The 277,500-nt window shown below is 43.6% G+C and overlaps 17 protein-coding genes and 2 long non-coding RNA genes across 34 annotated transcripts in view; 5 read left to right on the forward strand and 14 right to left on the reverse strand.

Annotated features, from left to right (window-relative positions):
• LOC135240159 (guanine nucleotide exchange factor VAV2-like) overlaps positions 1 to 46,545 on the forward strand; it is a 189,428-nt gene extending 142,883 nt beyond the window's left edge. The window contains exons 4-30 of one of the 8 annotated variants that reach the window (XM_064309488.1): positions 4,585 to 4,653; positions 14,800 to 14,905; positions 15,489 to 15,503; positions 17,727 to 17,825; positions 18,997 to 19,065; positions 19,398 to 19,498; positions 25,202 to 25,301; positions 26,653 to 26,748; positions 30,036 to 30,104; positions 30,430 to 30,516; positions 31,005 to 31,090; positions 31,818 to 31,950; positions 32,405 to 32,419; positions 32,968 to 33,077; positions 33,417 to 33,518; positions 33,653 to 33,741; positions 34,042 to 34,055; positions 34,654 to 34,675; positions 36,290 to 36,417; positions 36,770 to 36,841; positions 37,032 to 37,093; positions 37,521 to 37,637; positions 38,290 to 38,377; positions 38,506 to 38,629; positions 39,826 to 39,912; positions 40,521 to 40,675; positions 40,965 to 46,545. In XM_064309488.1, the coding sequence (XP_064165558.1) occupies positions 4,585 to 4,653; positions 14,800 to 14,905; positions 15,489 to 15,503; positions 17,727 to 17,825; positions 18,997 to 19,065; positions 19,398 to 19,498; positions 25,202 to 25,301; positions 26,653 to 26,748; positions 30,036 to 30,104; positions 30,430 to 30,516; positions 31,005 to 31,090; positions 31,818 to 31,950; positions 32,405 to 32,419; positions 32,968 to 33,077; positions 33,417 to 33,518; positions 33,653 to 33,741; positions 34,042 to 34,055; positions 34,654 to 34,675; positions 36,290 to 36,417; positions 36,770 to 36,841; positions 37,032 to 37,093; positions 37,521 to 37,637; positions 38,290 to 38,377; positions 38,506 to 38,629; positions 39,826 to 39,912; positions 40,521 to 40,675; positions 40,965 to 41,012 (2,263 nt within the window). In that variant the 3' untranslated portion in view covers positions 41,013 to 46,545. The remainder of the gene's footprint in view (positions 1 to 4,584; positions 4,654 to 14,799; positions 14,906 to 15,488; positions 15,504 to 17,726; positions 17,826 to 18,996; positions 19,066 to 19,397; positions 19,499 to 25,201; positions 25,302 to 26,652; positions 26,749 to 30,035; positions 30,105 to 30,429; positions 30,517 to 31,004; positions 31,091 to 31,817; positions 31,951 to 32,404; positions 32,420 to 32,967; positions 33,078 to 33,416; positions 33,519 to 33,652; positions 33,742 to 34,041; positions 34,056 to 34,653; positions 34,676 to 36,289; positions 36,418 to 36,769; positions 36,842 to 37,031; positions 37,094 to 37,520; positions 37,638 to 38,289; positions 38,378 to 38,505; positions 38,630 to 39,825; positions 39,913 to 40,520; positions 40,676 to 40,964) is intronic. The other 7 variants (XM_064309489.1, XM_064309491.1, XM_064309490.1 and 4 more) reach the window with 7 other exon arrangements.
• Positions 46,230 to 54,560, reverse strand: LOC135240161 (endothelial differentiation-related factor 1 homolog). The gene is made up of 5 exons (XM_064309496.1): positions 54,254 to 54,560; positions 48,599 to 48,650; positions 48,035 to 48,195; positions 47,170 to 47,263; positions 46,230 to 46,804 (listed from the first exon to the last, which is right to left on the reverse strand). The coding sequence occupies exons 1-5, from the start codon at positions 54,329 to 54,331 to the stop codon at positions 46,746 to 46,748; spliced, it is 444 nt and encodes a 147-aa protein (XP_064165566.1). The 5' UTR covers positions 54,332 to 54,560; the 3' UTR covers positions 46,230 to 46,745.
• A 3,997-nt stretch (positions 54,561 to 58,557) lies between these two features.
• LOC135239482 (proteinase-activated receptor 3-like) lies at positions 58,558 to 59,653 on the reverse strand. The gene has a single exon (XM_064308156.1). The coding sequence runs from the start codon at positions 59,598 to 59,600 to the stop codon at positions 58,695 to 58,697; it is 906 nt and encodes a 301-aa protein (XP_064164226.1). The 5' UTR covers positions 59,601 to 59,653; the 3' UTR covers positions 58,558 to 58,694.
• Positions 59,654 to 72,585: 12,932 nt separating this feature from the next.
• Positions 72,586 to 73,802, reverse strand: LOC135239777 (G-protein coupled receptor 4-like). Its single transcript, XM_064308729.1, has one exon. It carries the CDS (start codon positions 73,677 to 73,679, stop codon positions 72,774 to 72,776), a length of 906 nt encoding a protein of 301 aa, XP_064164799.1. The 5' UTR covers positions 73,680 to 73,802; the 3' UTR covers positions 72,586 to 72,773.
• A 15,198-nt stretch (positions 73,803 to 89,000) lies between these two features.
• LOC135239579 (proteinase-activated receptor 3-like) lies at positions 89,001 to 91,261 on the reverse strand. The gene is made up of 2 exons (XM_064308321.1): positions 91,151 to 91,261; positions 89,001 to 90,124 (listed from the first exon to the last, which is right to left on the reverse strand). Exon 2 carries the CDS (start codon positions 90,067 to 90,069, stop codon positions 89,167 to 89,169), a length of 903 nt encoding a protein of 300 aa, XP_064164391.1. The 5' UTR covers positions 90,070 to 90,124; positions 91,151 to 91,261; the 3' UTR covers positions 89,001 to 89,166.
• Positions 91,262 to 103,877: 12,616 nt separating this feature from the next.
• LOC135240187 (uracil nucleotide/cysteinyl leukotriene receptor-like) lies at positions 103,878 to 109,902 on the reverse strand. The gene is made up of 3 exons (XM_064309550.1): positions 109,585 to 109,902; positions 106,125 to 106,237; positions 103,878 to 105,165 (listed from the first exon to the last, which is right to left on the reverse strand). Exon 3 carries the CDS (start codon positions 105,109 to 105,111, stop codon positions 104,215 to 104,217), a length of 897 nt encoding a protein of 298 aa, XP_064165620.1. The 5' UTR covers positions 105,112 to 105,165; positions 106,125 to 106,237; positions 109,585 to 109,902; the 3' UTR covers positions 103,878 to 104,214.
• Positions 109,903 to 114,728: 4,826 nt separating this feature from the next.
• LOC135240185 (uracil nucleotide/cysteinyl leukotriene receptor-like) lies at positions 114,729 to 121,655 on the reverse strand. Of its 2 annotated transcripts, none has more exons than XM_064309549.1 (3): positions 121,417 to 121,655; positions 117,882 to 117,994; positions 114,729 to 116,436 (listed from the first exon to the last, which is right to left on the reverse strand). In XM_064309549.1, exon 3 carries the CDS (start codon positions 116,380 to 116,382, stop codon positions 115,480 to 115,482), a length of 903 nt encoding a protein of 300 aa, XP_064165619.1. In that variant the 5' UTR covers positions 116,383 to 116,436; positions 117,882 to 117,994; positions 121,417 to 121,655; the 3' UTR covers positions 114,729 to 115,479. The 2 variants fall into 2 exon arrangements, with proteins under 2 accessions (XP_064165619.1, XP_064165618.1); XM_064309548.1 differs by lacking the exon at positions 121,417 to 121,655 and adding an exon at positions 121,299 to 121,383.
• On the forward strand, positions 120,195 to 141,144 carry LOC135240191 (uncharacterized). 3 transcript variants are annotated; one of them, XR_010325612.1, is made up of 4 exons: positions 120,195 to 121,336; positions 121,430 to 121,504; positions 134,620 to 134,691; positions 140,784 to 141,144. It is a non-coding gene; the product is annotated as an uncharacterized LOC135240191 (long non-coding RNA). The 3 variants fall into 3 exon arrangements; XR_010325611.1 differs by lacking the exon at positions 121,430 to 121,504 and having other exon boundaries at positions 120,424 to 121,336; XR_010325613.1 differs by lacking the exons at positions 120,195 to 121,336; positions 121,430 to 121,504; positions 134,620 to 134,691 and adding an exon at positions 134,730 to 135,742.
• Positions 127,740 to 135,879, reverse strand: LOC135240184 (proteinase-activated receptor 3-like). The gene is made up of 3 exons (XM_064309547.1): positions 135,665 to 135,879; positions 131,138 to 131,250; positions 127,740 to 129,842 (listed from the first exon to the last, which is right to left on the reverse strand). Exon 3 carries the CDS (start codon positions 129,785 to 129,787, stop codon positions 128,882 to 128,884), a length of 906 nt encoding a protein of 301 aa, XP_064165617.1. The 5' UTR covers positions 129,788 to 129,842; positions 131,138 to 131,250; positions 135,665 to 135,879; the 3' UTR covers positions 127,740 to 128,881.
• Positions 141,145 to 141,431: 287 nt separating the features above from the next.
• Positions 141,432 to 142,340, reverse strand: LOC135240183 (uracil nucleotide/cysteinyl leukotriene receptor-like). Its single transcript, XM_064309546.1, has one exon. It carries the CDS (start codon positions 142,338 to 142,340, stop codon positions 141,432 to 141,434), a length of 909 nt encoding a protein of 302 aa, XP_064165616.1.
• A 4,724-nt stretch (positions 142,341 to 147,064) lies between these two features.
• LOC135240190 (uncharacterized) lies at positions 147,065 to 197,571 on the forward strand. Of its 4 annotated transcripts, none has more exons than XR_010325609.1 (4): positions 147,072 to 147,204; positions 194,921 to 195,077; positions 195,591 to 195,750; positions 197,282 to 197,571. It is a non-coding gene; the product is annotated as an uncharacterized LOC135240190 (long non-coding RNA). The 4 variants fall into 4 exon arrangements; XR_010325608.1 differs by lacking the exon at positions 197,282 to 197,571 and adding an exon at positions 196,132 to 197,268; XR_010325610.1 differs by lacking the exon at positions 197,282 to 197,571 and adding an exon at positions 196,012 to 196,131.
• Positions 153,043 to 155,018, reverse strand: LOC135240182 (proteinase-activated receptor 3-like). Its single transcript, XM_064309545.1, has one exon. It carries the CDS (start codon positions 154,879 to 154,881, stop codon positions 153,862 to 153,864), a length of 1,020 nt encoding a protein of 339 aa, XP_064165615.1. The 5' UTR covers positions 154,882 to 155,018; the 3' UTR covers positions 153,043 to 153,861.
• Positions 160,196 to 175,791, reverse strand: sapcd2 (suppressor APC domain containing 2). The gene is made up of 6 exons (XM_064309544.1): positions 174,750 to 175,791; positions 170,149 to 170,282; positions 165,974 to 166,120; positions 165,617 to 165,718; positions 164,287 to 164,400; positions 160,196 to 164,172 (listed from the first exon to the last, which is right to left on the reverse strand). Exons 1-6 carry the CDS (start codon positions 175,645 to 175,647, stop codon positions 164,044 to 164,046), a joined length of 1,524 nt encoding a protein of 507 aa, XP_064165614.1. The 5' UTR covers positions 175,648 to 175,791; the 3' UTR covers positions 160,196 to 164,043.
• Positions 184,342 to 185,844, reverse strand: tmem141 (transmembrane protein 141). Its single transcript, XM_064309553.1, has 5 exons — positions 185,660 to 185,844; positions 185,221 to 185,287; positions 185,044 to 185,127; positions 184,798 to 184,905; positions 184,342 to 184,681 (listed from the first exon to the last, which is right to left on the reverse strand). Exons 1-5 carry the CDS (start codon positions 185,711 to 185,713, stop codon positions 184,611 to 184,613), a joined length of 384 nt encoding a protein of 127 aa, XP_064165623.1. The 5' UTR covers positions 185,714 to 185,844; the 3' UTR covers positions 184,342 to 184,610.
• On the reverse strand, positions 187,467 to 199,294 carry LOC135240180 (uncharacterized). The gene is made up of 15 exons (XM_064309543.1): positions 197,565 to 199,294; positions 195,595 to 195,772; positions 195,240 to 195,471; positions 194,900 to 194,994; positions 194,246 to 194,445; positions 194,057 to 194,135; positions 193,450 to 193,628; positions 192,357 to 192,686; positions 191,565 to 191,963; positions 190,375 to 190,557; positions 189,945 to 190,011; positions 189,535 to 189,766; positions 188,623 to 188,700; positions 187,904 to 188,006; positions 187,467 to 187,602 (listed from the first exon to the last, which is right to left on the reverse strand). Exons 1-15 carry the CDS (start codon positions 197,780 to 197,782, stop codon positions 187,518 to 187,520), a joined length of 2,658 nt encoding a protein of 885 aa, XP_064165613.1. The 5' UTR covers positions 197,783 to 199,294; the 3' UTR covers positions 187,467 to 187,517.
• A 136-nt stretch (positions 199,295 to 199,430) lies between these two features.
• On the reverse strand, positions 199,431 to 210,816 carry zmynd19 (zinc finger, MYND-type containing 19). Its single transcript, XM_064309551.1, has 6 exons — positions 210,477 to 210,816; positions 207,684 to 207,743; positions 206,367 to 206,473; positions 205,919 to 206,059; positions 205,162 to 205,342; positions 199,431 to 201,237 (listed from the first exon to the last, which is right to left on the reverse strand). Exons 1-6 carry the CDS (start codon positions 210,525 to 210,527, stop codon positions 201,094 to 201,096), a joined length of 684 nt encoding a protein of 227 aa, XP_064165621.1. The 5' UTR covers positions 210,528 to 210,816; the 3' UTR covers positions 199,431 to 201,093.
• Positions 210,817 to 212,246: 1,430 nt separating this feature from the next.
• bspry (B-box and SPRY domain containing) lies at positions 212,247 to 223,369 on the forward strand. Its single transcript, XM_064308912.1, has 8 exons — positions 212,247 to 213,063; positions 215,108 to 215,206; positions 215,501 to 215,731; positions 217,869 to 217,894; positions 219,290 to 219,582; positions 220,385 to 220,462; positions 220,680 to 220,841; positions 221,089 to 223,369. Exons 1-8 carry the CDS (start codon positions 212,653 to 212,655, stop codon positions 221,310 to 221,312), a joined length of 1,524 nt encoding a protein of 507 aa, XP_064164982.1. The 5' UTR covers positions 212,247 to 212,652; the 3' UTR covers positions 221,313 to 223,369.
• A 9,579-nt stretch (positions 223,370 to 232,948) lies between these two features.
• coq4 (coenzyme Q4 homolog (S. cerevisiae)) lies at positions 232,949 to 244,251 on the reverse strand. 2 transcript variants are annotated; one of them, XM_064309251.1, is made up of 8 exons: positions 244,039 to 244,251; positions 237,336 to 237,485; positions 236,736 to 236,832; positions 236,199 to 236,301; positions 235,759 to 235,888; positions 235,114 to 235,207; positions 234,520 to 234,740; positions 232,949 to 234,191 (listed from the first exon to the last, which is right to left on the reverse strand). In XM_064309251.1, the coding sequence occupies exons 1-7, from the start codon at positions 244,121 to 244,123 to the stop codon at positions 234,548 to 234,550; spliced, it is 852 nt and encodes a 283-aa protein (XP_064165321.1). In that variant the 5' UTR covers positions 244,124 to 244,251; the 3' UTR covers positions 232,949 to 234,191; positions 234,520 to 234,547. The 2 variants fall into 2 exon arrangements, with proteins under 2 accessions (XP_064165321.1, XP_064165320.1); XM_064309250.1 differs by having other exon boundaries at positions 237,336 to 237,488; positions 244,039 to 244,248.
• Positions 243,396 to 276,041, forward strand: traf2b (Tnf receptor-associated factor 2b). Of its 2 annotated transcripts, none has more exons than XM_064309243.1 (11): positions 243,396 to 243,625; positions 255,892 to 256,087; positions 258,946 to 259,024; positions 259,755 to 259,853; positions 265,253 to 265,414; positions 266,165 to 266,239; positions 267,212 to 267,286; positions 268,894 to 269,256; positions 269,528 to 269,705; positions 270,071 to 270,219; positions 270,723 to 276,041. In XM_064309243.1, the coding sequence occupies exons 1-11, from the start codon at positions 243,529 to 243,531 to the stop codon at positions 270,939 to 270,941; spliced, it is 1,692 nt and encodes a 563-aa protein (XP_064165313.1). In that variant the 5' UTR covers positions 243,396 to 243,528; the 3' UTR covers positions 270,942 to 276,041. The 2 variants fall into 2 exon arrangements, with proteins under 2 accessions (XP_064165313.1, XP_064165314.1); XM_064309244.1 differs by lacking the exon at positions 243,396 to 243,625 and adding an exon at positions 245,061 to 245,123 and having other exon boundaries at positions 255,888 to 256,087.
• Positions 276,042 to 277,500: the final 1,459 nt, after the last annotated feature.

The raw sequence follows: 277,500 nt of genomic DNA on the forward strand, positions 1-277,500 counted from the left end.
TTCCTTGAACAGCGTGCGCTTTCTGCCTTCGACCAGCACGGACTCACACGCCCACTGAGCACTCGCGCACAGTCGGCCGTTTCCATGGCGTCCAGGCGCCTCCGAGCGGTTTCGAGCGGCTGCTGGTCGACGTAATTGACAGGAGGGCTGTGGGCGGGCGACGTCGCTGCCACGGGAAGTCGAGACTTTGTCGAGAGATGTTCTACCCCGCGTTCCCAACTTTCAAAGTTACGTCTCTGCCGAAGCTTGGATTTGGCTGTCACTGAAGTGTTTTGCTTGGTGAAGTGCTGTAGCGTAGGAATATTCATGAAGGGATGTAGTCTATGACAAGGCATCCAGAGCTAGTGCTTCGCTGCAGACAGACCCCAAATCTCCAGGTGCCAAGCAGAACACGGAGGGGGCGGAGCTGTCCATCTGGCGTGTTTAGAGTGGTTAATGTCTTGGGTGAAGACTTCAGTTGAGGTGCTGAGTGCTGATCTGAGATCAGTGGGGTGAGAGGAGAGGATAGCCAGCGGCCGCTTTAAATATAACTGTGAGCTTCTCAGCCAACCCACTACCCACTCCTCGTCTGCATCCTTCATCCTCTCCTCCCTTCCTACCCTCCTCCCTCATCTCCCCCTCTCTTCCTCCTCTCGTCTTCTCCTCCTCTCCCCCCTCCCCTTCTCCTCTCCTCCGTTCCTCCTTTTCCCATTCATTTCTCCTCTCATCCACTCCTCCCCCCTTCCGTTCCCCCTTTTCTCCTCCCCTTCTCTTTTCTTCTTCACCCCTCCTTCTCTCCCCCTGTGCTCTTCTTCTCCCATCCTTCTGTCCTCCCCTCCTCATGTCCTTCCCTCCTTACCCCCTCTCCTCCTCCTCCTCTCTTCTTCCTCTCCCCTACTCCTCATACCCCCTTCTCATCCTTTCCTCTCCCTCTCCTCTTCCTCTCCTCTCTTCTTCTTCTCCCCTCCTCCCTCCTCCTCTCTTCCTGATCTCCTCCTCCTCCTCCTCTCCTCCCTGCTCTCCTCTGTACTGCGGGAGTCTGAGGGTGTGCACCTGTTTGCCTAAGCCCCTTGTTGTCACACAGGTGACTGGGCTTTGAAGGCTTTCATCTATGACTCTGAGCCATTAGTCAGATTTAGTGCCCCAAATATGGTCCTCACAGGGCTGTTTGAGCCGATAACAGGCTTATTTCCGCTCTCGGCCGCCGCGCTTCTCTCCGGGAGCCGCCAGCGCGGGAGCATCAGCATGCGCGGGGCGGCGTGTCTGCATAATTGGTTCCTTTGTTTCACGCAGTAAAGTAATGTGTTTGGTGTTGATTAAAACCCACATTCATCACCGCGGTTTCCAATGAATTAAAAATGTCAATATCCCTTTCCCCCGAAGGAGCGAAACAGCCCTTGAGCGCGGTGATGGCGCAAAGTGTTCTGTGCGCTAGCCCATTAGCCAGGTGTGTAGCACATTGCACTGTGCACTAACCCATTAGCCAGGTGTGTAGCACATTGCACTGTGGGCTAACCCATTAGCCAGGTGTGTAGGACATTGCACTGTGGGCTAACCCATTAGCCAGGTGTGTAGGACATTGCACTGTGCACTAGCCCATTAGCCAGGTGTGTAGGACATTGCACTGTGGGCTAACCCATTAGCCAGGTGTGTAGGACATTGCACTGTGGGCTAACCCATTAGCCAGGTGTGTAGGACATTGCACTGTGGGCTAACCCATTAACCAGGTGTGTAGCACATTGCACTGTGGGCTAACCCATTAGCCAGGTGTGTAGGACATTGCACTGTGCACTAGCCCATTAGCCAGGTGTGTAGGACATTGCACTGTGGGCTAACCCATTAGCCAGGTGTGTAGGACATTGCACTGTGGGCTAACCCATTAGCCAGGTGTGTAGGACATTGCACTGTGGGCTAACCCATTAGCCAGGTGTGTAGGACATTGCACTGTGGGCTAACCCATTAGCCAGGTGTGTAGGACATTGCACTGTGGGCTAACCCATTAGCCAGGTGTGTAGTACATTGCACTGTGGGCTAACCCATTAGCCAGGTGTGCAGTACATTACCTTTGTTCCCCAGATGCCATGAAGAAAGATCAGAGCATCTTTGTATTTCATACATGCACTACGTAGCCAGAAGTATGTGGACACTTGACATCCAACATCTCATCAAAAATTATGGGCACTAATATGGTGTTGGTCCACCCCTTGCGTCAATTACGTCTTATTTTCACTGGAACTAAACCATGAAAAACAGCCCCAGACCGAGGGGTGTCCTGCTACTTTTGGTCATATAGTGTTCCTAGTCGTGGATTCCTAAGAATTATTCCTAAGAATATTCCTATAATAATGTGCATAAATAGGGCTGCACACCTTATTTATGCATATTAAGAAAGGAATATTGTGCCTTCTACTTTAATTATATTGCCTTCAATTGAATTACTGAATTCAACTGAAGAGCCCTTGACAAAAATGGCAGGAAATTATAAACAGCATGGAAAATGTAATAAATGTGGGTTCTGATTTCTTAAAAAGGGTCATATGTAAAGGAAACATGCATATTAATAGTGAGTTATTTGCATGAGCATAACCCAGTTTTCTTTTAAATAGGGTCCCCCATATCTGGTCCAAGGGCTCATGGGTTGTGTAGGGGTCATGGGTCACGCAGTTCCTGTGTCAGCCTTGGAGCCTTTTTTTCCCAGCAGTCTTTGCATCGCAGCACCCCCGCGCCCCCAGGCAGCGCTGTCCTGATTGATGCTGCTCCTGTTAGACGTCTAAGGCGTTCAAGGACACTCGGGAACACCCCCGCATAATCACAGGGACACGAATCAAATCAAATCAAATCAAATCGAATCAATCATCGAATCAGATTTTATTTGTATAGCGTATTTTACGGCAGTTGTCACAATACGCTTTACTGACAAACCCTGGCCTGAACCCCCGCAGGAGCGTGCCCAAGGCAACAGAGCGTAGTTATCCTGAGTGTAACCGTGATCACTCCCACGCCAGGGCCTCGGCCTGTTCGTCTGGGCGATCAGGAGCGCCTGAATCAGAGAGACGGGTCGCAGATCGATCCCCGTACCTCAGGTCTCCGCTCAGTTGACAGTTGACAAATATGTATCCGGGGGAAACGAGTTTTTTGTCTTCTCAGAAATCCACGGCAGATATTGGACAATCAAAAGGTGGTAAACCTGGGGGTGTGTTAATGGCGATGCGTGGTTTAGCGTGTGCCTTTAAGGGGCAGCGTGTGCAGTGGTAGAGGTTTTACAGAGTTTTTTCCTTTTTTAAGCTCACTCCGTTTAGATGAATTGAGCAATCGGACATCTCCGAATCTCTGAAAAAAAGGCATTAGAAACCGAATCCGATTTGATCCGCCTGATTTGGCCGCGGAACAGCGCGCGAACGCTATCGAGCGCGCCGTTTAGTCACAGCCCCGGCTCCGCCTACCTCCGCCCACCACGCCCAGGAAAAGCAGCGTTCCGCTCGGGTGAGGTGACCGAGGCTCGCCCGTCTGATTGGCTCCGGCAGACCTGGGGGGGGCGAGGCAGGCGTGCCGCCGCAGCGGCCGTCACTACCCGCGATCGCCACGGAGACAAGCTACGCTTCCTGCGCGGTGTTGAACTCCGGACTCAGGCTCAGAGCCCAACTTTATGTTTTACCTGGGGTCCGGTTTCAGACGGACACGCAGACACACACGGTCTTTTTTTTATTGAAGTCCTCTCCCTGATCTCAGTTTTATGCGGGCCGTTGGTGTTCTCTTGGTGCTTAAAAGTGAACATTTTCCCTGGAGTTTAAACCTCAAAGGAAGCTGAAGCTTCAGTCACATGCTGAAGAATACCTTTGAGGTAATCTGCTCAGTAAAAAATGGCTATTTCCCGAAACAGCCCAAAGGTGCCCATTAACAGAGCAAGCCCCCCCTCCATCCGCCCCATATGAGTCCGGGGGTGTTCCGTGCGGCCTCTTAATTTAATTTACCTAGAGAGAGACCTGCTGTGCCTTAACGGTCTCTTGGGGAAGAGCGCATGCAGAGAATCCTGGCCCTAAGTGTCGGCAACAGCAGGCTTTTTACATTTTACCCCTCCGCTCAAACGATAGAGTGCTCATTTAGATGACTGGCACTGCGACTGCATCGTAACAGAACTCACTGCTGTTTCTACGGTCGGAAACTGCATTAGCTGCCTGCGTATTCATTTATTTTAGAGCTTGCTAGGACCATGTATTTAACGGTAATAATAATAATAATAATAATAATGATTGATTACATTGTTTGGAACCTGCCATATTCTCAAAGTGCTGTGCTATGATGGGGGAAGCGCTGCTCACATACAGGCCGTATAAGCTCCCACCTGAGCTGTGCTAGGCAGCCATTTTGTGGCAGAACGATCGCCACACATCACCTGAGGTGGAGAGGGGGGAACAATTAGGGCAGTTAAGCTCAGTATTATACACACAGGAAATGTGTTGAACTCAATATTATACACACAGGAAATGTCTTAAACTCAGTATTATACACACAGGAAATGTGTTAAACTCAGTATTATACACACAGGAAATGCGTCTGAGGGAACTGTCTCCCCGTGAAATGAATATCTCTGTTTGTGTGTTTCAGGCCGTTCCCGTCGGAGGACACGGCGGTGAACGAGGACGACGTGTACCGGAGCCTGGAGGAGCTAGCGGAGTGAGTCACGCCCGCGGTCGGCCCGCGCTAACTGCAGAACGCGCCCCGCCCTGCCCTGCCTCCCTCTCTGCCGCTGGAGATCTCCCTCTCTGCCGCTGGAACTCTCCCTCTCTGCCGCTGGAGATCTCCCTCTCTGCCGCTGGAGATCTCCCTCTCTGCCGCTGGAGATCTCCCTCTCTGCCGCTGGAGATCTCCCTCTCTGCCGCTGGAGATCTCCCTCTCTGCCGCTGGAGATCTCCCTCTCTGCCGCTGGAGATCTCCCTCTCTGCCGCTGGAGATCTCCCTCTCTGCCGCTGGAGATCTCCCTCTCTGCCGCTGACCAAGCAAATGTACCGCCAACCGAGTGCCATTTTAGCAGCGATTCGGAACACTTCCGCCGAAACCCGGGAACGTGCCGGAGGGCGCGCCGCGGCTCCCCGTCGGTAACGGGTCGTCGCGCCCGTTTCTTTGCAGGGCGGCGGCGCTCCATCCCCAGCCACGCCCGCGTCACCTCTGCGCTCACACGCCCGCTGCCAGCCGCTTAGGGGGTTTCCATAGCGACACGAACGTGGGGCGGTGGGCGGCTGAGTGGCGCTGTTGTGCATGGGGAGCCGGACTGGCACTGAGAGAGAGAGAGAGAGAGAGGGAGAGAGAGAGAGGAGGGAGGAGAGGAGGGAGAGAGAGAGAGGAGGAAGAGAGAGAGAGAGAGAGAGCGAGGGAGAGGGAGAGGAAGAGAGAGAGAGAGAGAGAGGGAGGGAGGGAGAGAGAGAGAGAGAGAGAGAGTGGGAGGGAAAGAGGGAGAGAGGGAGGTAGAGAGAGGGAAAGAGGGAGGGAGGGAGAGGGAGAGAGGGAGTGAGAGAGAGGGAGAGATATTTTTAATTCCTTTATTTTCATTTATCACACCAGCAGTAGGTTAACCTGGATTACAATTCCCAGTCAGTACAACAATTTTTCCTTTTTATGTCGCAACAAACAAAATTAATGAGCATTACATGACCGTTAAAAATTAAGCAGGACCATTAAAAATTTAAAAGTCAACTGTCCATCATTGCCAGCCTTGCAAAGAACCCCCCCCCCCCTCCCCACACATACACACACACACACACGCACACCATGTTGCACAGAGCTCTAGTATGTCATTAATTAAAATCCGATATGCAAATTTAATCTTTAGCCGTGCTGCCACCATGCCCTTAAGCACACTTCCAGGTTCACTGGACCCAGCCCCACTAATATATGCTCCTTCCTGCTCTGCCAAACACACAGTATGCATCTGGCCTTGAGAGAAAGAGAGAGAGATGGAGGGAGTGAGAGAAGGGAGGGAGAGAGAGGGAGAGCGACAGGGAGAGAGGGGGTGAGGGAGGGAAGGAGAGAGGGAGGGAGAGAGAGGGACAGATAGAGAGAGAGAGGGAGGGAGAGAGAGAGAACGAGGGAGGGAGAGCGTGAGAGAAGGGAGGGAGAGAGAGGGAGAGCGACAGGGAGAGAGGGAGGGAGAGAGGCTATGACAGAACCCATTCGGTCTGATTAATGTAAAATAATTAGGTGTTCTGACCAGATAGGTGCCATTTATCACTGCTAGTGCAAACCCATCCAGATGAATGGCATCCCCTATCTCCCCACTGCCTCCTGAATATATTACCCTCCCGCAACGTCCACACAGCCTGAGAAACGAGAGCCGCACTCACAGCAGATGAAGCTCATTCGAGACGCTAGCGAGATAAAGCTAAAGCTGGGAGGTGTTCTGCCTGAGGGGCAGCTGAACACAGGACCTGCACTCGAACCTGAGGTGCTCTCACTGAACACAGGACCTGCACTCGAACCTGAGGCACTGAACACATGACCGCTCTCAAACATAAGCCGCTCTGACTGAACACATCACCTGCATTTATATCTGAGGCACTCAATCAAAGAGGGGGACATCCTGCAGACTCCAGACAGCCAATCAGAATGGGGGATGCCCTGCCAGACAGCCAACCAAAGAGGGGTCATTTTGCTAAGCAGACTCCAGGCAGCCAATCAAAATGGGGGGTGTCCCCTGCCTGGTAGACTCCAGGCAACCAATCAAATTAGGGGGGCCCTACCAGACAGCCAATCAGAATGAGGGACGCACTGCCAGGTAGACCCTGGGCAGCCAAGCAAAGTGGGGGATGCCCCGCCAGACAGCCAATCAAAGTGGGGGACGGCCTGCAGACTGAGATCCCACCCCTCTGGGACTCCTGCAGGATTCCCAGCGGTGGGTAACACTGCATTGGCCGTTTGGACAATCCTGTAGGCTCAGAGCCGCAGTGAAACGAACAGCGTTGAGTCAGATTTGACAGTAGATTTGAGAGTGCATTTTACTCTGTGTATTTGATCCCTTCTGGACTGAAAAGTAAACTCTATTTGAGTTAGACTGAACTGTGTGTGTGTGTGTGTGTGTGTGTGTGAGAGAGTGAGAGTGTGTGAGTCTGAGTTAAGTGTGTGTGTGTGTGTGTGTGTGTGTGAGTGAGTGAGTGAGTGAGTGAGTGAACTTGTAATACTATCTTTGTGGGAACCAAATGTCCTCACAAGGATAGAAAGACGAGGAAAATTTATTTTTGTGGGGACCTTTTGCCGGTCCTCACAAGGTCAGGAGGCTATTTTAGGGTTAGGACTTATGGTTAGGGTTAGGGTTACAATTAGGTTAAGGTTAGGCATGTAGTGGTTGGGGTTAGGGTTAGGGTTAGAGTTAGAGGTTATGGAATGAATGTAGTCAATGGGAAGTCCTCACAAGGATAGCACAGTACGGGACTGTGTGAGAGTGTGTGTGTGTGTGAGAGCGAGAATGTGTGTGTGTATGTGTGTGTGAGTAAGTGTGTGTAGGTGTGTGCGTGTGTGTGTATGTGTGTGTGAGTAAGTGTGTGTGCGTGTGTGTGTGTGTGTGTGTGTGCGTGTGTGTGTGCGCGTATATGTGTGTGTGTGTGTGTGTGTGAGTAAGTGTGTGTGCGTGTGCGTGTGTGTGTGTGTGTGTGTGTGTGTGTGTGCATGTGCATGTGTGTGTGTGTGTGTGTGTGTGTGTGTGTGTGTGTGTTTGCGTTTTCACCTGCGGTTGTGTCTATTAAGGCTAATCTCTCAGACTAATGGCTTAGTCCTTCCCTTTGGGCCCATAATGTGAGTTCCTCTGCTTCCATATTTAAAAGCTCCATCTAGGAGGTGACAAAGCATGAAATGGAGCCATTGGGCAGAGTCTCTATGGGAAAATCAGGGAGATCCAGCACAGATGTGTCAAGAGCTCTTTTTCCCTTTCCTTCTCCAAGCAGCCGTAGCCTGCAAAACACATATACTCTCACCGACCAAGCCCAGAACACATATATACCCCATATATACCCCCACAGAACACACATATACCCCACATATACCCCCACAGAACACATATAGACCCCCACATATACCCCCACAGAACACACATATATACCCCATATATACCCCCACAGAACACACATATACCCCCACAGAACACACATAGACCCCCACATATACCCCCACAGAACACACATATACCCCACATATACCCCCACAGAACACACATATACCCCCACAGACCTATCCCCCATATTAGCCTCCCCAGAACAAAGCCCACAGAGACAAACATGAATACCTCACCAGAAATCAAGATCCAGCACAGATGTCAAGAGCCTTTCCTTCCTTCCAAGCAGCCGTAGCCTCAACACATATACCCACCGACCAAGCCCAGAACACAATATACCCCATATACCCCCACAGAACACACATATACCCCACATATACCCCACAGAACACACATAGACCCCACATATACCCCACAGAACACACATAGACCCCCACATATACCCCCACAGAACACACATAAACCCCAATATACCCCCACAGAACACACATAACCCACATATACCCCCACAGAACACACATAGACCCCCCACATATACCCCACAGAACACACTATAACCCCACATATACCCCCACAGAACACACATAGACCCCCACATATACCCCCACAGAACACACATATACCCCCACAGAACCCCACAGAACACACATATACCCCCACAGAACACACATATACCCCCACAGAACACACACACACCCCCGCAGTACGAGCCCAGCAGGTGGACCTGTAGGAGACATATTCCACCGGGGCAGGCTGCCATGGTGACGGTTGCTAATGTGAGCTGCTCAGCGGATGGTGCCGGTGTGGCTGTGCAGTCTGTTAGCAGATCTGGGGCCCTGTTTCCTCAGCCTCGCTAAACGGCGGCGGGATTTAGCGGATTTGCTCTGCCGCGCAGAGCGAGCTGTTTTCACAGTCTGAGCCTGGGCCACACAAGGTTGCAGCTCAGCTTGCAGGAGACACAGGAGACACTTTCTCCAGCCTGTATTAAAGCCCTGCGTCAGGTGCTGGGCTGTGCCCCGGGGCTGTCAGCACAGACAAAGCACAGAGACACTGCTGGGACTGCTTTAGCACAGGCAGAGCACAGAGACTCTGCTGAGACTGCTTTAGCGCAGGCTGAGCACAGAGACTGCACTGGGACTGCTTTAGCGCAGGCTGAGCACAGGGCCCCGCTGGGACTGCTTTAGCGCAGGCTGAGCACAGGGCCCCGCTCGGACTGCTTTAGCGCAGGCTGAGCACAGAGCCCCCGCTGGGACTGCTTTAGCGTAGGCTGAGCACAGAGCCCCCGCTCGGACTGCTTTAGCGCAGGCTGAGCACAGGGCCCCGCTGGGACTGCTTTAGCACAGGTTGAGCACAGAGCCCCCGCTGGGTCTGCTTTAGCGCAGGCTGAGCACAGAGACTCTGCTGAGACTGCTTTAGCACAGGCTGAGCACAGGGCCCCGCTGGGACTGCTTTAGCACAGGCTGAGCACAGAGCCCCCGCTGGGACTGCTTTAACGCAGGCTGAGCACAGGGCCCCGCTGAGACTGCTTTAGCACAGGCTGAGCACAGAGCCCCCGCTGGGACTGCTTTAACGCAGGCTGAGCACAGGGCCCCGCTGGGACTGCTTTAGCACAGGCTGAGCACAGGGCCCCGCTGGGGCTTCTTTAGCACAGGCTAAGCACAGACTGAGCACAGGGGCTCAGCTGGGACTTCTTTAGCACAGGCTGAGCACAGGGACTCAGCTGGGATTGTGAGTACTGTGGCTCAGTTTGTTACTCTGACTCAGTCTGTAACTCAGTGTGTAACTCAGTGAAGACGCGGCTTGCCTTGGCAGAGGCCATGTCCCCCCGGGTGGTGCACTTGGCGGATGTTTTGGGGTGTCCCCTCTCATAACTCAGACGGGTTCGGATCGAACCTCCTGCTGCGCTTCGACTGACAGGCAGGCCGGTGTGACTGTCGTCTGTGGCACAGCGGTGAGCTCACGGCAGCTGAGGTCATTCACAGAAGCGACCTACATCTTTATTTGGGAGGGTGGTGGGATGGGGGCGACGGGGGGGGGGGGGGGCGGTTAGGCTGTTAGCATGGCCTGAGGAGACCACAGGGGGTCATGTGCTGGTCAGTGTCCACTCACAGAGTTCAGGACCACTCACGCGCCCCTGATCTGATTCTGTCAGACTGTAGACCTTATCAGAGAGGACCGAACACCGCTGACAGTATCAGAACAGAGATGCAGGGACCCGGGGGGGCCTGCGTGTGGTTGTCTGGTCCTGGGTGGCCTTGTGTAACCTCCTGCTTAGCACAGCGAGGGTGATCCGGTAATACCAGCACTGATCCAGCTCACAGACACATGGGTACATTACCTACAGGGTCTCTTATCACTGAATAAACTGGAGACACGCACGCGCGCGCACACACACACACACTCTTTCTCCTTGTCTCATGCACACACATACCACGCACTCAGTTTCTGTGTCATGCAAACAAACCACACACATACACACATAAGAGCAAACACACGCACGTATAAGTTCATGGAATTTAATAGCTAGAGACCGAAAAAATATTTTATCCTAGAAAGTTTTTTATTTTTGTCGTTTTTTCCTGTTATTCTCCGTCGCCGACAGAACTGTAAATATTCACATCACATTCGATAGCGAGCCACGACATGCCACAGGTAATAATCGCGCTGACATCCGAACAAATTCAGTGGAATTTTCGTTAGCGGAACCGTGACACGTTGTCTGAACACATCTCCCCAGCCACAGAGCACGCTCCGCTTCACATCCCGGTTTATGGTGTAAGAAGAGGTGGGCACTCAACAAGGAGAAGCCGCCATTTTACCTTCGGCTTTCCCAGCTGTGCGGTCGCTGTTGGAACGACACGGGGTCGCGCGCACCGCGGTGTCGGGGAGTTGACTCGGTTCTCAGTGCGCGGTCCGCGCATCGCGTGTCGGGTGACTCGTGCTCAGTGCCGCGGTACGTACGACATCAGAGGAGCAGAGACCGTTTGAGGAGGGCGGGCTGAGTTAGGAAGCTGTGTAGCTACAGCGTGTCTGGAAGCGTGAGCGTCAAACCACACTCAGCTCGCTGCGGATGAACAGATGCGGATACGCCGCGTAGGTCAGGGATCAGCAACTCACGGTCCTCGAGGGCCGAGACCTGCTGGTTTTCCACCCTCCCTTTGCCTGGGAGTCAGGCGTGAAGACAGTCTGGCCAATCAGTAGCACTAATTACCCGGGAGAAAAGAAAACCAGGGCTGGATTTGGATTTGAGGGCCGGAGTTGATGATCCCTGGTATAGGTGCATGCTTTACACGCTGACAGCTTGCATTGAAAGGCTGCTTCCACTAGTAAAACTGTACCCAGTAACCACATTAATGGGGTGTGACATGTACGATATTACCAGGAGAGACTTTGTGCGAGGACCTATCCACAAAGAACACAGAACATCTGCCTTTTCATTGACTGTAATGTGTGGGATTCGACCCCAAAACCCACTGAGAACCAAGAGGCCGTTCTGTAATGCAGTGCTCTGGGAACCCGCAATGGCGCATGCATGGTAAAATGTCCAGTGTTAATTCAACCCGAACGGTGTTAATTAAACTCTTAACAGATAACATTTGGTCCCACTCCAGAATGTTGTCTGTCAGAGTTGAATTGGCACTGTTAAGAGTTGAATTAACACTGTTAAGAGTTGAATTAACACTGGAAATTTTACTGTCTGTGCATGAAGGCAGACGGAGAGAGGGAGGAGGCGAAAAAGAGCTGGAAAAAAATGGGATTAGCTCATTTTGTGCTGACATAAGGACAGCACATCAAAGGCTTCGCTGGGAGAAAAAAGATGTGAAAAGAAGGAAGTTCTTTTTCTCCTTATTCAGAGCTAAGGCTCCCTGTGCCCAACACTTCCACATCTACACTTCTCTGGGTCTAAACTCGCACGTCTCAGTGTTCGCTTCACCCCCTGATTTATTCGGCTAATCTTCAGGTGAATGTAGCCCCTAAGCGTTCTAGTTTGTTGCACACAGAATGTTTTCTTCAAAGTTCAAGGCAATTTCTGTGTTTTGTGAAATATTGAACATAAATGTATAAGAGCTTCAGTTGCACTGCTTGAAAGGTGCTGCACAAATCATCTTCACTCTAGTGTTTCTTTTGCGCCTCTACATCATGAAGCCTATGCACTTGTTGTACGTCGCTCTGGATAAGAGCATCTGCTAAATGCCTATAATGTAATGTAATGTAATCTTTACTATTATTAAGTGTGGTACTTTTTATTGTTGTGTCACGGTCCTCGGAATGTATACGTTTTAAATTTTGAATCATGTAAATATTTATGTTTAAAATGTGACTTGTGAAATATTACCGTCCATAGGTCTTATCCCAGTTGTTTTAACATCATTGCATTTATTCTCTCTGTGTCACTCCCATTGCCTTTGACTTTAAAGGCTTGCAGCATCTGATAGGAGCCCCAAACGTCAGAGTGTTGTACACTTTAAAATCAATTAATATTTTTGTATTACCTGTATTTTGGGTATTTTGAATTTACTTGTATACACTAACTTGTGTACGCTAAGCTGCGTAGTTTGTGCGTTTTATGGATTTATACTGCCAGTCATTTGCGTGCACACCTGATCCAGAGGTACTGCCACAGAGATTTGAACTAGCAACCTCTTTGTGGCGGATCCTGAATCCCAGCCTCTGTGCCCATTCATAAGTATACAAAAGAGCAACTCGGTAGTCCTGACGCATCCACATCCACCTTTATTCCTCCCCCTCACCTGAAGTATCACTGCTATGAGTCTCAGACATACTGTAAGGGGGGAGGGGGGGGCTTTATCCCACATTTTTAAAAGTCTATAAGATCCTGAGAGTGGCTCAGGGAAGGACATTAGCCTCCAGGGCTGTCCGGTGCTTAGTCCTATCCCTTATAAGCTGCCTGCTTTCAGCTAACAAAGACGAGACTCAAGACATCTCCTGAAAGGCTTTTTTTCCCAGTTAGACTGAAAAAAGTCAATGGCAAAAGTAATTGGTTTTGGGTGTTTTTCTTTAAAGGAGAGACTCTATTTCCGTTCAACTGATTTATACAGAAGAGAAAGAATAGAGGGAGTTGGATGCTAAGTGCCCATTAAGCTGTGTGCTTTGTGCCCTCAGGCTTTATACAGTAAGAGCTGTGCTACACTGTGCTCTCAGCCTTTATAAGAGCTGTGCTACACTGTGCTCTCAGGCTTTATAAGAGCTGTGCTACACTGTGCTCTCAGGCTTTATAAGAGCTGTGCTACACTGTGCTCTCAGGCTTTATAAGAGCTGTGCTACACTGTGCTCTCAGCCTTTATAAGAGCTGTGCTACACTGTGCACTCAGCTTTTATAAGAGCCGTGCTACACTGTGCTCTCAGGCTTTATAAGAGCTGTGCTACACTGTGCTCTCAGCCTTTATAAGAGCTGTGCTACACTGTGCTCTCAGCCTTTATAAGAGCTGTGCTACACTGTGCTCTCAGGCTTTATAAGAGCTGTGCTATACTGTGCTCTCAGGCTTTATAAGAGCTGTGTGCTCTGTGCTCTCAGGCTGTATAAGAGCTGTGCTACACTGTGCTCTCAGGCTTTATAAGAGCTGTGTGTACTGTGCTCTCAGCCTTTATAAGAGCTGTGCTACACTGTGCTCTCAGGCTTTATAAGAGCTGTGCTACACTGTGCTCTCAGGCTTTATAAGAGCTGTGTGCTCTGTGCTCTCAGGCTGTATAAGAGCTGTGCTACACTGTGCTCTCAGGCTTTATAAGAGCTGTGTGTACTGTGCTCTCAGCCTTTGTAAGAGCTGTGCTACACTGTGCTCTCAGGCTTTATAAGAGCTGTGCTACACTGTGCTCTCAGGCTTTATAAGAGCTGTGTGCTCTGTGCTCTCAGGCTGTATAAGAGCTGTGCTACACTGTGCTCTCAGGCTTTATAAGAGCTGTGTGTACTGTGCTCTCAGCCTTTATAAGAGCTGTGCTACACTGTGCTCTCAGCCTTTATAAGAGCTGTGCTACACTGTGCTCTCAGGCTGTATAAAAGCTGTGCTACACTGTGCTCTCAGCCTTTATAAGAGCTGTGCTACACTGTGCTCTCAGCCTTTATAAGAGCTGTGCTACACTGTGCTCTCAGGCTTTATAAGAGCTGTGTGAACTCTGGCTTTTTGTTTATGTCAGTGTCCTAGTGGTCTTTATTTTGACTCAGAAGTTGCCTAGGGTTGTTTTGCACTTTAAACTGAAAAAAATCATTAGGAGCCAGCGTGTCCTCTGATTGGTAAGCGTGATTGTGTGTATGACTTCCCTCTGATTGGGTAGGCGTAATTGTGTGTAAGGCTTCTCTCTGATTGGATGAGGGTGATTGTATTAAGGCTTCCCTCTGATTGGGTGAGGGTGATTGTATGCAAGGCTTCCCTCTGATTGGGTGAGGGTGATTGTATGCAAGGCTTCTCTCTGATTGGGTGAGGGTGATTGTATGTATAGCTTCCCTCTGATTGGGTGAGGGTGATTGTATGCAAGGATTTTTTCTGATTGGGTGAGGGTGGTTGTATGTAAGGCTTCCCTCTGATTGGGTGAGAGCGATTGTATGTAAAGCTTCCCTCTGATTGGGTGAGGGTGATTGTATGCAAGGCTGAATTTTGGGAAATCATCATGGGGATTGGTGACTTGCTATAACACAGTAAAGACTGGCTTCAGTTAGATAACAAAGAGAGAAAGTTTTCCTTTGACCCATCATTATTAAAGCATTTGGGTATCACCCAGGAACGTTTCTTCACGTGTGTGGTCTCTTCTCCCCTGACTCTCTCTAGTGAGCATGATGTGGGAGAAGATGACATCTACGACTGCGTGCCGTGCGAGGACGACGGCGATGACATCTACGAGGACATCATCAAGGTGGAGGTTCGACAGCCAATGGTGAGAAACGCCTAGGGATCTAATCTGCAGGCTATTAGTAAATAACCAATAATATTAAATATTACAAATATAAAATAATAATGAAGATATTAATTAATACGGATAATAATTGTTGTCATAATTTATATTATTGTTATTAAGACTTTTTTTTTAAAGTTCCCACTTACGCTTGCTTAACCTTGCAACAGATTACAGTTCCTAAAAAATGGGGGCCTGAGGCAATAAAAGCCTTAATCTCATGGGGGGCTGACATTGTAACCCATTGTAGCTAAATCCTGAAAGTATGGGAACTTTTTTCTACATAATCTCATATGTTTATATCCAGCCTGCCCTGAAGAGCACCTGTTGTGTTTGTATGGCCATGGATATTGCCCAGTAACATTCCCAACCTATCTGTTATTAATAATATTATTATTATTATTAGTAGTAGTAGTAGTAGAAGTAGCAGCAGCTGCAGTAGCAGCAGTAGTAGTAGTAGTAGCAGTGGTAGTGCTGTTGATGAAATATCACGATGAGGAACTCAGGTGTGTGTTTGCTGAGTTGCCGGGTTGACCTGTGTTGCTTTGATCCCCCTATGCTGCAGATCAGGTACATGCAGGTAAGTGCCTCACGTGCTGTTTCATCCCATCACCACATTCCTCCAGCCAGGCCGACAGTGAGGCGTGTGTAGTGTGGGACCGCCCCCCTCTCTGCGGCCCGTTCCACGCTTCCTTAACGAAACAAGCTGTTACCTCCGAGCACAGACGTCCACATCATCACGAGCTTCGACAGAAGTTCAGATACCCCACAACTGAAGTACTGCATTGAGCCTGATCTATACTTCGTCACATGACCATTTCCACAAGTGTCGTGCGACAAAAATGAAAGTGTCGCACAACGTTTAGCAGTCATACTTGCAACATATACACAAGTTCTGCGACATAATTCTAGAGACACAGAGATACTTGCAACATATAGACTGTGCAACAAAATTCTAGAGGTGCGCGACACTGAAAAAAGTGTAGTGCGACACTTTTTTCGTTGAAAATACGTCATTTTTGTCATGTGACACTTGTCGAAAGCGTTATGCGACGAAGTACAAATCAGGCTTTATTGTGACAACGTCTCTCAAAGTCCTAAGCCGTCCTCCAGTCGTTATCGTACCTTTGCAACCTGCTTTGAATTAATTCAATCGTGCGTCATGCTCAGTTGTTGCTGATGTGTTCATTCAGTCATTTCCGCGGGTGTCAAGCTGCTAACGGGCTTTGTGGATAGAAAATGAGCGCTGTTTATTTTGGCATGCGCTGTGACTGTGGTTAAAGCCTACCCAGGCTTTGGATTCCTCATCTCTCTGGCCATTGAGCTCGTTCTTCAGTGAGAATCGAGTCTTTTTCAAGCTGCAAGCTAGCTTTCAGCAACAACGGCAGCTGTTCAATTAGCCATCCAGCAATTTGTTTCTTTTCCTTTCTCTGTTTAGCCGTACCATAATGAAGCAATTGTTTTTTTGTTTTTGTTTTTGTTTTTTTGCACAAACTTGCTTGGATGCGTCAGGTTTTGCTTGGCCTGGCTGTCTGCGGTGCAGATGTTCAGAGATATAAGCGGACAGATGTGCACAGAGCCTGGCTGCGATCGAAAGCAGGACTTTTCGTTTTACTTTTTTTTTTTGTCACCGCTCTGCGTACGCCACCTAATCATCACTCGCATTACGGAACTTGACCCCGCAATTATGCGAAACCACGAGTGTATGAAATTGTATGTTGATCGCAGCAGATTGCTCTGTAATGAATGAACTGCGTTTAGCCGAGCGTGTCGCAGGTTTGGTAAAGCTCTTTTTCGGAGTCCTCGGTGCTGAGGGGTGGGCCGGAACGCTGAATCGGAGCTCATTTTGATTGGTTCGCAGTCTCGCTGTGTGCTGGCCGTCGCTGTGTTTAGGTACGAGTCAGCATGGCTCACAGACAGTGGCCCGCTGACGTGCGTCAGAGAGAGTGTTGGCCTAAGGACTGTTTTTATACTTCTGCGGAGTTCACGTAGAAATGGGTCTGCGGAGGTGTTGTGTGGCACGTGCAGCATAGATGTCGCATACGTCCACAAGAAGTTTAAAACGTTGTGGTTAGCAACCACTGCCGGCAGACGCTGATTGTTTGACTGGTTACGTGAGGTGGTGTACTGGCCACTCGTATCTCATTGGTTAACTTCCTGCTGCAAATTTTAAACAACAAATATGGATCGGTTTAACTGGAGGCTAGCCGAAGCGGTTTGACGATACCGGCAATAAATAAATAAATAAATATGAAAAATTATTTTATACATTATGCTGTAAAATCTGATTACGTGGCCTGGCAGCCTGCACGATATGCTGCAGAAGCATAAACGCTCTCCGCGAGTTCGCAAGTGCCGCCCCACAACATGAATCATGCAAACAATACACATTACGCAGACTACATAGACATGCAGATTATGCAGATTACGCAGACTACACAGACTACGCAGACTATACGGATTATGCAGACTACACAGACTATGCCGAATACGCAGATTACACAGACTACACAGATTACGCAGACTACAGAGATTACGCTGACTACGCAGATTACGCAGACTACAGAGATTACACAGACTACACAGATTATGCTGACTACGCAGAATGCAGACTACGCAGATTATGCTGACTACGCAGAATGCAGACTACACAGATTATGCTGACTACGCAGAATGCAGACTACACAGACTACGCGGACTATGCAGGAGTGTAAAAGGACCTTTGGGGTGCAGATGCACGCGCTGCACATTCTCACGCTCCCCGGGGGGCGGGGCTCTGCTCTGCTCTCACGCCCTGACACAGAAAATGGGGATGACTGAGGACGACAAACGGAACTGCTGCCTGGTGGAGATCCACGAGACCGAGGCCAAGTACTACAAGACCCTGGAGGACATCGAGAAGGTTGGCGGGGCCTGCTGTGTCGAAGGGGCGGGGTCACCGGTGTGGTCCTGGTCTGCCGGTGTCTCCGGTATTGGCAGGTTGATTAGAGGAAACAGATGTCAGTGTTAATGGCACCGATCGATGGACTGTTATTTGCAGAGATCAGAGTTCTGTTTGGATCACACATGCACATACACTCACACACACATACCCACACATGCATACACGTGCACATGCATGCGCACACACACACGCATGCACACACAAACACGCACACAAGTGCACCCATGCACATGCACAAACGCACACATAATGTATACTCACATTGCATGATATGCATCCCAATCTGGTCTGTGACAATATGCAGGCATACTGTACACACACACACTCACACACACACACACAGAAACACGCACCTGCATGTACACACACCAGTGCAGGCAGTCCATGTGAATTCATGTGGAAGATGTTCGCTCGATTCTGCAGCCCTGTAACGCTGAGCTGGTGAGCTTCAGTGGGTGCTTGGAGGCGCTGTACTGAACTGTCCTCGCAGCCCCGGGGCGGGGTTCGCTGTGACGGCGCTCCTGCCTCAGTGTCGATTCGTCTCGGAACTCGAGCTGACGCGGGGCGACAGCGAGCGCAAAAAAACGCGCCTCGTGAATCTGGACGGCTTCCACCGAACCATCAAATAAATTAGAATATTTAAAAAACCTTCTTTTGAAGAAAAGTCTTCACGGAAGAAGATCGTAATTAACTGACAAGTCAAAGACGAACTTCCCGTTCTCCTAGGAGAGGAAGGGAGACTGGCAGTGGAATATATTTCCACCTGCCACAGCCGAAGAGACAGTGACACAAGAGACAGGCGACACCACTTATTTATTATTTTAGTTTACACTTTCAAAATACTACTATTGCTTATTTCATTTGAACTCTAATTGTAATTGTAGATGTATGAACTATTGTTCGTGTTTTTCTTCTACTGTTATAGTGCTTGGTCTTGTTTCTTGTTTGCTTTGGCAATACTTTGTGCTATATGTATTTCATGGCAATAAATCACTTTGAATTGAATTGAACTGACATAAATTTCAAGTAATGCTGTACAGTCAGAGAGAGCATGACACAATCTGCCCCTGTGTGATATGGTCTAATGCTGGGGTTTATTCAGTAATTTGTCTGTCATTTCTTTTTCCAGAATTATATGATTCCACTGAAGCAAGTCCTCAGTCCCCAAGACATGGAAGCCATTTTTGTTAATCTGGAGGTAAGTACCAGTGGCTGTGGTTGTCTGCTGACTACAGTGTAATATTGTGACTTATTATTTGACAGTAATGTTGTCTGGCTCGCTTTGCTGACTGCTGTGTAATAATATTGTGCCAGTTTGTTTTCTGTCAAGCGTCTTGTGTTGACTGTTGTGTGATGATATTGTGGCAGTTTGTTTTCTGTCAGGCGCCTTGTGTTGACTGTTGTGCAGTGTTGTTCGCCCTTGCTGCTTTGTTGTTGATTTATTGTGTTAGGTTGAGATGTTGTTGCCTGATACCACGTAGTGATAAGGGGTGTTGTTTTATTGTGTGTTGACGTGCTGTGTTTTTGCAGGACGTGATTAAAGTCCACTTCTCCCTGCTGAGGGCCATTGACATGAACATGGTGGGCGGCGGCGGTGGTCTGGGAAAGATCTTCCTGGATTTCAAGGAAAGGTCAGTGTCCGCGTGAACGGCGCACGTATCTCTGCAAACATCTGGGGGAACTCTGGCAGAACGGTGAGGAGGGGCTGAGTTTTCCCCCTTTGAATGGCTTTATCCAGACCGCACGGTCTTCGTAGGCACAAAGACGAGCCTTAACTCACCTGAGCTCTAAGCCGGAGCGTTAGCATTAGCATTAGCACAGAAAGAAATAAAATGGTTTCAGCTTGAGAAGGCAAAGCCAGAGGAATGGTTCTCCACCCTCACAGCTCTTAATGCTGTGGCTGTGTTTTCAAATGCAGGCAGGCTGGACTTACTGTATACCAAAGACCTTCATTGCATAGATGAAAAATGAAGATGATTTGCAGTGCCCTGTGTGACCATGAGGATGTGGACTGTTTCTGCACAATCAGTGCACATGGGGGGGGGGGGTACTGTACTCTCTCAGACAGGGGAGGGGGGTATACGGTTCAGTTGGGGTACAGTGTGCTGGTAATTGCGTGCACACACATACAGACAGCGACACACACACACACACACACACTGGCTCTCCTCCTGAATGGGAGGGTGTGTCTCTGTATTTGTGTGTAATTCGCTGGCTACAGTGCATCCTGAGAGCGTCAGGCCCCGACCGAACAGCAGCAGTGACTACATCACCTCTGTCCTCACCCCCCCCCCCTCTCTCTCTACATCTTTCATTTTCTTTACATCTTTCACTCTCTGTCTCCATCTCCATCTTTTTCCATCTTTTTTCACTCTCCATCTTTTACTCTTGTTCCATCTCTCACTCAGTTCTTTCACTCTTCTGTTTTATTTTGTGGTTTTTGGTAACACGCTGTTCTAATCTGACAGATTTTATTCCTGCGTGCTGGCAGCAGTATCTGCAGAAGCGCCTTTCCACGGTCAGTGTGTCTTGAGTGCGTTGGCCTACCGCTAAAGCAAGTCAGCTCGCTGCGAGCGGGTCGGGATTTTAGGCCACTGGAAATCCCGTAACCACAATACCGTAACCACACTCTCCTCCTGACCGAATCACCGGAAAGAGTGCACGGGTTTGGGTGACAGGACAGAGGGGACGGTGTGCATGAGGTTTTTTAAATCTCAGACACAGTCATTTACGACACACACCATACCTGTTTATCTAATGTGCGGGTGAGCGTTCTGGAGCAAAATGGCCACCATGTATCAGTTAGGTGTGGTGGCTGAAGTGAGTGTTCCCCTTTCACTGTTAAGTGCTTTGTGATTCTGAAAGGCGCTTTTTTAAAACAAAATCCAACCCATTCCGTCCCATTCATTTATAATTCTCTTTATCTGTGCAAGGACACGCATGCCGTCGGCTAACATTTCCACTGATCTGACAGACACGTTATACAGCATTGATATAGTAGCGTATTATTACACATATTCTGCATTTTGTTTCGCGTTTTCATTGCGGTGTTTCCTGCGTTTGATTGACAGTCCTCCTGGCGTCATTGCGATCCCCCCCCCCTCCTTTAGAGTCGGAGGTGGAGGCGAGCGGTGGCGAGGGAATGGAGTGGAGCGTTCGGCAGACCGCTTTGCTCCGCGGGCCGCCATTCAGCTAAATTAATTGAGTTATCTGCAGATGCGCGTCCCGCTGACCTTTCCAACAATGCGCTTTCCACAAAAGGCTTTCAGGTGTTTTACTTTATTTATTTTTTTAATTTCTCTGCGGCACTTGGAACGCCCTGCCGAAAATGTCAGCCTCTCGTTACGGCCGCCGGAGTCGACCGGCGCGCGCCGACGTGACGGCTTCCGGCGCTTTCAGCGGCGCTGGCGACTTCCTGTGGGCCGGGATCGTGCCACACAGCCGTGAGATGGCAGTTTGGGCCGGCCGTTTTAACGATGCATTCGATTTAGCAAAAAATAATACAATTTGAATTCCTTGCATCAGAAAATAACGCAAGTAATATAATAATCATGTAATACAAATAATCGTTAAAGAATGGCGTGAGTTGACATGCTAACGTCACCCCTGCCTTTAAACATTTTTATTTGGGGAAACTCTAGTCCTCATTACCTGCTGATTGGTTTCCTCCGCGGGTCCTGCGGTACTCCAGGCGCAGGGTGAGAGGGCTTGTGCTCCGTGTGTCAGAGAGCGTTATCTCTCTGTGACAGCGTGTCATCTCTGTTCTCATCACCGGGCTCCCCCTCGCTCTGTGCGTCTGTGCGTGCCCCCGGGGTGTCCGAGAGGCGGCCGTTTACTTATTTTAAACTTTTTATGGGAGCAGCACGTGCGGCGGCGTTTCGGTTCCCCTCGGAGACGCGAGTCAGAAGACGGGGGGGGGGGGGGCGTTCGAGCGCGAGGCTGACGGGCGACAGTTTGCGCTCTCTCTCCCCGCCTGGCCGCTCGGCTTTCTCGCCGTCGCGTTTTCAAAACGTTTCTGTGTCTGCGCTGATCGGTGCCCTACGAACCCCGCGACCTCCAGCTTCTGCCGCTGTCAGTAAAAGGTCCGTCTCCTTACCGCCCACCCCCCCCCCACCCCCCCCAGGTAAATCCCTGAGAAACCGGCTCGCACTAGCGAACGTGTAGATTTTCTTCAGCGCTAGTTACGACACTGCAGCTGCCTTTTGACTGAAAACGTTCTGGCTTTTCAGCAGTCTTGGAATTACTGCCAGAGCCGCTTTTCTGAAAGGCAAACCTTGCTTCATTCCTGCAACCTCGGCACATTTAACACGTATTATTTTATTTTAAGTGAAATTATTGCTGAGAGCAGTATTGACCGACTGATCCAAGTGGTACTGAATCTGATTCTGCATTTTTCACTACGTGTGAATTTCAAACTTTGGATTGCGGAGGGCGCAAATAGCTTTTTCGATGCTATTGTTATTGCACCGGTTCCCTGGTCACCATCAAACCCCCTCCCCCTCCCCCCAGGTTTGTCATTGCTTCCCCACAAGCCGCAGTTGGTGCCCCCATTTACTACCTGTTTAGAGCCACCAAAATCCCAGAGCCAACTCTGCCCGTGTCTCACATTTCCATACTCCTGAGCTGGAGGTTGCCGTGGTCAACGTCTCTCCACCGGACTTGCTGATGGTTTGAACAGATTGCTCTGTTGTTCTTGAGTAAACATATACTGCAGTGTATGCAGTTTGGACTGATTCTGCTGAACCTTTAGGCGTGTGCAGTAATGGACTCTACTGGGCACGTGCCTACCAGCGGACCAAAGGGCAAACATGCGCACCGTCAAAAACGACAAGTTTCCGTTTTTCATTGAGAACGTTAGTGGCACTTGGGATTAGAACCTTTATTGGAATGACTTCTGTTTGCTGTGCAGGCAGGGGTTCAGCACCTGCAGGGTAAAGGGGATTTTTCTAAACTGTGCTGCCGCAAATCAGAAATATCGCTTTCCTCTGTGGTACTACGGAGCCGGTGTGTTGGGCTGGGAAAGGCTCGTTTATGGGATGGTTTCCCCTACAGCCAGTGTGATTTAAATGGAGGGCACGGAGACTCAGTCTGTAGGTGGGGGCTTGTCCTGCTAAAATATTGGGGTTCAGTGGAGCCCCGCCCCCACGGTTCCCTTACCCCGCCCCGCGGTCCGTCACAGAGTCATGCCCCTCCCCAATGCCACACCCCGCCCCACCCCGCGATTCCCCGTCCCGTGCCGCAGAGGGAAGGGCAGAGTTTTTGTGCATCTCCAGGGTAAGTGAAGGGGCGGTGGTGAGACAGGCCTATGAACATGACAAACTGGACCGTCTGAGAGAGGGGGAAGAAAATTACAAAAGCAGGGCGATCTGTCCCTCTGTCCTTTAAAAAAATAGTTTAAAAAGCCTCTTCCGCAGCTGTCTCTGCCGGGCCCTCTCTCTGTATCTCTGTAATTAACCTTTCGCTGCCTTCGTGAGAAATGTCACAAAAACGACCGCGTGATTAGAATGTCATTAGAACCCTCGGCGCGATAAGAATGCCATTAGAATGGCCGTGCGATTAGAATGCCATGAAGGACGGGTTCCGCAAAGTCGCCGCGAGGTCGAGCGAAGTCAGGGTGAATGTAAATCGCCTTGGTAACCCAAAGTTAAGTATACATGCTCAGGTGGTGGTTTAAATATATATTTATTGTAGAATGTGCCACAGTGGGAAAATTAGCATTGAGTTATTGTGGAAAATTCAATTTTTCCTAACCTCTTTTACCTAGATTTAAAATTTCAATTTGAGAAGTGACCTGTTCTCTTGTCACAACCTCTTAGCTACTGAATCCATTCAATGGTGCTCATAGGATAAAGGGAACTCAAACAGAATGATTTATAACGGTGACATATTTCCTTGTTAAGATATTAGATTTCATATGAAAGATTTCTTTGGTCACATCGAGAGCAGGAAATTTAAGGTGGACTGGGTTAAATACGCGTTGCCGCAAGTTTCAACCCAGCCCACCTTAAGTATTCAGCGCTTAATCTGCCGCTGAACACGAGGCCTTCATGTTCAATTACATCCGGAACGTCTGTTATCGTAACCGCGCTCTGGCACCTGCCCCTGGAACTCCAGCCTGTCGGGGTGAATTTGCCACGGGCCTGCGGCTGAGTTTGGGGTGAGTGCGGAAACGCTGCCGCTAATCTCCCTCACCTCCCTGAGCGAAGAGCAGAACTGAGAGCAGCCTTTGGCGGTGATCTGGCCTCAATCAGGGCCTCGTTAGCTTGATGGGGGGGGGGGCAGGTTATGGTGAGAGAGGTACAGCAAGCGGGGGGTCAAGCCACGCCAGCTCCAGGGGGTCCGGATATGACATCACAGCCCCGGCGAATTCCAGCCAATCAGCCTCTGTCTCTGTCTCTGTCAGGCTTAATTAGCCGGAGCGCGAGCGCGCGGAGCCGGTGCTGAAGAGTCACCTGGGTGCTGGTAAATGCACATTTAATCTCCGCGTCTTTAAAACCTCTCTTGTCGCAAGGCCTTTAAAATGGGGGATGGTCCTGCCTGGTGCCACTGGGCCCCGAGCCAGATTAACGGCTGACGCCCTGGCACCCCCTTCTCCCCCCCCCCCACGTGTCTGTGCCCTTCTGCAGTCAGAGCGAGACGTGTGCCACGCGCCCTGCCACCTTGCTCTCGGCCTCCTGGCTTTGAGGCGCTTTGGGAGGCCGCCTGGTCCGTCTCTGAGACGCCGCGTCGCGGGGGATGAGCGTGTCGCTCGCGTTCTCCTCAGTCCCTCTCGCGGGACGAGGGGGGGCGCTATCCGTAAAGCCGGTTAAAAATGTGCGTCTTTAACGAGGAGGCGCAGCTTTCCAGCGGTTTCCTCGGTTTCTGGCTGATCTGGAGCAGATGGCTGATCGTGATTGATCCGCGGCGTACGCCCTGATGATGATTGATCTGAAGCATATGGTCGCTCTTTTTTTCTAACCCCTCCATTTTGTTTGTATTTTTTTGTCCTTCACGGATTTTGGAGAGAGGGTCGGTGGTGCATCCTGCTACATGTGTTGTTCTGTATAATTTACCGCCTGTCTAATTCTACTGGGTCACTTTTGGCTCTCTGTTCTATCTTTATTTTTTAGTTTTTGAGAAGAGCGGACAGTCTGCTGTCTTTTGTTATTCAGGCAGGTGGAAAGCAGAGAGGGTGACTGATATAGTTGGAGACAGGTCAGGACGCACCATGGCTGGAGTCAAACCCCTGGTCACACGGGCGGGGTCGAAATTGGGTGGACGATGGGGCCATTAGTGTTTAACAGAGTGGCCCTAAACTGCGTTTACAGATGAGTGTGTGTGTGTGTGTCCTGCAGGTTGCTGATATACGGCCAGTACTGCAGCCAGATGGAGAACGCCCAGAAGACTCTGGACGAGCTCATCGCCGCACGCGACGACATCAGGATGAAAGTGGAGGTACTGCACCACCCCATCCCCTTTGCTTCACCCTCGTGATCCCCAGTATGCCCCCCCCCCAGGAATCAGGACCCTGCATGCTGTACCCTCCCTCAGCTCAGCGGCCTGACAGCATGTGTTACCCGCCCCCCCCCAAACCACCATCCCTGCACCCCCAGAAGCCTGTTCTGAGATCCTCCAGGAGCACGCTACTCTTAGGCTCAGATCCCCCCCCCCCCGACTTAACAGACTCCATTTCTCTCCTGCACGGGGAGGCGCCATCACGCGGCCCCCCCACATAGCCCCCCCACGCGGCCCCCCCACGTAGCCCTGCTACGCCCAGGGACTATGGGAGTAGGGGGGCGGAGCCACAGCCAGCCTCCTTTCGGAAACCCCACGGCAAACGGCGATGACTATCGTCCCTTATCGGGGACAGGAAGCAGGGCTTTCTAATTGGCACGGCGGCTTTATCTTCCCGTTCGCTCCCCCCGCCTAGCGCTGAGCGGCGCTCGGAACATTCCGGCGTTATCCCCTAATGAGAAAGACATCTGCGCCGATAATCTCGCAAAAAAATAATCAACTCGCTTCTCGGGAACAAAGTGACTGTCTCTGTGAATGCCGAGCTCCTCGTTCGGCGGGAGTCCTCTGTGCCAGCGCGGGAGGCCGGTAATAAAGTGTTTGTGCTGTCGCACGACGCGCTGGCAGTTACATAATCGGCTGCTTGTGCAGTTCTGTGAGCCCGCTGTGTTCTGCCAGAACTAGAGTCGATAAGCTGGTGCTGTTATTGTAAGTGGACACTACTGAAAATCCAGAGGCTGTATACTGTAATGGATTGTGTTGTGAGGATTCAGGGACTCAGTTAATTGATTGTTAGCGCTGTATGAATGCACCATAGAAGTTTCAATGAGCTGGTGATGTTATATGAAGGGACCATAGATTTTATTGAAAGATATGAATGAGATGGTGGTGTTGTATGAGGGCACCCTGGATGTTAAGGAATGGTGTGAATAAACTGGTGGTGCTGTTGTGTGAAGGCACTATAGTCCATAGATTTGAATGAGCTGGTGGTGTTCTATGAAGGCACCATATAGATGTTAATGAGGTGGTGGTTTTGTTGTATGAAGGCACCTTAGATGTTAATGAGCTGGAGGTGGTGTTGTATGAAGGCACCATAGATGTTAATGAGCTGGAGGTGGTGTTGTATGAAGGCACCATAGATGTTAATGAAGTAGGGGTGGTGTTGTTTGACGGCACCATAGATGTTAATGACCCGGCAGTGATGTTGTATGAAGGCACCATAGATGTTAATGAGGTGGAGGTGGTGTTGTATGAAGGCACCATAGATGTTGATGACCTGGTGATGTTGTTGCAGGAGTGCACTATGAAGGTTCAAGAAGGGAAATTTAAACTCCAGGACTTGCTGGTGGTTCCCATGCAGAGAGTCCTGAAGTACCATCTCCTACTAAAGGTGAGTGACCTTTGCCCCGAGCGTTGTCTTGTTGTCATGACGACAGCCAGTCGAACACACCCGTCTTCATGGACTTCACGCACCAGATGGGAGGCAGGGCATTCAGAAAAATTCGCAGCGACACACCCTGCACGCCAGACCCACCAGCGGCATGTGCAACATCTGGCTGAGAGCGTTCGGAAATTTATTTTTTAAAAAGCTCTACTCTCCACAAATCCCTCATATTTTATACCACAGCTGTTCAAGTCCAGGATAAACAATTACTTCCACTGTTGACGTTAATGCCATTTAATACCAGTGCAATTACTATGGTCGTGACCCACAAGCACGGCATGTGGATTTGATGCATGAATTAGGGCTGTAATGGCTGCTCTTTCCATTTAAGTGCGTGTTCAAGCAGTAGAGTTCATGTGAGGTCATGTCCCAGCGGAGCGGTGTTGCTGGCGATGCGGGGAGCATTTGCGCTGGCCCCCGTCGCCACGGCGTCGCTCCGAAGGGTCGGCACGGCGACCGTGCGCCCCCCCCCCCCCCCCCCCCCCCCCCCCCGAGTTCTGTCGATGTCTGTCTCAGTCGGAGCTGGTGTTGTCTGGAGCGGGGCAGGCTTGGTCCGTCGACTGGCTGTGTCGAAGCGTGTGGTTCGGGAAGCCGTGGTGCTTCCATGGAACTGTGGTGTTGTCAGGAAGCTGTGGTTTTGTCAGGAAGCTGTGGTTTTGTCAGGAAGCTGTGGTGTTGTCGGGAAGCTGTGGTGTTGTCGGGAAGCTGTGGTGTTGTCAGGAAGCTGTGGTGTTGTCAGGAAGCTGTGGTGTTGTCGGGAAGCTGTGGTGTTGTCAGGAAGCTGTGGTGTTGTCGGGAAGCTGTGGTGTTGTCGGGAAGCTGTGGTGTTGTCAGGAAGCTGTGGTGTTGTCAGGAAGCTGTGGTGTTGTCAGGAAGCTGTGGTGTTGTCAGGAAGCTGTGGTGTTGTCAGGAAGCTGTGGTGTTGTCAGGAAGCTGTGGTGTTGTCAGGAAGCTGTGGTGTTGTCGGGGAGCTGTGGTGGTGTTGTCGGGGGTCCTGCAGGTTTGCCCTCAGCGCCACACGGCTGAGCGCTAAGCGTTCGGTTGCGCCGCGTTAGCGCGCGCGTCCTTCCTGGGCCGTTTAGCCGCAGTCGCTCTTAATAGAGCTGGCGTGTAAACAGGGCGCAGTGCGCAAGGCCCATGATTAATTCAGCAGCCCTCTCAATTATTAAAGCGGGACACGGGCGGAACCATTGTTACGCGGTATTTATGTCCCTCGTTGGCGGCGACCGTTTCACACGCCGCACTTTCTCCGTGCGTTTGCCTTACCGGAGCGTACAAACCCAGAGAAAACGTATCGGCAGCGTTAGGGGAACGTTGCAGTCACGTTCCAGTTTGGTCATCTGATGTTATGTAAAAATGAAGGGGGAAATGTTCCTGGCATGTTCCTGGTAACATCCACTGACTGTTATTTTTTGTAAAATCTGGAATAACAAAACTGAATCATGTTCTGTTCCTGCAATGTTCCTTATGACTTGCAAATAACATTCCAAAAATATCCAGGGTGAAACTGTAAATTTCTGGACTGTACTGAAAACCAGAACTGATTACCTGGGAAAATGCAGTCCCCCCCCCACCCTGGAATCAGGACGGATGATTTTGGCCGCAGACAGACGTTCCTTGGCTGCCTGGCTGCCGTTCCTCACCCCGACTGGAACACTCAGCGCCCCTGGGCACTTTGGGCTGTGTTTAAATTAGCTGAGGTTTCATAACTTACAATACTGCCCTTTCATTCCTTTACAATCCTGTGCTTTAGGACTAATATGCAGTGACTCTGTGCTTCAGATTAATACGCAGTGACTCTGTGCTTCAGGATTAATACGCAGTGAGTCTGTGCTTCAGATTAATACGCAGTGACTGTGCTTCAGGATTAATATGCAGTGAGTCTGTGCTTCAGGATTAATGTGCAGTGACCCTGTGCTTCAGATTAATACGCAGTGACTCTGTGCTTCAGGATTAATATGCAGTGAGTCTGTGCTTCAGATTAATATGCAGTGACTCTGTGCTTCAGGATTAATATGCAGTGAGTCTGTGCTTCAGGATTAATGTGCAGTGACCCTGTGCTTCAGATTAATACGCAGTGACTCTGTGCTTCAGATTAATATGCAGTGACCCTGTGCTTCAGATTAATACGCAGTGACTCTGTGCTTCAGATTAATATGCAGTGACCCTGTGCTTCAGATTAATGTGCAGTGACTCTGTGCTTCAGGATTAATATGCAGTGAGTCTGTGCTTCAGATTAATATGCAGTGACTCTGTGCTTCAGATTAATATGCAGTGAGTCTGTGCTTCAGGATTAATGTGCAGTGACCCTGTGTTTCAGATTAATATGCAGTGACTCTGTGCTTCAGATTATTATGCAGTGACTCTGCGCTTCAGATTAATATGCAGTGACCCTGTGCTTCAGGATTAATGTGCAGTGACTCTGTGCTTCAGATTAATATGGAGTGACTCTGTGCTTCAGATTAACATGCAGTGACTCTGTGCTTCAGATTAATATGCAGTGGCTCTGTGCTTCAGATTAATGTGCAACGACCCTGTGCTTCAGATTAATACGCAGTGACTCTGTGCTTCAGATTAATATGCAAGGCTCCTGTGGGACTAGCCATCATTAGTTTTCTAAATTTAAGCTTAATTAGGATATTTACTTCATGAGAATTCCAAGCAAGTCAAGGGAAAACAAATGTCTTGTGAAAGTATACTTTGTTGTATAAAGTTTGTGTGTGTATATATATATATATATATATATATGTAAAACACCTGATTAATGTGAGATACTGTTCTCCTGGATTCAGTTTGTGGTGTTCGGCTGTGACGCCCCTCATAGTCAGTGAGGGTGAATGCTGCGTTCAGTACACCTGTACCTCTCCTCCCCCAGTCATCCCAATTCAGACACGCTCACGGTCGCAATCAAGCCTACTGTCTGCACCTGTTTCCAATCGCCCTCGTTTACCAATTTACACGCCAGAGCTGCCTGTCACCTGCGATGCGAGAGGGGCCATTGATTTCTGCAGTTACAGGGAGTGTGAGCGAAATGCCGACGGCCCAAAGGGAAATCTTTACCGCCTGCCTGCTTTGTGTTCGGCGCTTGTTTTTACTACCTGTTTCCTTCATCAGTCATAATTAGTTAATGAGCAGCGGAGATATTTTTATGAAGTGCTCTAACAGTGTAAATATTCATGCGAGGCTTCGGCGAGAGCCGGTTGCCGTGGTAACCCGCTCCCCGTCTCCTGCAGGAGCTGCTGAGTCACTCCACTGACCGGCCTGAGAGAGAGCAGCTAAAGGAGGCGCTGGAGGCCATGCAGGTGTGTGTGTGTGTGTGTGTGTGTGTGTGTGTGTGTGTGTGTGTGTGTGTGTGTGTGTGTGTGTGTGTGTCTGCGTGCGTGTGTGTGTGTGCGTGTGTGTGTGTGTGTGTGTGTGTGTGTGTGTGTGTGTCTGCATGTGTGTGTGTGTGTGTGTGTGTGTTAGTGTGAGCGTGTGTGTGTGCATCTGCGTGAGCATGCGTGCGTATGTATGTGTGTGTGTGTGTCTGCAGTTGTTGTAGAATATGTGGTTCCAGCTTTATAAAGTTATATTGAATTTATAATGGACGCATTTCCATTTCTGTCTGTTTTCTTTCTGATTCTGAAGGATTTGGCCATGTATATAAACGAGGTAAAAAGGGACAACGAGACCTTGAAAAAAATCAGCGAATTTCAGAGTTCGATAGAAAACCTTGTGAGTATGGAACCCTTTTTTCTGTGTGGGGGGAAGGGTTTTCCGTCTGCACACAGCAGTTCCCGTTCCGTTCTTGTTCATTTCTGGGAATTTTCTGGAAAGCTCACCTTCTGCTCGGTGATCGCATCATCAGCTCCCACCTGTCCCGCACATTGGCAAACCTCCCGTCTGTAATGAATCATTTATTCTCCAGGAGCCTGAGCGGGCGTTTCAATCCACGTCGATTGAAAAGGAAAACCACCGTGCGTTTACATTACCACGTAAACTACATGATTTAGCCCCGCAGCGGGGTTTTAATGCATGTCCTGAGTGTTTGTGGTTTAATACAAGCTTCTAGTAGCCTGAGCGCTAATGTGTACTGAACGCTGGCTCTGCCGTACGTTACAGCTCGTGACCGCTAACGTCACGTCGCAGGGCGTGAGCGGTCTCGTAGTGTGAATCCGGTTGACCTGGAAGGTTTTTTCTCTCTCTCTCTCTCTCGTGTACAGCAGGTGAATCTGGAGGAGTACGGGAGGCCAAAGATAGACGGCGAGCTGAAGGTCTCCTCCATCGTCAACCGCACCAAACAGGACAGGTACCGGGGGTGGGGGAATGGGGGGGGGGGTAGAGAAGTCTTTCTCACTCGGTTTACAGCATATTTAGGGGGCTGTAGAAGTTCAGCCGGCCTCATTCACAAAACTTAAATTGTTCTTACTTTTGTTCTTAAAAATATGGGATTCATGACACACGTGCAGGCCTTTGTTTCTGTGCATATCCCAGGTGTATGCGATGATGAATGGTAGCTGCACAATGCTGTTTGCGTGATTAGCATAAGAAAACAGCCACAAACAAATACAGATAAGAAAAAAATGATGAATGCCGAAATGCTCGTGGAAACGTTCTTGCATACAGTTTAAGATCAAATCTGATCGTGCGCATGTTTCGTGAATGAGGCCCAATTCGTTTTTGGATTTACCATCCTCTGAATCTCGCTTCCACAAAAAGCATATTCCAACACACATTTGTCTTTGTGACACGAACAGATTTAGTGTGCAGATATCTGTGGTGACATCACATCCTACGCCACTTTGACCTCCAAGTATGCCCACCCTGCCAGAACACGATGTGTTGGAGGATTGCAGCAGTTTATTTTGAATGATTAAGCATGGCAGTGTTTTCTACACTGCTGCTTTGCAGTGAATGCAGTACATTGTGACATATATTTAGCATACGATTCCCAGCATGCTATACTGCCGCTGTGTGTTACTGTTTGGTTATAAAAAGCTTTGCTCTTCTTAATCACAAATGCGTCCGTGTCGCAGGTACATATTCCTGTTCGACAAAGTGGTGATCGTCTGTAAGCGCAAGGGCTACAGCTACGAGCTGAAGGAGATCATCGAGCTGCAGTCCTACAAGATGTCCGACGACCCCATGAACAACCGGGACATGAAGAAGGTGTGCTGCTGGTGGAGGGGAGGGGCTGGTACCCAAACTATCCCTCCCCCCCCCTTTCCCCCCTTCCCTGTACGGCAGGGACCCCCTGCAGCTGCCGTTCAGCTCTTTTCCCATCGTTAAACAGTCCGGATGTGCTGCTTGAGTTAAAATACAAAGATGTGGGAACCTTTCCTGATATATCAACATTTTTAGTTGCCTGGTAACGGCGCTGTCAGACCCCTGAAGACAGCGTGTGATTGGCTCTGGTCTCCGGTGGGGGAGTGGTGTTTAATCTGTGGGAGAATCGGAATCGGACATTAATCCTTCTTTAACCGTATGAGGGTGGCCGGCCTTGGCTGGAGTCTCACTTCCTTTGTTTGACAATTTGCAGTTGTGCATGATTAACTGTCTCTCTCTCTCTCTCTCTTTCTCTTTCTTTCTCTCTGTCTGCTTTCTTCCACTGCATGCTAACCAGTCCAGTGGAAAAATGGTAAGCCAGTGCGGGTTTTTCTCTGTACCGTCACACGCCGCGCGACCTCACTTCCTGCCCCAGTGCCGGGGTCACTTCCTGGGGAACCCTGCATGTGCACAGCCCCCTGCCCTGAGTCATTCCCCTGGCTCTGCTAGTCTGGCGTCCTAATTAATTATGCACCTCTGCACCTTAGCGTTTCGCTGAGCACAGGTGTGGCAGGATATTCTCCTGAGTACAGGGCCATGCAAGCACTGTCCACTGCAATTTATCTTCTTACCTAATAAGAAAATGAAACAGTTGTTGAAAGGCTTGGACACAGGATCCAGGAATTAAGTTTGACACCCCATCTCTTTTCCTCTCTCTATCCCCTCTCACTTTGTCTCCCTGCCTTTCTTCCTCTATCTCTCCGCTCTCTCCCTCTATCCCCCCTCTCTCCCTCTCGCTTTTCCTCCATATATCCCCCCCCCCTCTCTCTCTCTCTCTCCCCCCTCTCCTCTATCCCTTCTCTCTCTCCCTCTCCATCTCTCTCCATCTCTCTCTCATGCTGGTTCTCTCTCTCCCTGCAGTGGTCCTATGGGTTCTACCTGATCCACCTGCAGGGGAAACAGGGCTTCCAGTTCTTCTGTAAAACTGAGGACATGAAGAGGAAGTGGATGGAGCAGTTTGAGATGGCCATGTGAGTGAGGGAAACACACACATACACACACGCACATGCACACACTCAAGCACTCACACAGACACACGCATACTCACTCTCACACTCACACACACGCATGCATGCGAACACTCACACTCATATACACGCACACTCAGACACACACTCAAGCATTTATACACAGACACATGCATACTCACTCTCACACTCACACACACGCACGCACGCGAACACTCACACTCATATACGCACACTCATGCGCACATACAAACATACTCACTCACCCACACACTCACATGCACTCGCGCGTACGCACACACACTCACACACACACTCACACGCACATCTTTCCTGTTGCAGGTCCAACATAAAGCCAGAGAGAGCCACAGCAAACCAGCACAACTTTCAGATGCACACGTTTGAGAAGAACACCAACTGCCGAGCCTGTAAAATGCTACTGAGGTGAGTGTCACACTGACCAGAGTCTTTCATACTGATGGGACTCTACCATTGTACCCAGTGGTAAATTTAGGGTATGAGTGCCTGTCCCAGCTGTTCACCCCCCCCCTTCCTTCCTCTCTGTGGTCTCTTCCCAGGGGGATATTCTACCAGGGGTATTACTGCTCCCGCTGTGGGACGGGAGCTCATAAGGAGTGCCTGGAGGTCATTACCATCTGCAAAATAAGTACGTCCCAAAGAGAGCGAGTGCTTCTGCCCCTCGGGCAAAATTCGGAGGAAATTACCTGTGCCATCCTGACTAACCATCTCTTCTCTCTCCCTCCTTCCTTTTCTCTCCCTCTCTCTTCCTCCCTCCCTTTCTCTCTGTCTCTCTCTTCCCCTGTCTCTCCCTCCCTGTATCTCTCTCCTCCCCTCTTTCTCCCTCCCTCTCTCTCCCTCCCTCCCTCCCTCTCTCTCTCTCCCCCTCCCTCCCCCCCTCCCCCTCCCTCTCTCTCTCTCTCTCTCTCCCTCTCTCTCTCTCTCTCAGATCCACACGACTTGGTGAGTTTCTGCTGTGTCATTTTTCCGTGTCCTTCCTACTCCATTACTTTTTATGAGTTTTAAAGGTCGCATTATTAGCAGGAAGTAAGTGTTGTAATGATAACGTTAGGCCACTCAGTTTATTTAAGCAGGTCAGTGGCTGGGTTCTGGACTGCTTTGTAGTTGATAATCACAAACAGATGGAGACACAACCTAACTTTTGACTTTGATCTGGCTGGTCTGAAGTTTTGAGCTTAGTGGACCGAGCCAGAATCCCAGAAATGGGTGCTTCAGTGCTTATAACACATGTAGCTTCGCCATGTTTATGTGAACATGACTTCAGACAGTTTTGTATTACATAATATATTTATGCATAATGTTGCATAAATTGAGCTTTGACCCCTGTGCCTTAGTTTGGGCATCTCAGTCCTTGGTCTTCTGCAGACAGTGTGCCCTTCATTTAATGCCAAGTTTTGATTTCAGAGCTCAAATAGATCAATAAAATTTTTACAGTTACATTTGATTGGAATCTTGCTGGTGGTTATATAAGTAGTCTGTTTGAAACTCGTGTACATGTGCAGTGACTCTGATTTTGCACTCTGGTTCTGATTTCTCTCAGGAGCCCGGCCCCACTGCATCAGGTAAGAGCACCCCGGACCTCTGCGGTTTCTCCGCATGATCGGCGATGCCGTTTAGCTCCACTTTATGAATCTTAAAAGGCCGAGGCAGTCGAGCTTTTCTGCCGGGGAACCGGCCCGGCGCGGGCGAGGCTGAGCGGCAGACGTGGAAGAGCCTCTTTCCTCCGGCGCACGTCGTTCGGGCACCAGCAGCAGCTGTAGAGGCCCTGCTCGGATTTACTGGGCTGGGATTGCACGTGTGAGGAGTGTCTGTTTCACCACACGCGTCTTTACTTGCCTTCGGTTGGCTGGACACGCTCCAGTTTACATACTTGACAACTGTGGATGTTTGCAATGGTTTTGCGAGCCAAAATTAGGAGCCCTTTGCCAAAATACACTCTTTTCGGAGCATGGATTGAGGAACACAAGCCAAATGGCTTTACACTAACTGAAACATGCTTAAATAATGCGGTCCTTGACAGCGAAATAGCCCTACGAAATGACATATTAGGGAAATATAAATATATTCAGGAAATATGGAGGTGCTTGAGGTGGTGGAGTGTATATAATGCTCTTATATTGCTCTCTTCCCTAAAATGGACCCAGTGGACTTTGAGGCAGATTTTTGTAAAAAATAATTCGACAAGAACAAATCTAACAATCAAGGATATTTACACACCCCCAAATACACTGACTGATTCAACTAATTTTATTTTTGTCACAATAAATTATTGGTCGAAAATTAAATGGTCGAACGCGTGGATATTTTAGCAAAAACTGGACGGGTAAATCCTCTTAAAAAGACTTGTTTGGAAATATGAACCTTGCAGGACTGAAAATGCTTGTGTTCAGAGTTCACATGAATCACATGATAAACATACCGTTTGGAAACCAATAAAAGGTAAGACGTCACCTTGGAGAACAGGGATCTGATAAGTCTGTTCAGATGGTAGGATAATACTCGAGCTGGTTTTAGAAAAACTCTGGACCCATTGGTGTTTTTTTCAAAATCATTCAAGGACCTTGCTGCTGATGTCTTCAGCCAACGTTTTTAATTCTGTCACCTCACGTCACAGACCTTTGTCGAAAATAACAAAACCAGTGCTTACTGCATACAACCCCAAAACACAAATACAGACACTGTACCTTCAGCTCCAGTGAAACGAGACCAGCCGAGGGTTTTCTGTGCCCTCTACTTTTCGTCAAGCGATCAGGTCTAGTTGGCTCGGAGGTGAAATTCAGTCTGTTTGACCCTATGCTGATGTTCACGTCTGCGGATCTGTGTAACCACTCTCAGTTAATCAATTAAAAAGGAAAAGGCTAGTCCAAGTTAAATATGACAAGTCAAGATGAAGTCACAGGAAGCCCTGTGTGGCCATCTAGTGGATGCGAGGGTAAACTGCAAGCTAGTGCTGCCTGCACTGGCGACACAGGGGTTTAATATGGGAGCCGAAGAGCGGGCCTGGGAGCGTTGGAACGCTAATGTGTGAGCGGGGTACAGGCCAGTAGTGAAGGGGCTGTAATCTATTCTGATTGGACGGCTTCCTCCTGGGCTTAGCGCAGCCAGAGCGCCTGCACAACTTCACGTTTGTTCTCGAGAGAAAAGCGCGGGTTATATTTCTGACGTCCGGTGTCCAGGTCCGAAGATGGTGGCGGTGCGTAATTACCACGGGACCCCCTCCCCCCCCGGGAAACCACCGCTCTCCTTCCAGACCGGTGATGTCATCGAGCTGCTGAAGGGAGATCCCGACACCTCCTGGTGGGAGGTGAATACACACAAACGCACTCTCTCACACACACACACACACACACACACACATACACACACACACACACTCATGCTCACACACACTCTGTCACACCTACATACGCAAACAGACTTGCACAGACACTGACACACTTTCCGTTTGCATGTATTATTGTAGTTCTATTTTAGTAAAAAAATAAAGTATTACTAGGACACTCCATCACAAGCATTACAGGGCTAATCTAAATTCTAAGTCAAGTAGTGCATGTTGATATTTAACGAGGCTGAAGTCAGTGGCTTTGGGCTGAAGCCCAGAGTGAACCATGCCCAGGCTGTGGTACAGTGACAGATCATGGATCTGTGTTCCCCAGGGCCGGCTCATTCAGACCCAGAAGACGGGCTTCTTCCCAAACTCCTGCGTGAAGCCCTGTCTCGATCCCAAGGTAGGCTTTCGCACAGCGAAAAGGATTCATTCATTCCCTGTGACATCATCCACCCGCGCCACATCAGAGGCCTGTCCCTGCCTATGATGTCACTGATGAAAATGTTCTGTGTGCGGGGGGACTCGCTGAGTGAATTTAAAGCTTCTGTGCAGTGCTATATTTGTAACACAAATTTATGTTCCCCTTCCAGCCATTCCAGTCCTTCCCCAGTCGACAGTCGTCCAGAGAAACGGATTATTACGTGTACCCCTGGTAAGAGGCACTGCACAGGGACAGCTGTACCACTAAAGCACAGTTCTAACCCATATACACAGGCCTTTCTCTACTCACTGGACTGAAATGACCAATCAGGCGTGGACTCCATTAATGTATTGAAATGGTATAACATACCCCAAGCCTCTAATTAATGATCTTCAGTTATAAAAACCAGTGCAAATGTCAGAGTTTTGTTAATAGATCAATGACGGATTTAGGCTTTTTAAATCATTAATGTTTCCTTGTGGTTGTTCTCTGTAACTAGAGATATTTCCCACTTTTCTGCATGAAGTCTCTCAGTCTGGGGGAAGCGCTGGTCCTGGGTGTGTGTATATTAGTGTGCTGATTAGGGCAGTGAATGTGAGGCCTGCAGAGGCGTTGGCTGATTGGCTGACGGTGCTGTGGGGCTCCTCCCCTGTCTCAGGTTTGCTGGGAACATGGAGCGGCAGCAGGCCGACAACCTGCTCAAGTCCCACAGCAGCGGGACCTACCTGATCCGCGAGCGAACTGCCGAGGCCGAGAGATTCGCCATCAGCATCAAGTGAGACTCCGCCCCTCGCCCCGCCCACCCTGCCCTGCCTCGCCCCGCACCGCCCACCCTGCCCCGCCTCGCCCCGCCCACCCTGCTTTGCCCACCCTGCCCCGCCTCACTCTTGCCCCATCCCACCCCAGTTTCACCCCCTCCTCACTCCTCTTTCCTTCAGGAAAAACATTTAAACTGGACTTGAAACCTGTATAAATATAAATTCCTGCTAAAAAATGGGCCTTGATTTCAAGCTTCTACTCTGTGAAAATTGCAATGGTCTGATTGTTACTGCAAGCAGCGGTGCATAGAGCATCTGACAGTGTTGTTTCATCAGTCATTGATAAACAGGGGTGCCAATAATTTTCATGGTGTCTACAGTAATCACCAGAAATATAAAGTTGGTATTATATTTTCAATAAACACACATTTTAATTTAGATTAAGTTATTTATTGATATGAAAGCTAATGTGGGCACATATATTTTTTTCATAAAGCTTCTGTCCCAGAATTTATCATCATAAATTTATCATATCATCTGGTATTGTAACACTGTATTCCAGTGGGGTAGGGAAGGGAACCTCCTGAGCAGGACCAGTAAGAAATTGGATAGTGTCTCTACAGTGATTATATGATCTCTCTGAGTCATTGTGTCTCTTTCTCCACACAGGTTCAACGATGAGGTGAAGCACATTAAAGTTGTGGAGAAGGACAACTGGATCCACATCACAGAAGCAAAGAAGTTTGAGAGTCTCCTGGTAAAGGCTTCGGTGGTGCAGAGAGAAGCTTCTCTGAGGCTGATTCCCCAGCGGGGGCCTGATTACTGTGCCTGATTACTGTGCCTAAGCTGTGCTCTTGTGTAACCGTGTCTGTGTGAAACCCGCAGGAGCTGGTGGAGTACTACCAGGCGCACTCCCTGAAGGAGAGCTTCAAGCTCTTGGACACCACGCTGCGGTACCCCTACAAATCGCGAGAGCGCTCCACGTCCCGCGCCAGCACCCGCTCCCCAGGTACGCCCAGCCCCCCGGCGCCACCTGGCCCACACCCACTTTTCCTGCCCTGCTGCCAGTTGGTTCCTGACTCCGTTGGGTGGTGATGTACAGGCTTTAGATGTTATCCCACATTGCCAAAACCCCCTGCTCACTACCCAGAGGAGTGCTAATTGCCCTGGGGGTCCCTGGCAGGGTCGGGGAGAGAAGGGGGGGGTTACCTCTCTCCTCTCTGGAACTGAGCCAGAGGTGTTTAAATAAAGACGGCCACAGACAGGGCTGGGACAGGGCCCCGTCCTAACTCACTCCTGATTCGGCGCTTAGCTTAGCAGGGCGGGTGTACGAGGCGTATCTGTCTCCGTCAGTGTGGCTGACAGGCTGTTAAATACACAGCCTTTAACGGGAGCGCGGCTCAGCCCTGAGGCTGGGGTTTATCACTCCGTCTGGGCCGCCGGCCGCTCACCTGGGGCTCCTGATGTCACTCAGCTGAGGGGCAGGAAGATGTGGAATTCCAGGGACAGGAGTAACATACCTGAGCACAGCTAAACACACCTGAGCACAGCAGGGCAAACGCACCTGAACTCAGCAGGGCTGAACACACCTGAGCTCAGCAGGGCTGAACACACCTGCAGGCAGCCGGGCTGAACACACCTGAGGGCAGCAGGGCTGAACACACCTGAGCTGAGCAGGGCTGAACACACCTGAGCTGAGCTGAGCAGGGCTGAACACACCTGAGCTCAGCAGGGCTGAACACACCTGAGCTGAGCAGGGCTGAACACACCTGAGCTGAGCAGGGCTGAACACACCTGAGCACCGGCTGCACCTGAGCGAGCAGAGGCTGAACACACCTGAGGGCAGCAGGGCTGAACACACTGCAGCAGCGGCTGAAAACCTGAGGGCAGGGCACGCCCTGAACTAGCAGTAAATATACGCTCCCTCCTGCCTTTACGCACTGCTTCTGGGGCTCTCTGCTTTCCTGAGGGTGTTCAGTTGCCGTGTGCTTTTGAGTGATAGCACGCTCGCTTCTTCAATAAATTGATTTTGTTCTCTCTGTCCCTGTCACTTTCTTATTCTCTCTTGTCCCCCTCTCTCTCTCTTTTTCTCTCTCTCTTTATTCCTTTCTTTCTCCCTCTCTCCCTCGTTTCTCTCTGTCTCTCTCACTTCCTCTCTCTCTCTCACTTCCCCTCTCTCTCTCTCTCTCTCTCTTTCTGCCTCAGCAGCCCCCTGTGCTTCCTACAACTTCTCTTTCCTCAGTCCTCAGGGCCTCAACTTCTCCTCTCAGACCTCCGCCCCCTTCTGGTCAGGTACTCCCTCTCTCCCACTCTCTGTCTTTCTGATTTCTCAACTATATCGCTCTTTTCCTTGTGTTTTTCTTCTCTCTCTCTCTCTCTCTCTCTCTCTCTCTCTCTATCTCTCTCTATGTCTTTGTATTCATTCATCTTTCTACTTGGGTCATTCTTTCTTAATCTCAGCTATTCAGATCAGAGCTTCTCTTGTGATCTCATCTATCTGAAATTTCTCTGTAATTTTCTGAAATGATAAAATTCATCTCTTCCCATTTCATTGATGCCCTCATCAGCTGATGAACACATGAGGGATATCCAATCAGCTGATAGACACATGAGGGATATCCAGTCAGCTGATAAATACATGCGGGATATCCAATCAGGACCGCCTAAACGTGCAGTTGTCATCAGCAGGACATACACATCTCCTCCAGGTGGCGCTAACCTCACCGCCTGGCTTGAGTGTGTAAGCAGCCTGTGTGTTTGGCTGTAGCGCCCCCTTCAGGTGCAGATTATAGTGACCCGAGTGCAAAGTTCAGCTGGGGATGATGGGAGTTGGGGTGGGGAGGGGGTGTAGGGACAGGCCGCTCTGCGGTCGATACGGACATGTCGTTTCTCGTCCCCAGTGTTCACGCCCAGGGTGGTCAGCACGGCGGTGGCCAGGTACAACTTCGCCGCCCGCGACATGAGAGAGCTGTCCCTGAGGGAGGGGGACATCGTGAAGATCTACAGCAAGATCGGGGGGGACCAGGGCTGGTGGAAGGGGGAGGCAAACGGCAGGGTGAGCTCCGTAACTCCACACTTCAGACAAAAAATAAAGGAAGGAGAGAACTCTCTTAACCGACTGTAAAAGTGAAAGAAAACAGGTGACAAAATCATTTTGTTACAGTGTTCTTTGATGTGTGCTGCTTTATTAAATGGAGCGTTACAGTGCGTTCCCTTATTTCACTGACAGATACGGCATTAGCCATGTAGAGACTGGTGTGGATTTATGAACGTAAGCCTGTCTTGAACCTTCTCTGAATAGTTTTCGAGAATTCAGAGCGGTTCTCCTTGTCTCTTATTTTTAGATTGGTTGGTTTCCCTCGACATACGTCGACGAGGAAGGAGTGCAGTGATTGGACGAGAGGCTCTGACGTCATCCTTCCTCCTCCACTCAGAAGACTCCCGTTCGCAGCCCTCTGAGAGGACTCCTGGGTTTCCATGGAAACTGCCTGTGAAATATTTTGCTGGACCCTGGCCTCAGCTGGTTTTACAGTGAACGTGTACTGATGTTTTCTTTGGTCGTGTCATGAATCTGCTTGGTTTTTTTTTTTTTTTTTTAATCATAAAAAAAACGTCCAGACGAACTCCGCGAAGATAGAAATGGACTCTGAAGTTGCTGACCCTAACTGAATCGGGCGTGTTTATTATGCAGACTGCTGAAGTGCAGCAGCTCAGAGAGTAAACTCGCAGTGTGGTGACGCAGGAGGCTGGCTTCGCTGTCGTAAAGTAATACTCTCCTGCACTAATGCAGGGCGGTGAGAAGGGAGTAATGTAATGTACAAATAATTTATTTTAAGAGATGGACCGATATTAATGAATATAGGGAAAATCTGTACTTTTCAGCAAAAGCGGCATCGAAAAGAGGAAGGAGAGAGAAGACGGCGAGCGTCTTCGCTGGGAGAATTTGCCTTAGTTGTCATGGCAATGCCTTTGCGGGTAGACGGGGGTGGGGGTGGGGAGAAGGACGGAAAGCGCTTGGCACAGGAAGTCACTCTGTCCGTACAGGAAGTTACTCCGTCCGTGCACGCTGTGCCTTGCAGACATCATCCCTGAGCTCTGACTGTGGTCACAGTCGCTGGTCACCACGTGACATAAAGATCATGAGCTTGGCGGCCATTTCAGGAACCAGGCGGCACAGAGGTACGAGATCTGTGGCCATGGCAACGGAGCGGTCAGGAGAAGAGGCTGCAGCCAATGCGTTCCACCTTTGTCAGTCATCTGCCCTTCATTAGTCTGTCCGTCCATTTGTCCAAACACCTGTCACACAGAGAGAGGCCCTATCCTACAGAGAGAGGCCCCATTTTGCAGAGAAAGGCCCTGTCCTACAGAGAGAGGCCCCATCTTACAGAGAGAGGCCCTATCCTACAGAGAGAGGCCCTATTCTTCAGAGAGAGGCCCTATCCTACAGAGAGAGGCCCCATCTTACAGAGGGAGGCCCTATACTACAGAGGGAAGCCCCAACCGACAGATAGAGGCCCTATCCTACTGGTTTGGATGAAGAACAGCCCTCTCCCACAAACACACATGCACATGCACACACACATATATGCATATATGCATAGACACAATGTGCACACACACACGCATACACAGACACACATGCACACACACAAGGTGCACACACACACACACACTCACACATGCACAGGGAGAAAGCATGTAAATACATGCAAAGAGGAAAATGCTTGGTTAATTAATATTTATTAATAAGTATTAATAGTGCAAGGAGTCACTGTGCTCACTGGACCATAACTAATGCAGCTAAAACTCGGCAGGAAACTTCAAAGTTCAGCCCCTTACACTACTTACAGGTGTGTACTTGCCAGACTCCCCCAAACACCTTACAAGTGTGTACTGGCCAGACTCCCTCCTTACAGTTGTGCACTGGCCAGACCCCCCCCCCCCCCCTTACAGGTGTGTACTGGCCAGACACCCCCTCCCCTCTTCTGCAGCTGAATTGAAATGAGACACGTTTCACTGGACTGAGTGGTTGCAGCATTAATGACTACATACGGGGGTGGAAGTGGAACAGTGTGAAGGGAGGCTGATGCTCTGTGTAAAAGGGTAATTATTTATCTTTGCGCTGCGTCACAGCACTTTAAAACCATGGGTACTTGTGTCATATGGGATTCAAAAGGGAAATTTCAGCGCCCTCTAGAACACGCTGATGGAAATCTATTGGATATGTTCATTATGTTTGCACACATCAGATTTTACCTGAACCCGAACCCTCTTTACAGATGGAACAATATAGCCATTTCATTAAAAAAACCCTCCAAGTTCAACATGTGTCTTGTTACAGTTTTTACTTCGGATACTTTATCAGCGGTCCCTGGTCCCCTTTTTAATTTTTTAAAGGTGAAACTCACTTCTCGAACCTCTGGTGCTCTGAATTTTTTAATTTTTTTGCTGATGTTTAAATAATGAACAACATCTGTCTTTCTGGTACCATGGCAACTGGTTTGGTGGAAGCTGGGCTAAATGCATTAATGGTGTATGTTTAAAGTTTAAGAATAACCGTATTCAGGGACAAGCAGAACGCAAGAAATATGAAACATGAGCCACAGTCTGGCATCTGCTAAGGCTCTGTTCCAGTGTGTGGATGGGACCCACAGTCTGGTATCTGTTAAGGCACTGTTCCAGTGTGTGGATGGGACCCACAGACTTGTATCAGTTAAGGCACTGTTCCAGTGTGTGGATGGGACCCACAGTCTGGCATCTGCTCAGGCTCTGTTCCAGTGTGTGGATGGGACCCACAGACTTGTATCTGTTAAGGCACTGTTCCAGTGTGTGGATGGGCCCCATGGTCTGGTATCTGTTAAGGCACTGTTCCAGTGTGTGGATGGGACCCACAGTCTGGCATCTGCTAAGGCACTGTTCCAGTGTGTGGATGGACCCCATGGTCTGGTATCTGTTAAGGCACTGTTCCAGTGTGTGGATGGGACCCACAGACTTGTATCAGTTAAGGCACTGTTCCAGTGTGTGGATGTGACCCACAGTCTGGCATCTGCTAAGGCACTGTTCCAGTGTGTGGATGGACCCCATGGTCTGGTATCTGTTAAGGCACTGTTCCAGTGTGTGGATGGGACCCACAGACTTGTATCAGTTAAGGCACTGTTCCTGTGTGTGGATGTGACCCACAGTCTGGCATCTGCTAAGGCACTGTTCCAGTGTGTGGATGGACCCCATGGTCTGGTATCTGTTAAGGCACTGTTCCAGTGTGTGGATGGGACCCACAGACTTGTATCAGTTAAGGCACTGTTCCAGTGTGTGGATGGGACCCACAGACTTGTATCTGCTAAGGCACTGTTCCAGTGTGTGGATGTGACCCACAGTCTGGCATCTGCCCAGGCTCTGTTCCAGTGTGTGGATGGGACCCACAGACTTGTGTCTGTTAAAGCACTGTTCCAGTGTGTGGATGGGACCCACAGACTTGTGTCTGTTAAAGCACTGTTCCAGTGTGTGGATGGGCTCCACAGACTTGTGTCTGTTAAAGCACTGTTCCAGTGTGTGGATGGGACCCACAGACTTGTGTCTGTTAAGGCACTGTTCCAGTGTGTGGATGGGCTCCACAGACTTGTGTCTGTTAAAGCACTGTTCCAGTGTGTGGATGGGCTCCACAGACTGGTATCTGCTAAGGCTCTGTTCCAGTGTGTGGATGGGACCCACAGACTTGTGTCTATTAAAGCACTGTTCCAGTGTGTGGATGGGCTCCACAGACTGGTATCTGCTAAGGCTCTGTTCCAGTCAGGCACCCGCAAGCCCACCTGTGTGGCACATTAAGAATCTTCCTCCAACTGCTGTCTATGTGAGGCAGTCTCACAAACTACCGTGTAATAAGAAACGGCAGCTGTGCTTCGGAAGAGAGCACATGCTTGTCTGCGTTCTCCTGATTGGATAGTGCCGCAGTGAGCGCAGATATAACATGATTGCGCATTCCAAACTTGGGAGAAACTGGAGCCAAAATCATTTTTAAAAACAGGAGAAACACAACGGCAAAATTTTCAGACAGCGCGACTCGTCAGCACTTGTACAAGTCAGATCATTCGGAAAAACACAAGGGAGCAATTGCAGCCAAGTTTGAACATTGGGGTAAAACCTGTAGGCAACAGAACTGGTTATAACTGCAGCAGCTGCTTCTAATCTGACAGCTTCCTTATTTATCATGCAGTTCTGTAGTCTACAACTATCAACCTGATGTTTAAAGTCCTACCAAGTTGGCTGCAGTTGCCCCAAGGGTGTTAGAATCTCTAGAATTCCAGTTCCTTGCTTGGTTATATTTCCCCCAGATAATGTGCCCCTCCTCCTGAAAGGAACACATCAGAGAATTGGTGTTTACTCCAGGACTGGAGACTCACGGTCCTCAGGGTTTTAGGGATATTTTAGCCTGAGTGATACCTGGAAAACCAGGTGATATAGGGTTCAGCATCCATTTCATCCTGTGATTCTCCAGTGGACACAGCCGACAGATGGAATAATAGGAGGGGAAAGGCATAAGATTCAGATGAAGCAGGATCTTTGTCTATAATACTTGTATCTCCCAGCTGCAGAACACACTTGTGTGAGAATGCGAGTGAATGAGTATTCTGCGCCTGCAGTCTAAGATTACTGGGCGGGGCCTGGGGACACCGTCACACTGCTAGGGGACAGGCCAGATGAAGATACAGGACCGGCCTCACCACAGGCAGAAACTGGAACCGGGTAATCTGCAGGTGGCGCGGCGTGGTGGGGAAACGGCAGAAAGTCCACAGCGAGCGTTCGGCAAATGGGGAGTTCCACCGCTGTTTGTGCTACAAAGGAAACTCGCTGCATGCAGTTACAGAAGTCTCATTTCCTGTCTGTAAATCCTCTGAACAGAGAAACCCTAATCATGTGCCTTTAAAAAAAAAAAAAAGGTCAATTATTTCCAAATAAGATCTATCTTAAAATAAAATTTCTCTTTTTTTTCCCTAACCGGGGTTCGGTTGTGTAGTTGCTGAGTCCTTCTGGTAGAGACCCTGGAGCCCGTGCCGCAGATGCTAAGTCATTACAACCGTATCAGGGCTGTATCGCCTACGCACAGGAAAATCTCCCATATGAGAAAGAGAATGGACCAATTAGAACATCTCAAGAGCAACTGATGAATGAAAATAGTTCCCAGGCTCAAAGAATAGCACCAGTTTGTGGGACAAAATTGTTGAGCTAAGACAAGAGAATTTCTTTATTTTTTAATTTGGCAAAATGTACAAATTCAAGGTTTATCTTTTTGGACATGTCGGGGCAAGCCAATTTATTCAGCCAACTCCGGATGGAGCGCCCATTTCAGTTACACAGGTGGGAATCTCAGGTCAAAATATGGACATTTCTGTTGCACATCCTGTCCCGTGTCCACGGGGGTATTTCACAAAGCAGGATTACGGAGTTAGCTGGATAACTGTGCTGAGCAAAACCCAGAACCCTCCAAAATCTGGAGCAAGTAAAAATAGCTGTTCCAGATTTTAGTCAGCGCAGTTATTCAGGTAATTTAGTAATCCTGTTTCGTGAAATACCCCCCAGATGTACAATTTAGTGAAAGAAAGGGGACACACAAATAACCTGCCAAAGGGTTCAATCTTTATTTGCAATACAATCAAAGGAAACTGCTTAAAGGCATGTCGAGCCAACACTCAACTTCGAGCCCCAGAAAATGCAAAAAGGAGCAAAAAGGTTGTGATTAAGCATGACTAAAGCAGATGATGAATTCTCTCAATGAAATGTTAACTCCATCAGCTCTAGATAAAATCCAGCAATTTAATAAAAAACAAAAAATAAACATGCTAACCCAAAACCAAAAAAAAAAACAACAACCCCACAGCACTTTGGGATTAAGTTTTTATACATTATTCACTCGCTTGCTGTGTGCAATCATGTTGAATTCTCATTTGCCAGCGTAGCGATGATGCGGAAACACCCAGCCAACCAGCAGAGCCAGGTGAGATCAGCCCCCGGGGGGGGGGGGGGGGGGAGGGTTAGCGAGGGATGCATAGTGCAAGAAAGGGAAAGCAATGGGGGAGGGGCTAGAGGTGTGGTCAAGGGAAGGGGGAGGGGCTGATTTCGAGGCTTTGTTTTCATTTTTTAGGCTTTGCTTCAAGGGGCTGTCCAATTTCCTTCCCACGTAGCTTCAGCCCTAATACAAAAAAAGAAGCACACCCAACAGGTTTCTCTTAAGGCGGGAAAGTACAACCAAGTGTACCACAGTGCTAAGCAACCAGAGGGGAAATTCCATTTACCAAGTACTGCAAAAGAAAATGTTTTTTTAAATCAAATTGAAGGTTATAAAATGAAGAATATTTAGCAAGGCTAGCTAATGGTGAAATAACAGTTTCATAGATTCTAAAAGTGCAGAGTATTACAGTTACAAGGTTTTGCAGAAGATCAAGCATCATCAAATCATTTGATTTAACAAAAAACCAAAAACCAAGTCAATCACTACATAAAGCAACCTTTTCTGTTCGTTGTCAATGTGTGTAAGTGGAGAACGGTATATCTCACCAATGGCCCTCTCGATCTTGCCCATGACCTGGTTGCTGGGTATGGCCCTCCCACTTTCATAATCAGCAATGATCTGGGGCTTCTCGTTGATTTTCTAATGAATATGAAAAATACACCAGTCTTAAAAAGACCCGATTCTGTACTGCTCTGAATAAAGGCAAAATTATAAAAAAAAGCATAGTGTGTGTGGTAGAAATCTCTCTCACTCACACGCACGCGTACATGCACGCAACCCCCGTGTATGCTGCCAAAATTGTACCTCCTGAATTGTAACAAGGTTTTAATTATTCCCATTAGATGCTTAATTAGATCAGTTCTCATGCACCTAATGCTACATGCTAATGTGCTTTACGGCAAACAGTTCCATTAGAGAGAGGCTATATTTTCAACTGTTAAATTACAGACTTGACAGCTGAAATCAGTAGGGAGCCAACTGCCGAAAGAGTAGAAGGAAACCTGGTCATGGAACCTAAACCTTTTATGGAAGATGAAGAGTTCGGAGACAAAACACATTGCAATGAGCCAAACATGCATTCCTGTAAAAAGGAAGAACACACGGAATAATCCGGAAGCACGTTTTCCATGTTCAGTATCAGTGGAAGGATGACCGGGGCACTGGCTATTGTGTTTAAGAAAGCAAAAAATAATCCAGCTCGACACGGGAGTGAGTTCAACCGTTTGTTTCCTAACTTCTGCCACACACACTCAACAACGCATGCGCACACCCCCAAAACCCAGCAGTTGTCACCATAACAACCTACACCACCTGGCAGTGTGAAACAGCTACCGTACTGTCATGCTGCAAACGGTGTGCGCGTAATATGTATGTTTGAGTGTGTGTGTACACAACACGGGCGTCACTCACGGTGGCCAGGTCTTTCTGCGTCAGACCGTTGTTCTGCCGTCCGAGCTGAATCACCCTGCCCACCTCCAGCGGCACCCTGTCATGGTGCAGCTCCTCCGTTTCACGGTCCAGCTTGGCCGTGTTCTTTGTCACCAGGTGCTGCTTGTTTTGTCCTGCAGACCCTGAAGGAGGAACCCCCCCACACCCCCGATCAATGAATTAAGTCATTGCTGAACAACAGATAGGGCTTGTTCACATCACACAAACAACTTTCCCAATCACTTGGTAACCCATCCCCTCCCCTTTTACTGTTTTTTTTTTTTTTGTTACAGTGCTCCACAGTGAGTTTGCTGAAACATTCAACTGAAAGCACAGTCATGCAGACACCCCCATCCCCCCTCCATACATTTAATTTTTGGAATATTTACATATATTATAATCAACAATTATACGGATGATGCCGTATCCAAAAATGGTTGGAAGCTCCCCAATAATATCAACTGAACCTAATTCAAAAGACAAAATGTCTATTCAAAAAAGATAACTTCAAAACAGGCTTTGCGCTGTATTTAGCAGGATTCTTACATTTCTTTGTGGTTTCGAGATCCTCTCCCCTTCTCTGTGCCGCAGTGATTGCCTACAGAATAAAGCAAACCAGCACATTTTAGGCCCGAACCCTGCTGAACTTCCAGTCGCAGTACCAGAAGTGTCTCCTATCGCTGTGATGGCTTTCCTAACTGGCCCCTGGCTGAACTAACCTACCCTCCCATTCCCTGTTAAGTCATGATGCTATACAATTAGACTGATTCAGATTATTTAAATAACTGCGCGCCATAGGGCTGTGGAAAATAATGTGCTGACCGACTGCCACAATTAAACATTACCGGTCTTTTTAATAACAATTCATTGTGGTTCCTTGATTTGACCCTCCCCAGCAGAGCCAGACCACAGATGTTCATCATATGAACTAAACATTCACTTCCTTAAGCTCCATCCCTGTCATCGTTGAAGCTCAAGAGTACTAAGATTTTCTGACTTTCAAATTCATGGTGGGTAGGGCAGAACTTCCTGAGTTGGCGTAGCAACAAAGAATGCAGAATCACCCAGGTACCGCCCAGAACAGGAGGTACAACCAACAGCAGGTGGTGTTGTGTCCCCACATCCCACAGCTGTTGCAGTGCATCACAGAGAATCTTCACTCACTTTTCAGTAACGCGGTAGAGTTGGGATATAGGGACATTTCTATCTGAAATCTAAAATATGGTAAGTAACAGTGATGCTCTAGTTCAGCAACCATTACTTTTTTATGGACTGTTTATCAACTATTACAAAAATAAGAGAAGTTGACGTTTCCAGTGCATGTGGCCCCTTTTGTTTTTATATAAAATGGCCTTGAAAAGAAGCACCAAATAGCTTAACTGTCCTTTTGTAGTTTAGGCAATTTGGTCATTCTTCATTTAATTTAATGATATTGTTACAAATATGAGAATTTTTCATTAGGTTCTGGATGTAGCACATCAGAATTATTTCGGTCCTGGAGTGACTACTCTTCATATGAAATTCATATTCTCATTTCAACCCCTTAGAAAAATATCCCGTGGTTCATAAAGTATTCCTTTGGTAGCCTAATCCAGAAAAAACACGAAAAAAGTACCACATGCTGGGTAAAATAATTCTAAGGGGGAGATTACGAATGTGGACCCAAGAGGGGTGGCCGCGCCCCCGAATTTCGAACTTTGAATAAACTGTTCAAATTCGTAAAAAAAATAATTATAATAATTTTTTTTAAAGATTAACGATTGGTGTGGTGGTTCAGCCAAGATAAATGGCGGGGCCAGGTTACTATTCAGATGACAATGGCCCTGACCCACTCGTGCCTACGCCAGTGACATAAATATTTCGAGGTTATGGCATTACACAGTATCTCGCATACCACACTGTAATTTTGTATTGCGGCTGTGAATAAAAGCACAGGTTGCAGTATTGTGAATGGTGGGTGCACGTTGCTTACGTGTATCAGATTCAACAATATTGACTATTGGGACAATACCGGCGTAAGTGACAGCAAATGCAGGACGAAAAGCTACGTAACCAGTCTCGTGAGCACGGCTCGAGCGATTCTTTAAACAACTGTTGCCGCGCTAATCAAGTTGACCGAATTGATAGAGAAAGTTTTTAAAAATACATTTCATCAACGTAAGTCATCTGGTTAGATCATATTTAATTAAAACGAGGTGGTTCTGTTTATTTGATTTTTAGATTAAAACTGTTGAAATTGAACCGACCAGTTGTAGTAACAGCTGAGCTAAGATATCGAAAACCTGAATAATATTCAGTCTAACCGTTAACTGGCGGACTATGAGAGACAGGCCTGGAACCACAGTATGTTTTCGCCGGTACGTCGACTAGTTAACTTGTCTTCCATAATATGAGGTAGCTAGCTAACATCATGTTGCTAGTTTGAGCCGTCATTAAGTCACCAAAATACTTTGCATAAAACACTGCCTCTTTGTACAGAAATAACATGCAGCCAGAAGCTATCTAGCTAGCTGTGTAGGGCTAGCTTTTGTAGCTAGTTGGATCGATTTCCGTTAGCTAGGATATATTTTTGAGATAACAGTGACATTATGTATATTATTAGTTCCATAAACGTCACTAGAAGAATGAAACTAGACTGCAACAGATCATCAGTGTCTACTATTATAGCTTGTCACCATTTTCTATTTTCCCATTTTAGCATTATGATTAGATGAAGAATTGCTGAGGGAGTGGAATCGCGTAGCTAACAGGAAAACAGACCGTTTCTACCAATGAGGGAAAAGGTCATTCTCAAATCTCAGCATTTATTACGGAATGCTGTTGAAGACATCGCTTCCAAAGTAAAGGTACGTGTTACATGTGTTATTTCACACTAGCTGGCTACTTCTCAACTTTCTTATGTTCAACGAAAAATTATGCAGGAACAAGATTACTTGCTCAAAGCAACATATTTATTCAATCATGTTGTTGTTTCCAGATTCACCATACAGGCCTAATGAAGAAGATAACAGTATTCCATCAATGGTGTTAGATGTAACTAAAAGCAGGTCAGCTTGAGAGGATCGTGTTGAATAAATTCTGATATAAAAAGGATAGAGACAAAAACCATGAAAATCTGGAATTATTAAAAAAACCAACAAAAAAAAAAACCCAGAAAAACTAAAGTCTGTTAGGGTTCTTCTGCCTGTGGAAGGGCTCCACTCACTTGACACGTTGGGAGATCATCTTCATAGCTGCTGTGAGGCCTGTTGACGATAGGTTCTCCATCAGAAGGCATGGCCAATAATAAAATGTTAGTCATAGGACTGCCCATTAGCAAAGGATATCTACCAGGGCCCTCTTTCACATACGTCGCATAAACAATCCAGGATAATTTAGTGCAGGTGGTATAAAATGATCTCCTTAATTAAATTAAACAGTTACTCCGTCGGACAAACAAGAATTTGATTAGTAAATTTAACATTGGCCCAATTCCAAAGCAGAGCCCTCTGGACTCACGGATTACGGAGTCTCAGACTAATGGCGTATTTCTGGGGACAGGTGAGTACACGAGTGGTCAAGGGCTTGAGGGCCATACAAAGGGTGAAACAGCACAAAACTTAATCACTCAATGTGACACATTGCTGAGAGATGGAGATGCAACCTTCCTCAAATTTATATGAGAAGAGAGGAGCGGCGAGTGCACTGACAAGTTCTTCTGAGAATGTTTTATAGGACAGAATAGCTTTAAAATAAGTTAACTCTAATGACTTTTCAAAGGAAAATGACATGAGAGGGGGGGCGAGTGGGAAGAAAGGACATTTTTTTTAAATCACAGGTTCATTCAGAGTCGCTCTAAGGGATGACTGAGAGTTTTCCTCCCTTGTCCTCCCCATCACACCACTGCTTGACTCCCTTTTGTCTGTGGGTGTCGCTGTTGCAGCTTTTTAATCAGAATGTCAATAGTGGATTTGTTCCAAAGAGAGAAAAAATTATTTTATATGATGCTGAGATTTTGTGATGGTTTATTAATTTCAGCTGTTTGGCTTAAATGAATAAACTGGCTATCTTGGCTCATACAAATTAAACATGCTGTATTCCAAAGCAGTGCAACTAAATGTTTCCTAAATTATTTCAAGTACCTTGGCCCTGTTTTTTCATCTAACCAGCTGAAGAGAATGAGGTCATTAAAACTTTATGCCTCATATCAGTGTCAAATCACAGAAATTGTATCATTGAAGACATTTAACTGAACGTTTTAAACAGCTGATGAAAACTTACACTCCTGAACGAATGTTTATAGTTGGTTCTCAAGTTAATTTTACAAAATGTACAAGTTCTTATATATTTTCAACTTAAATACTGATTGTAAAATAGATACTGTGCATAGATCCATACACTACTTAATCACTACTTCTGGAATCTCGGAGTGGTGCTGGACACCAAACTGTCCCTCTCTGAGAAGATGGCAGTGTGTTGGACGTGCAAATTCTTCCTACGCAACTTTGGGAGAATCCGACCCCTTCCTCACCCTACTGACCACTCTTCAACTGAATCGCCGACTACGCAACTCTCTGTCCTCTGCAGCTCTAAATGCCATTGCTACTCATCCGCGTCCATCAATTTCAAACACCCCGGCGCTCATTAAAGCGCTTAAAGCAAGGACAGCTCCGCTATATCTTGTTTTGATCATCAGACCCCTCCCTTCTGTTAACCCTGGGCTGGCACCTCCCCACTGCACACCTGTATATTGCACTGCAGTCAGAACAACAGAAACCTTGCCCATAATTTGACAGACTGAAGACTCACCTCTTCAGATCACAACGTGGCTCCTCGGACCCCCTCTAGATAACCTCTCTCTTTGGATTTCCCTTTAAATAATGTTATAGTTACAGCTTTGTAGAGAGGTTATCTGTCTAGTTGTTCTTTCTTTCGCTACAATACAGACCGTTGTTTGTTCGGTCAACATTACACTTATTGATTATGAGGCCTCTGTGCCTTCTTGGTGATAACGTATTTATGTATTCCAGATAGTAACGCCGATGTTCTCCACTTTTATAGGCTACGTCGCCCTGGATGTCGGTGAAGTGATTGTAATGTAATATAATTACCAAAGTATATTTTTGTAAGGGTCAGGTTGCTACTTCTGAATGCATCGGCTTGATCCCAACAACGAAAAAACTAACAGCTCTATATTGCTGACTTTTAAAAAAGCCAAAAAAATGTAATAATTTTACACTCGCACTAAACATCAGTACAAAGCTATTTCACGTTTGACAATCCAAATATAAATACATTCATTTTGAAGTTAAACACCTATTTTATATTTTTGCACTCGTTGCTTCAGCATGTTTAAAAGACTGTCACCTTTGTTTTGAATTAATGTAGGTATTAGGTACATTAGCTAATGTTTAACTCGCCTACTAAAACAAAGCCAACACCATTAGTGATTCGCTGTGTGCGTTTGGGATAACTATCAGATATAACTTAAATGCTAGTCATGTTCTCTTGCACTTCAACTAACCTTACGATCTTTAAAAACGAGGCGCCTGTAGAGTTTTTCTATTTGGCTTTCATGACCACTGGCAGGCAGCATGAATCAAGTAATATTATGTTTGTTACTAATGCTACCAAGGGCTGTCTCACCCGGCTAAATGCTAGCTGGTGAACTTACGGAGGCCAATTTGTATGTTGTAACTGGCAAGGTAGTGATATGCTAACAGCATGTTAACGCAATAAAATAATTTAAAGGTTATACAAATTCAAATTTCGAGAAGAAAACTGGCGACCCGAGCAAACTGTCAGGATATTATAGCCTTCAAATATTTCAAAAGTAAGAATGACGTCTTATCGGTCCTAAAATAGGCTAACTTGGCTAGCAAGCTAACGTAGACAAGATAACGTTACTGAACACTCATTTGTTCACAAAATAGAGTCAAGCGAGTTCAGACCTCCCACTGTAGTCACCTGGATTGTGTGTATAACGTTGACAGTGCCTGTTGGAGTCATAATAACAGTTTTGATAATATCTAACAGTACTTGAATATTTAATCAAGTTTAACTTGCCATTGTCGAGGCGAGAACAGATTATAGCATGCTATCACCTAGTTAACTTAGCGTTCTCGCTGGCTCAGTGACTGATCCAGATATAGAATTCAGATCCTGGTGTAATAATATTTCTTTCACTTTCTGTATTTGGCTGAGATCTTTAACCATCGCTACCTGTTTGGATTTGGCCTGCGCCGCAGTTGGACCCTTCTTCCGCAGGACGGTCACGGTATCCCAGTCGCTTTCTGCCATGGTATCAGCGGTCGTGTAACGATGGATAGTGTAGTTTTAAAAAAAGGGAAAATAGCGTCCTGTCTCTGCTTTGAAAACAGCGAAATTAGGTAATCCGTTTAACAACCTGTTTGTAGTGTTTCACACCCCCTCGTCACAGAAGATAAATAGCTGCTTCTCAAAGCTTTATTTAAAACAGCTCATGTTGACTCGTTTGCTCTTTTGGATCTGCCTCGCGCATACTCGCACGTTGTATTGAGCTTTTAAGTCCCACCCACTGCAAAAAAAGTGACTGGTCCTAGGAAGTAGTTTGAAACAATTGGAATTTAGTTGAAATCTTTAAACTTCAAATGAGAAAACATTACACAACCTCTTTGTCCGTACGATGCGTTTCGCATATCAGTTAATTGTAAAAAAAAAAAATTTTTTTTACAATTAAATCTATTGTCGTTTCAGCTGGCCAGCTCACACGCTGATGTAGTCTCACTACGACATAGGGTGCTTGTTTGCTGAGATCTTTTGACCTCTGACAATTGGTTCTTAAGTCGATTACCATCATAGGGTTCGACATATGGTATGTGAAACTGTTTTCATTGAGCTTTTCAAAATATTTCCACAATGCGGCACTCTTTAGCAAGCTGGCCATCTTTTCAACTGTCGGTAAGTCACGTTAAAGTGAATTACGAGTGTAAGATTAATCTTGTTTTGAACAATTTGAGAATTTAAATAAGAAAATAAACGATTTTTCTATTTAACATTCGACATGCGTGCTCGCGAGTGACAATCGACAACTTGTTCACATATCTAGAATCCACCTTCCCTGTATGAGACAAATGGTTATTTAATAGACACTGATAGGCCTCACATTAAACGAAAAACAATTATGTTCAATTATTCTCCAGGAGCTGGTAACCAACTACATTGAATCAATGTCTGTCCATGGGCAGTAGGTGGCAGTGATATTATACATCTAAACAATTTAGAACATAAAGAAACATCCTAATGGGTTATGAAAATAGGAGTACCATGGTGATTTTCACACTTTCTTGGTTTTATGTGCTATTTGCACAAGAGGCATTGAAGAAACACAATGGGTAAAGTATTAAATATGTCCGTTCTGTATTTTTGGAGAAATATGCGTTTTTAATGTATCGTCCTATTTTCAACCGGTTGAGAAAGTTGTCAACTTGGTGCGTCACGAATACAGTAACCACTCCCCTTTCCACGCCCCGTCAACCCATGGATAACTCGAGACCCGTAGTTTGCGCCGCCAACTTACAGGCAAGACAATGCAAATATTTGACTAACGTTAGGTTCACTTAAATTAGAGTGCCTTTTAAGGACTATTAGATTATTTCTGGTTATATTCATTTAGCTAGCTAGCTAACGTTTCATTTTTAACAAAATCTTTGAATGAGCATCTTTATTGCCCTTTCCTTGCCTGTACTAGTATTAATACTTAAATATGTTACATTTCACTGCTGGGCGGCATGGTGGTGCAGTGGGTAGCACTGTTGCCTCACAGCAATAAGGTCCCTTAGCTCTAGTGAAGGCAAATCTTAATGCAGTGACATTCTAGACGAGTCTGTGCTTTCAACTTTGTGACAACAGTTTGGGGAAAGCCCTTTCCTGTTTGAGCATGACAGTACCTTTGGGATCTGTTAGGAAGCCATCTGCAAGCCAGGCCTAATTGCCAAATCAGTGCCCGACTTCACTAATGTTCTTCTGGCTGAATTGAAGCAATTCCTTACAATGCTACAGTATAAAGCCTTCCTGCAAAAGGTGTTTCCTGACAAAAGATGACTGACAGGTGTTAACTGTTGCTCAAGTGTTCCTTTTGCATTGATTGTTCACACATAAAAGGGCAGTGAGTGTCTATTCTTGGGTTTAGCCTTTGTTTTCATCTGTGGAGATTGGATTTGGAGTCAGAGGCCTACACCATCAGGAAGGCCAGAGAACTAATGATGGATGAAAAGCAAATAATCCCTAAACTGAGAGAACGGAAAATTACATTTAGAAGGATAGTACAGAAGCTGGGTATATGAAGTACAGCAATTTGGAAAGTCTTGGAAAAGAAAACACCTTACAAGTCAGCCCAGGAAGATGACTGCAGTTGATGACAGACAAGAACTGTGACTGTGAAGAAAAACCCTAAAATAACGGTCAGGGACATTACCAGCGGTGTCCAGAGGGAAATGAAAACATCACAAGCTACCATATGCATAAGACTTTGAGAGCACAATTATAGAGCCTACACTGCAGAATGCAGGCCTCTCATCAGCATCAAGCATCGAAAGGCTAAGGTTAGAATTCCCCAAAAAATTCAGACAACGCTGAATAGTTTTATGGGCAGATGAGACCAAAATAATCCTGTACCAAAGCGATGGAAAGATGAAAGTGTGAAGAAAGGAAGGAACAGCCCATGATGCACTCCCACCCCTCTCACCTGTGAAATATTGAGGAGGGGGTAGATAATATCAGTGGGGTAGAGTGGAAGGTTTTGGCCAAGTCAGTCACTTGAATTAAATTATTCAAACATGGATATTACTTGCTGAAGATGAGTCTGAAGACAGAAATCCCCTAAAACAAATATCAACTGAAAGCAGCAGCGGTTAAGGCCTGCGAAAGCATTTCCAAAGAAGATGACAAAGGTTTGGTGATGTCAGTGGGTTATTGCATTTAAGTGCTATGCCACCAAATATTATACTTTAATGTGATTTTCTTATGTGCATTAGAATCCATAAAACTAGTTTTTCTGAGTCACTGTGTTTTTGAGGGTTTATGAAATACAATGCAACATATAAGCATGGAATTTACCACTGCAGGCTCATCCCAGGTAGTGTAGGTCACTGTGTCCCCCAGGGAGGAAGGTATTGGTCTGCAGGGTTTTCCCTGTTTAATCATGCAGGAGTGACTCCTCTGGTTCAAGTGGGCAGCTGCACATGCAGTGCAATCCGACCACTGGCTCTGACCAAATCACTGTGCAGCTCAGCTGATGGAGTGCTGCTTGTCTGCACCCTCACAAATGTATGACTCATATTGCAGTGATGAGACAAGATTCCAAATGTGGATAAAAATTGATTTAAAGAAGAATTCACATATGAATAATACCATGTAATGTATAATATGGCATGTAGCTCAGTGAAAAATGTTTTGAAGGCTGGAAATGTCAAGAACTAACCATACTTACTGAAGTACAATGTCAGCTTAGAGATAGTGCTCCTGTGATGAATCCACAAATAGATTTGACATATTTATTCAGTGACAGGTTTGAATAAAATGAATTTATTCAGCATTTTTTCATAAATTTAACGTGTGGCAGATGAGCATCATCTTACATGGCAAAAAAATCTGTCTTTATGTTTTAGTCTTGTAATGAGATTTAAGAATGTATTTATATGAATTTATTTTTCTCAAGTTGAAAATAATAGCTGGTTTTAAATTACTTTGTGTTTGATGAGTGAAATTGTCTTAAGCCATTGGCAAATCTTTTTTCATATTTAGCAAAAAGTAATACAAATATAGATATATTTTAAGAAAAGATTTAAAGTCTGAATATAAGACTAGAACTCTTGTTAAGATTGAGTTATTTTTTGTTTTTTGTAATTATTGTGCATTGCATGTTTGCCTGCTTGGGTAAGCTTGTTCCTAAGGGTATGCTAGCATATGCCATACCTCTTCTCCATTCACTGATTAAAAATAGTGTCTAATACATGCAGAACTGCCTATCATATCTTCAGCCTGTCTAAAATGGTGTGTAGAAGTTTTAAAGACTTGCGGTTATTAAGAGTCACACTACCGTCTTTCTTCCTGTTTCAAAATATTCTTTTCTTTATATTCTAAAAACAGGAGATATATAAAGTCACAACATACACACTTCTACTTTTAAAGGCAGCTGAAATATAGTTAAACAGAAAAACAGAAAATTATATTACCAGTAAGTATGATGTGTCAGTGTATATTTGCTATCTACAGTAGCCATAAATTATTACAGGTATGGACATTTACATATATTGCACAAATGTTACAATGAAAATGATATTTAGACAAATGTTTCATCTAGGAAATGAAAAAAAACATCTCTTTCCTTATAAATTTTGAACAGTGCTCTTTTTTAGAAATACATGCCAGGAACAACAGCAAGCTGTCAAAATCCTGTTGCTGCTATTTGATTTGACTGACTGATATATTTCAGTACACTGGTAAGTGTTAGCAGTTCAAATCAATGTCCATTCAGTTGAACTCTATGCGTGATGCACGATCATTTATTTAAAATGAGTTTCATTACAAAAACCTGCTTCAGTTCCATAACTGGAGAAATAAAAATCCTACAAAAATAAATATTAAATTGAAAATCTACACAATGGATTTTTGATCAAAAAGTTCAACTTGGATCAGTGGAGTTTCCTGAGTCTTGTTCCTTAGGGCAACAGCAAGGGACCCTGGGAATTTCCCGGGAGAGGTAGAGAAGAGGCTGAATGCTGCTGCTGATGTCCATGAAGCCAAATGCTATGTAGTGGATGTAACAGTGGAACACTTCTAGGGAGAAGTACTCCTTGAAGGGGAACAATGCCACAGGTGGGAAATAGTTGAAGACGATGATGGCCAGGATGATGAGCACCATCTTGAAGGCCCTCTTCTTGACGGGGTGCATCTCATCACGACCGGGGCCCGACTTGCGGAGTGCATGCAGGATGGCCACATTACAGAAGAGCATGAAGGCAAAAGCTGCCAGGATCATGACGGTGAAGGCCTTCTCAAAGTTGGGGATGTTGCCCACGCATTTGGCCGCGGCATAGACCAGGGTGATCAGCCACACCACAGCAGCGCAGACCGCACGGTGGTTTCGGTCCTTCAGCTCGGTGAAGGTGATTGGGTGCAGGACGGCCATGTAGCGGTCCATGCAGATGCAGGAGAGGAAGAGCGGCGAAGAGTCTTTCACCCCGTAGAAGAAGCGCAATACATACCAGGTGCTGCTGGTGGTGAGGAAGACTATGTTGGCCAGCTCCAGGGGTGGGATGAGGCAGAAGAAGGTATCCAGGATGGCCAGGTGGAGGATGAAGATGTCGGAGCTGGAGGAGTCCCCCTTGTTCTTGTGCAGGAGCCACAACACTATCAAGTTAGCAGGGATCCCCAAGAACATATTGATGAACTGCAAGGCCAGATAAAAGATCAGGACCTCAGGCATGTGCTTACACGTGTCATACACAGTAATGTCACCACCCCTAATGCTACTGTTTGCTGGTTTATGGATGTAGAGGATGGAAGTGTTGAAGTATAAGATCTCCATGGGTGTTTAACTGGCAGGAGATGGGGCTCCAGCGGGATGCAGGTTGGGGGGTTTCTGTTCAAACAGAGAGAAAGAAAAGCACAATAAGATGAGAATTACAGGGCTGCATTCTGCATTAATACAGAACACCTCCTCACAACACATCTACTATCTTCCCAAGTGTGCTCACATCACACCCTTACATCACTGGCTTCCTGGCAGTGTTTAAATTTTTGGTACCAGCCTACAGGGCAGTAAATGGAACAGCTTCACCTTTCCTCCAACCATCCTTTGGTCCCAAACGCCAGTCTGAGCTCTCAGTTCCAAAGCTTTGAGATGATTGGCACTCCCCTCCCTGCATGGTAACTTCACCCTGCCAATATGCCTGTCTGTACTGACCCCACAGTGGTGGAACAAAATGCCCAAAGTGGTCAGGACAGCAGAATCTTTGGCCATCTTCTAAAACAGAATGAAGACCCACTTCTTCAGTCTGAATCTTGGTAACGCTTCCCCACCCCCTTGCATTTACAACTTTTGTTTTTTACATTACATTACAGGCATTTAGCAGACACTCTTATCCAGAGCGACTTACACTTTTACAACTTTTTACATAGCACTTTACATTGTATCCATTTATACAGCTGGATATATACTGAAGCAATGCAGGTTAAGTACCTTGCTCAAGGGTACAACGGCAGTGTCCTTACCCAGGAATCGAACCTGCGACCTTTCGGTTACAAGCGCAGTTCCTTACCCACTGTGCCACACTCCGTCCAATTAAGGTTATGGTTTTAGGTTACAAGTTCAGAGTTTTTTTTACATTCCTCCTCTGAGGGATTGTAATGAAATTAATCTGATGCAGAATTTGTATTTAGGTTCTTGGTTTGCGTTATGAAATTTAATTAGTGTAATAGATTTTTGTGATGATGAATATAATCACTGGGAATTTTCTCAGCCAGGTCTGGTACTATTGCTAATATAAATCAGGTGAATACACTTCTGTTTCTCCTACTTTGTAAGGTGCACTGCATAAAAGAGCATCTGCTAAATGACTGTAATGCAATGTTACGTGACTCGGAAATAGACTCTCCAACTCTTCCAAAACAAGATAAATTGTAATGTAACCACATTATTTTAATAATTATCGCTGCAAATGTATGTCTGTGCTTATATTTAAATAAACTTACATTTGTAAATATACCATGAACTAACATTTTAATAAAGTTAAAGCAAATACTGTTCATGTAAGATTAGCTTTTTGATAAAGTTTTGCCGGTGAGCATTTTACATGAAGTTCACTTGTGATGCAGTGAAGTGATTACCTTACATTAATTATACGGCATACGTCTCTCTGCGGCACTCTTTGTGTGTTTAACAACATTTATTTTAAGTCCGCGATGGTGTCCTACCTTCCTGATCTTATTTCACTCAGACTACAGTGTAAAGCAAAGTTCTAGCATTGTGTTCAAGAAGATATACCGACATAGATATAGAATTGTAAATATGGTTTTAAACTGTTACAGTGTGGCAGTGAGCTATTTGGCACAACATTCTTGCTTGTTTCTACCAGAACAATGGATTGAGAGTGTTTGTGTTCATAGTCCGTATTTGTTCAATAACAAAATAAATAAATACAATTATGCAAAAGGGAGACAACATTCCCCCACACAAAGGAAGTATAGAATAATCTTACCAGTGTTGGTGGTGAAATGTGTCCTTAATTATCTCAGTGCTGCTGTGATCCCTGCTGTCTCCAGTTAAGTCCTGCATGAACCCCTGTTTGGACTGTGTGAAGTGAAGCAGAGACTGGAATAGAGAGATATAGAGAAACCCCATCACTGATAATTCAGCTCTGCTGGGATCATGCCTCTGGCCAATCAGAACAGCAGAGTAGGGGTGGGGTGCATGGAAAATTTCCAGCAGGGGCCATATCTCACCACCAGTTTACCATGGAATATGATGGCCACAGACCAGAAACGCTTTGCATAACAGAAAGCCAGTGATATCCAACACTGGTAAATATTTCTTTGGATGGCAAAGGAAAATCATATTTTAAGAAACGTATTTCATCCTTGAGCAGTGATTTGACTGAAGAGGATATTCATTTTGAAAGCGTGTTGTGGCCCATCAGCGTTCGCACCGATTGGCGGTGATGCAATGCGCCATTGGTGCTTGATGGAAATTCGTTGTAAACAACTGATGCAACAGTTCACAGGTACACATTTGAAATTTGGTGTAACAAAGTGAAACATGTTACATGTGGGTGACACAGTTATTTTCCGTTTTGGCGTCAGCAGCTGCACTGAAAAAGTTACATTTATCCTTTATTTTTTTCTCAAATTTGTTTTCAACCTACCTCCAGTCCAGAAATTCTGGATAAATTCATCAATAGGTTTCATTCCATGGGCTCTGAACACTGACATCACAGAACACAATGTTCTCGTGTATCTTTTCACTGAGTTAAAGGAGGATTATGACAGCAACAACTGGGTGATGAAAACACACATCATTCTATAAGGAAATAATATGGCTAGTACTCAACACATGGCCTTTCTGTACTTCTATTTATTGGAAGATTGTAAGAAGAACGGTATTGCAAAAGCCAGTTTATAATGGATCTAGTGTTCATATAATCAACTTCAGCTTCAGAACATTAATTTAAAAAAATATTTAAATATGTATGAACGTAAAAGGAGACCGTTTCTGTTATTCACAGCTTTCTGGGTGAATAACAGATTGGAGTAAGAAGCTCATATTTTCATTTCCTTTTCATGTATGGTCCATCTTCCAAATTTTTATGTTCACAGTCAACAGGAAATGCATCACTTTCTTGGTTACCTGTAGTACACAGTGATTTCACCTTCCTCTTTTTCTCTCATTGATATCTTGTATTTAGGTGTTTAGCAGCCACTCTTAACCAGAGTGACTTACATGTGTGTACATGGTTTTTATAACGGCTTTCATTGTGTATTTCTTCTGTATTTGTAAAGTCCATTCATATCTGTAGCCCCAAAAACAATTCTTTGAAAGTCTGAGGATTTTTGTTTTCATCAGTAAGACACAGTTCCACTCAGCTTGTATTTTTTGCAGAGTATTTAGGTTCCGGTGTTGCTGTTGATCCAGCTTGTGTTTGGTTAAGAGCATTGATGTTCTAAATGTGCTCATTGCTGATCTGTCATTCTAACTGGTACTAAGGATCAGTGCGCTGGTATATTGAACAAGCTCAACAGAGGCAGCACAGAAAACCAAGTGGGAATGGTTTTGAGTATTTGAATACTTTCAGTCTGTTTTGAATGAGGCCTTAGAGGTATGGTGCCAATAGACATAAAACAAGCTTAATGGGGCTCCGCGGTTGTGTATTCAGCTCTGTGGTCAGGTGTCCCATGGTCAGTGCTCCGGAGTGTGAAAGAATACGCACATCTGGTTTGGCGAGGGTGCAGATTAACGGAAAATAAAACTCAAAAATAAAGGTCGCACACTCTTTTTCATCTAATGCCATTTTCAAATAGCCAACATTTCAACCGCAAGCTGTCTTCATCAAGGCTTTAACACAACAATTATCTCACACATACATATAGGTTACTAATGCTGAATTCACCTGTGAGACATAGACAATCAAGATCATGTGATGTATGTAAACCTGGATCTACTCATAGAATTTAGAAAAAGAGCAAGAACCATTAAGTTATATTTACACTCTGGAAATAGAGATCCAACATTTCTAGAATCTGTTCAACAAGAATTCATTCAGAAGCTATATATACTGCACATACACCTCAGTAACACACCCTGTCCCTCTTCGAACCTCTCCCTCACTACCCATCTTCCGCCGCGGTCTGAAGATGCATCTCTTCAGACTATGCCTGGACTAACTACCACCACTCTGTATATCATTTCACTTTAAATCCCCCCCTTTCATGACACTCATGTTACATGTACTCCCATTCCAGCACTTTTTGGTAATTTGTATTTGTCCTAATATTGTAGCGTGTTCTTCTCCCTAGTTTGGCTTGGCATAAGTTAGGGCAGAATAGTGTTCACTGAGTGAACTAAACTGTGTTCTTTACTAAAAATAGCTGTATGAAATGAATATTGTATCTTATTGAACCTGTGTTTTGTAGTTGTCCATGACCATGAAATGCACTTTTGTACGTCGCTTTGGATAAAAGCGTCTGCTAAATAAATGTAATGTAATGTAACAGCAGGTACCACTATATATTAAACCACGAAAGGACAGAATAACATGACATTAGACAAGATATTTAGGCATTTAGTTCTTATCTGCTGTGGCTTACATGTTCATACAGGATTTTTTTTTTAAAAAGCAGCTTTCATTCTCTGTTCTTTTCTGTATTTGTAGAATTATTCATATATGTAGCCCAAAAAAACAATTCTATGAAAATCTGTGATTTTTCTTTTCAGCAATAAGACGCAATTCCACTTTTGTGCAGAGTACTGGCACTCGGTTTCTTTTAGGTTCCTGTGTTGCTGTTGGTCCTGTTTCTGGTAGGCTAAGAGTATTGATGTTTTACGTGCACTCCTTATTTATCTGTCATTCTAACTGGTAATAAGGATCAGGGCACTGGTCTAGTCAACAAACTTAGGCATGGTCTTAGTCTTTTCAGTAAAATGCATTTTAGTTTTAGTCACATTTTAGTCATGCCTTCTCCATTCATTTTCACCAAGAAAAAATGACAAAAATCATATTTATTTCAGTCAATGAACAGAACCAAGTATGTTAGTCACATTTTAGTCCACATTTTTTGCCACATTTAATGCCCTACCTCCAGTAAATGCCATGACTATAAAATACTTTGTAACATACTCAGAGTGTTTGTAACAATACATCAGTTGTGACGATGCATGTCTCTTTTACATGAGGGAACATTGCTTTACATGTGCATACAGCAATGTCCAGCTGCAGTGTGAATGCCACTGTCACATAAGCAGCTTTAAAGACAATAAAGACATTAAATAGTAATATAAAACATGAATACATTTTATTCTCAAACTCATAGCTTTTGTTTGGGCATATTATTTTATTTGGACAGAAGCCATTACAGCTATCCAACCTCAGTAAACTGCATATGTGTGTGATCTTTGCCACAAGTGTTCTCCAGGTGTCCGTGTAGAGAACAAAGAGTACATGTATCTACAATTTTACATAAAGTTGATAAAAATAGTTTTGCATTGCAAATAAAAAAGTATTTTATTACTCGCCTACAGGCAACTGAGGAGAACTGGCGATACCTAATGGTATTGACCATTATGTGTATATAATGCGCTTATATTAATTTAATCTATCACTTATATTTATTTATTTCATTTTGTTTAATTTTACCTCATTTTTAAATTGCAATTTTCTGTCCAGGTCACAGAACTTTCTGTGGTCGAAGTGCCTGATTTATTTTTCTGTGTTTGGTGCTGCAATCGTTCTCACTGTCGTGTCTTCCAATCAGAACTGAAGAGTCTGAACTAGTTACATGCCACTGTCGTATTCCACATGCATTAGGCTGGTAGCGGGTGTTAATGTCAAGCCGTGGTTGCAATATATTTATTAGCCTATGTGCAATAAAGCAACTGCAACAAAAATCGTCGGGGTCTGTTTTAATTGTGTTGTGTTTTCCTCATTTAAAATGCGAAACGTGTTAGTTGACGAAAACAACACTGCGACAATTACTGTAGGCTTTGTGGGAATTCTGGGACATGGTGTCGAGCGTTTGAATATTATCGGACGGATTTGCATGAGGGCTTAGGGGTATAGTGCCAATACACGTAAAACAGCTGTAATGGGGCTGCGGGGTTGTGTATCCAGCACTCTTCCTTGCTGTATGTGTAATGTTGGTCGACCATTCCGGGTTCAGTGCTGGCTGCCATGTCAGCTCACAACGTCCCTCAAGGATGACGTATAACTCAGCCATTGAGTGGTGATGGCCTTCAGGGACGGCAGAGTTTCCTTGCCGGGATCGCCTTGAATTTGAAAGCCAGTAACCCAGCTGGTGCCAGTCTCTCCGTTTATACCCCGGTATTCAGGACAGCGTTCAACAAAATAGGTACTTAGTTATTTCAATGTGTTATGCGCTGTGTTTGCAGGGTAGAACTGTCGATTTAAAGCTCAGATCATGGATGAATTTGTCAACACGATTAAATTTAGTTGGCTAAAAGTAAATCTGATAGATGAACATTCAGCTGCTCAAACGAACTGATAAAAGAGACGTCATCCTGTTTGTGAGGTCACCTAGCACTTTTTAATAAAAATCAGTTGCTAATACTAGCTCGCTAATTGCATTATCTTTTTTTTTTTACTTATCATTAGTGCAAACAAATGTAGAGGGTAGCCGTGTGTTACTGCTCTGTGTGTTCAGAACTGCTAGCGTTAGCTGTTTACTATGTGACTGTGAATTGTTTATGGCAGTCTTCTGTCAGCAGCAGAAACGATTCTTTTTCCTGCAGGCGTGGCATATTTTAGCGGATCTTCTGCCATCTGCGACCACTGGTCTCCAAAAATAATTTAGGTTACTTGCATATTAAATAATTGTTTATAGTTTAATTTGTGTGAAAAGGGGAAAGTAACATTACGAAATATTTAATTGGCAATGAAATTAGTAAAACAATAGCAAATGTGGGTTTGAATGACAGGGGCGTCCGACCTATGAGCTGCCCATGTAGAAATTTTTTCTCTCTTTGTTTTCAGGTTTCAAATTAACTGCGGGGTTGCGTTGAGGTGATCGCGCCACCAAATCAGGACAGCCCTTGGGCCGGACAAGAAGGCGCACAGTGATGTGGAAGAATCAGAAGAAGCGGAAAAAAGAAAATTGTAATTGTATTAGGATATTCTATTCGTGACATTAGTGAATACCTCGAAAGGTATAATCGGAGTTACCTGCGGAGACAATAAGTGGACTGCTTATCACTCTCCCCAGTTCCCTTCAATCAACGTTCTGTCGGTAAAAGGGGATCTCAACTGCCATTGCGGGATTGCATTTTACACCCTGAAAAACATTTTATAGGGGCAGCATGCGGCACAGATGCAACTTTATCCAACAGGGCAGTGTAGACCTTTTAATGGGCAGGTGCTCAAAGTGAGAAAAGGACTCCAACCGTGAAAAAGTTTTACGACACCCATTGTAGGCAACAGTATTTTAAGGTAAACAAATAAATTAATCAATGACCGGTAACGACAGCAACGGTAATGCATTTTTAAATTGGGGCAAAAAAGGGGTACGTGCTTGCATGGCACCCGGAGCTACCCCAACGTGTCCTGCTATCCAGCTGCATAAACGCAAGACTGTACTTATCCATCTACATAAACGCAAGTCTCGCCTTATCCAGCCACAAACGCAAGACTTGCGTTATCCGGCTAGCGCACCTCTCACCTGATCCAACTACATAACGGTTGGCTCACAGACACTGAAATTCAGAAATGAGTGGATGGACGAGAAAATTCTTTCCACAAACGCGCCGCCTTCAGCTACACTGAGGGAGCCTCAGTCAGGGTGAGTTAAGACGTTTTATTTATACGCGGCGTGGTGTTTTAGGTAAAAAGTGGGGTTTTCTTTTTGCATCCGCTACGGTGTTCATACGTTTTAGGCTTAAATTATAAATGGCTTTTGCGACTGCCGTGCTGTTCTTTCTTTGATATTTTATTTTCATACTGTGAAGGATTTATTCGTCCGCCTTGACGCTTTGTATAACCTTTGTATAACCTAGTTCCTTGAAAAGTAGTTCCTGGGACTAAAAGTTCCGGGTACTTTTGGTGGAAACGCGGCTCTAGTTTACTGTTGAGTGATAGCGCACATAACGTTCAGACAAAAATATGTGTGGCCTACTGTCTTTCTTACTTGTATTAACTATGACATTTAATTTAATGGGGAAACTCGTTGTGCAAAGGCATACAATGGCACGAAGTTATCCAAACGAAGGTAGGACAATTAGCGTCTATTAAAATATTGAATTATCCGTCATCAACCCCCTCTCCCAGAAATCAGATCCCCGTTCTACATTTATTTAACAGTTTCCGGATCGATCCTCACTTGTTGTGCGCCTGTTTATAATGCTACCTTTGATTTGTGTAATTCCATGAAATGTTATTGTAAACATAAAACGGATCGGGCTTCTGGGTCACCCATTGTGGTGTTAAATTGCAGGAGTATTTTGGCTGTAATGGAGGATTTAAATTACACTATTGGAGAGAACAGGTTGATGTGTGATGTACCAGTCCCAAGAAGTGTATGGGCATTTAATTATGCTTATATTTCTTATTTTCCTACCATAGCCCCCATAGCTGCTAAATGGCCTGCATGTTTACAAATGAGACATCCAATGCACAAGACTAGGCAATGCACAACTGTGTTAGATAACGAAGCGTTTCAGACATCCTAATCACACATTCTACCAAACAAATTACAGTTAGATTTCACGTGAAAGTGTTGCTGTGCTGTATTGTGTTTCACAAGATTCAGCTCATGATGCAAAGCTGACCAATTCGGAGATGAACTCCGTCTTGGGGCTAGATTCACAAAGGGTTCAGTAAAGTGGGCCAACTCTGATCTGGTTCTGTATCCAACTACAGACTAAACAACTCATTCTAATCAAATCTGGCGTATCAACATAGTAACTTTCAGCTTTGTTATACTTTTGCAGCAAGGATTCCTGCCTAGGCTGTGTGACAGTCTGACACTTGGTGGTAGTTCGCCATCCCTGAACTCATTAATGCAAATCATCAACGTAAGCATTCTCTGCCATTATCTAGGAAGCAGGTTCAGTGTGCATTTGGTGCTTTAGAACTCTAGAGTTACTTGGTACGTGAAGAAAGAAATCAGATATGAATATTTACATCTGTGCACAGGTGCGGTCCCTTGGATTATGCGAAGCTATGGAAAGTTGTATGCAAACGGATGGGTACGTGACTCAAAATAAAACATCCCTCAGGATTGTGTGGAACCTTTCCAGTGGTTTTGAATATATTTGAATGACAAACAAGTCAGTACTATAATTTGTTAGTATTATTTCTCTGTAATATGTCAGAAACCCTTAACTCACAGTCAGAAAAGCTACATTCAGGAAAAAAGATTCTTTGGCTTGTCTTTATAGAGGAACCATTTTGTAACCCTCTATGGTTTGTGAGAGAATTGTGAATGCTCCCAGACTGATAATTTTTCCCAGATAAAGAACCGTTGAAATAGATAGGGTTCCCCTATTGAGATATAGAGGAACCTTTTGGAACCATTTCTTCTGGGAGTGTACTCTGAGAGGGCATATGTTGCAATTTAAAACAATTCAAACTATCCAAGCAGAATTACATTACATTACAGGCATTTGGCAGACGCTCTTATCCAGAGCGACGTACAACAAAGTGTATAACCATAACCAGGAACAAGTATGACGAAACCCCTAGAGAGAAGTACCGGTCCAAGTGCAGGGAACAACCGCATAGTTCAACTTGTTTTATTTTTAACTTGAATTATACTGGGTCTTATTGAATTGAGGGTCCAGACATGTGAGGGATTATTCTGTTGCCCTGGAGATGTCCTGCACACTGGTGGTTGGACAGGTGTGCAGAGCATGAACAGTTTCTCAATATGTGGGGGAGTTGTGAATAATAGTCTAGAATAAGTCTAGAATAATAGCCGGGCGATCTGTTAAAAATGGTAAGGCTCTTTGGATCAAGTTGCTAATCACTACCAAATTTGGTATTGGTTTATTGAGTGCCACTAGAAATCTGCAGTGTTTCATGAGAATCAGCCAAATGATTCGGCCATATTTTGTCGTAAGTGCGAGAAAAGTAATACAAGTGAGATGAGCTAAACCCCAAATTTCATGGAAATCATAATTTTTCATAGTAGGAGAAGGATTTTAAGTGTTTTTCAAAAAATTTGAAACTGCAGGAAATATTGTGATCTTTATAGTTCCTTGGCAAAAATTTCTTTTTTAAAAATTATTATTATTTTTTAACAAATTTCAAACTTTCTACAATGGCAAAAGCCCTCATTAGCAACACACAGTATAGCCTATATGTGCTTTAGTTGTCGGCTCTGTCTTGTGATGAATCAATCTAACCACACGGTGGTGTGCTAGAGATCCAAATATTATATATTAAAAAATTTGCTGCTGCATCAGACCTGTCCCAAAGTTAATGGCATGGTCCATAATCTCATTTGGAACATACATGTAAAGTTGTTGTCCACCATCATAATCTCTGTGTTTGAGAACTGTTGCTAATGCTGGTTTGACCCCAGGAATCACTGCTTGCAGCTATGGTTTCCCTTTATAATGACTTGACAAGAAGAGATTAGATTGAAAAGTGAGACTGACAGAATGGAATCTCTCCTCAAACACAACACCATTTAAATCAATCTTTGCAGCCCACTTCAATGCTTGCCAGATAGAAATATTTTGACCTTCCTCTTACATAGACCTCTTCCAAAGCCTGCTCCTGTGGAATGGTACTGTAACTGCTAGGGGTCATTACAATGTCTTTCTCTGGGCACTAGGTGGTGCCAGTGTCATTTACATCTAGAAACAATTTGCTGTGTAGCAAGGAATAGAGGGAATATAAGTGGGGTTTATAACACATGCTTGAATAAACAATTTGAAACCAAAAGACATTTCTTAATGGGTTGTGAAAATACATTTTAATATACCAATAGATAAGAAATTACATGCAGTTTCAGGCTGATGGCTTGAAAACACCAGAACAAATGCTGATGTGAACAAACATGAGACTGTAAAGAAATTATTCGTTGCTAGAATAATGTGCTATCTTGAATAACTGTTATTTCTGAAGTTGATATGGGTTTTTTCAGCTACATTTTGAGAATTTTTAACAATCCCTAAATTATATTTGAGCATCTGTACTGACCCTTCCTTGTTTTCTCTAGGTTTAATGCTTTATTAATGTGTATATGTTAAATTTCATCTTCATGGAAGCATATTAGGATTTTATAACATAACTCTGTGTATCATTTCCCCTATATTAGCTCTTGCATTTATTTTAGCTTCAGTAACACTGCATTCTAATCTATTTCACTGGCTTGTTACTGTAAAGTGGCGGTGGCCTTATTAGCATGTGTTCAGAACCATTCAAGTTTCACATTTAATTTCATAATGTTGCTAAATTTAGGTGTGCATATTTAATTTGATGTTGAAGCCTTGACAATTGGGGATTTTAGTTATTCCAGTCATGTGACATTACCTGTGCATCACAAGGGTGGTCTGCCTCGATAACCAGTTAAACACTGCTCCAGCTGCTCACAATCTGATTTAGTTTCATTATAGACCTTAATCTGCCCCATCTCCCCATAAACAGAGAGGTTTCTTAAATAAAAGATGAATATCAATTAAAATGAAAAATGAGTACTTTAGTCCAGCTACCTCAGAGGTTCAAAAAAGAACTAAGCTTATCAAACCACTATATTCACAAGTGTTGATTCTTCTGAAACATGTTTGTTTTGTTTGGAGCCCTCTGAGTTGTGGTACTTGTCTCATGGTTTTATCCTTGCTTTAATTCAGTGAATAATCACAGTTATCCGTGTTTACTTAAATATAAAGATAACAGTTTTAGATTTTTTTTGCATGGCTACGAAAGTAATTCATTGTGTCAAAGCAACAAAATCACGTTATGAACTTGCGAGGGTTTAGATTTGCATGTGTGTCCTTTTATTTTTAATTTTTACCAAAATCATTAATGTTTAATGAAATTAAATGTAATTTGTTAATGTAAGTTTAGACACAAAGGGAAAAAACTCTGTGGTACTTAACCTTTTAACCTCCAAATTACATGCCTGTCAGTGTCCAGTCATTACACAGTGGATGTATGCAATGTTATCGTACAGTTTTATACAGTAAAATCTATGAATTATGTAAACAAATATTGCTTAGAGACTGAGTGGTCTTGCCAGACGCGAGCAATGCTGTCCCCCTTTTGTATTGATCCTAGTGATACTCTTGTTTGCATTAGAATCTATAACACTTGCTTATCTTGAGTGTCTGGGTTCAGCGGCTAATGCTTTATGAAGGTCATATACACATGGAATTTACCAGTGCAGGCTCATCCCAGGTAGTGTGACTGGTCACTGTGTCCCCCAGGGAGGAAGGTATTGGTCTGCAGGGTTTTCCCTGTTAAATCGTGCAAGACTGACTCCTCTGGTTCAAGTGGCCAGCTGCACATGGAGTGCACCCTGACCTCCGGCTCTGTCCCAATCACTGTGCAGCTCAGCTGATGGAAGAGGGGAGCGTTGCTTGTCTGCAGCCTCCCAAATCTATGACTGAATTTATGTTGCAGTGATGAGACAAGATTCCCAATGTGGTTAAGTGTTCTTAAATGAGATTAAAATAAATTAAGAAGGAATAGCATATAAATAATACTAACCATGTAATAATAACATGATGGCCGTGTAACTCAGTGAAAAATGTTTTGCAGGCTGGAGAAGTACTAAGCACAATTGCAGAAGTACCACATCAGCTTAGCACTTGTGATGAATCCACAAACAGAACTGACACATTACAATCAGGTTTGATTAAAATTTATTTAAAATGTGTATTTTTCATAATTTCATAAGTTTGTAATTTAGGAAGGTAAGTAAGCATCATCTTCCAGTACACTGCATATTTGTTTCCTTGGGTAAGCTGGTTCCAACATACCATACCTAAGTGTGTGCCAACATACCATACCTCAACTTCTTTCCCTGATAAAAAAAAAATCTGTAATTTCTAATACATGCACAAGTCTATCATATTAAGCCTGTCAGAAATGGAATGTAGAGTCGCACAAAGCCTAGTGATTAAGGGTTAAACTACCTTCTTTCTTGATTATTATTCATGATTCTAAAAATCAGGTTTAACCACATTTAAAAAGAACAGAAGATATATAAAGCTTTTAAAGACATCTGAAATATTAGACAGAAAAATATTAAATTATAATTATACGTAATTATTTTTTAAAATACAATAAACAACACTTATTGCTATTGTATTTGGGAGACTGATATATCTTTGAACACAGCTGTATCTTTTACAGTCCTAGTCAATGGCCCATTATTGAGACTCAATAATGACTGTACATGCTCATTTATTTAAAATTCAATAGTGCTTCATTACAAATAACTGCTTCAATTCCATGACTACAGAGAGAAAAATCCAACAAAAATAAATGTTAAACTGCAAGTCTACGCAATGGATTTTTCATCAAGAAGTTCAGCTTGGATCGGTGGAGTTTCCTGAGTCTTGATCCTTCGGGCAGCAGCATCGGAGGCTGGGAAACTTCTGGGAGAGGTAGAGAATGGGCTGAATGCTGCTGCTGATGTCCATGAAGCCAAAGGCTACAGGGTGGACATAGCAGTTCAGCACTTCTGCGGTGAAGTAGTCATAGAAGGGCATGAGCGCCACAGGCGGGAAGTAGTTGCAGAATATGATGGCCAGAATGATGACCACCATCTTGAAGGCCCTCTTCTTGACGGGGTGCATGTCATCGCGGCCAGGGCCCGACTTGCGGAGCGCGTTTAGGATGGCCGCATTGCAGAAGAGCATGAAGGCAAAAGCTGGCAGGATAATGCCCACGAAGGCCTTTCCAAAGTTGGGGATTTTGTCCACGCTCTTTGTCGTCGCGTAGGCCAGGGTGATCAGCCACACCACAGCAGCGCAGACCGCACGGTGGTTTCGGTCCTTCAGCTCGGTGAAGGTGATTGGGTGCAGGACGGCCATGTAGCGGTCCATGCAGATGCAGGAGAGGAAGAGCGGCGAAGAGTCTTTCACCCCGTAGAAGAAGCGCAGTACGTACCAGGTGCTGCTGGTGGTGAGGAAGAGTTTGTTGGCCAGCTCCAAAGGTGGGATGAGGCAGAAGAAGGTATCCAGGATGGCCAGGTGGAGGATGAAGATGTCGGAGGTGGAGGAGTCCCCCTTGTTCTTGTGCAGAAGCCATAGCACCATCACGTTAGCAGGGATCCCCAGGAACATATTGATGAACTGTAGGACCAGATAAATGAACAAGGGGATGGGCATGGCCTTGCACCGCTCGTACACGGTAATGTCACCGCCCCCAATGCTGCTGTTTGACAGCTTATGGATGTAGAGGATGGAGGAGTTATAGTAGAAAACCTCCATGGGGATTGAGCTGGCTGGAGATGGGTATTCAAGGGCACGCAGGTTAGGGGGCTCCTGCTCAGACAGAGAGAAAGGAAAGCATTAGCACAATAGCGTGAGAATTGCAGGGCTGCATTCGCCATTCTTCATTCTACTACCTTCCAAAGTGTGCTCGCATCGCACCTTTCCTTCACTGGCACCCTGTCACAATGCCTGTCTGTACTGGCCCCTTCAGTGGTGGAACAAACTGCCCAAAGTTGTCAGGACAGAGGAAAATTTTTGGCCATTTTCTGAAGACTGAAGACCCACTATTTCAGTCCGAATTTAAGTAATCCCCCCCCCCCCCCCAGCATTCTCACCTTTTGTATAATTCAGGTTATGGTATTATTATGGTTTTGGGCTTTTATGTTTCTCCTCTGAGGGATTGTTAAGGATTTAATCTGTATCAGAATTTGTGTTCATATTCTTAGTTAGCATAGCAAAAAAGTAGTGAAGAAAAAGTGAAAAAAGTCATTCCCCCCTTAGTTACTCAATCTACCAATTAACCACATTTAATTTATTATTACATTCAGCTGATTGAACACAGAGAGGCTTGATTGTGGCTAGTCCTGTTGAATATAAACCTTACTCATATTGAATTTGAATTTGAATGTGCAAAAAGCACCTGGTTGATCCCCAAGCCTATTGGGAAAAAGTTCTATGGACAGTTGAGTTAAAAGTGGAACTGTTTGGATGACATGGGTCCCATTATGTCTGGGGTAAAGCAAATACAGGATTTTACAGTAGGAACATCTTATCAGCAGTCTAAAATGGTGGTAGTAGGGCTTTTGCTGCCTCGGGACCTGGACGACTTGCCGTTATTGGAGGAACCATGACTTCTGCTCTGCACCAGAAAATTCTTAAGGAGAATGTCCAGTCATCTGTCCGTGAGCTGAAGTTGAAGTGTAATTGGGTTATGCTGCAAGACAATGATCTAAAACAAAAAAGAAAGTCCACAGCTGGATGGCTGAAAAGAAAAACATTTAAGTGGCCTAGTTAAAGTCCTGATTTGAACCCAATCGAGATGCTGCGGGAGGACCTGAAACAAGTAGTTCAGGCTCAAAAACCCACCGATTTGTGTGAATTAAAGCAGTTCTTTAACAAAGAGTGCACTAAAATTCCTCCACAGCGATATGAGAGACTGATATCAAATTATAGGACGTGTTTGGTTTCAGTTATTGCTGCTAAAAGTGGTGCAACAAGTTAAGTTTAAGGGGGCAGTTACTTTTTCACATGGGTGATATGGGTGTTTAATAACTTTTTTCATTAAATAAATGAAATAGTAATTTTAAAAATGAGTTTTCTGCTTACTCAGGTTCCCTTTAGACAAATTGTAATATTAGACTAAGATATGAAACCATTCCGTGTGAAATCAGGAAGGGGTCTAATACTTTTTCACGGCACTGTATACTCACTGATCTGGAAATGTTGTCAGCCAGGTCTGCTGCTATTGCTGATATAATTCAGACGAATGCATGTTATGTGACATAACATGTGCAACCACCCTATCCATGCATATAAATGCTGTAATTTCTCCATGGTGAAACCAGTGTATTAAAACAGCGCTCAACAGATGCTGAGAATCTGCACTCTAGCCATATGTGAATTGTTTGATTACATCTAAATGTTTGTATAAATGTAAAATTATGGAGTACAGAGCCAAATCGTGAAAAATATGTCTTTGTCCCAAACACTGAGCTCACTGTACTCTATGCATGGAAAGCTTACATTAAAAATGTTTAAACAAAAAAATTATTATTTGACACTAGCTTTTAATTAATTGCTTCCTAGAGATCATAATCATAGTGAAGTTCACCAGTGACACGGTGATTAGATTACATTAATTATATAGCATGTCTGTCTACAGCACTGTTTGAGTGTTTCACCCCCTGTGGTGACCTACCATCCTGAACTCATTTCAGTCAAACTGCAAACAGTGTAAAGTAATATGTCTAGCACTGCTTTAAAGGACCTACCTAAAGGTGCCTACATTGATATCAAATTGTTAACATTGAGGTTTTCAATTGTTACAATGTGGCAGCAGCTTATTCTGCACAAATGCACTTAATGTAGATCAATACACATCCAATGTATTAACAAACACTGAAGAAATGAATAATAAATTGATTGCTTCAACCAGAACAATGGATTGAGAGCATCTGAGTTAATAGTCCATATTTGTATATTAGCATAAATAATTTTTTATTAAATATGTAAAAGGGAGACTACATTCCCCAACACAAAGGAAGTTTAGAATAATCTTACCAGTGCTGGTGGTGCAATTTGTCCTTAATTATCTCAGTACTGCTGTGATCCCTGCTGTCTCCAGTTAAGTCCTGCATGAACCCCTGTTTGGACTGTGTGAAGTGAAGCAGAGACTGGAATAGAGAGATATAGAGAAACCCCATCACTGATAATTCAGCTCTGCTGGGATCATGCCTCTGGCCAATCAGAACAGCAGAGAAAGGGTGGGGTGCTTGGCAAATTTCCAGCACCTCCAGTTTATCATGGGGTGTGATGGCCACGAAAGCTTTGCATAAAAAAAACACAGGTGCACAGGTGAATACTTATTTGGATGGCAAAGGAAAATCATATTTTAAAAAACAAACATATTTGACACTTGAGCAGTGAATCGACAGAAGAGAGCATTCGTTTGGAAAGGCTGTTTGTGGCCCATCAGCGTTCGCACCGATTGGCGGTGATGCAATTCGCCATAGGTGCTTGATGTAAATTCGTTGTAAACAACTGATGCAACAGTTTACATATTCTGAAATTTGGTGTAACAAAGTGAAACATGTTACATGTGGGTGACACAGTGATTTTCAGTCTTGGCGTTACGCACCGGCATGGAAAAAGACACATTGATCCTTTTTTTTTTTTAATTCATGCATTTTCAGTCTACCGCCAGTACAGATGCCTGGCTAAATTTGTTACTCACTTTTATTTCATGGGCTCTGATTTCAGAACACTTAACATCACAGAACACAATCCTTTCAATGTATCTTTTAACTGAGTTACAGTAGAATTATTGCAGCAATAATTGGATCATTCAAACAGTATATATAAATAATGTGTGCGTAATCTGTTCAACACAATGCCTTTCTTTTCTTCTTTGTGAGTAAAAAGCAAAAGCCAATTTAATGAAATATTTGTGTTAATATAATCAACATAAACTGCAAAACATTATTAATAAAAGATAATGCAGTAAATGGAAGCATGCCTTCAGAGTAACAGGCTGAAATGCATTACTTTCTTTGTCACCTGCAGTTTACAGTGATTGCACCTTCCTCTTTTTCTCTCTCTTTGATATATTTAGGTGTTTTAGTAGGCACTCTTATCCTACATATGCATACAGGATTTTTTTTTTTAAACAGCTTTCATTCTTCATTCATTTTTGAATGTGGCGCTCAACGTTTCTTTTAGGTTCCGGTGTTGCTGTTGATCCCACTTGTGTTTGACTATTTGAGCATTGAGGTCTTATGTGTGCTCATGATTGATCTGCCATTGTATCTCGTAATAAAAACTCAGCAGAGGCCGCACAGATAACCACAATTACCAAAGGTTTAGTGGGAATGCTGGGACATGGTGTTGAGCGTTTGAATATTATCAGACTGTTTTGAATGAGGGCTTAGCGGTATAGTGCCAGCACATATAAAACAAATGTAATGGGGCTGTGGGGTTGTGTATCCAGCACTGTTCCTCACTGTGGTAATGCGTCCCATGGTCAGTGCTGCCAGAGGCCATAAGTTCCCCAGGGCGACTTATAATCAGGGAGGGAGGGTTTCAGTTGACTGGGAATACCCTGTATAAAAGAAAGAAGAAGAAAAAAATCAATTACAGGCCTGATGCTCAGTGCTCTGAACACCTGTAGAGCAGTCTATTTAATGCCCCAATCATAGCTACATGTATTCATCAACAGAATTAAATTTGGTTGGCTAAATTCTGCTCAAGCAAATTGAGAAAACGCACCTTTGCCGTTTTACGAGGTCACCTGCACTTTTTTTCCCTTTTATTTGTTGATACAAGCTAATTTTAACTTATTTGTAAGAATGGGCACTCGCCACACCTTGGCTTCATAGCCAAATTGGAAATGTGAAATCAATCTGAAATATGTTTTGTCATTGTATTTTTCCCGCTCTGTAAAGGTAATTCAGAATCAGGCTCCACCTCAAAAAATCAAAGAATTAATAGATATTGCTAGACTAAATAAACTACAACACACATAACAGACAACGTCTTTGATAGAGAGCGATAGCTAGTTAAAGACCCCCTCCGCTCAAAAAACATTTTTTTTATGGTTAACTCCTCTTGGAAGCATCACTTTCACTATACAGATTGATTTATGTACAGAACTTGTCACCAGAGCACTTTTTTAACATTCTTCACCTGTAGACAGTGAACTTCTCCATATTTCCCTGAAATCTGAGTTGGAAATGTGCACATACAGGCAAAATTTGTGACATCACAAATACAATGCATGGTCAAAGGTATGTGGACACAAAAATATCACACCCATATGTGCTTGTTGAACATTCCATTCCAAAACCATGGGCATTAATATGGATTTGGACCCCCCCCCTTTGCAGCTATAAGAGCCTTCACTCTTCTGGGAAGGCTTTCCATTAGATTTTGGAACATGGCTGTGGGGATTTGCTTCTGTTCAACTACAAGAGCATTAGTGAGGCTGGGCACTGATGTTGGGTGATAGGGCCTGGCTCACAGTCGGCATTCCAGTTCATCCCAAAGCTGTTCAGTGGGGTTGAGGTCAGGACTCTGTGCTGTCAAGTTCTTCTACACCAAACTCGGCAAACCATTTCTTTATGGACTGCGCTTTGTGCATGGGGGCATTGTCATACTGAAACAGGAAGGAGCCTTCCCCAAACTCTTGTCAAAAAGTTGGAAACTTACAATTCTCTTGAATGTCACTGTATGCTGTAGCATTACTATTTTTTCTTCACTGGAACTAAGGGGCCTAGCCCAAACCATGGAAAGCAGCCCCAGACCACCGAACTTTACAGTTGACATTATACATCTGGGCAGGTAACACTCTCCTGGAATTCACCAACCCTAGATTCATCCATCAGACTGCAAAATAGTGAAACGTGTGATTCATCAGAACGTGCTTCCACTGTTCCAATGGTGGTGTGCTGTAGTGACATTGTTGTGCCAGTTGGTGTGTTGAACATGGCAGACCACAGTTTTAGGAAACAATCCCAAGGTAGGAACTTTGTTCCACTCATTACCAAGGGAGCCCATTCTAAAACAAAAATGGGTGGAATTAGTTCATAAAAATCATGTGGATGTACCTGTCAGCACAGAGGGTATCCGTGTTTGTAGCACACATTTTACAGATGATTGCTTCCTGAACCACATGCAAAAGTCGATGGGTTTCGCAAAGAACTTGTTTTTGAATCTGGATGCCGTGCCTACTGTCTGCTCCAGGACCACAGCAACAAGTGTGGCCAGTTTGCATATTCATAGACTCAATATTCATAGATTCCCAATGAGGTTAAAGATGTAGAGAATGCTACTAAACCATTTTCAGTAGTTTATTAAACATTGTTTTTGTAGAAAAAACAAATTAAACATTATTATTCAATATAGAATATTTTTAAGTTTTTTAAATACATCTGGAGTGGTACTTTAATGTTAGCTGGAAAGAAGACGTCACTTGTTCAGCACACAGTGCTGTGAAAACAATGTAAGCTAACATTACTGTAGCTACTATGTTGTAGTAGGCCTATTTATTATTTTTAGCTAATAAGTCCACGACTAATTTGTGTGTAAGGAAGTTATGTGTGTGTGTGTGTGCTCAAGCACGTTTTGGTTTTGTCAATCGTCTCACTTTTACGAGATGAATAATTGAAATGGATTATGCCTCCAAAAAAAGTAAAGATGGACATACGGCTAGCAACCAGCATATGACAGCAGGGCAGAGACAGGTGAGACAGGGTCTCAGGTGATGTCTTACAATGGCTTTTTGGTTATAACAGGGCAGTTCAGCATTCAGTAACCAATACTTTTTGTGAATAAAGTGGTTATGAGACTTCATTCTGCTTAGCATAACTTGTAGGCAAAATATTGTGGTCCCCTGCTTGCCCCGGTCTGTTGACTCATTTCTACACTATGCATTTGTGGTCCTGTGTAGCCAATAATAACTGACATTTTATTTGCTCCTGATCTGTCTGGCTATTGGAGCATTTTTGTACTAGCTATTCTCTTTGTGTAGGTACCCTGGACCAAATAAATGTCAGGTCTTCTCTGTACAATTTCCAATCAGACTGCATGTATTTCACATTCTTTCTGGCTATCCTATTTTACGATATCTCCTTTAAGAACTCACAAAATGGACTATTGCACAACTGATTTAACAAAATATTTTCACCAGGGGAGACACCCCCCTTCACCCTGATCACAATACACCTTGCCACACCTTGCCTTTTGCTAAAAAGGCGTCACTGATTGTTAATACATGAAATGGAAGCATGTTCTTCTGTGTTACTGTTCTTTGCATGTGTTGCTTACTGTTACTGTAATCATTTATCTTACACAGCTGATTGAGATGGAGCACAGAGAAACTGGGACTTGGGTCTATTTGCAACCAAAAAGTTTTGTTTAGTGTTAATTTATTTGTGGGATTGATATTGTGCTTGAATTTTGAAATGTATGTCTCGCATTTCCCTAATGGGTTCATGACATGCTTAGTTTGCATTAGAAACGATGTTTGGCTTTTGTTTTAAGTCTGTTAGCTAGTTAGCTAGCCAGCTAGTTAGCAAGCAAGCTTTGGTTACTGTGGTCCTCTCCTCACCGATACCGAATGCTGAGGGTTTGCTGTCAACAGCAGAAGCTATTTTCACTCCGCAGGACCGGGGACATGGGCGGGCTTTCTGCCACCTGGACTCAACAAAAATAATTAATGTTATAATCATAATATTATATAGTTTATTTTGTGTGGAAACGGAAGTGAACTCGACAGAATTAATCGACAAGCAAAGTAATAGCCTAAATTTCCGACTTATGAGCATCCTTTATTTATTTATTTATTTATTTATTTATTTATTTATTTATTTATTATTGTTTGTCAAAGTTCCGATAAATTATTTTATTGCACGTGAGCCGATTGCACTCAGGAGTTGAGCGTCTGAGTGTGGAGCACATCCGCACACACCGCATCACTTAGGTATGGTCCACAATCCGCGACAGTCTCAAGACCAAGCGCGAGAAGACGCGCTCAACGGTAGGCTGATGTGGTGGAAGAAACTGTTGGAAGAAACGGGAAAGGAAGACCGTTTGTGTATAATTGAGAAGTTAACTACATGATTAAATGGACTTGCGTTTCAGGGAGCTTAGTGGATGGCACCTCAAATGTATAATCGAGGTTTGCAGCAGTTTGCCAGTTTCTCGCCTGATACTAAAAACGGACCATAAATACCCACTGCACATCACTTCCCGCAGTTACCTGCGTCCTGACGGTAAACCCCGTGACTTTGGGGGGCTCTACCGCCTTCTGAAAAATTGTATTTCCACCTTCGCGGACGTTATCCAGTTACATGAACGCAAGGCTCGCCTTATCCAGCTACATACACGCATGGGTCACCTCATCCAGCCATATAGGCTAAACGCAGGATCTGTGTGATTCGGCTACGAAAATACTGCCTTTATCCAGCTTTAAAAACGCAAGACCCACCGTATCCAACTCTGCCTAAAGGCGAGGCTCACTGAAGTTCGGAGATAAGTGGAAGGATGAGGTGGGGCTTCTTAGCCAGCGCCGCCTTCAGCTGCAGCCGACAGATGGAGGTCCAGTCGGGGTGAGTTAAGATATTTTATTTGGTCCGCTATGGTACTTCAGGATAGAAGTGTGGTTTTGTAAGTATTTTTGCACCCGCTGTGGTGTTCATACGTTTTACGTCCACACTTAATGGTTTTCGCACCCGCTGTATATTTCGGTAAATACAGTGAAGGATTTGTGCGTCCGTTTGATGCGTTATATAGCCTAAATAACCTCAAGCCTACATGCTGATCCTAACAGTCATAAAGCAGGGCAATTCTATCTTGTTTGATATTTGAAGTTTCAGTTAAAGCCACCTTTTTCAACTCAGTATAAAATATATAACAAAAGATGTGAGGTTTTGGTAAAATTACAGCTTGAGACTTTTGTTGTAGCTTACTGTGGTATTTTATTGAATAATATTACCTTTAGAGGCACGCAGCTATAAGTAGCCATAAAAAATACTAGAAATGGCAGTGCAACCGGAGAGAAGTTTTTGGCTCTGATTTACCATTTGTAAATCAGAAGTCTGCGCTGAATTTTTTTGTCGGTATCTGGCCCTGACATATAGCAATTTCAATTTCTCCTCTCTCCATGCCAGTCCACCAGCTATGCCCCTGCAAGCATTCAAAATGTGACCTTTTTTTACTGTTGTCTACAGTATGTAGCCTTGTTGCATGCTCAGGGATGGCATTTCTCTGTAGTGTGTTTCACAAATGGAGCAATTTACAATCAGTCAAAGGGAAATTTTACAGTCATCTAGCACATATCGATACACAATAAAATTGAGTAAGTATTATCCCTGCCCACAGAGACGCTAATACCCAGTAGCCTACCTTACGTACAATAAAAGATAATATTCCACCATCAGGGAAATGTTGACAGTATTCTATCTTCACAGCAAATTGATGCTTCAAACATAATGCATGACTGAGCCACCTATGCACACTTAGACTACAGTATGTGAAATACTCATTAGGGAATAGCACTAACCTCTTGAAAGATACTCACTTTCATTGTGAGTGGTAGGAATTCTGACTAAACTGGCCACAAAGAGTGGCTGCAATAACTATGATTAGTTTTTAGCTCTCAACATTGCTAGTAAAATCTAACGTGTTGATTATGACAAATGCGAGTATAGCAATATAAAAAATATAGCAAAGGTGGAGTGGAAAAAAGTATAACATATAATTGAAATAGGCTATATCAAACAGTAATGCATGCATATCGAGGAGGAAAACTTTGCGGTGTTTGTACATATGCCGCTCAAGAAAATCAATACTTTTGGACTCAGGTATCATTACTCTATCTCCTCTTGCAACTCACTGCCCATATCCATATCAGCTAGGCAATGATACACCTTAGCAATGACAAGGAGTCCTCAAGATGAATATTTTTCTAAAATTAAAGGAGAACAACAATTGTGCCTTTCTGGTAACACTGTAGATGAATGCATAAAGCTGTGATGATGTGACCAGACTAGCTGTTATGCTTTGACTTAAATCACTGTTCCAGACGTCCAATTAGGCATTTCATATATCTTATGTATGACATGCCTAATTGAAAAGCTTTTACTGTCCTCTACTTGATACAAGAATTGCTGATCAAACCAGAATGAAGTGGGAAGGGCCACAATGGCATAAACGTGTGGTTTTATGCACAGCTATCTCAGAAGGTGTACAGGCATTGTAAACAAGTTATTTTGCAAACAGATTTTCTAAGACAATAAATGATCACTAAATCTTGATAGGGACTTCTGTATGTGTAAAACTAATTTTGGTTTTACACATACAGATATGTATGTATTTTCTAAATCTTTGAACAGTTATTAAACATTTAATGTCAATAAAAGCAACATAAAATGTGTAGGCTAAATAGTGTGCCTGTGTGCTTTCAGGTTGCAGTTTAGCACACATGCAGTTTATTCATAATTATACAAACGCAGCTAGGCTATCCCTGCTATGATCATTCAGACATAGTGTTGTGGCATTACTGTATTGTTAGATTTTTAAAAATAAAAATGTGTTTTATTTTTCTTGTTTAGGCCAAGTTGTCAAAAAGAAAGCAAGGGAGCCTTTTGGTGAATTTTGTATTTACTGCTGACATTTATACAACTGTAGCTCTACCAGATAGTGGATCCTTTGTGCGCTTTCGTACAGGCTATTTTATTTCTCCTGTGGCCTTACATTCAACCTGTCTTACGCACCTTGAATCTATTAGGCTGTATTCTGTTCGGCCATTTGCTTGCTATACGAAAGGCTGCTGTATAGCTGCCATTACATTTAATATAAATTATCAGACTTGGTGATCTAAAGCATGTATGCTTGTGTATGAATGTGTGTTTATTTGCAAATAGACTCACGGTAAGTTCTCTCTGAGGCAGGTTTGGCCAAGCTGCATCTCTGCTGCCCACTTCTACTCTTCCCAAGTGAGTATACTTCTGCCTGCCTCTTACATAGACCTCTTCCAAAGCCTTCTCCTGTGGAATGGTGCTATAACTGCATGGGGTTGTTACAATGCCTTTCTCTGGCCACTAGGTGGTGCCAGTGTCATTTACATCTAGAAACAGGTTACAGTGTAGTGGGGAGTAGAGGAGGTTCTCTCTAGGGGATTCCACCATCCCTATTCTGAGACAAATAGTTATTTAATAAACACCGACAAGCGGAATATTAAAATAAAAACAATTAAGGTAAATTATTCTCCGGGAGCTGGTAACCAACCATATTGGATTATTTATGATGTCTTATTGTGGGCAGTAAGTGGTTAAATAATATACACATATAAACAAGTTAATGGGTTGTGAAAATAAACTAAACTATACCAATAAATGGTAAGAATTTGCATGCAATTAGTTTACTGATAGCCTGGAAACTACTATAACACCAGAAAAAATTATGTACTCATTGCAGTTTAGATGATCAGCAACATTTTGTTTTTCATTTTGAACAAAACCATTTAATTACCGTGGTTTATTGTCCTTTCCTCACCTTTACTAAGTTCACTGCTTTAATGCCTTAATGTTTCATTATTCATCTTCATGGAAGCATATATCAGGATTGCATGTCATAACTCTGTATATCATTTTGCCTATAGTAGTTCTTGCATTTATGTTAGCTTCAGTAATACAGCGTTATAACCTATTTCACTGGGTTGCTACTTTAAAGTGATAGTGGCCTTATTAGCATGTATTCAGAACCATACATGCTTTCCAGCACTGTGTGTTTGGAACCCTAAATATGGAACTGCAATGCCAGCGTAGACCATCAGACCCCTCTGATGAATCCACAAATAGATTTGATATTTTTACAATGAATCAAACAGTTTAGAGTGAAATTTAACATGCATTTTTTCATACATTTAACACATGGAAGGTTGGCATCGTCTTACAGTACAAAGCATGTTTGCACGCTTGGCTAAGGGCATGCTGGTTTTGTGTTATAAGACACTCCTGTAACCAAATTTACTCTGAATTGTTAATCTGGGAAATCTGGGCAATCAAATTTTGGGCTGTTTAGCATCACTCCATGATTTTTGCTTGCCATCTACATCACCTTGGGGCATAGAGAAATATATTTCAAAATTGATCAAATTTTCACCAAAGTTCGGTAATACTGTCATCAACATCTCCAGAAAATTTGGTCTTTGGATTTTGAGTTGGTGCCGAGATATCACTAATCTGAAGTGGTATCACATCACTAATTCCTTACAATGTTGTTGAACCGTAGTTAATGTAGTTAATCAGTGCATACAGATAGTCAGATACATACAAAATTACGATGCACTACCTACCCTTCTTGATGTAATGAAGTTAAGAAACTGTGTGTATTGTTATGTTCCTCCAAACAAAAACAAAGGATCACAAATTGGCGACTGAAAGGTCACTCGGAGTTTACCCAACTAGTTGCAACCCAATTAAGACTAAATACAGAAACCCAAAACACCAGGAGATCCTCAAAACTTGTTACTTGGAAAATTTGATGTGGAAGAAAAAAAGAGTGTCAGCCTCAAGGCAAAATCTCTAAATGAAATCCAAATTGGTTTGAAAAAAACTTAGCTACTGCAAACCAAACAAAGATGCATTATACACTGAGCTAGAGCAGTAATCATTATCCAGACAGAGAGAGGGCAAGCAAACTGCCCAACTGAAACGCCTCAAAAATGGATAACTTGCAGAAATAATTATGCTCTCAATTTGTGCTCCTTCAGAGTTTTTGATTCAAGGATTGTGTTTCTGCTCAACATTGTGTATATCTGTCCAGCTGATCGTGACCAATTCAACCACCACTAGCACGTCTTGGTGGTCTATCACAAGTGTGTCAGGGTGGTTTGGGAATGTGTATGATGGAGATGGTCTTCACTTGAGGATTCAGAAAGTTCAATGTAAATTCTCCAGTGCTGAGTATTATTTCTTCCACTCAGCCCAGCCACCAATTATTATCATATGCAAACATAACGTAACCTTTAATGCTTGCTAAAATCAAGTGATTCCTGAAGTATTCACACATCAGGGAAGGGCCCATCAAGAAGGTTGTGCATTGTAATTTTTCAAGTGCCTGACTATGTGTGTTAGCACTGAACATTAACTACTGTTCAACATCATTGTAAGTAGTGATGTGATGCTACTTCAGATAAGTAATGCTGTCTCAGCAATTACTCAAAAACCCAAGACAACATTTCCTGGAGGTGTTAATGACATTATAACCTAACTTTGGTTAAAAAAAATAGATCCATTTTGAAATATAGGTTTATTCACACATTAACTTTCAAAAATATAATGACTCACAACTCTGTTACTTTTTTTGTGTGACCACAGTATATATGCAACAGCTAGAGCTGGGTAGGACGGTCTTTGAAGTGATACAAGAACCATTCCTCTACAATCTATTTAATTTAGATATGGCTAGTCAAAATCATAGAGTGGCGCTAATTAGGTAAAACTTTGGTAGCGCATATCTCCCTTAATAATGATCTGAGGCTAGTGTAATTTTGGTTCCAAGGGTTTCTTTTAAGACCAAATCACCATGCCAAATCTCTGTGATGACACCTTCCAAAAGTGTGTTGAATTGACCCAGAATTGACCCAGACAAGCTGGTTCCTAAGGGTGTGTCAGCATGTCGTACCTCCTCCTCATTCATTAATTAAAAATGCAGTAATGTACACAACTGTCTATCACATATTCATCCTGCCTATGATGCAGTGTAGAGTAATGCAGACGCTTGTAATTATTAACAGTTAAACTACCTTCCTTCTTGATTATGATTCATGATTCTTTTCTAAATATCCTGTTTTAAGTTAATTTATAATGAGTTCTCAGAACAGGAGATATATGAAATGCCAAGTGTGAAACGCAGCAAGGCAGCCACAGAGCAGTGCCCCGGAAGACGACCTTGTCATTAATAGACATACTCATAAACATACTTCTCACCTTGCAATAACTTTTTACACCTAATTTATTGCAAGGTGTGAAGTATGAGTATGTCTATTAGTGATTTTTGTGATGTTACGATGAAATGCCTCGTGATTGTGCTGCAAACCAATTTCCCCACGGGGACAAATAAAAGTATCTATCTATCTAAAAATATGAAGCTGAAGTTTCAAAATAGTTGGTCTTTTGAAGACATTTCAGGGTTGGCTCAAAATGAGGCAGAGGCGGTACTTTAACGGTGATCACATGATAAAAATGACCACATGTTAGTAATGTGAATTATACTTTTTTAATGGCCAGTAATGATCAGATGATGATGACTATGTACTGTCTTTTAACCTTCACCTTCACTTTCAGTTCTTCTTTGGTACCGCTTTTCCTGATGCATTGTGCTGATTATGATACAGCGTCAGAGTAGTGCCACCATTGCAGTTACAAATGATAGAAATCCATCTAGCACAGGGCTTGGATTTATAGCGTTTTATCATGCCGACACTGGTTAGAATTTTGTGGAGGCAGCACATTCTCGCAAAATTCTCTATGCAAGAAAAATATACAGTACTGTGCAAATGGCAGAGACCACCTTTTTGTTTATACACTTTCTAGTCAAATTACTCATTCAGTGCGATAATTTGTCAGGAAATAATGCAGGAAACATATTTAACAGAAAATTACAGAATACCCTCCACTGGTATCAGATCTATCAATAATTGTCCACTCTTTCTTTTGGGCACCCTACTACTACTTTAAGAATTCCATCCTTCCAATCAACAAACAAGTTACAGCTGTGTCCTCCCAAGAAAAGGTTTTACCAAAAGTGTCAATGATGTTATGTTAGAACCCTTTAGCTTCAAAGGTGACTCTAACATTCAAACAACGACCCAAACACACCATAGCTGCCTTTCAGGTTTTTTGTTATATGCATCTGAAATGGCTGAAGGAGATATTTCTGATGAGATTACATAGAAGATAATTCAACTACACGAGGAAGGTGAAAGTCAAAGCGAAAATAAGTGGAAAAAAAACAGGATCTCTCTGATCATCTGACAATATTCTCACTTGGGAGACAACAAAATAAGCCTTAACCTTAAAATGGAACTTTTAACAACCATGAAAGAACTGGTAGATCACTAAAGCTATTGCCATCACAAAGACAGTACTTAAAGATTTTATCTTTGGAAAATAGGAAAAAATCTAACTCTTCTCTTGCTTGTGAAAATCTGAAAAATCCACTGGTATTTCTGTCAGTCCGTCCACTTTGTGAAGACAACTCAATGCCACAGGTCTGAAAGAATGTGTACCTGTCAAAAAGACCGAAGAGGCTAAATTTGAGATTTTCGGAAGTAACAGAAAGCAGTATGCACGCTGCTGAAGCAATGAAAGACTCTTGGAACCATGTCCATAACCATCAGTCAAGCATGTTGGAGAATCAGTGCAAGGGGTTGCATCTGGAGTTAGTGATTTGGTTTTGACTGAAGGCATCATGAATACTGATAAATACAAACAAATCTTAACGTATCATGCCACACCCTTTGGACAGTGTTTGAATGGGAGAAAACTAATTCTATAGCAAGATAAACACCCCAAGCACAGTGCGAAGAAGATTACTGAATGTTTGGATCTAGATAAGCAGAAAATGCAACCAACTTATAAGACTTTGGAGGTGTTTACCAAAAACATAATATTCCTACAGATCTCTTTGAAAAATTCAAAGCATGGCTCCCAAAAATAATTGAAGCTCTAATAAAGGCAAAGTGTGGACAGAATAAATACAGAAAAATTTGATATTGTACATAGTTGTGGTGGTTTTTGTGTAATTCTGTGTTAAATATATTTTTGAAAAATAAATACTTGCACTAAATAGGTGTTTTCACTAGAACGTAAATGAATGAAGGACAGAACTGTAATTTGGCAGAAAAACCTGAACATTATAGTGTCAGTAATTAATTTAGTCTAATATATATGTCTGTAAATGTGTCAGTGTATATATGCTAGCTACGGTAGACAACCTATTAAACCTTTACACATATTCGCACAGTTGTCACAAAAATATATATATTTAGGAAAATATTTCACCAAAGAAATGTACATTTATGTGTTGCCTCTTTGAGTTCCAGTCAATGTCTCTTTATTTAGACTGAATACATATTGCATTTATGTAAAATTAAATAGTGCTTCATTACAAGTAACTGTTTAAATTCCATGATTGGAGAATGAATATCCTACAAAAATACATACAACTGTAAATATGCATACAAGATTTTTGATGAAAAAGTTTAGCTTGGATCAGTGGAGTTTCCTGACTTTTGATCTTTATGGCGGCAACAAAAGACTCTAGGAATCTTCTCACGGGAGAGGTAGAGAACGGGCTGAATGCTGCTGCTGATGTCCATGAAGCCAAAGGCTACATAGTTGACGTTGCAGTGGAACACATTTTGGGAGAAGTGCTCCTGAAAGGGAAAGAGTGCTACAGGAGGGAAGTAGTTGAAGACTATGATGGCCAGGATGATGAGCACCATCTTGAAGGCCCTCTTCTTGACGGGGTGCATCTCGTCACGACCCGGGCCAGACTTGCGGAGCGCGTTCAGGATGGCCACGTTGCAGAAGAGCATGAAAGCAAAAGCTGCCAGGATCATGACCACGAAGGCCTTCTCAAAGTGTGGGATATTGCCTGCGCACTTAGCCGCCGCGTAGGCCAGGGTGATCAGCCACACCACAGCAGCGCAGACTGCGCGGTGGCTACGGTCCTTCAGCTCGGTGAAGGTGATTGGGTGCAGGACGGCCATGTAGCGGTCCATGCAGATGCAGGAGAGGAAGAGCAGAGAAGAGTCTTTCACCCCGTAGAAGAAGCGCAGTACATACCAGATGCTGCTGATGGTGAGGAAGACTTTATTAGCCAGCTCCAGGGGTGGGAGGAGGCAGAAGAAGATATCTAGGATGGCCAGGTGGCGGATGAAAATGTCGGAGCTGGAGGAGTCCCCCTTGTTCTTGTGCAGGAGCCACAGCACCATGAGGTTAGCGGGGATCCCCAGGAACATATTGATGAATTGCAAGGCCAGATAAAAGATCAGGGCAGCGGGCATGTCCTTACACTCCTCGTACACAGTAATGGCACCACCACTGCTGTTTGATGGTGTATGGATGTCGAGGATGGAGGAGTTGAAGTTGTAAACCTCCATGGGGATTAAACAGGCAGGAGATGCAGGTTCCAGCTGGAGGCAGGTTGGGGGGTTTCTGGTCAAAGAGAAAGAAAGGAAACCATTCACGGTAACATGAGAATAACAGGGCAGCATTCTTCATACAGAACACCTCACAACGCATCTACTACCTTCCCAAGTGTCCTCATATCACACCCTTCCTTCTCTGGCTGCCTGGCACTGCTCACATCAGGTTTAAAGCCCTGGTACCAGCCTACAGGGCAGTGAATGGAACAGCTTCACCTTTCCTGGCACTATTGCTGGTATGAACCAGGTGAATGCACTTCTGTTTCTCCTACATTCTAAGGTGCTCTGGCCATCAGAGCTTCTTCTGAATTCATGCAAGCAAAGCTTTCAAAACATTATTTTCATTATTATACTCTCTATGTTAAATGTAGTTAACTATCAAATATGTGTCCATGGACAACTCACATTTAATGAAGTTAAAATAAACTGATTACATGAGATCAACTTTTATATTAATTCATTTTTACTGATGAGAATCTAAATTGAAGCTCACCTGTGTCTTATACGGCATGTCTCTCTACAGCACCGTTTGTACATTTTTTGCAATTATATGAGATTCTAATTATATGAGATTAGCTTTTAGATGCATTTTTACAAGAATTGAAGTGCACCAGTGATTAGATAGCATTCATTATATAGCATGTTTCTCTAATACTCTCTATGTTTCATATTGTTTATGTAAAAAAAAAAAAACATGGTTACCTACCCTCCTGACCTTGTTTCACTCAAACTGCAAACAGTGGAAAGCAATATGTTCTAGTGCTGCTTACAAGGAGATATGCCTATATAGACACAGAATTGCCAGTATGCTTACAATGTGTCCATGGCTCATTCTGCACAAATGCACTTGATGTACACAAAATACATTCAATGTATTAACAATCACAGGTAAAATGAAAGTTGTTTGCTTTTTCTAGAACAAAGCGTTGAAAGTGTTTGAGTGAATAATCTATATTTTTGCATTGACAAAAACAAACAAAAATATGCAAAAGGGAGACTACATTCCCCCACACAAAGCAGTTTAGAATAATCTTACCAGTGCTGGTGGTGCAATTTGTCCTTAATTATCTCAGTGCTGCCGTGATCCCTGCTGTCTCCAGTTAAGTCCTGCATGAACCCCGGTTTGGACTGTGTGAAGTGAAGCAGAGACTGGAATAGAGAGATATAGAGAAACCCCATCACTGATAATTCAGCTCTGCTGGGATCATGCCTCTGGCCAATCAGAACAGCAGAGTAGGGGTGGGGTGCTTGGCAAATTTCCAGCAGGGGCCATATCTCACCTCCAGTTTACCATGGGGTGTGATGGCCACAGACCACGAAAGCTTTGCATAAAAGAACACAGGTGCTCAGGTGAATACTTGTTTGGATGGCAAAGGAAAATCATATTTTTTAAAAACTAAACATTTTTGACCCTTGAACAGTGAATCGACTGAAGAGAGCATTCATTTGGAAAAGCTTGTTTAGGCAGCCCATCAGCGTTCGCACCGATTGGCAGTGATGCAATGCGCCATTGGTGCTTGATGTAAATTTGCTGTAAACAACTGATGCAACAGTTCACGTTTACTTCTGAAATTTGGTGTAACAAAGTGAAACATGTTACATGTGGATGACACAGTGATTTTCAGTCTTTGTCAAGCAGCAGCAGCACTGAAAAACAACCAGTCACACATATACTTTTTTGTCAAATCCATGTGCTTTCAATCTACCTGCAGTCTAGAAGGTCTGGATAAATTGGCCATTAGATTTCCTTCCAAAGGCTCTGGTTTCAGAACATTCAGAAGGATTATGGCAGCATATAAGGAAGTATTATGGCCAGTACCTGACATACTGCCTTTGTTCTCTTTATGAGAAGATTGTAAAAATCCAGTTAATTAACCCATTAAATCCCACTTAAATTCAAGGGCTTTTCGTCAGAATCCTCCCCTGTCTTAAATAAACCCCATTATCTCCAAAACTATATCCAGTACAGGCATGGTTCAAAGGTTGAAACAAAGAGCACATTTGTACCAAAATGACCAAATCCCCTGATCTGACTCGAGTCTGAATCTGTGAACATACAGGGCATATTTATTCTTAAAAACAACAAAGAAATACAAAAATGATTTCGTATTTTCTTTATTCTGTTGTTTGTAATTACATTGTACCCCAGGATGTATACAGGATGTATTTTCCCAAAGGTGGGCCCAAGTGTCGCCAAAACCTCTGCAAGTGGCACCAAACCTCTCCAAGTTGGAATATTGTGCCTCATTTTTTCTTAAAACCGTGTGTACATTTAAGTATAATCAGAAATAAATTAAATTACGCTGGATTTGTCAAGCGTGTAAACTCAGCCTTTTTTTAAACAAAAAAAAACTGAAGTGGAGATTTAAGTGCTATTAATAGAAGTACAAGCGCTAAAACATTTTATTCCGTAGTGTTAGCAGTGGCCTGTCAGACTAAAAACTGGCAAGATATAGCTGTTGTTATAAACTCCGTCTCTAGTTCCACATACTATACAACAGGTAAAATGAAAATGGACTGACATGAAACTGGTGGCAAAAAAAGCCCTAGCCCACAAATGAAGCATATCTTCCACCCGGGGAAAGTCAGAGTCTGGCCCAGTTGTCTACACTACACATAACTTAGGCCTTCATTGCTATGGCTGACCTTACTTTATTAGAAGTTTTGGCTCATGGCGCACTTCAGAGAGCACATCTTCAAAAACTGGGCCGATATGTTTCCTGAGGATGACAAATGACTCGAGTCGGTCCCAACTAGCCGGACATGTCATGGTTCTGTGTTTTCCTGTCTGTGTTTCCCTTGTTGGGCCGCCAGATGGCGACACTTCTGTTTTGTGTCCTGCTCCCCCCTGTTAATTGTATGATTGTTTCCAATTGTCTCGTTATTCTATCATTGTTCCCACCTGTGTCTTGTTATCCCTTCCTTTTCTGGGTTGATTGTTTTTTGAGTTCACCTGTGTCTTGTTACCCCGTCTATTTAAGTTCTTTGTTCCCTTGACTCGGGTTCCTTGTGTTTGTTTCCTACTTGTGTTTGATCTGTTTGAGATGTACCTGCCCTTGTACTCTGCCTGCCTGTGTTCTGCCCTGCCTGTGTTTTTGAGTTCCTGTTGTTTTCTGTTTTATTAGATATTTTTTGAGTTTGTGTTTTTGCCCATTGTGGTCTTTTCTGTTCCCTGCTTGTTTGCCTGTCGTGTAAGTAAAGTCTTTGTTCATTTTCCCTTTTTGAGTTTGTGTTTTTTTCCCTCTGCGTTTGGGTCCCCCCTACCCGTTACGTGACAGGACATCTATTTCTGAAACAATCAAATCACTTGGTTTTACCTTGCTGTGCACTCTGTCCTGTGCTCGGCTTTCAGGCTGCTGTAAGTTAGGCTCATCAGTAGTAAGTAGGCTGTTATAATTTGCATATGCAAACTGGCTGTATGAAATGAGGCAGAGCCTCCCAGAACCCCTTTTATTAGTTATCAAAGCTTACAAAGGAATTTTGCAGGGAAGTGTGAAGTGAAGGAACTTTCATCAACAGCCTCACACACACACACACACACACACACACACGTATGGGAGCAGGTAGTGCTCTCATGAACATTTGATTCGTCTGCACTGACCTCTCACCTTAGACTACCCCAGTGTCTTAAAAACCTGCCAGGAGTTTCCTCCCACTGGCATAGCTCATAGCATCAAAGAGGCACACAAGCTTCTTGATCACAACAGGGTGAGAGCCCACAAGGTGTCAAATTTGAACTATTTGCAAAAATAGAAAAACTAGTTGTAAATGATTTACAATAACATAGTGCCCTTTATCACTATCACAGTGTCCTTTATACAAGCATTTGTTGATAAACAAACTAAGCTCCTTGAAACAATCGATAAAGCATGCACTGAACTTCTACCTGTGCGCTATGCCAAAACGGGAAATGAAACTAACCCTGTATGCAGCAGAATAGCTAAGCCACAATTTCAGCTGGAAGGAACCAGTAAAATGCACTTTAAATCTATGTAAATGAGCTGCAAGACTACAGGGCTGTAAGATTACTGTGACGTACAGTCCCTCGGAAAGTATTCAGACCCCTTCACTTTTTACACATTCTGTTACGTTACAGCCTTCTTCTAAAATTGATTAAATTCATTTTTATTCTGATCAATCTACACACAATACCCCATAATGACAAAGTGAACACAGGTTTTTAGAAATTTTAGCAAATTTATTAAAAATAAAAAACTGAAATATCACATGCACCCTAGACCCTATTGATATCTTATATTTACTTATATTTAGGCATTTACCTGGGCATTTTGCAGTTTTTAAAAAAGGCTTGCATTGTATATATTATTTCAGGATTTGTAAAAAAAAATCCATCTATATTTTTGGTCCAAAAACAAGCAGAGTACTGCCATTCAGTGCACCTTTTAGGTCCCAGTGCTGCTGTTGATCCCGATTGTGTTAGGCTTAGGGCATTGATGTTTTCTGTGTGCTCATTATTGATCAGTTATAGTAATAAGGATCAGAGCACTGTTCTAGTCAGTGAGCTCAACAGAGGCTGCACCACTAACCACAATTACTGAAGGCTTAGTGGGAATGTGGGGACACGTAGGCGGAAGTGTAGTATAATGGCTAAGGAGTTGGTCTTGTAAACTAAAGGTCGCAGGTTCGATTCCCTGGTCGGACACTGCCGTTGTATTCTTGAGCAAGGTAGGCCTACTTAACCTGCATTGCTCCAGTATATACCCAGCTGTATAATTGGATACAATGTAAGTTGCTCTGGATAAGAGTGTCTGCTAAATGCCTGTAAACTGTAAACATGGCGTTGAGCATTTGAATTTTATCAAAATGTTTTGAAGGGGCGACATTTAGCTACATCTGACAATAGCAACTTCTCATCTTGAAAGTAGCTAGATACTCGGATACAGAGGCAAAACGGACATATAAGGAAGTGCATGTGATGCTATCTCAGTCAACAGAATATGTTTTTTAAACTTTGTGGTCCCTATCCTTGTTTTGTGTGGACGCTAGCTTGCTTGCTAACTAAAAATTGTCCAAAAAAACTTAAAACTTGCCAAATCTAGGCCCGCCATTAGAAGTATTGATATCAGAATTAGGCCAAGGTGCAACAAATAATATTGGCTATCTTGGCTCATGCAAATTGAACAAGCTCTATTCCAGAGCAGTATTACCCAGTGTTTCATAAATAATTTCATGTAACTTGGCCCTGTGTTTTTTCACCTTACCATCTGATAGGAATGTGGTCATCAAACTTTGTGTCACATCAGAATGTCAAATAACAAAAATTGCTTCCTGGAAGAAGACATCATTTAAATGAATGTTTTAAACAGCTGATAAAAACTTACACTCTAAAAAGGATATGTTTATACTTGGTTGTGGTTAATTTCACAAAATTTATTTGCAACTTAACATAGATTCTGATGGTAAAATAGGTATTGTAGATAGATAGATGAATAGAAAGAATACTTCCTTATCCCCATGAGCAGCATATAACATTCATGTTTACAAACAGACATTTATACAAAGAATTGTGCAATCATTTACACTAGAGAAAGGGGGGTTAATAAATAAATGCTTATAAAAAAGACAAATATTTAGGCTTACTATATAAATATAGAATCTTATAAACCTATCCACACATATATTTTGCACATTAATGTACTGTATGTGCTGTAAGGTACTGTGGGTCAGATAAAGTTTAACCAAATGCATGCAATAGTATATTTTATTTTACAATGTAAAATAATAGAATATCTTCTTGGTGAATACATTTTTAAAAAATATAATAATAATAATAATAATGCATTTTATTCATATACTGTAGTCATTTTTGCTCTTTTTGAGTGTAACACAGCTGAATTGCAGATTATTTTCACTATAAATGATTGACATTTCATACTTTTATGTGGCACACAAACTTTGAATGACCACATTCTCTTCATGTGGTAAGATGAAAAAACACATGGCCAAGTTACATGAAATTTAGGGTAGTATTGCAAGTTCCTAGTAATTATTTATGGACAGTGCTTTGTATGCGTGAGTTCACATTTTTGTACGTTGAAAATGTGTTTTGTTGAGATTGAGTGAGGGGTAAATTGTTCCATTGCGTTGAGCTGTCGCACTGTGGTTCAAATCCGTAAGGAGTTCACTTTGGTTTGGCCAACCAAACCACGCCAGCTCCTGGGCTGAACAAGAGAGGACGCAGTCACAGTTAATGTGGTGAAAGAAACTGTTGGAAGAAAAGAAGACTGGGTTCCAGAGGCCGTATTTCGCTATTCTAGAATCAGTACATGGGGAAATGGATGGCAATCGGAGTTTCCGGCAGTTTGTCAGTTTCTCGCCAAAACTGAAGATGAAATCCCCCAAGACGACGGGAAACGGACAAAAAGCAGACTGTTCATCACTATCCACAGTTCCCTTAAATCAGCGCCCAGCGTCCTGAGGGTAAACGCCTTGACGTTGGGTACCTCCACCGCTATTTTCCACCCTCAAGAACGTTTTCATATGGGCAGCATGTATCACAGACGGAAACTCGGCTTATCCTGCAGGACTTACCTTATACAGCTGGTAAAGACAAGACCCATATCCAGCTATAGACGCTGTGCTCACCCTATCAATGGTAAATTCATTAAGCCGCGGCTCACCTTAATTTCTGAGACTGAAGTTCAGAGTTGAGTGGAAGGATGAGGTGAGAAGATTCCTTCCACGAAAGCGCCACCTTCCGTCGTGCACATGGAGTCTCAGTCAGGGTGAGTTAAGATGTTTTATTTGGACCCGCCGTGGTGTTTTTGGATAAAAGTGTTGTATTCTAGGTCTGTGGCATTTGAGCTTAAATTGTGAATGATTTTTGCAACCGCCTTGATGTTCTTTTTGTTGATATTTTGGGTTCATATTGTGAAGGATTTAGGCGTTCGCTCAGACGTGTTACATAGTTTGTAGTACCATAAATGCTAATATAACGTTAAAATTATTGTATTCGCGCCGCCGCATTAAAATGTGTGTAGCCTATTGTACTTCTTACATGTATTAATCATGGAATTTAATCGTATGGGGAGGCTCGTTTTGCAAGGCATACAATTGCACCAATTATCGAGATGAACCAGTTACCGTTTATTAAAATATTGAAATATCCCTCCCAGAAATTAAATACCCATATGATGTTTATTTAGCTTTTTCCAGAGCGCTCCTCACTTGTGAAGATCTTACTATTGTGCTCCGTTTTTATGAGGCTACCTGTGATCTGCGTTATTTCAGCGCGCGACTTCTAACCGTGAAATGGAACTGGCTGTCTTTCTGCCCACTTTTTCTTTCTGGAAATGCAGGATTATATTGGCTATAATGAAGGTTTGAAATCACAGTAGTTGGGGTGAACAGGATGGTGCGCAATGTACCCGTGCCATGTAGTCTATGGCCATTTAATTATGCTTATATTTATTACTTTTCTACCATTGCCCCCAGAGCTAAACAGTATGGCAGCTAGAATTATATCATGAGCCCGGGTCTGCATGTTTACAAATGTACACGTAATCTGCGAGGCTAGCGTGTTCAGGAGGTCGAAAGCAGTCCGTCAGAAACCTCTCAGAAATTCAGAGCTGAACGTGGTATTGTATTATTGATATTTACAGCAATAGTGGGATATATTATACACAACAGAAAAGGAGAGAGGATGCAGTGTATAAATGAGTGTATGGGTGCATCAAACTCCCTGCTTCCTTCTCTGTCCTGCTGTACTCACTCCCACCTGCTACTGTAGCTTTAAGCACACCTTTCCACAGTGGCAGGTGGCATCTAAATTACCTGTAACTGTTCTCTGCTAAACCAGTTATCTCTGGTGTTAGTCAAATTGAAACAGCATTTGAAATCAGGTTTAGCTGGGATTATTACTAGTCCTGTTTGTGGTTAGTTCACAAGAGTTGGCTATTTAAAAACACAAGCTGATAAAAGACTTCCTTAAAGTTTAAAACAGAATTCAATAAATTATGCAATTTCCAAAATCTAGATAATTTAATATAATTTTGCATTTCTGTTTTCTCTCAACAAAGATTTCCATTGTTTCCTTGATTAAGAATGAGTGCTTTATTGACAACAAGGCTTTAATGACATTTCATAAGCACCTAATAAAAGGCAGAGGCAAGTTCTGAAACTGGTTTATTGAACAGTTTACGCACGTTTGTGGAAACTTACGCAAATTGTATTTTACTGTATGGTGGCTGTTGTTTTGATCAGGTCTCCCTCAAAAAATAGATATATCTCAGGGGACTTCCTGGATAAATAAACGTTAAAATAAATCAGTCTCCTGGGACTGTAGCCCATTGACACAGCTGTGAGATAAGACACTGTCCCCCATGACATTTGCTGCCTGAGCCATCCTGTGAGACCCCTCTGCTAAAACCCCCATCATGGACCTCACCAACCCCAGCAAGACACCTGGGTACAGAGCTGCCTGTGCCCGCAGAACTACAGTACAGCAGGGACGGCTAAATTCGTAAATTACATTTTCAGCACAGGGAATGTGGTGTTACCAGCTAAAAGAAAAAATCAGTGTTCGGTCAGTGTGTAGCCATTAGGAACCGTTTGGAAATAACCCAATCACAGGCTGATAGCAGTTAGGAACAAGGATGATGTCACTCCTCATGAATATTTGCCCCATGGGTGTTAGTAGGTGGGGGGTGAATGTGTATGGTATAGTGATTTGCCCTCTGGCGTAAGCAAGCAATGGTTTGAGTAAGACAGTGTAACATTTCCAGCCTTTGAAAATGTTCCTTCAGACATTATGGTTAATGTGAAAAATTGGCTGTACAAATCCAGGTATCAGTGAATAATAGGTACTAGTTGTGTGTGTGTGTTTGTGCATGCATGTGTGCATGATTGTGTGTGTTTTCTCTTGTGTGCATGCATGCGTGTGTGTGTGTGTGTGTGTGTGCTCATGTGGGTTTTTTGTGGGTGTGTGTGTGCGTGCATGCTTGTGTGCTTGAGCGCGAGTGTGTGTGTGGGTGTGTGTGTTCACACCATTCGACTCCATTTGTGATAGTGTGACGTCTCTGCTAATCGTGGCTCTGCCTGTGAGGCCGGGAACCAGCCATTCCTGTGGTGGTCTCACTCTGTGACCGTGGCAACCCCCCACCCTCCACTGCACCTAGGGAGTGAGAGAGGAACAGGATCAGCATTACCATGAGCTTCACAGCAGCCCTTGCATAAAGACAAAAAGACAAGTCTACTCACACAGCTCTAAATGAAAGAAGAGAGAGAGAGTGTGTGTGTGTGTGTGTGTGTCACTGCACTTGTCTACACTCATTCAACTTTATAAACTGTACATGTGTGAGAGATGAAAATGTCTAGAGCTGAAAACTATATTCAGCAAGGAATAAATCTTGTGGGTTCCTACTAACTGCTGCAACTAAAGGTAATAAGACATTTAATTATATACAAGTAGCAGAACAGTAGGTCTGGAGAAATGCACTGTTTCATGGCTTGTTGAAGAATTATTAGTTCTCCCAAAGGTAGGTGGTGGTATCGTGGTCAGGTGATTCGCAGTGTACTTGGAATGCTTTAAACAGAATGACCACAAGAGGGAGGCAGACTCCAAGGACTGGAGGTTACTGGAAGTGAATAACCTCACTGTACATCTGAAGCTTTGCTCTAGAGAACATGTATATTAACCATGCTGTGTGCCTGGTATATTGGCTATGCCCTGAGCCCAGTATATTCACCACACTGTTAACCCAGAATATCCACCATGCTGTGAGCATAGGCTCAAATGGAATTGAGGGAGACCTTGCACTAAAGACACTAACTGAGCAAGTCGTAGAATAACAAGCACCATTACGCAATGAACTGAAACTGAAATATACTGTAAGAGAAGAAACTTTGGAACTAATACAAGTAAGAATTATTTACCTGCAGTCCAGGCTTTGATACTTCAATTTTATTCCACTTCTTGCAAGTCGTCTATGAGTGCCTTGTTCTTTTTATCACAATTACTTATGATAATCAGAGACAGGCCAGCAGAAGAATGGCCCTTCACTGGAATAATATTTGTTTTCTGCTCAGTTGCACAGTCATTACATCGGAGGCTGCCCTGTTATTAAAAGTGATCTCCATAACATTTGGGACAAAGACATTTTTTTTTTTTGATTTGGCTCTCTTGTCCACAATAATAGATTTGTAATCAGACAATTGTAGTTAAAGTCCACATTCTCAGCTTTTGTTAAAGGGTAGTTTTATATACTTTGGTTGCACAATGTGTAAATTGTAGTGCTTTTCATACATATCTCCCGATTTCAGGGCACTATAATCTTTGGGACAAATGGCTTCACAGAAGGTTTCTGATTAGTCAAGTGTGTTCAATTTTGACCACAATGAAAAAAGGTCCTGTGGACAGATGAGACAACTTGTATCAGAGTGATGGCAAGAGCCAATTGTGGAGGCCAAAAGGAACTTCCCAAGGCCCAAGCACCCCTCATGTCTGTGAAACATGATGGGGGTGTTATAGTTTGGTTACCACAGATACTGGCTCACTCATTGATGATGCAACTGCTGATAACAGCAGCAAAAGAATGAATTATGAAGTGTACAGAAGCAAGAATCTTATCTGCTCATTGGACGGTGCTTTATCCTATAGCAAGGCAATGATCCCTAGCATACTGCTAAAGCAACAAAGTTAACTATGGAAAATTTGTGATTGATGAAGTCATTCACCTGATCTGAATTATATTAAACATACATTTAATTGCTGAAGAAAACACTTGAGGCAACTAGCTGCAGAAACAAACAGAAGCTGAAGAAAGCTGCTGTACAGGCCTGGCAGAGCATCACCAGACAAGATACTCTGCACCTGATGATGCCTTTGGGTCACAGGCTTCAAGCAGTCATTGCATGCAAAGGGTATGTGACAAAGTACTAAGCATGACTACTTTCATTTACATAACATTAATATGTCCCAAACCTTATGGTGCCCTGAAATGGGGGGACTATGTATAAAAGTTTTCTGCTGTAATTTCTACATGGTGAAACCAGTGTGTAGAAATACTCTTAAATAAAAGCTGAGAATGTGAATAACTACATGTGAATTGTTTGACTACAAATCTAAAATTGTGGAGTACAGAGCCAAATCAAGAAAAGAAAAAGTCTTTGTCCCAAATATTATGGAGCTCAAAAACCAACCTCAAACACCACCAGCATTGCTGGCCAAGCCATGAAGTTGCAGCAGTATCCAGCATGTTACGCCTCCCTCATTATCATGTTAATTACCTCCCTTCAAACCTAAGCCTCGCGAGACACCTGTGTGCCCTGCCCTTTTTCCCTGTGCCACACTCACCTGCTCATCAACTCATTGTCCTGATGAGCAAGAACTAGACTGTACTGCTCACCTCCTGCGACTTCACCACTGTCCTCATCTTTTTCATCACATCATACAGCTTTTCCACGAGGTGAGTAAACCAGTCTGACGTGTTGCCTAAGAGCTGCTACACCCACCTGTACATACGCAAAGCCCCCTACTTTGTTGTCTGACGTTGGCAGCCTGAAAGGGTTTCTGTGCTTCCCTGTGGTTTCCCTACTACCGGTGCCTCTTCAGGCGTCTGACCTCTCTAGCAACAAACCTTCCCTCGATGTACTCTTCCTCCCCCAACGGGAACAACTGTATACAGTGCTTTGTCTAGGAAAAGACACTGTGTCACACAGTAAGGTATCACCTCCCACACATCCTGAATCTTATTTCTACCCGAATCCCTCTCTTATGATGGTACACAAGCTTCCAGGGGCAGGGGTCATAGGCTGAGGGGTGCTGACGAAACTGGGAAACGGTGCTCACCCGCCTCCTCCAAACCAAGTTATAAGTCTGCTGTAACGTCTGGTAATCCGTGACCCAGGACTCTGCAGATATGTCCTCCTCCCCTGCCCTGCAGTCAATAGGGAGCTCTGGGGCCTTGCCCATCATCATGAAAAATGGGGAGAAACCGGTCACAGCATGTGTCATGCTGTATGCCAACACCACCTCATGTTGGTGCTCATCCCACCACTCCTTACTCTCAGGCAATGCCCTGAGCAAATCATCAAACGTTATTTTGAAGTGTTCACATTTCCTGTTCCCCTGGGGGTGGTTACTGGTCGTGTGACTCTGCTGGATACCACACAGCTGGCATTATGTCTGGACAGATATGACTGAAAACAGTGGCCCCGATCTGAATGAATTTGGGTGGGCGCTCCGCACCTACTTATCCACTCCTTAACAAGCACTATTGTGACTGTGGTGGCCTTCGAATCCACCGTGGGGACTGCAACAGTGAACTTAGAAAACACATCAGTGATCTCCTGTGCATTCTTTCCTAATTTGGAATGGCTCTTATAGAGTGAAATTCAATGCTAGTTTGCTAGGACCTAGCTGCTTGTATGTGGTTTATGAACGGTGCTGGTACTTCTATTACAAGGATGGAACTAGAATATAAGAACCCATGTCCAGGTTCCACCAGAAATGTAAGATATTTGTAAGATTGATTTTAAATACCACTACCAACAGAATATGGGCTACTTTGACGGCGGCAGAAAAAATGGCCGTAAGAACCTGTATACCGATTTCTTCTGCGTGTCTCTTCTGCTCATAGACTGTAGTAGTTTTGCCCTCCCACCCAACCATAGCATCTGACGTTCGTCAAAGTCCTCCTCCTCCACGTGATCTCACTTAAAAACAAAGTCGTCATTGCCGACCTGTTGCCCCGCCCAGTCAGCCAGTAGTTGCGGTCTTCTCAGGCAGTTCAAACTGGCTGGCTGGTACCTGGATATCTAGCATGAGGAACCAGTGTAGCTATTTGGGCAGTTTCTGAAATGTTTTTTAAAAGTATTGTTTGGTAATACTCATTTGAGCATCCTGGGGCAATACAAAAGTAAAATGCACCAGTCTCAATACTTGAGTGCTCACTAGCCAGCAATGGAGAATGCTGTGGAGAGGTCGATGATGTAAATGTCTGTTGTGTAGTTTTTTAATGATATCGTAAACCTGAGGATAAACGTTTCAAAATATAATTTTTTACAATCAACTGAAGGTACGATTTTTAAAGTTTGCAACGTAGGAGGAAGTTATGGAGAATCTGCACAGCTAGAATATTACAAATAGCCTCTCTTGAATGAATATCGGAGTTAGAAGTTTTAGAAAGCCAAGAGTAAAGGTAGCTGCCAGTGTGTGTGTGTGTGTGTGTGTGTGTGTGTGTGCATGCTAGCTATATAAGTTCTGAGCAGGTTTAGCTAGGTTTAGCTGCAGGTTTAATAGGAAATTACCTCCCACACAAAAATGTCTTGGGAGAAACAACTTCTGATAAGTATATCCTTGTCTTCCATTGCCGTGGTAGGCCATGGAAATTGGCAGTATGCCAGTGCACAAAGGCTCTTCAAGGGAAGGAAAGAAGCCATTTTACTGCCTATGATTCAATCCAGTTGCAGCACACCCGCTGATAATTTATTCCTTTTATTCCAGCCCATTTTTAACCTGTGCCCCATGCTTTGAGCTGTGCAGTCCTTGCCACTGGTCACAAAAATTTAGTAGCCACAGCCAGTGCACCCATGCAGCCTGTGCCCATACATCGTGCACCATTGATTCCAGAAAACAGAGTCCATAATCTCAATGTCTTTCGTATTTAATGTTAGTTCAAATGTAACTAAAAGTAAAAAATACAAAATGGTATTATCAGTAATTAATTGAGACTAATATGTATGTGTGTATATATATATATATATATATATATATATAGCTACAGTAGATATATGTCGCCATGAAAAATCTTTTTTTTTTAAGTTTCATCATAGAAAAGCACTTTCTGGAACAGTGATCTGATTTCCAAGCCTGGTACAACAAACAAGGTGTAAAAATCAAGTTACAGCTGTTTCATTTTATGGCCGGATATATTTCAGTACATTTTTAAGTGTTCCCTCATACCATTCCAGTCAATTTCCGTTTATTTGGACTCAACACATAACACACGTCAATTAATTTATTTTAAATTAGATAGAGCTTCATTACAAAGAAATTCTTCAATTCTGTGACCCTAGAAAGAAAAATCCTACAAAAATAAATATAACTGCAAATCTACACAATGGATCTTTGATCAAATTTCAGCTTGGATCAGTGGAGTTTCCTGAGCCTTTATTCTTAGGACAGCAGCAAAGGACACTGGGAATCTCCCGGGAGAGGTAGAGAACAGGCTGAATGCTGCTGCTGATGTCCATGAAGCCAAAGGCTATAGGGTAGACAAAGCAGATGAACTCGTCCGGGGAGAAGTGCTCCTGAAAGGGGAAGAGTGCCACAGGTGGGAAGTAGTTGAAGACTATGATGGCCAGAATTATGAGCACCATCTTGAAGGCCCTCTTCTTGACGGGGTGCATCTCATCACGGCCAGGGCCTGACTTGCGGAGCGCGTTCAGGATGGCCACATTGCAGAAGAGCATGAAGGAAAAAGCTGCCAGGATCATGGCAACAAAGACCTTCTCGAAGTTGGGGATGTTGCCCCATACGCATTTAGCCGCCGCATAGACCAGGGTGACCAGCCACAGCACGGCAGCGCAGACCGAGCGGTGGTTTCGGTCCTTCAGCTCGGTGAAGGTGATTGGGTGCAGGACGGCCATGTAGCGGTCCATGCAGATGCAGGAGAGGAAGAGCGGCGAAGAGTCTTTCACCCCGTAGAAGAATCGCAGTACGTACCAGGTGCTGCCGATGGTGAGGAAGACTTTGTTGACCAGCTCCAGGGGAGGGATGAGGCAGAAGAAGGTATCCAGGATGGCCAGGTGGAGGATGAAGATGTCAGAGCTGGAGGAGTCCCCCTTGTTCTTGTGCAGGAGCCACAGCACCATGAGGTTAGCAGGGATCCCCAGGAACAGGTTGATGGCCTGCAGGATCAGATAAAAGATCAGGGCAGCGGGCATGTCCTTACACTCCTCGTACGGGGTCATGTCACTGCCCCCAGTGCTGCCGTTGATGTAGACGATGGAGGAGTTGAAGTAGAAGACCTCCATGGGTGTTTGACAGGCAGGAGATGGGGCTCCAACAGGATGCAGTTTGGGGGGTTTCTGCTCAGAGAGAAAAGAAAGCATTCACAATAAGATGAGAAATACAGGGCTGCATTCTGCATTAATACAGAACACCTCCTCACAACACATCTACTATCTTCCCATTTGTGCTCACCTTACATCCTTCCTTCACTTTAATCTGATTCAGAATTTGTATTTAGTTTTTTGGTTATCATTGTGACATTGCACTAGTATAGTAGGGTTTTGTGATGATGAATCTATAATCGCTGGTATGGGAATGTTGTCAGCCAGGTCTGGTACTATTGTTGAGATAAATCAGGTGAATATAAAATACAAGAGCTTCTGATAAATTAGTGTAATGTAATGTGACACAGAAATAGACCAAGCACTCTCCAACTCTTCAAAAACAGAAATAGAATCAATCTACAGTATTTTTATCATTATGACATGTTAAGTGGAGTAAAACTACAAATATGTCTGTCCATGGAAATCTTACATTTAAAAAAAACTTCTTTTGTCAGATTAGCTTTTAGATTAATTTAGAGATTAGAATCTGAATTGATGCTCACGAGTGATTAGATAGCATTAACTATACGGCGTGTCTCTCTGCCCCATTATTTCTGCGTTTCACTGTTTTTATGTTAAAGCTCCCATGTGCCCTACCCTCCTGACCTTATTTCACTCAAACTGCAGTGTAGAGCAACATATTCTAGCACCATTTCCAAGGAGATATGCTTAGATATAGAATTGTCAATATGGTTTTAAACTCTCACAATGTTGGAGTGGCTTATTCTGCACAATAATGTACACAAATACACATTCAATATATTGACAACCACAGAGGAAAAGAATAAAAGTTGCTAGGTTTGACCAGGACAATAGATTGTGAGAGTGTTTGAGTCCATATTTTTGCATTGACAAAAATAAATTAAAAATAAAAGTTATGCAAAAAGGAATACAACATTCCCCAACACAAAGGAAGTTTAGAATAATCTTACCAGGGCTGGTGGTGCAATTTGTCCTTAATTATCTCAGTGCTGCTGTGATCCCTGCTGTCTCCAGTTAAGTCCTGCATGAACCCCTGTTTGGACTGTGTGAAGTGAAGCAGAGACTGGAATAGAGAGATATAGAGAAACCCCATCACTGATAATTCAGCTCTGCTGGGATCATGCCTCTGGCCAATCAGAACAGCAGAGTAGGGGTGGGGTGCATGGAAAATTTCCAGCACCTCCGGTTTATCATGGGGTGTGATGGCCACAGACCACAAACACTTTGCATAAAAGAACACAGGTACAAAGGTAAATACTTATTTGAATGGGAAAAGAAAATCATATTTAAAAAACAAACATACTTGACCCGTGATTTGACTGAATAGGGTATTCGTTTGGAAAGCCTGTTGTGGCCCATCAGCGTTCGCACCGATTGGCAGTGATGCAATGCGCCATTGGTGCTCGATGTAAATTTGCTGTAAACAACTGATGCAACAGTTGACATGTTCACTTCTGAAATTTGGTGTAACAAAGTGAAACATGTTACATGGAGGTGACACAGTGATTTTCAGTCTTGGTGTCAAGCAGCAGCAGCACTGAAAAACAACCACCTTTTTTGTCAAATGCATGTGTTTGCAACCCACCTCCAGTCCAGAAGGACTGGATAAATAGGTCATTAGATTTCCTTCCAAGGGCTCTGGTGTCAGATTACTGACATCATATAACACAGCCTATTCAGTGAGTTGCAGAAGAAATATGGCAGCAATAATTGGGTGATTCAAACAGCCATATCAGCATAGGAAATAATATGGAAAGTACTCAAATAAATGTATTGCAAAAGCAAGTGTATAATGGACATATAATTCATATAATCAACACTAAATCCAGGTTGCACCTTCTTCTTCAACTTCCTGAGTGACTTACAGTATATGTGCATACAATATTTTTTAAAACAGATTTAATTACATATTGCTTCTGGATGTGTAAAAGCCTTCTATATCTGTAGCCCAGAAACAATTCCTTGAAAATCTTTGATTTTGCTTTTTAACAGAGGTACACTTCCTCAGTGGACAATTTAAGACACAGTTCCACTCAGCTTGTGCAGATTACTGGCATTCAGGGTTTCTTTTAGGTTGCTGTTGATCCTGCCTGTGTTAGGCTAAGAGCATTGATGTTTTATGTGTGCTTCTTATTGATCTGTCATTCTAATTGATCATAAGGATCGGGGCACTGGTCTAGTCAATGAGCTCAGCAGAGGCTGCACAGATAACCACAATTACAGAAGCCTGAGTGGGAATGCTGGGACATGGTGTTGAGCATTTGAATATTATCAGACCGTTTTTGAATGAGGGCTTCGAGGTATAGTGCCAACACACATTAACTTAACAGGGCTGTGGGGTTGCATATCCAGCACTGTTCCTCACTGTGGTAATATGTCCCAAGGTCAGTGCAGTCCTCCATGGTGACGTATAATCAGCCATAGTGTTGCCCAGGGAGGAAGGGTTACAGTTGGCTGGGAATATCTTTTATGAAAGCTCAATTATAAGCATGGTGCTCAGCAAAATGTGTAGGGTTTTTTTTCTCAGTGTAATGGTATATTCTGTTTTCATATGGTAGAGCAGTTGGTTTAAGCCCAAAAACAAAGCTACTGTCAACACCACTCATCAAATTTGGTTGGCTAACCATACTTTTGTAAACATAAACAAATTTGGCTATTTAAGTGAATCAAGAATCCAGATGTCAATCCAAGGTTGGCAAGCAATTTGTATTATCCTTGAGAACTGTTGATGCTAACTAGTGAATTAAGTTGGTTTGAAAAACTTACTGTTCTCCTTATTTCTTTTTATTCCACATCAATTTTCTATATGTTACTAACCCAACAGCTTTTCAGCCAGTCATACCAAATTTTCCTAGTAGCTTCATCTAATATGGCCTTGCTTGTGCTTTTTGTGCTCAAATATTTTTTGAGTGATTGATACAAATTATTGTATGATTTTATATTGAAAAATTTCCCATTGATTAACACTGATGGAACACAGATACTAACTGTCCCCTTTGAAAAGCTTTGCATGAAATCTTTGCCAAGGTGAGTAAATTTAGCAACAGCAATGCATGGACAACCCAACTTAATATTAGTTATTTTCTGTCATAATTCTTGCAAGCTAACATGCATATGCAACATGTCAATTATTGTGAGATATTTATAATAGTTTGTTCATATATATATAACACAGCTAGCTGTATCTCCACAAATTTAACTTAAGCTACTTGGGTAACATTAGTCTTGTTATTCTCTTTCTATTTGTACTGCTACCATGCTTGGCCTTTTCAAGCCAATTTAGGTTGTCCTCACACCTTCCTTTTTAGTTGATTCTTATTCGACATCAAGTTCCTTTATGCTGCTACTCCTGCAGGTTTTCAGCCAGACCTGCCAAATTTGACCAGTAGCTTCACCCAGTATGGGATTGTGTTGCTTGTGGCTTTTGTTTTTTAATAGCTGAAATTTTTTTTCGAAGGTTTTCCCCATTGATTAACATTGTTGGAACGTTCAGAATCTGAACACAAACACTGCCAGCTGATGTCACAGTCTACCGCTGCAGCTTCTGAAGGACTATCTGTGGCAAGGTAAATAACTTTCGTAACATCAATGCAGGTGCAATCCAGACAGATAGTTGTTAGTTTACTGTTAATTATAATTATTGCGAGCTATCATGCGTAACCATTTCACAATTCGCCTTTTCCAGCCAACTTAGTTTATCCTCAAACGTTCATTTCTTGTTTAACTTCTCGTCGGTGTAAATAAATGTAAAGCCTGTTCTCGTGTTACTGTTTTTCCCACGGCGCACATGAACTGCCGCCGTGGGCTGTGCATGGCAAATTGTGGTCACTCACTCACTCACGGACGACCTGAGTGGGACGCATGCGCTGGTGGTGCTTCGTTTAGTAGGACGAATGCGCAGGTGCATCTGGCTCCGCAAAAATAATTAAGTTTGCTTGCATATTAAATATTTTCTAGTTTATTGTGTGTGAAAGGGGGGAAATAACATGAAATTATTAATCGTCAGTAAAATTAATAAAACAGTGGCGAACCTGGCTTTGATTGACAGGTGCATCTGACCCATGAGCAGCCCATATTGATTTTTGTCGAAGTTTAATTTAACTGTGAGATAAGTTGTTCTGCTGACTTGAGTGTCTGGGTGAATGGATCAAATCCGCACGGAGACAGTTCACTTTCCTGTTGCCAACAAAACCACGGAAGACGCCGTCAACAGTAATGTGGTGAAATACATTTTTGGAAGAAAAGAAGACTGGGTTCTAGAGGTCGTATTTGGGTATTCCATAATCTGTATGGGGAAATGGATGGCAATCGGAGTTTACTGTGGTTTGTCAGTTTCTCGCCAAAAGTGAGAATGAAATCTCACCTGACGACTGGAAACGGACAGTTCTGCTCATCTCTCACCATAGTTACCTTGAAACAGCGCCCTGCGTCCTGTTGGTAAACGCCTTGACGTTGGATGTGTCAACCGCCACCTGCGAAATAGCATTTTCCACCCTCAGGAACTTTTTCATGGCGCAGCAGTCGTTCCGGACGGAAACTCGCCTTATCCAGCTGCATAAACGCGAGGCTTGCCTTATCTTGCTGTATCCTGCAACATACGCGCAAGTCTAACCTTATCCTGGTAGCCTACATAAAGACGAGACTCTCCGTAAGTTCTGATACTTACTGAAACTGCAGGGATGAGTGATAAGAAGAAAGGTGAAAATTCACGAAAGCGAGCCTCCGTCAGGGTAAGTTAAGATTGTTTTTTTTTTTTGTTTGTTTGTTTGTTTTTTGACTTGCCATAGTGTTTTAGGCTAAAATTGGTTTTGTAAGTCTTTTTGCGCCCACTGTGGTGCTCATACGTTATGAGACCATAATGTTAATGGCTGTAGCCTATGTGCGGTTCACTTCATGTTTTTGGTTTATTACAGTGAAGGATTTATGAGTCCGCCGTGACGCGTTTTATCGTCTAGTTTACAGTGAAAGCACATATAACGTTAGCTTAACTGTACTTGTGCCGCTGCTGGTGTTTCAGAGTACAACGTGTCTTACTTATATTATCTTTTGTATGGTGGACCAGAAATGCCAATATTAAAAATAAATAAATGAATAAATAAATATAAATACAGGGAAATGTAAGAATTAATTAATGTAGGCCTACACAGAAGTAAATCAGATAAAATCTGACATAAATGCGTATTTCTGCATTTATTTGCCTCTTTATGACCTATTTATTAATTTCTGTAGATGTCAGAAAGCTATCGTGCACACCAACCAGGGATTGACAATCATAAGATCGCTGAAGCATTCCCACTGCACTAGGCATCTATACACATTCAGCTTTATAAACTGTACGTGTGGGAATGGAATGTGACCCAGGCTGAAAACTACGTAGCAAAGAATAAATATCATGGCTTGCTACGGAATGCTACAAATGTAATAAGACATTCAATTAGGTCCAAGTAGCAGAACAGTAGATCAGGGGAAATGCATTGTATTTCATGGCTTGTTTATATATAGTTTGTTCTCTTAAAGGTAGTTGGTGCTCGTGTGGTTTAGTGACTCGCGCAGTGCGCTGTACTTGGAACGCTTCAAACATAATGACCACAAGATGGAGCCAGACTCCAAGCACTGATTTCATTGGTTTTATTTTGTTGGAAAGCACTTTAAATGTGTCTCCATCTACAAAAATTGACCAATTTGGACCCAATTTGGTATTTTACCTGATCTCACATACTGTTTTCTGATTAAGTCAAAAATGGCCAAATGACAAGCAAATGTATTAGCAATGGCTGTGGTTTATCAAACAATGCTGGCAGTTCTAAAACCTGTCAGCAAGGTGAGGATTAATTGAAATATGTTTAATTTTCCGAACCCACCAGTTTTAACCATTAACACCCTCATTTGATGTTCGGCACTCTGAATACCGTACTCAAGTGCATCAACCATTAAAACACCTCGCTTACCCAACATGTAAAATATATTTATTTGATTTAATTTGGTAATTATTATCAAAGATACAAATTATCAATCAAATTTACAAATTCTGGCAGAGCAAATTGTTTGGATCAACCTTTATCCAAATGTACAACTCACAATCAGATGGAAATGAAGTTTTTTGTTTATTAAGTTACAACAAATATATTCACGTCTAATCTGAAGATGAGGTTCAACTACCTTAAACAATTAATGGTTTGTCTGTAAAGGTTACAGACATGGACAGTCACACAAAATGAATGAAAGCGGATAAGAAACCACAGCGTTTGTCCCAAAGTAATCCAAGGTGCAAAAACCAAAAGACCAAAGGTGAATGTAGAATGCCAGACCTAGATGCAGGACTCAGATGCCCACCTCCAACTGTTACGGAACTACTTCCTACCAAGTTTCCAAAACTAACTTACCTGAAGGAAAGCCGCATATTTAATTTCCCTCAATGAACCATGAGACCAACATTGGATTTTCCTAATCTGACCACATAGTTTTGGCCAAATCCAACCACATTTCTTGTAAAAAAATTAATTTAAGTTCATGGGTCTTGTGCAGTGATTTAAAACTTGCTGTTGTGACAAAGACCCTCATTTGCAACATTGATATATACTTTATTGGTGGGCACCATCTTGCAATGAATCGATCCATCCACAAGATAGTGTGATAGAGATCCAAATATGAAATATTCAGAAGGTCACTGTTGCATCGGACAGGTCCTGAAAATGATGGTTTGGCCAACAATCTCAGTTGGAACATAAATATGTAAAGTTGTTGTCCACCATCATATAGTCTCTGTGTTTGCCAGCTGTTGCTGATTATGCTTGGACCCTGGGATTCACTGCTTGCAGCTATATTTTCCCTTTATAATCACTTGACAAAAATACATTAGATTGACATATCCTGACAGAATGGATTTTTTTCTCCAACACAACACTGTTAAAAGGAATCTTTGCTACTCACATCTGGAGTTTCCAAGTGAAAATATTTCGGTCTCCCTCTTACATAGGCATATTCCAAATCTTCCTGTGGAATGGTACTTTAACTGTGTGGGGTCATTACAATGTCTTTCTCTTGGCACTAGGTGGCGCCAATGTCATTTACATGAATAAACAATTCATAGTGTAACACAGAATAGAGGGGATATACTGTGTTAGCATGCCAACTCTTAATTCTTATTGTTATTATTAATACTATTGTAATTAGTGCTATGATCTAGTGACATTTAAGAATGAAAAGTGTTTTATTTTAAGATCAGAAGATGGCACACTTTGTCTAACATCATTAACTATTGTAACCACCTCCTTTTCTTACATGTACCGAGTTGTGGATAAAAAAATAGTGAAAGTAACTGAGTGTGTGTACTAGGGATGCACCCATGGGGTTTTTTAAGGCTGTTACAGATCTCCAATTTTTTTCCCATCCATATTTGCCGAAGTCAATTGTTTAAAGAATTTAGGCACAAATCTTAGCAAGAAATTAATGAAATTTGTTCTTTTAAACAAAAATGTTTGTTATTTAGTGCCATTTTTAACTCTACACTTGTATTAAGTCAGTTAAAGTGAAAAAGTAATTTAGTAAGAAAAAGACAGCCATTGTGGGAGGTTCTTCACGAAGAACACCATTTCAGCCATAAGAGACATGGTTTATCTTCTTGTCTACAATATCAGAGGCAGAACTGAAATAGCACTCACTGTCTGTGCTAGTGCAGAGGGCGGAGAGACAGCTTCTTGCTATTTCAGCCAGTACCGGGAGCCAATCTTTATTGCCAGCCCAGTATGGCAATGCTGGTGCTTTCTATGGGATAGGGGCTTCTGCCAGAATGCACTGAACCAGTGCAGCCGACTGCCTGGCAACAGCCTATTCCTCACTCGTTCTTTCCTCCTAAATTTTGTCATACATAGAGAGTAGTGTGCTCATTGTCCCCATACCAGTGCGAGCCTGCTTCCTCGATCGTCTGTCTTTCTCCCGTCTCGTCTGTTCTCATCTGCCTGCCATCCAGCAGCTTTTGCAACACCTGTCTTGCGTGTAGCTTGGTGTTCGTAGAGTTGAAGTATCAATCTTTATATCTGGGGTCAAGGAGTGTAGCGGTGTGTTTTGAAATTTTTAACGGCTGCTAAAAGTGTCTCCTGGCATTATACTCCCAAGCAAATCATGCTGTTTTATTTGGGAGTGTAGATTCCTTTGGATTGGAACTCGAATGGAATTTGAAGTATGAATTGAACTGCTGTGACCACCACTGGCCACAGATCATTAAATCCACCAAAACAGAAAAATTACAAAAAGACTATTTAAAAATTACTTTACAGACATCAGACCTCATCTTGACAGTCCAGACGTCAAGTTTTATTAAGATTGATGAGAGAATATTGAAAGTTTCACATTGTCAATTCATCTGGCTAATTGCGACATTTTGGCGTAATCTATGCCCAGTGTTTAATATGTCATTATCCTTTTTTGTGTAATTGCTAATTAACATATGACAATTTAAAAAATCATGTTGGTTTTTTCACTGTCAGTTTTGCTATAACAGATTGGGTCAACTGCAGAATCAGTGGTACTGTAGGTACAAGTGTATGAAAAATTTGTCTCATTTTAACCAACAAGTCCTGAAAGTTCTGTCGGACAAAGTGTTGAGATTTTAACCCACTTCTTTCAATTTTGAGTTTGGAAGGCAATTATCGCACCACCTTTTGACCAATTATGATCATATGAATCTATTTGGTGTTGAGTCATTGGTTATGTATATGACTAGTTTCAGCATGCTAGCTTTATCTAGCTCATGGGAATTTGTATAACAACACATGCGTGCTTGGAACCCTAATTCTGTGATGAATCCACAAATATATTTCCAGTAAGTAGAGATGAAATAAAATAACTTGCAGAAATAAGAAATTCTCTAGAATTATACTCTCAATTTATGTTCTTTCAGAGCCTCCATTTGTGGTAACTGGTTCAGCCACTATAAGCACGTCTTGGTGGTCCATCACAAGTGTATCAAGGTGGTTTGGGAACATATACGATGGAGATGGTCCATGAGGAAGCAGAACACAACCCAACCACCAATTATGATCATATGCAACCACACCACAACCTGCTTGAAGTATGCACACATCAGGGAAGAGCTTATAAAGTAGGTTGTGCATTGTAATTTTGCAAGTGCCTGACTGTCTGTTAGCACTGATAATTAAATACTCTTCAACGTAATTTAAGGAATTTGCGATGTGATGCCACAGATAAGTAATATCTTGGCAATGACTCAAAAATCCAAGACCACATTCCTTGAAAGTGTTGATGGCATTGTAACCTAACCTTGGTAAAAAAAAATATGATCCATTTTGAAAAGCAAGTTTTTTTCACAGATCAGCTTCCAAGATTATAGTCACTCATATATCTTTGGGTGAAGATAGTATATATGCTAAAAGATAAAGTCAGAAAAGAACTGGAAAAAAGTAATGGAGACACACTAATTAACCCAAGCTTTGTTAGTCCATATCTCCCTTAATAACGACCAGAGACAAGTGTAATTTCGGTTCCAGATGTTTCTTATAAGACCAAATTGCCAAGCCAAATCTCATTACAATCTGTGACAATGTGGTACAAAAGTATGTTGAATTGGCCCATATTTACCCATAATATTGTTCCTAAGGGTGTGTCAGCATGCTGTACCTCATTCCCATTCACTGATTAAAAATGCCGTAATCTAAATACAACAGTCTATTACATATTCATCCATGCAGTGTAGAGTTGCGCAAAGCCTTGTGATTATTAACAGTAAAACTACCTTATTGATCTTGATTATGTTTCATGATTCTAAATATGCTTTTCTAAATATACTTTTATACCCTTTAAGTTACTCAAAACAGGAGATATATGAAGCTGAAGTTACAAAGTAGTTGTTCTTTTAATGATATTTTAAATATAATTGGGCAGAAAAATCTAAAACAATAGTATCAGTAATTATGTCTATAAATGTCAGTGCATAAATGATGGCTACAGTAGACAAACTATTATATATATGTACATTTACATATAACTCAATTGTCACATATATTTAGATACATGTTTCATCAAAGAAATAAAAAAAAACAATGTCAATCAAGTTAATGCTGGTGTATTTGACAGATGTATATGTTTCAGTATATTTATGTTGCCTTTTTCAGGTCCAGTTAAGGTCACTTTATTTAGACTGAATACATGATGCACAGTCATTTTCAAAAATTAGATAGCGCTTCATTACAAATAACTGCCTCAATTCCATGATTTGAAAATGAAAAAAATCCTACAAAACTAAATATAACTGCAAATATGCGCACAAATATAGATTGGACAAAAAGTTCAGCATGTATCAGTGGAGTTTCCTGGGTCTCGATCCTTACAGCAGCAATAAAGGATGCTGGGAATCTTCTCCCGGGAGAGGTAGAGAACGGGCTGAATGCTGCTGCTGATGTCCATGAAGCCATAAGCTGCAAATCTGACGCAGCATTGGAACACATCTTGGGAAAAGTAGTCCTGAAAGGGGAAGAGCGCTACAGGTGGGAAGTAGTTGAAGACTACAATGGCCTGGATGATGAGCACCATTTTGAAGGCCCTCTTCTTGACGGGGTGCATCTCATCACGGCCAGGGCCTGACTTGCGGAGCGCGTTCAGGATGGCCACATTACAGAAGAGCATGATGGTAAAAGCTGCCAGGATCATGACGGTGAAGGCCTTCTCAAAGTTGGGGATGTTGCCCACGCATTTGGCCGCGGCATAGACCAGGGTGATCAGCCACACCACAGCAGCGCAGACCGAGCGGTGGTTTCGGTCCTTCAGCTCGGTGAAGGTGATTGGGTGCAGGACGGCCATGTAGCGGTCCAAGCAGATGCAGGAGAGGAAGAGCGGCGAAGAGTCTTTCACCCCGTAGAAGAACAGCAGTATGTACCAGGTGCTGCTGATGGTGAGGAAGAGTTTGTTGGCCAGCTCCAGGGGTGGTAGGAGGCAGAAGAGGGTATCAAGTATGGCCAGGTGGAGGATGAAGATGTCAGAGCTGGAGGAGTCCCCCTTGTTCTTGTGCAGGAGCCACAGCACCATTAGGTTAGCGGGCATTCCCAGGAACAGGTTGATGAACTGCAAAGTGAGATAAAAGATCACGGCGGCGGGCATGTCCTTACACTGCTCGTACAAGGTAAGGTCACCCCTCCCACTGCTGCTGTTCGATGGCTTATGGATGTAGAGGATTGAGGTGTTGAAGTTCTCCATGGGTGTTTGACAGGCAGGAGATGGGGCACCAGCAGGATGCAGTTTGGGGGGTTTCTGCTCAGAGAGAAAGGAAAGCATTCACAGTAACATGAGAATAACAGGGCTGCATTGTGCATTAATACAGAACACCTCCTCACAACATCTTACCAAGTGTGCTCCCATCACACCCTTACATTACTGGCTGCCTGTCAATGCTCACATCAGGTTTAAAACCTTGAGCCTACAGGGCAGTGAATGGACCAGCTTCACCTTTCCTCCAACCAATCTTCAATGCCTACACCCTGACCAGAGCTCTCAGTTCCAAAGCTTTGAGATGATTGGCACTCCCCTCCCTGCACGGTCACTTCACTCTGTCACAATGCCTGTCTGTACTGACACCCCAGTGGTGGAACAAACTGCCCAAAGTGGTCAGGACTGCAGAATCTTTGGCCATTTTCTGAAAACTTTTTCATTATGAATCTTGGTAACCCTACCCCCTAGCATTCCCACCTTATATTTAACTTGGATTGAAGTCTTTTAGAGTTTATAAGCATTACACCTCTAGCATTTATTTATCATTAAATTTATATCGTAGCATGTTAAGTACTTGCTCAGTAACTGAGAATCGTCTTGGGTTGAAGTCAGCTTTGTTAATAATGTTAATGATTATGTTTTTTTAAAATAATCCTCTGAGGGATTGTGGATTTAATCTATATCAGAATTTGTATTCAGATTCTTGGTTAGCATTGTGAACGTGCACTAATGCTTCAGTGATACTGGAGATATACTGCTGCTGTGGGAATGCTGTTAGGCAGGTCAGGCACTATTGCTGGTATGAATCAAACAAATGCACTTCTGCTTCTCCTACATTGTAAGCTGCTCTGGCTAGAACAGCATCTACCAAATTAATTTAAACAAACCCTTCAAAACATTATTTTTATCATTATGCTATTTTAACCTGCAAAATGTCTGTCCATGGAAAACTGACATTAAACAAACTGATTATATGAGATTAGCTTTTAGATACATTTTTAGGAGAATTGAAGTGCACCAGTGATTAGATTATTATTAATTATATAGCATGTCTCTCTACAGCACTGTTTGTGTTTCACAGCGTTTGTGTTGAAACCTCTACCTGGTGACTTACCCTCCTGACCTTATTTCACTCAAATTGCAAACAGTGAAAAGCAGTATGTTCTAGTACTGTTTACAAGGAGAAAAGCAGTAAGCAGTACGTTATAGTACTGTTTACAAGGAGATATGCGTTCATAGATAAAGAATTGCAAGTATGGTTACAATGTGGCAGTGACTTATTCTACACAAATGCACTTGATATACACAAAAATGCATTCAATGTATTAACAATCACAGGGAAAATGAAAGTTGTTTGCTTTGTCTAGAACAATGCATTGAAAGTGTTTGAGTGAATAATCTATATTTTTGCATTGACAAAAACAAACAAAAATATGCAAAAGGGAGGCTACATTCCCCCACACAAAGGAAGTTTAGAATAATCTTACCAGTGCTGGTGGTGCAATTTGTCCTTAATTATCTCAGTGCTGCTGTGATCCCTGCTGTCTCCAGTTAAGTCCTGCATGAACCCCTGTTTGGACTGTGTGAAGTGAAGCAGAGACTGGAATAGAGAGATATAGAGAAACCCCATCACTGATAATTCAGCTCTGCTGGGATCATGTCTCTGGCCAATCAGAACAGCAGAGAAAGGGTGGGGTGCTTGGCAAATTTCCAGCACCTCCAGTTTATCATGGGGTGTGATGGCCACAGACCACAAACACTTTGCATAAAAGAACACAGGCACACAACTAAATACTTATTTGGATGGTAAAAGAAAATCATATTTAAAAAACAAACATACTTGACCCTTGAGCAGTGATTTGACTGAATAGGGTATTCGTTTGGAAAGCCTGCTGTGGCCCATCAGCGTTCGCACCGATTGGCAGTGATGCAATGCGCCATTGGTGCTTGATGTAAATTTGCTGTAAACAACTGATGCAACAGTTGACATGTTCACTTCTGAAATTTGGTGTAACAAAGTGAAACATGTTACATGGGGGTGACACAGTGATTTTCGGTCTTGGTGTCAAGCAGCAGCAGCACTGCAAAACAACCAGTCACACGTATCCATTTTTTGTCAAATTCATGTGTTTTAAATTTACTTCTAGTCCAGAAGGTTAAATTCACCAATAGGTTTCGATCCAAGGGCTTTGAACACTGACATCACAGAATACAATCTTCTCAGTGTATCTTTTCACCGAGTTAAAGAAGGATTATGCCAGCAACAACTGGGTGATGAAAACAGTCACATCATCTTATAAGGAAATTACAAGACATGTACTTCTATTTATTGGATGACCATTATAACAAAGGAGAAAGAAGAAAGCTAAATACACATCTTAATAGGTTACTTTGTTGCAAAAGCCAGTTTATAATGGATTCAGTGTTCATATGATTAACATCAGTTTCAAAACATTAATAAAAGATAAAAATATCTCTAAACATCAGGACCTATATGAATGACTTCTAAGAGGATTCCTGGCTTTCTGGATTTCTTGTATGGTCCATGTCCCTTATTTTTATATATTGATGCATTTTCAGCAAGAAATGCATCACCTGCAATTCAGTGACTGCACCTTCCTGTTTCTCCTTCTCTCCTTGCTATCTTATATTAGGCATTTAGCAGGTGCTCTTACCCAGAGTAACTTGCATGTACATTCTTGGTTTAGGATGGAGTGTAGCACAGTGGGTAAGGAACTGGGCTTGTAATCGAAAGGTCGTAGGTTCAATTCCTGGGTAAGGACACTGCCGTTGTACCCTTGAGCAAGGTACTTAACCGGAATTGCTTCAGTATATCCAGCTGTATAAATGGATACAATGTAAATGCTATGTAAATGTTGTGTAAGTCGCTCTGGATAAGAGTGTCTGCTAAATGCCTGTAATTCAATGGTTTTTTAAAACTTTTTTTTAAAACCAAGAATGCACATGTCCATCCATATATATAGCCTAGAAACGGTTCCATGAAAATCTGTGATTTTTCTTTGCAACAATTTTAGAGACAATTCCGTTCAGCTCGTGCAAAGTACTGGCACGCAGGGCTTCTTTTAGTTTCCATTGTTGCTGTCAGTTCTGTTTCTCTCTGGCTTAGAGCATTAATGTTTTACGTGTGCTCCTTATTGATCTGTTATTCTAACTGGTCATAAGGATCAGGGCAGTGGTCTAGTCAATTGCACAGATGACCATAATTACTGAAGCCTGAGTGGGAATGCTGGGACATGGTGTTAAGCGTTTGAATACTATCAGCCTGTTTTGAATGAGGGCTTAGAAGAGGTGTGGTGCCAACAGACTTAATAGGGCTGTGGGGTTGTGTATCTAACACTGTTTCTCACTGTGGTAATGTTCCCCACGGTCAGTACTGCCAGTAGCCACAAGTCCCCCATAGTGATGTATAATCAGGGTTCGAATTACAGGGGGGATTGGGGAGGTCTGACCCCCCTAATTAAGACTTGGACCCCCCCAAAAGAGGTAAAAACAACAGGTCGGGGGGTCGAAACATTTATATATCCTTATTACCTGTAATCATAAATATTACAATATATTTCCCATCAGTGGTGTCACTAGGGTTGGTGTCTAGTGACACCTGCCCCCACCCCCCCGACCTGTTGTTTTTACCTCTTTTGGGGGGGGACAAGTCTTAATTAGGGAGGAAGGGTTTCAGTTGGCTGGGAATGCCCTGTATGAAAGATAATGAGCCTGGTGCTTGGTTCTGCAAACACCTCTACCACAACTTTTAGTGAAATACTGTTCTTTGTGTGTTCGAAACTGCTAGCATTAGCTGTTTGCTCACTGTAGCCTTTTATCTTACACACGTGATTGAGATGGAGCTCAGAGAACATAGGACTTCAGTCTGTTTGCTGCTAAAACTTTTGTGATGTGTTTATTATTTGGAGAACTGATATTGTGGTTGTATTCTGAAATGTCTCACATTTCCCTAATGGGTTCACAGCACGTTTAGCTTGAATTAGCAATGATGCTAGCAGGTAGGCTATAGGCTAAGTCAGTCTACTCCCATTTGTTGGCTGGACCGCAACAGCAGAGCCAGCCCTAAAAACGTGAATGTCTGTGACTGACTGAGTGAGTGATGAAGTTACACCATTGGTCAGCCGGATCATGTGTGTTAGGTCCAGCCATAAACTAGGTTTTATCCTGGTCTTGTTTCTATAGTGGTTTCCTGGCAGCAGCAGAAGGAATTATTTCTCCCGCAGGCCTGGCAACTTGGGCGGATCCGGGTTTTTTTTGCATATCTATTTTTGTGTGGAAACAGGAAAATAACATGACGGATTAATTAGTCGGTAATGACAGCGGTAAAACAATGACAAACCTGGCTTTGTTAGATGCGTCCGACCTAGCCCATAACCTATTGATTTTTGGCTAAATTCAAATCGACTGCGGAGTAAATCAGTCGCTGGCATTGAGCTGATCGCACTCGGGAATTGAGTCTGAATGAGTTGATCGAATCCGCAAGGAGATAGAGTTCACTTTGGTGTGGTCACCAACTAAACCAAGATAGTCCCTGTGCCAAGCAAGAGAAGACGCAGTCAACAGTAACGTGGTGAAAGAAACTGTTTGAAGTGAAGAAGACAGAGTTCCAGAGGTTGTCAGATGTTCTACAATCAGTACAAGTGGAAATAATTGTAGAATTGTATAATCCTGCGGTTTATCGGTTTTTCGCCGAAAACTGAGAATGAAATCTCCCAAGACGACGGGAAACAGATAAAAAGACTGGTCATCACTATCCACAGTTCTCAGGAGGTTTCAACCGCCATCTACGAAATTCCATGTTTCCACCCTGTAGAGCGTTTTCATTGGGCCAGCAGGTGCAGACGGAAACTCAGCGTATCCAGTTGCATACACGCGAGGCTTACCTGAGACAGCACGGTTCACTTTGCACAGCAGTGTAAAGGTAAGACTCACCATATCCACCTATAGCCTATAAGCGCATGGCTCACCTTATCCTGGTAACTTCATTAAGCCGCGGCTCACCTTTATTTCTGAGGCTGAAATTCAAAGATGAGTGGGATGATGAGGTGAGAAGATTCCTTCCACAAAAGTGCGCCTTCCCTCGGTCAGGGTGAGTTAAGATGTTATATTTAGACACGCCGTGGGTTTTATGTTAAAAGTGTGGTTTTGTAAGTCTATTTGCACCTGCTGCGTATTACGTTTTGAGCTTAAATTGGAAATGTTTTTTGCAACCACAGTGCTATTCTATTGAGCTCATACCACGATATGCGTCCTATAGTCTATAGTTCATTTTTCATGGATAGTTCAACTAACTAAACCTGCATTTGTGCCGCTTCTGGTGGTTCAGACTAAGATGTGTGCGTAGCCTACTGTCCTTCTTGTATTAATCATGGCATTTCAGAATTTAATCTAATTGGGAGGCACGTTTTACAAAGCATGCTATTTTTGAGTCGCATGGGATAATTACACAGACCACAGATAACATAAACGGGTGCACGTTAAGTCCAACCTGCACAAATGAAACGTGCTCTGGAAACAGCGAAATAATAATATGGGGATCCGATTTCTGGGGTGTGGGGGTGCTGGGAGGAGATGGTTGCGTAGATTTCAGTATTTCAATAGACATAACTGGCCTATTCGTTTCGATAAGCCAGTTACCCTCTTTTAAAATATAGAAATATTCGACTTGTGGAAGGGTTCGTTCTCTAAAAGGCAGTGTGGTGTGGTCAGGTTAGTGTACTTGGAACACTTTAAACATAATGACCATAAGAGGGCACCAGGCTGAAGTTTACTGGAAGTGAATAACCTCACTGTACATCTGAAGCTCTGTTAAAGTATGTATGTTCACCCAGTATATTCACTACACCGTGGGCGCAGTATGTTTGCCGAGTCTGAAAGTGGTCAAAGCGCAGTCATTTGCAGAGATATGGTTCGTACTATACATTGGATGGCAATGCAAGGAACCTTTCTAATCACCTGAAAAGAAAGCACCCATGAATTGTTATATAATGAATGTAAACTGATATATACGAATGCATAGGCTATACATTTGTGAATACATATTTTCCCTTTTGCACAAATATCTCATACTTTGCATGTGAAAACCAAACGTGTTAACCGCATGTATTTTCTGCGATAAGACATTCTCAAGTGTACAAATGGCTTGTGAAGTGTTGAGTCTGAATTTGCGGATCAAGAGACGCGCGCATTCAGTGACAAATTTGTGAGTTTATTTTTATTTTGAGGCTTTTCTATCGCCGTTCATCCGATTCGAATACAATTAGCTACCGATTTACACGCAATCAGCTGACTGTCATTTGAACGACAATTTAGAAAACAGTTGAAATATTTGTAGATAGTAAAACACATTTGTGACTTGTTTCTTATTTGTGATTCACGAATTTGTCAATAATATTGAGACTAACCCTCTCCATCGAAACGTTTCGAACAAAACGTTATGTATGACTGGCGCACAGCCGAAGGTTTTCCTAAAACTACTTAGTTGATCCGCTTTACGACATTCCCCAGCTGCAAATATTTCTCAAACGCTATTTTACTACCTCATTCTGTAATGCACCTCTTCCAAAGCCCCTTGGAGTGGTACTTTAACTGCATGGGGTCATTACAGCGTCTTTCTCTGGGCGCTAGGTGGTGCCAATATCATTTACTCTGTACATTTGGAGAACATTTACGTCATAGGAGGATATAGAAGGGATTCTGTCTAGGAGATTATTATTATCCCTAATCTGAGACAAATAGTTCTTTTATAAACACAGATAAGATTTAAAGAAAAACAATTAAGCAAAATTATTCTCCAAAGCTGGTAACAAACTACAATGGATCATTTACAATGTCTTTCTGTGGTCAATAAGTGGGAGTGATTTATCACGTTCATGTAAAAAATTTGGAAGCTAAAGACACATCTTAATGGGTTACGAAAATAAATTGTAATTTACCAAGATGGTAAGAAGTACATGCAATTAAATCACTATTAAAACCCCAGAAAAAATAATGTAGCGCTGTAATCACAGAACGTCACAAACAAGAATGGAACTGAGGCACTGCCAATAGGATGTCTTGCTTATTTTATCCACTCCATAAATCAAATTGTATCCCAGTTCATTTTAATTAATTGGGAAAATGCACACTCAAGTAGCCAGGAATACAGTGGGTTCTGTCAAGAGGATACCGCCTGTCCCGGGTCTAATGGTTCTCTAGTACACACAGATGGATCACACTATTAAAAAAAGAATAAAGTGAAAATATTCACCAGAAAGCACTGTCCAGTCATGTGACATTATCAGTGCATCATTACATTACATTACAGGCATTTAGCAGACGCTCTTATCCAGAGCGACTTACACAACTTTTATATAGCAATTTTACATTGTATCCATTTATACAGCTGGATATATACTGAAGCAATTTCGGTTAAGTACCTTGCTCAAGGGTACAACGGCAGTGTCCTACCCGGGAATCGAACCTGCGACCTTTCGGTTACAAGCCCAGTTCCTTACCCACTTACCCACTGTGCTACACTCCATCCTATCAGTTAAACACTGCTCAGGCTGTAACCAAATCTGATTTTGTCTCATTATAGACATTATAATGATCTCCCCATAAACAAAAAGGTCATGAGCCCCTGTCTTTTCTTAAATAAAAGAACTAACCTTTTCAAACCACAAGGTTCTCAAGAGTGGCAAGTCTGTTCAAAACATGTTTGTTTTGTTTGTAGCTCTCTGGGTTGTGGTCCTTGTCTTCTTATTTTAATTTCTTTAAGTCAGTTAATGGACACAGTAAGTTGCTGTGTATTTAAACATTTTAGTGATCTGAGACATCGCAACTGAAGGTATTGTCAAAACATCACTGTGTCAAAGCAACAGAAATCACATGATGAACTTGGGAGGCATGTTTCCCTGACCTTAAATTTAAATGTATAGCATGTCTTTTTTACCATTGACTTTTGCCAGCATGTACATTTAGACACAAAGGAAAATAGACTCTGTGGTACTTAACAAGCTTGAAATTACTCGTCTGACAGTGTCCTGTGGTTTCTAAAATACAAAGGGCTTAAGTAAGATACTATAACTACATTCTTTATTGTACACTCCTGTGGAAATTTGCTTTTGGCTTCACCACAGTTGCAGTAAAAACAAGTAGTCTCACAATACAGACCAAAAACAATACTGTACATAGACAACATGACACAACAGACCCACAGATACCTGACCAGTACACTAGAGTGGTACAGTAGAGATTAATCAGTAAAAACATTAAGCATTCATCAGAGCAATGACATGTGGAGTAAAAGACTTCTTGAGGCTCTGGGTACTCTCTTGTGGCTCCCAGAGGGGAGCATGTCGAACTCATTAGAAAGGGGGTGTAAATCAGCCTAAATTTGCTGGGACTTGTTCCTGTTCTGGAGCACATTGAGCTTGGACAGCTGTCTCTGTGGGTTCCTTAGAATTTTACTGGCCATGCTTACGATCCTTGCCAGTTTGCTCCTGTTCTTGGCCCCAAGGGTGCCGCACCACGCTGAAATGTCAAAGGTCAGAACACTTTCAATGAGGCTTTTGTATACCAGCTCTAAAATCCATACTTACAGCAAAAGTGTTAAACTTTCTCAACAAATACAAAAGTTGCTTAGCCTTTTAAAAAATGTATTCTGTGTTGGCTGTGAAGCAAAGTGTGTTATTAAAAAAAATCTCTACCACTTTTACAGACTGGCTGTTAATTTTAACTGGTTGGCTTGGGTGGAGCACTGCAGGCTACTCTTACTGCTGATAACCAATTATCGGTTAAAGAGAGTCTTTCATCTAGTAATGGATTGATCGATTACTCCTTGGAGACATGCCTACTCAATCTTTTTTTATTTTCTCATAAAGGCTATGTATGTACAACTATGTATCGGAACTGGGCTCCATTTATGAATTTGTCATACAGTAGCCTACATAAAAAAAGAAGAAACACATAAAAATATAGGATATTTCTTCATCTAATATGAACAGAATAAATTAAATATATATATTGAAATGCGTGTTTTGATTGCATTTGTGTTTTTTATTGGTAAGCTGTTGTATAGGCAGGATAATGTCCGAGCGGCTGAGCATTAGGCAGTTTGAAGGCCCTGTGCTGAGGGAAATTGCTTGAGGTTAATTTACTATGTCCATCAATTGTAATGAAAACATGCGTTTCAAAATACACTATTGGATTGCAACGGAAACGTTAGCCTACTTACGTATTCTAGCAAATATCCCATGCCCTATAGGCTACCTCTTAGCAATGAACGCCTCTTTCTATTAGACTACCTCAACTGGGTTACCTAATATTAAAATTCAGTTTGGTTGTGAAAATGGTTTCACAGTGTATTTATTTATTTGTTTGTTTATTTATTTATAATCACCGATCGTTAGCTAGTCAACTACTGAGTTATATTTGATAGGCAGGCTAAACTATAAACGTATTCAACCTGTAACTAGGCTGGTCACCAGCCTGGTCACATGTTGCTGTGGGATGGCATTCCATTCCTCAACCAGGATACGTCGCAGGTCAGCCAACGTGGTTGCATTGGTCACTCTAGCACGTACAGCACGCCCGATCTGATCCCAGTGTTCAGTGTTCAATTGGGTTGAGGTCTGGGCTGTTGGCAGGCCATTCCATTCTCTCTACTCCCACATTCGAATCCTGGTTGAGGAGAGTAGGTATTGAATAGAGTAAATACCAACAGGAGAATACACTGTTTGACATTGGCAGGGAAATTTGCCACATTTCACTTGGGACCCCACCCACGTAATCTGCTGTGCTGCTCATCCCACAAATTCATGATCCTTACAAATGGGACATCATTGTAAAGAGAAATGAACAGGCTTTCCAATGATATAACATACAATGCTAATAATACAGTGACAACAGTGATATGATCGACCAAACACAAATTTCCTTTAGGTGGTTATTACAACAGTGTCGGACTCGGAATGGTATGGAGAAAGGCAGTTGTTTCATTACGTTCAATTCGAGCTGTGATGGTTTTTTGCGCAACAGAATATTGCACAGAATCCTGGTTCAACAAATGCCAGTAGGTCCCAAAACCCTTCACTCTTTATGGGGAGCATGTCTTTCTTTACCATTTTAGCAATTAAATCTGTTGTGGTTTCAGCTGGACAGCTGTCACACTGATAAGATTTTACTATGAAGTTTGTGCTTGTCTGCTGTGATTCCTTGGCCTTGGATATTTGGTTCTTGGGTGGGTTAACATAGATGTCAACATGTGGTATGCAAATTTGGCACTGAACAGTGTTTTCATTGAGTGTTTTCAAAATCATTCCATGTGGTGCACTTTTGCAAGCTGGCTATCTTTTCAACTGATGGTAAGTAACCTTAGCCTGAATGGCAAGAAGCCCCGCCCATCCGCTGTTACTCATTTAGAGCATTAGCCTAGGTAACATTGGTGATCTTTCATTTTGAACGGTTTGAAAAAAGATTTTTTTAAGGGTATTTTCAAATATTTAATGTAACATTGAACATGTTTGTTTGTGACTGACAATCAATGAATTCATAACTTGTTCACATCCATAAAAGGTACTTCCGGAGGCACTCCCTAGGATTTGCGACGCAGCTAAGACTGAAATACAGAAACCCAGAACACAAGGATGTCATCAAAACTTTTAACTTGGAAAATTTGATGCAGAAGAAACAGAGTGTCAGCCTCAAGACAAAATCTCTCCAAATGAAGCCCAAATCCAGCCACTCCAAAATACAAACTGAACTAATGCAAACTCAATGAAGATGGATCATACACTCTGATTGAGCAGGATTCATTATCCAGATAGGGCAAGCAAACTGCCCTACCACAACTCCTCTCAAAAAATGGAGATGAAATAAAATAACTTGCAGAAATAAGAAATGCCCTAGAATTATACTCTCAATTTTTGCTCCTTCAGAGCCTTTAATGCAAGGATTGTGTCTCGGCTCAATATTGTGTACGTTCGTTCATTTAGCATGTTCATCTGCCAGTTTAACCACCACAAGCACATCTTGTTGGTCCATCACAGGTGTATCTGGGTGGTTTGGGAATGTGTATGATGGAGATGGTCAGCCCATGAGGATGCAGAAAGTTCAAAGTAAATTCTCCAGTGCTGGGTATTGTCAGACCAGCCACCAATTATTATCATATGCAACCATAATGAACCTTTAATGCTTGCTAAGTCAAGTGATTCCTGAAGTATGCACACATCAGGGAAGGGCCCATCAAGAAGGTTGTGCATTGTAATTTTGCCTGACTATGTCTATTAGCAGTGCTCATTTACTACTGTTCAACAACATTGTAATGAATTTGTGATGTAATGCCACTTGCACAACTTACACAGATAAGTTATGTCTCGACAATGACTCAAAAAACCAAGACAACATTTTCTGAAGGTTTTGATGACATTGTAACTCAACTTTACTGAAAATTTGATTCACTTTGAAATACAGTTTTTTTTCACAGATCAGCTTTATTGAATATTTGAAAATACAGAGCATGAAAAGACCTTTATAAAGATATAAGAACCATTTCTCTATGACCTGTAATAATGTAGATATGGCATGCCAAAGTCACAGAGTCATGCTAATTACCCCAAGCTTTGTTAGTCCATATCTCCCTTAATGATGAGACAAGCGTCATTTTGGTTCCAGGGGTTTCTCATTAGACCAAATCGCCATGCCAATTCTCATTCAAATCTGTGACGATGTGGTCCAAAACTGTTGAATTGACCCAGATTTACTCGTAAGCTGGTTCCTAAGGGTGTGCCAGCATGCCGTACCTTACACCTATTCACTTATTAAAAATGCAATAGTCTACATACACAACAGCCTATCACATATTCATACTGCCTGTGGTGCAGTATATAGTTGCTGAACGCCTTCTGATTATTAATAGTTAATAGTTGACTACCTTCTTTCTTGATTTTGATTTATGATTCTAAATATGCTTTGCTAAATATCCTGTTTAAGTTCATTTGAAAAGAGTTGTCAAAACAGGAGATGTAGGAAGCTGCAGTCACAACGTAGTTGTACTTTTAAAGATATTTTAAATAAAATTTTGGCAGAAAAATATTAAATTATAATATCAGTAATATTCTAATATACAGGGGCTCATATCTAAAAATTGCAGTGTATATAGGATGGCTGTAGTAGACAAAACTACTATTTGTATGGACATTTACATATAATGCACAATTGTCACTTTGAAAATATATTCAGACAAATGCTTCAAAGAAATAAAAAAAAACGATGTCAAAATCAAGTCGGATATAGTTCAGTACATTTGTGTTGCCTCTTTGAGTCAGTGTCCCTTTATTTAGACTGAGTACATGATGCACTGTCATTTATGTAAAATTAGGTAGCGCTTTTTTAGAAATAACTGCATCAATTCTATAACTGGAAAATGAAAAATCCTACAAAACTAAATATGACTGCAAATATGCACACTGGATCATCACAAAGTTCAGCATGGACCTGTGGACTTTCCTGAGTCTTGATCCTTACGGCAACAGTATTGGAAACTGGGAATCTCCCGGGAGAGGTAGAGAAGGGGTTGAATGCTGCTGCTGATGTCCATGCAACCAAAAGCTACAAATTTGATGTAACAGTGGAACACATCTTGGGAGAAATGCTCCTTAAATGGGAAGACCACTACAGGTGGGAAGTAGTTGCAGACGATGATGGCCAGGATGATGAGCACCATCTTGTAGGCCCTCTTCTTGACTGGATGCATCTCGTCGCGGCCAGGGCCCGACTTGCGGAGCGCGTTCAGGATGGCCACATTGCAGAAGAGCATGAAGGCAAAAGCTGCCAGGATCATGGCGATGAAGAGCTTCTCGAAGTGTGGGATGCTGTTCACACCCTTTGCCGCCGCGTAGGTCAGGGTGAACAGCCACAGTGCACTAGCGCACACCACACGGTGGTTTCGGTCCTTCAGCTCGGTGAAAGTGATTGGGTGCAGGACGGCCATGTAGCGATCCATGCAGATGCAGGAGAGGAAGAGCAGCGAAGAGTCTTTCACCCCATAGAAGAAGAGCAGCACATGCCAGGCGCTGGTGATGGTGAGGAAAACTTGGTTGACCAGTTCCAGGGGTGGGAGGAGACAGAAGACGGTATCCAGTATGGCCAGGTGGAGGATGAAAATGTCAGAGGTGGAGGAGTCCCTCTTGTTCTTGTGCAGGAGCCACAGCACCATCAGGTTAGCAGGGATCCCCAGGAACAGGTTGATGGACTGCAAGGTGAGATAAAATATCAGGGCGGCGGGCATGTCCTTACACTGCTCGTACGGGGTAATGCCACCACCTCCACCACTGCTGTTTGACAGCTTATGGATGTAGACGCTGGAAGAGTTGAAGTAGAAGATCTCCATGGGTGTTTAACAGGCGCAAGATGTGGGTTCCAACGGGATGCAGGTTTGGGGGTTTCTGGTCAAACGGAGAGAAAGGAAAGAGATCGTCATAACATGAGAATAACAGGGCTGTATTCTTCATTAATATAGAACACCTCCTCACAACACGTCTATGTGTGCTTACATCACACCCTTACATCACTGGCTGCCTGTCAATTCTCACATCAGGTTTAAAACCTTGGTACCAGACTACAGGGCAGCAAATGGAACAGGTTCACCTCTCCTCCAACAAATCTTCAATCCCAAACACTGGCCTGAGCTCTGAGTACCATAGCTTTGAGATGATTGGCACTCCCTTCCCTGCATGGTCACTTCACCCTGTCACAATGCCTGTCTGTACTTGCCCCCCCAGTGGTGGAACAAACTGCCCAAAGTGGTCAGGATATCAGAATCTTTGGCCATCTTCTAAAACAGAATGAAGACCCACTTCTTCAGTCTGAATCTTGGTAACCCTACCCCCTAACATCCCCACCCTGTATTTAAATCAGATTACGGTATTTTGATTTAGTTTTTTGGATTATATCACTATGGTCTTATATTTCTTCTCTGAGAGATTGTTATGGATTAAATCTCTATCAGAATTTGTATTCAGGTTCTTGGTTAGCATTGTGCAATTGCACTTCAGTGATATTGCACCTTTACCTGCAGGTCTGGGTATGCTGTTAGGCAGGTCTGACTCTATTGCTGGTATGGACCAGATGATTGCACTTCTATCTGGCTATAAGAACATCTGCTGAATTAATGTTAGCAAAGCCTTCAAAACATTATTTTCATGATGATACTATGTTAAATGGAGTTAACCTGCAAATCTGTCTGTCCATGGAAAACTCACATTAAATAGTTAAAACAAGCCGATTGTATAAGATCAGCTTTTAGATAAATTTTTACAAGAATGGAAGCTCACAAATGATTAGATAGCATTAATTATACAGCATGTCTCTCTACTACCGTGCATGTTTCATATTGTTTATGTGAAAACCCCCATGGTGACCTGTCCGCCAGACCTAATTTCACTTAAACTTCAAACAGTGTGAAGCAATATATGCTTTACAAGGAGATATGCCTTCATAAGTACAGCATTGCCAGTATGGTTATAATGTGGCCGTTTGCTTATTCTGCACAAATGCAGTTGATGTACACAAAAATACAACCAATGTATTAACAATCACAGGGAAAATTGATTGCTTTGTATAGAACAATACATTGAATGGGTTTGAGTTAATAGTCCATATTTCTGCATTGACGAATATAAACAAAAATATGCAAAAGGGAGACATTCCCTTACACAAAGGAAGTTTAGAATAATCTTACCAGGGCTGGTGGTGCAATTTGTCCTTAATTATCTCAGTGCTGCCGTGATCCCTGCTGTCTCCAGTTAAGTCCTGCATGAACCCCTGTTTGGACTGTGTGAAGTGAAGCAGAGACTGGAATAGAGAGATATAGAGAAACCCCATCACTGATAATTCAGCTCTGCTGGGATCATGCCTCTGGCCAATCAGAACAGCAGAGAAAGGGTGGGGTGCTTGGCAAATTTCCAGCACCTCCAGTTTATCATGGGGTGTGATGGCCACAAATGCTTTACATAAAGAACACAGGTACACAGGTAAAAACTTACTTTGATGGCAAAGGAACTCCTTTTTTTTAAATAAAGAAATGAATACATTTTTTACCCTTGAGCAGTGAATCGACAGAAGAGAGCATTTGTTTGGAAAGCCTGTTGTGGCCCATCAGCGTTCGCACCGATTGGCAGTGATGCAATGCGCCATTGGTGCTTGATGTAAATTTGCAGTAAACAAGTGATGCAACAGTTGACATGTTCACTTCTGAAATTTGGTGTAACAAAGTGAAACATGTTACATGTGGGTGACACAGTGATTTTCGGTCTTGGTGTCAAGCAGCAGCAGCACTGCAAAACAACCAGTCACACGTATCCATTTTTTGTTAAATTCATGTGTTTTCAATCTACCTCCAGTCTAGAAGGTCTGGATTAATTAGTCATTAGATTTCCTTCCAAAGGCTCTGGTTTCCGAATACTGACATCATATAACACAATCTATTCAGTAGGTGACAGAAAGATTGTGGCAGCAATAATTGGGTGATTCAAACCATATTATCAGCATATAAGGAAATAACACGGCATGTACTTGACACACAGTCTTTCTTCTCTTTATTAGAAGACTGTTAGAAGAAAGGTATTACAAAAGGTAGTTAAACCTTTAAGTCTCACTGGCCCCTATTTTGCATTCATTCTGTTTTTTTCCAGTTCTATCTTTATAAACTATTGCCAGTGTTTTAGTGACAATGTTTCCTTATTTTGTAATGTGTGAGGCTATTGTGTAACCAGCATTTGGAAATCCACAGACTACAGAAATCGGCGTTAAGTTGGAATACATATCATGGCAAGGATCCAGAAAAAAAAGTCCATCATTTTTTAGTCACAAAAACATGCTAACTCTAAGAAAATTCTCTGGAGGAATTATCATTGTTGTCCGTTTCGACATTGAATACTCACTGAAAGTATTGAGTACAGGAATATTGTTGCCTCTGGTTTGTATAGACCACAGGTGTCAAACTCCAGTCCTGGAGGACCGCAGTGTCTGCTGGTTTTTGGGGTGCTCTCAGCACAAGTGCTTAATTTAAGTCATTGATTGGCTAAGGAATCCACACACCTTGTTATCAAGGCCTTAACTGGCAGCCAATTGAAAGGAAAACGCAAAAATCCACAGACACTACGGGCCCCTTGGGATTCATTTTGAAACCCCTGGTATAGACTTTCGGGAACAAGATGAGCACACCTACAACCTTTTGTGCCCAGTACTGGCCAAACAGTCTCTCAGTATAGCCAATGAGACCTGCCATGCACAAGCTCAACATGGGTAGTATAATTTCTACAAAGTACACAGCCTGCCAAAGGCAAGCTATTATAGTGTCGACTGAGAAGCATTTTAGCCAATGAAATTACTTTTTTTACAGAATATTGTATAGGTTGTTAGGCTTGCATAAGAGGACACGCATTGTTTCTCCTGCACATATAAACCATAACTTTTTCAGTCCATATGCTGAAAAAGTTATTGAGACTTTATGCTTAGAAAGGTTGTTGTTTTACAACACAAACTTATTTTGCAATGCCTTGAAAAGACTCCACAGCTGAGGGCATGTTTACTGAAGGAATTTTTCCCATTTTATATTGGTGAACATCTAAAAACATTCTCTGAATATTTTTATTATTCCGTACACTCATAAATTAGGAGTAGGCCTGATTTTGAATAATAAATGTGGCATGAGAAATTGTGGGATGTGTTTGAAATGTTGATGGAGGTGGGGTATTTGACAAAAACGGCAATGGATTTGTAAACTAGATGTCTCATGCACTTATTTTCTACAATCTTCCAGACCTCGTACTGTCAGAGGTGGCAAGGGTAGAGCTAGGAGAGAGAGATGGAGGGGTGGGGGAGATGAAAGGGAAGGTGACAGGAAGGGGGAAAGACAGTTAATTTCAGCACACTTCTTCCATGAGCATATAGTATATGATATACATTATTTTATACCTCTAAATACACATGATATAATTTATTTACCAAGTGTCCTTTGGGAATGTCCAAATAGCCTTTTTTGAAACCTGCCTAGATTAAGCTTTAAAAAACTATGCAGAATGCTAATTTTTGGTTGTATTGTTATCCATTTTGAACCAGGATTTGTCCAGCCTGTGGATGTGGCTCCATTGTGTTTCTTAGCCCACCAGGCACAGCCACACCATTATGTACAACTTTCATTGTATTTTTTTCTGGATTTGTAAAATCCATCCATATCTGTAGCCCAGAAACAATTCCATGAAAATCTGTGATTTTTCGTTTCAGCAATTGACAACACAAGGTTTTATGTGTGCTCATTACTTGTCTGCCATTCTAACTGGTAATAAGGATCAAGGTGCTTGTCTAGTCTATGAGCTCAGTAGAGGCTGCAGAGATAATGACAATTACTGAAGACTGAGTGGGGATGCTGGAACATGGTGTTGAGCGTTTTAATATTATGGTAAATGGACTGCACTTTATATAGTGCTTTTATCCAAAGCACTTTATAATTGATGCCTCTCATTCGCCAGAGCAGTTAGGGGTTAGGTGTCTTGCTCAAGGACACTTTGACACGCCCAGGGCGGGGTTTGAACCGGCAACCCTCCGACTGCCAGACAATCGGTCTTACCTCCTGAGCTATGTCGCCCCATTAATATTATCAGACTGTTTTGAATGAGGGCTTAGAGGTGTAGTGCCAATACACATAAAATAAACTTAATGGAGCTGCAGGGTTTTGTATTTTTTTTTTTTTTTTGCTTTAGTAATGTAACCCATGGTCAGTGCTGCCAGAGACCGTAAGTCCCCCAGGGTGATGTATAATCAGCCATAGTGGTGCCCAGGGAGGAAGGGGTTCAGTTGGCTAAAACAAATTTGTTTGGCTAAATAGGTCGATAAGCACTTTTTAACTTGGAGGTGTTGATGCTTGCTCACTAATTAAATTAAACGTATTGTTAGTGCAAGGCATGCAAAGCCTGTCCTCGTGGTTTACTGTTCTTTGTGTGTTTGCTGTTTGCTAACTGTAGCAATTCATCTAACACACTTGATTGGGATGAAGCTCTGATAAACTGCGACTTGGGTCTCTTTGCTAAAAACTTTTGTGTTTATTTATTTGGGGAACTGATATCGTGGTTATAGGCTATTCTGAAATTAAGTCTCGCATTTCCCTAGTGGGCTTACTACACGTTTAGCTTGGATTAGCAATGATGATTCTTTCTTCTGCAGGCCCGGAAACTTGGGCGGATCTTCAGCCAACTGCGACATCTGGGCTCCACTGCCGTTGTACCCTTGAGCACGGTAGGCTATTTAACCTGCATTGCTTCAGTATATATCCAGCTGTATAAATGGATACAATGTAAATGCTATATAACAATTGTGTAAGTCGGTCTGGATGACAGCGTCTGCTAAATGCCTGTTATGTAAGTTAAATGTTATAGTTTATTTTGTGTGAAAACGGGAAATTATCACGATGAAATAATTAATCGGTATTATATTCGTAAAACAATAACAGTTTGGCTTTGATTAACAAGTGCGTCCCATCTATGAGCAGCCCATAGCCTATTGATTTTTGTCAAAGTTCACTGCGGAGTAAATTAATCGCTTTCCTTGAGCTGATCACACTCGGGAGTTGAGCGTCTGAATGAGTGGAACAAATCCGCTAGGAGACGGTTCACTTTTGTATGGCCACCATTAAACCAGGACAGTCCCTAGGCCAAGCAAGAGAAGAAGCAGTCAACAGTAATGCGGTGAGAGAAACTGTTGGATGAAGAAGACGAAGTTCCAGAGGTTGTGTTTGGGTATTCAAGAATCAGTACAAGTGGAAATAATCGACGTTTCCTGCGGTTTGTCATTTACTGGAAGAAAAAAAAACAGAATGAAATCTCCCAAGACGACGCGAAACGGACAAAAAGACGACATCGCTATCCACAGTTCCCTTAAAGCAGGACCCAGCGTCCTGACGGTAAACTCCTTGATGTTTGGGGCATCAACTGCCATCCGCGAAATTGTAGGCTAGTTTTCCTCCCTCAAGAACGTTTTCACAGGGGCAGCAGCACTGTCGGAAACTCCGCTTTACCAACTGTCTAAATGCGAGGCTCACCTCATACAGCAGGGCTCAGTTTATGTCCTATAGCTGTGTAAACTCAAGACACACCGAATTTAGCTATAGCCTATAAACGCAGGGCTCACCTTATCCTGGTAGGTAAGGGAGAGCGGGGCACGTTGGAACACTTTTTAAATTAAGTTTAGCCTACATTAAGCCGCGACTCACCGTCATTTCTGAGACAGGATGAAGTGAGAAGATTGCGTCCACAGAAGCCCCGCATTTCGCCGTGCGGGTGTCGCCTCGGTAAGTCAAGATGTTCAATTTGGACCCGCTGTTTGTTTTATGCTAAAGTTTGTAAATCTATTTTCACCTGCTGAGGATTACGTTTTGAGTTTAAATTGTAAAGGGATTTTAAGCACACCTTTCCACAGAGGCAGGTGACATCGAAACTACCTGTATGAACTGTTCTCTGCTAAACCAATAATCTCTGCTGTTACTCAGTCAAACTGAAAAAGCAAGTTTTATTATAAAGTATTCAGCTCCTTCTGGTTCATGGTTTGGTATTGAAATCAGTTTTTTCTGGGATCACTACAATTCTTGGTTGTGGTTAGGTCACAAGAACTGGCTGTTGAAAAACACAAGATAAAAAATTACTTCTCTGGATTAAAACCAGTATTTCGTCATGTAATACTGGTGGTCAAAATCTAGATAATTTAATTATGCATTCACGCGTTGAGCTTTATAAACTGCATGTGTAAGAAATGAAAATGACTCGGACTGAAAACTGTATGCAGCAAGGAATAAATCGCATGGGTTGCTACAGCCTGCTACAACTAAAGGTAATAAGACATTTAATTACGTACAAAGGCACTGTGTTCGATGGCTTGTTGAAGAATTGCTCGTTCTCTCAACGGCAGTTGGTGGTAGTGTGGTCAGGTGACTCTCAGTGTTCTTGGAACCCTTTAAACATTATGTCCACAAGAGGTCACCAGACTGAAGGTTACTGGAAGCCAATAACCTCACTGTACATCTCTAGCGCTACTCAAGAGAACATGTATAGTCGCCCTGTATATTCACCACAATGTGAGTTCAGTATATTCACCACTCAGCAAGGTTTGTGTAGCTTGTATCCCACGATATGAACCCTCAGCTCAGTAGATTCAACGCACTGTGCGCACAGTCTCAATTGCTGTTAAGGGAGTCCCAGCACTTCAGACACCGGGGGAGTCAGTGTAGATTAACAAGCACCATTTACTCATGTTAGTCTGGTACTGGAGTGGCTGCTGACCGTCAGTGTTCTCTGCATCAGTTGCCTTTGGTACAATCCACAGAGGAGGCTTGAAGAAATTAGTTCCTGGTTCTAATGAGGATCACTGATACATGGTTAAGATGGACTGTAGTGCCCCTGTGTATTGTCAGACAGAAAACAGTAGGTAATTTGACTTTTAAACTTACAAGCTTCCAAGAATCCAATTTATCCTAATTATACAACTCACATTGCCCATTTATTTGCCACTGCTTGTCATAATTTTTGAGCTTCTGGTTGTTTTGTTGCCTTAAAGGCGTACTATGCACAATTTCTTTCCTTGCTTTGCTCCTGTGTTTGCAATCAAAAACTTCTCCAACAAATGTAGATGAGGCTTTGAGGTGGGCCCCCACAAACATAAGCTTAGCATTTTCGCTGAAGACAGAATATTGTTTCTTTCTAATGCAGAACATTCACTTTCTCAATTGCGGAATATATTAGAATGTTATAGTCCTATATCTGGATAAAAATTTAACGTTGACAAGAGTTAAATTCTATCACTGTCTATAATACTGTAAAACAGGAGTTTCTTTTCAAATGGTCACCAAAAGGTTTTAAATATTTGCGCATAATGGTGGATAATAACTTGAACACATACAGTTCTATGAAAGTATTTGCTCCCTTCCTGATTTCCTCTATTATTGCATATTTTTCATACTGAATGGTTTCAGGTCTTTAGACAAAATTTAATATTAGACAAAGGAAACCTGAGTAAACACAAAACAAATTTTAAAAATTATTAATTTTTTTATGAAAAAATTATAAAGCACCCATATCGCCCATGTGAAAAATTATTTGCCCCCTTACACAATCAACAAATGAACTTAATTGATAACTACATTAAGCTCGATTGAACACAGTCAAGCCCTTGATTGGAGCCAGCCCTGTTGATCTAAACTTCACTCATATTCAACCTCACTATCAGAGTGAAGTAGTCACCACAAAGTTTCTACAAGCACACTATGCCCCAATCAAAGGAAATTCCAGAAGAGATGAGGGGGAAAAAAAAGTTATTGAAACATATCCGTCTGGAAAGGGTTACAAAGCCATTTCTACTTGGGATTAATTATTATCTATTTTTATTACATTAATGCTGTTATCTCTAAATGAAAAACACTTGTAACTGTGGTAAATCTGAAGTGGTTGGCCTGCCAAAATTTCTCCAAGGGCTCAGCAACAACTCATCTTGGAAGTCACAAAAGAAGAACATCCAAAGAACTACAGGACCCTCCGGTCTCGGCTAAGGTCTGTGTTCTTGACTGAAGTAAGAAAGAGAGACTACGGAAAAATGGGATTCATGGGAAAGTAGCAAGGCAGAAACCACTGCTAACCAAGAGAAACATCCATCCACCCACATTTGCAAAAAAAGGACCTGGATGATCCCTAGGCCTTTTGGGATCATGTTCTATGGACAGATGAGTAAAAAAATGGAACGCTTTGAACAACGAAGGTCCCATTATGTCTGAGGTAAAGAAAATAAGGCAGCATTTCACGGTAAGAACATAATACCAACAGTCTCAAACGTAGTGGAAGTGTAATGGTGTGGGGATGCTTTTCTGACTCAGAAAAGCATCTTGCCACTTGCCATTATTGAAGAAACCATGAATTCTGTACCAGAACATTCTTGAGGAGAATGTCCGGTCATCTGTCTGAGCTGAAGTTGAAGCATAATTGGGTAATGCGGCAAGACTGAGTCTTTGTCTTAGTGGTGGGGAGGCATGCGGCCAGGTGTGAATAGCCTAAACACTAAAGCAAGTCCACATCTGAATGGCTAAAAAGAAACACAATTTTTGGACTGGCTCAGGCAAAATTCTGACTTGAACCCAATAGAGAAACAGATCCTGAAATGAACATTTCATGCTCAAACCTACCGATTTGTTTGAATTAAAGCAGTTCTGCAAAAAAAGTGGGCTGAAATTCCTCCACAGCAATGTGAAATCAAATTATGGAAAGGGTTTGGTTGCAATTATACCTGCTAAATGTGGTGCAACTAGTTCAGTTTATGGGGGCAATTACTTTTTTTAAAAATTTAACGTTTTAAATTAAACAAAATTAAATTATAATTTTGTGTGTTTTGTGTTTACTCGGGTTGCCTTTGTGTAATTACATTTTGTGTAAAGATCTGAACCATTCAATGTGACAAATACACAAAAATAGAGGAAATCGTGGAGAAGGCAAATAATGTTTTCGCAGCAGTGTATATATTTTGGTCAGCCTATTGCAAAATGTGGGAAGTGATGTGAATAAATGAATTCATTTACTACTCACTCTCCTGGGTAGGATCAATCCGATCAAACTGAATGTTTCACTTTGGGTTTTGTTTCTGTCACTCATTATTCATGTCCCTTTAATGTTTTTCTCCTTACCATGGACTATGGCTAAGGTGGCCTAGAACTTCCCAATTCCCAGATCTCTTTCTGGGCGGAGCGTTCTACATTCTTGGCTCTGATGCTTGAGAATGACCCCTGGTTAAATATTGAGAAGGTGAAGGTAGGGAAAGAAAATGGGGTAGACATTCTGTACAAGTGGAATGAAGAGTCTGTAAAATCAAACATTGACAAGTTGCAGGGCATCATCCTTCCAGAGCATTACTATGAAGGAGGGATTTTTATATCTTTTGATCAACTGAAACAGAAATACCAACTGTCGAACAAAGACTTTCTTCAACTACCTACAGTTAAGATATTTCATTCATCAAACTCAAGGGCCAGTAGAACTAGCCAAATATGTCTTCCATTGAGGAACTCTGTCATTCCGACTAACCAATGCATGTTGGTAACCACTGTGCCTCAGCCAGACTGGCCGCAAGTCAGATGGGAAAATGAATGAACATGGTGTCAGTCTGGATGGGGAGCTATGGAGCAGTTAAAAATGTTTTGTAGGCTGGATACGTATCAAGAACTGACCGTAATTACGGAAGTGCAACTTGATCTTAGCCTAGCGCTCCTGTGATGAATCCACAGACAGATTTGACGTATTTACAATGAATACAACAGGTTTGATTTAAAATTTATTGTGCATTTTTTCATAGATTTAATGCATGGACAGTAAGCATCATCTTACAGTACATTGTATGTTTGCTCGCTTCAGTAAGCTGGTTCCTAAGGATAGCATACGCCATACCTCTTCCTCATTCACTGATTAAAAATAGAGTAATCTCTAATACATGCAGAACGGCCTCACATATTCAGCCTGTCTAAAATGGAGTGTAGAGTTTTTAAAGACTTGTGATTATTAAGATAAACCACTTATTTTCTTTCTGTAATAAAAATCTTTTTCTAAATATTCTATTCAACTTAATTTAAATATTTTTCAAAGCAGGAGATATATAAAGCTATAGTCACAGTCTAGTTCTTATTTAAAGGCTGTATTATAAAACTAATATAGCTATAAATATATTTTATGTAGTTACAGTAGACGTGGAATATGATATGTGTGCCCCTTTACATCTTGCAAAAATGTCTCAATCAAAAATACATTTAGACAAGAGGAAATAAAAAAGCACAAAAATAGCTGCATGGGCAGCGGTGAGCCAGGTTCTAATGCAATGCTCAAAACCTAAGTGGACCTTAGTCCTAGTGGAAAATTTGCCACCGTAATGGCATTGAAACAATTAACGTGTTATCCTGCTGTGGTTCAGATGGAGTGAAGACCATGTTATATTACATTACCTTACGGTGGTTCCTAACCTGGGGTATGACACCCCTCTGGAGGGGCTCCTGCTTTATGCAAAAATGTCTAGTGTAAGGAGATGACCCCACATACCAAGTGTCACAGTTCCAGGACAATTTGTACTGAGGGGGAAAATTTTGTGAACACTGAAAATGCAAGCCAGTAATTGAAATGGCTTTTATTTTTGTCATCATTTATGGTCCAGACTTCTAATTTAGTGGAAGACTAATTCATTAGGAAATGGATGAATGTCATGAATTTCAGACTTCAGTTAACAGTAGATTGACATTTATGGACAAAATTTCTAAATATAATTTATTAAATTTGTTTGGCTGATTTGCTTCTTTTTTTTTTTTTTTTTGCAAGGACTTACGGTTCTTGAGAAGATATCATTTGGACTTACAGTTGATGAGAAGTTCCATCATTTGGACTTAAGGTTCACGAGAAGTTGTCTTTTGAATATATTTTTTAAAATGGCAGCAGAGGAGAGGGGATATGATGATGGACCAGGTTTGTACCAATATACCCGGGATGGCTGGGCTAAAGATTTGACTTTGGGGCCTCATTATTGTGCCCACAAACGAACAACTCATGTCATTTCTTTTGCCCAGGTTATGTATAGCCTGTACTATCTGTGGGCCAAAACGGACAAGAGGTTACCATTTGGCCAAGTTATTTTTAACAAAATAGTGAAGTATATAGGAAATAGGAATTTCAGCAATTACAATAGGTTTCCTTTGCTTTGTAGTGGAACCCTAAATGTCCCTTTCCTGAGAAGTTTTGAACAATGCTCTTTTCTGAAATCCAAGACTGGTATAACAAATAAGGTGTCAAAATCTAGGTAGTGCTATTGTATTTGATAGACTGATGATTTTCAGTACATTTATAAGTGTTGCCTCTTACAGTTTCAGTCAATGTCCGTTTATCTGGACTCCATACATGATTCCTATTTATTTATTTAAGAGGAGAATGGAAAAACTGCAAGTTTACATGCCATATTTTTGTTCAAAAAGTTCAACGTGGATCGGTGGAGCTTCCCGAGCCTTTAACCTCAGCGCAGCAGCAAAGGACACTGGGAATCTCCCGGGAGAGGTAGAGAAGAGGCTGAATGCTGCTGCTGATGTCCATGAAGCCAAAGGCTATAGGGTCGACAAAGCAGATGAACTCGTCCGGGGAGAAGTAGTCCTGGAAGGGGAAGAGCGCTACAGGTGGGAAATAGTTGAAGACGATGATGGCCAGGATGATGGACACCATCTTGAAGGCCCTCTTCTTGACGGGGTGCATCTCATCACGACCAGGGCCTGACTTGCGGAGCGCGTTCAGGATGGCCACATTGCAGAAGAGCATGAAGGCAAAAGCTGCCAGGATCATGGCGACAAAGACCTTCTCGAAGTTGGGGATGTTGCCCCATACGCATTTAGCCGCCGCATAGACCAGGGTGACCAGCCACAGCACGGCAGCGCAGACCGAGCGGTGGTTTCGGTCCTTCAGCTCGGTGAAGGTGATTGGGTGCAGGACGGCCATGTAGCGGTCCATGCAGATGCAGGAGAGGAAGAGCGGCGAAGAGTCTTTCACCCCGTAGAAGAAGCGCAGTACGTACCAGATGCTGCTGGTGGTGAGAAAGACTTGGTTGACCAGTTCCAGGGGTGGGATGAGGCAGAAGAAGGTATCCAGTATGGCCAGGTGGAGGATGAAGATATCGGAGCTGGAGGAGTCCCCCTTGTTCTTGTGCAGGAGCCACAGCACTATCAGGTTAGCGGGGAACCCCAGGAACATATTGATGAACTGCAGGATCAGATAAAATATCAGGACCTCGGGCATGTCCTTGCATCCCTCATACATGGTAATGTCACCCTCGCCATCGCTGCTGTTTGACAACTTATGGATGTAGAGGATGGAGGAGTTGAAGTTGTAGACCTCCATGGGGATTAAACAGGCAGGAGATGCAGGTTCCAGCGGGATGCAGGTTGTGGGGTTTCTGGTCAAAGAGAAATAAAAGCATTCACAGTAACATGAGAATAATAGGGCTGCATTCTTCATTAATACAGAAACCTCCTCACAAATCAAATCAAATTTATTTTAAAGTGCATTTCACAGAAGTCTCGAAGTCTTCTCTGGCTTTTAGGCACTGTTCACATCAGGTTCAAAGCCTTGGTACCAGCCTGCAGGGCAGTGAATGGAATAGCTTCACCTTTCCTCCAACCAATCTACAGTCTAAAACGCTAGCTCCCAGTCCCAAAACTTTGGAATAATTGGCACTCCCCTCCCTGCATGGTGACTTCACCCTGCCACAATGCATGTTTAAACTGGCCCTCCAGTGGTGGAACAGACTGCCCAAAAGTGGTCAGGACAGCAGGATCTTTGGCCATTTCCAGACATCCTGAAGACCCACTTCTGATGTCACATCTATACTGGTCTGGGAACGGTTTTAGCCAGATCTGGCAGTATTGCTGGTATGAATCAGGTGAATACACTTCTGTTTCTCCTACATTGTAAGTCACTCTGGATATGAGCATCTACTGAATTAGTGTCATGTAATGTTCAGTATTATAGTGCAAGCACTCTTATCGGACCCTTCAAAAACAGATATAATAATGTAACCACCTTATTTTCATCATTATGGTCTGTTAAGTGGAGTAAATTTGCAGATATTTCTACCCATGGAAAACTTACTTTTAAATAAAGTTTAAATTAAACCTGATTGTGACATTAGCTTTCAAATGAATAACTTTGTAGTGATGAATCTTAATTGTCACTAGAATTGTCAGTATGGTTTTAAATGTGGCAGTGAATTATCCTGCACAAATGCACTTAATGTAGATAAATACACATTCAATGTATTAACAACCACAGAGGAAATGAATAAAAAGTTGCTTTCTTCGACCAGAACAATGGATTGAGAGCATTTGAGTGAATAGTCCATTTTTGTATATTAGTGTAAATAAATAAAATATTATGCAAAAGGGAGACATTCCCCAACACAAAGGAAGTTTAGAATAATCTTACCAGTGCTGGTGGTGCAATTTGTCCTTAATTATCTCAGTGCTGCTGTGATCCCTGCTGTCTCCAGTTAAGTCCTGCATGAACCCCTGTTTGGACTGTGTGAAGTGAAGCAGAGACTGGAATAGAGAGATATAGAGAAACCCCATCACTGATACTTCAGCTCTGCTGGGATCATGCCTCTGGCCAATCAGAACAGCAGAGTAGGGGTGGGGTGCTTGGCAAATTTCCAGCACCTCCAGTTTATCGTGGGGTGTGATGGCCACAGATCACAAACACTTTGCATAAAAGAACACAGGTACACAACTAAATACTTATTTGGATGGGAAAAGAAAATCATATTTAAAAAACAAACATACTTGACCCTTGAGCAGTGATTTGACTGAATAGGGTATTCGTTTGGAAAGCCTGTTGTGGCCCATCAGCGTTCGCACCGATTGGCAGTGATGCAATGCGCAATTGGTGCTTGATGTAAATTTGCTGTAAACAACTGATGCAACAGTTGACATGTTCACTTCTGAAATTTGGTGTAACAAAGTGAAACATGTTACATGGGGGTGACACAGTGATTTTCAGTCTTGGTGTCAAGCAGCAGCAGCACTGTAAAAACAACCACCTTTTTTGTCAAATGCATGTGTTTGCAACCCACCTCCAGTCCAGAAGGTCTGGATAAACTGGTGATTAGGTTTTTTTCCAAAGGCTCTGGTTTTCAAATACTGATGCTATATACTGTAACACAATATAACAATCTATTCAGTAGGTTACAGAAAGATTTTGGCAGCAATAATTGGGTGATTCAAACCATAATATCAACATATGAGGAAATAACACGGCATTTACATGACACACAGTCTTTCTTCTCTTTATTAGAAGACTGTCAGAAGAAAGGTATTACAAAAGGTAGTTAAACCTTTAAGTCTCACTGGCCCCTATTTGGGCCGGAGTGAGTTTATTTGCATTCGTTCTGTTTTTTACAGTAAAATTTTCTATCACTCATCACACAATATATCATTTGAGAGTGTTAAAGCTCACAGTTCTATCTTTATATATAACTATTGCCAGAGTTTTAGTGACAATATTTCCTTATTTTGTAACGTGGGGGGCTATTTTGTAACCACCTTTGGGGATTCTCACCTTCTATGCATTTGTAAATCCACATTCGACAGAAATCATGGTTAAGTAGGAATTTTTCTCATGGCAACAATCCAGCAAAAAAATCAATAAAAGTTTTTTTGTCACAAATACATGCTGACTTGGAGAAACATCGATAGAATTTCCATTCTTGACTTCTCAATTCCCTGGAGGAATTATCATTGTTGTCCGTTTCGACATTGCATACTCACTGAAAGTATTGAGTACAGGAATATTGTTGCCTCTGGTTTGTATAGACCACAGGTGTCAAACTCCAGTCCTGGAGGACCGCAGTGTCTGCTGGTTTTTGGGGTGCTCTCAGCACAAGTGCTTAATTTAAGTCATTGATTGGCTAAGGAATCCACACACCTTGTTATCAATGCCTTAACTGGCAGCCAATTGAAAGGAAAACGCAAAAATCCACAGACACTACGGGCCCCTTGGGATTCATTTTGAAACCCCTGGTATAGACTTTCGGGAACAAGATGAGCACACCTACAACCTTTTGTGCCCAGTACTGGCCAAACAGTCTCTCAGTATAGTCAATGAGACCTGCCATGCACAAGCTCAACATGGGTAGTATAATTTCTACAAAGTACACAGCTTGCCAAAGGCAAGCTATTATAGTGTCGACTGAGAAGCATTTTAGCCAATGAAATTACTTTTCTTACAGAATATTGTATAGGTTGTTAGGCTTGCATAAGAGGACACGCATTGTTTCTCCTGCACATATAAACCATAACTTTTTCAGTCCACATGCTGAAAAAGTTATTGAGACTTTATGCTTAGAAAGGTTGTTGTTTTACAACATGAACTTATTTTGCAATGCCTTGAAAAGACTCCACAGCTGAGGGCATGTTCACTGAAGGACTTTGTCCTATTTTATATTGGTGAACATCTAAAAACATTCTCTGAATATTTTTATTATTCAGTACAGTAAATTAGGAGTAGGCCTGATTTTGAATAATAAATGTGGCATGAGAAATTGTGGGATGTGTTTGAAATGTTGATGGAGGTGGGGTATTTGACAAAAACTTCAATGGATTTGTATACTAGATGTCTTATGCACTTATTTTCTACAATCTTCCAGACCTCCTACTGTCAGAGGTGGCAAGGGGAGAGCTAGGAGAGAGAGATGGAGGGGGTGGGGGAGATGAAGGGGAAGGTGACAGGAAGGGGGAAAGACGGCTAATTTCAGCACCTTTTCCATGAGCATATAGTTTACGATATACAGTATTTTATACCTCTAAAGACACATGATATCATTTGGTTAGCAAGTGTCCTTTTGGAGTATGCAAATAGTCTTTTTAGTCTTTTTGAAAGCTGCCTAGATATAGCTTAGAACGAACAATGCAGAATGCTCATTTTTGGTGGTATTGTCATCAAATTTTAACCAGGATTTGTCCACCCTTGTGGACGTGGCTCTATTGTGATTTTTAGTCCACCAGGCACCAGCCTCAAGCAGCTATGTCTGCTCAATAATAATAATAATAATAATTGTTTAGGTGAGAACAAACTTCAAGTGTTTGAGCTTCTGTTATTGTTTCAGTAATATTGAAAGACTCTTTGAAAACAAACTCCCATGGTATCTTTCAGGAGATACCATGATTATTCCTGTAGTCAAATGGGCTCAGGAATAGTAACCATTTTATTTTGGGTATGTAATTTTCAGGCTTGTGATAAAAAGGGGGTACTACTTGAGGAGTTAATAATCGATTTATTGTTCATACAATCAACATCAACAAAGACATTTTTAATAAAAAATAAAAATATTTATTAATACAATGGAAGGAACAGTCGTAGATTTCTAGTCGTAGAGCAGTGGATTTAAACCCTAAAACATAGATGTCGTCAACAGGAGCTCTATAAATGGATACAATGTAAATGCTATGCAACAGTTGTGCAAGTCGCACTGGATAAGATCGTCTGCTAAATGCCTGCAATGCAAGTTATATTTTCTACTTTATTTTGTGTAAAAACGGGAAAATAACATGTCCGAATAATTGATCGATAATGATATTCGTAAAACAATAACAAACCTGGCTTTGATTAACAGGTGCGTTAAATCTATGAGAACTTTTTGTCAACGTTCAAATTGACTGTGGAGCAAATGAATCGCTTGCCTTGAGCTGATCACACTCGGGAGTTGAGCGTCTGAATGAGTGGAACAAATCCGCAAGGAGACAGTTCACTTTGGAATGGCCACCAATGAAACCAGGATAGTCGCTAGGACAAGCAAGAGAAGACGCAGTCAACAGTAACGTTGTGATAAACTGTTGGATGAAGAAGACAAAGTTCCAGAGGTTGTGTTTGGCTATTCTAGAATCAGTACAAGTGGAAATAAAAGGAGTTTTCCACCCTCACGAACGTTTTCAGAGAACACCACAGTCTGAAACTCCGCTTTTCCACCTGCACAAAAGGCAATGCTCACCTTATACAGCAGGGCTCACCTTATAGCCTACAGCCGTGTAAACTCAAGACCCACCGAATCACTATAGCCTATGGACGCAGTGCTCATTTCATCCTGGTAGCTAGGCTACATTAAGCCGCAACTCATCTTAATTTCTGAGACTGGAGTTCACAGAGGAGCGGAAGAATGAGGTGAGAAGGTTGCTTCCACAAAAGCGCCGCCTTCCGCCGTGCGGGCGTCGCCTCGGTGAGTGAAGATGTTTTATTTGGGCCCGCCGTGGTTTTTATGCTAAAAGTGTGGTTTTGTAAATCTATTTGCATCTGCTGTGGATTACGTTTTGAGTTTAAATTGTAAATGTTTTTTTGTAAACGCCGTGGTGTTCTATTGGGTTCATACTGTGGAGGATTGACGCGATATATAGCTTATTGTTCACTGAATGTTCAAGTAACTTTTTATCTAATGGATTTGCGCCGCTGCTGGTGGTTCAGACTAAAATGTGTGTGTGGCCTACGGTCCTTCTTGTATTGACCATAGCATTTAATCATATGGGGAGTGTGGTTTAGCAAGTCATGCAAGGGCATCAAGTTATCGAGACGAATAGGACAGTTACTGTCTATTAAAACATTGAAATATCCGTCGTTGGGGTGAACAAGTTGATGCGTGATGTACCAGTTCCATGACGTCTATAGGCATTTAATTATGCTTCTATTTGTGACATTTATACCAGCGCCCCCAGAGCTGCTAAACAGTTTGGCTGCTAATTTTATCATGAGCCCAGTCCTGCATGTTTACTAATGACACTCATAATGTGCAAGGCTGGCATGTTCAGAAGGTCGAAAGCGGTCTGTGATAAACAACTGAAATGCTAAACGTGATATTGTATTATTGATATCTGCAGCAATAGTGGGACCTATTTTTACATAAGATGAAAGAAGGAGAGGGGATGGAGCGCAAATGAGTGTATGACTGCATCAAACTCCCTGCTCCCTTCTCTGTTCCTCTGTTCGCATTCCCACCTGATACTGTAGCTTTAAAACACCTTTCCACAGAGGCAGGTGGTATCGAAACTACCTGTAACTGTTCTCTGCTAAACCAGTTATCTCTGGTGTTACTCAGTCAAACTGAAAAAGCAAGTTTCCATATTTTTTTAAATTATTTTTTTATAAAGTATTCAGCTCCTTCTGGTTAATGGTTTGACTTCTGAAATCCGGTTTGTCTGGGATCACTACAATTCCTATTTGTGATTAGGCCACAAGAACTGGCTGTTGAATAACACAAGCTGAAAAAACTTCTCTGGATTAAAACACATAGGCTATTCCATCATGTAAAGCCAGTGTTCAAAATCTAGGTATATTAATTTAATTATGCATTTCTGATTTCTCCCTACAATGGTTTCTTGTGTTTTCTTCATGAACAAAGGCTTTAATGACACCTTATAAGCGTGTATTAAAAAGCAGCTGTAAGTGCTGAAATCACCCAATCACAGGCTGAAACCAATTAGGAGCAAGGTTGATGTCACCCCCCTAGTTGTTCCTCATGAATATTTGCCCCTTGGGTGTTAGTGGGCAGGGAGTTGATGTGTCTGGTATAGTGATTAGTGCTTTGGTGCGAGAAGGCAAAGGTTTCAGTAAGACCGTAACATTTCCAGACCTTCTTGGACTTACGTCCTACATTTACATTTTTTCAACAAATAAATAATTAAAATGGAAAAGGTACCTTCAGACATCATGGCTAATGTGGAAAAGTGGGACTACAAATCCAGGTATCGACGAATAGCAGGTACCAGTTGTGTCTTTGTGAGTCTGTACATGCATGTGTGCGCAATGTTGTATTGTGTGTTTACGCATGCGTCTGTGAGCGTGTGTGTGTTTGTGATCGTGCGTTCGCACCATTCCGTAGTCGACTCCATTTGTGATGGTGTGACGTCTCTGCTCATCGCGGCTCCGCCCGTGACGCCGGGACCCAGCCAATCCTGCGCTGGTCTCACTCTGTGACCGTGGCAACCCCCCGCATATCTTGGCTCAGGTGCTTGAGAATGACTCTTCCTCCTGGGTACATATTGAGAAGGTGGAGGTTGGGAAGGAGAATAGGATAGACACTCTGTGCAAGTGTAATGAAGAGTCTGTAGATCTAACATTGACTATCCCCTAGTTTGAACAATGCATAACAGGATTGTCAATTTTAGATTTTACAGACTCTTCATTCCTCTTGATCACGCTGTGAAGCTCGATGTCTTGCTGGTGGCAGCCAAAAATGCATTGCCATAAAACGGAAATTGGAAATTAGCCAAATTCAAAGAGGCTCAGAGATCACTTGAGTAGTCCATCTGAGGGATATTATTGGATTCTTACTGGGAGTGGAACATTCTACAAAATATGGCAGCCTTTCAATTATATGGAGGGTCTTCCTCTACACCAGGTTGATGACTTTTCATAGGTTGGACCCAGTATTGTATTTATTGAAATGTAATGGTCATGTCTTTGTCTCTTAGATTATAGTTTGCAGTTTTTATGTTTGTTTGTTCTTCTGACCATCACTGTAACTTTTAGTTTTGTGAATTTTATCGCAGTTTACTGTGAAATTGTTAAATTGGAAGAAGCAAAATAAAATTGTTAAAAAGGAGAAACATGGAAGAACTGGAAAGCACATTTTCAGTGTTTAATCTTCCTGGAGTGGAGGCTGGGGCAACAGTGTTATCTACAGTATCTAGATCTTTCTTCAACAGACATTTGTCCGGATTACCGAGTTGCATGTTTTCCTGCACACTTCTACAGTTGCCAAGTGAATATATTTTGGCTTCCCTCTTTCACAGGCCATTCCCCATCCTGTGGAATGGTGCTGTAACTGCATGGGAACATTTAAATGTCTTTCTTTGTGCGCTAGGTGGCGCCAGTGTCATTTATAGACTAGAAACAGTTCACAGTGTAGCGGGGAGTAGAGGCCTTGTCAAGGTGGTTCCACCTCTTTAATATACCTGCAGATAAGACTAACATTAAAAGAAAAATGGTTAAGTATAATTATTCTCCAGGAGCTGGTAACAAACTGTATCGGATCGTTCCAATGTCCTTCTGTGGGCAATAGGTATCGGTCATATGACATACCCATGTAAACAATTTGGAACCAAAAGAAACCTTGTAATGGATTGTGAAAATAAATGTGGGTATATCATAATAAATTCAATGAAATTAGAACTATTAAAACACCAGAGCAAATACTGTACTGTTGTAAACGGTGCCATTTAGATGGTATTGTACCGTTTAGATGGTGTTTTCAGCTACATTTTGATTTATTTTTTATTTCTTTTTTTGGTTGGGGGGCAATTAATAAAAAGTGCTGTATTTACTGCATGGTGAAACAAAAATACCAAAACATATGAAATTACCCTTTAATACAATCAGAGCATATGTATTTTAAGCACGTGAATTATTTTTACAAACTTTTATGTAAAACTGTGGAATACAGAGCCAAATCCAGGAAAAAAGATGATAATAATGTCTTTGTCCCAAACATTATGGGACTTACTGTTTAAGGGTTTTATCTCTGTTATTTTAGATCAAGGCATAACTCATGAAGTCACTCTTAGTTGCGGGCCAAAGCGGTCTGCACAGAAATATCAGCAGCGCAAGGTGCAAATTTGGTAAAGATGTACGTCATAATGACATTCATGGTGGCTACCCATTCTCATTTTTGAAAAACTACAATGGGTATATTGAATTTGGTACCACGTCATATACTAAGCGAAGGGGGGGTTGACTGAACTAACGTAAGGTTGCTTGGTTTTTGTAGTCTCGCCCGAATGTTCTTCTCAGAATCATCTTGGCGAACGTGCCTTACTGTGCGCATGCACTTTCATTAACTGTGTCTCAGGTGTATCTGGGGGATATTCAGCATTCCCAATTTCAATCGGCCATTGTTTTCACTTGCCATCATCTTGAGGTTGCCGGAAAAAATAAATAGCTTCAGTCACCATTGTTAAACCCCTGCAGTTTGCCACACTTCAGCAAGGCAGCATGTTCTTTTTAGGAGACCTTAAGCATGCAAGTAAACCGAACACCATAAAACTATATGTTTGTCCCCCACCCAATGAAATGTGTGGGGAGGGGGACTGTGTATCGGCTCCGTCAGTTCATTTGTTCTTTCATCATACTGTAGTACTATCTGTGCGCCACAAGGTGACAAACCCATTATATCCTAGAAATTTCCATCACGCAATAAGTTGGCTTAGTCTAACAGGCCATTTTCACTGCTTAGTGTTGTTGGTACCGTTAAGTCATTAAAAATATTTTCATATTTATTTAGCCCTCATGAAATAGCTGGGCTACGATGCGCCAGTCCAGAAGAGAACGTAGCTACATTGTGCTCATTGGCTACATTGCTAGCTTACAAAACTTACTGTTTGAACAGTAGCGAACTAACAGTCATACTTCGGGCGGTTATTACATACCTAGCTCAGTCTCAGTCTAGCTTAGGTATGCATCTAGCAGGTGCCTTCTTCCACCTCAGAGTGTTGGTTACACAGGTAGTGTGACTGGTCACTGTGTCCCCCAGGGAGGAAGGTATTGGTCTGCAGGGTTTTCCCTGTTTAATCATGCAGGAGTGACTCCTCTGGTTCAAGTGGCCAGCTGCACATGCAGTGCAATCCGACCACTGGCTCTGACCAAATCACTGTGCAGCTCAGCTGATGGAGGAGGGAGCGCTGCTTGTCCGCACCCTCCCAAATTTACGCATGTTGCAGTGATGAGTCAAGATTCCAAATGCGGTTAGGTGTTCTTAAATGTGAAAATCTGAGATATAAATTGATTTGAATAAAGAATGAATCACATATAAATACTAACCATTATTATTATTATTATTATTATTATTAATAATAATAATAATAATAATAATAATAATAATAATAACATGCAAGTCATTGAAAATGTCTTGTATGCTGGAAATGTATCAAGGACTAACCCTAATTATGAAAGTGCAACTTAATCTTAGACGTAGAGCTCCTGTGATGAATCCACAGACAAATTTGATGTATTTACAATGAATAAAACAGGTTCGATTTAAAATTTATTGTGCATTTTTTCATAGATGTAATGTATGTACAGTAAGGATCATCTTACAGTACATTGTATGTTTGCCCACTTGGGTAAGCTGGTTCCTAAGGATATTCTACCATATGCCATACCTCTTCCCTATTAACTGATTAAAAATTGAGTAATCTCTAATACATGCAGAACTGCCTATCACATATTCAGCCTGTCTAAAATGGAGCGTAGAGTTTTTAAAGACTTGTGATTATTAAGTTAAACCACCTTCTTTTTTCTGTACTCAATATCTTTCTAAATATTATGTTCAACTTAATTAAAAATTAGATTAGATTTCAAAGCAGGATATATATAAAGCTATAGTCACAGTTTAGTTCTTTTTTAAAAGCTGTAGAAATTTTAAAATAAACAATTTTTTGACTAACACACATATATATATATATATATATATATGCTATAAATGTCGTTTATAGTTACAGTTGACATGGAATGTTATATGTGCCCCTTTACATTTTGCACAAATGTCTCAAATAACAAACATATTTAGACAAAAACAAATAAAAAGGAACAAATATTTCTGCATGGGCAGCAATGAGTCAGGTTCCACTGCAAAACTGGAAAACTGCCAAAATGGTGCAAAAAAATATTGGTGGACCTTAGTCCTAGTGGAAATTATGTCACCATAATGGCATTGAAACAATTAACGTGTTATCCTGCCGTGGTTCAGATGAAGTGACAGGTCATTTTTCAACTTTTAGACCATGTTATATTACATTACCTTACGGTGGTTCCTAACCTGGGGTATGGCACCCCTCTGGAGGGGCTCCTGCTTTGGGCAAATGTCTAGTGTAAGGAGATTACCCCACATACCAAGTGTCACAGTTCCAGGACAAATGGCACTGAGGTACTGAGGGGGGAAATTTTGCGAAAACTGAAGATTCAAACCAGTAATTGAAATGAATTAGTGCACCACCAAATTAGAAGTTTGAATCATAAAAGATGACAAAAATAGAATCCATCATGAAATGGATAAATGTTGTGAATTTCAGACTTCAGTTAACAGTAGATTTACATTCATGGACAATTTCCAAATATAATTAATCAATTTTTGGCTGATTGCTTGTTTGTTTTTTGCCATCTATGGTCAGACACATTCACTGAAGACATCATTCGGACTTATGGTTCCTGAGAAGACATCATTTGGACTTACGGTTCATGAGAATTTACATAATCTGTACTTAAGGGTCATGAGAAGTTGTCTTTTGAAGATATTTTTAAAAATTCTAAATGGCAGCCAAAAATTATTTGGTGAAACTTATGGGTCCTAGAGGCAATCAGGAGATATATTGATGTTCCAGGTTCGTGCCAATGTACCCGGCATGGTTGGGCTAAAGGTTTTGACCTTGGGACCTGATTATTGTGCCCCCAAATGACCAACTCATGTTGTTTCTTTTGTCCAGGTAACAAATAGCCTGTAATATATGGGGTCAAAATGGGCAACGAATTACCAATATTTGTCCAAGTTATTTTGAACAAAAGTTTGGTGAAAAATATAAGAATTTCAGCAATCACAATAGGTTTCCTTTGCTTTGCAGTGGAACCCTAAATATCTCTTTCCTAGAAGTTTTGAACAATGCTCTTTTTTTAAATCTAAGATCGGGATAACAAGGTGTCAAAATCAAGATAGTGCAATTGTATTTGATAGACTGTTGCTTTTTAGTACATTTATAGGTGTTGCCTTTTACAGCTTCAGTCAGTGTCCCTTTATTTGGACTTGATACATGATTCCTATTCATTTATTTAAGAGAAGACAGAAAAAAGGAATATAACTGCAAATTTACACACCAGATCTTTTTGTTCAAAAAGTTCAGCGTGGATCAGTGGAGCTTCCTGAGCCTTGATCATTGGCGCAGCAGCAAAGGACGCTGGGAATCTCCCGGGAGAGGTAGAGAAGAGGCTGAATGCTGCTGCTGATGTCCATGAATCCCATTGCTAAAGGGTGGACACGACAATAGAAATCGTCCGAGGAGAAGTACTCTTGGAAGGGGAACAACGCCACAGGTGGGAAATAGTTGAAGACGATGATGGCCAGGATGATGAGCACCATCTTGAAGGCCCTCTTCTTGACTGGATGCATCTCGTCACGACCGGGACCTGACTTGCGGAGCGCGTTCAGGATGGCCACATTACAGAAGAGCATGATGGTAAAAGCTGCCAGGATCATGATGGTGAAGGCCTTTCCAAAGTCGGGGATGTTGCCCACGCACTTGGCTGCCGCGTAGGCCAGGGTGACCAGCCACACCACAGCAGCGCAGACCGAGCGGTGGTTTCGGTCCTTCAGCTCGGTGAAGGTGATTGGGTGCAGGACGGCCATGTAGCGGTCCAAGCAGATGCAGGAGAGGAAGAGCGGCGAAGAGTCTTTCACCCCATAGAAGAATCGCAGTATGTACCAGGTGTTGCTGTTGGTGAGGAAGACTATGTTGGCCATCTCCAGGGGTGGGATGAGGCAGAAGAAGGTATCCAGTATGGCCAGGTGGAGGATGAAGATGTCGGAGCTGGAGGAGTCCCCCTTGTTCTTGTGCAGGAGCCACAGCACCATCAGGTTAGCAGGGATCCCCAAGAACATATTGATGAACTGCAGGGTCAGATAAAATATCAGGACCTCCGGCATGTCCTGGCATCCCTCGTATATGGTAATGTCACCCTCGCCATCGCTGCTGTTTGACGGCTTATGGATGTAGAGGATGGAGGAGTTGAAGTTGTAGACCTCCATGGGGATTAAACAGGCAGGAGATGCAGGTTCCAGTTGGATGCAGGTTGGAGGGTTTCTGGTCAAACGGGGGGAAAGGAAAGCATTCACAATAAGATGAGAAATACAGGGCTGCATTCTGCATTAATACAGAACACCTCCTCACAACGTTGTATACTACCTTCTCATGTGTCCCTACATCACACCCTTCCTATACTGGCTGCCTGTCAATGCTCACATCAGGTTAAATTCTTAGTACCAGCCTATAGGGCAGTGAATGGAAGCGCTTCATCTTTCCTCCAACCATCCTTCAGTCCCAAACGCTGGCCTGAGCTCTCAGTTCTAAAGCTTTGGCATGATTGGCACTTCCCTCCCTGCGTGGTCACTTCACCCTGCCAATATACCTATCTGTACTGGTCCCCCAGTGAGAGAACAAACTGCCCAAAGTGGTCAGGACAGCAGAATCTTTGGCCATTTCTTGACTCATCCTGAAGACCCACTTCCGATGTCACACCTGTACTCGCTGGTCTGGGAATGTTTTTAGCCAGGTCTGGCACTCTTGCTGGGATGAACCAGGTGAATACACTTCTGTTTCTCCTGCATTGTAAGTTGCTCTGGATATGAGCATCTACTGAATTAGCATCATGTGTAATGTTCAGTATTATAGTGCAAGCACCCTATTGAACCCTTCATAAACGGACATAATAATGTAACCGCCTTATTTTCATCATTATGGTCTGTTTAGTGGAGTAAATCTGCAGATGTGTCTCTCCATGGAAAGCTTACTTTTAAATAAAGTTTTAATATAAACGGATTGTGACATTAGCTTTCAAAATAAAAGCTTTTTCGTGATGAATCTTAAGCTCACCAGCAATGCAGTGAATAGATTACATTAATTCTACGGCACTACTCGTGTTTTACTGTGTTTGGTGAAGGCCCCGTGGTGACGAATTAAGTCACTGCCATATTGGAACAGTTTAAAACCGTTCTTACCTCCATGTAAACGGTGCTAGAATTGTCAATATTGTTTTAAACCGTTACAGTGTGGCAGTGAATTAATCTGCACAAATGCTCTTCATGTAGAGAAATACGTATTCAATGTACTAATCACCACAAGGAAAATGAATGAAAGTTGCTAGAACAGTGTATTGAAATTTAGTTAATAGTCCATATTTTTGCATTGACAAAAATAAAAAATTATGCGAACGGGAGACATTCCCCTAGTTAAGGAAGTTTAGAATAATCTTACCAGTGCTGGTGGTGCAATTTGTCCTTAATTATCTCAGTGCTGCTGTGATCCCTGCTGTCTCCAGTTAAGTCCTGCATGAACCCCTGTTTGGACTGTGTGAAGTGAAGCAGAGACTGGAATAGAGAGATATAGAGAAACCCCATCACTGATACTTCAGCTCTGCTGGGATCATGCCTCTGGCCAATCAGAACAGCAGAGAAAGGGTGGGGTGCTTGGCAAATTTCCAGCACCTCCAGTTTATCATGGAGTATGATGGCCACAGACCACAAACACTTTGCATAAAAGAAACCTTAAATAACTAACTCTGGTAAATTCTAATTTGGATGCCAAAGGAAAGTCATATTTAAAAAATTAAACATTTTTGACCCTTGAACAGTGAATCGACTGAAGAGAGCATTCATTTGGAAAAGCTTGTTTAGGCAGCCCATCAGCGTTCGCACCGATTGGTAGTGATGCAATTCGCCATTGGTGCTTGATGTAAATTTGTTGTAAACAAGTGATGCAACAGTTGACATGTTCACTTCTGAAATTTGGTGTAACAAAGTGAAACATGTTACATGGGGGTGACACAGTGATTTTCAGTCTTGGCGTCAAGCAGCAGCACTGAAAAACAACCAGACAGTTTTTTGTTGTGTGTTTTCAATTTACTTCCAGTCCAGAAGGTCTGGATAAATTCATCAGTAGGTTTCAATCCAAGGACTCTGAACACTGACATCACAGAATATAATCTTTTCAGTGTATCTTTTCACTGAGTTAAAGGAGGATTATACCAGCAACAACTGGGTGATGAAAATAGACTCATCATCCTATAAGGATATAATATGACCAGTACTCGACACTCTGCCTTTCTCTGCTTCTACTTAATGGATGACCATAAGAAGAGAGGTTTTATAAAAGCCTGTTTGTAATTGATTTAGTGTTCATATAAACAACATCAGCTTCAGAACATTATTAATAAAAGATGAAAATATCTATAAACATCAGGACCATCAGTTTCCCAGCTTTCTGGGTAAATAAGATTGGAGTAACAAGCTCATGTTTATTTCCTTTTCTTTTATGATCCATCTCCCTTATTTTTTTTATATATTTATGCACTTTCAACAGGAAATGCATCACCTGCAGGTCAGTGACTGCACTTTCCTGTTTCTCTCTCATTATATATATATATATGTCATTTATCAGGTGCTCTTATTCACAGTGAATTATATGTGCATACATGGTTTTTCTGAACTGCTTATTGTATTTATTTTATTTATGTATTTTTTCAGGATTTGTGAAGTCCATCTGTATCTGTAGTCCAGAAACAATTCTATGGAAATCTATTTTGCTTTACAACAATTTAAGACACAGTTACACTCAGCTTTGTGCAAAGTATTGACCCTCAGGGTATCTTTTAGGTTCTCTTGTTGCTCTTGGTCCCACTTGTCTTTGGCCAAGAGCATTGATGTTTTATGATCATTGATGATTTGTAAAATCCATCCATATCTGGAGCTCAGAAACAATTCTATGAAAATCTGTGATTTTTCTTTTCAGCTATTGACGACACATGATCTTTTATGTGTGCTCCTTATTGGTCTGTCATTCTAACTGGTCATAAGGATCAGGACGCTGGTCTAGTCAACGAGCTCAGCAGAGGCTGCACAGATAACCACAATTGCCGAAGGTTTAGTGGGAATGGTGGCACATGGTGTTGAGCGTTTGAATATTATCAGACTGTTTTGAATGAGGGCTTAGAGGTGTGGTGCCAACACACATAAAACAAACTTAACGGGGCTGCAGGGTGGTGTCTCCAGCACTGTTCCTCGCTGTGGTAATGTGCCCCGTGGTCAGTGCTGCCAGTGGCCGTGAGTCCTTTTATCAGCTGTATTGTTGGTCCACTATGCCCAGGGAGGAAGGGTGTCAGTTGGCGGGGAATACCCTGTGTGAAAGACCAACGAGATATTTACTTAATTATTTCAATGTACTGTTTCAATGCGTTATTTACAGAGGGTATGTCAGTTGATTTAAGCCCCGAATCATAGCTAAATGCATCTGTGAACAGGGTTAAATTTGGTTGGCTAAACAAATGAGGGAAGAGATGTTTGCCTATTTTTAAGGTCGGAAAGCACTTTTTATTACCTTTATCTGAGTTGTTGATGCTAGCTCGCTAATTAGCAGAAATGTAAGTATTGTTTTGTGTTCTGTTATTTGTGTCTTTGTGTAATTGGTTACCATGGTTGTATTCTGGATGTATTGTATGTCTCTCATAGTATTTCCCTAATGGGCTCGTGGCATGTTTAGCTTGGATTTTAAACGTTTGACAATTGTTTAGTTTGCTGTCAGCTAGCAAACTAGCAGGAGAGCAAGACCTAAATCTAGACTAATTTGTTTATGGTGGTCTTCTGTCAGCAACAGAAGCAAATCTTTCTCCAGCAGGCCCAGCAACATGGGCCAACTGCAACCAGCTGGGCTCCACAATAATTGAGGTTATTTGCATATTAAATAATATTTAGTCTTATTTTATGTGAAAAAGGAAAATGAACACGATAAACTGTGAGCAGCCCATATTAATTTTTAGTCAAAATGTTCCGATTTACTTCGGGCAAAATTATCTCTTTTTGTTTGTCCTTTATTTGTACAAGTATGTCGCATTGAGATTTCCTTCTCTTACAAGAGAGTCCTGTCTAGAAATGAAGTCAAAGTATAAATATTTATAAATATATTTTCCATTGAGTTCAACAGGAAAATTAATCAGGAGAAACCATGCTTGAGTATCTACTGCATATCTGGCAGCAGCACAGTGGTTTGAGGCTCATTTGATACCTTAGACCATTGATGACTTAAAGCCATTTAGCCAACAAATGTGTTCCATACTGTATCAGCATAATTTACAGCTGAATCTAGTCCCACCCCCCAATTCCCATAGAGATCCATTCAAATGCAAAGAGTTTTTGTATTGCTTGTAGGACAACCTGAAAATAAGATATCCAGACTCTGATGATGTTGATAGGTCACAGACATCAGGAAGTCATGGCATTCAAATGATATGCAACCAAATACAAAACATGAGTCTTATTTGACATTGTTAATTTGTCTACTGTATAAGTGAATTTTTCTGTTTCTAGCTTTTCCCCAAACAGTTCACTGCAGCAAAAACAGTTCACAAGCAAACCACCATTTACACAGGAGGTCTCAGGAGTACATTTGTTTAATTCTTGCTAATTTTCTGACCAATGATTTGTTGTTAGGACTATTAAAAGTTTCATTTTTTGCCATTTTGGGCTTGACCCATTTTTTTGCCCAGGAGTGTACATCCGGAATCAGTGATGCTTGGTAAAAAATCCCTGGATGCCTAGTCGTACAAAAAAACCAGCTCATTAAAATTGTTTAAAATTTCTTGTGTAAATAAGGGTTTTTGAATTTCCGACTCATGCACTGTGATCAAAAAAGTCATTTGAGAAGATACCAGTGGAACTATACTTATGAGTTGCATTTGTAACATCCATTAAAGTATAATTAGATGGAGTGTTGGGGTTTATTCTAGTTGGGGCATTAAGAAGTTGAGTCAAGTGAACAGTACACATTTGGTGCTTTAGAATTCTAGGGTTACTTGGTAACTGAAGAAAGAAATCTGATATGGATGTTTACATAGATGCACGGATGACATCCCTAGAAATATGGGACGCTATGGAAATCTGTATGCAAACACCAGGGCGTATGTATCCCAATAAAACATCCCTCAGGATTATGTGGAACCATTTCAGTGATTTTTGAATACATTTGAATGCCACACTGGCCCACTTACTCATGCACACACACAAGTCAGTACTATAATTTGTTAGCATTATTGCTTTGATTCGATATGGAAATCGCCCTTAGTGGTCGCACTTTAAACATTGTGTTTCTTTTAAAGGCTTTATATAGCGTATGTGAACGCAAGTGCATTATCAGCCTAAGTGCAGGTAAAGCTTATAGAGTAAAACCAGATGAAGCTTGATTTCTGAATGGCCAGCTACATTCAGAATAAAATAGAGGACCCCAATTAGGTTCTTTATGTAACCCTCAATGTGTGAAAGATCCCAGTTTGAGTCATTTTGCCTGACAAAGAACCCATTTTCCATTATTTGTCTTACCATTGGTCATGCGTGGTTCTGACAGTTTACTGGGCAAGTTAATTGGGGAAGAAAAAAATTAAGTTGCAGTCAACCAAAAACCACTCATAAATTCAGAGCTAGACATGGTATTTTATTATTTACAGCAATAGTGGGACATATTTTACACACAAGGAAAGTAGATGAGAGGGTGTAGTGTATAAATGAGCATACGACTGCATCGAACTCCCTGCTCCCTTCTCTGTCCTGCTGTACTTACTCTCTCACCTGCTTCTGTAGCTTTAAGCACACCTTTCCACTGAGGCAGGTGGCATCTAAATTACCTTTATTAACCTCTGTGTTAAACCAATTATCACTAGTGTCAAGAGTCAGAACAAGCAAGTTCTCATTAATTTCATTTTGTTTGTTTGTTTTTTTAGTCTTCAGACATTTGAAATAAGGTTTTTCTGGGGTAACTGGTAGTTCTGTTTTCTGGCCAATTCAGAAGAGCCAGGTATATTTAAAAACCACCTGGAAAAAAAAAAAAAAAGATTTCCCCAGTTCAAAACAAAATTCCATTCCATGAAATCCATGCAAAACAGATTTTTAAAATCTAAGTAACTTAATATATTTATGCATTTATGTTTTCTCTTAGTAAAGGTTTCCAATGTTTTCAGTGCACTTAACAAAAAAGAGCTGCACTCAAAGCGACCTTTAAATCACAAACCAGAAAAAAAGGCATGCAAAAATATCTATTTGGATAATGCTGTCTCTAAAAACACATTCATAAAACTTTAGGTGTTGTGTGAAGTGAAGGGTAAAGGGAGTGGACTATCTATTAAATGATAAAAACACGCATGCATGAATGCGCGCACACACATGCACTCATATGCACGCGCGCGCACACACTGAATAGCATATATAGCGCCCAGGGGCCAATGCATTGGAGTTTTATTAAGTCGGAGTAAAGAAGAGAACTCTGTTCAAAATATAGAAGAAATGATACAAGCACACACATTCAGTCAGAGGAACAGTATGACATTCAGGAGCCTGGAGGAAAAACAATGAAATAAGACTGACGCAGACAAGACCGATTGTGTCTGCTGTAACCCCAGCAGCTTCTCAGGACTGGACAGGGGCGTGGTCAACCCTGGTCACATGGTACTACCCTATGAACTTCCATGCCTGGGTGATGCGCATGATGTCCTTATGAAATCAAACCCAAACACAAGCATTAGGGCCCTTCTTGTCTCTCCAGGCACTTGCCCTAGGATCACAGCCTTGGGAGGACTTTCCAAAAGTAACGCTACAAACGTGTTAATCTAGACAAACCTGATTCACCCCCCCCTCCAGGCAAAAAAACTTCTTACTCATGCAGAACATTTTTCCGGTCATAACATCTCCTTGGAGAAGTCAAAGTTCTTGCATTCCTAGAAACTGACAGGGCAACATGGTACAATAACTATGGACTCTGGTCCTACAAACAAGTTTATAACGGAGTTTTATTTATCTGAATAGAATTTGTGCATATTTCAGTCGTACCACATAACAGACATGGTGTGCAATTTAATAGCTTTGCGTGCTGAATCTGCACTGAAGTCATATGTTAGAGACAGTGCAAGAACACACACACACACACACACAATGGGAAGTAGTGCTGTGGCATTGGGACTCCTATAACATACCCCCCTCTTATCCAACTAGGGTTCAGCTTCTCACATCCAGCTACATTCTTTTTCCAATCTGCACATTCTGCAAAACACCACACTCATCTCCTCCACGTGCAAGTTCCTCCCTCTCCAGCTCTGCCTCCTCCACTCAGGAGAACACCAATCAGATTCCCCCTCGGTTTGCACCCACCCACCCCATAACAAAAAGTTATCATTACCTATTGAGCAATTGGCATTATTGGATGTGTTGTGCCAATTTCGCAACCTCAGAGTCCGAAATTCATGGCCACGTGCATCTCAACCGGAAATGGGTTTAGCCCTCCTTTCTTCTGGGTCCATTTAGAACCGAGACCAATGAAGTCTCAACGATGGGTATTAACACATGGCCATGCACCTGCCATTAAATTAACTGTCATATGACCTCTTCATAAGGGACAGAGCTCTACAGCGCTCCCCATTTGCTCCTGAAAATCTATGTGCTCCTAAATTATTTTTCCAGTTAGCGCACATCTACAAATTTGGGGGTGTGCTCGTAGATTTTTCAACATAGGAGCAAATGTACCCCTTGGGAAAAATGTTAGCGTAGAGCCCTGAGGGATGCATTGTAGTCATGGCATTGGCACTGCATAAAGCTTTCATAAGCAACAGCATATGATCTCTTACAAGTGACATATCACTGTATATCCCACTATATATTATGCCACTATCTATTAGTAGTCAAAAAAATAAATGGATTTCCTAATGAAATCTTTTCAAAGCAGTAATGCTGTGCTTGTGTATTGGTTATTTTTGTCCTGCCGAGCTGTTCTAACCGTATTCTGAAGACGTACCCTCTTTCCGATTAGCTGAGCAGTAAATTGTGCTGCCTTTGTCAGGTTCTGGTCTACCTGATGGGTAAGGAAAGCTGCCCTGGTCAGAGACCAGCATTCCCTGTTAGATTAATCACAGTATTTCCAAGAACAGTTTTTTTTGTGCTTTTAACCCTTTCAGAACCAAAACATCTAACCTGGCTCAAAGTCCCATGGGTACTCTGCTCATGCGCCACGTGCACCACAGAAGAACACATGCTGTGCAACACCGCTGGCCCCCATGACCTTACTAGGGACGGCTGCACCATGTTTTGCTTGATTAAAAAAATTAGACGGTCTCCAGATGTATGAACTTCCATGTGGAGTTTTCAGAACAGATTATGGTGTGAAACCTGCAAGGATCACATGATTCCCTTCCAAAAAAGGGAAAATCCTAATTCAGACTGTGGTGTAGATCAGAGCATCTTTCATCAGGTTGACACATTCATGGCACTGGTTCAAGTTCAATAATAAGTGTCAGAAAAGCGACTGCTTTAAAGGAAGACTGCAACGTGCAAAGTCTGAACCCTAATTCTCCATGGGAAAATGAGCCGTGCAGTGATCCCTCTGGCTCCCGAGTCGCAGCGAATGTCTCGTGATGAGCTCATTTCAGCAAGGCTGTCGGCACTGGGTGTGGTCACTGACACTTTGAAGGTAAAGGTAAAGGTGTTGCCTTTTTAGGAGGAGTCCTGTCAAATCCTTGGCAGCACACTGCATAGGCGGGGTTAGATGAAGGTGAAGTCCAGGGCACTGCTTTTGGGGGTGGAGTCAGATGAAGGTAGAGTCCAGGGTGCTGTTGTTTGGGGGTAGAGTCAGATAAAGGTGGAGTACAGGGTGCTGCTGTTGGGGGCGGGGTCAGATGAAGGTAGAGTCCAGGGTGCTGTTGTTTGGGGGTAGAGTCAGATAAAGGTGGAGTACAGGGTTCTGCTGTTGGGGGCGGGGTCAGATGAAGGTAGAGTCCAGGGTGCTGTTGTTTGGGGGTAGAGTCAGATAAAGGTGGAGTACAGGGTGCTGCTGTTGGGGGCGGGGTCATATGAAGGCGGAGTCCAGGGTGGTGGTGCTGTTGTTGGGGGCGGGGTCATATGAAGGCGGAGTCCAGGGTGGTGGTGCTGTTGTTGGGGGCGGGGTCATGAAGGTGGAGTCCAGGGTGGTGGTGCTGTTGTTGGGGGCGGGGTCATATGAAGGCGGAGTCCAGGGTGGTGGTGCTGTTGTTGGGGGCGGGGTCATATGAAGGCGGAGTCCAGGGTGGTGGTGCTGTTGTTGGGGCGGGGTCATATGAAGGCGAAGTCCAGGGTGGTGGTGCTTTGTTGTGGGCGGGGTCATATGAAGGCAGAGTCCAGGTGGTGGTGCTGTTGTTGGGGGTGGGTCAGATGAAGGTGGAGTCCAGGTGGTGGTGCTGTTGTTGGGGGCGGGGTCATATGAAGGCGGAGTCCAGGGTGGTGGTGCTGTTGTTGGGGGCGGGGTCAGATGAAGGTGGAGTCCAGGGCGCTGGTGTCGTGAGTGCTCCGGGCGCGAGCCTCAAACAGCTGTTTGATCAGAGCAGACTTCTCCTGCTCCAGCTGGGTGATCCGCTCACTCTTTTCTGTTACCTCCTGGCAAACGGAGGGAGAGAGACGGGGGACAACGGTTACACATTGGGAGGGTGGGTGAATAAAGCGAGGGAGATGGGAGAGGAAGAGAATGGGGGGGGGGGGCAGGTATCTGACCTGTGTGAGCAGCCTGTTCTGATCCTTCAGTCTCTGAACTGCTTGTGGGGGCGGCGGGGGGGCAGGCTGGGGGTTGGGGGGAACGGAGGCCAGTGTGCCGGAGGCTGTGAAGGGCTGGAGAGAGAGAGTCAATGAGAATGAGTGTGAGAATAAGAGAAGGAGAGGGTGAGAGATAGATGGAGACACAGAGATGATGGTATCCTAGCTACACCATAACTTAAAACCAGTTGCTCTAGATTTTGTTGACTCCAAATGTAAGTTTTCCCAAAGACAAATATTCCAGCTCCACTGCCTGACTCGTCACGCCTGAAGAAGCTTCATGGTGTCATTTTGCATCCTTTTAAATCAAACTGATTTAAAGTTTCTGAAGAAACCTGACTGGTTGCATACCTAGCAGCCAGGGGAAAACCAATCTTTTGATGTACATAGTTTATTCACAATGGAGAGTATTGTTGCCAGTCTTGGACAAGACTGCACAAGTATTTTTCCTGAGCCGGCAACTGTACAAACATTCACTCAACACTGTTGCATTCGTACACAGCTGCATTAAACTGAAACTTACCAAACTAAAATGACAACTTCTGAAAAACTTCTACCCACCGTGTAAACAAATCTTACTAGCTTTAAAAAAATGAATGGAATATAGACACTAATAATCATTTAATAGTTTATAATTCAGTATCTACACACAATATATTTTTGCTCCAATCGCGTTTATATGACCCCCTGCTGAAGCCTCTGGCTGTGCTTTTCACTCCACAGTGCTGCATTTGAGCTGCGCGGGTGCTGCGCTGAAGGACTGCACCAATGCAGCTGGTAACAGGCAGACTGCAGGCCCTCAATCGGCCAGAGGTGGCGCTATTGCACCGCAAGGACCGCGTGTGCCCTAACCAACTGCAACCCTCCCCCTGTGTGGCACTACAGCCTATCATGTGCTGCACTGCTGTGCACCAGACCCAATAACAGAAGTTTACATTCACTCCGGTCAAACAAAGCTAAATAAATATGTTTACTGACTTCTGCCTCGTTAACTGTTCAGCTGCTTTCAAGCTGTTTTTTTTTTTTAACTTCATCAATTACTGTAGTTAAACAGAAACCTATTACTGCGCCAGAAATAACTTCAGGCACCTAAACCAAGCAAATTGACACCTGAACTCCATCAAAGTAATTTCATGGATTTCAAATTCCCCAAATTTGTGGCAAGTGTGTGTCATCTCATTAGCAGCTCCGTGCAGAACTCCCCCACCCACCACAACCCACCACCATTTTCAGTTAAAAGAAGACTGTATCTCCTCCCTCCAAATTCATCCCTTATAACACAGATACTCACCATTCCGGAACAGGATATGAGGTCATTAAGGCTGCGGTTAACTTCCTGTAATTTTGGAAGAATGGCGTTCAGACGAGTCTGACTTGATTCTGTGAAGAAATCCTGTGAATGAATGAGAGAGGGCTGGTGAGCTTTAATGATTAATGCCCAACATACTATTTTTAAGAGGCAAAATGTTGTCCACAAAGCACTCGTTTATGTCAGGAGTAATGTCGTGTCAGGATGTCATGTTTTTTGCTTAGGTAATGTAAGGATATCATGTTTTAGATCATGTTAAATATTTTGATATGGTAGTCTCGGTTCATTCTCCTTATTTGAGCTCAATCCATGAGGATTTTTCCGGGTTGGTTCCCTCACCGGACATTGGCTGCTCTGGCCCATGGCTCTCTGTCGCTCGGTCACATTTTGGATCTGGTTCTGGTACCACTCCCGGGCCCGCTCCACGACGTCCAGACCCGCCAGCAGGGAGTCCTTCTCCTGCTCCAGCTCTTTCATCTGTTTCAGCTGGGGGGAAGACAGCAAGGTTTAGTGCTGTGGAGTGATTAGTGCTGTGCAGGGTTTAGTGCTGTGGAGTGATTAGTGCTGTGTAGGGTTTGGTGCTGTGCAGGGTTTAGTTCTATGGAGTGATTAGTGTTGTGTAGGGTTTAGTGCTGTGGAGTGATTTGTGCTGTGCAGGGTTTAGTGCTGTGGAGTGATCAGTGCTGTGCAGGGTTTAGTGCTGTGGAGTGATCAGTGCTGTGCAGGGTTTAGTGCTGTGGAGTGATCAGTGCTGTGCAGGGTTTAGTGCTGTGGTGTGATCAGTGCTGTGGAGTGATTAGTACTGTGCAGGGTTTAGAGCTGTGGAGTGATTAGTGCTGTGTAGGGTTTAGTGCTGTGGAGTGATCAGTGCTGTGAAGTGATTAGTGCTATGGAGAGATCAGTGTTGTGCAGTGTTCAGTGCTGTGTGATCCGAGTGTCGTCTGGCAGGGTTTCACTTGGGGTACTGTGAGTCGGTTGATCTGCTGTAAAAGATTGGGAGGGGGGAAAGGAAGAGTAGGGGAGTAAGGTGGGTTGAAGTGATTAGCAGTTGTGGTAATACAGTGTAACAGAAGGCACTGTCACATAGGAGCAGTTAACCTGCTCTTACAAAGACTCTGGGGGGGCGGGGGTGAAAGGACACAAAGAGGGTGAGGGGATAGTAAAGGGGTGGGGGGGTGTGGAAAGCTCTGGATGTATGCAGTCTGCATGGTAATGAGAGCTGATTTAAACAGCCCGAAGGCACAGTCACAGGGCGAGCAGTAACCAGCCTCACCGTCACTGTGGTTACAGACATTTGATTATTATGATATTTTCATTCCGAATGAACGGCGCGCTCGTTGTGATCCCCCTCGTTCAGGCCCCGTGAAGCCGCTGCTGCGGTGTGGCCAGCTCTGTTCATATGTTTGCATATCTTTATTCTGTCAGCCATCTTGCTGAGAGAGACTGGAGTTTTCCTTGCAGTGATACACTTGGTGACCTCATATCTGACAGCTGCATGCTCACTCGAACCCCACATCCACGCTGTCCCCAGGTCATTACTGTAAACGGGCTGAGCTTACATAAAGGTGTATAAAAGTAAAAGCCTTATAGCCTGTAAAATGCATTATTATGGTGCAAATTGTATTAATCTGACACATTAGACATGCTCAGGGTTTAATTACCCAATTTCCCAACATCTAACAAAAGAGTGGCATGATTCTCCAGTCCTGCCCTGGCAAGCATGCTTGCCCTGTAGCCAGGGAAACCATTTGAAAACACAAGAACAAGCCTAAAGAAAGCTACAGAAACCAAAAGCTGGCAACCAGGCCAGCAAGCAGACCTGTCCAACCCCAAACCCCCCTACAGGGTTGCCAGACTAATTCTGTAGCCACCCCAAGCCCTGTAACCACCCCAAACCCAAAACCCCCTACAGGACTGCCAGACTAATTCTGTAACCACCCCAAACCCTAACCCCCCCATTGGGTTGCCAGATTATGCTATAATCATCCAAAACCCCTAACAGGGCTGGCAGATTAATGCTGTAACCACCCCAAACCCAAAACCCCCCACAGGACTGCCAGACTAATGCTTCAACAACCCCAAACTCTGCTGCCAAGGCACTCACACAGGGCACTGACACCACCAATAGTCAATTCAGTTAACACTTGTTTATCTTCCTCTGACCCTTCATAACCGCTTGTATAAATATTGACACAATGAGCTCCGCTGGCCACACACACAAACGCACACGGACTGAACGGAATTTTTGTACGCCCTGTTTCCTTAGCTCCTCTCCCCAATTTTGATTCTCTCGTTCTCTCACTCTCACTGTAATTCTCACTCACCCACAGGAAAAAATGCAGCGCCTTGCTGCTGTACAAACTGCTGCTCAGGGGGATGAAGACAGTGGTGTAGGCTGCCCAAATGCTAGTCCAGGCTGGGCCGGGCCGGCCAGGAAAGTCCCCTGATTCTAGGCCCCTGGGCCCGACCGGGCTCATTACCATGAGGTCCAAAGGCCAGGGTGAGGGAGGGGGGGCTGGGGTGGTTTTAGTCCAAAACGAAGACAGAGACGGACAGTAAGAAGAGCGTGAGGAGAGAAGGAAGACCGAGAGCAGAAGAGAGAAGCTTGGGGAAAATGAGACGGGGGAGTTCAGAGTGGGGAAAGTGAAAGAGAGGGGGACAGAGAAGGGGAGGGACAGAAATGGGGGGAGGGGGAGAGAGGTTGGGGGAGGGAGGGGACAGCAGTGGAATAATGCAGACTGAATGAGTGCACAGGGAAAACCTTATGAAAGCAGGCAGCCTGCCATTCAACATCCTGTATTCATAAAGTATTAGAGCAGCCCATCCATCAAAACTCTATTCATAAAGCATTAGAGCAGCCTACCGTTCAACATCCTGTATTCATAACATATTAGAGCAGGATGTCCATTAAAACCATGTATTCATAACACATTAGAGCAGCCTGTCCATCAAAACCATGTATTCATAACACATTTGAACAGTCTGTCCATCAAAACCCTGTATCCATAATGCATTAGAGCAGCCTGTCCATCAAAACCCTGTATTCATAACGCATTAGAGCAGCCTGCCATTCAAGATCCTGTATTCATAACACATTAGAGCAGCCTGACCATCAAAACCCTTCAAGCAGCCTATCCATCAAAACCCTATATTCATAAAGCATTGCATCTGATTTCTTACAGACAGAATTTTTTTCCCCAGTCAGTTTTTCCCGCACAGCAACCTACACACAGCTACCTGTGAGCAGGGAACTGTGGGAAGTGGAGTCCGTGGAGTCCCACAAGGATCAGTGCTGGGAGGACCACTGCTCTTCCTTATTTATATCACTGATTTTGACAGGGACATAAAGTACATTAGTCAAATTTGCAGATGATACAAAACTGGGAGGCCCAGCTAATAGTTTGTAATCTAGTAAAATAATTCAAGAAGATTTAAACAAAATCCAGACATGGGTGGAAACCTGGCAAATGAAATTTAATATAGCCAAATGTAAAGTTCTGCATGTAGGAAATAAAAACATTGGGCAGAATTACTTTATGGGAGGAACAAATTTGGAATGTACTCAATTTTAAAAAGACTTGGGAGTAATGGTTGATCAATGCCTTTCAGGTTCTAGGCACTGTGCTGGAGCAGTTAAAAAAATAAATAAATAAATAAATAAATAAACAGAAAGGCCAACAAGACGCTGGGACATATGGCCAAAAGTATTGGGTATAAATCCAAGGAAGTTAATCTTATACTTATACATTTGTTAGACCACACTTAGAATATTGTGTGCAGTTTTGGGGACCATACTACAAGAAAGATATAGAGGCTCTGGAAAAGGTTCAAAGAAGGGCAACCAAATTGATTCCAGGTATGAAAGATAAAAGCTATGAGGGAAGACTTAAGATGCTTAAACTCTTCAAGCTTCGTAAGGAGACTGGGGGGTGATTTGATTGAGGCTTTTCAATTCATTAAGGGGATTAACAAAGTGAACTACAAGAGATTCTTCATGTTGAGTTCTGTTAGTAGAATAAGGGGACATAAATGGAAATTAGCAAAAGGTAAATTCCATACAGACATTAGATTTTTTTTCACGTAGAGTAGTCCACGTATTTAATAGCCTGTCAGGTCACATATTATAGGCAGAAACTCTGGAGATTTTCACGACCAAGTTTGATGCAGTGTTAGATAATATGTAGTCTGTTGGCAATCCGAGCACTAGGTACTATTAAGTCAGGAAAATGGTGAGCATTGTTGGGCTGAATGGCCTGTTCTCATTATGTTGTTATGTGTTGTGTTGTGTTGTGTTGTGTTACAGAACTACAGAAGGTACAACTGACAAAATTGGCAGGAAGCATTATGGGGATGGAACCAACTTAAAATTTCCATTGAAAATTGTAAAATAAAAATTTTTAATAGAATGTTTAAATCTAGGTGTTCATGAACAACCTGTAGATATTGAAATGGTCGGAGAACCGCTTGTCTGTGTGTGTATCTGCGTGTGCGTGCGCGCGCTTGTGTGTTCGCACCATTCCGTAGTCGACTCCATTTGTGATGGTGTGACGTCTCTGCTCATCGCGGCTCCGCCCGTGACGCCGGGACCCAGCCAATCCTGTGGTGGTCTCACTCTGTGACCGTGGCAACCCCCCACCCTCCACTGCACCTAGGGAGGGAGAGAGGAACAGGATCAGCATTACCATGAGCCTCACAGCAGCTGTGACGTAAAAACACGTCCACTCACACAGCTCTAAAAGCTGAGAGAGAGAGAGAGAGTATGTGTGTGTGTGTGTGTGTGTGTGTGTGTATGCGTGTGTGTATGGGGCACACAAAATCACATCCTCTGTCAGCAGGCATGATGTCAGACAAAGCCATCCTGCGCACCCAAGCCAAGGATTATCAGTAATAAGATCGCTGAAAGGCATTCCCTCTGCGCTTTGTACCTACCCACGTTCAGCTTTATAGACCGTGCATGCGTGACAGATGAAAATGACTCGGGCTCAAAACTATATGCAGCAAGGAATAAATCTCATGGTTTGCCGCAGACAGCTACAACTAGAGGTAGTAAGTCATTAAATTAGGTAAGAGTAGCAGAACCGTAAATCATGGGAAATGCATTGTGTTTCCTGGATTGTTTAAGGATTGTCGTGCTGTCAGAGGCTGTTGGCGGTAGTGTGGTCAGGTGACTCGCTGGTATTTGGAACACTTTAAACATAGTGACCAAAAGAGGGCAGCAGACTGCAAGCACTGCTTCACATGTGAACCACTGACTTTAATTAAGCAACCTAAGAGTGGGTGGGTGGGGACTTACAGAAGCGAAACTTCAGTGGAAAACATTGGGCCATCGACAGAATTAGAAAAAGATTAAAAATGCAAGGCCTTTGAGTTTGGCAGTGCTTCCTCAAAAGGCCAAGGAATTAATGTTTTCAGATAATGAAGCAGAGAACTGGTTTTTCTTCCCAGGGGGGAAATATTTAGAGCCAGAGGGGCGAGAAAAAAACTGCAAAGTTTAGATGCTGTTGTCAAAGCGGGAGGTGTGAGTGTGCAGGTGCCAGACTGGCTGGCTGAAGTGATGCAGAGCGTTATCTGTGGGGAACAGGAGAGCGGAGTGAAGAACTTCACAGATGTACATCTGAAGCTCTGCCCAAAAGAACAGGCTGGATAGTACTGCCACCTCACCTAGACTCACCTCAAGCCCATCCATTCACCACACCATGAGCCCAGTCCATTCACCACACCATGAGCCCGGTACATTCACCATGGCATGAGCCCAGTCCATTCACCACACCATGAGCCCAGTATATTTACCACGCCACCAACACCATTTACTCATATTAGTCTTGTGTGTGTGCAGTTTGCCCATCTAACTTTCAACACAAGGAGAAGTGCACATTCCACACCCAGGATTATTAGTAATTTGCCTTTCAAACCGACGGGTTTCTAAGAGCCCAATATATCATAATCATACCACTCTGTGTCCATTTACTAGTTAACAGTCAGCCTTCTATCCAAAAAAAGTTCTATATTAAAATAAATAAATAAACAAATAACTTTATTAAGCTTCTTTTCTGGCAAATTCATCAAACCAAAATTCCAAACAGGATGCTAAAAAAGCTTTGACGGTGGCTGTCCCCTGGTCATTGTTTGGGTCAGTACTTATTGAAGCCAGTTTGGACCAGGCAGAAAACCAGAGCTGCTTTCAGTTACATTACTGGGCCTCCATTCCTGAATGTTTCAGGGAAGTGCTTCACTGCACCTTTCAGACCATTTAAGCCATGCAGTGACCTAGCTTTCCATTTTAAGCATTATTTTAATACCCGTTCTCCACATTTGCGCTTCCCAAATGAAGCTGTTTCCTTGTCCACTGCAACCGAAAGGGGATTAAAAAGAGGCCCCCTTCCCTGTCCTGTCCCGCTTGTGTCCAAAATGACATGTTAATTTGTGTTGAGACATGGGGGGAAATGTCTGGGATGGCTTTCTCCCCTATCTGCAAAGGTGAGCTCTTTTACATGTCCCAGGAGACTTCGTAACTCCCAGCAAGCTGGGACAAGCCCCCCTCGCCTCCGTCCCAACCACACTCCCACAATAACAGTGTGTACAGGAGTATAGCATCTCTACACCAGTCAACAGGGGGAGGGGGAGACAGAAAGAGAAAACAGAATGTGGGAGAGAGGGAAAGAGAAACAAAGAGTAAACTGTGTGTGAGAAATCACTGACAAATCAACAGTGAGGGTAAAGCCTGATAGTAAAAAACAGAGGAGGAGAAGGTTTGAGGGACTTTTTAAGCTTGTAGTTGGTTGTTAATCTGTTGCTCTTGGTTTGTTAAGCTCATCACGTCACAACCACATGAACCCCCTCAGAATGGTCACTGGTGACACCACCCATATTTACAGAACCTCAGACAGGCCCAGCCAGGAAAAATACAGCACCACACACACACGCACTCATGTAATTAGTGTGCCATTCCACAGAAAGGCATATTTGTTCCATAGATGTTGAACAGCCCGGCTTCAGATCTAAAAAAAAGTGAGAAGGAGACGACTGTGCCAGTAGCCCCAGTCCAACAGATCTTTGACTCAGTTAAGCAATTAAGAGCTGAAGGCTAATGAAAAGCACACTCCCTGGCTTTAGCCTGCCAAGACCAGAGTTGTGCAAGTCTGCCATAAGTGTGAGGAGCCCCCTGGGCTTCTCTGCCCCTCAGTCCATCCCAACAGCCCCGGGACCCATAAGAGGAGGGTAACCGCTTTCCCATCCCCAAAAGCAAACAGCCCAACTGCACTGATCTGCCGTCCATCGGTCGACAGACACCCCCCTCACCCGAGAGAACAAAACAAACATCACAAATATCTCCACCCCACTGGATGGGACTGCTGAAATGATGAAACAAAAGAGAGTATCTACTCAGTAATGCGCTGTCTTTGACAATAACTGAAAAAGAAGAGGGAGAAGATTGTTGATTTTTCAATAGCAGTTGTGATGAATCAAAGGTGCTGACAATGCAAATAATGAAGTGAAATATAAAGGACCAAACTTGGAAGCTAAGCAAGTAAAAGTGCTCTTTGATATATTTTTTTACTTTTAGCAAGTCTAAGGTTGTTGTGTTCTTATTTTCACCTGCCTTTAGAGCACCTGTGTATTGAACCCTTTGAAAAGTACTTTTTGTTTTTAATGTTTTTTTTTCTTCAAGTCCATGTTATAGCTTCTAACTTAATTACTTTAATTACCAGTAGTGACTGTTACATCAGCATTAGAATATTCCAATAAGAACATTCCAATCACACATTTGTGATCTCATAGGGCTCATCATAACAATCATTAATTATGACAATCAGTGATCAGGCAGCTGACAAATGGCCCTTCAGTGGAATAATATTTGTTTTCCGGGCAGCTGAGCAGACGGGGGCTGCACCGAGAGTCTGCACGTGCTCAGCCACCCTTCCTGATGCTGAGCACAGACTGAAGGGAGGATGGCCTGGAGTGGTGAATAATGAAGTCATCTTCACCACCTTCAGCAATGCCAGGTGCATTCAAATGCTTTCAAATCTAGAATCGGACTGCATTTTTGGTCATTGTGATGTAGAAAGCCCTGTCTGGCACCTCAAGTCAAATACAAAAAGAAAAGGGGGATCCAGTGTGTTCGACACAGCTGCACCCTGACAAGTGAAACGCCTGGATTCTGCAGCTTTGAGGCTTTAAACCAACAGACCACCACAACAGCGAGAACCAGCATATTCACATCCATGTACAGTCTGGTACCCAAGAACTGCTGTGAAATTCAGTTCCTCTTGTGGATGCAACATTCAGGCAGTAGTTGTGTGTGTGTGCGCTGGCTTATTCCCCGTTTCAGACACCGAGGTTCTGGCAGCAGAAGCGCTGTGACCCATTAATAACGATCTGATCCCATTACCGGGAATCGGAATGCGTTTCAGTGACAGCAGTAGAAAGTGTCCTCCAGATACGATCGCAGTTCAGTGATGACGCGCCACTTCGGAGCCGCGCGTCGTGCAGACAAGCATAAAGCGACAGGGCAGCAAGCGAGGACACCATCAGCGCGAGAGCATAATCTCACTCTGGCACTGTGCAAAATCATAGTACTGTAAATCCATAACCTCACTTTACGGTGCAAGTGGATGTAAAACGATTGTGTGATGCTCTTTTAGACCAGCTGTCATCAACACAAAGCGCGCGTGACGCCGGCTTTTTGAGACTGTTGGATTAGTTGGATTAGTCTAGAGTTCTAGCAACTAGAGGGCGATCAGTGTATTCAGTGTATTAGTTTCAAATAAACACTGAATCCACTATTGTAACTAACGTGTACGGACCAGAGGATGATGGGCTCCCCCTTCCGTTCCTCCCAAGATTTCTTCCTATCGGTCCCACCCAGGGAGTTTTTCCTTCCACCGTCACCTATACTTGCTCTGATGGGGGTTTTGGACATTGCAAAGCGTATTGTGACACGTTTGTAAAATGCGTAATACAAATAAATTTCATTTGATTTACCTGACTTAAATTAACCCTAATGTGAATTTGAGTCAGAGGGATCTCATTTATATTTACTGATATACGTAGGTTCCATACAAAGAATTGTGGACATTCATTCAAACAAGAAGTGTAAGTTGCTATGTAAACTTACTTGGTTTCTGGACGTGCGGCGACTCGAGCGCAAGCGATTCTATAGATCTGACTCGGTTCTGGTGCGCGTTCGGCTGTTTCGCAGTTCTAGAAGAATCCGTCCGATAAGAATTGCTTTCGGCAACATTTGGAATTCTTTCCAAACTTCGGCCTGTCCTCTCATATCCCGCATTAGTGTAGCGCCCCGGACAACCAGGGACCGCAGGGGTTGAGGTGGGGTACAGCAGCGACTCTCCAGGTTTGATAAATGGTGCATACCCACAGGTCAAGTCCTCGTGCTGCCTGGGGTGGTTCTGGTGAGAAATGTTTCGGCTGTGGTGCAGATTGGTGCCGTTGCTGGGACCCAGCGGGCGCACTTTATTCTCCAAGCCCCAGTGTCCAAGCGAACTGCCGGGGACGGCGCCCGGATTTTTCTGCGTGGGCGCCTGGTGTGACGGTGGCGGAGCGGGCTTCATTCCGGCGGGTTGAGTGAGAACTTGCGGTTGTTGAATGGTAGGTTGCTGCCTCAGATGATCGTTGTGTGGGTTGAGCATTGAGTGTCGCAGCCCGGCAACAAAGCGCTCGAAAGTTAGGTAACCGTGCGGTGGGGCGACCCTTCGCAGACACTCCAGCACACCGCCGGGTAAGTCCTGTGTGTCTGCGCCCCAGCGACTTTCAATCTCCGAGATGTGGACAAAGCCCCTTTTCCCGTCATCCAAGATGTCAAACAAAGTCCGCAGACTGTGGAGAAATGCTTTGGGCAAACCGTCCGTTGAGAACTCTGCTTCTGCAGGCTGCATTTTGATATTTATCCCGCCGCTTGGTTTGCTAGGGATGCAGTCTCTCCTGACACCAATCCTAGTGCATGTCGCCGCCGACCCACCGAGTTTGCAGTTTCGATCATTCGCGATCAAAGCCATGTATCAGTCGATCGATAATCCGGATAGTCTGATAATGAGAATCTATTGCGTAAAATAAATTGAACTGCGAAACTAAACTTTCCTTCTAATCTTTCTTCCGTCAGCACATAAATATTGCCGTACACTCTCCCTTCACCTCCTAGTTGTTCTACAGGATTGCAACTTTTTTTTAACAGGACCGCCCTTCTAACGTCATTGCGCAGTTTTTTTTAGATTTGTGCTGCCATTGGTCGTGTCGTGAGTTTCCGTGCTGTGATTGGTAGAATCTTAAAGCAAACAATAGTTTGAGTTTTCGCTTTTGTTATTTGAATTCATAGCATTCATCCAAGACCTCATTTCACACCCGTTGCACGAGAAAGATACTCTGGCCTTCGGCAGGGTAACCTACCAAACCTGCATTACTTGTATAAAATACCCAGCTGTACACACGCACTAAACTGTAAAAATGTACGGGAAGCGTGTCCTATATAAACGCATCTACAATAAAATGCAGTCATTACAATTCAGTCTGATGTGTGAAAGATCCCATGAGATGAAGTGGGCTTGTAATCGCTCACGCGGTGGCAGTTTTGTTCAGCAGAAACTCAAGGACTGGAAGCCTTTATTTTACCTTTATTAACCACAAATTTATGCTCCTAAAAATATAATCATTCTCATCAGTTCGTACTCAGTTAATCATTTTTAAAGAGTAGCCCTCCATAAATCGGCTGTTCTTGGGCTGGTTTTATTATTTTTGAAGGAATCTATGTGGGTAACCAGAAAATTCTGCACCAATAGCTGTACCTCACTCCAGCCCCTCATTCACAACCCAAGTCCCTAATCGATGAGTTTTACTGCCACAACATGGCTGCAGAGTTTGTGCTTTTCCGTTTGTTGACCTGCAGCTCTGGGCCACAGTGCTTTGCTTATAACAGTGTAATGACACCAGTCATTGAGTTATTACAGTATTAATAGTACTGAGATGTGTCATTTATAGTTAACTTGTATTAAGCTAATACGCCTCTACCCTTATTAACAATATCACTTCAAATCACCTTGGAACTGCTTATCTGTCTAATAAATAATAGTGAAATTGATCATCAAATGATTTGCCTTCAGGGACGCGCCCTTATTTGAACTTAACCAAGCCCCCACCCCCACTGTAGCAATACATCACACTGGAAAGGCTGGGGGCAGTACAGGCAGTGGTATCGGTGTAAACATGTCGATCGGGGAAGCGGTGTCAGCAGCTGAACTCCACGGCGCTGCAGAATAACTGGCACAGGCTCACAGATGACTGCTGAAGCTGCCGTCACTGCCATTCAGCATGGCTTTGAACCCCGAGCACCGGTTCGCTGTGTCTCTCTGCCGTGTGATGCCTTGATCTCTGTACCTGCGTGATTGGGAATGGGGGTGCGGGGGGGGGGGGGGGTAGGGGCTCAGAGCATGCTGCAGGGTAGATGAGTTAGATGCAAGGCGCAGATTCAGCGCTAAGTGGGTTCACAAGTTTACTCTCAGCCCTCAAATCACCTGCACAGACCCCATTACTGCCTGCTCTCTCTCTCTCTCTCTGTCTCTCTCGCTGTCTTACATTCACTCACTCTCTCACACACACGCACACTCTCTCTCTGTCTCTCTCTCACACACACACTCTCTCTCTCTCTCTCTCTCTCTCTCTCTCACACACACTCACTCACTCTCTCTGCCTGTTCTTCCTCCCTCCGTTCTCATTAAGTGTGCCGGTGCTGCTCTCCCTAGCCCCGTCTCTCTCCCTGCCATCCTGTCTCCCTGAGGCCATGTCAGTGTGCATGTGAGGAAGAACGTGAGCGGTGGGCCAGAGCCTTATCCCCTCCACATCCTGCAGTCTTAATCAGAGCGCAGTAATGCACGGATATGGTGTGTGAGTGCGTGCGTGTGATTGTATACACGTGTGTGTATGTGCATGTGTATGTGTTTACGTGTGTGTAGGTGGGTGGCCGGTGGAGAGGAGATTAAGGTCAAGGAAGGAAGAGATTGAAGGAATTTGTGCAGGAAAGTGAGTGGTTTTTCTCCCTGTGTTCCTCTGTTTCCCCCCTCATGATCCCCTGTCTCTCACTGGTCCCAAATCAGTAGAGACCTTACTGATCCTGAGTCAGTACAGGCTTCACTGATCCCAAATCAGTGGAGACCTCACTGATCCTCAGTTTGTACAGACCTCACTGAGTGAATACTCAGTATTTCCTCATTGACCTTTCAGGCTCTTATCAAGAGCTGAAACAATCGCACTAATCACTGCACCGCTCGCCTGGAGATGGACTCTGCTCTCTGACCTCCTCTAAAGAGGGCTGTGATGTCATACAGAATAAAATTAATGCAACTTTATTAACAGCTGAAAAATGAAGGAACCAGGCTTTTTAAGGAGGCTTATGTTCTATGAGACACATTTTCAGTGCCTGTGGGTGCTTCTTATAATGTGCATGAGTGCATGTCCAGCGGGATAAATTTAGAATGTGTACACTGAGTGAGTTCCACCAAAAAAGAACATCTATCGAGTAACGGGAACTGTGGAGATCTTACCCTTGAAATAGGATGGAAAAACTGTATAATTCGGATTTAAAAAATGGGTCTACGGAACGTAAGACTGCAGAGTCTCCAGGGAGTCGAACGCAGCTTGTGTGGTAGCATTGTAATTACAGGGTACCTCTCTACAGGTATCTGCCCCCAGTGACGGCTTGCAACGCCTGTGGCTTTCATATTCACATTTAGAAATCGTTCTCTTCTGCATTACAGTTACAGCTTGGTCTGGATTGTCAACTGAATTTCTGTCTTGTTCAGTGCTGCAGTACCATCTTCAGTTGGGCCAGAATATTGGAGCTAGCGTTAGGAAACATAATCAGACTAATTAATAGATATGTAACATCATCCGAGTCGTTAAGGAAAGAAATTCAACAGAGTTGTACTGTTGTCATTTTTGGTGTTTTTCAAATTTAAGTTCTGTTTTTGTGCTGCACCTGTCCTTTTACATTTGTATTTAGAGACCATTTGTATTTTGATTATTATGATTTTTCTTGATGGGTCAGTACAGGATAAATTAGTATCACAGCTAAGCTATCATGACTGCCCTTGTATCCTTTTATAGTTATTAATTTTCAGGAATAGACATCATTTCCAGATCGTTCAATCTCAGTTCTCACAAGTTGACACTGATCACTGTGCAGCAGAGATATGGGCATTAATTAAACCCTTGGGGCCAGTGTTAGTCCAGCCTGCCTCCTTCATCATTTTCAAACACAATAAAATTATCTTAGAATTAAGTATCCACATAGGTACTGTATGGATTTTCTACTATTTGAGTTTTATATTTAGTTTTATCAGCACAAACTTAAACTTGAATCTTCTGGTTTCATTGTTTTTGCATCTCCATATGGATATATGTCTGGAACAGCTGACAGATGACCCTAGAATGCTTGGAAAGTTGTGTGTTTTACCCTCCTGAGAATCACCTCATAGTGGATTTCTCTTGACGCCATTGGCTGAAATACACATGTGAGTGTTTGCACAAAGGGAGAAAGTGAATTGTGTGCCTGTGAGCCTGACCGTGGCAGTGCTAGTCTCCCACCCTGGATCAGCCTTAGCCCTTTCTCACTGAATGGTCATGGGTGAGGATTTCCGTCAGGTCCTCTGATCCTGGATCAGTTGCTCTAGAGCAGGAGGTTGTCCAGTCTTATCCGAAAAGGGCCGGTGTGGGTGCAGGTTTTTGTTTTGTCCCAGCTCTAAGAAACCTGATTCAACTTGATTGAAGACCAGGATTAATTAATGTAATCAAGTGTCATAGTGCAGGACTGAAACAGAAACCTGCACCCACACCGGCCCTTTTCGGATGAGATGCCCCCCCGCTCTAGGGGCAGGAGGTGGCCCACGGAGCCAGGAGTGGCAGAGGGACCGCTTTCTCTCACCGTTCCCCTCTCTCTTTCTGTAATCCCTGCCGGCTGAATTATTAATCTCCCAGGCCCAAGTGCCCAGGGAGACGGGCTTTAATCCCCACGCCCCCCACCCCCCCACGCCCCAGACATGGTTCCATTCACACATAATCCCCTGTATGCAAACAAACCGCCCAAAAGTGCAGGGAAGACGGCTCGGACGGACACGCGATCTCAGCCAGCCTCCGGGACCGCTCTTCTGGGATTAAGCATAAGATTATTCTCTGTTTCATAGTGCATAAGCTGGTATCACTGTGGAGCAGGATGCACTGGAGCACAACTGTTCTGCTGTTTTGTCAGCAGAAGCAGATTTCAGATTTTATCGGCAGTTGGAGACAAGGGGTTTGAGATCTTCTGTGGGCTGGGAAAGAGCTGAGGTGGGGTGTGGGTTGTGGGGGTTGGGGGGGGCAAAAGCCAAATGGTCGTATTGTCAGCCCCACATGTTCACACCTTAATGAACAAATTAACATAGCAGAGTGGGGATAGTGTGTGTGTGTGTGTGTGTGTGTGTGAGTGTGAGTGTGAGACTGTTAATAATCCTCAGAGCTGTTTAGTCATGTGACTGAGACACACCCTTTCCCTTATTCTGTTCCAAAGTCCTGCTGCTGCTCGCTGTGAAGGTGCTCCCAGGTGCTGTGTGTGAATGTGCATCTGAACTCAAAGGGCCCATAATGGCCGTTGTATCGACAGGGTTTGTTTATTCTGAAGGACTGAGTAGAGCATTTGGAAAGGTCATTGGCTGCGTGCTGTTTGGTGATTGGCTTGGTCATAGTCGCTGTGTGTGCGTGCGTGCGTGTATGAGCGTGCGTGTGTGTGTGTGTGTGTGTGTGTGTGTGTGTCTCTGCATGCGTGTGTGTGCGCAGTATCCTTTGGACTGCATCATGCCGATAATGGTGACCGCAGTCTGTCTGAAACAGCTGCTCCAGCTGCGCAGTCCTCAGCAGCACTTGAGCTGCTGGGCTTGAGAGTGGAATAAAGGGACCATCTGGTTGTCTGGCTGCTTGATTGTACCCCCCTCCCGAAACACAGGTCTACACTGCAGCAGTGGGACAGGGCTGCTTTCTGAACGAGTATCTCCAGTAGGGATTAAAAGGAGTGGACATGCCAACAACACATACAGGAAATCAGTACTAATGCCAGGTTTATTTTGTCACATTAATAATAAAAATTCAAAAATTAGACCAAATACCAAATACTGCCCTTGAGTAATCATGAATTCAGTATTGGGTCTGAATTCATGCTACAGTAATATTTGATTGAACTTAATTCATGACTTTATCTTTTTTTGGGAGAGACCTCAAAATGTCAAATGCGTGCGTTTATCTGGCAGTGCGGTTGGCTCAGGCCCTTTGTTCAGCTGAATGAGCTGAAACGCGCGTTAAAGTGGCGGGATCTGCACTACATCTGGTTCAGGGTGCAGAGGGGTCCCGTTACTGAAAGATGACTCTATGAAAGAACATGTTTTATTTGAGCTGACCAATAGCGGAGTTTCAAACTGAAGAGAGCAGCCCCCCCCCCCCCGCAGAAATGCTTGTGTTGGGCAGATAATCAGACTCACGTTTTCCAACAGCTTCTCTCCCCCCCCAGGCCTCCCATACATTACAGGAGTTTCAGACGACTGCAGTTGAATACTCTTTTGCATATAGTTCCAATCTTGCTTCCTTTGCATTTCAGTCATCTGGAAGATGCTCTTATCCGGAGCGATGAACAGTAGTACTGTAGAACGCTTTTCTAAAAACACTGGTCTTTCGGCATCTTTATCAAACTAAAACGAGTGAGCATTTCTCTCCAGTATTGAAAATTTAACCGAGTCGGTAACATTTACATTCACCTGCGCCAAAACAGACATCAGTGAATAAAACCAGAAATTCTCATCCTTATTTTTAATCAAGGATATGTGTACATTACTGATTTCTAATATGCTGAATAAAGGATTTGTATTCCTGAGAGTAACGCTGATGCTCTCCACTTGTACGTCACTCTGCTAAGTGATTCTAATGTAATGTAATGTTGAGACATTACATCATTGCTGTGTTAAAAACAGCCCCATGACTGTGCTGTGTCTTTCTCTAGCTTTCATTCTGCAGAGAACACTTATTTTATTTCACTTTATTCCATGTAGGTAGGTGTTCTCTCTACATTGTAATAAAATTGTGAAAGTGTACTAAAATATGATTTCTTTGTTTAAACATACTGAAATGCATTAATAATATATAGTTAATGTTTCAACAATTAAATATTTAGAATATAAAGACAATATGAAGTGCAGTTCTTCTCTGAACTAAAGCACAAGGAGAACTGCAGTCTAAAGTAAAGATGCATCTCATTCAACCTCTAAGGAAAATTGGTAAAAAGCCAGCTTGTTGATCCAGCCCTTGGGCAGTTCCGGGTTAGTTCATGTTGGTTCAGAGCCACACCTTGTTGTGTCTGTAACTATATGATTTTCCTCTTGGGCATCAGCTGACCTTCCTTCTAAGCAAAATTAAACATTACCTTAATCATTTCCCAGGCTTCCATTTGGTGAAAATTTTTTTAAATGTTTGCTCAGCTTTTAAGCTTTAGGAAGATTAATGGGATCTTAGAAAGAACTGCTTCCAGTGCATAAGGAGAGAGAGGTCCATTGTAAAAACTTGTTAAAAATCTTAAATACCCTTTGGACTGAATGAAGCTGAGCCGTTGTGGATTTTGGACCATTTATTTTTCACTGTTAGTTCTCTCTTTAAGCTCATGGGGAAATAGTTGACCTGATTTTGTGGCTGGTTATGCCTTGGTGGCCCTTGCTCCATATTTAACACTGCACTAAGTGTTTGGTACTTTTTTTAGGGATTCTGACAGAAAGAACTTCAATCTCCACAGACTCTCACTCTTTTAAAACCCCCTGGCCTCATTCAGATACAGCTTCACACTGGTGTGCAATAAGGCTCCAAAAGAATGGTGTTGTAACCCAGCATGCACTGTGTTGGTTCTGTAATCTACTAGTTTATTCATAAGTATCCTATATTTGTAAATATTATCTGGATTTTTTTTTTGGTTACCTTCTTGAAATGCATATACATTGCCTTGTTTACCTACATTATCTGTTCTATAGCCTTCTTACAATGACCGGCATAAATGGCATTTGTTGTGGGTTTAATGAAGACTCCCTACTTTCCATCACCATTAAACACAGGATTTCCCTGTTTTGTTTTTTTTTTTTTTTACTCATTGCTCATTTTCAGAGGGACAACTGCAACACTTTCTTGAGTTTTGGAATTGTAAAAGAAATTGTGTTTTATTTTTAATTTGTGTTAAACCAATAAAAGATTTTCAGTCTGACCAAAACAATAATGCGTATCCTTACTTATCCAGAGAGAATTACAGGTTAGTGACAATAAAAATAAAATAAAAAAACAGAATAAATGCTGAATTAATCTGTAACGCACTCAAATCTAAATGTTATGCTCCAAGAAAGATGCTGTCACACTCACACAGTGTTTCAAAGAGAAGAGAACGAGTCGAAATAACATGCTGGTGGTAATTACAACTACAGTTTCTAAAAGCTCAAGAATCGAGAGTTCAGGTCTGACAGGGTCTCTATTTATAAAACAATGCATGAACAATGTATTCTAAATGCGTATGAAGAAGCAGGTGACTTATTGATACTGGATAGTTATTACCTAATATTCTGTAATTACTGGGAGGTGTGCTGACAGAACTGGACATGGTTGCCATATCTGAATAATTCTTTATGATTTTCAGTGGGAAAAGAGGCAAAAGTAACTATGTCCTTTACATAATGCCTTATGCATCACAAAGGTCCTTGTTTTGAGAACCCTCCCCCCACTAATAACCCAGGTACCCCCCAGATCATTTAAAAATAAATACTATTCATGGTCTTCATGGCAAAATAAAATTGGTGACGGGTGGACTAAAGCAAAGTAGTTTAGTGCCAGACTGGATTATACAGTTGCTTAAATGGGACCTTTTCTTGGTGTTTCACAGAAAAAATGTTTCTACTGGCCACTAGTGGACAGTTATGGAGCTGCAGGATTATTACAACCAGACATGTTGATGCTTTCAAATAATACAGGATCAAGTGCTTACAATTACAATCCCCAACAAAATGAATGCAATCTAAGAAAAGGATTTGCCATACCAATAAAAACCCCGGCTTCCTTTAAGTAAATTACTTATTCTGCACGACACTCCTTTTAATGTGTTTAACTGCTCCCAAATCCAGCTGTTCTGTTTCTTACAGACATGCAGATATGTTGAGTCGTGAAACTGCAATATGATGGAGAATTATTACCATAGCCACAGGATCCTGCTCTCTGCTGTTTTTTTATAAGGATTTGTTCACCAAACTGCTGATGGATTGAGCAAATTGTCTTTTTTATGATGGTGATAAAATTAAACGGCTCACAACTATGAAAGGCATTTAATTTATTGCACACCTCTTGCTGGATGTGATTATAGCATTCTGCCCATCAAATTCCAATTCAAAAACATCCTTTAAGTGAGGATGCTGCCATTATCACACAAAATAAAGGGTACTTTAAATTAAAATTTCAACAAACCGCAATGGACCATGGTCTCTGCTCAGATTAGTAACAGATTGGTCAACACCAATAAACTCTTACTTCTAGTCTGAATATTATCATAACTACTAGAATTAAGGAGTCCCTATCACTGACATTCTTGTTTATAATCATATAATCATAAATCTGCAATACACAGAACAAGGAAAGATTAAACTAAGACCGTTAAAACAGAACCATTAACACGTAAACATCTTTTTTTATTTTGAGGATATGAAATGAACGTCCCGTCTTCAGTTTGTTTTTTATTGAAAAAGTAGATTCAAACTCTACACAAATATTGTGGGGGTGAAACATTGTGTATTTCAGAGAAATAGCATTCAGTAAAATTTAATAATGTATAAATAAGCTCCTGCCAATGCTTTAGTGAAGTTTAGCACCAGCTCTATGTTGTGAGTGATGCTGGTGTATGTATAAGGAGGGTGTGGGAATGAGGGGGGGCAGTCAGTCACTCCATCACATCCCCATACTGTGTGGTTCTCGGGCCAGAGGGCTCTGTGGGCTGAGCTGGTTCCTCTGCTGCAATGGAAACAGTGGAAGTTCAGTTTATTCACTGATCAGACCAACGCGCACACCACATGCATGCACAAAAACATTAATTACATACAAACTCATGCACTGCGCGCAAGACCTACTGTGTGGTGTTCTGTCGGGAACACTTCCTGTCTCTAAGTACATCCACAGGTCAGAGCACTTCTGGGTCTCGCTGCGTGTCACTGCGTAGCTGCACACTGACCCAGTCACTGGGGGAGGGAGAGGGATGAAGATGAAACGGGACAGGCACGGGAGACAAATTAATGTAAAAACACCACACACTTAATCACGTGTTAATATGTGGGGTTCCAGCAATGAACTCCGGCACATCGCATGGATAGACTCACCTACAGACAGCAGGAGGCTCCACTGCGACGGGTACGGAAGCTTCTTCTGCAGCATGTACTGTAGAGACAAGAGAAGCCCCGTGCCTGGGAGAGAGAATGCGCTACCATTTAACCGTGGCCCAAAAAAAGCGAATCACGCGATAACCGCACAGGATCGGAGTAATTCTCGCAACTCACCCAGTACAAATGTACCCGTCCCTTTCATGAAGGCGTGAGACTGACAGGCGCTATACTGTTGCAAACCCTAAAGAGAAAACAGTTCCCAGTTAATATGACAGTTTTTCCGGTGCTTTGGCGCAGTCAAACTCTGGATCAAAATGTTCATAGATCTAAACAAAAATAGAAGCTATACGTAAACGGACTGAGCTTGCAGTCCACTCTGTATTTTAATGTGACCCGATGAGCTACATAGCAATTTGTTCAACCGCATTTTTATTTAATCGTAACCGCAATAAAGAAAATAGGAATATGATAACCCACTAAAAGAGGTTTGTTGCATGGTGATCTCAGGTTCATAATTAAAACCGCGACCGTAGCTACACATCCATAGCATCGGCCATCTACATTAACAAGTATGTTGTTAACACTACACTACGACAAATATCTGAACGCATACCGGGTGTTTTGCGGCCACCGCGTCATCGACCTTCCTTAGCCCGATATTGACCATTCTGCGTAAATTAATTTATGGAGTACTACTGTGTACAGGTCGTTTAACCTCTGCAAGCGAACACAGAAACTGCACACAGATGCGATACTGTCATGTTGTTACCCAACTGCCTACTTCCGTATACATACAATCAAAGAGACCATCAAAACGTCATTGCGTGCGAAATCACTTGGGGTGCCCGCGCGTGGAGTGGAGGAAGCACGACAACATGGCAAACATTAAACGAAAGATTCTGCTTGAATGTGTGGTCATCCCAATAAAGACTATTTGAATTCGAGTCTTTGAACATGATATAGGGCTTCCGGTATATTTTCATTTGTTTTACCTTTGTTCGAGTGCTAACATTAAAAGGATCTGTACAGAAAGTCACAATAACTAGACAGGTGGATTTAATATAAATTTCACAAACAACTTAACATGAGTTGGGAGTGGTTATCCATCTTTATTGTAAAACAGTAGTGAAGCAAAATATTAGCTGTTTGGGAATGGAATACAGTGAATGGAATACAGTCCCAACACATACTGAACTCATGGAACCTCTGTGCCAAAGCTTCTGTGCATTTCAGTTTCCTCAAGCATTTGTTGGTCGAGTAAAACTCAATTATACGAAAAGGTCAGAAGCTATATGTTTTTATATATTAAGTAGTGATGTGTGAATGAGGTTTCATGAAACCCATAATGGATGGAGGTTCAATGACCTGTCATTCACACGGGTTGTACCAGCCAGATTGCACTCTCCACATAGAAGACAGTTATTGGATCATATATGACAGCTTGTGTTCGGCATACACCCCATTCTGCTATCAATAACATTTATCAGTCTGAGAATGGGTGGTCCTTTGGAAATGTACTGTTATTACTGTACATACGCTGGAGAAGGGTAGCGTGCATGTGCATTCAAACCAACATGTGGAACTTATAAGAAGGCTAGACACAAGCCAACCCAGTAAGAACAGGCCACTCAGATTTGATGCAGAACTGTGCTGTGCTTTATTCAGTTCCTGATTGATGTATAGGAGAAATCTGATGGTTTAGGATTGTAGGGATAGCATTGCAGACAATTTAAAATCAGAAAGTCATTTCAGTGATTCGAGACACGGGTATTTGGGAATGTTGAACACAGAAACACACGCACGTCCATCCAGTATTAGCTGCTAGATTGATTAAAATCACTGCACACTGCACAGCCGTTTCCACCATTTTGACCATGGCTGTACTCTGTCTTGCACTATAGCAGTCAAAAGACACATGATAATACTATGAAAACAATAACAGAAACACACAGACAGCACCCCCTCATCCCTCCTCACTCTGATTTTAAAAGCATCACAGTCCAATCAGTGTCAGAATTCCAGGGCACATACATCCTGTTGTTGCTACAGTATTTAAAAAGATCAGAATACTTCAATGTCCTTGGATATTCCCCAAGGGACTAACACGTTTTATTATCTGACAGTAATATATTTGTCAGAAATGTCAGAGTTGAATAATAAAAATGATTTGGAATTTAAATACAGGTATATGAAAAAGTGTAGGCTGTAGAGAAAGACATGGCTTTGGAAATTGGCTGCAAACTGGCTGTCCCCCAAAAAACCTTTGGTAAACTGTGTTCTAAGGCTGCAATTTTACAAGCTTTACAGTTAGGCTGGAGAACTCAGCCTGTGTCTCACTGATGTTCAAGCCTCTCCGCTCCTCAGGCTGTGTGTTTCTCCCTTTGGAGAGCATGCAGTTAATGCCCCCACGTTTTCGGACTGTTGGTACAGCCCATGTTTTCTGACTGTTGGTACAGCCCATTGCGCTGAGTTCAGCTCAGCACCCTGCGGTTTGTTCTCATGGAATGACCCGGCCTGATTTCACTCCTTACTGTTGGCTGCCTCATGACCGTGGATCTGACAGACAAACACACACACACACACACACAAGACAGACAATACAGACAAACAAACAGACAGACAGAGTTAAAGCAATTAAAAGTTAATTAATAGATCTCATTAAAATTATACAACTGATTACTGGATATTTCAAATTTCATCAGGAATGCAGGGCCGTGAAATGTTGGGCAGTGAAATGCAGGGCAGTGAAATGTTGGGCAGTGAAATGCGGTGCAGTGAAATGTTGGGCAGTGAAATGCAGGGCAGTGAAATGTTTGGCAGTGAAATGCAGGGCAGTGAAATGCAGGGCAGTGAGCACCTGTCTCCCCGCATCCGGCTCTGTTTTTGTTCTATCCAGTCCAGATTGGGCCGGTCCAGTTCTGACCACACATGGTGCACAGGCTGGATGCACTTCACCAACCCTGCAGGTAGACCCACAAGCAGAGAATAATGGATCCCAATACTATAACACACATGTACATGCGTACACACATATACATACACACACACACACACACACACACACGCGCACAATCCTTTACGCAAACAGACAGGTGAGGAGGCAGACTGGTACACAGAACACACGGGAAGGTAATCCAGAGTGAGCGGCAGCTACAGGACACAAACGCAGGTCTGAGAAAGATCATCACAGAGAACTGTAACTTACACCTGTGTCTGCAGGACTTCCATTCTAGAGCTCCCACTTGCTCCTGAAAATTTATCTCTGCTAACTGTAAAAATTATTTAGGAGCACATCTACTATTTGGGATGCATTAGTGTGCTCCTAAATATTTCAACTTCAGAGCACGTGCTCCTCGGAAAAAAATGTTGGCATAGAGCCCTGGTCTGTGATCCATCTCACTGACACTGGACATGGGAAGATATTTATAAGTTACAGAGAGAGAGAGGAGGGGAGAGAGATAGAGAGAGGAGGAGGGGGCAGGGCAAGAGAGAGAGGAGGAGGGGGGGAGCGAGAGAGGGTGCTGAAAGACACACAGGCACTGTTGGACAGCGGTCCAGTAGAACAGAATTACTTACGGACACGGTGTGCAATGCTGGGCAGAGTCCCCTGCTCACTGGCGCCACCTCCTGGAGCACTGTGCTGCAGCAGCACTCCTGATAGCGGGAATAAGGGTGCGGTCACACATTTGATGCACACAGAAATCAGTTTGCTGGTTTGTAGCCCGTTTGAGTGGTTGTGGTTGTTGGTCAGACATGAGCAGTTGTGATATCACATGAGCGGTTGTTGGTTTTGCGACAGGAAAATGTATACTGAAGATCGTACAATACAAGACACATACACAGCACAATCAAAGTCTCCTCCATCCTGGCTCACTAAGAAAACTACAGCCAATTACAGACAAGTGGGGTCAACCACACACACTTCTTTGCTATTGGTTGAGGCTACGAATTCGCCGGTCAAAGTTCACAAAAGTTGAACAGAGAATGGAAGTGAACAGGAGGCGAATATTCGCCAATGTTAATTCTGCGTATGTGTGACCGCGCCCTAAGGGGGAGCGTTTCCTGTTATTCTGCAGTGGCTTTGCAGGGCTTTTATTCTGTAAATGCTTTACTGGGCTTTTATCCTTTAAATGCTTTGCAGGGCTTTTATTCTGTAAATGCTCTGCAGGTCTTTTATTCTGTAAATGCTTTACAGGTCTTCTATTCTGTAAATGCTTTACAGGTCTTTTATTCTGTAAATGCTTTGCAGTTGTTTTTCTGCAACATGGAGGTAGAGCAGGAGAAAGATACAACAGGAGAGAGAGAAACAGGGGAGTGGTCCTAAGGGTGGCAGTTGGTATGGGAGTGGGGAGACGAAGCAGGCTTCAGCTCAGTATGTATCAACAGATGGTCTTAATGAGTATGAAGTGTTACATACCAGGCATCGTCCCCACGGCAGCTTTTAAGCACTGGACACACACACACACACTCAGAGGCAGAGAGCCTTACCCATGTTGGCTTTGTCCCCCATTGGGCTGGGACCCGCAGGGTGTGGTGTGGGGCCCACACGGTGTGGCGTGGTAGGAGGAGTTTGTCGGAGAGGCAGGTCCCCTGCAGTCCCAGCACGGCGGGCCAGCAGGGGGCGATGTGGAGCGCTCTTTGCTTCGACCCTCCCAACACTCTCCCTGGCATTCCTCCGCAAGGCCTTTAGGTCACACCCACTAACAGCGCCCACAGCCTCCTAAACACACTCAACAAAACAATGACTGCAATCATCAGTTATTATTTTTACCATTATGAATTTTAATTTATACATTCATATTTATACATACCTGACAATATTATCCATATGTCATCTATTATTAGTATTTAACTGCACATTTAGGTTATAGATTCATATTTAGTATGATTGTTGATACCTCAGTAGACTGGATGGACGTTTGGCTGCTGTCAGAACCAGGGGAATGAACCAAAATTGAAGGCCGCCTGTAGGGGGCGACAGACCCAAAACCATTTAAATTTCAGAGCAGCCCACCAAAAAATGTTTGTTCATTATGAAAAAATGTCATAACTTATAGCTGATAAAACATCTCAACCAAAGAAAGGTTTTCAAAACATAGCTCTTTTATAGTTTGACAATACTGATAAGACATCTCTACATTCCTGATTCAAGCAAAGCATTGAGTGACTTTGCCATGACACCCATGAACCTGAGGGGTATTCCTTTTTGTTACTACTTCGATGATGCTGTTGAATCTCCCCTCGCTGTAAATTGTAACATGGCTGAGTTGATGTAATTGGATTCTGGTATTGCGCTTTTGGGCATCCGTGTGACTGTTTTGGAAATACCTGTGCCTGTCTCTGTTGCCGGCTGTCTCTCTCTCACTCTGAGCAGACATATGGCCCTTTGGTCGATGGCCATGAGGTGATGGCGCCCTTTTGACCTTCTCCCTGACCTCAGAGACCTCCCTGACTGGACGGGACGGGGCAGGAGTGTGTGTGTCCAGTTGGCGGGATGGGGAGTACAGGCACCTGACAGATGGAAGGGAAGACAAGCACTGCAGTCAGGGATGTCTCAGCACAGACCAGACCACTGACACCTACAACACAGACATAACCACTGTCCCCAACAGCACGGACCTGACCACTGGCCCCTGACCCTACAGTACAGACCTGACCACTGGCCCCCGACCCCTACCGTACAGACCTGACCACTGACTCCAACTACACAGACCTGATCACTGACCCCCCTACAGCACAGACCTGATCACTGATCCCTACAGTACAGACCTGACCACTGACCCCAACAACACAGACTTGACCACTGACCCCTGCAGTACAGACCTGACCACTGGCCCCTGTCCCCTACAGTACAGACCTGACCAATCACCCCCATATAGCACAGACCTGACCACTGACCCCTACAGCACAGACCTAACCACTGGCCCCTGACCCCTACAGCACAGACCTGACCACTGACCCCAACAGCCCAGACCTGACCACTGACCCCTACAGCACAGACCTGACCACTGTCCCCAACAGCACAGACCTGACCACTGTCCCCAACAGCACAGACCTGACCACTGGCCCCTGACCCCTATAGTACAGACCTGACCACTGACCCCAACAACACAGACTTGACCCCCTACAGCCCAGACTTGACCACTGACCCCAACAGCCCAGACCTGACCACTGACCCCTACAGCACAGACATGACCACAGACCCCAACAGCCCAGACCTGACCACTGACCCCTACAGCACAGATCTGAATACTGTCCCCAACAGCACAGACTTGACCACTGACCGCAACAGCACAGACTTGACTGACCCCAACAGCCCAGACCTGACCACTGACCCCAACAGCACAGACCTGACCACAACACTAAAGATTATCAAAGCTGGGAAACTGGACTCATTTTCCCTCCCTCTTTAAACCACTGGCACTTCCTCTCTCAGCTCAGTCTTATTCACCGTATTGGCTTGTGCCGAACAAAATGGCAAAACACAGAAAGCGCCAATCTCCCTCCCTCCCTCTCACCTCTGTGTGTGCACATACTCGTCGCGGGCGGTCCTTTTGGTGACCGGGCGGCTCTGGCAGCGCCCCCTGGAGGTGATGGCGGTGACGGTGCAGGTGTAGGCGGTGCTGGCGGTGAGCCGGCGGGCGGTGTAGGCCCGCTCGGTGCCCAGGTAGGCCACGCGCCCGTTCAGCCGCAGCTCGTAGTTAAAGAGGCGGCCCAGGGGCAGGGCGGGGGCCCCCCAGCTGACCAGCAGCTCGTGGCGGCCCAGCACGGTCATCGCCAGCCCCGAGGGGGCGTGGTCCTGGCACTCGGGCGTCCGGGCGTCCACCGTGGCGCGCTCCCCCGGCGCGTCCCCCGGCCCCACCGCGCACACCCCCAGCTGGTACAGCGTCCCTGGAGACAGCCCGCCCACGATGGCCCTGGCGCGGACGGGGGGGAACCACGGTTAGCCTGCCCAAGCTTGGGAGTGTTTCAGAGCACCTGTTCCTTATGAACCCTTCCCAGAAACTGTCCCTCAAATGGACGGCGTTTGACTCAAAACCCAAAAAATCTCTTGTATCCGACAGTAAAATAAGAGCAAAAGTTCACACAGCTCTCTCTTATGTTTATATTTAGTACATGAAGACTCAAAAAGAAAATTAATTTTAAAAGCAAAGTTTGCACAGCGGCTTTTATTCTGTATTTCAACGGTGCTTTATGCTGAGAAGTTAATACAGGGTTCAATATGCTACTGGTTATCAACACAATGAATGAAACTCAGGGCTAATTCCAGAATGAGTTATCGGAAACGCGGCTGGGAGCTGGTCGCTCACCCTGGCTCTGCGGTCGTCTCCAGTGGTGTTTCCCCGCGGTAAAGCTGGTAAAGCCTGGGTTTGACCCCTCCCTCCGGCGCGCACCAGCTCAGCCGCGCCTGAGTTGGAGTGCAGCCAATCACACGCAGCTCCCGCGGCGGACCGGGCACTAGCTCCGCCCCTTTGCTATCCACGGCCAATAGGGTGGGCTCGCTGCAGGGGCTGACATCACCGCCGTCGGTGGACTGGACGAGGTGGAGAGAGAGAGTGCGTCCGGATTGGAGCGCCGAGTTAGGAAGGGTCAGGTGACACTGGGTACCCCTGTACAAAACCTTGTCTCTGTCCAGGAGGCTAAAGCAAAATAGCACAAGGGAAGCAGCAGGTTAGGATCTACAGAGGCATCTGTGTATCTGTTGGGTTGTATCACCTGGTCACTGAATTGAGTGAATTAATTAATTAAATGTCTTTTTTTATAGCCTCTTTCCAGAGCAAGCCTCACAAGATGCTTTACAGATCATTAAAAACAATTAGCATAATCCCATTAGGACACACACAGTACAACAACAAACTACACAATGACAATATTGAAATGCCCGTCTGTATATAAATGCTCACGTTAAAAACAGCGCTCACCGATCTAATGGGAAGACTTTTCCAAAGCCTAAGCCCTACAGAGGTAAAAGCTCACTCTCCCTTTGTTTTAAGTCAAGTCCTAGAGAAGGCCGGTGAACCTTGGTCCGATGACCTAAGAGTTCTGCCCGTGAGATAAGGGGACAGGAGGTCAGAAGTGTAAGAGGGAGATAGATCATGGACTGCCTTCAAAGCGATTAATCGAGGCTAGATCATGGACTGCCTTCAAAGCGATTAATCGAGGCTAAGAGAAAAGTCTCTTGACCGTTGAGCGTTGTGCTGCTTCAAGCTCTGTCGCACTTTTTGTGTTGCTTCCTGAAATCAAGAGACTTGTTCTCTGTGCCTCATTTTAAGGCAGAATGTTCCCGTTTGAGCAGTTATTTATCACCAGCTCTCCTTAGATTGTGAGCAGGTCATGACACATCGAGGGAGGTAACCAAAGTAGACTGAAAAGGAGCACCTCTTCCCAGTGCACCTTTCTGACCTGTACGTGACCTCCAGCCCACTCTCGGGAGCGCATTTCTCCCACGATACCACGTGGGAACCAGAGGGACGGCGGCTCGTTTTCGGGGGAAGGGGTTTGGAGAGGCGCTGCAGCTTCCTCAGACACGCGCTCACTTCCTCCTGGAGCTCCTGACTGATGGAGCGGGACTGAGAGAGAGACTGAGAGACGGAGAGAGAGGCATGATGGTGCACAACGGTTTGGACGATGGTTCAGACGCCGTATCGGCACCAGATTACATTGAGTTCTTTTAAAGTCTCTTTGACAGTGGTGTATGTTTTTTTTCTGCGTCTGGTTCATCCTGTATAAAAGTGGGTCTTAGTTCCACCCCCTGCATAGCAAGTGTGTTCCGTCCTGCTCTGAGTACAACTGCACCTCAAATGACCATGAAGTTACCATGACAACTTTCAGGGTTGAACTTTTTTGTAGAAATGGTGTTGTGTGATTGGTCCCTGTGTAAATTTTGCTGAGTGACGGTGGCGAGTTATCTCTGAAGACTCTGAGGGAAAGTAAGGACACGGGGAGAGCAGCCAGAGCACGCTGCAGACTGGGGAAGAAGGGATGAGCGGAGATTAAACGAGTGTCCAACCTGCAGTCGCTCCTCTAAGAGAGAGTGCTCTCTCACACACAGCACTCCCCTGGGCCTTGAGACTAACACCTTCACTGTCCTGAGAGAGGGGGGGGGGGGATTACACAGCATTAAGTTAGGTGTCACAATCAGATTTAAGAGAATGATTGGTGGTCAACAGGCAGTGCTCATTGGCACAGACGTACTCACATGGCCGCAAACCAGGCGCTGTCGTGCTCCTCTTCCAGTAGGTGGCGCAGTAAGCCGTCCAGCAGGTGGGGAAAGGCAGGGCTTCCCAGGACCAGGGTGTGGCCATCCTCTTCTGTTACTAGGCAACTCAGGGCAAAGCAGGCAGTCTGCCCCGCCCCTGGCCACCTCCCCTCACAGAGCAGGGCTTGAAGACTGCTGACCTGGGGGGAGGGGGTGGCATTCAATTCAAACACCCCCTACGGTGGAGAACCCCACCTTTATCCAGCACAAACCACAGCGTGCAGTACAATACGGTTTAACACATGAGGACCTTGATGTCTTTAGCCAATCTTGGGAAGATTCACCACTGTTCCAAGTGTTCTTCATTTTGAGATATTGGCTCTCATTGTGGTCTCACCAGCTGGTGCTCCTGTTCCATGCCTATGTCCTAAACCACTGATTCCCAACTCTGTACCTGGAGGTCTACTGTCCTGTGGACATAGCACACCTCATTCAACAGCTAGAGATCTTGTTGTGCTGCTGATTAGTCAAATCAGGTGTGCCAAATCAGGGAGGGAGTGAAAACCTGCCAGACGGTAGATCTCCAGGAACAAGATTGGGAACCACTGCCCTAACCCCAGACAGCGGCCAGTCAGACTGCGGGTCGTGACTCACCAGCTGGTGCTCTTGTTCCAGGGTCAGTATCAAGCTCCTGCCCGCCTCAGTTCCACAGAGTCGGCCCACGGCAAACGCGGCGTTCATGGCGGTGTCTGTCAAAACGACACGGCTGAAGCATCAAAGCTGCACTGCCAGACAGTTACCGTTTGCCACCCCTGTGTTTCACCCCTGTGATGTGAGTAGTGCTTGGAGCGGAGGGTGTGGTATAGGGGAGATGGGGTGGTTGTGGGGTGTTAGAAATGGGGGTGTGGGGGCTGTTACATACCAATGAGGCTGTGGAGTTGAAGGGGGGGGGTGCAGTGGTGTGAGGGATGGGCATGTGAGGGGGGGTACATACCTGTGTGGCTGTGTGCCAGGCACTGTGCCAGGCTCCTCAGTGTGTGGGGGGCAGAGGGGTGCTGCAGCAGGCGCTGGCAGGCCTCCTCACACAGGGACAGGCGGGCCACCACCAGGGCGGCGTAGTTGACCGTGCTCTCCCGCTCCTCACGCAGCAGGGTGGGCAGGCTGGCCAGCACCTCCCCAAAAACCTCCTCCCTCAGGAGCCGGCCGCGCCCCACACTGCTCCCCACCTGAGCCAGGGAGGAACAGAGAGAGAGGGGGGCTATGGCCTGTCATCTCTCACTGGGGCTGGAGTTTCAGTTCTCTGCACATAAACAGTGGGGTGACTGAGCACAAATTTGCCTTTCAGTTACCAATGAGGCAATGGCCCCCGCAGCGTTCGTCACAGTGTCCGGGTCGTCGTGGGTCAGGAGCCCCCCTAAGGCCCCCACCAGCCCAGCGCTGTCCCCCTGCGTCCCTTCCAGGGTCTCCTGCACCCAGCCGTCTCTCTCCACCAGCGCCCCCAGGAGGTAAGCTGCAGTACTGCACAACCTTCAGAAACAAAGAACCACAGCAAGTTATCCCACTGCTTCTACACCCATTTCAGTCAGTTCAGTCAGTTCATTTGCTTGGGAATGTTTCTCCTAACCAGGTCAGACAGTTCAACTCATCAGCTCATTTATGAGCTAAACACATACACACACACACACACACACACACAGAATCTCCACAAACAGTGTTTGATTAGTCGGCCTGTAAAACCCGCTGATGTGCATTAACGCGCTCTGCAGTGGGGATCTGTTTGCCGTCTTCAGCAGATCTGAGCATCTGGTGTGCTTCACTGTCATGGTAATGCCCATTAAACGGCGGCAGTAAATTTCACTGGCTTTGAACCTCCTCACCGGACTCAGGCACTCATCGGGTCAGCCGCAGGCTCCCTCTCCCCTGTTCGGAGTCAGGACCCCATTACCGTGGAAACGCATAAACAAGCCCCCCTTCAGAGCGGAGTTAACCCTTTCCGAACGGCGGAGCGGAGGGGCCGGTCACCGTTCAGGCGGCCACGAAACCTCTCGGGCTGCCAGCTCCAGGAAACCTGGCGCTCTTCTGACGCACGTCGTCGGCCCTGACTGAGCGGGTCCTAGCGCGATACGGACAGATCGCTCATAAACGCGCAGGCGCGTGACCCGCCAGGGGGGTCCGTGCGTGATCTACGGTCACGCTGCATTTGTACAGTACGCCGAGTTACGAGCCAAACGCAGCCTTGTCTCCCCCCGACACACAATGGCGTATGGTGATTGATTGGCCTCAATAAAGCTTTCTCATTAAACCCGACGCGTTTATCAACTTTTAAATTTGTCCGCTGGAAAATGGCTCTACCAGCCAAAACTTGGCCCTACTTCATTGAGCAAATACAGTCGCTTTTACAGCCTGGTCCGTCACGCTCAATACGGCTCGCGTTTAAAATTTACAGGCGCTGACATGTTGCGAAGCATGGCATTCAGCGGTGTGAGCGCGTCACGCGTGATCGTTTCTGACCCTTTCAGACGCTTTGTGATGGGGGTGCTGAGCAGGTACTGGGCTGTGGGAAAGGGCAAATGCACAGACCGATCAGTAAATTCTGCATTCAGCACACGGGCATTTACTACACTGGGCATGAATAGATTTGTCAGACTATAAACATTTTAAGTTACGGTGGGTGTCTGCGCTCGCTAACAGTGGGTAGCATTTCAGCTGTAAGTACAATGTAAGTACTAAAGCACACTGTCTGCGAAGAATTTGTTATTTTAATCCAACGGGTTTTGAGCGTCAGGACACTGAAATTGTGTAAACAACACAGAAGAACCCAGAATTATAACCACCATTCTGGTGCTCAGTGATTATTGTGTTACGGATGGACGGTCTAATCAGTCAGTGGAATCCTTTATGAAGCTTTTGTCATTTATGTAGTGTATTATTAAATACAATAACAGATATGAATCTGTTTATTACCAAACTGTCCCATGAGTGGAATCTGATTGTGAAATGTCTGTCATGCCCATAATGTTGTTTCCCTTCCTGAAGCAAAAAGCTCAAGCACCCAGCAATCTGTGTCCCTGTGAGGTGAGGTGCCTAACAATAAGGAACAAATCTGCCATCTCCCCAGTAAATCAAACCAACTAAAAAAGAACCACAGCCAATCTCCGACGCAAAGTCTCTCCATAGTAAAATCCACACAGTGGAAAGAACCTCGGTTTGATCATTTTCAAAATCTTTCGAGTCCCTGGTTTTGTGAAGGATTTGGCAGCAGCATGGGGACCTGTGCTGAACGCCGCGTCCCCAACGCCGCCGCTCGAGAAGCACTTACCGGGAGTCCGAGGACCTGAGCGAACGCCCCAGCACGCCGACGCACCCCTCTCGATCCGGCTCCCGCAGAATCCTCTCCACCAGCCGCCCCTTGCTCTCCGGGACCGGGCCGGACCCGCTCAGAACCTCCAGGGCGGCCATCATGTGAGCGAGGTCCGAGCGCTGCGGTCCGGGCGCTGCGTGCCCTGTCATGTGACGGGAGCCTGGACGGCACGCCATCCGCAGGGGCGTCAGTGCAGCATCACCTCACAAGCACAGGGAAGCAGGCGCCACCAGTGTGTCCATGAGGGGCCAAGAGGGACAACACAACAGGTTATAGCTTCATTTTATGCAGAAACACATACAACGCACACACATGCACGTGCACACACACACGCATAGGCACATGCACACGGTGTACATGCAGCTTCCAATGTTTTCAGTGCCCCTAGGTCTTACTTTTGAGTGGTGCACTTACAGATGACTGTACTTTCCCAGAAGATATACGGGGTGCATTTCAAACTTACCAAGTGAGGAGTGAGTTGTACAATCATTGAAATGACGAGCATTGGCTATAAATCCAGGTACCCCTCTCTCCTCTACTTGGTCTACGGTGGTGGCACTTCGAGCCAGATCAGTAGACCTGTGCGAATTCAAACGGACGGAGGTCCTGGTGTGCGCATAGCGAAGAGCTGCTGCAGGCGTCGCGTTTGCTTAAGCGCTTAGCTCGGTAGAGCAGCCTGTCCTTTGCAGACCAGGGCGGAGTTCACCGCGATCGTCACTCTATAAATAGCAACAGTCCAGTTCTGAACAAACACTGTTATGTCGTTACAACTGCAACAAAGCCGAGTGAGGTTTGTTGTATGTTTATCGGCGCCGACTGTGTTCATTTCTTATCAAATTATTGCTCGTTGTCTGTACTTCAAAGTAACTCCACAACGGTCTTGTGAAACTTTTAGCCTATCGTTGATAAACCAGTTACTGTCTTGATCCAGCCAGACACTCCAAGTGGAAAGCGACTTTATTAGAAAAACGCATACCGTTGTTCGTTTTTACTTCCCAAAAAGGAGCGGCTTCGTGAGCCAGATATTGTATCATTAAGGAAAATCTTTGGATTGGCAACACGGTTGATGCTACAAGCTGTGAAAATTGAGGAATGGGAGAACCGCGGATTCGTTAGGAACGGTTAAGCTTCCGGTGGGTTGCTGGAGGTCCTTTGTTGAATCTGGGTGAGAATGAAAGGATGGTGAACAGGAGGATAATGAGATGCTCATAAACTCGCAGCCTCTTGTTTTGAACTACATCCCGTCCCAGCCGACTGCCATTAGCCCGAAAGTACCAGTTCACTGGTCACCATGTCAACGTTTGGGGAAAGGTTATTCATTCAATTTCCCGGCTAGCTACACATTAAACTGTAAACAAAGCACAACTATTACTACCTAAACTTTACAGTAGTTCATAATTATACATTTTAAAAGCGACTTCCTAATAAAAATATGTTTCCAACTGCTCAGCCGAGGACATTCGATGGGTAAGCCTTTTTCAGATCCACGTTTGTTAAACCTTTGACGAATTAGAAGAGAAAAAGCTGTTAAAAATAAATGTGGCCTATACAACTATATATTTGTTGCTACCGTGTCGCTGAAATATTGCCATTGAAAATGTTGCTACGTGGCGCCGTCATGTGGTGATTGACGTGTGCGCGCTGAGTGGACGGGGTACAGGTAGTATTTACCCTCGTTTAAAATTAACGGAACTAAAAATCCAGATTGAACTCTCCATATTTTTAAAGCGTTAATTCTTAAATTATATCAAGCCATATCCCTCCAATAATTGATTTAATTAATTACCTTCATCAATCTTCTGTTCAAACCAACAACATCCCAAATGCAGATGAAACACTTATTTTATTCATTTTAATTATTTTTTAATTTTACAGTGAAGAGATGGTCAGATCTTTCCCAACTCTAGGCCCATTTGCACAGCTCATTAATTTAATGCATGTTTTTTATTATTTAAAAAATCCCAACCCCTAACCCCCCCCCAAAAAAAAAAAAAAAAATGAAAAAAATAAAATAAAATCTCCCTCACTCAATATCTCTGTGTCTAGGTCAGCTAGATCAGGGCTGATAGAGCAGGTTGAGACAGACCTGTTTGAAACTGTTGATGCCAAAAGCGTAAAGGAAACTAGTCTCGTAAACACAGTTGTTTAGTTTCAGTGTGGTTCCAATAAGCGCTCGTGGTCTTGGTCAGTCTAAACCTCACTTTCGTAACCCTGACCAGGACTAGGAAGAGGAGGTATCGGTGCACAGTGTTAGAACCATCCACATAAATAAAAAATAATTACCATAATTATCACCATGTCCTTGCATGTACTGTATATACCTTCTTCTAACATGCATATCTGTGCGTGTTTGTTTATCAAGAAGGGGTACCAACACTGACCAGAGACTGACAGAAACAGACAGTGTGTGTGTGTGTGTGTTTGTCTGTCTGTGGGTGGGGCCATGGGAGGAGCAATGAAGGGTGTTCCCGGAAAAATGTCTTACTGATGTTAACGACCACATACAACATTTTTGTGACACTTACGATACTTTCCCCTCAACGAGTAATGTGTTAGAGAAAACAAGAAGAGTGCTTTAATTTGATTATAAGCACTTTTTTTTATGACAAATACAAACTTGCGGTCAGTTATATATTTGCTCCAGGACACCCTTCGAACATGAGTGGAAGTGTGAATGACTTTGCTTGAGAATATGTGGCAGGTCAGAAGGGTTACAGTGTTTTTGAATGGAGATATGGTGTACTAGCACTGCCACAATGATCCACACGCTCGATACAAGCTCCCTATAACTCTGTGATCAAGCCCCTACCACTGACCAAAACACCCCCCCTCCCCTCCCCTCCCCCCCCAAAGCCACCATCATTGTACAGCACTTGATCCATGTCCTTCAGGTGGTAACAACACAAAGTGGCCCGACGGTGTGAATCAGTGTGTGAACCTCAGACTCTGAAAGGGAAGTGAGTGTGTGCAGTGCACCAGGGGTCCACTAGGGGTCAGTACAGTGAAGAGGTCCAGATGTCATTGTGCCAACTGTGCAGGGGGCATCAAGTCCCAGCGTTTTCATAACAGGTGGGTCAGAAGTGCGGCCGGGGGGAGAGAGGGCTGGTGAATCCGTTCCAGAGGAGCAGTCTGTCTGCGTTCGCCCTCTCTGCCTTCCCCAAATACACAGTCCGTAGCAGCAGGAAGAGCAAGGGGCTTTCCTTCCACACCAAAAAAAAAGAAAAAAGAAAACTACATTTCCCATCATCCTCTGAGACGTGTCAAGCCAGCCATGGAGATGAGTCAGTTCTGGGAAGTGTGGTTTTCAACCCCCACCCACCCACCCCTCAATCCCCTTATCCCCCACCTGTTACATTGTCCTTCGTCTCCATCATCATATATATATATATACTTATATTTTTTTGCACTTCAAAACCCCCAAAGTCTCCATCCCTCCTACGTCCTCCCTCCATTCCTGTCCAAAATCCCGGATTTGAAAGTCCGAAGATCACCGCTCGGGCTCCGACTCCAGGGCCAGGACCCTCTTGCGTTCACGGCACTGCTTCTTGTGGGCGGGCCAGTCCCTCTGCTGGCACTGGGATCCGCAGTAACGGGCCACCTGGCAGCGCCCACAGATGTTGAACTCCCTGAGCTGTGGGGTCAAGAGGGAGAGGCACAACTTCAGACCGGGACTCAAAGATGCATTTGCTGCCATTTCACGGTGCCTTACACGGCACCACCCACCATGCCCTCTACACTGCTACCAGGGGAATTCTGGGAAATCAATCTACTGCAACCAAAACCATGTTTATTTAAATTTTGTCTGATTGTCTAATCAAAAAGTATTGCTACATGAAGCCAGGAAAGCTATAACACTTCGGATTTCCTGTCTGCCCAACATCAGGTTTCCAGGGTAACCAAAAAAATGCTTTATGATATTTGGGGCATTTGAGATACAGCACTCTGGCTGTGTTCCGAACTGTATACTTGTGTTCTATCTAGAGCATACAGCAGGTACAGAAGTAACATGGGAGAACGCAAGATTTCATCGAAAGTTCTTTCCATGTTATTGGGAGGACTAAAAATCTAAGTATGCTTTCCCTTCCCAGTAGCCATTGCAATTTCTGCTCTGTATTTGTGAGCGAAGAAGAAAGAAAATAGCCAAGAAAATGGACGACAGAAGGCAGGAGGATTATGTATCCAAGTATATTTCATTTATGTGTTTTTGTAGTGTCAATGTAGTGTTTCCTGCTAAGGGTAGAGGTCAGTAGTCAGTATATTCACCCCAAATATCATAAAGCATTTTTTTGGTTACTCTGGAAGTGCGTTTCAAATTTTAAGCATTGTAACACTCAAAGAGTAGTCTTGTAAGTACGTGGAGGAATATTCTCACAAGAACACAGAACACAAGTATGCAGTGTGAAACAGCCTCTGACACTAAGGACCCTGACAGCATGCCATTTTATATTCCAAAATGTGTTTTTAATGGCCATATTCAAAGCAAACTGTTTTGGCACAAGAAAGCCATGCTAGTAGCCAAAGATTTCTGCTAGCCCTTGCTGAAATGTTACTAGCCCTGTTTTTAACTCCATAAATACATGCTTTATATTATCCCCTTCACATACACAGCCATTCCATTAGTTGCAATATTTCCATCAGCATCACCACTTGTAGAACAAGCTCAATTTCCAGCCCTGTCCTTTTAATAATATTACTGTTCTTAGGAACTTTTAATATTTAAAAAAACATTTATCACACTGTTCAATCAAGGTTCAAAGCTCACGTTTAAGACATCATGATACCAAAGCTGTACAGGGGTTATTCACCCTCTCTTTGTATGGCCAGTATCTCCAGTGGATTTACTCTTCCTGATTTCTTTATACTCTATAAATTCCCTCTGAATGTGTTTATTCTTTTTTTATCAGTGACTATCAGACAGTACCAGCACACTATTACTAGACCATTATTACAATGGATTAAAATTAATTATGCTATTATTATGGTATATTAAACTTAACTATGCTATTCTTGTGGTTTATTAAACTAAAATATGCAAGTATTATGATTAATGATTGATTAAACCTCTTAAAATAAATAAGGCTCTGACCATCCAGCCTTCATCGTACCCTTTCACGTTCACAGTGAACCCATAAAAATGACATGGTTGGACACTGACCTAGAATCAGCGATTTCAACCCCAATCCAATCCCCAGCAATTTACAGTGTACACAGTACACTTCAGATAAAACATGGACGTGAAACTTCTCAAGACCTCACACCACAACTCCCCAACTAGTAAGTCAAGTACTTTAAAGTACCATTGTCTTAACCATATTATTTTCAAGAATTTCAAAGTCTTAAATTTAATCTTTTAAAAAATCTGGCAAAAAAAAAAGAAAGTTCTTGGCTTGTCGTGGCGTGTCTCTATAGGAGAAACTTTTTTAGTTCTTTATGTCTCCCTCTATAGTAGGTCTGAAAAGCTCCCAGTAGGTGTGAAAGCTCCCAGATTGAACCATTTTGCCCGACGAAGAACCCTTGAACTAGATATGGTTCCACTATGGAGACACAGAGAAGCCTTTAGGAACCCTTCCTTCTGAGAGTGTAGTGTAACGCAGGCTAACATAAGCATATCAAAACTGCACACAGTAGCATGATACTCCTCAATGACTCTATTCTAAGCATATCATAAGCATTTGAAACAATGAGTCTTCAGTTTTCAACTGCCGCAAAGCATTCTGGGCCGATGATATGACAATTAGAAATGAGGAATGGACACAGCAGGGAGCTGCAGGGAGGCACAGGGAGGTGTAGGTGGGTGTAGGGAGGCGCAGGGAGGCGTAGGGAGGTGTAGGTGGGTGTAGGGAGGCGCAGGGAGGCGTAGGGAGGTGTAGGGAGGCGCAGGGAGGCGTAGGGAGGTGTACGTGGGCACAGGGAGGCGTAGGGAGGTGTACGTGGGCACAGGGAGGCGTAGGGAGGTGTACGTGGGCACAGGGAGGCGTAGGGAGGTGTACGTGGGCACAGGGAGGCGTAGGGAGGTGTAGGTGGGTGTAGGGAGTAGGGCTGTCAAAAAATATTTGAAGTTCGAAAACTATTGGAAAATCTTAGTTCGAATCTAAGTTTGAGCATTCGAATATTAGTTTTGGATCCCGCGTTTTGTAATTAACATAAATATACAGGCTTTAATTTCATGCGGTGAATCATGTTCATGCGCGCAAAGTTCATTTCCTGTGCTAACGTTACTGGTCAGCTAACAATTTAGGCTAAATAATGTTCCCATGGCAGGCTATGTTTCCTTTCTGTTCTGAAGATTTTGATAAAATTGGACGATGAAAGAAGTTAAACAAACTAAACAGAGTAAGTAATTTATGTTGTTTTAGGCTACAGGTATTAGCTGTTTGAATAGTTTTTTGTGTAAAGAAATAAACAAGGATTTCCTATAAACAATCATTTCCCTATTGTGATTACTAAATGCCGAGTTGTGGCAAATTACATCCACGAGAAAGTGCTTTATTCATTTGCGCATTAGGCTACAGAAACTGCAGGGGGCTCATTTATAAAATGAACTTGTGTGCATACGTCAAGTGAAGACCTGACATAGAGCCACAACCGTTTCCACAGTCAAATCGAGTCATGTTGAAATTTTATAAATCACTACTTTGACGTCATTTTCTACGCACACGCCTCACAGTTGATCTAAAATACGTTTTATAAATGAGGCCCCAGATGTAGTAACCTAGTATGAAAGTTCACCGATGTCCTCTATTTTACTCCCCGCTTGTGGAAAATAATGTGCAGGCTAGTTTAGAGGGAGCGTCACGTGCATATTGTGCCCTACAATAAGCAGCTTATTTTTGTGAATTATAGGCAAGTGATATTCGAATATATTCGAATGCTAACTAATTACAAAAGCTAATATTCTAACTCAATTTCATGGCACTTTTGACAGCCTTAGTAGGGAGGCGCAGGGACATGCTGTTTGTCATAGGGAGGCACAGGGACATGTAGTTGGGCACAGGGAGGCGCAGGGACATGTAGTTGGGCACAGGGAGGCACAGGGACATGTAGTTGGGCACAGGGAGGCACAGGGATATGTAGTTGGGCACAGGGAGGCACAGGGACATGTAGTTGGGCACAGGGAGGCACAGGGATATGTAGTTGGGCACAGGGAGGCACAGGGATATGTAGTTGGGCACAGGGAGGCACAGGGATATGTAGTTGGGCACAGGGAGGCACAGGGACATGTAGTTGGGCACAGGGAGGCACAGGGATATGTAGGTGGGCACATGGAGGCGCAGGGCAATGTAGGTGGGTGTGGGGAGGTGTAGGTGGGTGTAGGTGGGTGTAGGGAGGCGTAGGGAGGTGTAGGTGGGTGTAGGGAGGCGTAGGGAGGTGTAGGTGGGTGTAGGGAGGTGTAGGTGGGTGTAGGGAGGCGTAGGGAGGTGTAGGTGGGTGTAGGGAGGCGCAGGGAGGTGTAGGTGGGTGTAGGGAGGCGTAGGGAGGTGTAGGTGGGTGTAGGGAGGCGTAGGGAGGTGTAGGTGGGTGTAGGGAGGCGCAGGGAGCGCTCGGCTGTACTCACTCTCCTCTCGATGAGCGAGCAGGGCGGGTAGTGACACTCGTAGTAGGTGCAGGAGCACTCCTCCTCCTCCACCAGCTCTCCGTTGGCGTTGTAGTAGCGTGTGCGGCTCAGCTCCAGGTACTGCTCCTCCACCGGGTCGGCCGGAACCTGCTGGATGGCCAGCCAGTAAAGGGACTGCTCTCTGTGAATTAGGGGGAGATATAATAAGAGAAACACACATGAGCTTATGTCTAACGTATGTAACTGTAACAGAATAACCACACCAGTGTGTAACCAACGTGTGTAACTGCAACACCATAAACACAGACTACAGGTGTTAACTGAACATGGTCTCAGCATGGGGGTTAAATAACCCCACAAACCTTGGGCACAAATAACCACAAACAAAACATCACTGCTGGATATCACACCCCGCAGATCACAAGGAATGCAAGCCAGCTTTGATCTTGAATTCCCCCCCAGTTTTGTAATTTTGACTGATTTACTTCACAGCTGGGGCATGACCTCATTCCGGTGCACTATAAATGAAGGGGGTCTAATCTCCGGTGTGGTGTGGCGAGAGCTCCCTTTTGGGGCTGGCCTAGAGACACGCAGGTACCAAAAAAATGATAAATTAAAAATCACTGAAGTACCATCGATGCAAAATGAAGTAGCCATGGGCTATGGTTTCCACTTCCTAACAACTTACAACACTAGAGTTTGTAAGGTCTTGCAGGACCAAAAGGTACTACTGTTGTTGAAATATACGGTCCAGCACCTCTGCTTGCTGGACAGCTCCTCCGGTTTGGGACTCCAGCCAACCGGCACCAAGCGCAGGTTATCCAGCCGGTTGTCAACGGTTACAGAGTTGATGTGGACAACCTGGAAGCTGGGAGCAATTCCACCTCTGTGTTTCTCCCTGGAGACACACACACACAGAAAGAGGGGTGTAGTTACAGGCAAATAGAATAGTCATTACAAGCACATACAATGTCAAAATACACAAAGTGAGCAGTACTAATAAACACATATGTGTGGATACATGTAAGCTGAACATGCACACAGAATTAGAAACACCTATAAAACAAACAAAAATGGCAATACAGAAATCAGATGTGGTGGCAAGACACAAACACATCACACGCACACACACGCACACACACACACACACACACACACACACGCGCGCACACAAGCAGCAGAACCTGCTGTACAGCCGAACTCACCAGAGCAGCTCGTGCAGCGGGCGCCCCGCCCAGCGGCCTTTGCCGATGTCGAAGGCGTAGGCGAAGATCTTCGCCCCGTTCCCGTCTGCGTCTACCTCCATGCGAGCCTGCAACGGGGGGCAAGAGAGCGGAAGTGAGACCCACACGCACCGAAAAGACCAACATTTGGGTTCTATTTTCCATTTACGCTAACCCCCAATTTGCCTGAACCGCTGACCGGTTTGAATTGGCCTACCCCTGGACTCTGTCCAGTTTGTATCATAAGACTGTTATATGCAATGCAGTTTTGAGATAACAAGGTTTATAATTTTCTTGTCGCAAATTACGAAACAGCTTCTGCATAAACAGCACACTTGTGTTGTTAATACATTTTAAGAAAGATTTTCAGACGGAAAATGCAAAACAGAATGATTCAAAATGAAGTAAAATTGTGTTTCATCTGAAGCTAAGAGATGGACTTTATCTGAAGCTAAAAGAGATTACTTTTTATCTGAAGCTAAGAGATACTTTTTATCTGAAGCTAAGGTGGATGCTTTTTATCTGTAGCTAAGAGAGATGTGTTGTATCTGAAGCTAAAAGAAAGATGTGATTCATCTGAAGCTAAAAAGAGAAATGCTTTTTATGTGCAGGTAGAAGAGAGATGCATTTTATCTGAAGCTAAGAGATGCTTTTTATTTGAAGCCAAGAGAGATGCGTTTTATCTGAAGCTACAAGAGATGTTATCTGAAGCTAAGAGATGCTTTTGATCTGAAGCTAAATGATTTATTGTAAGTTGTACTTTAAGCTGTGTTTTAAGTTGCTAAATTGTATTTGCTAAACTGTATCTCTGGTTGTGTCAAAATACATTATTCTGACAGTAAAAATGATAATATTTCCTGTTTTCATACATCAAATGACCTTGAACAATAGTGAGTGGTTGCTATTTTGGTCAGTTCTGTATTCCAGGCCTTGCATTTTATCCATCAGGTTTTCGTCCATAGTGGCCTCTTTAACGTGCCATAGTATTTTGACGACTCGTCAAGCTGCCTATGCGGCCAGTCACTGCCTCCACAACAAAACGTTGTAAATGTAAAGACATGTGACTCGCAGTTAATGATTACACTCGCGTAATCTCCCCGGGCCTGACGGAAAGTGCCAGCACGTGCCGCCATCCCCCGAAAGGTCCCGTGAGACACCTGCTTCAAACACGTTTCTACGGCTACAGCTTTGCGCTTTAAGAGCTGCGCCGGGGAGCAAACTCAGCTTCTGACCCCCCAGGTTCAACCTTCCAGTGTAGCTGTAATGAGAAGAACTCTCGTCTCACCCATGACCCCTTACCTCAAAGGCGTAGTTTTCCACCAGCGGAATATCCTGCTCATCTATCAGTGTGTACTTTGTCTGTGGAGGCAAGGGAAAATGGTGTTGTCAATACCTGGCATGCAAATGGATAAAGAGTGTCATTTACCGTACGGCCTCTATTTCTAAACAGTTCGACGCGTGCTTCTTGTTTGGTGTGGGTTGCCATTCGCACACGCACGCAGACCCGTACACAGCCGCCCTGAGGGCAAAAGCACGCTTCACAGCATCCAGCACGGCAGGTTTGAAGCTGGTCCGCTGGCTGCCTTGCTGACGTTCAGCTGGTTGGTAATAAGCACGTTATACCATTACTCCCAATACCGGTGCTGAGGTCATCATTATCACATTTCAAAAGGCTCTTCACTAGTGTAACCTAGGCAAACATTAACATTATCAGACAAGGAGTTAACAGGCTTAAACAAAGCATTTTTGAAGACAATTTGAAGTTGTTAACGGAAATCTATGAAGCAACACTTGACATGCATACAGTGGATTCAAATGAAATGCTTTCACATACATGCGTATCACTTCGAGTGTGCAGAAAGAGAAAAATATGTTTACAAGTATTAACTTGTCAATTTCTATTCAAAAGGTCAGCTTTGAGCTACTTTTAATTTGCATACACAAAGAGAGAAAACAGGGCAGTTAGGGAATTATGAAATTCCACAGCCCATCGGCTGTGTTGCGAATTATAAAATTCTGCAGCCAATCAGCTCTGATGGGACAGATATTCCACAGCCCATCAGCTGCAATGGGAAAGATGTAATGTTAAATGTAAAGTGGCCAGATTGAGAGAATCAGTTTGTAAATTTGTCCAGGACTCCAGGGATAACACTCCCAATCTTTCAGAAAGTGCCATGGGAACTTAACCACAGCGAATCATGGCTTTGGGCAAGTCTCAAGTAAATAGTCTCCCGCGGCGACCAGCTTTCATCATGACACTGGGTGCAATCTTGGGTTTCCACAAGATCTATTCAGTGTAGATTCATTATATTAATTTTCAGTCTTGAGAGCCCAGTTCAAATATTAAGCTACTAGCGCATCCCCAGAACCGTCACTAATGGAGCAGGCTACACCAAGAGAGAACGCGGATTCTTTGACAGGCCTAGCTAGATCAAGAAGTGAACTGAAAAAATGCTGGAACTGATGGATAAGTCAGTTACAACCATTTGCTTTAAAACATCACGTACACAGTGGCAAATTTCAGATAAGTCAAGCTGACCGACCTACATAGCTTACCGAAAAATAATGCCCAATGTTCTGGGTAGTCTACGCAGCTTTAACGCTGCGCTTGTGTATGCAGGACACAGGGGAAGTACAACTCCGCTGTTCAAGTAATGCTGTCCAACTTCTGTCATATAACAGTAGGGTGACCAGACGTCCCCGTTTTCCGGGGACAGCTCCCGTTTATGGTGCCCTATTTTCTTTTCTCCCGGGGAATTAACTGAACAATTAGTGCTACTGATAGGCCAGAATGTCTTCACACCTGACTCCCAGGTAAAGGGAGGCTGGAAAACCAGCACGGCCCTGGAGGACCGTGATTTGAAATATGGTCACATTATTTAGCAGAAACGACAAACACGCTAGAGAAACGCCAGCTGCCAGCCAAACGAGCCGAAAAAAACACAGTTTCCAAGTCACACACCGCCCTGTCTTGAACACAGGCACGGCGGCAAACCTCAACAGCAACACTCGCCAACACAGCGCTGGTTACAGGGGTGACACGTTTACTGGTCACTGTCTGCAATCAACCAAAATCCAGCAGCAACATAATATGAAGACAAGACAACAATTCTAATATAGTAAAGGATGCCGAATTTGCCAGCACACATATAAAAAATTAATTGAAAGTATAAATACGTTATTTTTTCACATTTTCGATACCTGCTGCCCTCTACGGTAGTCTTGGCTAATTAGCTAACGTTAGCTAGCTGTATCTATTTGGCCTTGCCAACAGTCCAGACTGTCGATCAAAATGCTCCAGACAGATATTGAATCAAATGAAAAGCAGATATCTTAGTTAGCGGTGCTAACAGATTCGTATTTTTCCACCTTTTCGTTGAAAACTGCCCTCTAGTGTTTTGTGACGCGGCATCGCAAGCAGACACGGGTCCCCAACCGGTGGCGTTATGGCAGGCATGAAGCTAACGATAGCTACAGATCACAAAACTGCTAGCGGGTAACTGTGCTGTAGTAACGTAAGCAAAAAAGTAATAGCCACACAGAGACAAAATGCAGGTCTACTCTTTGAGCTCGTATGCCTGTTATTTAACCGGCTATATTTATTTTATTATTAGTATAGGCTTATATCTCAGAAAACCGTCACTTGCCACCGGCTACTCACTGTAAATGGTTCCTGGTTTGGGGGAAAACGGCACGTTTTCCGTTCTGGTTTTCGTTTGACTTGGGAAATATATATTTTTCGGGTATTACTTACTTCTTATATTACGTTCACGCACGTTCTCCTGCTGTTAAATAGGCAGCATCCTCTCAAAGCTGGTGGCAGCTAGCTCGCAATACTAATTAGCTAGCCGGCTAGGCTCACCCAGCAAAAAGAGGTACCGCTAGAGACGCACTTCGTGAACGGTGCGCAGGCGGTGGTTAGATCGGTCCTCTGCGTGTCTACCTAACTATTCAGTATTATTCATGCGGCACAATGCGTTACGATGTTGCTACTAATTGTGAAGCAAGCCATTTTAGCGTTTTGTTCCCTTGTCTTGTCTTCTGATCCCCACCCCTTCTTGCCGCACATGGCAGCCACAGGATCCAACTCACCTTCCCGGCCACACGGCCCAGCCGAACAATCCCGAGCTTAAAATCCGACATTGGGAGAGCGGGTGGCTAGCGGCGACAAAGAGAAAGCTGCCCAGGTGATCAAAGAACTTGAATCTGGTCAGGACGACCCCCAACCCCTACTCTTCTCCCGGTCTAGACTAGTAGGGTGGTCGGACCCAGGCGCTCTCTCCCCCGCCACAGCCTCCGTGACACACCGCTGGCTGGAATCGGAACGCCAGGACACCACGGGGAGGGACGAGTGCAAGACGCAAGAGCCAATCAGAATAACTGCAAGGGTGTCGGTTGGCCAATCAGAAGCATCGAATCTTGACTTTTACCAAAGAGTACGGAATACGCTCTGTGCGTTTCTTCTTTAATTCCAGGGCGATGACGTAACCTCCAATGACGTAATGGAGTTCGATTTGTCTGTCCAATCAGCACAGGGAATTTCCTTACGAATACCGCCCATTTCGCTCTTGACGACATCACGTTGTGGCCGCTTCCTGTGTGCAACAATCTGTCATTTAAGCGCGAAATCTCGAGACTAGGCAGTGTTGGTTAGTTCAGCATTTTTTGAAAAAACTAGAACAACTTTTAAAGGTGTATTTCAAATGTGCTTCCGTTTTTAAGGTTGAAAGATACGCATACGTTTTCATGGAACCTCGAGCACTAATTTAATTTAAACGCAAATAATTCTAATTGTCTTCAAATTGTAATGTTCAGCATAGTACTGTTTAGGTTTGCTAAAAAGCACCCGTTCTTCACGAATGCCAGGAAATTCAAGATTAGATTAAATAAAACCAGGATCTTCCCTGATAGAGAATAATATAAGTCTTTCTAAAGTGTATTTGGTGTGTAAAATAAAACAAACTACCTTAACCACCTAATGTGCTCTCAGCCTGAAGGGGAATTGCATAGGCCTGTTCGGTGCCTTTCTTTTCAGTTCTTTCCAAGACCAAATTCCCTGGGATTTATGATGAAGATATAAGAATGCAAAACCATAAGAACATGCCTTTCATTCCATCAAAGCGCCACATTTATAAAGGCAAAGTTTACTTAAATATTACCGCAAAATGACGGCAAATGTGAGATTTCACTTAACTGAAAATGTGCTGTGATGTGCATTTCAGGTTTGCTATGTGGAGTTAGGCTACTTCATTTGGTATCGGTATTCAGCCTTAATTTACTCTGCACAAGAGAAGCGAGTAACCTGTAATACCGTGATGGCAAGAGTAACCTGATGTCTTTCCAACTGAAGGAGAGCTATAGGCTATGTTACCCAACATCAATAGGGTTCCGGAATGTTAGGGTGGCATGTTTGGCCTTCAAATTTAGCAATAGGCCTACATATAAAGGATTGTTTTCTTTCTCTAATTCTTATGATTATTTTCAGTTTTCACGATGATCATGGTTATTTATGGAACCATGGGCTGTCTGAGATATATTTATAATGGCAATATTCATCCATGAATTACAATTTTTAACTTTCTTTTTTATTATCTTATTACTTTACTTTTTTCCGGTGACTGACTAATCTCCTACGTTGGTAGACCATTAAGAAATAGGTTAAGAATAATGGCTGTGCATGGTGTTCGTTTTGGAATTCTATCTGATTTATTAGCTTTTTTAAATTATAATTTAATGGGGGAAATATATGGCCGACCAAAGTGATAGAAATGTTCAAACCAGAGCGCCATTCAGTGGAATCACCGTGTGACACAAAAAAAGGCAGATGACGTAGAAAAGAAACCAAGGAAAAGTTAAGCATTAATGAGTCATTCGTTGCCACTCATTTCTTTGAAGCGCGTTTGCAAACTGTCATCGGATTTTCACTTCCGAAATTCTGAGACTATCTTACGTGTAAGGACAATTCTCTGTAGAAATTTTGCCTCCCTCAAACGCAGTAGCATATAGACATTACTATTATTTCCCTCTTTCCCAAATCCATTCTTTTTGTCGCAGCCGTTAAACTTGCTTTACAGCTCTGACCTTTATTATGCCCGCTACTTCCGCATTCGTACCTTTCTTCACCTGTCGCAGGTACACAACCTGTCACTTGTAAATTACCTGCGTCAGTTCGCTGAAACTTAAAGAAGGTCCTTAACTTTATCGTTTTATTTTATTTGTCGAGGCTGCCCAGCCTAATCGGATATATTTATAAGTCGTTGGCGGAGCAATGAGCAGTGAGCCTGGGACCTGCGAGCTGTTAGCCGTGTCCTTGGAGGACGACGATTCAGAGCCGGGGTTGGAGACCCGTCGCGACAGTTCGGGTAGCCACCTGGCAAATGGTGGTTCCAGGACAGGAATTCTCTCTGCCGAGGGCAAAGATGCACTTTTGGCGAATGGTGCGCCTAACTCCGGCACCAACCCGGAGGCGGACTCCGGGTTCACGGCGAGTCCTCTGGACTGTGGGGTGGCCGCGACGAGCAGCAGTTCAGAGGGAACGGCCATGTGCGCGGTCCATAAATCAGAGCTCGACTGGTTCTGTAAATTAGACGGGAAACTCGTCTGTTCGCACTGCGCAATAGTGGGGTCCTGTCACGGCCACAGGGTCACCCCTGTCGCCCGAAGAGCTACTGATGTCCGGGTGAGTGTGCATGATATAATAAAACAATAATATTTTAACTAAATATATTTTTACCGCACCTTTATGTAACATACAATTTATGTTGCCCCTGCTGGCACTACTTATATGACTGTTTTATAAATGCTATAACTATGCTATTTAATTTTAAGCATTTCACTTCCTTTCAATCAATTAATACAGCTGGATGCTTACTGTAGCAATGCAGGTTAAGTGCTTTGTTCAAGTGTATAGCCTAATGGCGGTTTCCCACCTGAGAATCAAACCTATACAACCTTGAAGGTCGAAGCCCAGTTTCCCAACCATCATACTACACTACTACCAGTTAATTAGAATTATTTTTGGGCATTTGTATTCACACGTTATCTTTATGCTCTTTTGGTTCACTACCTTTCCAGTGTGTCTGTTTGTATCTAGGTGACGTTTATGGGTGCTGTGCATATCTAAACAAACCTTTGGAGAATTACTTGTTGTAGAACAACCTGCTCTACAACAAGTAATTCTCCAAAGGTTTGTTTGTCTTGCTTAAGGCAAACTGCTCTTAACGCTGAGTCAGTTGTCTCTCAGTCAGTCTCAGCATGTCAGTCTTCCCGTGTGTCGGGTGTAAGGAGCTTCCAGGCTGTGGGAACGACGCACATGTCTGCTGCAGCCAGAGCCCAATGCAGTCAGACTGGAAGTTCAGGCTGGAAGAATGGGAAATTAAACCGGGAGGGATATTGATCCCGTCAGCTGCTGAATGAAAACAGGCCCCCAGGGCAGATAGCTCCCCCCCATCTGTTTTCTCGCTCTCTCTCTCTCCCTATCCCTCTCTCTCTCTCTCTCTCTCTCTACCTTACCTCTTTCTCTCTACCTAATTGGCAATGCAAAGTTGCTTTTGTGTATTGCTTTTTACATTTAGAAAGCAAGACGTAAAACAGTCAGCAAACCTTCTTTATATTTGATTACTTTTTTAACCTGTACCAAACCAAGACCATCTACAGAGTTTGCATGACTATCTGTTATGCTATGGCAAATAAACATGTGTAACTTTGAACCTTGAGTATGTTGAGACCAAAAATCTATACAACATCACAAAATAAAACAAGATAAATAACTAAAACAAGAATTTGAAATTAACAATGACAAGAAATTTAAAAACAAAACAAGCATTTACGTGTCTGGTTTAACACCTAAAGTTGTTTGTGAGTTGGAGCAATGTCGTACTGCTACACCCTTTTCAGATAGATGCCACAGATAGATAGGGTACACTAAACCAGAATAGTAAGAGCAGCAATCTTCATTCCTGGTCCTGGCAACCCACAGGATGTGCTGGTTTTTGTTGTTTTCCTGGCTCTTGCGTGATCGATTAAATTACACAGTTAGCTAACCTCAACTGGTTTCTTGTGTCTGAATCGGTTGCTTGTTTAAAAAACAAAAAATAGCAGACCTTGCGGACCCGCCAGGACCAGGAATGAGGATCACTGCTCTTGAGGCCCAAAGAGCGCTTACACCTGGCCCTGCAGGGTGAGGTCGGCGGTCAGCGGCGATCCCATCGCACGCCTGGATTTCTCCATGCGTTGTGTGGCCCTTGTGCTCGGCCTGTGTGTCTGTAGTCTCAGTGGGCCCGGGACTGTTATGGACCCTTCGGTGGACAGTGAAGGACTTTAACAGCTTCACGCTCCCTCCAGTGCCTCTGCCTCCGTGGTGAGAACTGAGCATCTGTCTCTGGAGTGGCACCTCTGGGCCGAGCCAGCTGAGAGAGACTGTGGTGGATCCTGTGGGCCTGACTGTGGCTGGGAGTACAGCACACTGGGGGGTGTGAATGACCACGCTGTGGGCAGGGGGGGAGGGGGTATCTGTGAGCGGGAAGGGATATCTGTGGGAAGGGGGAAGAGGTGGTATCTGTAGATGGGGTGAATTGTGCCTTCCCTCGTGGATTGGGTTTTTTTTGCAGTGTCCCAGCATATGCAGAAGGAGCAGTAATGGTGGATGGATCAATCTATGTGTGTGTGTGTGTGTGTGTACATATGTGTGTTATATATGTGTGTGTTTTGTGTGTTCCGGACAGAACCAGTTGGTGGACGTGTGTGAAAAGATTCAGCTGCAGGCTTTGCGGATCGAGACCTTTGTCAACAAGACCCTCATAGCCAAGGAGCGTGCCCTGCACGTAAGCATGATACCGGACACACACACATACACACTCACACACACACATGCACACACACACACACACACAGACCCATACACACACTCACACATGCTTGTGCACACACAAATTTGCGCAGAAAGTTATAGAGATATAGCACATGCATGCAGTCATTCACATTTACAGCATACACAGGGACATGTCTATATTTATATACACACACAGTTGTCTCTAACACTTATCAGACTATGGAAAACATGAGTCTCTCCTTCCCTCTGTTCCCCATCCTCCCCCCCCCCCCTCTCCTTCGGGCAGGGAGAGTCCAGCCGGGTGCGGGAGCGACTGATGGGACAGATCAGCCTGGTGAGGGAGGCCCTGGAGGAGGAGGAGCAGAGACTCCTGGAGGAGGTGCAGCGGGAACAGGACCGCATTCAGCAGGGCCTGCTGACACAGAGGGCCCACTGGACCGAAGCGCTGGCCTCGCTCACAGACGTGCGCGCCGACCTGGTGCACACGCTCACTCACATGGACGACTCCCAGCTCGCAGTGAGGACCGCTCAGACACTCAGATACACACCAGCCTGGTACACACACTCACACACTCAGATACACACCAGCCTGGTGCACACACTCACACACTTACACACTCAGATACACACCAGCCTGGTACACACACACACACTTACACACTCAGATACACACCAGCCTGGTGCACACACTCACACACTTACACACTCAGATACACACCAGCCTGGTACACACACTCACACACTTACACACTCAGATACACACCAGCCTGGTACACACACTCACACACACTTACACACTCAGATACACACCAGCCTGGTGCACACACTCACACACACTCACACACAGATACACACCAGCCTGGTGCACACACTCACACACACTTACACACTCAGATACACACCAGCCTGGTGCACACACTCACACACACTTACACACTCAGATACACACCAGCCTGGTGCACACACACACACTTACACACTCAGATACACACCAGCCTGGTGCACACACTCACACACACTCACACACTCAGATACACACCAGCCTGGTGCACACACTCACACACACTTACACACTCAGATACACACCAGCCTGGTGCACACACTCACACACACTCACACACTCAGATACACACCAGCCTGGTGCACACACTCACACACACTCACACACTCAGATACACACCAGCCTGGTACACACACACACTCACACACTTACACACACAGATACACACCAGCCTGGTACACACACTCACACACTTACACAGTCAGATACACACCAGCCTGGTACACACTCTCACACACTCAGATACAGACCAGCCTGGTACACACACACACTCACACACTTACACACACAGATACACACCAGCCTGGTGCACACACACACACTTACACAGTCAGATACACACCAGCCTGGTGCACACACTCACACACACTTACACACACACTTACACACTCAGATACACACCAGCCTCACATGGACGACTCCCAGCTCGCAGTGAGGACCGCTCAGACACTCAGATACACACACCTGTACACACACTCAACACTCAGATACACACCAGCCTGGTGCACACACTCACACACTTACACACTCAGATACACACCAGCCTGGTACACACACAACACACTTACACACTCAGATACACACCAGCCTGGTACACACACTCACACACTTACACACACAGATACACACCAGCCTGGTACACACACTCACACACTTACACACTCAGATACACACCAGCCTGGTACACACACTCACACACAATCACACACTTACACACACAGATACACACCAGCCTGGTACACACACTCACACACTCACACACAGATACACACCAGCCTGGTGCACACACACACACTTACACACTCAGATACACACCAGCCTGGTACACACACTCACACACACTTACACACTCAGATACACACCAGCCTGGTACACACACACACTCACACACTTACACACACAGATACACACCAGCCTGGTACACACACTCACACACTTACACACTCAGATACACACCAGCCTGGTGCACACACTCACACACTTACACAGTCAGATACACACCAGCCTGGTGCACACACTCACACACACTCACACACTCAGATACACACCAGCCTGGTGCACACACACACACTTACACACTCAGATACACACCAGCCTGGTGCACACACTCACACACTTACACAGTCAGATACACACCAGCCTGGTGCACACTCTCACACACTTACACACACACTTACACACTCAGATACACACCAGCCTCACATGGGGGGGGGGGGGGGGGGGGGCTGGAGTAGGGTGAAGAGGAGTGAAGGGAAATGGACAGAGGCATGGTTATAGGAGGAGCAAATAGAGAATGGAGAGATAAAATTGTAGTTATAATGTATTATTATAATTATTATTAGTAGTAGTAGTAGTAGTGGTTATAAGAGTATTAATAACTATAGTTATTATCATTACTTGTTTTGTGATGTGCTGTTTTTGACTTACATCTTAATTCACTGAACATTTCTGTTACAACACTGAGTATTGGATAGAGAGAGGAATGGCACAGCAGTCACGATGATGATGATGACGATGCTGATGATGATGATGATGATGATGATGATGATGATGATGATAGTTTTTCCTTTGATTCTTTTCTTCCACCCTACAGGTCTCCGGTCAGAAAATAGCAGAAAGGTTAGTGCTGAAATTCAGTGCATGAGGTCCACCCCCCCCCCCCTTGTAAATACATTCAAATATTTATACTAAGAGGCAACAAAAGGAAACAGACTTTACCTTCCTTAGAAGTGCCTGCACATTTTGTCACAAATTATTGGATGGGATTATAAAATTCTTGTGTGGATATAATGTAATAATTTAATATAATAAATTGAGCTTAAAAATCTTCCCAAGTGCTGCATTTCACTAAAGCAAAGTTCTCCACGGTGCAGAGTGGGGTCGGTGTGCCTGGGGCTGGGATTTCTGCAGCCAATCAGCTCGGCTGCACACATGGTCCTGTTCTTACATTAAGACCTGTGTGGTTGTGTTCTTACATTAAGACCTGTGTGGTTGTGTTCTTACATTAAGACCTGTGTGGTTGTGTTCTTACATTAAGACCTGTGTGGTTGTGTTCTATATTTTGTGGACCCATATGGTTGTGTTCTTCCACAGGGACCCATGTGGTGGTGTTCCTTTTTGTGGACCCATGTTGTGGTGTTATTTTTTGTGGACCCATATGGTTGTGTTCTTCCACAGGGACCCATGTGGTGGTGTTCCTTTTTGTGGACCCATGTTGTGGTGTTATTTTTTGTGGACCCATATGGTTGTGTTCTTCCACAGGGACTCATGTGGTGGTGTTCCTTTTTGTGGACCCATGTTGTGGTGTTATTTTTTGTGGACCCATATGGTTGTGTTCTTCCACAGGGACCCATGTGGTTGTGTTCTTTTTTGTGGACCCATGAGGTCGTGTTCTTTTTTTGTGGACCCATGTGGTCGTGTTCTTCCACAGGGACCCATGTGGTTGTGTTCTTTTTTGTGGACCCATGAGGTCGTGTTCTTTTTTTGTGGACCCATGTGGTCGTGTTCTTTTTTGTGGACCCATGAGGTCGTGTTCTTTTTTGTGGACCCATGTGGTCATGTTGTGCACAGCTGAACATTCCAAAGTTTTGATTAAAAATTCACTATGGCCACATATGTGCGGATGTGAATGTCATGAATCCTGGCCAGTTTCATGTGTATCTAGTAGTTTTTGGTTTGCTCATCAGTCCCTGGTAAAGAAACTTAGTACCCCAAATATTAATCACCCATGATGCCTCTCTCTAGAGCTTTTATGGTGTTATGTTTTTAGAGCTTGATCTGGATGTAATCTGTTTGCATCCATAATAATAGATTGTGGTTAGCATAGTTAACTGTGCTTTTGTGATGTTGCTTCTTTACTTCCTGGTCTGAGAATGCAGGCAAGTCTGGAACTATTGCTCATTAGTGAATGCACTTTTGCTCTCTTATAATTCACTAATTGTCTGCTAACTGAATGTGATGTGATGTGAATGAATGTGATGTAAAGTGATGTAATGCCTTGTGGGTGTGTCTCAGGGTGGAAGAGGCAGAAGGAGTAGGCGAGCCCCGGGACACGGAACAGCTGAATTTGGACCCAGGCTGCAGCAACAGCCGCCTGCTACAGGCCCTCTGGGCCAACACCATACTGTCAGGTCCCTCAGGTCAGTACCACTGTCAGGTCCCTCAGGTCAGTACTGGTGTTGAGTCACTCAGGTCAGTACTGCTGTATGGTCCCTCAGGTCAGTACCACTGTCAGGTCCCTCAGGTCATTACTGCTGTAGGGTTCCTCAGGTCAGTACTGCTATCAGGTCCCTCAGGTCAGTACTGGTGTTGAGTCACTCAGGTCAGTACTGCTGTAGGGTTCCTCAGGTCAGTACTGGTGTTGGGTTACTCAGGTCAGTACTGCTGTAGGGTTCCTCAGGTCAGTACTTCTGTAGGGTCCCTCAGGTAAGTACTGCTGTAGGGTTCCTCAGGTCAGTACCGCTGTAGGGTTCCTCAGGTCAGTACCACTGTCAGGTCCCTCAGGTCATTACTGCTGTCAGGTCCCTCAGGTCAGTACTGCTATCAGGTCCCTCAGGTCAGTACTGCTATCAGGTCAGTACTGCCAATCGGTCCCTCAGGTCAGTACTGCTGTTGGGTCTCTCAGGTCAGTACTGCTGTAGGGTACCTCTGGTAAGCACTGCTGTCGCGTCTCTCAGGTCAGTACTGCTGTGAGGTACCTCTGGTAAGCACTGTTGTCGCGTCTCTCAGGTCAGTACTGCTGTAGGGTTCCTCAGGTCAGTACTGGTGTTGGGTTCCTCAGGTCAGTACTTCTGTAGGGTCCCTCAGGTAAGTACTGCTGTAGGGTTCCTCAGGTCAGTACCGCTGTAGGGTTCCTCAGGTCAGTACCACTGTCAGGTCCCTCAGGTCATTACTGCTGTCAGGTCCCTCAGGTCAGTACTGCTATCAGGTCCCTCAGGTCAGTACTGCTATCAGGTCAGTACTGCCAATCGGTCCCTCAGGTCAGTACTGCTGTTGGGTCTCTCAGGTCAGTACTGCTGTAGGGTACCTCTGGTAAGCACTGCTGTCGCGTCTCTCAGGTCAGTACTGCTGTGAGGTACCTCTGGTAAGCACTGTTGTCGCGTCTCTCAGGTCAGTACTGCTGTGAGGTCCCTCAGGTCAGTACTGCTGTGAGGTCCCTCAGGTCAGTACCGCTGTCAGGTCCATCAGGTCAGTACCACTGTCAGGTCCCTCAAGTCAGTACTGCTGTTGGGTATGGTTGACTCTAGATTATTAGCTGTTCAGAGGATCAGGATCCAAGCATTGTGCTGTAGGTGTAATTCAAAGGAAGTTTCTCGTTATATTTATATAACCTTTGTCAGACCACACTTAGAGTGTTGCGTGCATTTTGGGCCACTTTAGGTTTGAGTCTCTTCTGTCTCTCCAGGTTCCCCTGGAGGCCTGATTTGCGGCCACATCAGCACTGCCTCCCTCTGGAAGCACCTGCTTCCTGCCCAGCGGCTGCGGTCGCCCCAGTACGACCTGGCGCGCTCCCCTGGCCAACCCTGCTGTGACGGTCCCTCCGGGTACCCACTGCTGGGTGCTGGAGGTGAGGCAGAAGCTTCGTCCTTTTTGTCGAAGGTCGGGGGTCCCTGGCTATTCAGGCTGCAGACCACCTAGTTTGGGACTGGAGGCATTGTGGATCTCCTCTCCAGGTCTCCGGGCCAATGAGGCGCCATCACCCGCTCTCCCTGAGGACCAGCGACCGACTTCTGCCGGGCTCACGCCCAGTACGCCCCGCGCTCCGCTGGGCCTGTGCTCACGCCTTCGGACCCACTTCTGGGCTGAGTGAGCAGAGCTTCGCCTCAGTGTCTGCACGCAGCAGGCCAAGGCCAACCTCCCGCTGCGCATGCTCACCAAGCCCGAGACGGTCGGGGTGCTGCTGGACTGGCCGGGCCAGACCCTGCTGTTCTACGACCCGGAGTCGCGCGCCGTCTTCCACACCGTCTACCACAAATTCACCGCCCCACTCCTGCCGGCCTGCGCCGTGGCGGACCACAGCATCACACTGCTCCACTGAGCTCCAGGGCCCCCCACCACACTGCTGCACTGAGCTCCAGGGCCCCCACCACACTGCTCCACTGAGCTCCAGGGCCCCCACCGTACTGCTCCACTGAGCTCCAGGGCCCCCACCACACTGCTCCACTGAGCTCCAGGGCCCCCCACCCTCACCACACAGCACACTCGGGCTTCAGACCTTCATAGTTTCTCCAGCACCCCCCCTCCCCCAAATAATGCCTACAGGGTCCCCCGGACACAGTCCCTACAGACCTGAGGGCACTACATGGGCCCCCAGATAGAGCCCCTACAGACCCCGGGCGCAACAGCTCCTTTGCTGAATGCCCCACCCATTCAGAGCTCCAGTTAACTGCAGCTCTGTTTTACTGTGAACCAAAAAACTCCAAAGTGTTTTGCTTTATTCCTGGTCCTGGAGACCCACAGCCCTGGAAAATGTAGGGGCCTGGAACACTAAGCCAATGACTTTAGACAAGGTTTATTTTCAGACCTAACCAGAGAAACAGGCAACAGTTTACTGTCCAGATTCTACATATTGGTTACAAAGGACTCATTAGCAACCCAGGCCAATCAAAGATCAAGATATATCTCTGAGCCAATCAGAGATGAAGTTATCCCTTTTGTAGCCTATCACGGATATCAAGTACATGTGGGGTGGAAGAGACATTCCAGCATCTGCACTGGGAAGTAAATAGATGCAAAATGCACAACTGTGATGTCATTATCAGCACGTCACATGTCCATTCTGTGGCAAGCATGTGTGATGAGGAAGAGGAGTTTGCGTTACCTTGGGAAGAACCCTGTGTTGTGCAAGATACAAATGAACACAAGCGTGGTGTTTGGCCTGAGACACAGTGATTAGTGTTTGTCTATATGTCTTTTGCCTGATATTCAAAAATGAAACAATAAGCAATCAGTGCTTCTTTGTATGAATGCAAATTTTGTTCTTTTTGCACAATCTGGGAACTGCGTGGGTAGACATCATATGTCAGTGCAGTTACTAAAATACTATTTTTGAAGTAACAAGTCAGCAGCATGTGATGTGTCCACTTATCCACTTGGCATAACAGCTGATTTATAGACGAAGCACAAGAAATCTGACATCTGGATCAAGAAGGGAATTTGGCTAGAATTAATGACAATGACTGCAATTATGTAATTAAGACTCAAGTTTGTTGTTTTATTAATAATGGTACATAAGGTCACCAGAGGACATAATTTGTTTCTAATGTTACAGTGTAGAGGTGTTACTCCCAGAATATTATTTATTGTGTATATTTGTTACTGTTGCATGGATAGTAGCGTTGGTCACTCAGTTATTCTTTATAAAGCCTTGGATCAAATTTAGACATTCAGATCTGCGATTTTGCATTGATGATAATGTGAATGAATGTATGTATTAATATAAAAAATCCTTTTTTCCCGAATTTAAATGTGGTATGCAGTCTAAAAGTTTGCTGAAATACCACCAGGGGGCACAGTAGGAGTGGTCATGTTCACTGTTAAAATGAACCGATAATAATATTATGTATAGATGGTGGATTTTTAGTGCGTATCAATGATAGGACAAAGAGAATGTGTGTATATACTTCTAAGAGATTAACTCAAAGTGTTTTTGTATGAATTTATTTGGGAGAATGTAATATGTAATCCTGAATAACAGTTTTTTGCCATGTGAGCATATTTCTTTGTATGAAGGAAAGCCAGCAGGCTTGATTTGGACAATCTACTGCAGGTAATGGCATAAAACAGTCATATGAACTTTGCTTTTTTTCACCGAGATTTCTATAATAAATGTCATCAAAGGACTGTTCATTCATTTATTTCATTATGGTTGTTCAATAAACCCGAATTACTGTCCATCTGAATGGTAAAATCAAATTTAGATTGTGTGCAATTTATATGCGTTTTGGACAAAAGACTATAATCTCATTTATTTTTGCTGATTTTCCACTGAAATAGATGTTTCATTATAAATGTCTTGACACATTTTCCATGATTTATTGCAGTGTGGTTGCTGAATAAATATGATTTCTCATCCATCTGAATGAGGAAATGGCATATTTAGAGTTTTTGCAATTTTTCATTTTTGGACAAGCTTAGTAAATTAAGTTGAACCAACTCCAGTAAATTCAGTCGATCCAACCCCAGTAAATTAAGTTGAACCAACCCAAGCAAATTGAAGTAATAATCTCGAATATTTTCATTAAAATAAATATCTGTTAAGTCACTATCTATCGCCAAATTAGATAAAACAATGGTGATTAAGCATATTATTATATTAATTTATATTATTATTATTATTATTATTATTATTATTTATGATTAAAGACCTGGGTGTCTGTGGCGACATTCCCGGGAAAAAATCACAAGCGACGCACAGTTAGTGACGTATTTTCCATCACACATCAGTGGTTGGTCCGCCAGAGAGGGTAGGCGGAGCTAACGCAACAGGCTCGCTCTTCAATTCACTTGTGTGTGAGTGGCGTACTTTTTTTTCCGGTGTCTGCCATATATATCTGCCTACTACAACAGAGAAGCGGGGGGGGGGGGTTATGGAACCTGACCTAAAATTTTGTGTAACATGAGAGGTCATATTATTTGTTGATGTAGATTTCGTATTACATTTGATGACAATGTAACGTTACTAAATTACATAGCTATTTGCACAGCTAACGCTAGCCACCGGACCATGTCAAGAAAGGCAACATTAGTTTAGACAACGTTGCGCACAGTATCCATCTCTCATATCAGTTAACGTTGCATTAGCTAGCTAGCTAGCTAATGTAAATAACACAATCTAATGTCAGCTAACAATTATAAAAAACGTTAGCTAAGGCTACCGACCGGTACCAACGTTGAAAACCGTCTCTCGAATGCAATGCTACCTTGTTGCCATGTTGCAGTGTAGCTAACTAAAGGCCAGTTCAGATCAGTGATTTGCAATGAGACTGGATGCAACTTGCAAAATTCCAAGACATCTGATTGTAAACGTTCTAAAACTGCACTTGGCAATTTGACAAGTTGGGTCTTTTGAGACCCCAGGCAGTTTTCTCTGCAACATTCTAAAACAGTTTTGTCTCGTTGCGAATCATTGATCTGAACTGGCCTTATCGTTACCGTTATTTACATTGCCATCAAGTTCATAATGATCGGAATAAAGCCAAGGTATAGGTGGAGTAGAGCTGGGTCTGATTTCTGTGTAAAGATGTCAAGCCAGAAAAACTAAATAAAAGAATATGGCAGTATGGATTAGCGTTGTTATTGTTTTATTACGCTTCCTCATATGTTCCTTCAGCCTTAATGCCCTTTTTTGATGAAATCTCCTTTGTTTTTGTTTTATTCTTCTTGTTCTGATTGCTAATTTAACACCCAGCTCAGCTTTATCCTCGAACAGTTTAGCTAGCAAAACTAGAAACACCAAAGGTAACATTTTGCAAAGCCGTTGTTTCAAAAATATCACGCAACAATCATTCACGAAAAAGACTGTTTATTGCGCACAAGATATATAATTGCACGAGCCACAGCAAATCCTGCAAATTCTCCACTGCACTGTAAAGATGTTCATACCGGGCAAAAGGTGGATAAAGAACGTTTGTGGAAATTGATCATCACTAATTCTACCCCAGGCATTTTAACCTGGCTCAGCAGTGTAAAGACAGCTTAAGTTAGCCTAATTTTAGACAATGGATGAGTATGTACATAACATTACATTTATAACAACCATTTTTTATTCAGTAAATAGTAAGTGTTATAGTTGGCGTGGCCCAGGTGCCAACTGACTGACCTCACACAGGCGACACTGGTTGGATCCGGTTGGATCTATGGGAAGTGAGGTCCAAAAACACACCTGCAATTACCGCTTCTCGCCATTGGTACCGCCAAAGAGAACGAAACGGAAATCTTCAAGATTGTAACTTTAAGTTGAATCAACCTAGTAAATTAAATTGAACTAACCTTAGTAAATTAAGTTGGACCAACCTTAGAAAATAACATGAAACAAACCCCAGTAAATTAAGTTGAACCAACTCCAGTAAATTAAGTTGATCCAACCTTAGAAAATAACGTTAAACCAACACCAGTGAATAAAGTTGAACCAACCTAAGTAAATTAAGTTGAACCAACCTAGTAAATTAAGTAGAACCATCCCCAGTAAATTAAGTTGAACCAACTCTCATAAATTAAGTTGAACCAACTCCAGTAAATTAAGTTGATCCAATCCCAGTAAATTAAGTTGAACCAATCTTAGAAAATTAAGTTGAACCTACCATAGTAAATTAAGTTGAACCAACATTATTAAATTAAGTTGGACCAACAAAATTGCTTAATCCTTAAAGAAAGACATTTAATTATGTGGAAATTCTTTTCATAATTTTTAAAATTTTTGTTAGATCAACATGAACAAAATGCATCAGCCTGACATTTTCTTTAGGTAGATACAATCAATACAGTAGTATTTGTTTAACGCTGGTAAATAAAGATGGACCAACCCTAGTAAATATCGTGGACTGTTGAGTGTTGTTCAGATGCTCGTTTCAATCATTCCACATAACTTTCTGATGATTCAACATTTCTGCATGCTGACAATAATTTCATTTATATATTGCAGTTTTACATTTTCACAACTTTATACAAATTGTGTGATTTAACACATTTCCATGCATTGCTGCTAATAATCATACTGTCAATTTCAAAATCACTTGTAAGAAAATATCCTTTAGCAGTGTGATTGTCAATTTATACAGTTACCAATGAGATTTAAATAATAAAAGAAATTTAAAAATAAACTGTTGCCCTAACCCTAACCCTAACCCTAGCTGAAACCTTAACCCTAACCCTAACCCTAGCTGAAACCCAAACCCTAACCCTAGCTGTAACCTAACCCTAACCCTAACCCTAGCTGTAACCCTAACCCTAACTCTAACTGTAACCCTAACCCTAACCCAGTCTGTAACCCTAACCCTAAGCCTAACCCTAGCTGAAACCCTAACCCTAACCCTAGCTGTAACCCTAACCCCAAATCATGTCTGTAACCCTAACCATAACCTCAGCTGTAACCCTAACCTTAATCACTTGTAAGAAAATGCCCTTCAGCAGTGTGATTGTCAATTTATACAGTTACCAATGAGGTTTAAATAATAAAAGAAATTTAAAAATGAACTGTTGCCCTAACCCTAACACTAACCCTAGCTGAAACCCTAACCCTAACCCTAGCTGAAACCCTAACCCTAGCTGTAAGGCTAACCCTAACCCTACCTGTAACCCTAACCCTAACCCTAACTGTAACCCTAACCCTAGCTGTAAGCCTAACTCTAACCTTAGCTGTAACCAACCTAGCTAAACCCTAACCTACCTAGCTGTAACCCTAACCCTAACCCTAGCTGAAACCCTAACCCTAACCCTAACCCTAATCTTGGCTGTAACCCTAACCCTAACCCTAACCCTAGCTGTAACCCTAACCCTAACCCTAGCTGAAACCCTAACCCTAACCCTAGCTGTAACCCTAAGCCTTACCCTAGCTGTAACCCAAACCCCTAACCCTAGCTGTAACTCTAACCCTAACCCTAGCTGTAACCCTAACTCTAACCCTTGCTGAAACCCTAACTCGATTCCTAACCCTAGTTGTAACCCTAACTCTAATCTAGGCTGTAACCCTAACCCTAACCCGAGCTGTAACCCTAACCCTAACCCTAGCTGTATCCCAAACCCTAGCTGTAACCCTAACGCTAACCCTAACACTTGCTTTAACCCTAACTCTAACTCTAGCTGTACCCCAAACCCTAACCCTATCTGTAACCCTAACCTTAACCCTAACCTTAGCTGAAACCGTAACCCTAACCCTAAGCCTAACTCTAGCTGTAACTTTATCCTTAACCCTAACCCTAGCTGAAACCTTAACCCTAACCCTAACACTAGTTGTAACCCTAGCCCTAAGCCTAATCCTAGCTGTAACCCTAACCCTAACTCTTGCTGTAATGCTAACCCTAAGCCTAACCCTAGCTGTAACCCTAACCCTAACCCTAACTCTAGCTGTAACCGTAACACTAACCCTAACCCTGGCTGTAACCCTAACCCTAAACCTAACCCAACTGAAATGTTAACCCTAACCCTACCAGAAACCCTATCTGAAACCCTAACCCTACCTGTAACCCTTACCTTAACCCTCGCTGCAAACCTAACCCTAATCCTAGCTGTAACCCTAACGCTAACCCTTACCCCAAACCCAACCCTAACCCAAACCCTAACACCAGCCTAAACCCTAACCCTAACCCTAACCACACCCCAAACCCTAACCCTAATCCTAACCAATGTGTTGTTTATTCATGTGGCATGTAGAGAATACAGGTGAACATTGTCTCTGCAATTCTCTGACTAAGTTAAGGATTAGGACATAGTCATATCTTTTTATTGTTTTGTTGTTTTTCACAAACTAGAATTTCCCACAGCTGTTGCATAAAGCATAAAACACTTTAACACTATGAAAAAACTTTATAATCTTCTGGCCCAATAAACTAAACTTAGCAAGCTGCTTCTCCTTATTTAAAGCTAGTGTGTTTTTTATTGTTGAATAAGCGTGATTTCCAATCCATCTGAATGAAAAAAATACATATTTGGAATTTTTACTTTAGTCCGGTTTTTGAGTTTACAGTTTTTGCATGAGAAAGACTTTTCCTCATAAATGTCTCCAAACACATTTTTTTGCACCATGATTTGTCACCTATCCATCTGAATCATAGGCCATATAAAAAATGGACAAGGTGATGATGACATCACTCATTCATTTGCTATGGCGAATACTCACTGGAACATGAAGCCCAAACTAGGGTGCCACCATTGTTACTTTTGCCCCCATTTGCAACCAACGCAAGCCCAGTCTGAATCTGAATGAACAATTTATGGTATTTTGAAGCAGATGTTTCTCATAAACGTCTCCAAAAGTTTACATGCATTTACTGTATTATGGCCATTGCATAAACATAATTTCCCGTCCACCTGAATAAAAAAATTAAAAAACATTTAGGCTTTGGAGACTTTTGTTTTCCCATGTTGTTGTTTTTAAAAAAAAAGTTTTTCTGCCCTGCGAGAGTTTCTACGGTCAACTGTATGTGCTGTTATTGTAAAATGGAAACATCTAGGAGCAACAACAGCTCAGCCATGAAGTGTGGAACTTGACTGGCCTGCGCAGAGTCCTGGCCCTGACCTGAACCTCATCAAACATCTTTGTGATGAACTGGAACACCGACTGCACAACATCTTATATTGCTCAACATCAGCGCCCGATCCCACTAATGTTCTTGTGGCTGATTGGAAGCGAAGCCGTGTTCCAAAATCTAGTGGAAAGCATTCCCAGTAGAGTGGAGGCTGTTATAGCAGCAAAGGGGGTAGGTACTAACTCCATATTAACACTCATGGTTTTGGAGTTCAACAAACACATATGCGTGTGATGTTGGGGTGCCCACATACTTTTGGCCATGTAGTCAATCATCATACAGGTCTTCCAACATATTTTCATTCAGTTTTTCCATAGTTTTTGAAAAATTTGAAAAAAATATGATTTAAAATATGAATACAAAATGCCTTCTTTAAAGTTTGCTTTTTCATTTTTAAATGTAAAAATAGTCATGAACATTTGTGTTTTTCACAGAAAGAGATTTTCATAATAAATGTCTTCAAAGATGGCTGTTAATCATAAATATCTTCACATACATTCATACCTGTGTCTGCAGGTATTTGCTCCAGCCATACACTACACCACCTGATTTCACTAATGACCTCACTTCCTGAACAGGGGAAGTAACACAATATTTAGCATAATGTATAAACCTTTTTCCCCTTCAGTGTTTTCCACTTATGTGAATAGAAATCTAAACACTGTTCCTTTAGGAAGGCAAATGTGCACCTGAGTGTTAGATTCAGCATTTTTAACCTCAAACAATGTTACCTTTTTAAGTGCCAGTGCAAATTCAAAACAATCCAATAAGTTCTTCTGTTTAACAGAACGTTTGGAGCATAATCCCATGTATCATCACTGGACATTGTTTCCACATCATACCACCAGGGGGCAGACTAACTGACTGTCGTGTGGGGAAAGTTATAGATCAAAATAATTCTGAGGAAAAGTACTAATTTGTGCACATTGTTAATATTTTAAGATATCTACTGTATGATGAGGGTCAAAATGTTTAGTTTTTTTTAATTTTTTTTTACATAAGCCTGCTTGTATTTTCATGACAGCTGTGAGAACGTTGCACATGGTACTCAGATGGCAGCGTGCGTGCATGGTTGTGCATGGGAGCTTCAGCGAGAAAGAAAACCAGTAGCACCCAAATCAACTAAAACACTTGTGAGGATCCAGTTTTCTTTCTTTGGGAGAACGTCCGCTGCTGAGGAACTCGGTCGAAGCTTAAGCACAATCAAAAGACGTAAAAATTATACGGACGGTAGAGGGCGCTGCTGCTCAGCCGATGCACTTTTACTGTTCTCCTGCTGAATTTCCTGACATTTAGATTCTCAAAGCAAAACACACAAACCATGCATAGATTAACAATTGTAATGAACAGTAATGAAGAACAGGAAACAAAAAATGAACATAGTGAATATGGAATGTACACTACCGCTCAAAAGTTTGGGGTCACTTAGAAATGTCCTTATTTTTGAAAGAAAAGCACTTTTTTCCAATTAAAATAACATTAAATTGATCGGAAATACAGTCTAGACATTGTTCATGTGGTAAATGGCTATTATAGCTGGAAACGGCTGATTTTTAATGGAAGTATCTACATAGGCGTACAGAGGCCAATTTTCAGCAACCATCACTCCTGTGTTCCAATGGCACATTGTGTTGGCTAATCCAAGTTTATCGTGTTAAAAGGCTAATTGATCATTAGAAAACCCTTGTGCAATTATGTTAGCACAACTGAAAACTTTTGTGCTGATTAGAGAAGCAATAAAATTGGCTTTCCTTAGGCTAGTTGAGTATCTGGAGCATCAGCATTTGTGGGTTTGATTATAGTCTCAAAATGGCCAGAAAAAAAGAACTTGAAGTCTATTCCATGCGAGAAATTACCAAGAAACTGAAGATCTCATACAAGGGTGTGTACTACTCCCTTCACAGAACAGCGCAAACTGGCTCTAACCAGAATAGAAAAAGAAGTGGGAGGCCCGGGTGCACAACTGAGCAAGAGGACAAGTACATCAGAGTCTCTAGTTTGAGAAACAGACGCCTCACAGGTCCTCAACTGGCAGCTTCATTAAATGGTACCCGCAAAACACCAGTCTCAACGTCAACAGTGAAGAGGCGACTCCAGGATGCTGGCCTACTAGGCAGAGTAGCAAATAAAAAGCCATATCTGAGACTGGCCAATAAAAGGAAAGGATTAAGATGGGCAAAAGAACACAGACATTGGACAGAGGAAGATTATGTGATTAAGTGTTATGGACAGACAAATTGAAGTTTGAGGTGTTCGGATCACACAGAAGAACGTTTGTGAGATGCAGAACAAATGAAAAGATGCTGGAGGAGTGCTTGACGCCATCTGTCAAGCATGGTGGAGGAAATGTGATGGTCTGGGGGTGCTTTGGTGCTGGTAAAGTGGGAGATCTGTACAGGGTAAAAGGGATCTTGAATAAGGAAGGCTATCACTCCATTTTGCAACACCATGCCATACCCTGTGGATGGTGCTTAACTGGAGGCAATTTCCTCCTACACCAGGACAATGACGCAAAGCACAGCTCCAAACTATGGAAGAACTATTTAGGGAAGAAGCAGTCAGCTGGTATTCTGTCTATAATGGAGTGGCCAGCGCAGTCACCAGATCTCAACCCTATTGAGCTGTTGTGGGAGCAGCTTGACCGTATGGTACGTAAGAAGTGCCCATCAAGCCAATGCAGCTTGTGGGAGGTGATTCAGGAAGCATGGGGAGAAATTTCTTCAGATTACCTCAACAAATTGACAGCTAGAATGCCAAAGGTCTGCAAGGCTGTAATTGCTGGAAATGGAGGACTCTTTGATGAAAGCAAAGTTTGAAGGACAAAATTATTTCAAGTAAAAATCATTATTTTTAACCTTGTCCATATCTTGTCTATATTTTCTATTCATTTTGGAACTCATTTGATGAATAAAAGTATGAGTTTTCATAGAAAACATGAAATTTTCTGGGTGACCCCAAACTTTTGAGCGGTAATGTATTTATTATTTATATTATTTTAGGGAAAAACATTTAGTTGCACATTAACAAAATGTTTTACATGTAATAAAAAGCATCTCCGTCTCGGTTTCTGGAGTTGCAGGGGAAGCACAGCCAAGTCGGTCCACTTTAGGTCACCAGATTTTTCTTTCTGATTTTTTCAAATTTTACAAATGACTCTTTTCTTTCTTTCTAATAGAACTACATTTATGTGCAAGTTCCAACAGGTGAGCTTTGATCTATTGCTTGTTTTATTCTAAGCAAGCCTAAATTTTAAGTCTCATCTTTGACACAGTTTTAAACAGTCGGTGAACTTGGCAACTGTGGCGTAACTATTGTTTATCACAAGTCACAAGCTTGCACGAGTCAACAGACTGCAGTCAATTAGTGAAACTAAGCTTGTCCCATGACACAAAAGCCCGCCTTTGGGATTTATACACAGTTGTGTTTATGCGGTACACAGATCAGCCCTTTGCACATGACAGTCACACACTGACACATCACCACACCGAAAACAGAAAGTAATCTATCACAAGGGGCAGCACCGCGAGCGTTCCAGCACCTTGGAGAGTTATCAGCCGCGCCTCCCTCCACAGCCATCGCCTTATCAACCGAGAACACTCATGGTTTCCAAACCCCTCCGTGAAAACATCAGCCACATATTTGCACATAGATACAGCCATATTATAGTGACCAATAATACACACGGTAATATACAGTTTAAATGGGCAAAATGTTGTTGTTTTGGCTCTGTACTCATTTTATTCGGATTTGAAATAAAACAGGTTAAAGCACAGGGTGTAAATAAGCTCAAATTAAAGCCGACAGTCTGCACTTTATCCTCACACTCGCTGTTTTATTTCAAATCCAACGTGCTGAGGTATAGAGACAAAAAAACAGAAATTGTATCACCGTCTTCAATGCTTTTCCACACATCCATTCACACAGTGCCATACTACACCAACATAACTTCAGAGGGGTCACCAAAGATGCAAACCACTGGTAAGCTTCAAGAACAGAACAGCCAGGTTACAGTTTGCTTTAAAAAAATTATTTATTAGAGTACATTAGAAAACCACAGTCCTGGAACGAGGTCTTATGGACAGATGAGATGAGTATTAACCTGTCCCAGAGTGATGAAAGGAGGAAAGTGTGGAGAAAGAGAGGAGCTACTCATGGTCCACCCCCCCCCCCCAAATCTGTGAATCATGGAGGTAGTACCAGCTTGGGCATGCATCAGGAAGCGGCTCACTCGTCTTTAGTGTATGATGTCACTGCTGATTATCTTATCTGTCCAGGAAATCTGAGGTCATTTCCTTGACAAATTTCCTGCTAAGTTAAATGAACTGTTATCAATTGATTGTTAACGAAACGTGTAATTCCAGGTGATGACTAAGACTGGGCGAAGTCGTGGCAAAGTTAGAGAAAATGAAACAAAAGCGGGAGACATCAGTGTGTTAAAAAAATGTATTTTTTAAATGAATAGATCTCACGTGCAGCAGTGGGAAACAACCTAAATTACATGCGCAACCGTAGCAACGGAATCAAGTGCTTCAAGTTATTAAAAAAAAAAATCAATGGACCGTAACGGGCTGCTAGGAACACACAGCCTATGAGTAAAATACATCGATAGGCTGGTGCGTTTAATTTCTTAATTCAATCCATCGCTGAAAGAAAGAGCATGCTGTTTCGCCTTTGACAGAACATTGTGCTGCACCCGTTTTTATTTCTTTAAAGTTCACTTTTGGAACATGACACACTTGTACGTTGCTAGGTTTGGTCTTTGACGGAGCGCTTCCTGTCACTGAGCGTTACCGCACGTTGGAGTACCATGGAGACAAAACAACGACGAAAAAATGTACCGCTGTCCAAATGCTGACAGACTGCACTGTGTTTGAGTGTGTGTGCATTACATAAGCCACTGTTATTTTAAATACAATTCAGTCGAAACAGAGGAACTCCAGTGCGCTGCCGGGAGCTGCCCTTGTCGGTCATCAGTAATTTGGCCCTCCAAGTTTACTCAGTGATACGGTAATGATGACACTTCTACTGGGATTTCAGTGCATTTATTTAAACATCTTCACAGTGCACAGTGCAAATCAAATAAATACTTATCAGAAAAGAAATCTTCTTTTAAGCAGACTATCATTTCACTCCCGCGTCTGGCCAAGCTTGCAGGTAAAGAATGTGATTAACGCAGTACCTGGGATTCCATGACCTGCTCATTAATTTGTGAGAAATTCTGGGTCCAAATTGCACCAATATTTCCAATGTTGATTTTATTTTCTTTACAAGCACACAAAGCAGCATGTTTTAAAAAGTGATTCAGCGAATGACGCACACATCTAGTCATGTTTAATGTCTGGCGGTACCAGTTGCCCAAATGGGGGAGTTCTCATCCTCCCTGGACTGCTCGGAGCCTGGGAATGCACCGACCCCCCTCCCCTGAACACGTGCGTTCTGTGTCACAGGAAACGGAATGAAGGGAAGGGGAAGAGCTGAATTCCAACCATGCCAAAACCATGTGCGGTTCATTCCCGTCAGGCTCATCATTCTGCCGGTCAGGGATCAGAGTGCAGGCACGCAGAGGGAGAATTCCAGCCTTGAACTCGACTCACACGGCTGGGCGCTGGACATGGTGGACAACGGCTGAGACGCGTAAAACCCCTCCCTTTCACTGCAGAGCAATTTAAACCCTGAGGGAAAAGCCGTCATCCAAAATCCGTTATCATCCATTATCCAACATCATACATTATCTATCATCATCCATTATCACCCATTATTTGCCAACATCCATGATCCAACATCATCCATTATCCATCAACAACCATTATCCATCAACAACCATCATCATCCATTATCCATAAACATCTGTTATCATTTATTATCCAACATCATCCAGTATCTGTCATCATCCATCGTCCATCATAATCCATTATTCATCATCATCCATTATCTATCAACATCCATTATCCAACATCATCCATTATCTGTCCTAATTCATTATTGATTATTGTCCATTACCATTAGTTTGGAGCAGCGCCGCTGTGACTCAGGAGTCAGGAGGGGACGCTCTGCGGGCTGTCCGGAGCGTCAGCGGCGGCGGCTCGATGCCCAGCTCCTCCCGCAGCGACTCCAGGCTCTGCTCCCAGCGGCGCTCGTAGAAGACGCTCAGAACGCAGCGCGCCCGTCTCCCGCTTCGCAGCGCCCACGGGCCCAGGGACGTGACCAGCGGCTGCAGCCGTCTGCCACAGAAACGACAGCGGGAGAACGTAACTACGCTGCACGCCGGGGACATCGAACCCGTGCCGGGCCACGACAGGGCCTGCTGGACTTCACCGCTATTCAGCGTCTGATTGATCGGTTAAAATCAGCTGACGACACGGTTAATGGCCAATCATACAGCTGATGGGACTTCCATTCCATTGGTTAAGATCGGGTGTTTGTGGAAGGTATGGGAGCTCATTTCATGAGAATGATTACCTCCGTGATTACCTTACAGCAAATCCCAAATGACCACTGGTTTTCCAGTTATGACACTATAAAGGTTGAGGTTTAGAAAAACATTTAGTGTCATCCCTTTGCGGCAAGCATCATGTGACCATGGCATACACATACCTACTAGAGAGGCGTAGAGGTCCCAGTGCAGCTCCCAGAATGCACATGGGCAAGCCGGTCTGAGCAGCTTCAAACCACTTCACTGCAACCTCGCCTATGAGAAGAAAGAACAAGCGTCAAATCTTCAGTGCTGCACATCCTGCAAGCACCTTACACACGTGCACAGAGTGGTCACCACCAATGCGTAGTGGTTTGAGCCTTGAAGGTTTTCCTTGAAGCAGGTGACAGGCAGAGGGCAGCAGTGTAGTATAACGGGTAAGGAATTGGTCTTGCAACCTAAAGGTCACAGGTTTAATTGCCGGGTATGACACTTCAAGAAAGGTACTTAACCCACATTGCTTCAGTATATATCCAGCTGCATAAATGGATGCAGTATAAAATGGATAAAAGGGTCTGCTAAATGCCAAAGTAACGTAAAGACGGTTGTTGACTGGCTCATAATAAGACCTGGACTGGCTCATGCTGCTAGGAGTTGGCAGCGTTTCTCCTGTTTCAGTGAAGCGGGGAAGTTCAGCCGCGTGTTCTGAACTGAGCTCTCATTGGCTGCGTGTTCTGAACTGAGCTCTCATTGGCTGCTCCGCACAACAAGAGATTTTAACAGAGGGGGTGCTAGCGGCAGCACCCCCCGCGGCGGGACGCACTCACCCAGCATGTTCGTGGGCATTCCGAGCAGCGTGTGCAGGAGGTCATGCACTTCGCGATAGCGCTGCATGACGTACGCTAGCTCCTCACTGTCCACAAACTTCACATCCGCCCGCGAGTCAGGGGTCACTTGCTGAGAGAGAACAACAAATTCACAAGGGAAAATAAAACCTTCTTTTGCCCCCTCACAGTCTCATGATGAATGGAATGAGTTTGGTGAATATGTAACTAACACCCTTCTTCCTTCTGGCATTTAGAATTCATTTATAGTAAATATGTGGGTGTGTGTGTGAGCAGATGTCAAACCACATAATCACTGAGGCGTTATTGCATTCACACCCATGCAGTGGGGAGTTTTCAAATGACGTCCAAGTCAAGTTAACCATGAAGCATTCCAGGAAGAGGAACACCAGTTCCTGGTCATGGGGCCATGTCGCGCTTACATTGTCCTCCAGGAAACGGAGGTACTCCCTCCCTAGGGCCCCCTCCGGCAGGGTCCTCATGTGGGAAAGGTCCAGAGTGGACAGACGGATGCGTGGACGCTCTCTGAGGGGGGGGAAATGTCATTGGGTCATTTACGGTACTCCCACCCCCCACTCCCCACCACTGAAACCCCACAGCCATTGTATGGGGGGTTCCCAACCAGCGGAGGGAGGGGGGGTCCCATGGGGTCTTCAACAAAAGTGAGAAGAAAAATGCTCTCTTTAAAGAACATAATAAATATTCATAGTTAACAACCAAAAAAGGTTGGTCTGAACATCCTTGGTAAAATTCTAATAATGTACTATTACATAATTATTCGGTCCCAGTTTTTAGACACTTGCGTGTACAGGGGTGTTAAACAGCCCTGAAGCTGTGGATGACAGCTTCAACAGGTTTATTTATGCAGGTGAGATGCTCAGCTAGAGGGAGGCATTTTCGGGGAACCCCGTGTGCCGGCAAGCGCGAAGGGGACGGTAGCTTCACACAGAAGCACCCACAGGAGAATGCTGCACCCCTCAGGATCGCTCTTCATCTGGTCCCGCATACTCCTCAAGGCCAGGTGACCCGTCGTCTCTCCCAACACTGCCACCATGTCTGTAAGCACACGGACAGGAAGTTACGCTGATCACTGACTGCTATCCATTCACATGAACAGGAAGTTACGCTGATCACTGACTGCTATCCATTCACAGGAACAGATAACCCCCTCTGTTCTTATTCTTCTGTTCTGGTAAAGCACAAACTGATATAACCATCTTACCATGCATGCTATGCAAGTATAAAAACCCACTCCCTGCTTAATCTGTGTGTGATCTGTGTGGTTATCTATAGGCATTAAAAAATCCAAAGGCTTGGATTTGTGAGATGGATTCCGAAGATTGCTTCTAGTTTTATTTTATTTTAAGTCTCAGTCTCTACGAAAGAGAAAGGACTCAGTGGTTTCGATTTCTGAAAACCAGAACAGAAACAGAAAGTCCTATTCAGTCCTAGTCATTTATTTGCCCTGCACAACAGTGATAAGAGTTTCAGGAGATTTTCAGCAACATTCCGAGGGCTGGGCGTGCTGGGGGATGGGGAATTTTGGGTGAGGGGCTCACCATGCCTGTAGGGGTCCTGCAGGGCAGCCACCCCTGAGCCCACAGCTAGCAGGGCCTTCTGAAAGGGGTTAGTGGGGATGTGACCCTGGTACAGTCGGTCATACTGGCTCTCCGAACCCAAGTCTGTGTGCTGGCGGCGCCCAAGGCTCACTGCTGGGGAGGGCAGAGGAGAGTGGTGTCAAAAATATTACTATGTTTAATAATGATCACATATTGAACATTATCAGTAGCACAAGCACCCCTCCAAAAAACTTAAACTTTGTTTCAAAATGAGCTGTCTTTTTTGGACAATGATTCAAAAGAGCAGATTTACTTCAACAGAACACAGAGAAATGATACTTTTCCTGTACAAATACTGATCAAGTTATCCATGTAACACTTAATAACACTCATTCCTGAGTTGGTATTTTCAGGCTTTATATTCAACTAAGTACAATTAAATTGCAGAAACAATGAAAATAAATGATGGCAAACATATCCAGTTATTTTCAAAAGCAATGCTTTATTTTACCAAGTTAAAATAGTAAAAATCTGTTCCACATATGAGATGCAACACCCCCCCCCCCCTTTCCTGTAGAAATACCCTTCCTGGATTGTGGGCTTCTCGTGGCGGAAGTGCTTGCGAGGTTTTATGATCCCCAGAGCTACACTGTCCAGGGTTCGATATGTCCCCCGGTAAGGTCTCCCAAGGCAAACAGGTCTGGGATGAGGTCCCAGACAAACATGATCCAACAGACCCTTTACTGATGGTAAATAATAATAGAGCACAGTTGACCCTGCCCGAAATAGGGTTATCAGGACCCATCCCTGGAGCAAAGACTTTTAGAGTATTAAAAGCTATGTTCAAATATTCAGCCTTCTCGGAGAAGGTGGGAGGGGTGCTGGGAAAGGCTCTGCCTACTGACTCCATTGTGTTACTGGGGACTTCAATGCTCACGTTAGCAATGGGGAAACTGGGAGGGGCGTGATTGGGAGAACCGGCCTCTCTGATCTGCACCCGAGTGGTGTTATGTTATTGGACTTGTGTGCTAGTCATGATCTGTCCATAGTGAACACCATGTTCGAACACAAGGATATTCATGAGTGTACATGGTACCAACACCTTGGGCCAAAGGTTGATGATCCACTTTGTAGCCTTTGTTTCATTAGACCTGCATCCATCTGTGTTGGACACTCTGGTGAAGAGAGGAGCAGAGCTGTCATCTGATCACCATCTGGTGATGAGTTGGATCAGATGGTGGGGGAAGCTGCCAGACAGACCAGGTAAACCCAAATGTGTAGTGAGGGTCTGCTGGGAACACCTGGCAGAAGAGTCCGTCCGGAAGGCTTTCAACTCCCACCTCTGAGAGAACTTTTCCCGTATCCCGGAGGAGGTTGGGGACATAGAGTCTGAATGAACCCTGCTCAAAGCCTCGATTGTGGAAGTGGCTGCTAGGGGTTGTAATCAAAAGCTGGTCGGTGCACGTCCTGGCGGTAACCCAAGAACCCGCTGGTGGACTCCAGCGGTGAGGGAGGCTGTCAAGCTGAAGAAAGAGGCATTCCAGGCCTGTTTGGCACAGGAAACCTCTGATTCAGCAGACAGGTACCGGCAGGCGAAAAAGGCTGCAGCTGCAGCAGTTGCAGAAGCAAAATCTGGGAGCATGGGTGGAGTTTGGAGAGGCCTTGGAGAAGGACTTCATACCCCCTTTCCACCAACGCGAACCTGGTTCTGGGCTGGTGCTAGTGCCGGTTCGCAGTTGGTTCAACTTGCGAACCTTCTAAGAACCGGTTTGCTTTTCCACGAGCTAGAGAGCCACACCATTACATCACTGTATACGTCTGTATACGTCTCCGCTTTCCCAGCAACATTGTTGCCTATTAAAATGTATGTCCTGTAAAAATACAGATAATGTCTGAATGTAAAAAACCAACTTCATACATATATATTTAGTTATATTATTACAGCCTTATTTACTATATCATCTTTAAGACAAGCAACACGCTCGGAATTATCTCATCGCGACCCATTAAATCCAATGGCGGAGACGTTGGTTCATAACTGCAAACTGCTTTCCTAACGGCTATTTTGCGTCCTGCGACTTGGGTTACAACCAGAGACTGTAAAAAATATGGACAAAGCTACTGTGACGTCACCCATTGACTCTCCGTGGGTCTGTAAAACACGTTTTGAAGCTCAATAGCGGGCGCGGCCATTTTCTCGATTTGGAGCCAAAACCATAGAGTTAAGCGGTCTTGTGATTTTTACAATTTGATTGACAGTCCGGTGCGGAAAAGCCCATCAACCTGAACGAGGCTAGCTGACTGTATGCCGTTGTGTTTTAAAATATATTATCAGATGTTTACGGAGTTTAATTTCCATCCGTGACTGTACTGGGTCATGTAATCACGTTATATGTATGACATTAAAAATACAATTAGGCTATGTTCAGTTATCTTCTATTTATGTTTCTCAGCAAAACGAATATGCTTAGCTAGCATATCAGCTTGCCAGTGAGCTAGGTAGGCTATCCGTGGTTAGCTCACGCATTAGCAATATGAACCACAGGGGAAGAACATTGACTACACTGATGGTCAATCAATCAGAAATGTGTAGGCTACTGGTGATTTGACTAGGCTAATTTTCGTATAACTGTCTGGTAGTTCTGCTGTTAACCAAGCAAGTTATCGTTGTAGGTTTTCGCCACAGTCAGTTAATGAGCCAGTAACTGCTACTAGCTACTCTATCGCCGTTTGTGGTGTTCACTTGCTGGGTGACGCTAGCTGACCGATCGTTCGCAAATCACTTTCTACCGAATAAAAATTAACACTGTCAGCGGTGATTAACAAATCTACCAAGTATTTTAATAACTGATCTGCAGGCGTGTAAATATGACAACGCACTTTGTACAGCAAGTTTTCCACCTGGTGCATGAAGACAAAAATGATGTAGCCTACATTGAATTTCTAATTATTACTATATTAGGCTATTATTTTTTTCTTGTAAATCATCAAAACCAATGGAGAAAAGCCAATATACGCAAGGAGCCCCCAGAACCGATTCTGAGAACCACTGTCTTAAAGGAGTACCATGGTGGTTGAACGTGACACTTCCCAATTGTCTTCAGGCAACAACAAAACAAATGTGCATAATTTTTTTATTCTTCAGTCATTTCAATGTACTTTAAAACGTATTTTTCTAAGCCTAAATTTCCCACTATAAAAATTCACCCGAACCGTCTGGGCGTGGTAATGAGAACTGTCAGTTAGCTATGATTGACAGACCGTTCCCCGTTACCATAGCTACACCCATGATACGCGCTCTCTTTGGGAGACTGAATTTTCACAAGCTAGCTAGCTTAGTAGTATATCAAGTATCGATAGATAGCTAAGGTAAGGACGTTGACTTGTATCCAGTTACAATTTTTGCTATCTAGCTAGCCAAGTTAAGATAAAAGCACAACTATAACGTCCTCATAAAAGCGAACTAGCAAGCTAACGTTATCGATAACATTGCCTTATGAAAGCAAACCTCCTAGCTAGCTAACGTTAGCTAGCTAGCTAAATGAATATAACCAGAAATAATCTAAAGGAACTCTAATTTAAGTGAACCTAACGTTAGTCAAATATTTGCATTGTCTGAACAGCAGGACGGTGTGTCCTGTCAGATTTCTTTACGGGGCGTGGAAATAGGAGTGGTTACTGTATTCGTGACGTAGAAAAATGACAACTTTCTCAACCGGTTGAAAATGGGACGATGAATTTAAAACGCATATTTCTCCAAAAATACAGAACGGACATATTTAATACTTTGCTCATTGTGTTTCTTCAATGCCTCTTGTGCAAATAGCACATAAAACAGAGAAAGTGTGAAAATCACCATGGTACTCCTTTAAATGCCTAGCTTGTCGGCCTCTTAAATGCTAAAAACATGTTCCTTTCTAAATGCCAAGATGGTTAATTTCGTTAAATTCTGTGTGTGTGATTTCGTCGTGTGTTGTATATTCAGCAAATGAACCTTGAGACTCTTAATTCGCTTCGTGAAAAAGTGTTTATCCCAAAATCGGGATTATAGTAGCTTTGTCACATGCGTGAAGCATTGCCCAGGTAGACATTTACGGAATGTGCACGACTGACAAGCCGTCAAACACGTCTGACAGATTGAATGTTTGCCGGTTAAGGTTAGCTAGCTAGTCAAATGGCTTGGTAGCCGAAGTTGCGACTGTTTTAGCATAGGCTACTACTGGACTACCAAATATAGCAAGCTGATTACGCTTTCTGCCAAGTAATTATTTGGTTAAGTAGGCTAAAGGAAATAGTAAAAATGACTCGGCTACCGAAAAACTTAAGAGGAGGATTATTTTATGGTCGTCTAGTGCAGCTGTAAATAGCACACGCCATAATGAAATCACCACGAAATGGGATGCCTGCATTTTCAGACTTAGCACAGGCGGACCGTAGCCGGAGCCGCAATGTCAAGGCCAAGAGACGCCACCTACCATCCCAGTGACCACAGATTGTAACCCCTACTATAGCTCAGTCCTCCGCAGTAATCCGGAAGTGACGCAAGCTGTACCTCATTGGTCCAGAACAAATATTGGCACTGTGCCCAAATGACGCAATAAATCATGAAATCGACCCATGGACAGTCATAAGACGAATAAAATACACCTATTATGACTATTTGTTCTTGTGAGAAAAAATTATTGACTTTGTATTTTGATCGCATTTGTACCGTAGACTTACATGGAGCCATCCGTAGTGGCGCTAGTGAGCAACCAGGAACTACAACACCAGGAAATGAGCTTCAAAAACGAAGTCTGGTTTTGGCCGCTTGGTTACAACAGTGAATATGTACGGATTCCTAGACGTGCTGATAGCAACCACCCTTTCTCATATTAACCTGAAATATGCAAGACAGGACACTTAAACAGTATGCTAGCAAATTTATGTCAAGTTCCATTCATTTATATGGATACACGTCCCGTTAGCAACCAAAAGCCGGAGGACGAGCTGTGACATGTGGGTAAGGGAACTGACTTGTAACCGAAAAAGGTCGCAGAGTTCGATCGGAAAGGACACTGCGTTTTCCTACATGACAGGTACTTAACCGAAATTGCTTCAGTATATATCCAGCTGTATAAATGGATACAATGTAAAATGCTATGTAAAAGTTGTGTAAGTCGCTCTGGATAAGATGCCTGTAATGTAATGTAATGTAAAAAGCCAGCGCTGGACCACCTCTGACTTATTTGCCGGCACAGAAAAAAATTGCGAAAGTGATTTAAAAAAATAACCACTGGAGGATGACAAGGACATTTTTTCCTACATAACTAGGTACAGGTTGTTACCAATATTTCACCTATTTCATATAAGCTGCAAATCGGTTTACGTTTTCCTGTCGAACGAAGGTGGTCGATAATAGGTGCTCTCTGAAAAGGGGTATCAGTCGGCCCACAAGTGGTCCTGGAAACCCATTTTACCATTTGTGGAAGTCAGGAACAGTGCCTGCCTTTAGTGTGGCAGACCAGGGTGGTGGTACCCATCTTTAAGAAAGGGGATCGAAGGCTATGTTCCAATTATCAGGAAATCACTCTCCTCAGAAGTTGTGACCCCTGACGTAAAAATGATTTGATGACAGCAATAAAAATAGTATTAGTTTCACACCCTATTATATATATATGTGTATGTGTGTGTGTGTGTGTGTGTGTGTGTGCGCGCACTCATATATATGTCCATACAAGTACGGTGGCTCCCTAATGTAAAATGGGACAATTTTCCACTATTAGAATAGCCCTTCACAATGTCCCACATTTCCTGAAAATTCCTGTGTTTGGCAATGTGGGACATATTAAAAATGACTGATTTAAAAAAAATTCTAAACATAATATTGATCACTTTAAATATTTCATATATATATAATTACATTATAATTAGGCAGATTGTTTTGCTCAGGACAGTTTGAGAACCTTAACATTAATTCAAGCAAAAGCTTACGTCACTGACCTTACCATGTATTTTGCTGGAAAATGTGAACTCTTAGCCGTCCCACATTACCTGATACTTGAATTCACCCAACACCAATTTATTGGCAGAAGTTCCTTAACATTAAAGGGGTTTTCCCGTGTACATTTCGCTGTGGCAATAATCAGCTGATAAATTCCCGGTTATAAAATGTGTTAATCGGTTTGTGTTTTGTTAAAGCATAGTGGCCACCATGGAGATGGGCGTCTGTTTTCCCTGGACACCGCCACGGAGTACAGATTGTATACGGAAAAGTCAAACGGGCAGGTCAAGCAGGACAGCGCAGGCAAGTTATAACTATGTTTTTCCATGTGCGTGGTTGACAAGGGCAACGCCAGAAAAATAAATACAGTGCGTGAATACATGACATTAGCTATATATGTACAAAATGTAACGTTAACCAAGTTACATTCAACCTAGAAATGGCACGGATCACTGGGACGAACCACTTAACCTGACATCTTGAACTGGCTCGCGTGTTGGTGCTTGCTAAAACAGAGCACTAGTAGTCGTTTAGCTACAAATCTTCGCTAACTCTAGCTGCTTGAATTTTCAACACATAGTCGCAGCGTGGTGTTTTCTAGTGAGCTGCATTTCTACCAAAAGCATTAGATACTAGCTGTCGTTTTCCATCCTGGCTACCTTGTCAGCAAACGTAAGCAGTAGCCGAGGGGGTTCCTCGCGAGTGTCGCGCCGCAGCTACCTGGGAGAACTGCCCACAAAGGACCCCGAGTTGTGCGCCGTGCTGTGGTGAAGGCTCGGAGAGTTCGGACGTTTATCAACGACATCGCGAGTGACCTGCTGGCTCCAATCCACGGGGCTATATTCTGTCCTCTCACTGTATGGTTCAAATATCACTTCGCGTGTGCCTTCGGAAAGCTTTCGGTGGTACACTGGTACGGGTACTAAAAAGGCTCAGATAATAAAAATCTGCGCTTCCGTTTATCGCTGGGAAGATCGCGGATTTAAGACTTTCTTTCTTAACCCTCCTATTATGTTTGGGGTCAATTTGACCCCATTCAATGTTTACTGTCTCTAAAAATATGGTTACCATACTTTTTTCAGCCAGATATTTTGTGACTTTTCCTAACTTTATGGGGAAAACATGGCAAACACGAAATTAACATCTCTCAACCACCAAGAAACCTTCCTGTCACCTCTCAACCACCAAGAACTGACATGTTCACTTCCAAAAATGGAAAACTACTATGGTCCGGATCCCCAGTTGAAAGACAGGGTAGACTTAGTGCTGCTAATGTTATCAAAATGGTTCCAGGCCCCACCAGATATGCTAGCAGTCATGTACAAGACATAAAGTCTGCATTTGAACTCTTCATAACACCATAAATGCAAAAGGATATTCTTGAGATGACAAACTTGTGTATAGTGACACTCGGAAAGAGCTGGATGTGACCCACTAGCAATCCTATATTGGGTTGCTTATTTTGGCAGGAGTGTACAAGTCAAAAGGTGAAGCAAAATGCAAAAATGATTTTTATTCAGACCACGCTGCGTTCCTCTTATCAGTGTCTCTGTCTCTGGAGATTTTATTAAGTTGGGAAATCCGATACGGCAATTACGAGTTAGGTACTCCATTGTGGAACGATAGAATGTGGAACTAAAATGAGAAAAAAATAGGGACAATTTACTTGACAAACTCTTGTCTATGGGTTATTTGCAAATGAGTGGAGGCGGTCCGGGCGCGGCGCGAGCGACAAGGCGGAGCTTATCATTTAAGCTAAAAAGGTCTTACTTTTAAAGAGCGCTACAGCTACAAAAAAGAACAGGGTAAGTAAAATGTTTCTTGCGTGTAGTTCACCAGGTTGCTAACAACATACTGCTAAATATTGCGCAACCAGTTGGGACTGTTTTGAAACTGGTGGCGAAGTCGCTTGCAGTTGTTTACTTAATGATCTCAGCCATTCGGTATGTTCGGGTTTCTGCAGAAATTATTCTTTGTTTCTATTGAGAAGTGGACAAGTGAGGAGATTTACAGCTAGTTGTGTAGAAATTTGTGAGGAATATAATAAACAATGCATTGCAATTACAATAACTCGTCGATTGCTTTGCATTTTCAAGATCAACGTAGCATAGGTTCTGCAGGCCCTTTCCGTTTCGCCATTTTCATTCGAAACTTCGTGATATTTAAGCTTTGTAAAGTGTAAGCTTTGCCCATGAGTTTGTGTCGACTTCAGATGATTGTAAATAAATTTTACGTTATATCAATTGTGTTCGTGTAATCAAATACTTTAAACACTGGAAGCAAGTAGCCTATATAGTTAAGATTTATCTTTTAAGATCATTAAACAGCCACTCGTGTGTGTGTTTGTGTGTGTGTGAGAGAATGGATGTTCTATGCAGAATGTGGTTAATCTAGATATGCTTGTCAGTAGCATGCATTTGTTAGCTCGTGTTAGAAACACAAAATATGTTTGGAATGCATTGCCGTTTGTGTGAAATCATGAGTGTATTTAAAAAAATTCTCAGAAAGTTATATCACACAATTTCTGATGAATATTTCAAATATAATGGAATACTGTGTAAACATAGAGCACCATCAACCTGGCAACTATGTGCTTTAAAAAATAATGATGTGGCTGCTGGGTGGCTCATTCAGTTAAAGGTTAGCATCACATAACATCCCCCAAAGATATTGGACCAGTTCTTTTCATTCTAGAGGTTCAGATGCATTAGATTTTTCTTAGGGTTTATTTCTTGCCTTTATTTTTAGGGGTCCAAGCAGTGAAGCAGGTGGAACCCTATTGTATCTGTTAGGATTATTATTAGGGGTCCAAGCAGCGAAGCTGGTGGAACCCTATTGTATCTGTTAGGATTATTGGGGGTCCAAGCAGCAAAGCTGGTGGAACCCTATTGTATCTGTTAGGATTATTATTATTATTATTATTATTATTATTATTAATAATAAAAGTGCTAAAAGTGTCAGGCTCAGCAACCATAAGTCCTAGAGCAACCAAATTTGGTAGGTGGGTTAATATGGCCCCCACTACTCAGGCACTACAAATCACCTATGTAGATGGTGGCGCTATCACAAAGGGTCATGTTTAAAAGGTCAGAACTCCCACACCATAAGTCAGATCAACACAAAACTTCATCGACCGATGCATCTGAATGTGCTCTACAACTTTGCTATTGTCAACCTATGTCCACCATATTGTTTGCCCGCCATTTGGACTTTTTTATTAGTTTTGGTGCGGAAGAGCTGTAGCTCCACATCTAATTAAGACATCTAGTAAACTCCTTTACGGCAAGCGGCTAGAAGACATCCATGGCGATGCAACTAAGTAATCCGACACCATTGGGTCTAGTTTTTATCAGTGAGGGGAGGATCTGAACTTCATAATGGACAATATCATCTATCTGGGCATTCATAAAAATATTCTTTTGCCACTCAGAAATAGTATTCCGTCATAGCAACAAAATAAACCCGACAATAGCCCTAAGATATGCCAATATGGCAGTGAAAAGGCTGCCCACTAAGTAATGAAATAAATGAGACAACGTTTTAAAAAATGATACCATGTCATTCTACAGTCAATATCTGGAACTAAATATTGAATAAATATACAACCTTACCGTTGATTTTACGCGTAGAGATGTCCTGTTTGAGACTGAGTGGTCATATATTGTCTTGGACAATCCGTTTGTGAAATATAGGCTATGCGCGTCTGTGATGCCTGGGTACCTTCAAAAATAGCTGTGCGTAATACCACACCTGTTGTTTACGGCGTTGTCACCCTTTTTAGTACAGTCTGGCTTGATTGACAATTCATTTATTCAGTAGGTGAGAGTATAAGCTTTCTAACGATTTATAACATGTCTGATTTTGCTTTTGGAATAGCGTTTTATCAGTCAGCATAACCGAAAATTTTCTTATCATCGCATTCACTCTGGGGTAGCAGTAAAATATGCTGCACCTAACAAAACATTGTCAACGATTTTTCATAATTTCTTAGAAAATACAATTATTATTGAGGACTTCTGGACATAGCTAAGCCATATGTTTGCTGATAGACCTATCTGACATTGTTTTCTGGAGCAAAACAGAAGCGGATAGAATTGTATCATTGCTCTCTCTATCTCTATCTACTGAACACACAAAATTTCATCAATGCTATGTAAGTGTACTGCTCAATGTTTCGGTTCGTTCCGTTGCTACCACAATATAACAAACTTTTTTGTGTCTACAGCTGCAGTTTCCCGCTGCAATTACTAATATTGAATATAAACAAAAGACTAGTCTTTTAAGACTTATGTTGTAGTCAAAAGACTTATGCTGTAGCCTGCCAATATCGAAATAAATAATACGGTAGGCCTACTCTGCGGGCAGCATGCAGGTAGCAGGGATGGCGAGTTGATATTTCGTTTTTTGTTTCGTTTTATTATTTGAAATATGTATTATTATTCGATTTCTGAGGCGCTCTGAAATGTGCATTCTCTGCTAAGCTGAGCAATGGTCTGGAATATATGTCTGACGTAGTGTTGCACGGTATACTGAAACTTCAGCACCTTTTCGGTACTTAAAAAAAGAACGGTTCAGTATTAAAATTTCCGACGTTCGGTACTTTTAGGTCAAATGTAAAAGCCAGGTTAATGTGACTCCCGCATTACTGATATAGAGGATGAAAGGTGTAATTTGTCAGAATCTTTGCTAGATGGCAGTAGCAACTAAGGGAGCCAAATCAGGTGACGTGCGCTTGTGCATTCCTCCTCATTGATACAGTGCAAGCTTCTACTCAGTTCACTTCAGTAACAATAGGTGTTCCACTTTATAAATTTTATTATAGGAAGATGCTGTATTGTTATTAAAATATGCTGTTTTTAGATCTATTTAAAAGTGAAAGACCTGTTTAAAGATTATTTAGTTTACAATTGTTTAATTTTGAAATATATTTAATATATTTTTCTATTTGTGTTGTAACACTATAGGCCTTAAAAATATGTTGAACAGGCTTCAAATTAAAGGTTGTTAAGAAACCAGGTTGTTAATAAACCGTGAATTTGAAAATGAGGTCAACCCTTGTGGACATTTTGTTTCTGATCTATTAAAATAATTTCAGTATCGTTAGGTACCGAGTATCGAATCAGTATTATTTAAGTTTCAAGTATCGAGTATCGTGATACTAAACCTGGTATCGGTATCAAAGTCAAAATTTTGGTATCGTGACAACACTAGTCTGACGCCTTTTTAAGTTGCAGCTTGGAAGCACTGCAGCTCTACATACACGCCGGGCTGTCTAAGTGTTACAACATGCCATCTAAGTGTTACGACATAGTAAAGGCCTTTACAGCAAGCAGCTAGGACACATCCATGGCGACACAACTAAGTAATCAGACAGTGTCTCTTAGCAGGACTTCTCTCTGGAGAAGGACAAATTATGTTTTCAAAGTTTATAAGTGCATAAATTTAGAGTACCAAATAATCAAGAAGAAAACATCAAGAAAATGTTTGCATGCATGCGTGTCTGTGCGTCTGTTTGTACTGCTGGGAATGGATATTGTTCTTTCTGGCCTGTTCAAGCCTCTCCTGCTCAGGCTATTCTAGTTCTTTGCTGTTTGCAACCAGAGGCTGGGAGCAGGTGAACAGATCCGTGCGTGTCACAGTTCCCATGGCGAGCAGCTTTATTTGGGTAATTAAGAAAGCCCCCACGCAGGCCCTTCAGCTGCCGCCATCCTGGTTTCCCAGGATACACTGAAGCAGACGTGGCGTCTGACGTCTGCTGTGTTGCCTAAATAGGAGTGGCGCCAGGAAGAACGCGCTGTTCTGTTGATACGTTGTCTTAGTTTGTTTCTGTTGCAAACATTGCACCATCGTTGCCTTTGCACTTATCAGGCTTGTTTGTGCAGCAAAGATGGCCTTGCGCCAGTGCTGAGTGATAAACAGCCCAGGCCTGCGTGTCACCTCTGACAGCAGATATTTCACTGCACTTGCACAATCACACCGTGTGAATGCATTAAGCAAAATGAGAGGCGTACCTCGCTTCATGCCCAAGTTGGCCCAAGGTTACCTTAGCCTCTGATGGCAGAATGACCTCTGACTTTTTTATTACTGCATTAGAAACTTCTCTTGTCTGACTGCTGATTTGCTTGTTGCGACGCTCTCATTCTGAGGCTAGCAATCTGTGGGTTTTTTTGTCATTAGAATCAAAACGAGAAATCTGAAAGCAGCATTTTGACAGGAGTACTGTAAAGTGCGTGATTCTTTTGTTGGAGTAACCAAAAAATAAATAAATTTATGCTGCATGCTGTCTAGGAACTGATCCACGTTCTGCTCAGAATGGTGGGGGCAGGGATTGGTTTAGAGGAAGCTGGCCCTTGAACCTCACCCAATAGCTGCACCCACTGTTTCTGCCTACTGAGTTTTAAAAAATGCATCCTGGATTGGGTGGAGTAGATGTGTCCGTTTGTACAGCGTAGCTGTGCCTGGCTCATGAATCTTGGATCCAGCTGTCGAACTAGGCATTGCAGATCAGACATGAATCAAGATTCAGCAATTACATGACCTATTTCTCGCCTGAAATGTTGTCAGAAACATTTTTTGGTGGAATATGAGGGAGTTTATGAATAGGCTGCCGTGTGTCTCCAGTTTTATAAAGTTAGAAGTTAGAAAATGTTTCTTAGCTGTTTTTTTTCTGCCGAATGATATTATTTCAGAAGTATTGAAGTGACTGCATGGATTGAAATGCTTCATTATAAAGTAGACTTACAAACACATTTACGGCCAAAAAGAAGTGATCTAGGGTGTAATTACCCTTCAGTGGTGTACAGCCCCTGGGAATGTTGCATACTGTGAAGTACAGTTCATCGGAACTGTAAAGGCCTCTGTAAAAAAAAAAAAAAAAAAAAAAGTCAAATTGTTAGCATATTTAAATGTTGAAATCACATGGGACTGTGATCGTACATTTTTTGGTCTGTTCTTTTTTTTTTTTAAAGGCTTTTTTGAAGAACTTTGTTCCAGAATGATTTAGATGGGGTTCGCGGGTCCTCACCCCTTTGTCCTTAAAGTGAGAACAGTGTGTTCCCTGTTCAGTTGTGTTCTGTCATAACAAATTAGATCAGCCAAGCCAGGCCCTGCCCCCCCTCCCGCCCCCCCGCCGGTTCACTCTGCAAGCTGTCCCAGACAGATATTTCCAGTTAAGCAGTTACTCTGAGCCCATATTGGGCCAATTGGGATTTTTTTGTCTTTGTCCTGGTTTTGTGAAATGACGGCAAGTTTTGCATGCAATATTCCCCACTTCCTTATTTCCCCACACTCTTGCATTCTCTTCCTCTTCCTTAAACAAGTTTCTTGTGCAAGTCCCTGCCTGTTGGTGTACTAATGCCTCCCAGGTTAAAGGCCTTTGCCTGTGTGCTGTGAGTAGTTAAGGAACAGATGGGGTTGCTTTTAGAACATGAAGACATGGAATCTTGCATTGTGGCAGTCGATGATTGGCTGAAATTTTAGTTGGGGGGAGGGGGGGGGCTGGCCTGGGAATTGCCTGCTCTCCCTTGTTTGGTTTTCACCCTTCAGGATGATGTGAGCAGCAGCCAAAGTCACCTCTTTGTTATTATCCTTCCATGCCTGCGACTCTTCGGTTCGAGTGTCCGCCTTCAGGAGGACTTCACCTCCTTTATTCTCTGCGCGATTTGCACTTATTAAATCCCCTCTTTTCGCTTGGAGGCTAAAGGACTGTGTTCCTGCGAGCTGCTAGTCCCCAGCCTTCATCCCTTACCTCTGCTCCCTCCGTAGTATGTCTTGTGGAAAATGACCATGAAATGTCATATAAAAAGAGTTTTTGGCCATGAAAAAAGGACAAATAACGGCAACATGCTACCATTAATTCAAACTGAAGGTGAGCTTACATTCATACAGTCACTCTTAATAACTGACAATAATGTTGCCCTCAGAATAAATATTTTCCAAGCTGCAGCTAAATATTAACCTTTTATTGCAGTTTAAAGCTCCAGCGTGACTTTGACAACTACTGAATTTGTGTATATATATTGGTGGTGCAGTGGTTAGTACTGTCACCTTACAGCAAGAAGGTTGTGGGTTTAAATCCTGGCCTGGGCCTTTGTGTGTGAAGCTTGAATGTTCTCCCCGTGACCACATGGTTTTCCTCTGGGTAATCCAGTTGGGTAGTCCGGGTAATCCAGCTGGACGGTTGGTAGTCCAAAGACACTGGCCGACCAGTGTTGCCAGATTTGAAAACTGAAACTGCCCAACAAATGCCTCAAATCTGCCTAATCATTTAAAAATAAAAATAAAATAAAATGCATAACATATTTTTTACCTAATTAGGAGCCTATTGATTTACCTGTCTTTACTTTACCTGCATTTGTTAAGTAGCACAGTAGGCACAATGTAGCACAATATCAACATGGGAATTTTTTTTCATGGCATGCAAAGCTATTTCTGGCTTAAGAGGGTAAATAATGCCTCTAAAAATGAAAAGCACCTAATTAAGAAAAATTTGAGGCTTTTTAATATTATAGGATTGTGATTGTTGGAACAAACCGACCTCACTGATGCTCTTCTGACTGAATGGAAGCAAATGCCTGCAGCAATGGTCCAACATCTGGAATAAAGCCTTCCCAGAAGAGTGGAGGTTGTTATAGTAGCAAAGCATGGACCTATTCCATATTAATGCCCATAATTGACAAATTACAAATTACTTTCAATTCCTGACTTCAAACATGTAGTTCATGACTCTGTGACTGAAATATGCTCTGTTTTTAACACTGCTTTAATTACTATTACACAGCTGTTTCTTTCTCTATTTGACGTCGGTAACTTGCTTGTCTACTGTCTTGTATAACTTACTGTCTTATGTCAGGTCCCCCTTGCAGATTTCGATCTCAGTGGGGTTTTTCTTGGTTAAATAAAAAAAAAAAAAAATTTTTGTGTGGAGGTGTTGGATCTGAGGTGTCCATATACTTTTGGCTGTGTAGTGTAGAACCACTGCTTTAAAGGATCTTAGCAGTCTGTAAAACATGTTCCCTTCTGTATGCTCTTCTTCCCAACAGATATTAATACATTAAAAGCTCTAAGAAAAACATTCTGCCTCTTGACTGCCTCAGGCTCTGAAATCAGCCACTCCAAATTTCACTGCACATGAAATCTTAACAACCAGTCAGGACAGTCATCTGCCCTGCCTCCTGTTACACGTTAATAATTCTGCCAGAGCAAACAGGCCAGGCAGAGCTAGAGCAGAGATAACATTACCTTGACCTCCAAACGACATGAAGCTCTGGTACTACCTTGTCAGCATAGTTTTGAAGCTTTTAAATGTATCTCAATAGTGTGCACTAAGCAGTATATACAGAATATGCACTAGGGAGTATGTACTCAATAGTATGCAAGTATGCACTAGGCAGTAGGTACTCAATAGTATGCACTAGGCAGTATGTACTCAATAGTATGCACTAGGCAGTAGATACTCCATAGTATGCAAATATGCACTAGGGAGTATTTACTCAATAGTATGCACTAAGCAGTATGTACACAATACTATGCACTATGCAGTAGGTACTCAACAATAGTATGTAAGTATGCACTTGGCAGTATGTACTCAATAGTATGCACTAGGCAGTAGGTACTCAATAGTATGCAAGTATGCACTAGGCAGTATGTACTCTAGTATGCACTAAGCAGTATGTACACAATAATATGCACTAGGGATTAGGTACTCAATAGTATGCACTAGGCAGTATGTACTCAACAGTATGCACTAGGCAGTGGGTACTCAATAGTATGCAAGTATGCACTAGGGAGTATGTACTCAATAGCATGCAAGTATGCACTAGGGAGTATGTACTCAATAGTATGCACTAAGCAGTATGTACTCAACAGTATGCACTAGGCAGTGGGTACTCAATGTATGAAGTATGCTACTGGGGAGTAGTGTATAATAGGCTGCAAGTATGCACTAGGGAGAATGTCTCAATGTATGACTAGCAGTAATGTATCAAAGTATGCACTAGGCAGTGGGTACTCAATAGTATGCAAGTATGCACTAGGGAGTATGTACTCAATAGCATGCAAGTATGCACTAGGGAGTATGTACTCAATAGTATGCACTAAGCAGTATGTACATAATATGCACTAGGCAGCAGGTACTCCATAGTGTGTACCTGAAGGGATGCTCTAACTGGTCGGCAGAAGTGGGGGGAAATGAGGCTGTTCAGAAGAGAACAGACTATAGGAGAGAAGCGATCCTTGAGCAGTGTTAGACTACTGTGTGTGTATATATGTATATATATATATATATGTATATGTGTGTATATATATTTATAATTGTTTGGGAGAAGATAAGAACATACTGACTCTCCTGTAATCATTACAGTACAGTTTTCAGCAACATTTCATTTCTTCTTTGCAGATTCAGTCTAATGTGGATGAGAACTGGCTCACAGCTATGCCCACATACATTATTCTCCAAGTGATTTGTTCTGCTAATAGTGTCTTATGTGGCAAGGATTTATTCGCTCAATAGTGTCTATGCTTTGGGTATTAAATTAACGGAAATCCATACAGCATATGGGATACAGCTGTCAGCATTGTGCAGAATCAGGAAGAACATCTTTATTTTCATATCATATAAGTTTAGGGAAACTTAAACAAAGGAGAAGGATATGACTTGGGTTATTTTCATAGGCTAGTTCCTGTTAAAGGAACTGTTCAGCTTTTGTTGTTTCCACGGAATTTTTGAGTGCAGGAAATTTGAGATATTTTTGACGACAACCGCTGGAGGTTGGATAGAGCCACAGTGTCCCAGAGGAGGCAGAAGCGTACAGCACTGTGTCATCAGCATTAAAATGCATTTTGCAGTTGCTTACATTAGAACCAGTATCATTTATATACAATGTATAAACCATCAGGCCTAAAATTAACCTCTGTGGAACACCTTGGAAATGGCTGTCAAGGCTGATTCTCAGCCCCCATTAAAGCAGTGTTGCTTGGCTAACAACGCTGACAGCTAATAGAGAGTGAGATATGTGTTCTCGGGGGAAGAGATCTTGAGCCCGAAATGTCTCCCATTTATCCACTTAAATTTGTGGTGAGTAGCTCAGTCGACCTGGGTATAGGCCTAAATGATGTGAACTATCCCTTTAAAAGCTTGGATTGCGTTGGGATTGTGAAATTGACATATAGGGCCCATGTGTCTGAGTCCCTGTGTCACAGCGTTCATTTTGTCTTCTCAGAGTGTGGCCATTCATGTCTGTGCACACAGGGGAAAAAAAAAGATGGGTACTCATTTATTCAAGTAAACGTTCTCACTCCTACCTTCACAGAACATTTGTAAATTGCATTATAATTGCTAATTCACCCTTTTAGTTCGTGAACCCTATAAATGCATGTACAATGCAGTGCGAATACATACCATTGCAGGAGCGTCTGAACTGATTAGACTAGCAACAGGACTGGCTACGCTGAGTTGAGTGATCCCACTGTACAGCTGACAGTGAAACATAAGCTCTGTGTCTGCGATGGAAATCTTGCATTTGTAATTTTCCAGCCTAGCGATACAAAAGAATGAATAATCTTGAATGAGAGTCACAAGGCATGTGATCCATGACACACAAAGAAGACAGATTACAGATGGCATGCAAAGCACCTAACTCACGTGCAAATGTGGGACAGAGTTGACCTTGTGCTCTGAAGTAAGAAGGATGTCTCAGTCACAGGCAGCGCAGACACAGCCAGCACAGACCCACAGGCAGCATAGAGACAGGGACACTCATCAATGATTAACAGACCACAATCCACAAAGAACTTTGTCAATACCAGGAAAGTTTTCTGTGTCCCATTGTGTAAAGTTGGTAAAGATCAATCCAAGTGCACTTTAATGCTGTACAGCACTTAATGGTGCCAAAGGTATTTCCAGTAAGCACTGAAGTATTAAATTTATTCATGCAATCCAGATCCAAAATCTAATCCAATATTACCCATAACAATGTAAGCATGTTAAAGGCTAAATATTTACGCAGTAAGTAAACTTCAGTTGTCATTTCATTGCAGGTTTTAATGTCGTTCAAAATCCTCTGCACATTTAAATAACTGTTTGCATTATCTCTTAATTCATCAAGATATTAACTTATCGGAAGGGCTGTTAAATACTTTTGCAAAGCATGTGTGTTTGCCCTGTTGTGTGTGTGTGTGGGTGTGCGTGCGTGCCTACGTGTCCACATTGAAGTGTCCGTGTACTCCGTGTGTAAACGCGTGCGTGTGTGTGTGAGTGAAGCGTCCGTGTGTAAACGCGTGTGTGTGTGTGAAGCGTCCGTGTGTAAACGCGTGTGTGTGTGTGTGAAGCGTCCGTGTACTCCGTGTGTAAACGCGTGCGTGTGTGTGTGAGTGAAGCGTCCGTGTGTAAACGCGTGTGTGTGTGAAGCGTCCGGTGTAACGCGTGTGTGTTGTGAGCTCCGTACTCGGTGTAAACCGTGCGTGTGTGTGAGTGGCGTCGTGTGTAAACGTGTGTGTGTGTGTGTGTGTGTGTGTGTGTGTGAAGCGTCCGTGTACTCCGTGTGTAACCGTACGCTTGTGTGTGTTGACAGAAAGGCCCTGTTTCTGATCTAAAGGAGGGGATGGCCCGCTCTAGCCCCCTCACGTCCCTGCCCGGGATGCCGCGCGAGCTGCTGGCCGTTCCCATGGAGCCCAAGTACCTGTGCCTGCAGTGCCGGGGGGTCCTGAGGAAGCCTTTCCAGGCACAGTGTGGCCACCGCTTCTGCGTGCACTGCCTCACGCAGCTCACCAGGTACGCCTTCCTCGCTCATCTTCCTCCCCCTTCGCTTCTCTTTCTCTCACTTCGCTTCTGTTCCTCCCTCTCTGCCCTCCCCTTCCTCGCTCCTCTTCCTCCACCTTCGCTGCGCTTCCTCCCACTTCGCTTCTCTTCCTCCCTCTCTGCCCTCCCCTTCCTCGCTGCTCTTCCTCCCCCTTCCTCGCTCCTCTTCCTCCCCCTTCCTCGCTGCTCTTCCTCCCCCTTCGCTTCTCTTCCCCCCGCCCCCCCTCTTCACTCGATCTCACTGGGCATGCCCAGATCGGTACCGTCCTCCTATTGCTGGGCTGGGCAACGTCCTTGTGGGCTAGCAGCACCGGCAGCAGGTGGGGAATCTGCGTGGTTTGAGCTGAGTGTCAGATTCCCTTTTTGGGACGAGACCAGGCCCGCGGGCCATGCCACTGCCTGGCTCCAATCAGGACCGAAGCTTCAGGGCTAAAAAAAATTAAAAATTTTGCGCATCCCTGACGTAAAGTTTTTTCATCTGACCATTTCCCCGTCTCAGTTCCTGCGCCAGATTGGCTGTCCGCGTACTATCGTAATTAAAATTGAGCAGACGCGCAATCCGAAATTCGACTATCGATGCGTGTTGTTTTGCAGCCCTTTGGACAATCCCAATCTCAGGTCATAAAATGATCAGCATCAGACTATCTAAGCAAAAGGTCAGTGCTACATAGCGTCTGGCCTTCTGCTGTGCAGTGTTTCTATTATAAACGTGAATAAAACGTGCTTAAGATTGGTGCCGTGTGTTGACCACACGTAGCGTCGGTACTGCGCGTTACACACGCCGAGCATTGGTGCCACGCGTTGGACACGCTTGGCCTCGCTGCCGCGTGTAGAACGCGCTTGGCATCAGTGTTGCGTGTAGAACGCGCTTAGCACCGGTGCCGTGTGTAGAACACGCTAAGCGTCGGCTCCGCGCGTTAAACATGCTAAGTGCTCCGATGTTTTGCTTTTGGGACAGTGCCCAGTCGCCAAGCATGGATTCGACCATCCCACCCCCCCGAGGTGGCCTCGCAGGGAATAACGTCAGTATCACACACTGTGCGATGATACGATGTTGCGCGTCACACAAACCTTCTCGTCAGACCAAGGTACTTCTCTCAAGCTGAGGTCTCTGTACATTGCACCCGTGTTCATGTTATCGAAAAAAGAATCTTTAAGGAGTTACTCGGTCACGGTTTTCTTAAACTTGGTCAATGATGGGTATGATATGCTTAAAAATAGCTTCACAAGTACAAGGACTACCCAGCCGCTCATTTCAGAAAGAAGTTGTCGTAGAAAACAAAACGATGTGAAATGAGATGATTTCGCGATGAACGCGGCACGTCTGCTGATGTAGCACATATCTACTCATTTATTTAACCTGGGAAAAAAACCCATTGAGATCGAAATCTGTTTTGCTAGGCATATATATATATTTATATCTGCAGAGTGAATGAGGGTGAAGGCAGTGCCCCCCCCATCCCCTCCCACCCCCCCCCCCCCCGCGCTGTCCTGCACCCCCCACATAGGTAATTCATAAAAACCTGCAGCAAGACATAGCACTGACTATCAAAAAAAGCATTTATAATGAGGTAATAATGCAGTTCTAAATCCTTTGCTGAGCGTTTGTGGCTCCGTCCCATTTTTAAGTGTTGACATTTTTTGTTGAAAAAAAGAACATCATAATGCTGCCGCCTAATGGTCAATAAGCAGCTTTTTCCGCATTTCTTTTTTATGCATGCTTACAACACTCGTCCGGCCAGTGGTCCAGCTTCTTGAAGCATGACTCAGCAGGAATTTTTCGTCCCTGTACATTTAGAAATTGGCTGTCGTTGTGCGCGGTGCTGAGCGGATACCGTGAGGAATACTTTTGGCATTTTTCCCCACGTCGCCAGTGACGACAGGTTTCACGGCCTGTCGGTTATTCGTTCACTGGGGTATTGATTTACCGCTGAACCAGTGAAGCAACCGCGCGAACAAGCTGCCACAGGATCCAGGATGTCGCCTGGGGAACACTCCTGGGAAGACAAGCTTGAGCTTGTGACTTGAGCTTGTGATCAGCCTCTTTTTAATATATTTTCACAGTCCTCTCTAATTCACCATTCCATCCTTCTCATTTGCTATCATATACCCCATTTTTTGATCATTTCAAAATATGGGGTTCATACCACAACGCCAACTCACTCGCTCTCTTCTCTGTCATGCTGCTGAAAGGTTGACCCTAAAGTTGCCCTGCTCTGGTTTTCTGTGCAGCAAAAACTGGAAGGACAGAAAGTTCTGGAGAAAGAACGCTCAGCAAAAGGGCTTCTCCCCACACCCTTAGTCCGCAGTCCCCAAACTGTTCCCTTCCCTCTGCACCCCAACACAAAACAAACAAAAAATAATGATACACACAACTCACCCATGTTGTCCTTTGTGGTCTCTTTTCTTTACTGTTTCAGATGCTGGAGAATCTTTTTTTTTTTTTTTTTTACCTCACCATTCTTTTTTTCTTTTTTTCTGTTTACATCTTGCTTTCATATTCAAGTGTTTCATCACTGAGTGCACTCCTCCTGTGATTTGTACATGGTGATTGTGCAGGGGGATGTATATGATGGGGGTTATAGAATATACATTACTATAATAGTTGTTAATGTTGTTATTTATTATTATTATTTTTATAATAATAATAATAGTAATAATATTATTATACCTGCTGCTGAGATCCAGACACAGGAGGAGACTGTGTAGCAGGATGCCACAGGATAGGGAGGCTTTTGGGAAATCTCTGACATTTGCAGGCTGTTGCTCATACAAACCACACTGTCCCACCCCACCCCACCCCACCCCCCTCTTTCCCCGCCCCCCCCCAGCTCAGGACCTAAGCCTTGCCAAGCGTGTCAGCAGGAGGCGATATTTGAAGAACCGCAGTCCATCCTCAAAATAAGCGACGTAAGTGCGTCTGTCGTGTGTCCACCACAGGCTGGGGGTGCACTTTTCGGTTGAAAGTATATAATCGGCTACGTGTTTTGAGCGACCGTTAGCTGTAGAAAGTCACCTGTAAGTCATGCATTGTTATTCATATGTGTAAATACAATGCAAAATCAATTTGTTCGAGCATTTAAAAAAATAAATAAATAAATAAATAAATTATTCTGGGTTAGGTTACATGACTTAGTTACTAGTAACTAGTATAGATGCATGCGCAAAACGATGTACCGAAGTTTAAATCGTGTGTTCGCGGTTTACTTGACCGTAAGCAGACCGGAAGGCAACAGGTTTTGCACGTGCAACAGATTTTGTGCTGACTGGCAGCAGTTTTTGCAGTTTGGTTTAAATGTGCACGTCTGCAGACATTGCATCTGCTCTCATTTTAACATTGATTTTTGCAACTTCCCATCTGCTTAGAGCACGGAAGTGCGGTTGAATGGCGCCGTCGCTTTACAATAGAATATTCCGTCTGTATGGCGAGAAGCGAAACTGAAGCTCCCACATAGGGATCCTGTTCCCCTTCAGTGTTGTCTTACTGGAAACCATGGAGAACTTCCCTGCCAGTAAATTTGACTAAGCAAATGTATTCTTATCTGGATTTCGTATATGAATGGGGTGCATTTGTATTAACAGTTCCCCTTTCTGTGGCCTTCCACACCCCCCTCACCACCCCCCCCCCCCAAAAAAATAGGCTTTTCCAGACAATGCAGCACGAAGGGAAATTGACAGCCTGCCAGCCAACTGCCCCAATGAAGGCTGCTCCTGGAAGGGGAAAATAAAGGAATATGAGGTACCTGTGTGTGTGTGCGAGTATGTGTGTGTGACAGTGTGTGAACACGTGAGAGTGTGTATATGCGTGCGTGTGTGTGTGTGTGTACGTGCATCCGTGAGTGTGTGTGTGCGTGCGTGAGAGCGTGTGTGCGCACGCACGCATGACAGTGTGTGTGTGCTTGCGTGCGTGAGAGTGTGTCTGTCTTTGCATTTCTTTGTGTGCATGTGAATATGTGTGTACACATAGGTGGGTTTTGTGGATTGGCTAGAACGCAGAACAAATAATTCCCGTGACCTTCAGTCACACAAAGGCACATTTCCCTGCGGCTTACTTTCCTGTGTTGACATATGTTTCAAAGCAGTTACGCCAGTCTTTTGAAATAGGTGCTTGAATTCGGCTTAAAAATAACTTCCTGTTCAGCATGAGGCATCAGACTTTCCCAGTAACCGTGTCCCAGCTCTGCATTAGTGCTCACAAGTCCACATGAGATGGTATTGGGGGTTTAGGTCTTAATCAGGAAAGGTTCATGTCTGTAAATGTTTTTATTTTTAAATGCGGAGACTCTGTGGGCGTGGAAACAGGATATACCACATTAGAGGCCTGGAAACCCCCTCATACCCTCAAGGCCCACATGGCTTTTTGGAAAGTACCTAGAACTTTCTGTTTACAGTTTCTGTCAGTGCGGTTCTCTGTACTGCTTTAGAACTTATTTTTTATATATAATTCGGGAGTTTTTGGTTAGTTTCGGTGCATAGAATTGCTTTTTCAGTTAGGCATAAATCTGAAAGTTTTGTTTGCTAAAAACTATTTGAAAGGGAGTGCTTTGTTTCCAAAACACGGATGTTTACAAGAAAACTATGCAGATAAGGAAATGGCGCCAGTGGAATGATAATGATCTTCAGTCTTGCTTTGACATGCACGCACGCACGCACACACTGAAGTTTCACATTTCTGCATGCACATTTCTTAGTGTGAGTGCACTTACTGAATTGCTTAGCATCTGGGATGCTTATGTCTGTACGTGAATGTGCCGTGCTGGGTCATTTGGAAGCACTGTGGAGACTTGGCTTGTTGAAGGGTTTATTTTTATATTTAATTTTTAATTTTTTTGAAAAGGACAATGGGCAGTCAGTAACTGCCCCAGAATTAGCCTGAGTGCTAAATTCCGTCTGTAATTCCCTTGGCAGTATATATGTACTGAAGCTGCTGCTGTGTGTCGGTTGCCCTGCAGGGCATGGGGGAGGGAGGCTCTCGAGTTTTGTCATAAATGGAGCAGAGATAACCTGCCTTCAGTCTGAGTAGTTCTCTGGCTACAGGTTTAGGGTGCAGGAAGGGCTGAAGGAGGAATTGGCTGCTTTCTCTACCAGCTCAAAGCAAAAGCAGACTTGAGGGGCTTATTTTGATTCATTAGTTAGGGATTCATGAGTGATTCATTTGGGAAATGTCTGAGACGGGTGTGATTCAGGATGACTCCCCGACCAGGAACCCGGGGGAGTCTTTCATGTCAACGCAGGAAAACTTGACGCGCTCTACAATCAGAGCTGCACCTGGAACCGTGGGTCGTGTTTTCAGCCGTCTGCGAAATTAGGAAACCCGGGTGTGGTCGGCGGTTTTTGAATACCCAGTACACAATTTGAATCCCGGAAGTTTGAATCGCAAATTTTTTACGAGACGCATGCGATGTGAAAATGCGCCGTACAGATAAAATGCGATCGACCGGTCGGCTTTATCGCAGCCCGAGCCGCCACCCGCACGCATGCGGCCGGTCCTCTGATTCTTTACGAAACCGCGATGGAAGGGTTCCGCAGCCCCCTGTTCCGTCTCAGAATACGGGAAGTGGGACGAGAACGAGGAACAGGCGACGGACCTTCCTGGCTGCGCCGAATAACTTGTTTGTCTCGTTTGGGAACGCGGAGAGTCGCGGTGAGAATGGCGGAGAGAAGCCTACCCACGCCCAACCCGAGAGCCGCAGCACTTAGCGTTGTTTGTCATCCGAGCTTCAGATCGAAAGAGCTCAAGATCTAATTACAAGCGAACGAACATCCAGTAATAAGCACCCGCGGCGAACGCCCATGGGAATTAGAAGCGCTTTCAGCGGGAGGCAGAGCAAAGAACACTGACCTGTTTAGAAGCTTGCTTCCAGCCTTCTGAGAACCTGATCCTTCTGATCCAAAATTGCCCACTGACCGCTCACACTCCACCCCCAAACCAGGCCAACACCCCAACTCCACCCCCCCATCCCTCCACCACCACCCCCCCATCCCCGGCCTTCTCCTCGCCCATCTGAAAGTCTGCGGATAAAATACTTAAATTTCCGTATCTGCCCAGTGTTTATGGGCTCTCTCTCTCTCTCTGTTACTTACGTTGTCAGACATGCATGCACATCTGCTGTTGATTTGACTGTAAGCTTAGGGTTGTAACTAGGCAGCTGTTTCGTAGTTGACTTAGTTAATGCACTTGTGTCTTAACTACTGCTTGTATTTTTGCAGAGACTGTGTTGTTGCGGTTCTCGTTGTGTTAGTGTTAATCAGTTTAACCTACAGGGTCCAAGTTGAACTATGCGGTTGTTCCCTGCACTTGGAACGGTACTTCTCTCTAGGGGTTTCGTCATACTTGTTCCTGGTTTTGGTTATACACTTTGTTGTACGTCGCTCTGGAAAAGAGCGTCTGCCAAATGCCTGTAATGTAATGTAATGATTGCCCTTCCTTCTGCTGGTCTGGGAAAATGACTAATAAATCAACGGGAATTATTGGAAAATTATTTTTTTCCCCAAGGGTTGTGGAAGTTGTCCTCACACCGATTATGTCACCAGTTGTAGAAACAAAAATCCAAATTGGTCTTGACATTTTACCCCAGAAGTGGTAATAATAATAATAATGACTGTACAGTACCTTGTACATAGAGTAGCCTCAAAGTGCTAAACAGAAAATAAAAACTAACATCATGACACTTCATCATGTGGCCTAGAGTAGTTTATGCCACTGATAGTTAAGTAACCATAAATGATGATTAAAATACGAATCAAACTGCATACCACCACAACCATAGTACCCCAACACACTGAAAAAAAATAGATGGCAGCAGAATGGTCTGAGGGATCAAAATTGAACATGAGATATTTAGAAACTGTATGAATACTGACAAGTTCTATAACGTTGGAATGATAGAAAATATAAATGTTGGATTGAGTAGTTCCGCAAAACAGAAAATCTCAGATTTAACCATTAATTATTTCATCAAGCAGGCTAGCGAAGTAGCTAAGTACCATATCGTAGCGTGATAGCTTACAGCTAGCTAGATGAGTTGGCTAATATTACATAATGCAAATTCTTTGGACTCTGTGTACTTACCATAGTGTGATTAGGTTAATTTGTTAGGTTAGCGAGATTAGCTAGTAAATGTTATTTACTGCTAATCAAATAAGTTAGTAAGCAATCTAGATTATATCACAATTTAGATATTCACAACTATCAGAGATATTTGGTATCGCATAACTTGCTAATTTAGTGGCTAACGGTAGATAAATGAAAGGTCTTACTAGCTAGCTAGCTGGCTTATTAATTTAGATTTCATGACTTCAAGATGGCACACTAACTTCTAAGCAGCCTGTGGCAATCGGCTGCAGTTTGAAGAGTTGGCTGATAGATTTCTGTGCAGAACTAGAAGCCAGTTCCCCTTTTATGATGCAAGTTGGGTGGGGAAGCCCCGCTGCTTTTACAAATGCTTGCATTGGCTATCTGAGCAGCAGTCCTAAAACACTGTTCCTTAGCACGGCAGAATGAGCCGGTGAACTGTCAATTGCATTTGTAGTAAAAATTTAGAAAGATATCCATGAAGTGTAGCCAGACTTAAATGCTATGTAGTTTTCTTATATTCAGCTTTTTTTGCAATGTATGGTTTATTATAGTTTTGAACATAATGACTTAAAAGGTACAATGGCTTCAAAGGCCAGTCGTTGTGCATAGAACAAAAACATCCCAGCCAGGTGTTATCCTGTGAAAGGTTTTCCTCATACTGCCTGCCTGCTTGGCGGTTTTTTTGTTTTGTTTATCCGATAAGTGCAAAGTTCTAACTGCCATCTGTTATTATCTCATGTCATATTTATGAGAGAGTTCACTGACTGCAGTGACCCCAAAAAGGCGGTTACACAAGCCTTTTGAGACCAGTATAGAATTTCCCAGAAGTTAAAACGTTCCAAGGTACAAGGACAATAAGTCCCCTTAAGACATGCTCACTTAATTCTAGTGAAGATAATCGGTACAAAGGAACCGGTTTGTCAGACAAAAAGGCATTATAGCTGGCAGCTAAATTGTGTGCATAGCTTTATTATTGACTGTGAGGTGTAGCCAACTGCCATAAACTCATACGAACCGAATTCTTCAGTTCCTGTTCATTTCACGCACATGCCATTTATCAAGACATCAATAAAATTCATCAATAAAATGCATCAATAAAGCTCAATCTAGAAGTTAATATTTGTCTAGCTGAAGGCCAGTGATTGTTTTAGAGCCTTTTCTCACGCTGTTTGTACTGGTTATATGATTGGGTTGAATGACTGGACTGGCAAAACGCCGTAAAAGTTCCTTGCCCCTTCCGTGTACACGTGGAATTAATTGAAGATTGCAGATTAACTTTCAATCTGATGTAGGAAAATACCTGTCCACGGTTCCTTTTAGCCTTGGCCAGTCAGTCTGTTTGGAGACAGTTGGTTTTAGCGGGGAAATCCTTTTGCAAACTTCTGAGTCACTTAGGGTGTGCTGTGTCTCCACCTTATAATCATAACAAAAACATAATATATTTTTGAAATTCCATACCAGTGCTTTGCATGCCACAAGTTCAAAGTGAGTCACAATAAAATATAATGACTAGGGCTGTAACGATGTGGAATTTCCCGGTGGTGGTTTTGGTGTGGTTAGTGGTGACATCCTGAGTGGGGGAGGGGTGGCGACAGCCATTAAAAATAATAAATAAATAAGACATTGTGCTGTTAATAGTGATGGGCATTCCAGTGTAACTGCAGAGACTGTTCCCCCTGCCCTGGCTGCGTTCATCTGGTTCTGGTCCGGTTCCGGAACAGGACGTAGCGACCCCTTATTGTACAGAACGCACGTAACTACACGTTTTTTCACGCAAGATCTGTGTTGGACATTTTTACTTGTCATTAGCCTGCTGGCTAAAGCACTGTAAGCTACGTTGCTAGCTAGAGCAAGTGAACTGTAGAAAGGCCCGCATGGTAGCCCTAGTGCAAAGATGAAGCTTGCAGTGCCGCAGTGGACTGGCGTTGTGTTATAGCTAACGTTTAAACGGAAAAGGGGGACATTTTGTATCCTGCGGTGTGAAAGTGTGCCAGGGGCGGACATTTTGGATCCTGCGATCCTCTGTCGTTCATACGGTGCCTTTCCTGTGCGGTCCGCAGGAGGGACACGAGGGAAAGTGCGAGTTTGAGCGCACCACGTGCGAGGCGTGCCACGCCGTGATCCTGCGCAAGGACCAGAGCCTGCACAACGAGCGGGAGTGCGAGGAGAGGACCCTCAACTGCAAGTACTGCAAGGTCACCTTCAACTTCAAACAAATCAAGGTGAGGACCTGCCAAACAGGACGGCCAAAAAACCTGGGCCCGAATACTGTAAATGTGATGTAAAAAGTTGTGCAAGTCGCTCTGGATGCCTGTGATGTAACAAGGCCAGGTCAAAACCTAGTATATGGCTGGACCTCTCCGGCCGACCAACGGTGTAACTTCATCACTCAGTCACTCAGTCAGTCACAGACATTCGCGTTTTTAGGGCCTGCTGTTGCGGTCCAGCCAATAATAATAATAATAATAATAATAAAGTTTATGGACCTCACACTGCTTCACAGTGGAATAAAAATGGATGAAAAACAGTCCATTTAAGAATGTGCCACTGCAATATTGTCACTGTAGCTTGATCGAGGTGCTTCTAAACTGCAGAGTAGAAGGCTGTGAATTTGTCTCCACGTTGGTCTCCTCCAGAATCTGCTACTCTGACACTGTAATGTAGTGTAATGTATAATAACAACCAATAATACCTATTTTGAGGGTTTATGATGACAATCACTGTGATCCAGTAATGAATGTGAATTGCTAGGACTTGCAGCATAATAATGGGTCTTGCATCGTCACTTAGCCTGCTAGCCTGTATTTAAATGTACTGTAGGCGCCATCTCAGAAGCTCTTGATGATGTGGTTAACAGCAGGGCATGCTATACTTTAATGGTTTGAGCCACAGGATGTTGGCGGCGGGACTTCTCCTGCTCTGCTCGGAATGTGATCTCATGCTCCGGTCTGATCCCGCCATTATCCTCCCAGGCTCACGATGAAGTTTGCCAGAGGTTTCCTGTTCAGTGCAAGGACTGCGGAAAGAAGAAGATCCCCAGGGAAAAGGTTGGTCTTTAAATCGCTTAATCCGTTAAGCAGGCCTTATTCTGGTGACCATGGTAACATGCTACGTCTTAGCCTTCACAGTAATACCCAGGAGGCCATCTGTTGGGGTCAAAGGGCTGAGGCCCAATTCCGGGTCGCTGTTTCCCATGAGCCCCTGCAGGATTGTTGCAGGAAGTGTTGGATAGGTTGACTCCTGTGCCCCTGCTGACTGCTGCAGACACTGTGCCATATGACCATGTGCTCTGGTGCCACAAAACAAGTGGGGAGTGCTCCAGTTGGTGCTAATTCTGCATTTTTTCTTGCTTCTTCATTTCCCTGGGTCCTGATCCAGGAAGCCTGCAGCACATGGCCTTCAGGAGGTGCAGCTCACTAACATTTTCCATTTCAGCCAGATGGTCCACAGCAGGGCTGTATAGTTAAGGAAGAGTAAACACAAACAAACTCCAACGCTTTAATTAGACAGATCTTGATCAACAGGCATACGCCCACACTCTTAAATGCGTTCCAGTTCATTGTCAGGCATTTGTTTTCCGTAAACACGATATCAACAGTGTAAATACGGGCTAATAATGACAGACTGGACACCACCTACTTGGGGAAAGGGCACAGACCGGTCACTGGGAGGCCATGTCGTCCGTTTAGTTTTAAACATGACCTTAGCTGGTGTGTGGGGGCGAGCCTAGGGCGCGCCCTGCACAAACGCGATTAAACTCTCGGGTTATTAAGGGCAAGGGAACAAAGAAGGGCGTTTCCACTCACAGCAGCTGAAAGGTGTGAACTGAAACTGTAAGCCACAGCTGCACTCATTTGACATTATGGAAAAAGGTGGCGGTTACCCCCCCGACCAGAAAAGCGTAGTGATACCTTTCAGTGCCAGGCGGGTTTAACGGAAAGTTTCTGTTCTGGGGAGCAGGCCTGGTTTCTGTCTCACGCTGTGACATCTTTCTCCCCCCCCCCCCCCCCCCCCCACAGTTTCCAGACCATGTCCTGTCGTGCGTGAAGTCCCGGACGGCCTGCTCGTTCGGCGTGGTCGGCTGCTCGGCTGTGGTGAGTCGCCCCGAAATGTCCTGCGGCCGCGTTTTTTTAACTGCCGCCCCCCCCCCCCACGGGGCCATCGCTGTCATTTTGACACGCACACGCATGTACCACCGTGAGAGAGCGTGGACCATGTGAACGCGCAGGGAAGAGTTTCACCTCTCATTAAGAAGGAATGGACCTCTGAATGTAGGACGGAATGTGCGTATGAAAGTATGTGCACGACGTGTTTCTTTGCGTGCAAGGTGTGAGTCGTCGGTCCATTAATAACCTGTCGAGCGAGAGTCGAATTTCTCGAACTTCTCCTTTTAGCAGACCAACTCAAAAAGGTGTTTGCATTTTAGTCTCCTAGACACACCAAAATATGTTTTCTGGTTCATCTGTCATTTGTATAATTGGCTCAATGGAGGAAGTGGCATAGTCACAATGGTATTTTAAAGGGGAATTGCACTATTAAATATCATGTTAACATAATGAAATAACTGATCGAAAAATGAAGGGCGACACATTCATTAGAAGGACAATATCAGTCATGAGAAGCAGAAGTGTTATAAAGTGTAATTCCCCTGTAACTGTTTAAATCTCATACCAACGATCATCAGTGGCTGTATTTCAGAGGAAGTAACCCCAACTTACTAAGAATTTTGAACAAACCTGAGGCAATCCTTGCATCAGTAGATAATATTTCACATTTGGTTCATTTGAATTGCTTACAGGGAACATGAGTCATGTGTGGGTTCATTGTACGTATACGTTTCTAGGACATTCTGGTTTTCTGGTCTGATAAAGGTTCTGGTTTTCCCCTGATAAATGCCAAACGGCTGGTCTGGAGATAAATGGATGGTGATTTGAAGGAGATTGGTTTTGTTACTCAGTATGAATCAGAAGCACAGTGTGAGACTTCCTCAGCTATCAAGTTCTCATACTGATAATGCAAATACATTAGAGTCATTTGGTAAAGTGCGAAATAAGATACATATTTGCGGTGTTTATCCACTCTTCAGTACTGTTTGTAATGCTGACAGATGAATGGATATCCTCCATCCTTACCAAGAAAGATACAAATCGATATCCTCCCTCCTTTCTAAGAAAGAAATGGAGAGATACTATGAGTCAAGCTTGACCAACTGCATTTGCTTGTGTGACTCTTCACATTGTAATGTGATACTGTGTGTCTAATGCCTATTATAGACCTCACAGCAATGGCAGCTGTGATGTAGTACAGAACGGTATTTATGACCTCACTGGCACAGCCTGAAACCGGTGCTATACAGAATAATGGTCCTGCTTGTCTCTGTACAGTAGCCTCATTGTGCAGTGGCTGGGACACCAAATAAGATACTGGTGGTAGACACAGCTGTGGCTGAGCACAGGGTTTTTAGCCAAGGCCTGCGACTCAACATTAGTGTAACACAAAGCCTGGTCCCTGTGGGGCTTCTGGGGACCTTTTTGTATGCAGGTTTTTATGTTTCTGCCAGTCTTAACATGGTTGGTTAGTCATAAAGGTGGTGAAGTAATTACGTGATATTGTGATGTTAATGGTTAAAAAAAAAAAAAAAAAGGCCTATTCTGAGAGGCTGAGCTGAGCCAGGTGTGTTCTTACCTGCCGGCCGTCGCAGGTGGAGAGCGAGAAGCGGACGGACCATGAGCAGTCCAGCTACCTGGAGCACCTGCGCCTCCTGCTGGATGAGCTGGGGCGACTGCGCCAGCAGGCTGACGGGCCCGGAGAATGGCAGGAGGACTCCGGGCTGGGGCTGTACCGCGCCCCGGAGGAAGGGGCGCCCCTCGCTGGCAGCGGGGGCAGGGACGTGGGCGGGGCCAGAGGGGCCCAGGCCGGCGACCTCCTGGTGAAGAAGGTGGCGGCGCTGGAGAACATTGTGTGCGTGCTGAACCGCGAGCTGGAGAGAACGGGCCTCACTCTGGAGGCCTTCACCCGCCAGCACCACCTGGACCAGGAGAAGATCGACGGACTCAGCAATAAGGTGCTCTACCATGTACACACACACACGCGCCTAAACCGGCCAAAACTGGGCTGCCTTTCTGAAGCTCGCTTCCTACCGAGTCATTGTGTCCCATGCGCTTAGCGGACGACTGGATTTCATGTCCCTACTGTGCAGTCTCTGGCTCCAGTCTGTACAACATGGTGGCGCCCAGGAACTCCGTTTCCCAGGCTTCAAAGCGGTTTTCACAAAGCCCACGGAGAGTCAGTGGGTGACGCCGCAGTGACCTTGTCCGTATTTTTGGGCTGCGCAGGTGCGGCAGCTGGAGCGCACGATAAACATGCGGGACTTGCAGCTGGCCGAGACTGAAGGCACCCTGCGGGAGCTCACCTACTGCACCTACGACGGCGTCTTCATCTGGAAGATCACCGAATTCTCCCGCCGCCGCCAGGAGGCTTTGGCCGGACGAGCCCCCGCCATGTTCTCCCCAGGTCAGCCCCCCTACCCCCCTCCTCACCCCACCCCCTACCCCCTGAATTCTGTCACCTGACCTGGGAAAAAACCATCCTTCTGCTGGGTCAATAAAATGTTCACAGATGGCCCGCCCGACAGTAAATACTGTTCTACATTTGTTTCTAGTTTATAGATTTTTGAATCAGGTAACTTTATTTAAATGACTATCTCTCTCACTACAGGGAATTGTGGTTGAAAACAGGTTCACTGCTTAGTAGATGATTTGTGTTGGAAATAGCAGGAGCCTGTCCCATATCAGGGGGGAATGACTGTTTTAAATTGTGAAGCACGGTACGCTCAAGTACTCTGTGTGAGAGTGTGTCTGCCTTTCGCCCCGCTACAGCGTTCTACTCCAGCAAGTACGGCTACAAAATGTGCCTGAGGCTGTACCTCAACGGGGACGGGACGGGCCGCGGGTCGCACCTCTCGCTTTTTTTTGTGGTGATGAGGGGCAAATACGACGCCCTGCTCAAGTGGCCCTTCAGTCAGAAGGTACGAAGCCTGTCTGTCTGTGCATCTGTCTGTATCTGTCTGTGCTTCCATCTGTCTGTCTGTCTGTCTGTATCTGTGTCTGTGCATCTGTCTGTCTGCGTCAGTGTGTCTGTACGCCTGTCTGTGTCCATCTTAGCGTCTGTCTGTGTCAGTGCGTCTGTCTGTCTGTGTCTCTGTGAAAGGTTGTCTTTCACTGTCACAATCGACAATACCAACCACCTCCTTGCTCTAACCCACCCCGTTCCTGTGCTACTTCTGTGAAGGCTCCATGTCTGCACTAATGAACTCAGCAGGTATCCTCTCTTCTGTGCACTGTCTGGACAGACAGAGTGGGTGCCACGATAAACGTGCAAATTGAGAATCCTTAACTGGAAGAAATTAAGGAAGAAAGAAAAGCGGACTTTCCCAGTTGAACATCGAAACGGAAAATCAAATGACAAGAGCAACTGGAAGCCCTGTCCTTGTGTCCCTGTGTTAAATTCTCTCCCCCACCCCCCCGCCAGGTTACGCTGATGCTGCTGGATCAGAACAACCGGGAGCACATCATCGACGCCTTCCGGCCCGACGTCAGCTCCACCTCCTTCCAGAGGCCCATCAGCGAGATGAACATCGCCAGCGGCTGCCCGCTCTTCTGCCCGCTGGCCAAGCTGGCGGGCAAGAGCTCCTACCTGCGGGAAGACACCGTCTTCATCAAGGCCATCGTCGACCTCACGGGCCTCTAGTGCTCCCGGGTGCTAGAGGCCCGAAATATAAATCAATGTCCAGTGTATGGAGTCTCATTCCTTCGGCGGCCCATAAAAACAACCACGCTACAAAAGCAAAAGTGCAGACGTAAAGGGAAACGCGCTCCAAATCCAGAAATGACGCAAGTTTCGAATGTAAAAGGAAAACGTGCTGCAAGCGATGCAAATTCAGTAACCCGCTAAAAACATATTATAATAATAATAATAAGATAAATTTTAATTCAACAGGCGAGTATGGCGGCGAAACCAGGTGGCACAACCAAAGTGCTCCACGCAGCTAGGGGGAGCCACACAAAAGAGTGTGCTGTTGTTGTACGGCGAGCAAGACTACTTGTTTTGACTCGCCAGCGGGAAGACCCGTGCACGGCTGTAACGCGGAAGAGGCCGATCTTTCAATGGCAACGCGTTCCCGTCGTCGCGTTCGCGGGCGTTCTCGAAAAACTTGCGTCGCCTCTGGATTCGGAGCGCGTTTCCATTAACGTCTGTGCTTTTGCTTCCGAAGCGTGATCGTCCTTGTGGACCGCACTTTGCAAATTGTGCAAATTTGTGCAAGGAACGAAAATGGGCATAAACTCACATGTATGAACCCCACAATTACGGACAGGAGTAGCAGTATTAAGCCTTTTACTACAATGTGAAGTGTCACAAAAGCAAATGCAGTTGGTCAAGCTTGACTCATAGTATCTCTCAATTTCTTTCTTAGAAAGGAGAGAGGATATCGATTTGTATCTTTCTTGTCAGCATTACAAACAGTAGTGAAGAGTGAATAAGCATAGAGCAAAAACGGTGAACGATCTAAGGGAGACCCTAAGGCTCGTAGCTACAAGTGAGAGCTACCGATTTAAGAAGTAATTTTAATAATCGTATAATTCCAATTCCAAGGGTGTAAATTCTTGTGAAAAATTGTGGTTATTCGATATTAATTTTTATTAATAACTAAAAATATTAATAACTAAAAACGAATTCTTCCTGTCTCTCTACACTTTCTATCAAAGAAGATAAAAATATATATTTAAAAAAATAAAAAAAATAAAAAAACGGAAATTGGAACATAACGGCAAAAAAAAAAAAAAAAAATCACATTGGCGGGTCGAATCCGACCGCCAATCTTTGTTGCACGTCTCTCCCTCTCTCTCCTTCTAATTCTTCCTGTCTCTCTTCACTGTTCTATCAAATAAGTTGAAAAAGCCCAAAAAAAAGTATATATATATTTAAAAAAAAAATTTAAAAAAATGGAAATCGGAACATAACGCCAAAAACCTCTAAATCGACAGCAATTTCAGTTTCTATAATTTTGTTTAAAAGTCAGTCGGCAACACGTGTAAAATGATTTGATTCTCGTTTTTCAATTTAAGGGAGAAGGGTCCAGAGGCTACGGTGCACCCCAGGGGTCAAATGTTGATAAAGCATTGATGTGGAAATCTGGGCAAAGATTCCTACGTTTGACGTAGACGGCCGCTAGCTTGTGAAATTCCTGGGCAGTTAGTTTGATAGCTAATGAACAAACCGTCTGTGGTACAGTTCAGGCTAATAATCCATGTCCGTGTGGTAGTAGCGAGACGGTGAGACCACACCTTTTAGAAGTTTAAGAGGGAAAACGACTCTCCGTTTATTTTGCAGAAAAGACAGAATAAAAACTCTGTCGCAGATCTACATGTAACCCCCCGCTAGGGAAATGGGAAACGTAGGCTCAAGGAATTACTACCGATGGCAGGGAGAAGGATAACTAACATATACCAATATAAACATGGGCAGGATGGCCATAAATTATACCTGCAGCCATTTACTCATTAATTACTATGTGAGTGAGTGGCCACCTCACCCGCAGATTTCCACATCGATTTTATTTCTACATTTGACCCCTGGGGTGCTCCGTAGCCCCTGGACCCTTCTCCCTTGAGAAAACAGAAATCAGAGCATGACACCACAAACTTTAAAATCGACAGCAATTTCAATTTCTGTAATTTTATGTTCAAAATCAGTGAGCAACACGAATAACCATCTGATTTACGTTTTGAAATTTCTGATTTAAAGACTAATATCGAATAACCATTAATTTCTTGTTTTTTTTTTTTTTTTCATTTCCGATGCTGAAATGCAAAACGATTAGGCAAAAAGTACACGGATCTTTGTCTAATGTCTTTTTAAGAATGGAAAAAGTGATGTTTCTGTTTAATGCTGATTTTTCATTAGTGGTAAGTAAGAAGCTTAACGACAAATTTGCTACTCTTTGGTTCGTATCTGGGGTTCTAAAGGGGGTTAATATAAAAATATAATAATAAAATATTAAATAAAAATATATTATATTGGTGATAAAGCCTATAAATAAATGGAATACATATATTATTGTTATGCAAAATATGAGAATGAGTTGCATATGTTGTGGATTATAAAACCAATTATAAATATAAATATATAAATTATACAATTACAAATGTGTGTAATTGTATAGCTTCAGTACTAATGCAACAATTGTGTGGTGAACACGCATATATAGAAATTATACGTACATAACATGGGTATCATTGAAAGAATGGATAGTGTGTATAAGTTGCCCAGCATTCATTCTCAGTATGCATTTCAATTTATTAATTAGATAATGAATGTTATGTTATATAATGCCCTGAGGTGTATAGAAGGCAAGGGGGAAGACTCCATACATGAAAATTTACAAATTAATTATATTATCCTTTGAAATCTTTACTTGTTTAATTCATTTTTATTAAGTTCATTTTTATCTACTCCTTTTAGCCAATGTCACTATTCTCTTTTGTCTCTTCTTTTGATCACTGTGTAATTGTATGAAATACATAATTATTCTGAAATAGGTTCCAGTAGGGATGCAAATGTTGTGCAGTTCTTTTAATCAATAGCCAGTGGCCATTAATAGATTAATACTGATAAGCTTAAAGTTACAATCTCGAAGATTTCCGTTTCGTTCTCTTTGGCGGTACCAATGGCGAGAAGCGGTAATTGCAGGTGTGTTTTTGGACCTCACTTCCCATAGATCCAACCGGATCCAACCAGTGTCAACTGTGTGACGTCAGTCAGTTGGCACCTGGGCCACGGCAACTATAACATGTACTATTTACTGAATAAAAAATGGTTGTTATAAAAGTAACATTATGTACATACTCATTCATTGTCTAACGTTAGGCTAACTTAAGCTGTCTTTACACTGCTGAGCCGGGTTAAAATGCTGTAGCAGACCTGGGGTAGAATTAGTGATGATCAATTTCCACAAACGTTCTTTATCCACCTTTTGCTTGGTATGAACATCTTTACACTGCAGAGAAGAATCCGCGGGATTCGCTGTGGCTCGTGCAATTATGTACCTCGTGCGCAACAAACAGTCTTTTTCGTGAATGATTGCTGTGTGATATTTTTGAAACAACTGCCTTGCAAAATGTTACCCCTGGTGTTTCTGGTTTTGCTAGCTAAACTGTTTGAGGATAAAGCTGAGCTGGGTGTTAAATTCGCAATCAGAACAAGAAGAATAAAACAAAAACAAAGGAGATTTCATCAAAAAAGGGCATCAAGGCTGAAGGAACATATGAGGAAGCATAATAAAATAACGATAATTCATACTACCGTATTCTTTTTAGTTTTCTCCGGCTTGACATCTTTACACAGAAATCAGCTCCACCTATACCCCAGCATTATTCCGATCATTATAATATATTGATGAACTTGATGGCGATGTAAATAACGGTAACGTTAAGGCCAGTTCAGATCAATGATTCGCAACGAGACGAAACGGTTTTAGAATGTTGCAGCGGTGTGAACTGGTTAGTTGCAGAGCGTCTGAAGCCGTTGCCTGGGGTCTCAAAAGACCCACCTTGTCAAATTGCCAAGTGCAGTTTTAGAACGTTTAAACTCACACGTCTTGGAATTTTGCAAGTTGCATCCATTCTCGTTGCGAATCATTGATCTGAACTGGCCTTTAGTTAGCTACATTGCAACGTTGCAACAAGGTAGCATTGCATTCGAGAGGCGGTTTGCGAGGTCGGTACCGGTCAGTAGCGTTAGCTAGCGTTTTTTCTAATTGTTAGCTGACATTAGATTGTGTTAATTAGCTAGCTAGCTAACGCAACGTTACCTGATATGAAAGGTGGATACTGTGCGCAACGCTGTCTAAACTAATGTTGCCTTTCTTGACATGGTCCGGTAGCTATCGTTAGCTGTGCAAATAGCTATGTAATTTAGTAACGTTACATTGTCATCAAATGTAATACGAAATCTACATCAACAAATATGACCTCTCATGTTACACAAAAATCTTTAGGGTTCCATACCCACCCCCCCCCCCTTTCTCTGTTATTGTAACACTAGAAGACACCAGAAAAAACAGTACGCCGCTCACACACAAGTCAGTTGAAGAGCGAGCCTGTTGTGTTAGCTCTGCCTACCCTCTCTGGCGGACCAACCACTGATGGGTGATGGAAAACGCATCACTAACTATGCGCCGCTTGTGATTTTTTTCCCGGTGATGTCGCCACAGACAAGTTCTTTAATCATAAATTATTATTACAATAATAATATAAATTAATATAATAGGCTCAATCACCATTGTGTTACCTAATTTGGCAATAGATAGTGACTTAACAGACATTTATTTTAATGAAAATCTTCAGAGATTATTACTTTAAAATCTATACTATGGTCTATTAAAAATGACTCAAAATAGGCCTTCCAATTAAATGGTTGTGTATATCTGAGAGATTTAAGCCATGTCTCAACAGTCATTAGAAGAGGATTTTACATTGTGCATTAATGGCAAAAAAACAAAATATTGCAAACACGAAATTTGCGCAGGAGAGTAGGACCGCTGACATTTTTATTATCGGGTAACTGAACTGAACTCCAGGTGGAGGCAAGAGATATTGCTTGTTAATTGCTTTATATTTTTGTAACCGCTTTAGGTTCATTTGTAGTCGCTTGTAGCAGCTATATATTCATATAACAAAAAAAGTGGTTGCATAATAAATTTAAAAATCAATCCCTTCAATAATAAAATTTGTATTCTATAGTGCAAGTATAGTAGGCTGTTTGTTTTCAATAAAACAATATAATAAATGATGCTTGGTGTGTGTGTGTGAAGCGTGCTTTCTGTAGGAGTGGTAAGCGAATCAAATCAGGAGGATGGGCTCCACCTCTATAGCCATTGGGGAGTTTTTTCTCGCCACCGTTTGAGGGTTTACTCCCTGCAGGGAGTTTTTACCTCATGCACTTGCTATTTGCGGGTTCAGGTCTGGTGTTTTCTCTCTTTTTGCTTTGTTTCTTTCATTTTTACTCTGTAAAGCGTCTTTGACGGTTATCTGTAAAAAGCAATATACGTATAGAATTAAATGAACTGAAAATTGAAATCAGCGTTTCCAAAGGGATTTTTATTTTTAAATAAAAGAAGGCAAGGCGTGCATCACTGTGGAACAGCCCGCCTCACAGCACACAACAGGGGAAACAGGGTACACTTGTAACAGTAAGACCGGTAAACACCGTCACATGCCACTTTTACCACCTGTGAGCCTCCCCACTCACACACACACACACACACACACAGTCCCACACTGACGCACATGAACACTGAAAATGCTGAAGGAAGACCTGAAGATGTTATGGGAACCTGCAACCTCTATTATGACCCGCAGACCAAGCAAGAGGTCTACTTGACACTGAAGGGGGTGGGAGGAGAAGCAAGAGGCTGTTGCCGGGATACTAATGGATATGACGCCTGTGGTCATGTGCTGAAAATCTCCTGGGGGGGAGACAGGCGGTGCCACTTGAGCTGAGAAGCAGTTGGAATATTACAAACCGCACTGGTCAGGCCCTCTCTGGGGTTACGAGATCACCTGCTGCTCTCACACACCATAAGAACAGCCTGCTGTTGGCCAACCTCCCGTCCTGCCATAGACACCACACACCGCTCATGAGAACAGGGCCGAGCGCCAACGCCTGTCCAAGATAAAGAGCCCCCACTAGGCTGAACGAGTCTAACCCTAACCCTAAACGTCCTAACCCTAACCGCAGCTGAAACCTAACGCCCCTAACCCTACCGTAACCCAAACCTTGACTAGCGCTTACCCCCCTAACCCTACCCCTAGCTAACCCTTACCCCCATAACCCAAACCCTAACTAACCCTTACCCCTATAACCCAAACCCCAACTAACCCTTACCCCCATAACCCAAACTCTAACCAAGCCTTACCCTCATAGCCTTACCCCTAATTAACCCATACCCACTTAACCCTAGCCCTAACAAACCCTCACCCCCCTAACCCAAACCCCAATTAACCCTTACCCCTCTAACCCAAACCCTAACTAACCCTTACCCCTCTAACCCAAACCCTAATTATCCCCCCTCCCCCTAACCCTACCCCTAACCATTCAGCTGGTGAGGCTGCGGTCTCTGCTGTCTGCGGAGGCAGCACAGGAGCAGCCAGCTGTTTAAGGGCTCATCACAGCTGCTCACAGTGAAAACCAGGGCCACACTCCGAACAGCTCACACACAGCTCTTCCTGAAAAGCATGCTTTGTGGGGA

The sequence above is a fragment of the Anguilla rostrata genome, chromosome 14 (genome assembly GCF_018555375.3).
Source record: "Anguilla rostrata isolate EN2019 chromosome 14, ASM1855537v3, whole genome shotgun sequence".
Classification (NCBI taxonomy): domain Eukaryota; kingdom Metazoa; phylum Chordata; class Actinopteri; order Anguilliformes; family Anguillidae; genus Anguilla; species Anguilla rostrata.

Excerpts from the sequence above, each read along its gene's own strand:
- LOC135239777 (XM_064308729.1), bottom strand. The coding sequence starts at position 73,679 with ATGGAGGTTTTCTACTATAACTCCTCCATCCTCTACATCCATAAGCTG.
- sapcd2 (XM_064309544.1), bottom strand. The coding sequence starts at position 175,647 with ATGGCTTTGATCGCGAATGATCGAAACTGCAAACTCGGTGGGTCGGCG. Across the intron at positions 166,121-170,148 it reads ATGGAGTCGACTACGGAATG|CTGAAACAGATGAAAGAGCT; the intron begins GTGCGAACACAC and ends TCTTCCCCCCAG. Across the intron at positions 164,401-165,616 it reads TCATATCCTGTTCCGGAATG|CCCTTCACAGCCTCCGGCAC; the intron begins GTGAGTATCTGT and ends CTCTCTCTCCAG.
- tmem141 (XM_064309553.1), bottom strand. The coding sequence starts at position 185,713 with ATGGTCAATATCGGGCTAAGGAAGGTCGATGACGCGGTGGCCGCAAAA. Across the intron at positions 185,128-185,220 it reads GACGGGTACATTTGTACTGG|GCACGGGGCTTCTCTTGTCT; the intron begins GTGAGTTGCGAG and ends TCTCTCTCCCAG. Across the intron at positions 184,906-185,043 it reads GAGCCTCCTGCTGTCTGTAG|TGACTGGGTCAGTGTGCAGC; the intron begins GTGAGTCTATCC and ends TCCCTCCCCCAG.
- LOC135240183 (XM_064309546.1), bottom strand. The coding sequence starts at position 142,340 with ATGGAGGTCTACAACTTCAACTCCTCCATCCTCTACATCCATAAGTTG.
- LOC135239482 (XM_064308156.1), bottom strand. The coding sequence starts at position 59,600 with ATGGAGATCTTATACTTCAACACTTCCATCCTCTACATCCATAAACCA.
- LOC135240185 (XM_064309549.1), bottom strand. The coding sequence starts at position 116,382 with ATGGAGAACTTCAACACCTCAATCCTCTACATCCATAAGCCATCGAAC.
- LOC135240187 (XM_064309550.1), bottom strand. The coding sequence starts at position 105,111 with ATGGAGGTCTTCTACTTCAACTCCTCCATCGTCTACATCAACGGCAGC.
- LOC135240161 (XM_064309496.1), bottom strand. The coding sequence starts at position 54,331 with ATGGCAGAAAGCGACTGGGATACCGTGACCGTCCTGCGGAAGAAGGGT. Across the intron at positions 48,651-54,253 it reads CGCAGGCCAAATCCAAACAG|GCAATCACTGCGGCACAGAG; the intron begins GTAGCGATGGTT and ends TTTATTCTGTAG. Across the intron at positions 46,805-47,169 it reads CAAGATCGAGAGGGCCATTG|GGCTGAAGCTACGTGGGAAG; the intron begins GTGAGATATACC and ends TTTTTGTATTAG.
- LOC135240184 (XM_064309547.1), bottom strand. The coding sequence starts at position 129,787 with ATGGAGATCTTCTACTTCAACTCTTCCAGCGTCTACATCCATAAGCTG.
- LOC135240180 (XM_064309543.1), bottom strand. The coding sequence starts at position 197,782 with ATGGCGTGCCGTCCAGGCTCCCGTCACATGACAGGGCACGCAGCGCCC. Across the intron at positions 190,558-191,564 it reads GAGTATGTGCACACACAGAG|GTGCCTGTACTCCCCATCCC; the intron begins GTGAGAGGGAGG and ends TCCATCTGTCAG. Across the intron at positions 190,012-190,374 it reads GGCAACAGAGACAGGCACAG|GCGGCCTTCAATTTTGGTTC; the intron begins GTATTTCCAAAA and ends CGCCCCCTACAG.
- zmynd19 (XM_064309551.1), bottom strand. The coding sequence starts at position 210,527 with ATGTCGGATTTTAAGCTCGGGATTGTTCGGCTGGGCCGTGTGGCCGGG. Across the intron at positions 206,474-207,683 it reads TGGAAAACTACGCCTTTGAG|GCTCGCATGGAGGTAGACGC; the intron begins GTAAGGGGTCAT and ends CCCCCGTTGCAG. Across the intron at positions 206,060-206,366 it reads CCGCTGCACGAGCTGCTCTG|GGAGAAACACAGAGGTGGAA; the intron begins GTGAGTTCGGCT and ends GTGTGTCTCCAG.
- coq4 (XM_064309250.1), bottom strand. The coding sequence starts at position 244,123 with ATGTCGTTGATAAACGTCCGAACTCTCCGAGCCTTCACCACAGCACGG. Across the intron at positions 236,833-237,335 it reads GCAGGACCCCTACAGGCATG|ACATGGTGGCAGTGTTGGGA; the intron begins GTGAGCCCCTCA and ends GTGTGCTTACAG. Across the intron at positions 236,302-236,735 it reads GAGGGGTGCAGCATTCTCCT|AGAGCGTCCACGCATCCGTC; the intron begins GTGGGTGCTTCT and ends CCCCCCCCTCAG.
- traf2b (XM_064309243.1), top strand. The coding sequence starts at position 243,529 with ATGGAGATGGGCGTCTGTTTTCCCTGGACACCGCCACGGAGTACAGAT. Across the intron at positions 266,240-267,211 it reads AGAAGATCCCCAGGGAAAAG|TTTCCAGACCATGTCCTGTC; the intron begins GTTGGTCTTTAA and ends CCCCCCCCACAG. Across the intron at positions 270,220-270,722 it reads AGTGGCCCTTCAGTCAGAAG|GTTACGCTGATGCTGCTGGA; the intron begins GTACGAAGCCTG and ends CCCCCCCGCCAG.
- LOC135239579 (XM_064308321.1), bottom strand. The coding sequence starts at position 90,069 with ATGGAGGTTTACAACTTCAACTCCTCCATCCTCGACATCCATACACCA.
- LOC135240182 (XM_064309545.1), bottom strand. The coding sequence starts at position 154,881 with ATGCAGCCCTGTATTTCTCATCTTATTGTGAATGCTTTCCTTTCCCCC.
- bspry (XM_064308912.1), top strand. The coding sequence starts at position 212,653 with ATGAGCAGTGAGCCTGGGACCTGCGAGCTGTTAGCCGTGTCCTTGGAG. Across the intron at positions 215,732-217,868 it reads TGGACGACTCCCAGCTCGCA|GTCTCCGGTCAGAAAATAGC; the intron begins GTGAGGACCGCT and ends TCCACCCTACAG. Across the intron at positions 219,583-220,384 it reads TCCCTCAGGTCAGTACTGGT|GTCAGTACTGCTGTGAGGTC; the intron begins GTTGAGTCACTC and ends CGCGTCTCTCAG.